The following is a 288,358-nucleotide window of genomic DNA, read 5'->3' on the forward strand; positions in this document are numbered from 1 at the left end:
GAAACTTTTAAAATCTGGATTTGTAATAAACTTTGTGATGTTGAATTACAATTATGCATCCAGAGAGTTTGTAAATATAGGACAGTGTGTTCCTATGTATCCTTCTCTGGGCTACCCCTAGGGTTAACATCTTGTTAACCATCATTATTGAAGCCCAGAACTTATCATTGATAAAATATTATTATATGATAAATATATTAACTAACAGAGCTCATTCAAATTTCACATTTTTCTCATGCTTGTGGGTTAGGATTCAATTCAAATTCTTACATGGCATTAATCTTGATATTTATAAAATCCACACTAACAATCCTTGCCATTTATGGAAGCATTTAGTGCACTTATAAGTAATGTAACTGTAATAAGTTTGGATTTTATTTAGTCATCTTATTTTATGTTTCCCATTTGTCCTATTTTTTCTTTCTTTGAATCAAACTTATCAGATGATTTAAAATTACTACAAATTTACAGTAATCAAAACAGTGTGTTACAGGCTTAAGGACTAGACATAGATTAATAGAATAAAATTGAGAGTCCAAAAATAAGCCCTCACATATATACTTAATTGATTTATGAGAAGGGTGCTGGGAGAATTCAATGGGGAAAGAAAATAATCTTTTTATCAAATGGTAGTGGGAAAATTGGATATCCATCTGCAAAAGAACACAGTTGGGTCCTTACCTTACACCATATACAAAAATTAATTCAAAATGCATCAAAGACCTAAATGTAAGTCCAAAAACTATAAAATTGCTAAATAAAAAATAAGTGAAAATCTTCATGATATTGCATTTGGCAATGGCTTATTAGAATTGATAGCTAAAGCACCTTGCAACCAAAGAAAAAATAGATAAATTAGACTTCATCTAAATTAGGAAGTTTTGTATTCCAAAGGATACTTATTAAACACGTTTTAATACAAATGACACACTCAAGAAAGTGGAGACAACCATGGAATGCAAGAAAATCTTTGCAATTCATGTATGTGATAAGGACCATACACAAAATACATAAATAACTCTTACAACTCAACAACAAAAAGGTACATAATCCAATTTTAAAATGAACAAATGATTTGAACAGACAGTTCTTCATAGAAGACATAGAAATGGTCACAAGCACATGAAAAGATGCTTAACATCACTAATCATTAGTGAAATGGAAATCATATTCACAATGAGATATTGGTTCACATCAATGAATGGTTAAAATGTAAAAGACAGACAATAATAAGTGTTAGCAAGGATGTGGAGAAACTAGAACCCTCATACATAGGTGGTGGGATTGTAAATGATGCAGCCACTTTGGAAAACAGTCTGGTAGTTCTTCTAAACGGTAAACATATAGTTGCTATATGTCCCAGCAATTCTACTTCTTGATAGACACCGCGATCATTCATTTTATGTGTCACTTGACTGCATCACAGAATGTCTCAATATTTGGGAACACATTCTTTTTGGGTGTGACCGTGAGGGTGTTTTGGAAGGAGAGTAACATTTGTGTCAGACTCAGTACAGCAGATTGCCCTCCCCAATGTGAGTGGGCATTATCCAATCTGATTCAGGGCCTGAATAGAATGAGAAGGTGGAGGAGAGTTGAATTCTCTTTCTCTGCCTCACTGTTGAGCTGGGATAACGTTCCCCTGCCCTTGGTGCTCCTGTTTCTCAGGCTGTGAGACATGGACTGGAACCTATGCCATTGTCTGTCTGGTTTCCAGGCCTTTGAACTGCACCACAGGCTTTCTGGGTCTCCAGCTTGGGGACAAGAGATTGCGAGACCTTCAGCCTCTATAGTCACAAGAGTCAGTTCCTTATAAATTTCATTGGATATATATTTATATAAATTTCATTATATTATTTTTATATGTATAAATGATCTTTCTGATCTTACAATATGGTCCAGGGCCATAAGTTCTATTTCTCTAGAGAACCTTGGCTAACACAACACCCAAGGGAAATGAAAATATGTCTGCACAAAAAGATACACAGGAATTTTCATTGCAGCATTACTCATAGAATCCACAAAGTGGAAACAACCCAAATGTCCATCAACATATAATAGACAAATAAAATGCATTACACTCATACAGTGGAATATCCTTGAGGAATAAAAAGTAATGATATATGCTGCAATACATATGAACCTTGAAAAACATACGAAGTGAAAATAAACCACTGACAAAAGATTGTATGATTTCATTTACGTGAAATGCATTGAAAACACAAATCTGTAGAGAGAGAAAGGAAATTCATGGTAGCTTAGATGTTAATGGAGTAGGAAAATGGGGTTATGACAGTCAAAGAGTACTTTTGGAGTAATGAAAATGTTGTAAAATTGTGATGGTTGCATAACTGTTTGAATATAATAAAAAACACTCAATGGTATAGTTTTAAATGGGTAAATTGTGTGGCATATGAATTACTTTTCAACATAGCTGTTCCAAAACACAAAGAAAAGAGAAAATCATAAGAGTAGCTATATCATTAGGAGGATAAAAAACTTAGTGATTCTGAAGCACCTGGAGCATTAAGATGCAACAAACATTAGGTACCACTATATTTTTACCACTAAATCTTAAAACATAACATAAAACTATTGCAACCAAAAGAGTATGCTATGGGTATCAGTAAATATTACTGGCACAGAAAAGTCTAGAAACTGATACAGTACTTATAAGAATTTGTTGTTTAATAAAGGTGGAATTTCAAATCAGTAGGTCGTGTAGTTTATCAATAAATGATACTGTAACAATTGACCATCTTTTTGGAGGAAAAAAGTAATTGCATCCACTGACCACACCACATGCCAAAATAGACTCTTTGAGGATTCAAGATTAAAGTGTCATTAAAAATAAAAAATTTAAAGGAAATTGGGAGATTTGACTGTAATCTAGAGTTTGAAGAGCATTTTTAAGGCAAATCAGGAAACCCAGAAATTATCTTATTAAATAGACTTTCTTGGCTACATAAAAATCAAATATTTTGTATATCAATAGATGAAACATTGACGTAGCAAAATAGTTATCAATAGATGGATGAAACATTTAATAATGTACATAAGCATTCCTTGGTAAAATGTACTGGTAAATCAGGATTTAAAAAGACCTTTACTAACTCCTTAAAGGGCACTCACTGAAACCCACAGCAAAGCTGATTACCGGAGAAATTGTAGGACCATTCCTAGATTAGGAATGCCTGGTATCATGCTCTTTAACACTGTAGTATGAAATGGGACTGTATAGTAAGATAGGAAAAATTTTTTAAAAAAGAAATACATATTCGAAGAAGAAAAGAACATGAAAGCTACAGAAAAATGTCATTACACTGAAAATGCAAAGGCATTAATGATTTAGAGTTTAGCGTGGTGTCCAAAGTAAACAAAAAGAAATAAGGGGAAATCAAGGTTAAACACGGGATGGATAGAATGGAGGAGATAGACCGTCTCATGCATTGGCGGGCATATCATTACTGGAGAATCACTGGAAGGACTCTAGGAACCTGGAGAGGCGGGTACAAAAGCTTTTCATGAACACTGGGCGGCATGAATCCCCACCCCCAACTGTCCCTGCCAGTATCTAAACCGCGCGCTGGGCAACGTCCCACCTCCAACCCCGCCCCCGGGGATAGGCCCCGCCCCAGGCCGTAGCCCCGCCCACAGGCCGGCCTCTGTCCTCCACCTGGGCCGCGGGGCTTGTTTCCGCCCCAGCCCGGCGCCGAGCGACCCCAGGGCCCGTCGGCGCCCAGGCGGGGAGAACTATGAGTTCTCTGCCGGAAGTGGACGGACGTGATTGGCAGCCCGGGCCCTGGAGACCCGCCCCTTACGGCCAGAGGCAGGAAGCGGACGTTGCGACACCACTTCGCGCGGTATTTTTGTCCCGGGACTCAAGCCTCGAGGAGCGGTCACGTCGGTTCTCGTGCGGTGGCCGCGTCCTCAGTGAGGCCCGTGGAGGGAAGGCCTTGGGCGCACGGAGGGCGTTAAAGGACAGGTGCGGCCCGGGACCCGAGGGGCTCCGTAGAGAGGCCGGGCCTCCGCTCGTCCGCCCGGCCGCTTGGCCCCGCGCTGAGCCGGGGCGGGAAGGGCGCCGTGCGGGGCGTTGGCGTCCCCTGCGCTTCCCTGGTCAGAGCCTCTGCGTCACCTTCGAGACTTTTCCCCAGAAGGAGAAGCAGCTCCGCTGTGCCAGTCCGGTTGCTCAGGCCCCGCGCCCTCCGGTCCTCAGGACCTGCGACCCCGCCGTGTGGCTGTGAGTCCGGGGGAAAGTGGGTCAGGGGCCTCTGCTGCTTTTCCTGGGCGACAGAACGTGTCACCGGAGAATTTGGCCTTGTCTTTGCGGCTTCCGTTTTTGAGTATTACATGAAGGTAAGATAGTTTCTTGGGTGTCAGGGGTGAGCATGTTTGTGTATATGATTATAAGCAGATGTTGACCGTAAGTGTCTCACCTAAAGAAAAGCGAGAATACTCAGCTGTCTTTTCTGCGCTGCTAGGGCCATCCATCCCCACAGAGCTTTAGTCAGGGGCCTCCAGAAGAAAAAGATGGAGACTTTATGACACCAGTTCTAGAATAGTTCAGTTTACCATTGATAGGATATTTGCACTAAATGTGTTCTTTTCCCCACGTTTTTCTTTTGTAAAATCTTAAACCTACAGAAAATTTGAACATTTAATGCAGTGAGTGATCATTGTAGTAGATTCACCATTGTTAACACTTTGCATGTTTGCTCCCTCCATAGACAAATACACTTTATGGTAATTATTTGAAAGTAAGTTGAAAATAAATTGCAGGCGTGATACTTGACCTTTAAATACTTGGTTATTCATCTCCCAAAGATAAGGACATTATCCTATCATAATACTATTAGTTCACCCAGGATAGTTAAAAAGACTAATGTCATCAAATATGCACTCTAAGTAAAAACTAAAACTCTCCACATTGTTCCAAAATATGTTTTTGGATCTAGGACTCAATCAAGGTTTATATATGGCCGTTGTTTATATCTTTTAATCGTTAACCTAGATCAGTTGCTCTTGTTTGAAGAATCATACACATTCTTATGGAAAGTCACGCATTTTGATATTTCTGATTTAATTTTCTTGGTGTGTGTAAACCTTTCCTCCATTTCTCCTCAACTGGTAATTGGGTCCAGAGCAGAGGTTGGCAAACTTTTTGTCTGAAAAGGTTCAGATAGTAAGTACTTGTTGCTTTGCAGGCCATAAGGTGTGAGAATTACTCAGCTCTGCCTTTGTACTGGGCAAGCAGCCATAGACCTAAGGAAACAATTGGGCACAGCTGTGTTCCCACAAAGCTTTATTTACACAAACAGGCCTGTGACCAAAGTGTGCCAGCTCCTGGTGTAGAGGCTTCAGAAGATTATTTCACAATATTTGTAAGTGATGGATAGATCAAATTGCATTCTGTCAGGAGGTCAGAAATTTATGTCATCCCTCAGTTAGTGATGCCAACTTTGATCACTTGCTTAAGGTAGTGATCAGCAGAGCACTCTATTTTAAAGGTGGACTTTTCCTTGTGAATACAAAAGTCCTATGTGGGGTCATATTTTGATACTCAGAATATCTTGTTCCCCAACAGCCTTTCTGATAATTATCTTAGCGTCTGTTAATCACCCGCAGTGAATAAACTTCTGTATTTGTTGTCTCGCATTTGTGGGGGTGTATTTTCAGGGCAAGTTTCTCAGGTTGTTTTTCTAGGTCAAAGGGCAAATATATATTTACTTTTTCTGGATATTACAAATTTCCTTCTACAGGTCTTATGCCATTTGGTAGTTTGTGAATGAGCTTTTTAAAAACATGTCTAAAAATATGAAGAACCATAACGAAAAAAATTTAGTTTTCACTTCAAGGCACTTGTTTTCAAATAGAATACCTGTCCACTTTCATCCTGAGTAAAAATATTCAAATAATTTTTAAGAAGTGCAGTGTTTGGTTTATATTATATTCTATGCAGGCATTTTGTGTGAGTTTTACATGATTATTAGGTAGTAATTCTATTTTTGTGTTCCTTTTATTTGTGCATACTGTACTGTAACATTCTTGTGGGGAATGACAGTTCAATCCACAAATGGTCATTGAATTCCTTTAATGAGCTAGGATGTGTGTCAGGGACAGAGAAACAATGGCGATCAAAATGGACATAGTACTGCCACCATGGGGCTTCCAATCTCTTTGGGAATACAGATATTAAACGAATACTGGCAAGTTTGTGATTTGGACATCAGAATGGTTTAATATGAGCTGGTCATATGTATTGGGAGGGATTGATATTTAAGTTGTGAGTAAAGCCTGAGTAGGATTGACGTGGTCGGGTCCTTGGGCTATTGTGAGATTTGTAGAGTGGGTGAGGGGGTGAGGAAATTTCAGGTCAAGGGAGCTTGATGAGCAAAATCCAGCATAGTTGATACCTTGGTGTATTTCTTAAACTGAGGAGAGAGGGTTGGCAGAAGCGGAACAGACACAGTGGTGGGAGATAGAGTGGAGAGCAGGGACAGGGGAGTGAGGTTCTCTGGACAATATTCTAAGGCCGTGGAATCTTCTGAGATGATTTAGCAGGAGAGTGATTTCAATCAATTACAACTTAAATAGAACCCACTAACTCCTGCTTTGGGAATGGACTTCAGGAAAGATGAGAGTCAAGGCGTGGAGTCAAGATAGACTCTTATCATGAAGAAGTTTTGGAACATGATCATGGAACCTAGATGGTGGGTGATTGTTATGGAAAACAAAATGAAATGATTTGAGAGGTTTTTTTTTAAGGATTGGCACCTGGGCTAACAACTGTTGCCAATCTTTTTTTTTTTTTTTTCTGCTTTATCTCCCCAAACCCCCCCGTACATAGTTGTATATCTTAGTTGCACGTCTTTCTAGTTGTAGGATGTGAGATGCCGCCTCAATGTGGTCTGACGAGCCGTGCCATGTCTGCGCCCAGGATCCGAACCCTGGGCCGCCGCAGCAGAGCGCCCAAACTTAACCACTCGGCCACAGAGCCGGCCCCAATTTGAGAATTTTGTAGAAGGTAAGAGAGAAAGAATCCAGGCATTTCCTTCATCTGTTTGTTTGTTGGAGGATATACCCCCACCTAATGAATGTTTGAATGTTTAGTTAGTGCTTAGTGAAAAAATTCAACCCATGGCTGTGCTTAGGAAACTTGTAAACTATCGGAGGAGACAAACATCTCTCCAAGAAAATAAATGTATTATTACAAATTGATTAGAGTTCTGGAGCTAAAGTAGAGGATGGTATTATTTTCTCTCCTGATAAGGGAACAGGTGAAGGTACAGGACTTGATAAATATTTAAGTCATAAAAAGACAATGCATCAGAGTTAGCCACGTGGGAAGGGACTCCAGGAGGAGATGGGAAACCTTCTGTATTTGGTTGATAACATTTCTAGGCTCAGAGAGGGGAGTGTGTCAAGGATTACTCCTGAATTTGACGGTAGAGGCCTTTTATTTGGTTGTGGGAAAAGCTGACACAAGATTCTAATCTTCAGTGTATACCTGACAGGAAAAATGAGTGGTATCTGTTCAAATGATGTGAATCAAGAGAAAATAAGAGAAAGTATAGATGTGTGTTAATTTTGTGAATAGCACATTCATTCAAGGAATTAATCAGAATCAGTAATTCACTGTGTTATTATCAATCTTAGCAAACGTTTGTGTTAATAAACATAGAGTGGTCTTGTAGTCCACCTGGAGGTTCCTTCTCCTACCCGGATCAGGCCTTTGATTCCCTGGCTGAACATCCAGAGTAACCCCTCCTCTTTGACTTTTTATAAACAGTGATGCATCTGGGGGCTAGCATCACTCCACAGGTAAAGGACCAGAAGACTCCCCTGACAATACAGTTTGCCAGCACCTGAAGGCTCCACGTGGCTTGGAAATATCCATGTTACCCTCTCCCTTTGCTACTTGGGTGTCCCAATGAGCCAGCTGTGCCATAGTGAAACAGTTGGTCAGGAGTCTGAAGATAAGCTTGATGAGGATGTCTTGTGACTCTGCGAATGTCTTTCCTATTGGCAAGAAGTGATGTGAAAGCTCTGTTGGCCTTTCATCCCCAGTCGCTGGCTGCCTTCAGTGAGTCAGGTCCTGTGCCGCTCTTTGTACTGGCAGACACTGGCATCCAAAACAGACATGATGCTGCCCATGATGCAAAGAAACCTCTCCAAAGCAAGCTGACCCTGATGTCAGACAGCAGTGTTAAAAAGCATTAGTACAGCTAGAGAGTTCTTTATGATAAAAGATTGTTTCTCCAAAAATATACATATTTAAATGTCTATCCGCTCAGTAACATTGCTTCAAATATATAAAGCTTTGCCTGACGGAAGGAGAAGAAGAAATAGACAAGGCCACAATTCTGGGGGGAGATTTTAATATATTTTGCCCATAGTGTCAAACCAAACAATAGAGGACGGATCAATTAGGATGTACTTTGGAAATGCTATGTAAGCTGCCTAATGTGCAAATAGAGAATAGTGTGTCTAGTAACTTTCTGAACTCAGAAATTGCTCATCTGGGAGCAAGGGGTAAGGAATGGACTGGAAGGTGCAAGAAGGCTGTGTGGAGGGAGAACTGTGTTGTGTATCTTGTTTAGGCTGGGGATTACATGAGACTGTCAAAACTCATCCACTAAATACTTAAGATGTGTGTGTTTAATTGTATATTTTTAGAACCTCAATTACAAAGTGAAAAGAAAAGAAAAGCATTCTGTGCAGACACCACCTAACTAAACAGATTCTTGGGCCTACTGAGCCCGAGGACCCCCAGTTTGAGACCCCGGTAGTAAGGACAGTTATAGTGTGAGTCTAGACACACGGATTTTGTAACCTATGTGTTTCTGGGTCTTCTGAACTGTAGAATAAGGACTGAGAGGTTGTGAGGGTGATGCTGGTTTGTAGATAATGAAGTGTGGAACTTTCAGTGGTTTTCGTCATTCAGATGCCATTTTGTGTCAGCATTTGGCTTGTTGGTCTGTGTTTGATTTATTAAAGGTTATTGTTGTTTTTTTTTTAATAGCACCCACATTGGTTTATAACATATAAGTTTCAGGTGGACATCATTGTATTTTGACTTTTGTATAGACTGCATCGTGTTCACCACCAAGTCTAGTTGCCATCCATCACCTTACACATCATATGCCTCTCTACTCCTTTTGCTCTTTCCCTCTGGTAACCTCCAATCTGGTCTCTGTATGTGTGGGTGTGTGTATGTGTGTGTGTGTCTTCGACATATAAGTGAGGTCATGTGGTAATTATCTTTCTCCATCTGACTTACTTCACTTAGCATAATACCCTCAAGGTGCATCCACCTATTTGCAAATGGAAGGTTTTGTCTTTTTTGCGGCTGAATTTTCCATTGTATACATATATGCACCACTTTATTCATCCCTTGCTGGGCACTTAGGATGTTTCCAAGTCTTGGCTATTGTGGTTGATGCTACAAGAACATAGGGGTGCATATATCTTTTCAAGTTAATGTTTTCGTGTTCTTTGGAGAAATACTCAGAAGTGGAATAGCTGGATCATATGGTATTTCTGTTTTTAATTTTTTGAGCAATCACCATACTCCTTTCCATAGTGGCTGCTCCGGTTTACATTCCCACCAGCGGTATATGAGGGTGCCTTTTTCTCCACAGCATCTCTGACACTTGGCCGTGAGGTTTGTATAGAAGATTTCATAGGTGAGATAGTCGTTTTTCTGCTGATCGCATCTTATGTCCATTTTTCTATGTAGATTCCATCTTTTTCCTCTTCCCCTTCTATGTTTTTGTTGTCACAAGTTATCCCTTTTTGTATTGTGAGTTTATGACCAATTAAGTGTTTGTGGTTATTTTTAATGTTTTCTTTCTCTTTAGCATTTGTTTGTTTTTTTTTTTTTTTTGAGTAAGATTAGCCCTGAGCTAACATCTGCTGCCAATCCTCCTCTCTTTGCTGAGGAAGACTGGCCCTGAGCTAACATCCATGCCCATCTTCCTCTACTTTATATGTGGGACGCCTGCCACAGCATGGCTTGCTAAGCGGTGCCATGTCCGCACCCAGGATCCGGGCCAGCCCCTATGTTATAATTATTTTCTATCCTATTCTGATACCGAGTTGCAGTTTACTGATTCTGTCTGTTTATCACCTTGTTCAACACTTTGTATTCCTTTGCCTTTTTGTGTTGGGCAGGAGGGCTCCTTTCATGCTTCCTGGTAAGGCAGGTCTAGTGGTGGTGAGCTTCCTCACCTTCTCTTTGTTGGGGATAGCCTTGATTTCCGATTCATCTGTGAAGGATAGCTTCGCTGGATAGAGCATTTTTGACTGGCAGTGTTTAACCTTGAGTCTTTTGAATATATCCTTTCACTCTCTCCCAGCCTATAGATTTTCTGCTGAGAAATCCATTGATAACCTAATAGGGCTTCCTTTGAAAGTTATTTTCTTCTCCCAGGCTGCCCTAATACTTTTCCTTCATCGTTGGCTTCTGACAGTTTTAATACAGTGTGCCATGGGGAAGGTCGTTTTGAATTTAGATAATTAGATGTTCTATTAGCTTAATGGCCTTGTATATCCAGTTCTTTCCCCGAGTTTGGGAAGTTCTCAGCTTTTATTTCTTTAAATAAGCTCTCTGCTCCTTTCTCCCTCTCTCCTCCTTTTGGGATACCCATTATCCTTGTGTTGGTTTTCCAAATTGAGTCAGATAGTTCTTGTAGAATTTCTCCATTTTTAAAAAATCTTATTTCTCAGGGCTGGCCCCATGGCCGAGTGGTTAAGTTCATGTGGTCTGCTTTGGTGTCCCAGGGTTTCGCTGGTTTGAATCCTGGACACGGACGTGGCACCGTTCATCAAGCCATGTTGAGGTGGCGTCCCACATGCCACAGCTAGGAGGACCCACAACTAAAAATATACAACTGTGTACTGGGGGCTCAGGGCGGGGGGAAAGGAAGAATAAAATCTTAAAAAAAAAATCTTACTTCTCTCCCCTCTTCCACCTGAATCATTTCTAGATTTGTACTTTAGAGCTTGCTAATTCTTTCTTCCATATCTTCTGCTCTATTTCCAGTGCTTTCTACTTTATTCTTAACCTCATTTATCTGCTCTTCAGCTCCAGAATTTTATTTGTTTTTTTAATTTTCCATCTCTTTGGTGAAGGATTCCTTCTGTTCATTCATTTTATTCCTCAGTTCAGTAAGCTGTCTTTCTTAGTATTCTTGTAAGCCTTTGTGTGTCTTCATGACAGCCATCTTGGATTCTCTGTCAGTTAGATCAGTCTTCCATGACTTTAAGTGTGGCTGCTAGAGAAATGTCAATTCTTTTTATGCTGCTGGATTCGTTTTGTTCTTTAACAGTGGTTGAGTTGTTGCTCTGATGGTGCATTTGGGGTAGGAAACATATTTCTTATCTGGGTAAGCTGTTTATTTTGGTTCTGAGCTGCTTCTGTCGTATTTGAGAGCCTGTGCTTTCCACCTTCCACTGTCTCTGCCAGATGGGTCATCAGTATCCTCATTGTGCTGTTTGTGCCTCTGTAGTTGCTGCTTCCTTGCTGCCTACAATGTTGCTGCAGTTGTGGGTGTCACCTGTATGGTCACTGGGGTAAGAGCACCTCTACTGCTTCTGGGGTTGCCTGGGTTGGGGGTGCCCCCTCTGCAGCTTGGCACAGGGAGAGCAGGGCAGGAGCTGGGGTCACAGGCATCTCTGCCAGGTCTTGGTTTGTTGGTTTGCAGGCACCACTGCTATGAGTGAGGGGACAGAAGTTGCACGTGCATCTGGGGAGGACTGGGGTCATTGGCTCCATTGTCACTGTTTCCTGGGTCTCTGGGCTCTCCATGGGCTCAGACACTGCTGCCGCATGTGCCCCCTCTACTGCTGCTCCTGGGTTATCCAGGGGTGCTGGCAGCACTCTGCTGCTGCCAGGATACTGGGTTTGTGAGTGTTGCCGCTGCCACCAGGTTGCCCATGTTCATTGACGACACTGCCACCACCACAAGGGAAGGAGTACCTGGGTCACAAGTGCCACTGGGGTCCCTAAGTTCTGGTCTCCAGTGGCTGCATGGGTCCTGGAACTTCAGGAAACAGGCACCACCACTATCAGGGACCCAGGGTGTTGTATGCAGCACCACCTGCCGGCAGGGCCAGTGTTGGTGTAACACCACTGGGGCCTGAGTTCTGGGCACTCTGGTGGCTCTGAAACCTCCAGTTGATGGTGCTACCTGCCACTGCCTGAGGAGAGGGTGGGGCTGAGCCATGAGTGTCGCTGTGACTCTTGCAGCCTCTGGTCTCTACACCAGCAGGATTCCTGCAATCTCAGGCCAGGGGCACTGCTGCCACTCCAGAGGGTATCAGAGTCTTGGATGCAACCCCTGCTGCTGGAAGGGCTGGTGTCAGAGGCACTGCCACCAGGGTAGGGGGAGGGCGCTGGGTTACAGGTATCACATTTCCCGGAGCCTCTGGTCATGGGCCTGCAGTGCTCCCTGGTGCCTCCAGCAGCGTGGGCTGCCTGGACTCCTGGGGCTTCCGTTCGTCTGTGCTACCTCAGCTCTGGGATTCTCTGATGGGAGGTGCGGCCACAGCTCCCGGAACTTCCAGTCTCAGGAGCGGCCGCCACTGCTCTCCTGGTTCCACAAGGTACAGGAAGTCTAGTCAGCCCCCCTTCACATGTGTAGATGTATGGCTCTCCCAGGTGTTCTGGTGTGCTGTGCAGAGTCCTTTGTTGTTCTGTGCCTGTCCTACTGGTTGGAACTTAGAAGGGCGAGACAGAACAATATGCTCTGCTGTGATGCTGGCATCACACCAGAAGTTACTGATTTTTAACAGAAAGAAGATGACCTTCAAATACAGAATGTTAAAGGATGATTTAAGACACATGAAGGAAGTCTGTGGAAGAAACAAATAAATATAAAAGCCAATTGGGTGGAAAACGAACTGAAAAGTGAAATGAAAAGGTGCTCACCATCTGAAAGAGGCTCGTACAATAGGCAGATGTTGGGGGAGTGTGATACGGCCCTGCCCTTTGGCCAAGGAAAAAGGAGAGTGCAGACCTGTTTGATTTGAGTGTTTCCAACCAAGACCTGTGGGGGCTTCCCAAGGCTTTAATGTATCCTGACTTCTTTTATAAAAACATTAACATGCTTTCTCTAATCTTTTAGGGTCAGATTCAGAAGACCTAATGATTATTTCCCTTTTCTTCCATTTTCTTATTCAGGAACCAATAGAATATATGTGATTATATGTACATGTGTATGTAGGACACTGGTTATTTTCTCACCTGCTTGATTGTTTTCCCATATCAGCGATGAATTGTTATATCAATTATTATTTTATTGTCTATGTTCTCCAGTAGGATTGTTGGGTCCTTAATGCCTGGGACATTTTCTGTATAGGTTAGTGCCCTCAACTGAGTGCCTGGTACAGGGACTTAACTTCTTCGTTATTTACTGAAAGAATAAAGGAATAAGACAGTGATAAGAACTTAAAAGGAGGCCCATGTGAGCTTCAGGCTTCTCCGGCATCCATCAAGGGAAGCTCAAGAGTGTTGACCAAATAAAATATTTCATTTTTCTTTTCTTCATATGCCCAGGAGCAGTCTTGACCAGTACCATCCAGTAGAGTTTGCAGATCATGTATATATTGAAAATATTAAGCATGAAGGCAATATTAAAAAAACTAAGATATTATCTATATTTGAAGCATTCTAAATTCAGTGGACACTAATATCTATCAGATATATTTGATTTGTGTTTACATCATACAGAATTTAGAGTTGGAAGAGTAGATTCAGGTATTCAAGTTGCCAAATGTGTAAGTGAGCTGTAAGCTCCTAGTGAGATATCTGGTACAGTGGTCCTCAGTAAATGGCAGTTGATGTTACTGATGCTCTTGTTATAGAGTGTACTGTTCTAGGAGCATTTAGGTTCTCCCTGCACAATATAGAGTCCTTTGGTCTGGACCTAAGCACTTGTGCTGCTGCTTTAGGTAGGAGGAGCTTAGGTGGGGCAGAGAATGCTGTGCTCTAAGTCAGCTCCCTGGTACATATGCCTTAGGGAGAGTGGCTGCATAATCTCGTTCATCAAGTTTATTGCCTTGACGAGTGAAGAGTCACATTCCTTAGGGCTTAAGTCCTCTGTAAAATGAACCCACTGTGCTTTTCCTCATGGGCAGCATGGCTCACAGTTCCCAGTCCCCTTTTGTGGCTCCAGGTGAGACAGGACTCCTCTGACGTTTGATGACAGTAGTGTGTGTTTGTGTGAGGTTTCTTGAGTGTGAAGGGATATTGGGAATTTCAATCCAGAATGGAATGACCTCCAGGCAGGTGAATATGGGAATTGTGGTCATCTCTGCGTCCTCATGCCTTGTTTCTTTTCTCCTAGGTCTTTCTAAGGACCCTTGCTGCCTTCCTGAGGAACAGATAGAGGCAGAAAGGATGGCAACTGACTGTTTGACAGACTGTTCTCAGGTAATTAGAAAGTGTGTCCTACAAAATAACATATAATACCACCAGACAGACACATTTCCTTCTAGGTAGACCTGTCTCCAGAGCTCCTGAAAGAAATCAAGCCACTCCAGGACTGAGTCCTGTTGAATTCCCTCCCAAAGTGGAGCCTCTCATATTGGTTCCTGTGACTAATCTCAGTATTTCAATAATTACCTTTAATATTGTCTCTTAGGATGGTGACTGCATATTTTTTATTTTGTTACATGGTCTGACATGGTAACAAAGATGAAAGTGTGCATTTCTCAAAGATTTGATACATTCATCAACTTTTCCAAGTTTCTGCAGTTTGCTTAGAACCATGCAGCAAGAGGAAACTAAGAAGAGAAGAGCTTTTAGTCTAGTTGTGGTGAGATAAGTTCACGTGTTAGAGGTTCCATTAAAGCTGTAACTGGAGGAGATCAACCATGAGTGAGTGTAGACCAAGAGAAGAGTACATAGGACCATTGCACCCTGGGGGAGATGATGAGAGACCATGAAACCCTCTGTTACCATTTCCTCTCCCATCCTCATTCCCCAGTGAACGCTGGTGTACATGTTACTTTACTGACCCAGCCTGTGTGTGATGGTTTAGGACTCGGTTGCCTTCACTGATGTGGCTGTGCACTTCACCCGAGAGGAGTGGACTTTACTGGACCCAGCCCAGAAAAATCTATACAGAGATGTGATGCTGGAGACCTACAAGATCCTGACCACAGTAGGTAAGGCTGCCATCCTTCCTGTAGCCTCTTATGGAACAGATATATAGATGTGTGTGTGTATATATATATATATGATGTGTTTACTACGTTCCAGTATTGGTGGAGTGAAATCTGCACATAAGGGACACTAGCAAACACTAGTCTCTACACTAGTGGGTTTTAATCCAGTGTGGTTTCTGTAAAACTGTGGTTCTAGGACTAACACCATCCCCATCACTCTGTTAGAAATGTGCATTCTCAGACTCTAGCTTTGACATAGTGAGTGAAACTCTGGCATTGTGCCCTGACATCTTTGTTTTAATGAAGATACTGGGCATGAGTCCAATGGAAAATAAAGTGTGACAACCACTGGTGTGGTGGTTTCTCCATGAGAATGCATATCTCTTTCATACTTACTTTATTTCCTATTTCAATAAAAGTCTGAATGCTCTGTAATGTGTGTGTATATATATATCTGAACATAGGATTCAGAAGCAAGAGATAACCAATCTCTTTGATGTACAGAAGGGATATTTGCATTTTTATGTCTTTTGAAATAATTTTACTCCTGATTTCATCAGAAATATAGGACCTGATTCATGGGGAAATTTGTCGTCTGCGGAGGCCTTTTCTCTTAATACGTCTTTCCCTGTGCACAGAATGTCAGGTGTTCAAACCCGACCTGATCTCTTGGTTGGAAGAAGAAGAAGAGTGGAGGACAGCGGGGAGAGGAGTCTTCCAAGGTGAGTGAGCGTGAAGACCTTCCCTGGCCAGTGAAAATCTCAGTGTGTCAGAATCATAATGAGGAAACTTTAAGACATGCTTTCTCCAGAAGGCTGAGGTCACTGGTCTCTGAAACCTTGGGCATTGTCAGCTTCTCATACATTCTTTACATTTAATGAAAATTTCCTGTGATCTCACAGGATGACTTGTTCTGCTGCTTCTTTGACTTGTTCTGCTTCTTTAACTTTATTTAGATATATGCGCTTTGTCTATAACTTTCCTACTTCTTTTCCCTGATAGCGTCTGTCTCTTTTCCCCATCATAATTTTCATAGATTCGTTTTAATCAACTACTGAATCTTGAGTGCACATCCTTATCATTGCAAAATTTTTGGCATAGCCATGCTCTTCAAATCTGTCTTGCCCTTTTTTTGTTTAATATGTTTAATTTGGAATTAATACTGTGAGCCTTGTTGTTTTTCACTCCTTGAGCCTGCATTTCCTTTTGCAAATTCCAACATTTTTTTGTTGTTTTTTAAATTTTAGAATGGGAACTGCAACTTAAGACCAAAGACTCGACGATTCAGCAGGATATTTTTGGGGAGAAAACATCCAATAGGCTAGAAATGGTAAGAACAGTAAGTTTAAAAAGAGGTATTTCTTGTTTTCCACATTCAGCAAAGATTGAGATTTTCATTAGATAGCACATGAGTATAACTGATAAATATTTGAGATAAGTGGCTTTGTCCGAGAGAGCAATGTCTCTGGGAAGATATTCTGCATCTGTTGAATTGGGGTATTTCCGAAACCCAGCTTGAAAGTCATTGCTTCAGAATTCACACAAGGACTCATTTTCACTTATATAACTAGACATTGACTTTTGAAAACAATTCCATGAAACTGTACAGAAGTCTTTTAAAATTACAATAGATGGCATATCATTCTGGCCAAAGGATTCCATCATTCAACTTAAAAGAAATGAACAGGGTAGGAAGTGTGTGAATGTAATAGAAATGGCCATCATCATCATCATCATCGTAATGATGTTTCTGTTTTCAGATGGGTGGGATCAATTAGTGAGTCTAAAAAATCTTTGAATGATCATTCTTCATTCTTCAACAGGAAAGAATTCCCAATGGGTGGGAACTCCATGATTGTGAGCAATGTGGGAAAGTCTTCAATGAACGTTCATGTCTTAAGACCCAGAGGAGAACTCAAAATGGAGGGGACAGTTATGACGACAGTCAGTATGGAAAAAGCTCCCTCACTCTGCATAAGAAAACCTCACCTGGAGAGAAACATTGTTTGTGTACTCAGTGGGGAAAAGCCATCAGCCCAACTCCAGCGATCGTGTGCAGGAAAACTAGCATGCAAGAGAAAGCCTTCGAATGCAGTGATAGCGGGAAAGCCTTTGCTAATCAGTGTTTCCTTCAGGCACCAACGAGAATTCACAATCGAGAAAAACTCTATGAGTGGAAAGACTGTTCAGGATCTTTTAGTCACTCTGCTAGCCTCGGTGCGCATATACAAACTCACACTGCTAACAACCATTACAAGTGTGAGGAATGCAAAAAATCCTTTAAACGATCTGCATACCTTAACGCTCACGTTCAAGTTCACATTGGAAGAAAACCTTTTCAGTGTAAGGAATGTGGGAAGGCCTTTGTTAAGTCTTTTGAACTTATTGGACATGTTAAAACACACATGGGAGAGAAGCCCTTTCTGTGTGAGGTATGTGGAAAATCTTTTAGAAGTTCCTCGTACCTTCAGGTTCATAGTCGAATTCATACTGGAATAAAACTCTATAAATGTAAGAAATGTGGGAAAGACTTTAAACGTTCCATGCACCTTAAAGTTCACATGCGAACCCACACTGGAGAGAAACCCTATGAATGTAAGGAATGTGGGAAAACCTTCACTCAATCCTCAGGCCTCATTTACCACAATAAGATTCACACTGGAGAGAAGCCTTTTAAGTGTGACACATGTGGGAAAGCCTTTGCTAGTTTCTCACATCTTACTGCCCATTTTAGAACTCACACTGGAGAGAAGCGTTTTGAGTGTAATATATGTAGGAAAAGATTTAGCAGTTCTTCATACTTAGTCGTTCACAACCGTACTCACACTGGAGAGAAACCCTATAAATGTGAGGAATGTGGAAAAGGCTTTAAACGTTCTGTGTCCCTTAAAGTTCACATGCGGATTCACACTGGAGAGAAACCCTATGAATGCAAGAAATGTGGGAGAGCCTTCACTCAGTCCTCAAGCCTTACTGACCATAGAAAAACTCATACTGGAGAGAAGCCTTTTAAATGTGACACATGTGGGAAAGCCTTTGCTCTTTCCTCACATCTTAACAGACATTTTAGAACTCACACTGGACAAAAGCCTATTGAGTGTAATGTATGTGGGAAAACATTTAGCAGTTTTTTGTACTTGATTGTTCACAAGCGTACTCACGCTGGAGAGAAACCTTAGAAACGTAAAGAATGTGGAAAAGCTTTCAGTTTCCGCATTTCCTTTTGGTACCATGAAAGCACTTAGCTGCAGAGAAATCCTGTCAGTGTAAGGAATGTGGTAAAACCCTGAGTTGTCCCGATTCACTTTGAAGATATGAAAGGACCACACTGGAGAGATGCTCTGGAAATGTAAGGAATGAGGGAGAGCCGTCAGAATCTCATCACAACCCGGCATGTGTGGACTAACAGGGAAACTGTACCAATAAGAAACATGGAAAGCCCTTGTCTATTTCCTCAGTGGAATATTTTTTTTTTTAATATATGAGAAACGGACAGAAATCCAAGTGGTGTAATGTGAGAAAATTGTTCTGGTTGTGTTCACTTGTGATTTTGGTGTGGAGAAAAACTTTGTAAGAAATGTTGTATAGTCAATAAAATTTTTCGTAAGATTGTTTCTCTTCCTTGATAAACATAGGGTAATTCAAGAGAAACTGAGTATAGGAAATACGGGGAATGCTGCCCTTACTGTGAACCGTGGGGTCTTCTGAGATACATAGCATTCCGAGTGGTCCTATAGATAGAAGCCTTTGTGATTAGGCCCTGATCATTCCTGGGTATGAGGTGTCTTTCTGTCTACTGATAGGCCGGTCTAGTTGCTACACCTTCCAGGTTGCTATCTGGTCAAAAGTGGATCAATAGGATTCACACTTAATTGTCTTCTAACCACCTGGATTTGCACACTGAAAATTAGGAAACATTGATGAAAGGATTTGAAGAAGACAAATAAATGGAAAGATATCCTGTAATCAAGGATAGAGAGAAAATATTATGTCAGTATTAACCTGGCAGCCTATAGATTCAATGCAGTCCACATTCCAATGGCCTTTTTTTTTTTTCCAGAAATGGAAAAGCCAAACTTCAAATTCATAGGGAATTACAAGGGACCCCAAATAGAACAATTTTGAAGAGAATAAAGAAGTTGGAGGACTCGCAATTCCCAATTTCAAAGCTGCAATAATATGAATTGTGTTTCTATCTTTTAATCATTTTACGTTGTGTGAGGTATGGTGAGGCCAGATGCAGATCAAGAGAGAGAAACTAGAAAGTTTTATGGTTTTGTTACACTCGCACTTTCTTGGAGAGAACACAGCACATTCCACAGAAGGCCACTCAGGGAACCTCCAAGGGCCCATGCGACAGGGAGAGGGAGCAGAAGTATGAATATGCAATTTTACTGTGGTTTCCACAGGAAAAATGGGCTAGGCAGGGTAAGCAGGCCTGCAGGTGGCTGGCTGTGTTTGAAAGTGTTCCCCCTGAGAAATGCGTATTCATTTTGACTTTTAGATTATATATGGTTCGGTACTGTCTGGAGTCCCCAGATATTAATGGGTCAGCCAGGATTCACTTGAAACAGCTAGTGGCTGTTGTGTAGATGTTAAGGCATCAATTTACAGATTTTTAAAATATAGTTAATACATCTGGCCTGTGAAGCTTGAACATCACTGTTTGCATTATGTGTATTTGGGGTACTCGTTAAGATTACATTGCAGGCTTGGGTGGCTGAGACCTTTATCGCAGAAGACACTTGTGTAAGGTGAGATTCAGCTAATACGCATCCACAACATTAAGGAAAGGAGAGTATAGGCTATTTCTAGCAGTAGTTATGACCCCTTGAAGGAGAGCACGTAGCCAACCTCCCCATTTGATGGACGGGAACCAGGGAAATAATCCATGGCAGATTGGGAGGTGCCTGGGCCATGGGATTATGTGATGATACAATTGTAGAGTGTAATTATGTGAAACATCTTTAATAATAGTCATAGGAGTGTTCGTATCTGATTAGCTAGGCCACATGGCACGTTATTAATGGGCGAACAACAGAAAGTTACTCCTATTTTGCAAACACCTCCTTGGTCTGCCAGCAGTTATTCAAGGGCTAAACGGTTGTTAAGAATCATTTTAGGTACTGATCTTTGACCTTAATTTAAGAGGGCAAGGCCAGGTTGTGTTTGTGTCATATGAGAGTTGAAAGCTTGGAGCATTTGCTGGTTGGTCTCTGTGAATTGCCCTGCTGTGCTGGTCCCACTGTGGAATAGGCGGTGCCTTACGTGCCAAAGATTATACCCTGAATGGGTATAATGATAATTATACCTTGAGTATAATGAATAGGCCTTGCCAATCGTGATGGAGAGATGGTCTAGGAAGGGCAGTGGTATCTTCAATGAGAATAGACAATCTACAGTAATGGGGAAGCAGTTGACGAAGAGCTGGCCTGTGGGAAACGGGATGGCAAAATAGATGGAGTATCGAGGGGGTCAGTTGGAGGTGTCAGTTCTACGGAATAACCTGATAGCCCTGTCTCTGGTGATGTATAAGGGAGGGTCACTGTTAAGTGGACTATGCGACATTCAAGAGCTGAGGATGGAATATCTGTAGATGGTGTGGCACAGAGGTGGAGTCTGTACCTGGTACTGTCCCTGAGTGTGGATGTGAAATGTTACCCTCAGGCAGGAATATTGTGAGCAATGAGTGATAGCCTGAAGGGAGTGAGAGGAATACATGGTGGGAACAGATGGCCATTGGCTGTGAAGTTGGTAGTCCAGTATTTGTCATTGCCAATACAGACATCAGCTGGATAGACGTGTATGGCTTGGTGAAGAGAGTGATCGTGGCAAGTCCAATGGTGTCCTGTGTTTCAAGCAGTAGCCGTGATCTCAGCATCTGGATGAAGAGGGTAGGGGTGTTGCTGTGGCCGTAGGGAGGAGCAGGAGGGGGAGGGGTAAGTTCAGGGCTCTGTGCTGTGATGCGGCCCAGGAGTCCTGGGCTGCATGTTCTCGTGCTAGAGAGAGAGTGGGTGTGAGTGGAGGCCTCATGGTGGTATGTGCTGGGGGCCAACAGGGTCTCCTGCAATTTTTAGGAGTGCACAGAGGGAGGGGACTTCCTCTAGGGAGGCATGTAGGCAAGATACAGTAGTAATGGTGGTGGGCACCTTTGTTTTCAGAGAATTACAAAGGCATTGCCCTTAAAACCAAAGAGGTAGAACATGAGTTATGATGGAGTCATAGTTATTAGGGGCAAAACTCGGTTTTGCAGGTGTTCTTGAGCAAGGCAAGGTCAGAAAGCAAGTAAGCAGCAATATCCAGAAAGTCACTCTGATTTAGGTCCCATTATTTGAGGCAGTGCTCCGTGGTAAAGTTGGTCATTGAGGGGCACGGGCTTGTAGTTTCATGTGGGTGGCATGGGATCCTCTGTGGTGGTCCCAGGGAATGGAGGAGTGGCATTGGAGATGATATCTGAGATGCTGTCATCTGCAGAAGTGATTTCTTGGGCTAGGGTGATGATAGCCTTCCCCAGTCAGTATTCATTCAGATTGCTAGGGGTTCACAACTTGAGGATCTAAGACTAAAATGTCCCTGGGCAGTCTGGAGGACCTGCTGGCATTGTTGGGCATGAGAACTGGACTGCAGAAGTCAATGGGATCTTGTGGGTTATCCTGTGCATTTGGCAGAGGCCTGGCCTGCTCGTGCATGCTCCCTGAGCCTCACCACAGAGCTCATTCACCCAAATCACGTTGAAACTTAATGTAAGTGAGACAGCGTGAAGGTTTTTTTTTTTTATTATTAATGTTATGATAGATTACAACCCTGTGAGATTTCAGTTGTACATTTTATTTATTTATTTATTTATTTTATTAATGTTATGATAGATTACAACCTTGTGAGATTTCAGTTGTACATTTTTGTTAGTCATGTTGTGGGTACACCACTTCCCCCTCTGTGCCCTCCCCCCACCCCCCCTTTTCCCTGGTAACCACCGATCAGATCTCCTTATCAGTATACTAATTTCCACCTATGAGTGGACTCATATAGAGTTCGTCTTTCTCTGACTGGCTTATTTCGCTTAACATAATACCCTCGAGGTCCATCCACGTTGTTGTAAATGGGCCAATTTTGTCTTTTTTTATGGCTGAGTAGTATTCCATTGTGTATATATACCACATCTTCTTTATCCAATCATCAGTTTCTGGGCATGTAGGCTGGTTCCACGTCTTGGCTGTTGTAAATAATGCTGCGATGAACATAGGGGTGCAACGGACTCTTGAGTTTTCTGATATCAGGTTCTTAGGATAGATACCCAGTAATGGGATGGCTGGGTCATAGGGTATTTCTATTTTTAACTTTTTGAGAAATCTCCATACTGTTTTCCATAGTGGTTGTACCAGTTTGCATTCCCACCAACAGTGTATGAGGGTTCCTTTTTCTCCACAACCTCTCCAACATTTGTCACTCTTGGTTTTGGATGTTTTTGCCAATCTAACGGGTGTAAGGTGATATCTTAGTGTGGTTTTGATTTGCATTTCCCTGATGATTAGCGATGATGAACATCTTTTCATGTGTCTATTGGCCATATTCATATCTTCTTTTGAGAAATGTCTGTTCATGTCCTCTGCCCATTTTTTGATCGGGTTGTTTGTTTTTTTGTTGTTAAGCAGTGTGAGTTCTTTGTATATTATGGAGATTAACCCTTTGTCGGATAAGTGGCTTGTAAATATTTTTTCCCAATTAGTGAGCTGTTTTTTTGTTTCAATCCTGTTTTCCCTTGCCTTGAAGAAGCTCTTTAGTCTGATGAAGTCCCATTTGTTTATTCTTTCTATTGTTTCCCTCAACTGAGGAGTTACAGTGTCTGAAAAGATTCTTTTGAAACTGATGTCAAAGAGTGTACTGCCTATATTCTCTTCCAAAAGACTTATTGTCTCAGGCCTAATCTTTAGGTCTTTGATCCATTTTGAGTTTATTTTGGTGTGTGGTGAAAAAGACTGGTCAATTTTCAATCTTTTGCATATGGCTGTCCAGTTTTCCCAGCACCATTTGTTGAAGAGACTTTCTTTTCTCCATTGTAGGCCCTCTGCTCCTTTGTCGAAGATTAGCTGTCCATAGATGTGTGGTTTTATCTCTGGGCTTTCAATTCTGTTCCATTGATCTGTGGACCTGTTTTTGTACCAGTACCATGCTGTTTTGATCACTGTAGCTTTGTAGTATGTTTTGAAATCGGGGATTGTGATTCCCCCGGCTTTGTTTTTCTTGCTCAGGATTGCTTTAGCAATTCGCGGTCTTTTGTTGCCCCATATGAATTTTAGGATTCTTTGTTCAATTTCTGTGAAGAATGTTCTTGGGATTCTGATTGGGATAGCATTGAATCTGTAGATTGTTTTAGGTAGTATGGACATTTTAACTATGTTTATTCTTCCAATCCATGTGCAAGGAATGTCTTTCCATCTCTTTATGTCATCGCCAATTTCTTTCAAGAAAGTCTTGTAGTTTTCATTGTATAGATCCTTCACTTCCTTGGTTAAGTTTATCCCCAGGTATTTTATTCTTTTCGTTGCGATTGTGAATGGGATTGAGTTCTTGAGTTCTTTTTCTGTTAGTTCATTGTTAGTGTATAGAAATGCTACTGATTTATGCACGTTAATTTTATACCCTGCTACTTTGCTGTAGTTGTTGATTATTTCTAATAGTTTTTCTGTGGATTCTTTGGGGTTTTCTATATATAAGATCATGTCGTCTGCAAACAACGAGAGTTTTACTTCTTCGTTACCTATTTGGATTCCTTTTATTTCTTTTTCCTGCCGAATTGCTCTGGCCAGCACCTCCAGTACTATGTTGAATAGGAGTGGTGAAAGTGGGCACCCTTGTCTTGTTCCTGTCCTCAGAGGGATGGCTTTCAGTTTTTGTCCATTGAGTATGATGTTGGCTGTGGGTCTATCATATATGGCCTTTATTATGTTGAGGTACTTTCCTTCTATACCCATTTTACTGAGGGTTTTTATCATAAATGGGTGTTGGATCTTGTCGAATGCTTTCTCTGCATCTATTGAGATGATCATGTGGTTTTTGTTTTTCATTTTGTTGATGTAGTGTATCACGTTGATTGACTTGCGGATGTTGAACCATCCCTGTGTCCCTGGTATAAATCCCACATGATCATGGTGTATAATCTTTTTGATGTATTGCTGTAATCGGTTTGCCAAAATTTTGTTGAGGATTTTTGCATCTATGTTCATCAGTGATATTGGCCTGTAGTTCTCCTTCTTTGTGTTGTCCTTGTCAGGTTTGGGGATCAGAGTGATGTTGGCTTCATAGAATGTGTTAGGGAGTTCTCCATCTTTCTCAATTTTCTGGAACAGTTTGAGGAGAATAGGTATTAAGTCTTCTTTGAATGTTTGGTAGAATTCTCCAGAGAAGCCGTCTGGTCCTGGACTCTTATTTTGGGGAGGTTTTTGATTACCGTTTCTATTTCCTTACTTGTGATTGGCCTATTCAGATTCTCCATTTCTTCCTGATTCAGTTTGGGGAGATTGTAGGAGTCTAGGAATTTGTCCATTTCTTCCAGATTGTTCAATTTGTTGGCATATAGTTTTTCATAGTATTCTCTTATGATCTCTTGTATTTCATTGGTATCTGTTGTGATTTCTCCTCTGTCATTCCTAATTTTATTAATTTGTGATTTCTCTCTTCTTTTCTTGGTGAGTCTGGCTAGGGGTTTGTCAATTTTGTTAATTCTTTCGAAGAACCAACTCTTTGTTTCATTGATCCTTTCTATTGTCTTTTTTGTTTCAATATCGTTTATTTCTGCTCTTATTTTTATTATTTCCCTCCTTCTACTGACTCTGGGCTTTGTTTGTTCTTCTTTTTCTAGTTCTGTTAGGTGTCGTTTGAGGTTGCTTATGTGAGCTTTTTCTTGTTTAGTGAGGTGAGCCTGTACTGCGATGAATTTCCCTCTTAGGACTGCTTTTGCTGCATCCCAAATGATTTGGTATGTCGTGTTCTCATTTTCATTAGTCTCCAGATAAAATTTGATTTCTTCTTTAATTTCTTCAATGATCCATTGTTTGTTGAGAAGCGTGTTGTTTAGTCTCCACATTTTTGCACCTTTCTCTGCTTTTTTCTTGTAGTTGATTTCTAGTTTCATAGCATTATGATCAGAAAAGATGCTTGATATTATTTCAACTCTCTTGTATTTATTGATGCTTGCTTTGTTTCCCAAAATATGGTCTATCCTTGAGAATGTTCCATGCGCACTTGAGAAGAAAGTGTAACCTGATGTTTTTGGATGAAGTGTTCTATAGATATCTATTAAGTCCATCTGGTCTAATTTTTCATTTAATTCTGTAATTTCCTGGTTGATTTTCTGTCTGGATGTTCTATTCATTGGTGTTAATGGTGTGTTGAGGTCCCCTACTATTATTGTATTGTTGTTGATGTGTTCTTTTAGTTCTATTAAGAGTTGCTTTACAAATTTTGGTGCTCCTGTGTTGGGTGCTTATATATTTATAAGTGTTATGTCTTCTTGGTGGAGAGTCCCTTTTATCATTATATACTGTCCCTCTTTATCTTTCTTTATCTGTTTTGCTTTGAAATCTACCTTGTCTGATATTAGTATAGCGACACCTGCTTTCTTTTGTTCATTATTAGCTTGGAGTATTGTTCTCCATCCCTTCACTCTGAGTCTGTGTTTGTCTTTGGGGCTGAGGTGTGTTTCCTGGAGGCAGCATATTGTTGGATCTTGTTCTTTGATCCATCCTGCCACTCTGTGTCTTTTGATTGGGGAGTTCAATCCATTTACATTTAGAGTGATTATTGAGATGTGGGGGCCTACCACTACCATTTTGTGTCTTGTTTTCCGCTTTTCTTCAGTTTCCTTTGTTTCTCGTCCCATGGTTTAATCTGTTCTGATGTAGAGCTGCTACTCTCTGTTGTTGTCCTTCTACTTATCTCCTCTGCTCTTGGTTTTGTAGCCCCTTTCCTTTTTTGGATTTTTCAGGAATGAGGGTTTTCCTGAGGATTTCCTGAAGAGGAGGTTTTGTGGCAATGAACTCCCTTAATTTTTGTTTATCTGGGAAAGTTTTTATTTCTCCATCGTATTTGAAGGATATTTTCGACAGCGTGAAGGTTTTTAAAAGAAATCCATGATTTTGCCCAGATAGGTCATGATGGGAGCCTGGCTGCAAATTAAGGCCAGGTCTTGGGGTAACCTGGGCACATGTCAGTAAGAGGGAACTCGGAGTCACCTCAGCTAAAATGTGTTCATATGTAGTAACTTGGCCTTGTAAGTGGTCCTGCCTGCAGGCTCTCCAAGCTGGCCATTTCACATGTGCCCTTTGTCTTAGGGTGAGGTTCTGCTGTGCCCGCCGAGGTGCCAGCCTAGCCAAGTGCAATGGCAAGTGGATCTGTGGAGACTTAGGAGAGGTGCCATATTTCCAATTTTGAAATATCCAATTGTTAAGGCAGCACATTTGATTGTCTAGGGGCTTGTTGTAATCCTCGGGTCAAAATTATTGAGCCTGGGGCTCTCAAACTATCCCAAGCACCCAGAGCAGACAGACGAACACAGCTAGCCCCGATAAGGGCCAACAGCTGCGTTTGATAAATTTGTTCTTTGTCATTTTTGTGGCCTCTCTCCCAGAGAGGTTTCCCGTTGCCAGGGGAATGTGGGGTGGTCGTGGCTGTGGTAGGCTTCTATCTCCACATCCATAGGAGTTTGGCCCAGCTGACTGTCTAGGTGTAGTTTGAGGACTCCACGGAAAGCATAAGAATTTCTTCCCTGGTCGTTTTGGGATATAGTTGGCGTTCCCTAAGTGGAGTTTGTTGTAGCCTCTTGTGGTGGTCCACACCATTCCTGCTGCTGTTGCTGAGGGTGTTATTTCTACTTCCTGCAAGGGATCAAATCCCTAATCCTTTATGTCCCTTAATGTCTCCCTAAAGGAGACACGAGGATTTATTCCAGCCTTAATATGATGAGAAGTGTGGCAAGCTTTGGGAGCAAGGAAGTCAGATGTACCCTCTTCCTGAGGGTCTCAAAATAGAGCTGTGAGGGGTCACTGAGGGCATCCTATTGTCGCTGGATCCCAGGATGTTATCTGCCCATGATAAGGTAGCCAACCTTTGTGGGAGAGAAGAATGGTCAAGAAATGTAAATTTAAGGGGGAAATGGGTGAGTAGAGGTAAACATAGAAATAGTCTCAGTCAACATGGAATCCTTAAGTCTCCTATAACAGTAAGGGGAGACATGGCAGCTTGTAAAGGTTGGTATGGGGTCTTTTAAGACCCCTCAGTCTAGAATTTAGTAGGATCAATACCTGAGACAGGAGGAGAGCCATTTAAAAGAGGACAGTCTATGGATATTAACTAGACTTCTTGTGGTCATTTGCAATACATACAAATATTGACTCATTACCCTGTACACCGGAAACTAATCTAATGGTATATGTCAATTATACCTCAATGAAAAAATAGAAATAAATAAAATCTTCAGAAAAATGAAGAGACAGTGTCATCTGGCTTTTTCTCTTTAATTACTGTCCTTCATCCTTCCCCCTTTTTTCTTGTCAATCAGATGTTTCCTGGAATCTGGATGATAAATTTTGCACTATGAAGACAAAAGCTGCAGACAAATGGTTTGGCTGAAAAACACAGGGACACTTTCCTGCCATGATTTCATGGTCCCTGCCACATTGGACTGCCTGTTTGAAGACTTCTTGGCACATGAGAAAAATCAGTACCTTCTCAGGCTGAGCCCTTATACTTGATGTCATCAGTGTATAGATGGCACTTAATACCAGTAGGTTAGATGACTTCATCAAGGATTGACAAGCCCTCAGAAACTTCTGGATTTAGCAGTTGGGGTCATCAGAGGAAGTAGCAAATATATTGAGAAGTCGAGGGCCATAAAATGGGAATAGAATTAAGATTGGTGTCCGTGAACCCAAGGCAGGGAGCAGTGGCTGGTGGACTGCTGATGGAGTGATATAAATGACAATGGGATTTGACCGTGACAGTTGTTGGGGACTTTTCAAAAGCTGTCTTTCTGGAGCAGGGTGTGCTAATGCCTCCTTGGGATAGATCCCTGAGAAAAGAGGATGGGTAGGCATTGCAGACAATAACGATAGGCACTTTGTGTGTGTGTGTGTGTGTGTGTGTGAGGAAGATTGGCCTGAGCTAACATCCGTGCTAATCTTCCTCGGTTTTGTATGTGGGATGCCTCTACAGCATGACTTGATGAGTGGTGTGAAGGCCCACACCCAGGATCGAAAACCCACGAACCCCGGGCTGATGAAGTAGAGTGCACGAATTTAACCACTGTGCCAGCGGGCTGGCCCAACAGACACTTCCATTAGACCTTCCACTCTATACCTTAACATATCAGCTTTCCGTTGTGTATTATTTTTCTATAGCTGCTGTAACAAATTACCGCAAAGGTAATAGCATAAAACAATAATAATTTGCTATCTGGTGGTTTTGGCAAGCAGAACTCCTAAAAGGATCTCTTCAAAGCCAGAAACACTAGTCACACTCTTCTCATCCTCCCATATCTCATTCTCCTAGTTGGCTTCCCTCTTCTACTTTTAAGGACCCTTGAGATTCCACTGGGCCCAGCGGCACAGTGCAGGATAATCTCCATGTTTTAAGGTCAGCTGTTGTACAACCCTAATTTCCCTTTGCCATGTGACCTCACGTATTGTTTAAAGGGTCCCTGGGACTTGACTTAATCAGGTATGGTAAGACATGGACATGGAAATGACTGTCAAGGAGGAAGAAGTTTATCCTACTCAACAGTTCTCTAGAAATAGGAGACACAGCAGGCCATGCAGGGGGTCTATGTGGGGAAACACTGGGGCTGGTCAGGATGCGGTGTGAACAAGGGAATGTGGCCAAGAGCCTTTATTGTGGTTGCCCTGGGGAAGGGACAGGTGAGGAAGGGTAAGCAAGTTTAAGATTTGATAGTTTGAATATCACCAGGCTCTTGGGCACAGGGGCTGTCCCTGGATGGCCCCCGGCCCTATGGTTACTAAAATAGGTTGATAGTTGCCCAGAGTTTGAGAGCCCAGTAAAGGAGGGGTTTGGGGTTATAGACTCTGGATTGGTTGGTTGGCATGTGAAAGGAGTGTTCTTGGGGTGAGTCTTCTTTAACTGTCTCTAGGACTTGGTTAACCCTGGGAGGGGCAGTCCCTCCAGGGTCAGGAAGGCCTCTTACATGTCAAACCATCAGAATACAGAAAATTAAAGATGTGGTTAATACACACATTCACAGATTCCAGAAATGAGAACATAGATATCTCTTGGAGACCATTCTGCCTACCATACATCATTCATGTTTGTTATCTTATTTTTTAAAATTTTATTTTTCTACCTTTCTGGTTTTAGTTATTGTGATTGTTAACATTTTAACAGGATTTTAAAGTCCAGTCTGAAATTTTAGCTACAGATTAAATTATTTTATATTTCTTCTGATTACCAATGCAGTGTTTTCATTTCTACAACTTATGCTGCTGTCTTGTGATTTTTCCCATTCTTAAATTTTATAATTATAGCATACGTACAGAAAACTGTGTGAGTGCACGTGTGCTGATAATAAACAACAGAATGGTGAGACCCAGGTACACACCTTCCAGATCAAGAAATGGAAGATTACCTTACCCACGAGTGTCTCCTTCATATTGCTTCACATTCTTCCATCCGAGAGGAAACCTTGGTGTTTGAACTTTGTATTAACCATTGTATGGATCATGTTTTAAATTCTTTGTATATTATGATTTTTTGATATGTTTGGAGTCTTTGTGGCTGGAGAGAGACTGCCCCTCCCAGGGCTAGCTGCCTCCTACAGAGAGTAAACCACTTGCTTGGGAGCACGCCTTTCTGATGCAACTGACCAATTCAGAGCCCATGCTCCAACCACCTCCTTCATCTAACTCTCACACCAGTATTGCCCCTGCCCTGAATCAACCCAGAGCCAGGTAGCAGACAGCTAGCGACACAGCCAGTATGCCCCAGAGCCCACTGGAATTGTTCACATGGGCCAATACTAAGCTGTACCCTGCTCTGCCTGCCTTCACTTGCAGAAACCCCAACAAAGCTCTCCTCTCATTCCTGCCTTTCCCTCTTAATGACCTGGTGCTTCCCCTTGTGGCCCTGTGTTGCACAGTGCCCTCTTCTCTTGGGATTGTGTAACTAATAAACTTCCATGGTATTAACCTCTCTGTGCCATCACTCAGTTACTTTCATTATTTAAGACTCAGGCACAAATCGTTTCACGCAGCAAGTTGGGTGACTCACTGCTCAGTGGATGGGCCTGCCTCTAGCCTGCTCTTGGCTCACTAACTGCCTCTACTGAACAGCGAGCTCTGCCTGGGAGGCAACTGCTGGCTGTGGAGCCCTTGTGCTTTGGCCCTCACTGCCTGCTGCTGTGTCAGCCTTGTCCTGCCATGGTTTTCTGTCCTAAATTGACAAGAGAGTGACCCAGATTCTTGCTCACTATGTGTAGTAAGACTGGGGATATGAGGAGTCTCCAATGACACCTTATTGGTGACAAAATGTCCTACTAGACAAGAGGTCACAAAGGCATCTAAGGCTAATCGGCATAGGTTGACAGAGGCACAGTGAAGACTTCTTGGAAAGGGAGGCAAGGAGTGTTCCCTCAGAGTGCATTGAGGGCACTGAGACTGATCCACTGGCCTGGGAACCCCATTAGACCCACAGCAGGAGCCACCATGGAGGGCTGAGGGGCTGGGCAGAGAGCCCCAGGCAGTGCTCCTTAAAGGGAAAATTCTCTTACTATGGTGGACAAACAAGGCCCAGGTAATTTAGGTCCCCTATTGACAGGCCATCAGAAACATCATTGACTCTCTCTCCCGTGAGCATTGTGACCCTTGGCAGACACTCACCCATTTGATTCCAAATTTGGACAGGCCCTTCCCACTGGTCAGTAGCTAGTGTAGCCCCCTCCTCCCAAAACCATGGCTTTTGAAAAGTTTAAATTCTGCTTTAAAGGCACATCTCTTGCTTTTTCTGTCACAATTCACTCCCAGACACAGTAGGATAGAAGGGATCCCATCCATGGAGACCATGGCTCAATGTTTAACGAAAAAGGAAAAGGAGAAGGAACATTGTGTTCTTGCTTCCCCTAAGACACATGAGGTGGTTTCTCAATTCGTGGGGTCGTAAATCTCCTGGTCAGTGCACTCGGCCACTCTTGAGTGCTGCTGTCTGTCAACAGGCTAAGAGCATCCTTCTGGAAACGGAGTTATCACAGAATCAGGATTCCAGCACCATTCTTCTCTTGGATGTAATCCCAAGCTGCTCTGAGGTTGATAGGGACCCCCTAGAAAGGGAGGCCGTCATTTACAGCAGGGGCCACTCAGGACAACCAGGAGCTTATCAGGTAAATACAAAAAAAAAAAAGGGAAAAAACGATTCATCTCAGGATCAGACAGGAGACAAAAGGAAAGAAAAGTAAAAAGGCTGTGGATTTAGGTGACTACAAACATCTCTCCCTCCCCAAAAGGAAACTTGAAATCATAAGAATAGAGAAAATGCCAGATCTAGCAAACATAATGCTGGTCTTACATTACTTACTGATTTGAAAATAACAATGACAGGTAAACCTCTAGATACTGGGGAAGAAAAATAAAGCTTAACTACATAAATTATATATATGTGTGTGTGTTTAATTTGTATATGTATGATATTTTAATATAGATTTATAATCAATAAATTATTGATTTGAATATAAATTGTAAATTTAAAAAGACTCATGATTTGGCCAAATTGGAAATCCAAAATTTATGTATTAAATGTATATACTAATAACTTATATAGTAAGTTATGTATAATTATGACACGTAAGAAATATGTAACAAAATTTATATACTAAAAAACATGTATAACAAAAAGATAAAAAGTGCACTGACTGATTCTCGTGCCTCTACAACATAACTTCTAAATTAACTTTATTTGTTAAAATGCATTAATTGACAAATCATCATGGACTTAATCAATACTGGGACTCAAATTACAGCTACACCTGGGATCCCACTACATTTAAACATACTCCCCAATCATTTTTAAAAAGCAACTAAAAATAAAGTAGAGGAAAAATAGGTATGCCTCACTTTAATTGTAGCCTTGCTTAAATTTCCCAGAGTCATAGTCCCCATTGCCCTCAAATATGCCATCATGGACATGGACGCCCTGACAGAAAAATAAGTTTAAATTAAGGTAAGTCTTTGGCACTAATTGTCTTGATAAGACAGGAGCCCTAGGGACACTCTGTTAAAATAATTATTACATCCCAATGTGAGTTAAAACAGGACTTTCAAGGTTTAAAACTTATTATACAAACCTAGTTAATAAAGAGGCAATTATCTCCACTCTTCCGTTGAATAACCCAATTGTACATGTTCTATGTTTTGCGGAAGAAGTAGATAAGTAATCTCTCCTTTGGCTACCTGGGGAACCTCTTGGGATTAACCAAGTAAACAGCAGTGAGAGTTGTGGACTATGTGGATGGCACTGCTGACCATCATATGTGATAGAGCACAGTGGACTGTTACTGCTTTCCCCCTCTTAACCAGGATGTCTCCAGTGAAACACAGGAATCCATAAAACAATACACTTGGCCAGACCTCAGGCAGTCATCTTGGCTCTTGACGCCCTGGCCAACAAATGGCTCCATCTTCACATGTATTATGAACTATTAGGCCATTGCCTAAAAATTGTCCTTTCAGGGTCAAGATCTCTGGGAATCTCTTACCTCACAGATACTCAGATTCTAAATCAAAATTACACATCTCTACACATACTGAGGCCACGACACATAGGCCTTGTCAGGACACTCCTTACTCCCTTCAGAGTTACACACATTGCTAATAGTAACCAAGGCACACATTTCAGTTCTCAAATTACACAATATCATGCTCTTAGAAAAAGCATTCAATAAAGGTTCATGACCCTCATGGATCCCAGACAGCCAGTTTAACTGCGAGACGTGATCTCCTCGAATAACTCCTTTTAAAATTCCAGTTCGAGCAATGGACCTCTAAGTGGATCTCTATCTTGCCCTGAGCCTTAACCTATCTTTATAAATTTCCAATCCCATAAGAGCTGGAGGACAGATCAAGAGTGCAAACTCTTCTGGGACCCATCAATCATAAAGTGTCTTATGGACTAGGCATCTGCTCTTCTGATATGGGACCCATTTGAGGCTAAACTTACAAAAAAACAAAAAACAGAAAAAACCTGTCAAGCACAGGTACACACCATTCTCTTGCCTGTTGGTCATAAGACTACTGGTTTGGGTACTTTGATTGATTTTTAATCCAGATGCCCAAACCCTCCATGTATGTCACTGTTTCAACCAAACATGGCAAATGCTGAGTCCCACATCAACCTGAGTGGGGTATCATATCCCAGAAGATACCCCAGTCCCACATCCTAGATGACATCACCGTGGCCCAGAAGCTCATTGTTAGCAATGATATGGCTTCAGATGACATTACCCCAGCACAAGACCTTGCCATTGGAGAAGACTTCACCCAGTTTGTGATACTCTTGGACTCCTTCACCTAAGGCACAAATTAGACACAGGACAATTTTGCTTTTCTTCCTTTCATGTCTACGGATTCTATTATGTTTCTGAGCCTGCTGCTTAGCCCATGATCCTGGTGTGCTCCCTGCTCTCCACCAGAACCTACATCCCTGCCCTGCCACACCTCTGGGGAAATCTGATAGAGGTTACTCCTGTCTGTTTCTAAAAATTAATGAAAATTACTGCTTTCCTCAGGAGATAGCTGACTCATATCAGTCAACCCCTTGACCCCCTGGGAAGAGGACCACTGTCTTCCCAGTGCCTTCTCCTGCTATGCCCCTCCAGCCTTCCACCATGACCTCTGCCCTGCGTCTCTAAACACTTCCCCTGTGTTACACACAAAACCACTAATCTTTTCATATACTTCATTAACTTAGTTCGTACCCTCTAACAACATATCTACAAGACTTGCCAACTTTGATTATTGTCAGATTCATACTTTTAACACATTTTATGACTCCACCAAGATATTGTTAGATACTCCAACAAAAACTTCAGATATTTTTTCTTGAGTAATGCCATACATAATGAAAAAGATGAACATGGGCTGGCCCACAATGACTCCTTATTCTCCTACCAATGTTCCCCCTTCTTACTCTTATAATGAAATGTTTTCTATGGTGTTTAGGGCAACTTATGCCCTCTTCTAAAAATCTCTACTTTCATCACCCTACACTTTCCTTAGTATGGTGTCAAATGATCAGAGTACCAATTTTATTATTCACGATTTTAATTTGCTGTATAGGATGATGCTTTCAGATTTTGGGATCAGGTTGGCTGGTGAGAGATTGACCCTCCCAGAGCTAGCTAATTCCTAAAGATAGTAAGAAATATGCTTTGGCATCTGTCTTTCATGTGCACACCAAGCAGTTGAAAGAAAACATGTCCAACCACCTTCTTTATCCGACTCTTACACACCAAGCCAATAGTTCCCCTGCTCTCAATCAACCCAGGACCAGGTACCAGACAACTCTGGACCTCCCTTTGCCCCAAAGACTGCAGAAATATTCAAACTAGCCAATCCTAAGCTGTTTACTCTGCCCTGCCTTGTCTGTCCAGTGGGCACCCCAATAAAGTCTGTGACCTCTGTTTTCCCCTCACTTCTGCTTCTGCCTCCTAACTGACTCTGGTGCTCCCACATGAGCCCTGCGTGACTTCCCATGACCCTTCTCTTGGGACTGTAAATAATACACTTTTCTTTTGATGGCATTAATCTGTTTGTATCTTCACTCTGTTACCTTTACAAATTAAGATCCAGGCACAAATACACCATTGCTTTGTTTTTCTTTACAGGTTTTACTACCTATGTACATATCCCATGACAAGATATTACCTACCTTGGGTAATTCGTGAACTATTTATGTAAGCTATCATGATGGATTTTTGACTTTGTAATTGGATTCATTCCCTTTGTGCATGTTCAAACTTATTCATTAATTGCAATGTTTTCCCAAAGTGGTTTTGAAATGATTCCTCATTGTGGTTTTAATTTGACTTTTCCTGATTGCTGATGGCATGAACATGTTTACAAATATTTTGGCTATTTGGAGAAATAGCTGGTCATGTCTTTTGCTGATTTTTCTAATCATTCGTCTTTTTAAAAAGAATTTTAAGGCTTTTATTAGACAAAGTGGAACACATCATTTGTGAGTTACAGGGCTGCAGTAGTTTCTACCTTATGTGTTTTCAGTTTTATGTTTCCTTAAGGAAGAGGATTTCTTTTTTGTTTTTATTGAGTTAATGATAGGTTACAATCTTGTGAAATTTCAGTTGTACATTAATGTTTGTCAGTCGTGTTGTAGGTGCACCACTTCACCCTTTGTGCCCACCCCCCACCCCACCTTTCCCCTGGTATCCACTAAACTGTTCTTAGTCCATAATTTTAAATTCCAGAAGAGGATTTCTTAATTTGGGCATAGCCAAATTTATTCAATCTTTCCTTTATCTTAGAAATTTTCTTTTACTCTTATGTTATTAGTATGTTCTACTACCTTGTTTGTCAAAATTTTTATAGCTTTTGTTGCAAACGCATGTCCTTAATCCATCTGGGATTGATTTTTGTGTATAGCATCAATATGTGTCTAATTTAACTTTTCCTCCAATAGATATAACATTTTCAGAGGACCATGTATTGAGAAGCTCAACTTTCCCTGCTGAACTTCAGGGCCAGATCAGCCACTGAAATAATTCTGTATTTATCCGGGTGTTTCAGGGCTTAATGCTGTGTTTCTTTGGTCAGTTGGTCTAATCTCTGCATCAATACCATGTGTATTTATTATATTAACTCTACTATATTTATTTTTCCTTTTCTTTCTTTTTTTTTCAGGGTAGGATCTTCCCTGAGCTAACATCTGTTGCTAATCTTCCTTTTTTTTCCTCCTAAAGCCCTCCAGCGCATGGTTGTAGGTCCTCGTTGTAAGTCCTTCTAGTTCTTCTATGTGAGCCACCACCAAGCATGGCAACTGACAGATGAGCGCTGTGGTTCCACCACTGGGAAATGAACTCGGGCTGCTGAAGCAGTGAGAGCACCGAACTTAACCACTTGACCATCAGGGCTGGCTCTTGACTATATTTCTTAATGCCCAATAGGGCTATTCACCTGTGTAGTTGTTCTTCTTGATGAGTGTCCTGTCTGTTCTTGTCTCCTTTTTAAAATTTTGAGCTTAATTCAGACATAGAGAAAAATTTGGTAGACTAGTATAAGAGATTCCAGTATAGCTCTACCCAGATTCTGTAATTTTTAACATTTTGCTATTTTTCCTTTCTCATTCATTCTCTCTCTCCCTCTCCCCATATTTGAGATTTTTTTCCTGAATCATTTGAGGGTAAGTTGCATACATCATGCCTCTTTACCCCTTAAGATTTTCAGTACGTTTCCCAAGACCAAGGATATTATCTGATCTGTAGTCCATATTCCTATTTTATCAGCTGTCCCATGTCCTTTATTGCAAAATGTCCCCTTAGTGCAGAGTGATGTACTGTTTTTACTGGTCATGTTTCTTTAATCAATTTCAAACATTTCTTTATTCTCTCTTTCTCTTTTATGATATGGACCATTTTTAAGAACACAGCCATTTCCTTTAGAGAGCATTTGTCAATTAGGGTTTCTCTGAAGTTTCCTCACAGTTAGACTCAGGTTTTGAATTTTGGGTTGAATACCACAAAAGAGATGTATATTTCAAGGGTATCACTACAGAAAGGCCTGTGGTTTCACTTTTCCCATCATTGGTGATGTTAGTTTTGATCACCTGTTGTAAAGTGGTGCACATGTCTCATGTTTGCATTGTGCAGTTCCTATTTTTCTTTTGTGATTAGTAAGTTGTGGGCAGATCTGTATATATTTTACATCAGCTTCTGAGGTTCCTCCAAAAATACTAGGTCCATTTTTTATTAGACATTTGCTGAAACTCTAAACAAATCATTTTAAGGAGAATTGGAGTGTTTTCTGTATTGGAGTTTCAATCCATGTACAAAGTATTTCTCCCCATTTTTAAAAATTCTCCTCAAAGGGGGCTGGCCCCGTGGCCGAGTGGTTAAGTTCGCGCGCTCTGCTGCAGGCGGCCCAGTGTTTCGTCAGTTCGAATCCTGGGCGCGGACATGGCACTGCTCATCAAACCACGCTGAGGCAGCGTCCCACATGCCACAACTAGAAGGACCCACAACTAAGAATATGCAACTATGTACCTGGGGGCTTTGGGAAGAAAAAGGAAAAAAATAAAATCTTTAAAAAAAAAAAAAAAGATGAAGACAAGGTAAAAAAATAAATTCTCCTCAAAGGAGTTCAGTATCTTACAATTTTCTCCAAAAAACACTCGGCATATTTTGATTAGATTATTCTTAAGCATTTTGTAATTTTCTTACTTGTAAATGGTACACTTTTTAAATTAAGTTGCTCTGATTGTCAATATATAAAATGCAGTTGATCTTTGTATACTGAATTTTATCTAGCAGCCTTGTTAACTGTCTTAAAAATATTGATGTTTAAAATATTCTTGAGAATTTTCTGCAGAGGCAATAATATCTTCTGTAATTAATGGTTATTTAATTTTTCCATTTCAACACTTAAAAAATTTATGTTTTCCTTGCTTTACTGACCTCCCGTTTAATGACTAGAGTTAGTAAAAGCAGCATCCTTGTTTTCTGCCTAATGCTGACGGGATATGCCTTCCATTTTTACTATTCACTGTATTTGTTGTTGTAGATTTTATAAGATTTAGTCTTTATCCTACTTTTCATAGTTTGAGAATTTGCTTTCTCACAATTGCCTTCTGAATTTATTAAATGCTTTCCCCTGATTCCTCTGAGATGATCATATTTGTTCGCTGATCTCATTCAAGTTTCTAGAACTGTATCTGCCTATGATAGACATCTAAATTTGAGTAAATCAATAAATAAATAATATAGTGAGTTAATTGATATCAAATGTTATAGCAACCTTATAATTCTAGAAAAACTGAACAACATAATGAAGTATCTTTTCTTTTTCCTTCTTTTTTTTTTTTTTTTTTTGCTAAGGAAATTTCACTCTGAGCTAACATCTGTGGCAAATCTTCCTCTATTTTGTATGTGGGCCACTGCCACAGTGTGGCCACTGACCAACAGTGTAGGTCCGTGCCTGGGAACCAAACCCAAGCTACCGAAGTGGAGCATGCTGAACTTAAACGTTAGGCCGCCGAGGCCAGCCTTGATTATCTTTTTTTATACCTAAATGTATTCTATGCACTGATATGTTACAGAAGTTTTTTACAAGTCTTTTTGAGTAAGATTGGCATGTCGTATTCTTTTCTTACTCTATTCTTCCCTGGTTTTTATATAAAGATACGAGTATCTCCCCCATTTCTAAACTCTTAATTTCTGTACTAGAAGAGTTGTTTCTCTTATATAGGTCAAAATTTCCTGGCAAAATCATCTGAATCTGGATTAGTTCTTGCTGTTGTTATTAGTTTTGTTTTCATATTTTGGAATAATTTAAAAGCAAGGATTAGGGGCCAGCCCCATGGCCGAGTGGTTAAGTTCACGTACTCTGCTTGGGAAGCCCAGGGTTTCACTGGTTCGAATCCTGGGAGTGGACATGGCACCACTCACCAGGCCATGCTGACGCAGAATCCCACATGCCACAACTAGAAGTACTCACAACTAAAATATACAACTATGTGCTGGGGGGGGGGGGGGATTTGGAAGAAAAAGCAGAAAAAAAAAGCAAGGATTAAAATTTCTTTACATTTGTAGGACTGCTAAGTTTTTTAATATATCTTAAGTCAGTTGGGCAAGTTATGTTTTACAAGAAGTTTCCTATTTTAAAATTTATAGTTTCTTATCTTTTTAGTATTTGTGGCTTTTGTAAGTATATACCTTTTGTATCCCCTTTTTCATTCTTACTCTCATTTTCTCGTGACTCTTCATTTTTCTTATATTAATCCTGCCAGAATTTATCTGGTTTTGTTAATTCATTTCAAAGAAAATTGCTTTGATTAATCTACTGTATATCTGGTTTGTGTTCTATATTAGTAGCCTCAGGTGCCATAACAAAATACCATAGAAACAATGGCTTAAACAACAAAAATTCACTTTCTAAAGGCTGAATTCCAAGATCTAATGCCAGCAAGGTAAGTTCCTAGCAATAGCTCTCTTCCTGGCTTGTAGATGATGCCTTCTCTCTGTCCTCACATGGCAGAGAAAGCCAGCAAGCTCCCTGGTGTTGCAACCAGGGAACCAGGCAAAAGAAGGGTTACTGAGGATCTGATCAACAACCAACGACTAACAGCTCATATGTTTTTCAGACAAGAAGAAACTATGAGTTCTATTTCAGAAGTTACTGTCCCCATTTTTCAGATGTGGTATCTTGCAGAGAAACTCACACATTTGCAGGAGGACCTCTGGCAATTGGTCCAGCACCAGTTATCCTAAAGTTACCTTAACGCATTTGCATCCTAAATTCTCCTCCTCTGGGAGGGTCCAAACAGCCAGTTTTAGATCATGGGGTGTATGTAACAACATGTATACGAGCTACACATGTGCCTTAAATGAACACAGTTGGTACACAATTGTTACAAATAAACCTTGTATCTTCTGCTCCCTCGTGTATAACGTCTCCACCAGCACTGACCTCAGAGAGACACTGCTTTGGGAGCTCTCCCCATTGTTCTCCATTGCTTGCACAGCAATAAGACTTTTCTTCACCTACTTCTGCCTTGGCTGTGCTTTTTGGCTCTGCACTGACCGAGAGACAAACCCACTGAATTTGGCTACAAATTCTTATCAGGGCACTAATACCATCTTGGGAGTCCCACCCTCATGACCTCATCTAAACCTAGTTACCTCTCAAGCCCCCATTTCCAACTACCATGACCTCGTGGATTAGGGCTTCAAGAGGTGAATCTTGAGGGGACACATTTCAATCCATTGAACGTTTTATTTTGTGGATTTTTGTTATCTTTATTTTTACTTTCATTCTAGTTTTGTTGTGTTTATAGTCATGCACTGCATAACAACATTTTAGTTAATGATGAACCACATATATGACATATGTGGTCACACATATGTAGAGGTGGTCCCATAGGATTAATATCATATAGCCTAGGTGTGTAGTAGGCTGTACCGTCTAGTGTTGTGTGAGTACACTCTGTGATGTTCGCACAAGGACAAAATGACAAAATGATGCATTTCTCAGAATGTATCCCTATCATTAAGAAATGCATGACTATATTTTGTTGTTCTTTTTCTACCTCTAAAATGAAATGCACAGCCCATTATTTTTCAGACTTTTTTCTTTCCTACTATGTAATCATTTTAGGCTTTGACTATCTTTATATTGCTGTAGCTGAATCTCCAACACAGTTTGGTTACGAAGTTTTTTTTTTTTTTGACTTTTCAGTTATAAATATCTATTTTCTATTACAGTTTGTGCTTTGACAGGTAGTTTCTTTCAAAATGTGTTTCTGTATTTCCAACATATCATGTATTTATTATGTTGTTGTTATTGATTCCTAACTGAATTGCATTGTACTTAGACAATTGTATTAATCTTTGGAAATGCTTGAGAAATGCTTTCTGGGCCTGTTTGTGCTCAGTTTTCATAAGTGTCCCATGTGAGCTTGAAATGAATGTGTATTTTATCCTTAGAATCAGTAGTGCTATATGAGTCTATGGGTCCAGCTTGTTCCTTGTTTTGCTCCAGTCTTTGATGGCTGTTGAATGTTTGTTCCTCTGCACTATCTAGTCCAGAGAGTGCTGTATTAAAATATTCCACTTTAATCTTGGCTCTCTAATTCTCCTTTCATTTATTCTATTTTTGTTTGCTGTATTTGTAAGGTCATGTTATTAGGTGCATACCATTTTAGAATTGTTATAGTTTTTTGGTGAATTGAACCTTTCCAAAATTATCTGTAACTTTTGATGCATAAGAATGTGCATTCTTGGGGCCAGCCCCATGGCCAAGTGGTTAAGTTCGTGTACTCCGCTTCAGCGGCACAGGGTTTCACCGGTTTGGATCCTGGGTGCGGACATAGCACCGCTCATCAAGCCATGCTGAGGTGGCGTCCCACATGCCACAACTGGAAGGACCCACACCTAAAAATATACAACTATGTACCAGGGGGCTTTGAGGAGAAAAAGGAAAAATAAAATCTTAAAAAAAAAAAAAAAGAATGTGCATTCCACTAAAATCTATTTTGATGGATTTTTATGTAGCTATAGCATATTGTTTTCCTTTTATTTCTCAATATTACTGTATCAGGTTTTAGATGTCTCTTTAAAAATTATAATAGAAGTGAAACTTTTAAAATCTGGATTTGTAATAAACTTTGTGATGTTGAATTACAATTATGCATCCAGAGAGTTTGTAAATATAGGACAGTGTGTTCCTATGTATCCTTCTCTGGGCTACCCCTAGGGTTAACATCTTGTTAACCATCATTATTGAAGCCCAGAACTTATCATTGATAAAATATTATTATATGATAAATATATTAACTAACAGAGCTCATTCAAATTTCACATTTTTCTCATGCTTGTGGGTTAGGATTCAATTCAAATTCTTACATGGCATTAATCTTGATATTTATAAAATCCACACTAACAATCCTTGCCATTTATGGAAGCATTTAGTGCACTTATAAGTAATGTAACTGTAATAAGTTTGGATTTTATTTAGTCATCTTATTTTATGTTTCCCATTTGTCCTATTTTTTCTTTCTTTGAATCAAACTTATCAGATGATTTAAAATTACTACAAATTTACAGTAATCAAAACAGTGTGTTACAGGCTTAAGGACTAGACATAGATTAATAGAATAAAATTGAGAGTCCAAAAATAAGCCCTCACATATATACTTAATTGATTTATGAGAAGGGTGCTGGGAGAATTCAATGGGGAAAGAAAATAATCTTTTTATCAAATGGTAGTGGGAAAATTGGATATCCATCTGCAAAAGAACACAGTTGGGTCCTTACCTTACACCATATACAAAAATTAATTCAAAATGCATCAAAGACCTAAATGTAAGTCCAAAAACTATAAAATTGCTAAATAAAAAATAAGTGAAAATCTTCATGATATTGCATTTGGCAATGGCTTATTAGAATTGATAGCTAAAGCACCTTGCAACCAAAGAAAAAATAGATAAATTAGACTTCATCTAAATTAGGAAGTTTTGTATTCCAAAGGATACTTATTAAACACGTTTTAATACAAATGACACACTCAAGAAAGTGGAGACAACCATGGAATGCAAGAAAATCTTTGCAATTCATGTATGTGATAAGGACCATACACAAAATACATAAATAACTCTTACAACTCAACAACAAAAAGGTACATAATCCAATTTTAAAATGAACAAATGATTTGAACAGACAGTTCTTCATAGAAGACATAGAAATGGTCACAAGCACATGAAAAGATGCTTAACATCACTAATCATTAGTGAAATGGAAATCATATTCACAATGAGATATTGGTTCACATCAATGAATGGTTAAAATGTAAAAGACAGACAATAATAAGTGTTAGCAAGGATGTGGAGAAACTAGAACCCTCATACATAGGTGGTGGGATTGTAAATGATGCAGCCACTTTGGAAAACAGTCTGGTAGTTCTTCTAAACGGTAAACATATAGTTGCTATATGTCCCAGCAATTCTACTTCTTGATAGACACCGCGATCATTCATTTTATGTGTCACTTGACTGCATCACAGAATGTCTCAATATTTGGGAACACATTCTTTTTGGGTGTGACCGTGAGGGTGTTTTGGAAGGAGAGTAACATTTGTGTCAGACTCAGTACAGCAGATTGCCCTCCCCAATGTGAGTGGGCATTATCCAATCTGATTCAGGGCCTGAATAGAATGAGAAGGTGGAGGAGAGTTGAATTCTCTTTCTCTGCCTCACTGTTGAGCTGGGATAACGTTCCCCTGCCCTTGGTGCTCCTGTTTCTCAGGCTGTGAGACATGGACTGGAACCTATGCCATTGTCTGTCTGGTTTCCAGGCCTTTGAACTGCACCACAGGCTTTCTGGGTCTCCAGCTTGGGGACAAGAGATTGCGAGACCTTCAGCCTCTATAGTCACAAGAGTCAGTTCCTTATAAATTTCATTGGATATATATTTATATAAATTTCATTATATTATTTTTATATGTATAAATGATCTTTCTGATCTTACAATATGGTCCAGGGCCATAAGTTCTATTTCTCTAGAGAACCTTGGCTAACACAACACCCAAGGGAAATGAAAATATGTCTGCACAAAAAGATACACAGGAATTTTCATTGCAGCATTACTCATAGAATCCACAAAGTGGAAACAACCCAAATGTCCATCAACATATAATAGACAAATAAAATGCATTACACTCATACAGTGGAATATCCTTGAGGAATAAAAAGTAATGATATATGCTGCAATACATATGAACCTTGAAAAACATACGAAGTGAAAATAAACCACTGACAAAAGATTGTATGATTTCATTTACGTGAAATGCATTGAAAACACAAATCTGTAGAGAGAGAAAGGAAATTCATGGTAGCTTAGATGTTAATGGAGTAGGAAAATGGGGTTATGACAGTCAAAGAGTACTTTTGGAGTAATGAAAATGTTGTAAAATTGTGATGGTTGCATAACTGTTTGAATATAATAAAAAACACTCAATGGTATAGTTTTAAATGGGTAAATTGTGTGGCATATGAATTACTTTTCAACATAGCTGTTCCAAAACACAAAGAAAAGAGAAAATCATAAGAGTAGCTATATCATTAGGAGGATAAAAAACTTAGTGATTCTGAAGCACCTGGAGCATTAAGATGCAACAAACATTAGGTACCACTATATTTTTACCACTAAATCTTAAAACATAACATAAAACTATTGCAACCAAAAGAGTATGCTATGGGTATCAGTAAATATTACTGGCACAGAAAAGTCTAGAAACTGATACAGTACTTATAAGAATTTGTTGTTTAATAAAGGTGGAATTTCAAATCAGTAGGTCGTGTAGTTTATCAATAAATGATACTGTAACAATTGACCATCTTTTTGGAGGAAAAAAGTAATTGCATCCACTGACCACACCACATGCCAAAATAGACTCTTTGAGGATTCAAGATTAAAGTGTCATTAAAAATAAAAAATTTAAAGGAAATTGGGAGATTTGACTGTAATCTAGAGTTTGAAGAGCATTTTTAAGGCAAATCAGGAAACCCAGAAATTATCTTATTAAATAGACTTTCTTGGCTACATAAAAATCAAATATTTTGTATATCAATAGATGAAACATTGACGTAGCAAAATAGTTATCAATAGATGGATGAAACATTTAATAATGTACATAAGCATTCCTTGGTAAAATGTACTGGTAAATCAGGATTTAAAAAGACCTTTACTAACTCCTTAAAGGGCACTCACTGAAACCCACAGCAAAGCTGATTACCGGAGAAATTGTAGGACCATTCCTAGATTAGGAATGCCTGGTATCATGCTCTTTAACACTGTAGTATGAAATGGGACTGTATAGTAAGATAGGAAAAATTTTTTAAAAAAGAAATACATATTCGAAGAAGAAAAGAACATGAAAGCTACAGAAAAATGTCATTACACTGAAAATGCAAAGGCATTAATGATTTAGAGTTTAGCGTGGTGTCCAAAGTAAACAAAAAGAAATAAGGGGAAATCAAGGTTAAACACGGGATGGATAGAATGGAGGAGATAGACCGTCTCATGCATTGGCGGGCATATCATTACTGGAGAATCACTGGAAGGACTCTAGGAACCTGGAGAGGCGGGTACAAAAGCTTTTCATGAACACTGGGCGGCATGAATCCCCACCCCCAACTGTCCCTGCCAGTATCTAAACCGCGCGCTGGGCAACGTCCCACCTCCAACCCCGCCCCCGGGGATAGGCCCCGCCCCAGGCCGTAGCCCCGCCCACAGGCCGGCCTCTGTCCTCCACCTGGGCCGCGGGGCTTGTTTCCGCCCCAGCCCGGCGCCGAGCGACCCCAGGGCCCGTCGGCGCCCAGGCGGGGAGAACTATGAGTTCTCTGCCGGAAGTGGACGGACGTGATTGGCAGCCCGGGCCCTGGAGACCCGCCCCTTACGGCCAGAGGCAGGAAGCGGACGTTGCGACACCACTTCGCGCGGTATTTTTGTCCCGGGACTCAAGCCTCGAGGAGCGGTCACGTCGGTTCTCGTGCGGTGGCCGCGTCCTCAGTGAGGCCCGTGGAGGGAAGGCCTTGGGCGCACGGAGGGCGTTAAAGGACAGGTGCGGCCCGGGACCCGAGGGGCTCCGTAGAGAGGCCGGGCCTCCGCTCGTCCGCCCGGCCGCTGCGCCCCGCGCTGAGCCGGGGCGGGAAGGGCGCCGTGCGGGGCGTTGGCGTCCCCTGCGCTGCCCTAGTCAGAGCCTCCGAGTCACCTTCGAGACTTTTCCCCAGAAGGAGAAGCAGTTCCGCTGTGCGAGTCCCGTTGCTCAGGCCCCGCGCCTTCCGGTCCTCAGGACCTGCGACCCCGCCGTGTGGCTGTGAGTCCGGGGGAAAGTGGTTCGGGGGCCTCTGCTGCTTTTCCTGGGCGACAGAACGTGTCGCTGGAGAATTTGGCCTTGTCTTGGTGCGTTCTTTAGTTTTTAACATTACATGAGGATAGAAAGGTAAGATAGTTTCATAGGTGTCAAGGGTGAGCATATTTGTGTCATATGATTATAAGCAGATGTTGACCACAAGTCTTTCATCTAAAGAAAGGAAAGATACTCAGGTGTCTCTTCATCTGAACTTCTAGGCCCCTCCATCCCCACAGAGCTTTTAAACGGGGGCCTCCAGGAGAAGAAGATGGAGACTTTATGACACCAGTTCTAGAATAATTCAGTTTGCCGTTAACAGAATATTTGGACTAAGTGTGGTTTTTCCCCACATTTTTCTTTTGTAAAATCTTAAACCTACAGGAAATTTGAACGTCCAGTACAGTGAGTGTTCGTTGTAGTAGATTCACTCGTTTTTAGCATTTTGTATGTTTGCTCTCTCCATGGATAAATACATTTCATGGTCAGTATTTGAAAGTAAGTTGAAAATAAATTTGCAGACGTGATACTTGACCTTTAAATACTTGGTAATCCATCTCTCTGAAAGACATTATCTACTAAAACTACAGTACTATTTTTCAACCCAAGAAGATTAAGAAGAAGAATATCATCAAATATTTACTCTATGTAAAAATTGAAATTCTCCACATTGTTTCAATTTTTTTTTTTTGTCTGTAGGATTCAGTCAAGGTTATATATGGCAATTATTTCTTTTAATCTTTACCTCAGTCACTGATTGTGACACCTACCACAGCATGGCTTGCCAAGCAGTGCCGTGTCTGCACCTGGGATCCGACCTGGTGAACCCCAGGCTGCTAAAGCGGAATGTGTGAACTTAACAGCTGTGCCACCAGGCCAGCCCCTTTGTAAACTTTTTGACATAGCTAAATTACTTAAATCTGTCTTGCCTTTTGTTTAGTATCTTTCCTTGAGAAATAACTCAAATGAGCCTTACTGTTTTTAACTCTGTTAATGTACATTTCTTTCTGTAAATTCCTGCAGTTTGTTATTCTTTTTTATTTTAGAATGGGAAATTCAACTTAAAACCAAAGACTTGGCAGTTCAGCAGGATGTTTTTGGGGAAAAAAGATCCAAAAGGATAGAAAGAGTAAGTTTGAAAGGAGAAACTTCTTTTCCACATTTAGGAAAGATTGGGATTTTCATTAGGTCAAACATGAGCACAAGTGATGGATATTTGAGATGAGTGGCATTCACCCAAGAGAGAGCAGTGTCTCGAGAGAGTTATCCTGAATATGATGGCTTTGAGAATATTTTAAACCTAGCTTGAAAGTTGTTGCTTCAGAATTTCCTCAAGGACTCTCTCCCACATATGTAACACTGAGTTAAACAATTCCATGAAACTGTACAGGAATCTTTTAAGATTAGTCTAGCTGGTATATCATTTTGGTAGAAAGATTCCATCATTCAAGCTGAAGGAAATCATGGTAGGAAGTGTATGAATTTAATGGAAATGATAGAAATCATCATTGTAGTGATGTTTCTGTTTTGAGGTGGATAGGATTAATTGGTTTGAGAAATCTTTGAATCATCATACTTCTGTCCCTCAACAGGAAAGAATCCACAATGAGTGGGAACACTATGATTGTGAGCAATGTGGAAAAGTCTTCAGTGAACATTCATGTCTTAAGACACACAGAACTCAGAATGGAGAGAACGCTCATGAGGATAATCAGTATGGGAAAAGCGTCCTTACTCTGCACAGGAAAACCTCTACTGGAGAGAAACTTTCTAGGTTGAATCAGTTGGGAAGAGCCATGAGCCCAACTCCAGATATTGTGTACTGGAAAACTAGCATGCAAGAGAAAGACCTTGAATCCAGTGATGGTGGGAAAGCCTTTGCTGATCACTCTTACCTTCAGACCCAAATTACAACTCACAACGGAGAAAAACTCAATGAATGGATGGAATGTAGGAGATCTTTTATTCACATCACGAGCTTTGGTGTGCATGTAGAAACTTGCGCTGGTAACAGTCATTACAAATGTAAGGAATGTGGAAAATCCTTTAAAGGCTTCTCATACCTGAACTCTCATGTTCAGATTCACAATGGAATAAAACCCTTTAAGTGTAAGGAATGTGGGAAAGGCTTTAAACTTTCTGTGCATCTTAACGTTCACATGCAGACTCACACTGGAGAGAAACCTTATGAGTGTAAGGAATGTGGAAAAGCCTTTGCTTGATATGCATGCCTTATTGACCATAGAAGAGCTCACACTGGAGAGAAGCCTTTTCAGTGTGACAAATGTGGGAAAGCCTTTGCGACTTCCTCAAATCGGAGTAAACATTTTAGAACTCACAGTGGAGAGAAGCCTTTTAAATGTGATACTTATGGGAATGTCTGTGATAGTTCCTCAAATCTTAAACCTTTTAGAACCATTGTAGACAGAAGCCCTTTTGAGTGTAATATATGTGGGAAAATACCAGTTCTTCATGCTTTATCACTCACAAGTGTACTCTTGTTGGAGGGAAAGCTTAGAAATGTAAGGAAGATGGGAAATCCTTCCATTTCCCACTTCCTTTTGGAATCATGAAAGAACTCCCCTGGAGAGAAATGGTATCAACGTAAGGAATGTGGCAAAGCCCTAGCAGTCCGGATTCACTCCAAAGAAATGAAAGGACTGCGCTGGAGAGCTGCTCTCCAGTGTAAGAAATGAAAAAGCCATCAGGTTCTCCTCACAGCCCAGCATGTAAGGACTCAGAGTGAAGCCATAGTATTAAGAAACAGGGAAAGCCCTTCCCTATTTCCTCAGTGAAATACGTATTATATGTGAGAAATCTTACAGTGGAGAGAAATCCAACTGATATTAAGAGTTGTGCAAAAATTGTTTTTCTGCTAATGTCCACTTGTCGTTTCACTTTGGAGAAAAGCTTTATAAACGTAAGAAATGTTGTAGAATCATCATTGTTTTCCATTGGACTGTTTCTCGTCCTTAATAAATGTGGCGTGATTCACAGTCCCGAATGTTTTTCAGGAAGTGCTACCTTGAGTGTGATTCTTAGGCTCTTCTGAGATGCATAGCATTCTGGGTGGCTCCACAGATCTATTTTAAGCCATTGTGATTAGGCTCTCAACCTTCCTGTGCCTCATGTATTTTTCTTTCTGCTGATAGGCCAGTCTGGTTCCTCCACCTTGCATGTTGCAGCCTGGTTAAAAGTGGACCTACAGAATGCTTACATAATCCTGCTCTAACTACGTCGATCCTCTTGTTGGATTGGCATGGTCTTGCATTGTGAAGACAGTGACTGCTTGACTGTGTACTGTGCTCAGAGAACTCATGTACAGTGAGTCACATCAGCCACGGCGGTTGGTAAAACACATCTTTGTAAATTTTGTAAAATTACTTTTTCCCTCTTACACCTGATCTTTTCAGATAAAAAGTCAGTGTCAAGCCTGGGATGAGTGGGAGAAAGGTGAGATTATACCTACACTGTGTGACACCCTGATTTCGTGACCTTTGTGGATGAACTTAAGCCTTACCAGCTGGGGAGGACCGTTAACCTCAAGCCATATAGGCTGATGGTAAGAATGATGCTCTCTTTCACAGCATACCCCATGCCACAGCCTGGGAAAATCATATCATTTGTCTGCATCAGACAACAGCTGTTGCTGGTGATATGACCTGCTTCTGTGTTTTCCATTCTATTCATGGATGTGGAAATAGAAAAACTCATGTGAATATACCTGGTCTGGATAATCTGCTGTGCTTGATGCCCTCACCGCCAGTTCCTGAATGTGACCCTTGTGTGTAGACACAGGCCAGTGCCACCTCATTTCAGCTTCAGTGATACAAATTCACATAGCTCGGATGCTCAGGCAGCCTTGGGTTATGTCATGTATGGCCACCAGGTGTGCAGCTGCTTCATGTCATACTCTTGAGGCCTAATCAAAACACTGTATGATAATCTAAGTCAAGGTTAACAATAAATACAGAACAAGAATTCGTTGCACGTTTGTGTTACATGTTTATATGTGTGGAGGAGTATGTCATGTTGTGGTTCACTTTTGGGTATATATATATATGTGTGTATATATTTATAACTATATATATATGTAGTTATCTGGCCCATGTGTTGCCTCTTTAATTATTGGCAACAACACTGAAGATCAGCAGGTTAATCTGAACATTTGTGTGTAGTGTAAGGTCACGATTGGCCTTGGATGAGATCCTAATCATCTGAAAGAAGACCTATGGGTCCTATCAGAATTTGTCAGTGTAACCTGAGTCTAAGAGCTTGTGGGTAGTGCTTGAGGTCACTCCTGCGGATTAGCCTCATTCTGCTGCTGGCACTTCTAGTGACAGCATCCTCAGTAAGTGCTGTACAAGAGAAATGGAGATTTGGTCCCAGCCTTTGTTAGTCGGTGGCTGGCAAAGTGGCATATTCATGTGAACAAACTCCAAAAGCCAAGATGATGTGAGCCATATATGCTACAACACAGTGAGTCTTTTAAAACATTCTAAGTGAAAAGAAGCTAGTGATAAAAGATTGTATGACTTCATTTATATGAAATGTCTAGAAAATACAAGTCTGTTGAGACAGAAAGGAGATTTTTGTTCACCTGTATTTTAAGAGAGAAGGGCAATCAGGGTTTTGACACACAAAGGCTGCTTTTGAAGTCATGAAGTGGTGGTTCTAAAATTAAAATTTTCCACAAGTGTGTGCATTTACTAAACAACATTGAGTTATATAGCTATAAATGGATGAACTGTATGCTATGTGAGTTGTATCAATAAATCTGTTTCAAGAAACAAGAGAAAATTATGATAGTACCTACTTCATTGGGAAGTTATGAGCATAATAAATGTAATGGCTGTTAGGCATCTAGCATGGTAAGATGCAGCAAACAGTAGCTTCTGTAATTTTTTACCACTAAATATTAAAAGAATATAAAACTATTATAATCAAAGGGTACGATATGGGCAAAAGTAAATATATTACTACAGAGAAGAGTCTGGAGACTAATATAGGTACATACAGGAATACAGTGTTTAATAAATGTGGGATTTCAAATCAGTAGGTCGAGTACTACCGCTGCAGTTGGCCTTTAGAGAAGAAAAAGTTGGATCCAGTACCTCATACCAGAGGCCAAGTTACATTGTATGAGGATTGAAGATTTTAATGTCTTTAGAAGTAGTAAATTCCAGGGGCCAGCCCCGTGGCCGAGTGGTTAAGTTCACACACTCCACTTCAGGGTCCCAGGGTTTCACTGGTTTGGATCCAGGGCGCAGACCTAGCACCACTCCTCATGTCATGCTGAGGCGGCGTCCCACGTGCCACAACTAGAAGGACCCACAACTAGAAGATACAACTATGTACTGGGGGGCTTTGGGGAGAAGGAGGAAATAAAAATCTTAAAAAAAAAAAAAAAAAAAGTAAATCCCAGAAGAAAATGATGAAACCTGCATATAATATAGGGTTCCAAGAGAGAGCAAGAGAGAAAATCCAGAAATTATTTTTAAAAAACAGACTCCTTTGGTTACGTAGACATTTAATATTTTGTACCACAACAGATTAAACATTAACCTAGCAAAATAGTTATCAATTCAATAGATTCATAAAATACATATGATAATGTCCATAAACAATTCTTGATAAAATGTTTTAGTAAATCAGGATTTAGATCTTTATTAACTGCTCTGGCCACCCACTGAGGTCCACGGCAAACATGGTTACCAGAGAAACTTTAGAACCCATCCTAAGTGAAGAATTTCTGGTCTGGGTGCTATTTCATTCCCTAGTATGGAGGCCTTGGACCATATGGTAAAATCAGAAAAGTGAAAACAGTTATTTGAAAAAGAGAAAAACTAAAAGTTTATAGAAAATGTTACATTAAAAATGCAAAAGAATCAGTAGAGTTTAGCATGGTGTCCAACATTCATAAAAAGAGAAGGGAAATAAAGACTTTAAGGATGGGATTAATTGAACGGAGGAAATAGACCATTTCATGGATTGGCTGGCATATCATGGGAGAACCTTTCTAAGGGCTCTAGGAAGGCGAGGGGGAAGCAGGTAGAAAAACTGATGAATACTCCCAGGTCCAACCACCCTGGTTGAGGGCCCTGCCCTCCACCCGTAGCCCTGCCTAGAGCTCTGGTTCTAGATTCAACATTGTCGAGGGCTGTTTCTGCCTCCAGCCCTGCAATGAGTCAACCTCAGCCAATCTTCAACCATGCGGTTGTTCGTAGAATTTCTCACTCTGAAGCGGTCCATCTTGACTGACAGCCTGAGCCTCAAAGCTCCGCCCTTTCCGACCCCAGGCAGGAAGCGGAAGTGTGGTCCCTTGTTCATTGGGGCTTTTCTCCCGCCTGTTCCCCGTATCTTGGAGACTTCCATGGTGGTAGTGGTCCAGTCCAGCCCGGCTTTGGTGAGGCCTGCAGGAAGGGGAGAATGTGGGGGTTGAAGGGGGAGTCAAAGCGTGTGTTTGGTCCAGGGCACTGAGGGACCCACTTACAGAGTCCTGGCGTGCACTGCTGGCCTCCCCTGGAGCCCTGGGGCCGCCCAGCACAGCCAGGTCCCGCAGCCTGTTCATGTGTTCATTTCCCGCAAAGATTTGAGCTGGGAGATGCTGTGAGGGCACGTGCACAGAGTCTTTTCATCCACTGAGCTTCCCTCTTCAAAAGCCTTCTAAGTAACCTTTGTGACTTGTCTTCAGAAAAGAATTTACATTGTTGAAGTGACGATGACTCAACCCCCACATCCTCCCATCCTCACCGATCTGGCAATTCTGGGGAGCGCTGGGGGAATGTTGGTTCAAGAGGGCCTGTGTTCACATATATATGCAAAGGAATACTTTATCTGGGAATTTGGTTTTGTCTTTGTGGGTCCATTTATTTTTGACACATTGGCATTCAGGTAGAAAGATACTTTCTTAGATGTCTATGATGTGCATATTTCTGTATATAAATATAATCGTGTTTAGACAGCATCTTTCTACTAAAAAAAAAAAGCAAGAATACTCACCTATCTCTTCATCTGAACTTCCTGTGACTGTATATCTCCATAGAGCTTCAAAACGGGCCTCTAGGAGAAAAGGATGGAGACTAAATTGCACTAGTTCCAGCATAATTGAATGGACCAGGCACGGGGTGTTTGGACTAGGCGTACTTGTTTCCACATTCGTCTTTTGATAAATCTGAAATCTAGGAAAATTTGAACAGCCTCTACAACACATAGTCTGATGTATAAATATTTTTAAAAATTATTTTATTGGGGGCTGGCCCTGTGGCCGTGTGGTTAAGTTCGCGCGCTCCGCTGCAAGCAGCCCAGTGTTTCGTTGGTTCGAATCCTGGGCGCGGACATGGCACTGCTCATCAAACCACGCTGAGGCAGCGTCCCACATGCCACAACTAGAAGGACCCACAACGAAGAATATACAACTATGTACCGGGGGGCTTTGGGGAGAAAAAGGAAAAAAATAAAATCTTAAAAAAAAAAATTATTTTATTGAAGTCATATTGGTTTATAACATTGTGTAAATTTCAGGAGTACATTATTATATATCAGTTATAGACTGTATCATGTTCACCACCAATTGTCTGTTCTTTATCCGTCACCATACATATGTGCCCCTTTAGCCCTCAGCCCACCCATTTCTTCTCTGGTAACCACCAATGTGTTCTCCTTACACATGTGTTTATCTTACACATATGAGTGAAATCATACAGTGTTTGTCTTTCTCTGTCTGGCGTATTATGCTTAGCGTAATATTCTCAAGGCCCACCCACGTTGTTGCAAATAGCACAATTTTTGTCTTTTTTGTAGCTGAGTAGTAGTTCATTATATATATATGATATCTTATATCTTTATCCATTCATCCTTGATGGACACTTGGGTTACTTCCAAGTCTTGGCTATGCTGAATAATGCTGCAGTGAACATAGAGATGTATAAATCTCTTTGAATTGTTGATTTCATGTTCTTTGGGTAAATACTAGTTAGTGGGATAGATGGATCATATAGTATTTCTATTTTTAATTTTTTGAGAAAGCTCCATACTGTTTTCCATAGTGGCTGCATCAGTTTGCATCCAGACCAGCAGTGGAGGAGGGTTGTCTTTTCTCCACATCCTCTCCAACATTTGTTATTTCTTGTCTTGTTAATCATAGCCATTCTGTTGGATATAAGGTGTTTTATCATTGTAGTTTTGATTTGCACTTCCCTAATAGTGATGTCGAACATCTTTTCAAGTGCCTCTTGTCCATCTGTATATCCTCTTTGGAAAAGCATTTGTTCTTGTCCTCTGCCCATTTTTTGATCAGGTTGTTTTGTTGTTGTTGAGTTGTATGAATTCTTTATGTAGTTTGGAAATTAACCCCTTGTTGGATACATGATTTGCAAATATTTTCTCCCAGTTGGTGGGTTGTCTTTTCATTTTCTTCATGGTTTTTGCCTGGCAGAAGCTTTTTAATCTTTTGCAGTCCCATTTGTTTATTTTTTCTTTTGTTTCCCTTGTCTGAGGAGACATGAGATTTGAAAAGGTACTGCTAAGACTGATGTCAGAGAGTACTGCCTATATTTTCTTGTAGGAATTTTATGATTTCACGTCTTACATTCAAGTCTTTAATCCATTTTGAGTAAATTTTTGTGAATGGTGGAAGATAATGTCTACCTTCATTCTTTTGCACGTGGCTGTCCAGTTTTCCCAACGCCATTTATTGAAGAGGCTTTCCTTTCTCCATTGTATGTTCTTGGCTCCTTTGTCAAAAATCAGCTGTCCATAGATGTGTTGGTTTATTTCTGGGCTTTCAATTCTGTTCCCTTGATCTGTGTATCTGTTTTTCTGTCAGCACCATGCTGTTCTGGTTACTAGTGTTTTGTAGTATATTTTAACATCAGGGATTATGATACTCCCACCTTTGTTCTTTGTTTTTGTCAGGATGCTTTGGCTATTCGGATTCTTTTGTTGTTTGATATAAATTTTAGGGTTCTTTGTTCTCTTTTTGTAAAGAATGTGATTGGGGTTCTGATTGGGATTGCACTGAATCTGTAGATTGCTTTAGGTAATGTGGACATTTTAACTATGTTTATTCTTCCAGTCCATGAGCAGGGAATCTCTTTCCATTTCTTTATGTCATCTTCGATTTTTCAATACTGTCTTATAGTTTTCAGTATACATGTCTTTCACCTCCTTGGTTAAATTTATTCCTGGATATTTTATTCTTTTCATTGTGATTCTAAATGGGATTTTATTCTTGTCTTCTCTTTCTAGTAGTTCATTATCCGTGTCTAGAAATGCAGCTGATTTTTATACGTTGATTTTGTACCCTGCGACTTTGCTGTAGTTGTTGATGATTTCTAATATTTTTCTGGTAGATTCTTTAGGGTTTTCTATATATATGAAATCATATAATCTGCAAAGAGTCAGAGTTTTACTTCTTCTTTTCTAATGTGAATCCCTCTTATTTCTTTTTCTTGCCTAATTGCTCTTTCCAAAACTGCCAGTACTATGTTGAGTAAGAGTGATGAGAGTGAGCACTCTTGTCTTGTTCCTGTTCTCAGAGGAATGGCTTTCAGTTTTTCACCATTAAGTATGATGCTGGCTGTGGGTTTGTCATATATGGCCTTTGAGAAGCTCCGTTAATTAAAAATAATAATCCCCTGTTCACTTTTTTCTTGTGATAAAATATTCATAAGCTAAAATTGGCCATTTTAAGTGTACTATTCAGTGACATGTGCACTCACATTGTTGTGTGACCATCACCACCATCCAGCTTCAGAACTTTTTCATCTTCCCAAACTGGAACTATACCCATTAAATTCTAACTGCCCATTTCCCCCACCTCTCAACCCCAGGGAATCTCTATTAATCTCAGTTCTCGAGGTTCCTCATATAAGCAGAGCACATCATATTTGTCTTTTTGCGTCTGGCTTATTTCATTCGGCATTGTGTCTTCAAAGCTCATCCATGTTACAGCATATGTCAGAATTTCCTCCCTTTTTAAAGCTTAGTAATACTCCATTATACGTATTTACCACATTCATAGGTCAATGGATACCTGGGTTGTTTCCACTTCGGGGCTACTGTGACTAATGCTGCAATGAACATGGGTGTACAAATCTGTATTCAAGTCCCTGCTTTCAATTCCTTTGGGTAGATGCCCAGTAGTGAAACTGCTGGCTCCTATGGCAATTCTGTGTGTATACCCCATTCACATATAAATCCTATCATATCCAGGGGCTGGCCCAGTGGCATAGCGGTTAAGTGCACACGTTCCACTTCGGCGGCCCGGGGTTTGCCAGTTTGGATCCCAGGACATGGCACCACTTGGCAAGCCATGCTGTGGCAGGCGTCCCACATATAAAGTAGAGGAAGGTGGGCATGGATGTTAGCTCAGGGCCAGCTTTCCTCAGCAAAAAGAGGAGGATTGTCAGCAGACGTTAGCTCAGGGCTAATCTTCCTCAAAAAAAAAAAAAATCCTATCATATCCTGGCAGGTGTTTAATTCCTAGATATATTTTAAAATTCACAGTAAGGCTTTTACTTTAAATTGGGGTAAAGAACACAAAAGATACACCATCTGAACTGTTTTAAGTGTACAGTTCAGTCGTGTTAAGTATACGCACTTTGTTGTGCAGTACCTCTGCAGGACTTTTTCAACTTTCAAATGTGAAAGTCTATACATCCAATAAACAATACATCCCTGTTCTCTCCTTACAGGCCCTGGTAACCACCATTCTACTTTCTCTCTATTAATTTGATTATTGCAGGGACTTCTATAAGTGAAATGATGCAGTATTTGTGTTTTTGTTAAAGGTTTTTTTTTTTTTTTAATGTAAAATGCCCCGCCTTTGGGGGTCTAAATGGAGTAATAGCAATCAGCACCAAAGCACTTTAAACTTCTTTTATTTTCCCCTCCTTTGCCCCTAGATTGATATTTATATAGAAGCATCCTCTGGAGGATGCTGCAAGGTGCCAAGTGACCTAGGATTTAGTTCCAGTGGCCTCATTTTTAAAATTCACTTGGTAAACATGGGCATGTACTTGATCGGTCTGTTTCTGTTTACTCATCCATAAAGGGGGGGGAAATAAAAGTGTCCTTACCTCTGCTGGGGGGAGGAGCCCTTGCCAACACTTTCACATCAGGAACCCCCGCCTGGTCCTGCCCTTGGTCCTGGCTCTGCCTTGCTCCTTGGACTTGTCCTTGCCCATCTGCTGAGTTCTGCCTGTGGGTACTTGGAGTTTTGTTCTGGCTTAAGAAGAGCACTGTTCCCATTTCCTCCCTACTCCATCTGCCCCTCCCCTCATCACCCAGAGACCAGAAACAGACGTGCAGGCCCCCAGCTGGCTCACTTCTCTTGGCTGCTCTTTCTCTGTCTGGAGGTCCCAGGCTAGGGCGAACCTAGCAGGACCAGGAGGATGGGCGGGGTCAATGGACAGCCACACATGATCTGCGTGGACACCAGGCAGTTCCTGAGCTACCGCTCCTCTTCCTGCAGGACCAGGCTCCACACCTTCCACAGTGGCGTCTATTCTAACCCCTCCCAACTTGGGACCTCCTTCTGCTACTGCACTTGCTCTGGCCTGCTCTCCCCGCTTGACCCGCAGGCTCTCTCTGAAGCGGCAAGGAATGGAACTGTCCAGAGCCTCTGTCCCAGGGAGAAGGTGGATCGGGATGTGCAGTCAGGGAGTGTCTGCGGGGCCTTTCCATCCACTGTGCTCCCCTTTTCAAAATGCCTCCTAAGCAGCCTTTGTTGCCCCATCTCCAGAAGGACAAGCGTCTCAGTCCCTCCCCGGCCTGGGCATTCCAGCAGTTTGGGCGAGCTCTGAGTGAATCTGTGCCGGTTGTGGGCGTCAGTTATTTACGTTTGGTTCATTATATTCAAGTAGGAAGATAAGAAGCATTCGTAGGAGAACCTGAGATCATTAAATGCATGAGTGAATGAATACCCATAAATACAAAATTTACCACCACAGAAAAGCACCTCCACCTCATCTCACCTCCACCCAGAGCCCTGTCAGTCTCCCAGAACTTCAAAATATTGGAGTGTTTAGAAAAAAAGAACACGTAAGCTGCTTTTTGTTAGTAGCAGCAATTGGAATTGAATTTACTATAGTTTAGGCAGAGTAATTAGTACGCAGAGGGGGAAGGCTTGGTGCTACAGTACTATCTCATTTCCTGACATTTTGATACTTTCCTGGATCATGTATTATAGTATTAACAAATGGTGATTTTCTGGTTCATTCATTCTTTAGCAGTTTTTTCTCCTTTTTTTAATCTTTTTTCTACCTTATGATTATTATATCCTCATGGATTCTGTCTCAAGGTACTACAATCACTATATTATCATTCTTTTTGAAAGTTCAAGTTAATCTAGGGGGAGCACCTTTAAGCTCCTTCCATTGGACACAACCCCACTGAGGTTTGAGTTCTTTATTTTCTGACTCAACAAGGTGTTGCAGGTTCATTTTGTACATTCCTGCCCCACATCTGGAGTCAGACATTTCTCCCAAAGAGCCTGAGTCTTTTTAGAAATCAACATCAGTTTCTCCCTGTGCTAAATTCTACTTAAATATCATTGCTTCAAGGCCCTTCCAGAACTAGAAAACAATTTTTTAAATCATAAGTTTAGGGCTGTTTCAGTGGTGCAGTGGTTATGTTCACACGTTCCACTTGGGCAGCCTGGAGTTCGCTGGCCTGGATCCTGGGTGGGGACCTATGCGCCACTTGTTAAGCCATGCTGTGACATGCATCCCACCTATGGCAGTTGTCCCACATAAAATAGAGGAAGATGGGCACAGATGTTAGCTCAGGGTTGGTCTTCCTCAGCAAAAAGAGGAGGATTGGGGGCAGATGTTTGCTCAGGGCTAATCTTCCTCGAAAAAAATTAAATCACATTTGTATTCATATTACGAATGCAAAGTTAATATTTTGGTTTTTTCTCTTAACTCCTCAGATTTTAAATGTGTGTTTTTCTAAGTCTTGTTTCCTAATATGATTAGTTTATTTCTTATTTGACTTATCTTACATGACACACCCAAATAATGCAGTATTACAATGCTGTTACCAAAGTTTCATGTTTCTTACTAGTTCTTTTTGTACTTAGTATATATTCTTCTTATTCTTGTTTCCATTTTTGAAGTCAGTTTACATTTTTGTTTTAAAGATTGGCACCTGACCTAACAACTGTGGCCAATCTTCCTTTTTTTTTTTTTTGCTTTTTCTCCCCAAATCCCCCCAGTACATAGTTGTATATTTTAGTTGTGGGTCTTTCTAGTTATGGCATGTGGGATGCCACCTCAGCATGGCTTGATGAGCGGTGCCGTGTCCGTGCCCAGGATCCAAACTGAGGAAACCGTGGGCTGCCAAAGCGGAGCACGCAAACTTAACCACTTAACCATGGGGCCAGCCCCATGTCTTGGTAATTATAGCCAATTTAACAGATGCAAGGTGTTTTCTAAGTGTAGTTTTGATTTGCATTTCCCTGATGGTTAGTGATGTTGAACATTTTTTCATGTGCCTGTTGGCCATCTGTATATCTTCTTTGGAAAAATGTCTGCTCATATCACCTGCCCACTTTTTGATCAGGTCATTTGTCATTTTGTTGTTCAGTTGAGTGAGTTCTTTAAATAGTATGGAGATTAACCTCTTGTCAGATATATGATTTGCAGATATTTTCTCCCAGTTGAGGAGTTGTCTTTTCATTTTGATCCTGGTTTCCTTTGTTTTGCAGAAACTCCTTAGTCTGATGAAGTACCACTTGTTTATTTTTTCTTTTGTTTCCCTTGTCCAAGTACACATGGTATTCAAAAAGATCCTTTTAAGTCCGATGTCAAAGAGTCTACTGCCTATATTTTCTTCTAGAAGTTTTATGATTTCAGGTCTTACCTTCAAGTCTTTGATTCATTTTGAGGTTTTTTTTTTTTTTTAGATTTTTATTTCTTTTTCCTTTTTCTCCCCAAAGCCCCCCGGTACATAGTTGTATATTCTTCGTTGTGCGTCCTTCTAGTTGTGGCATGTGGGACGCTGCCTCAGTGTGGTTTGATGAGCAGTGTCATGTCCGCGCCCAGGATTCAAACCAACAAAACATTGGGCCACCTGCAGCGGAGCACGCAAACTTAACCACTCGGCCATGGGGCTGGCCCCTTGAGTTTATTTTTGTGTATGGTGAGAGATAATGGTCTACTTTCATTCTTTTACGTGTGGGGGTCCAGTTTTCCCAACACCATTTATTGAAGAGACTTTCCTTTCTCCATTGTATCTTCTTAGCTCCTTTGTCAAAGATTAGCTGTCCACAGATGTGTGGTTTTATTTACAGGTTTTCAGTTCTTTTCTATTGGTCTTTGTGCCTGTTTTTGTCCTAGTGCCATGCTGTTTTGATTACAATGGCTTTGTAGTGTATTTTGAAGTCAGGGATTATGATCCCTCCAGCTTTGTTCTTTTTTCTCAGGATTGCTTTAGCAATTCGGGGTCTTTTGTTGCCCCATATGAATTTTAGGATTCTTTGTTCTATTACTGTGAAGAACGTCATTGGGATTCTGATTGGGATTTCACTGAATCTGTAGATTGTTTAGGTAGTCTGGACATTTTAACTATATTTATTCTTCCAATCCATATGCATGGAATGCCTTTCCATTTTCTTAAGTCATGATCGACTTCTTTCAGTAATGTCTTATAGTTTTCATTGTATAGGTCTTTCATCTCCTTGGTTAAATTTATTCCTAGATATTTTATTCTTTTTGTTGCAATTTAAATGGGATTGTGTTCTTGAGTTCTTGTTCTGTTAGTTATTAGAGTATAGGAATGCTACTGATTTTTGTAAGTTGACTTTGTAGCCTTCAACTTTGCTGTAGTTGATTATTTCTAATAGTTTTCCAATGGATTCTTTAGGATTTTCTATATATAAAACCATATCATCTGCAAACAGTGAGTTTCACTTCTTCATTTTCTATTTGGATTACTTTTATTTCTTTTTCTTGCCTAATCACTCTGGCCAAAACCTCCAGTAGTATGTTGAATAAGAGTGGTGAGAGTGGACCCCTTGTCTTGTTCCTGTTCTCAGAGGGATGGCTTTCAGTTTTTCCCCATTGAGTATGATGTTGGCTGTGGGTTTGTCATATATGGCCTTTATTATGTTGAGGTACTTTTCTTCTATACCCACTTTATTGAAAGATTTTTAAATCATAAATCGATGTTGGATTTATCAAATGCTTTCTCTGCATATACTGTAATCATCATATGTTTTTTATTCCTTATTTTGTTAACGTGCTGTATCACACTGATTGCTTTGTGGATGTTGACCCATCCCTGTATCCCTGATATAAATCCCAACTGATCATGTTGTATGATCTTTTTAATGTATTTCAGTATGTTTTTTGCCAGTATTTTGTTGAGAATTTTTACATCTATGTTCATCAGTGATATTGGCAAGTAATTTTCCTTCTTTGTGTTGTCCTTCTCTAGCTGTGGTATCAGGGTGATGTTGGCCTCATAGAATGTGTTAGGAAGTGTTCCACCTTCCTCAATATTTTGGAATAGTTTGAGAAGGATAGGGGTAATAAATCTTCTTTGAATGTTTGGTAGAATTCTCCAGGTAAGCTGTCTAGTCCTGGACTTTTATTTTTGGGGAGGTTTTTGATTACTGTTTCAATCTCTTGTGGTTGGTCTATTCAGATTCTCTATTTCTTTTTGATTCAGTTGTGGGAGGTTGTAAGAGTCCAATTTGTTGGCATATAGTTTTTCATGGTATTCTCTTACAATCTTTTGTATTTCTGTGGTATCCATTGTAATTTCTCCTCTTTTGTTTCTGATTTTATTTATTTGAGGCTTCTCTCTTTTTTTCTTAGTGAGTCTGGCTAAGAGTTTGTCAATTTTATCTTCTCAAAGAACCAGCTGTTTGTTTCATTGATCCTTTCTACCATCTTTTTTGTTTTAATTTACTTCTCTAATTTTTCTTATTTCCCTCTTTCTGCTAACTTGGGCTTTGTTTGTTCTTTTTCTCAGTCTGTTAGGTGTAGATTAAGATTGCTTATTTAAGATTTTTCCTGTTTGTTAAGATGGGCCTGTATTGCTATGAATTTCCCTCTTAGGACCACTTTTGCTGCATCCCATAAGAGTTGGTATGGTGTGTTTTCATGTTCATTTGTCTCCAGATGTTTTCTTGTTTCTCCTTTAATTTCTTCAATGAGCCATTGGTTGTTCAGTCTCCACATCTTTGTCCCTTTCCCAGCTTTTTTCTTGTAGTTGATTTTCTAGTTTCATAGCATTATGGTAAGAAAAGATGCTTGATGTGATTTCAGTCTTCTTAAATGTATTGAGGCTTGCCTTGTTTCCCAACATATGCCCTATCCTTGAGAATGTTCCACATACACTTGAGAAGAATGTGTATTCTGCTGTTTTTGGATGCAGTGTTCTATATATGTAAAGTCCATCTGGTCTAGTTTGTCATTTAATTCCAATATTTCCTTTTTGACTTCTCTTTGGATGATCTATCAGTTGATGTAAGTGGGGTATTGAGGTCCTCTACTATTATTGTGTTGTTGTTAATATTTCCTTTTAGGTTTGTTAATAGTTGCTTTGTGTACTTTGATGCTCCTGTGTTGGGTGCATCAATATTTATGTAGTATGTCTTCTTGGTGGAGTGTCCCTTTTATTATTATATACTGCTCCTCTTTGTCTCTCTTTAGCTGTTTTATTGTGAAGTCTGTTTTGTCTGATATAAGTATGATATGTCTGACATAAGCTATTAGCTTGGAGTATCATCTTCCATCCCTTCACTCTAAGCCTATGTTTGTCTTTGGAGCTGAGATGTGTTTCCTGGAGGCAGCACATTTTGGGGTCTTGTTTTTTAATCCATCTCACCACTCTGTGTCTTTTGATTGGAGAATTCAATCCATTTACATTTAGAGTGATTATTGATATATGAGGGCTTAATGCTACCATCTTATAACTTGTTTTCAGATTCTTCTGCATTTCCTGTTTCTTGGACCGTGTATTTTGGACTATCAATTCAGTTAGGTAGTTTCTATCATGGTTTTCTTAGTTTTCTCCTTATTTATCATTTGTTTGTTTGTTTATTCATTTAGTGATTACCATTAGGTTTGTATAAAAAATCGTGTAGATGAGATAGTCCATTTTCTGATAGCCATGTATTTCTTTAGTCTAAGCCAATTCCATCCTCCCTTTCCTCTTCCCCTTTTAAGTTATTATGGTCTTATTTTATTCCATCTTCTATTGTCAGTTTGTGGTTAAAATGATGACATTATTTTGGTGTTTTCCTTCCCTTTACCTTTAATGTTATTATTAAGTGTTTACTAACCTGTTCTAATAGCTGCAATTTTCTGATTTTGCCCATCTATTTATCTCCTTGCTCAGGGCTTTGTAGTACCTTTCCTACGTTTTTTTTTTTTTTTTTCAGGTATTAGGGCCTTTATGAGCATTTATTGTAGGCGGTGTCTTGTGATGAACTCCCTTAGCTTTTGTTTACCTGGGAAAGCGTTTTTTTTTTTTTAAGATTTTATTTTTCCTTTTTCTCCCCAAATCCCCCCAGTACATAGTTGTATATTTTTAGTTGTGGGTCCTTCTAGTGGCAAGTGGGATGCTGCCTCAGCATGGCTTGGTGAGTGGTGCCATGTCCATGCCCAGCATCCGAACTGGCAAAATCCTGGGCCGCCAAAGCGGAGTGTGTGAACTTAACCACTTGGCCATGGGGCCAGCCCCCTGCCTGGGAAAGCTTTTATTTCTCCATCATATCTGAAGGATATTTTCATGGTTATTCTTGGCTGAAAGATTTCACCTCTCAGAATTTTGAATATATCATTCCACTCTCTTCTAGCCTGTTTTGAATTCACATTCCATTTCAAGTGGCTTCTCACTCACAGCTTAACCAAGGAAAATTCTGTTTTTCACTCATATTACAAAATCAAATAGAAAGTCCTAATTACTGACACCATTTGTTTAATCTTTGACCTACTGACTCAGCAGCCACAGCCATACTGTCCTTCAGCTGGAACAGCAGGTCTTCCTGACCCATAATTATACCATCCCCTCCTACACCTGCCCAGAGGAGAGAGAACAACCAAGGCACCATTTGGGTGGCTTTTCCCCATCTTGCCACTCAGCTTCATAAATAGGTAAGACAGTAAGGGGGTGCTTATTCCTTTCTACTTGCCTACAACTCAGGAAAACTTCTTGAAGAAGGGATTTGTGTGTGTGAGAGGAAGATTCATCCTGAGCTAACATCTGTTGCCAATCTTCCTCTTTTTGCTTGAGGAAGATTGTCACTAAGCTAACATCTGTGTCAATCTTACTCTATTTTATGTGGGACACCACCACAGTGTGGTTTGATGAGTGGTGCTAGCTCTGCGCCTGGGATCCAAACCTGCAAACCTTGGGCTGCTAAAGCAGAGCACGTGAACTAAACCACTATGCCACTGGGCTGGTCCCTTGAAGAAGGGATTTCATTACTGCATTCCAAGGAGTCTTAACATCTCCAAACCAAGCCTGGGGAACCTTGTTCTTTGTCACAAAGCAATCTGTGTTAGCATGCCATTCTCATTGCCAAAACTGTGAAGCCCAGAAGTGATTACACCCTACTTGCAAACTACTAAGTTAGCCTGTTACTATTTCATAGATACTGGCAGAAGACCTGAGACTTTGGAGTCAGATATGAGATGCTTACTCATGGGGCAGCAGCAGTATTAGCATCAGCATGTTGCATTTGTTCTCTTTGTCCCCAAGTCTCTCAAGAGTGACACAAAGGGCCCACATGGATGTCTGCACATACACTGGGTTGTGCTACAGGAGAGGCATGATGATGAGTTTTGGGAAACCCATTCTTTTATAAGAAGTTAGTAAGCAATCCTCCTCTTTGTCCCCATAGCTGGAGGGAGTGGCTCTGTTTTTTGCATCCTGGTGTTATTTGATCGCAGTCACCACCTATCGCCACTGGGGTGGGGGGGTCAAGAGCCATGTAGTATGAGCCCTCTGTCTTCAGCCAAGATCCCAGGGGCTGGAGCCATGCTAAGCAGGTGAGGGGAGGGGTGCTTTCTCCTGCGTGCTCTCGGGGTTTTCTCTGCCTGCTCTCACTATCTGCTCTCCTGGGGTATTCGCTTAATAAAGTCACCCACCGTGAAAGCTTTCGCCCCAGTAGAGGGCTTCCCTCTAGGCTGCAAGAGCCCTTGGGGGGGGGGGGCCTTGAAGTTCCCACGAACGAAAGTCCCCTCCCACATTCCCTCCCTCTCGGGGGCCTCCCACGGTCCTGGATCACAGTCTTTTGTGAGGATAGCAAAGTTTTTTCTTACTCCGTTCCACCTCCTCTGAGGGGAGCTCCAGTCTCTGCCCTCTGTCATATGGCTGTGTGGGTCTCTCTGATGTTTTTTGTGTTGTATTTAGATGTCCTCTGTTGGAGTATGAATGTCCTTTTTGTTGTATGTTGAAGGGGAGAGATTACTGGGAAAACTCACTCTGCCATGAGGCTGACATCACCCTCTTTGTCCCAATAGGAGAGAGGATCTCTTCCTTCACGGGTGCTCACTGCAAACATAACCCTGAGATATGGTCTGGATAAAGAATGGGCAGGGCCTTGCATTCTTGGCAAGCTCAAGAAGGTGAGTAGGAGCAATGATCCGTGGAGGAGTATTTTTCAACAATCCTTCATTGCCTCTGGTGATTTTTCACATGAATATGCCACTCTGTTAGACACTGACCAACAGACTGGGACCAAGTCTGCTCGGTTTATCCCATTAGCATTTATTATACTACTATCACTAGGAGTCCAGCCAGCAGGATGAGGCCAACCTGTAGCATTAGCCTCACCCCTGACCCCCCGAAGATCTCAGAGTCAGTCAACTGTGAAATAAGTTCCCAGGACGACTGGTAGGTCTTATTTCAGACAATTAGGATGTCATCTACAGCCATTCCATTATCCCTTACAACCCACACAAGGGAATAAAGACTAATCTCCTATATTTGGTGTTGTTCCTAATAACTAAAGTCTGTGAAACAGGCTAAACGGCAACACTCATACCCATAGGTAATCGCTCCACAACCCACTCTCCTCCACAAACAGATAACACAAAAAAGGCACAGGTCATTCCTTCTCAGAGTTTTTTTTTTTTTTTTAAAGATTTTATTTTTTCCTTTTTCTCCCCAAAGCCCCCCAGTACATAGTTGCATATTCTTCGCTGTGGGTCCTTCTAGTTGTAGCATGTGGGACGCTGCCTCAGCATGGTCTGATGAGCAGTGCCATTTCCATGCCCAGGATTCGAACCAACGAAACACTGGGCCGCCTGCAGCGGAGCGCACAGACTTAACCACTTGGCCATGGGGCCAGCCCCTCTCAGAGTTTATTTTTAAGACTGACGTAGACTAGCATTACATATAGGTTTGCTTAAGCCCTGTGCAAAGTGTCATCAAGCAGCTGCATCCTTAGTGGCCTATTCATGATGTAGACAAGGCTGCTGGAGCATCATAAGTATATGAATTTGTATCATACAAGCTTAAATAAGGATGTGCTGGTTTCTGAGTCTCTAGTCAAGGACCACAATCAGGAACTGACAGTGATGGCATCAAGCCCAGTAAATTATCAAGACCAGTCATTTTAAGTTTTTCTTTTTTTATTCCACATGGAAGGAATGACAAACTCAACAGCCAGTCATATTTCCATCTTCAGCTGTGGCTTGACTCATGCAGACAATATAGTTGTTTTTCTAGACTGTGGTGCTGGATTGTTTTTTTTTTTTTTTTGACCAACTGGCTACATTGCCTGAATTCAAAACTATTCTGTCCTCAGGTGCTGGGGTTGCTGCTCTCCCTCAAGACCATGAAATCCAGGTGTATGACCTCGCCTTTTATCCACTAACCTTCTGCTTGCACTGACCTTTTATCTGAATGGATAAGGTGTTAGAGAAGGAGAACCACTTTTCTTAGAAAACTTGTAGAGATGTATTATGTCCCTACCTTGACCAGTGTGAGCCACTGTAGATACACTCCATGAGCAGTGAATTCAGTCAAGCACTCTCTTCACAATGTTAAGACCATGTCAATCCAACAAGAGAATTCAGGTGGCTAAAACAGGATTGTGAATCCTGTTGGCCCACTTTTGGCCAGTTTTCAATCTGGAAAGTATAGCAACTAGACTGTCTTGGCATGCCTATCAGGGGAAAGACAGATTGTGCCCAAAAATGGTTCGGACAGAATCACTATGTTCAAAATAGATCTACAGAACCATCCAGAAAGCAATGTTTCTCTCAGCAGCCTATAAGATTTCAGGATTAAGGGAAACATCTCCCATATTCCCTGCATTCACAATTTCTCCGGTGAGTCACCCCATGGTTAGAGTGTCAATCACACCATGTTTATTAAAGGATAAGGGATAATATAAGGAAAAAATGAATTTCCAGCATTTCTGACATTCATCAAGTTTTTCTCCACTGTGATAATACAAGTGGATATTAAAGTATTAGCAGAATTACAACTTTCCATATCTTATATTATTAGGGTTTTTCTCCACTACAATATCTCCCCTATTCAGTAAAAAATGAACAGACAGTGAAGGGTTTTCCACATTTCCCACATGGTATGGCTTCAGTGTGACTTCCATGCTAGTTTGTGAGGATATTTGGATGGCTTTCCCACACTCCTTAAATTTTCACACCATCTCACAACTGTGAGTTCCCAAATGGTAAGATGGGAGGAGCAAGTGAAAGTCTTCCTGTGCCCTTTACAGTCACAGGATTTTTACACAGTGTGAATTCTCATGTGGATATTAAGGCATGAGCAGTAAGCAGATGTTGACTGTGCTCCATATAGACATGGGGTCTTTTTCCAATGTGAAATTTCATTTGAACATGACATGAAATATTTAAGGGTTGTAGCACATTCTTTATGTTCCCAGGGCTTTTACAGCAATTATAGATGTGTAAAAGAAGACTCATGACTTCCAATGACAGACCTTCTCTCCAGTATCAACTCTTACATGTTTAGAAAGGGCTGAAGACTGAATGAAGGCTTTCCCACATTCTGTACACTCACAGGGTTTCTCTCCAGTGTGGCTACAGATTGACTATGGAGCATAGAAGACTATAAAAAGTCTTCCTCACATGCTTTACTGTATTAGTTTTGTACGATTGCCATAAAAAATACCACAGACTGGATGCCTTAAACAGTAGTAATTTATTTTCCTACAATTCTGGAGGCCAGAAGTCCAAAATGAAGGTGCCAACGGGGTTGGGTTTCAGTGGAGGGTTTAATTGAAGCGTCTGTTCCAGGCCTCTTTCCTTGGCTTGCAGAGGGCCATCTTCTGGGGTCTTCACATGGTTCTCTCTCTATGTGCGTGCATCCCTGGTATCTCTTTCACTTATTAGGATACCGATGATAATGACTTAAAGCCCCACATGAAAGAGCTAATTTTAAGTCAACCACCTCTTTAACAACCTTATGTCCAAATGTGAATTCATTCTGAGGTATTGTGGGTTAGGGCTTTAACATATGAATTCTGGAGATGCAAAATTCAGGGCATGCCATACAGTCTTAGGTTTCAATCCTGTGTTAGTTTGCATGTGCACATGAAATCTTGTAGAATTAGAAAAGTTTTTTGCTTTAACTCATAAATTACCTCTATAGCATGAGTTCCTAAATGACTAAGAAAGGACAAGTATAAGCTCCAGGCTTTCCCACATTCCTGCACTTGAGAACAAAGGAGTTGAAAAGTCTTCCCTGGGCTAGAAGAAAACTGAGATAAGCTTTGCTAACTGCAGTTGTGCATACTCAGCATAATCAACTGTTGTTTAAAACTAGCCAGGTCTCTCTGTGCCTCCCTAGTATATGAGTGAGCTGCTTTTCCCAGGAAGTTAAAGTTCAGACACAATTCAGCTTCACAAGGCCAAATGCAGGCTGAAGAAGAAAACTAACCAGAAAAGTCCAGACAGTCAAGGGAAAGAGATTCAGTCTTCAAGGCCAAACACAGGCTGGTAGGAAGGCACCAACCAGCAAGGTCATGTGCTCTCCCTCCCCTACGTAAAACCTCAGATAAAAACCCTACCTTTTTACCTTCAGGGAGGTGGATTTGAGTTTTAACTCTTGTCTCCTCGTCTGGCTGCCTTTCTATAATAAGCCACTTTCCTTGCCACAAGCCTGATGTTTTGGGTAATTGGCCCTCCTGCATGTGGGTAAACGAGCCTGTTTTTGTGTCTGGTAACATTCCTACCATCAACATGGCTTCTCTCCACTGTGTATTCTTATATGTTCATTAAGACTTGAGGAAGGAGTGAAGCCCTTCCCACACTGCACACATTCATATGGTATCTCCCCAGTGTGAATTCTGGTGTGTGAGCTAAGTCCTGAGGATTTATGAAGGCTTTCCCACATTCTCTACAGACATAAGGCTTCTCTTCACTGTAAATTCTTACATGTCAATTAAAACTTGAGGTATTAGTGCCAATATTTCCACATTCATAGGTTTTCTCTCTGGCATGAGTTTGTTCATGACTTCAAAGTAAATAAGGACAATGAAAGGATTTCCCACACTCGTTATATTGATATCTTCTCTCCATGTGAGGTCTTTCATGTCCTTGAACTGAACAGAGACAACTGAAGGCTTTCCCACATTCCTTACATTGAAAGAGTTTCTCACCAGTGAGACTTCTTTCGTGACTTCATGTGGGTTTGTCATATATGGTCTTTATTATGTTGAGGTAATTTCCCTCTATCCTCATTTTCTTAAGAGTTTTTGATGATAGCCAATTTGAATTCATCATCGTTTAGCTTACATCTTTCTGTGTCCTCAGGACTGAGTTCTGAAGTAGCCAAGCAACCTGTTGTCTGATAGTCCAACAAGTAAGGTCAGGACCTGAAAGTCACTCATTACTTGTTAGGAGACTGTGTTCTGCACAGTAACTTGCGGTCTGTCGGGTTCATTTGTCCATTCAGAGAAGTCAGTGTCTAGAGTATGAAGTCAGCCAAGGTTTAGGCGATACTGGTTGTGATGTTTCTCTACAGTATGGTTCCTGTTCCCTGTGGCATTTCTCACATGGTCCTATCCAGTGGAGATGAAGTTGAGGATTTCAATAGGACCCAGTCTCCATGACAAAGATGGTGCAGAGGAACATGTGACTGTGTGGTGTTACTTAATTTTAATTCCATCTGGGTCTTTTGGATCATCTCTAGAACATAGGCAGTGTCCCCAAACTTGACTGGTTTACAGGCCTCTTCTCCTGGATTTCCCAAAGATTGAGGTCCATGATGGAGGGGATATTAAAATTTTAGCTGCCTATTTTGCTAATATGTGTGGTCATCTATGTAATTATAAAATGTGGACTTGTGTTGTTTCAAAACCATTAGAGTACTAAAATTCTAGTCATGTAAAGCATACCTCACTCTCCCCAACTTAGTACCCAAAAATATTTAAAAATAAAGGTGGAACAGTTTCATACCTGACTCTGATCTTTGCCCTTTCACAGCAGGAAGTAGCTAAAGCAGTCTTCAACCCCATTCCCCAAGATTGAGGAATGATCATAACATAGTGGGGATTGAAACCAAGAATGAAGGAGCTAAAATCTTCCCTGGGATAGAAGAAAAAAAACAATTGAGACAAGCTTTGCTAACTGTAGCTGTGCATACTCAGTAGAATCAACTATTATTTAAAACTAACCAAGTCTTTCTACCCCTCTTTAGTACATGAGTGAGCTGTTTTTCCCAGGAAGTTCAAATAGCCAAGAAGAGAGATTCACCCTCACAAGGACAAACGCAGGCTGAGGATTCACGCCAACCAGAAAAATCCAGACAGTCAAGCAAAAAGAGATTCAGTCTTGAAGGCAAAATGGAAACTGGTGGGAAGGCACCAATCAGCAACACCACATGCTCCCCCTCCCTTACCTAAAATCCCTGCATATGCTCCCCCTCCCCTATCTAAAACCCCAAATAAAAACCCTTACCTTTTTCACTTTGAGGAAGTGGATTTGAGTTTTAACTCCCGTCTCCTGGTCTGGCTGCCTTTTGATAATAAACCTCTTTCCTTGCCACAAGCCTGTCAATTTGGTGATTGGGCCTTCTTTCGCATCGAGTAACGAACCTGTATTTGTGTTCAATAACAGGTGTCTATTGACAAATCAATGTGGTATATACATACAATGGAGTATTATTCAGGCTAAAAAAGGTAGGAAATTCTGACACATGCTACAATATGAATTTCGAAGACATGACGCTGAATGAAATGAGCCAGACACAAAAGGATTAACACTGTGTGCTCTGCTTATGTGAGGAACCTAGAAAAGTGAGATTAATACAGATTCCCTGGGACTTACAGCAGAGAGAAATGGGTAACTAGAGCTGAATGGGTGCAGTTCCAGTTTGGGGAGGTGAAAAAGTTCTGGAGCTGGAGGGTGGTGATGGTGGCACAACAATGTGAGTGCACACGCCACAGAACGGCACACTTAAAATGGCTAGTTTTAAGTTGTGTATATTTTACCACAATAAAAAAAGGAAACGAGTGGTTATTATTAGTTTTAATTAACAGAGCCTCTCAGGACAGACATCTGGGGTAAAAGAAGTTCACATTCAGTTTGGCTGATAGTCCCTCTGGCAGAGACCCTATCAGAAATACTTGCCCATAAATAGAGAGACACAAAGTGCTTGGGGTTTTATTGCTGATATTAAATTTATACATCATTCTGTGTATTGTATTGGATGTTCAAATATTTATAGGCTTGGGATTTTTCAAAAGAAAAGTGTGGAAAAAATACACTTAGTCCAAACATCCGGTGAATGGTAAATTCAACTATGCCAGAAATCGTGTAATAAAATCTCCATCCTTTTCTCCTGGAGGCCCATTTTGAAGCTCTATGGGGATGTACAAGTGTAGGAAGTTTGGATAAAAAGATAGATAAGCATTCTTGTTTTTCTTTAGAAGAATGTCTACATACAATTATATTTATATACAGAAATATGCACATCAAAGACACCTTAGAAAGTATCCTTATATCTGAATGTAATGTGTCAAAAATAAATGATGTACCAAATACAAAACCAAATTCCCAGATAAAACATTCTTTTGCATATAAAATAGAGGCCCTCTTGAACAAACATTCACTCAGTGCTCACAGATAGCCAGAATTGCCAAATCTGTGAGGACCTGAGGACGTGTGTGCTGAGTTAACACCACTCCAATGGTGGAAATTGTTTTCCTTCTGAAGAAAAGTCACAAAGGTTGTTTGCAGGGTTTGCAGATGAAAAGATACTGCACACGCATCCTTACAGCATTTCCTAACTCAAATCTTTGCGGGAAATGACATCTCTAACAGACTGTGGGACCTAGCGGTGCTGGAAGGCCCTGCAGTCCCTGGTGGAAGTGAGCGGCATACACCAGGAGTCTTTATGCAGGCCCCTCAGCAGCCTGGACCAAGCATGCCCTTTGACTTCTCCTTCAACACTCATATCCTCCCCTCTGTCCTGGCCTCACCAAAGCTGGGCTGGCCTGGACCACTACCAACATGAAAGTCTCCAACACTGCTTATGGATGTCATCAAATCTTTTATGCATACATTAAGTTGAAAACTATAGTGCTATGTTAATGTTTCATCTGTTGCTGTATGAAATATTAAATGTTTATGTAGCCAAAAAGTCTGATTTTTAAAAAATTCCTGGATTTCCCACCTTGCCTTAAAATGTCTCTTTAAACTCTAGGTTACATGCAGATTTGATATTTTCTTCTTAAATCTACTTCTAAAGACATTTAAATCTTTAATCATAATCCAATGTTTTTGGCCTGTGGTGTGGGGTAGGGGATCCATTTTTTTTTTTCTCCACATGAAAGTCAATTGTTGCAGTAGTACTTATTGATAAAATATCCTTGACCTACTGAATTGAAATTCCACCTTTCTTAAACACTAAATTGATATATATACGTGTATTAGTGTCTAGACTCTTCTGTACAGTCATATATGTAATTATGCTGATATCATAACCTTTGGTTGTAAGTTTTATGTTTTAATATTTAGTGATAATAATATAATGGGAGCTAATGTTTGTTACCTTACCAAGCTACACGTTTCACAGACATTAAATTATGCTCAGAACTTCCCAATGGTGTAGATACTACCATAATCTCTTTTGTTTCTTCAAACAGCTTTATTGAGATATAACGGACATATCATACAATTCATTGATTTAAATCTATACAATTCAACGTGGTTTAGTAAATGCACAGACTTGTGTACAATTCTAAGTTTAGAACCTTTTCATCACTTCAAATACCCCACTTCCCTTCTCTCTTAATATATAGGTGAACACAATCTTCTTCCTGTCTCTATAGATTCACATGTTCTAAACACTCCATATAAACGAAATCAAAGTCTCTTACCAATGACTTCTTTCCACTTAGAATGTTTTTAAAGGCTCACTGCATCACAGCATATATGGTTCACATCACTTTGGCTTTTGGAGTTTTTTCACATGAATATACCACTTGTTAGCCACTGACCAACAAAAGCTGGGACCAAGTCTGCCTGGTTTCTCTTGTACAGCATGTAATGACAATGCTGGGACTAGGAGCGCCAGTAGCAGAACCAGGCCAATCTGCAGGAGTGACCTCAAACACTGCCTACAAGGACTCCAGCAACAGTGCCAACATCTAGTGGGACTGATAGGTCTTCTTTCAGACAATTCAGATCTCATCTAAAGCCAAGCTTTGACTCAGCACACACAAAACATTAAAACTAACCTACTGATCTTTGGTGTTGTTGCGAATAATTAAAGGGGGCAAAAGAACAGCTAAATAGTGATATACACACCCAAGAGTGAACAATGACATAACATACTCCTCCACATACAAACATGTCACAGAAATGTGCAGAGAATTCTTGTTTGGGATTTATTTTTAAGCTTCTTTTGGACTAACATGCAGTGTTTTGAAAGTGTCATCAAGCAGCTGAATGCCTGATGGCCACACTTGATGTAACCCAAGGCTGCTGAGCATCTGGACTATGTGAATTTGTATCACTGAAGATGAAACAAGGTTGTGCTGGCCTTGCTAAACCCAAGGTTCACCTTCAGGAACTGCCACAGAGGGCATCAAAAAGAGCGGATGATTAGGATCAGCCATATCCACAGGAATGTTTCTGTTTCCACTGCCCATGGATGGGATGACAAACACAGAAGCAGGTCTTATCACCAGTGACAGCTGTTGCTTGACACAGACAAATGGTACCATTGTTTTGCTAGGATGTGGTGTTGGGTATGGTGTGAAAGAAAACATTCACTATTCTCACCATCATCCTGTATGGCTTGAGGTTAAAGGCCCTCCCCAGGTGGTAAGGTTGTTGTTCATCCAAAAAGGTCATGAAATTGGAGTGCTCACATCAGTAGGTGTAATCTCACTTTTTTCACACTCACTCCATGCTTGACACTGACTTTTTATCTGAAAGGATCAGGTGTAAGAGGGACAAGGTAATTTTACAAAATTTACAGACGTATTTCAACCACTGCCTTGGCCACTGTGGCTTGCTGTAAATGAGTACAGAGAGCACTGGACACAGTCAAGCAATCACTATCTTCAAATACTCAGACCACATCAATCCAACAGGAGAATCCAGGTGGTTAGAAGAGGATTAAGTATAAATCCTGTCAAACTACTTTTGACCAGGTTGCAACCTGGAAGGTATAGCAACTAGACTGGCCTATCAGTGGCAAAAAACACACATCACACGTAGGAATGGCCAAGGCCTAAGCAAAAATGCTAAGAGTCTATCCATAGAACGTACCCAGAACACCACGTACCTAAGAAGATGCTAAGATTCACACACAGGGTAGCATTTCCCATACTTCCTATTTCAGTTTCTCTTGACCATGAACCACCCCCATGTTTATTAAGGATGAGAAACAATCTCGTGGAAAATGATGATGACTCGACACTTCTGACATTCATAAAGTTTTTCTCCAAAGTGAGACACAAGTGAACATTTGCAGAACAATTTTCCAAAATATCTTACATCAGTTGGATTTCTCTCCACTACAAGATCTCTCATATGTGACAAATACATTTCAATGAGGAAACAGGAAAGGGCTTCCCATGATTCTTAACAGGATGGCTTCACTGTGAGTCCTCACATGCTGAGTTGTGATGAGGTTCTGACAGCTTTCACCCATTCCTTACATTTGTAGAGAATCTCTGTAATATGGTCCTATCATGTCTTTGAAGTGAACTGGGACTACTGACGGCTTTCCCACATGCCTTACATTGACAAGATTTCTCTCCAGGTGAGTTCTTTCATGACGTTGAAAAGAATTATAAAAACTAAAGGCTTTCCCACATTCCTTACACTTATAAGGTTTCTCTCCAGTATGAATACGCTTGTGAATGAAAATATATGAAGAACTGGTAAATGTTTTCCCACACATATTACACTGAAAAGACTTCTGCCCTGTATGAGTTCTAAGATGTCTGTTACGGTGTGAGGAAAGAGCAAAAGTTTTTCCACATGTGTCACATTTGAAAGGCTTCTCTTTAGTGTGAGTTTTTATATGTTCAGTAAGGCCTGAGGACTGAGTGAAGGCTTTGCCACACTCCTTACATTCATAGGGTTTCTCTCCAGTGTGGGTTCGCATGTGAATGTTAAGGTGCACAAAACGTTTAAAGCCTTTTCCACATTCCTCACATTTAAATGGTTTCTCTCCATTATGAGTACGCTTGTGATTGATAAAGGACGAAGAAACGTTAAATGTTTTCCCACATATATTACATTCAAAAGGCTTCTCACCAGTGTGAGTTCTAAAATGGGTAGTAAGGTGTGAAGCAGTAGGAAAGGCTTTCCCACATGTGTCACACTTAAAAGGCTTCTCTCCTGTGTGGGTTTTTATATGAACAGTAAGGCCTGAGGACTGAGTGAAGGCTTTTCCACATTTCTCACATTTAAATGGTTTCTCTCCAGTGTGAATACGCTTGTGAACAATAACATATGAAGAACTAGCAAATGTTTTCCCACATATATTACACTCAAAAGACTTCTGTCCAGTGTGAGTTCTAAAATGTCTGTTGTGATGTGAGGAAAAAGCAAAGGCTTTCCCACATGCATCACATTTAAAGGGCAACTCTCCAGTATGAGTTTTTATATGGTAAAAAAGGCCTGAGGAATCAGTGAAGGCTTTTCCACATTCCTTACATGCATAGGGTTTCTCTCCAGTGTGAGTTCGCATATGAACTTTAAGGTGGAAAGAGCGGTTAAAGCTTTTCCCACATTCCTTACATTTATAGGGTTTCTCTCCAGGGTGAGTACGCTTATGAATAATTAAGTATGAAGAACTGGTAAATCGTTTCCCACATATGTTACACTCAAATAGCTTTTCTACAGCGTGAGATCCTAAATGTTTAGTAAGATTTGAGGAGGTAGCAAAGACTTTCCCACATTTGTCACACTGAAAAGTCTTCTCTCCAGCCTCAGTTTTTATATGTTCAGTAAGGCCTGAGAAATGAGCAAAGGTTTTCCCATATTCTTCACATTCATAAGGTTTTTCTTCAGTGTGACTTCCCATGTGAACATTAAAGTGCAAAGAATGTTTAAAGACTTTTCTATGCTTCTTACATTTATACGGTTCCACTCCAGCATAAATTTGATTGGGAACGTAAAGATACGAGTAACTTCTAAAGGCATTTCCATATACCTCATCAAGAAAGGGCTTCACTTCAGTGTGTGATTTCACATGGTCAGTAAGATGAAAAGACTGAAAAAAGTCTTTCCCACATTCCTTACATTTAAACGGTTTTATTCTAGAGTGAATTTTATCACTAGTGTTAAGATATGCGGACTGTATAAAGGATTTTCCGAATTCCTTATATTTGTAACAATTGTTAACAGTAGTGTGAGTTTGTACATGCACACCAAGGCTTGTGGACTGAATAAAAGCTCTCTCATCTTCCTTCCATTCAGAAAGTTTTTCTCCATTGTGAGTTCTCATTGGTGCCTGAAAACAAGACTGATTAACAAAGGCTTTCCCACTGTCACTGCATTTGGAGGCTTTCTCTTCCATGTTAGTTTTATAGTACACAACATCTGGAGTCGGGCTGATGGCTTTACCCCACAGATTAAACATGGAAATTTTCTCTCCAGGTGAGGTTTTCTTGTGTAGAGTAAGGAAGCTTTTTCCATACTGATTATCCTCACGAGTGTTGCCTCCATTTGGAGTTCTCCTGTGTGTCTTAAGACATGAATGTTCACTGAAGACTTTCCCACATTGCTCACAATCACAGAGTTCCCACCCATTGTGGATTCTTTCCTGTTGATGAATGGAAGAATGATGATTCAAAGACTTCTCAGCCTCGTTAACTGATACTACCCATCACATAACAGAAACATCATTATGATGGCGATGATGGCTTTTGTCATTTCCATTACATTCACACGCTTCCTACCCTGTTGAGTAATTTCAAGCTGAATGATGTAAACCTTCTGCAAGAATGATGTCATCTACTCTAATGCTAAAAGTTTCCTATACAATTTCATTGAATTGCTTTAAAAATTCAATGTTTAATTAGATAAGAGGGAAAGAGTCCTTCTAGGAATTTCAAGGCACTAGCTTCAAGCTGGATTTAAAACATTGTGAAATTCATCATATTCAGAATATGTCTAAAGAGACATTGCTGTCTTGGGTGAATGCCACTTATCTCAAATATTTATCTATCACTTGTGCTCATGTCCTATCTAATGAAAATCTCTATCTTTTCTAAAAGTAGAAAATAAGAAACATCTCCTTTAAAGCATACTTATCTTACCGTTTCTATCCTATTGGATGTATTTTCCCCCAAAATATGCTGTGGAATTGCTGAGTCTTTGCTTTTAGGCTGCATTTCCCATTCTAAAACAAAACAGAATAAACAAATGTAGGAATTTGCAGAATGAAATGTAAGTTAAAGAGTTAAAAACAATAAGGCTCATTTGTATTATTTCCAAATTAAACACACTAGGAAAACGAAAGAGCAAATTAGATTTGAGGAGTTTGGCTATGTGAAAAATTTAGCAATGAAAAGGAGATGTAGTCAAAATTCAGTAGTTGATTAAAATGATTCAATGAAAATTAAATACAATGGGAAAAAGAAACAGAATACCATCAGGGAAAGAAAGCAGGGGCATTCTAGACAGAGGGAATGTATCAAAATGATAGTTAAAAAAGACACAGGATAAGTCACTCTCTGAGATCATAGGAAATTGTGAGTAAATGTAAAGTAAGAACATATGAGAAGCTGACGATATCCCAAAGCTTCAGAGACCAATGACAGCTTCCTAGAGAAAGCACGTCTTAAAGTTTCCTTATTGTGATTCCAAACACAGTCACCATTTTCATTACCAGGGGAGTTCTTCATACTCACTCACCTTGGAAAACTCCTCCCTCCACTGCCCTCAACTCTTCTTCTTCCAACCAAGAGATCAAACTGGGTTTGAACAACTGATACTCTGTTCACAGGGAAAGAAGTATTAATGGAAAAGTCACCTGCAAAAGATGACAAACTTTCCCATGAATCACTTCCCATATTTCTAATGAAAGCAGTAAAATTATTTCAAAGAGATAAAAATGCAAATACCTCCCCTTTCTGTGCATCAAAAGATTGTTATCTCTGGCCCCTGAAACCCATGTTCAGATGTATATATACAAATTACAAGGCATTAAGACTTTTATTGAAATAGTTAAGTGAAAAAAGTCATGTTCATTCTCATGGAGAAACCACTACACGAGTGGTTGTCACATTTTATTGTCCATTAGAATCATGTCCAGTGTTTTCATTAAAATGCACGTCTCACCCAATGCCAGAGTTTCATTCACTATGTCAAAGGCAGAGTGTGAGAATGCACATTTCTAAGAGAGTGATGGGGATGGTCTAAGTGCTATGACCACACTTTTACAGAAAGCAGACTAGATTAAACCCGTTAGTGTAGAGACTAGAGACTCTCTCCATTCATGTGCAGGTTTCTCATCACCAGCACTGGCACACAGTAAACATATCATAGATACCTGTTTTGTAAGAGGCTACAGGAAGGATGGCAGGCTTACCTACTGTGCTCAGGTTCTTGTAGGTCTCCAGCATCACGTCTCTGTAGAGATTTTTTTGAGTTGGCTCTAGTAAAGTCCACTCCTCTTGGGTGAAGTCCACAGCCACATCAGCGAAGGTGAGTGAGTCCTAAACCATCACACACACGCTGGATTCAATAAAGAAACATTGCCACCACCGTTCACTAGGAAATGAAAACGGAAGACCCAATGGCAACAGAGGGTTTCAAAGTGTCTTATCATTGCCCCAAGGAGCAATTCTCCTAGATACTCTTCTATCTACGCTCACTCATGGCTGATATCCTGCAGTCATGGCTTTAATGGAAGCTCTAACACATGAACTTATCTCACCACAACTAGACTAAAGGCTCTTCATGTCTTATTTCCCTCTTGCAGGACAGCACTGAGCAAGCTGCAGACTCCTAAAAGTTGATGAATGAATAAATTCTTTAAGAAATGCACACGTTCATCTTCGTTAGCTGTCAGAGCACACGGCAAAGCAAAAAAATATGCAGTTGCCATCATAAGAGACAACAGTAGAAGGTAATTATCAAAACACTGAGATTATTCACAGGAACCAACAGGAGAGGTTCCATTTTGGGAGGGAATTCAACAGGGACTCAGTCCTGCTGTGGCTTGATTTCTTTAAGAAACTCTGGGGACAGGTCTATCTAGAAGGAAATGTGTTTAACTGGTGGATGTAACATGTCACTTTGTAGAAGGACAGGCTTCCTAATTACCTGAGAACAACTAGTCAAACAGTCAGTCACCATCCTTTCTGCCTCTGTCTTTTCCTCAGGAAGGCAGAAACATGACCTAGGAGAAAAGAAAGAAGGCATGAGGATGCCACAGATGATCATAATTCCCACCTTCACCTGCCTGGAAGTCATTCCATTCTGGATTGAAACTCCCAAATATCCCTGCACACTTGAGAAATCTCTCACACACACACACATACACACACCACTGCCATCAAATGTCAGAGGAGCCCTGTCTCATCTGGAGCCACAAAAGGGGATTGCGAGCCATGCTGCCCATCAGGAAAAGCACAGTGGGTTCATTTTACAGAGAAGGAAACTTAAGTCCTGAGGAATGTGTCTCTTCAGTTGTCAAGGCAATAAACTTGATGAATGAGATTATGCAGCCATTCTCTCTAAGGCACATGTACCAGGAAGGTGACTTAGAGCACAGCATTCTCTGGCCCACCTAAGCGCCTCTTGAATAAACCAGCAGCTTGACTGCTCAGGTCTAAAACAAAGGACTCTGTATTGTGCAAAGCTATTAAAACCGTATGCTTTGTAACAAAAGAATCAGTAACATCACTGTCATTTACTGAGGACCATCTATACCAGATGTCGAACTTACTTATGTATTTGGAACAACTTGAATATTTGAATCTACTCTCAACTATAAATACCATATGACATAAACACAAATCAAGTCTATCCGATAAAAACTTAGTGTCCAGGGAACATAGAAAACTTCGAATGTAGAAAACAAAATAATGTAAAATATCACAACTTTTTTATACTGCTTACATGCTTAAGAAAATATTGTCATTAGACACCTAATCTACACGTTCTAAAGGACAGCACTGTGTGAGGCTGTTCCTGGGCATATGACGGGAAGAAACACTCCTGAGCTTCCCCTGATGGATGCTGCAGAAGTCTGAAGCTTTAGGCCTCCCTTTAAGTTCTTAATGCTGAATTATTCCTTTATTCTTTCACTAAGCAATGAAGAAACTGTGTCCCTGAGTTTAGACAGTTAGTTGAGAGCAGTGACGCATACAAAGCATGTCCTAGATATTAAAGATCCAACATTCCTATTGGAGAACATAGACAATAGACTAAGAATTGATACATCAATTCAAAACTGATATGGGAAAACAATCAAGCAGGTGAGAAAATAACAAGTGTCCTACACACACACACACACACACACACACACACACACAGCACATATATTCTATTGGCTCCTGCACAAGAAAACGGAAGAAAAGTAAAATAGTCATGAGGTCCTCCACATCTGACCCTAAAAGATAAGAGAAACTATGTCAACGCTTATACAAAAGAACTCAGAAAACACTGAAGTACTGGGAAGTGGCCACAGGTCTTGGTTAGAAAGTCTAATCAAACACATTTGCACTCTACCCTGAGCTCGGGAAAGGGGCAAGGCCATAGGAAACTTTCCCCAACAGCTGTCTACTTTATGAGTTTTTTCAGACAACTACCCTTTCATTTCAGTTATCACTTCCATTTCTCCACTCAACTGGCTGTTATATTTATCAATTTCTTCCGTAGACTTCCTTCATGTTTCTTAAATTGTCTTTTAATGTTCTGTATTTTAAGGCTAACTTCTTTTTGTTAAAAACCAATAACCTTTGCTGTGATGTCTGGGTCCAGGTGGAGTGAGTTGTTGCCTTTGTCTCTCCTCTCTAAGTTACAACCAGTAGGACATTCCACAGGCCAACAAAGGACTCTGCACACGCTCCTGGACACCCGAGAGCTCCAGACATCTCTCATCTGCAGGTGGGCTGACTGGACTTCCTGGACAGCGTGGAAGCAGTGGAGCAGCATCAGCAGCTGCTGGGACCAGAATTCCAGGATCTGCAGCCACATCGGTAAGCAGAGGCTCCAAGAACTGAGATAAGGCACATAAATGGAAGCCCCGGGAATTCAGCTAGCCCATGCTGATGGAGGCACCAGGAACTGGGATGACTGTACCCCAGTCCCCTCCACCTACCCTGGTGGCAGCACTGAAGACCAGCTCTTCCAGCAACAGAGGCTGCATCCAAGACCCAGAAACCCCAGGTGGTGGCAGCAGTGTCTGTGACCTGATATTCCAGGAATAATGCATCTTGGTGCCGAAGACCAGGGGCTGTAAGAGCCACAGGGGCACTCATGGCTCAGTCCCTCTCCCTCAGCAAGCAGTGCCAGGTGGCATCTGAGACCTGAGGTTGCAGAGCCACAGTGGTGCCCATAACTCATCCCCTGGTGGCATTGCCCCTGACACTGGTCCTGCCAGAAGCAGATGCTGCATACAATACGTCAGGTCTCTGGTGGTGGAAGGAGCGCCTGTGCCCTGAAGTTCCAGGAATCACGCAGGCATCAGAAACCAGAACTTAGGGAACCTAAGTGGCACTTGTGACCCAGGTACTGCTCCCCTTCTGATGGTGGCAGTGTCTTCCATGAACCTGGTGAATACAGCAGGAATGATGACACCTGCACACCCAGCATCCCCAGCAGCTGGATTGTTAAACCCCCAGATAACCCAGGAGCAGCAGTAAAAGGAGCAAACGTGGGAGGAGCACCCAAGAATGTGGAAAGCCCATGGAGAGTCAGACAAGAGCAATGATGAGGCCAGAGATCCAGGTCCTCCCCAGCTGCAGAGGCATCTGAAATTTCTATCTCCCACCCCCATCCCCGACAGCAGCACCACATGCAGACCCAAAAACTCAGATGTGGCAAAAATGCCTGTGATGCCAGCTCCTGCCTCACTCTCCCTGTTCCCCTGCTGCACTGAGGGAAACTGTGACTCAGGTGAACCCCCAGAGGCAGCAGAGGTGCTTGCACCCTGGTGACCCTGGGGGCAAGACCCACAACTGCAGCAAGATTGTAGGCAGAAAGGTACCAGCAATCTTGGAGGCAGAAGCAGCACAATGAGGGCACTGATCACTCCTCCGGCACAGACAGTGGAGGGTGGAAAGTACAGGCTCTGAAATACAACCAGAAGCTGCCTAGAATGAAAATAAACAAAGCCTACCTAAACAAGAAAAATGTTTCCTACCACAAATGCACTGACAGAGGAACAACTCATTAAGCACCATGAAGAACAACAGTAACCAGGTAGCATAGAAAGAACACGACACGTCTCTAGAAACCAAACCTGAAGTCACAGAAGACTGCGGTCTGACAGAGAATTCAAACAGCTGTCATGAACAAACACAACATCATACAAAAACAATCAGACAGGCAGTTCAATGAACTTAGGAATAAAATTAACAAACAGAAAGAACACTTCACTAAAGAGACAGAAACTGAAAAAATTCTGGAGCTGAAGAGCACAATTAATGAGATTAAGCATAAAGTAGAAAGCACTGGAAATATAGGAGACCATATGGAAGAGAGAATTAGCATGATGGAAGACAGAAATCTAGAAATGATTCAGGTGGAAAAGGACAGAGAACTAAGATTTTTTTTTAAATGAAGAAATTCTATGAGAAACAGCCAACTCTTATACTAAGAAAACCAACAAAAAGATAATGGGTATCCCAAAAGGAGAAGAGAAGGAGAAATGAACACAGAACTTATATAAAGAAATAGCTGAGATCTTGCCAAACTCAAGGAAGTAACTGGATATAAAAGGACCTGAAACTAAAAGAAACACCTAATTATCTCAACCCAAAAAGATGTTCTCATTACACATTATACTAAAACTATCACAAGTCAATGACAAAGAAAAAATATTAAGGGCATTCAGGGAGAAAAAATAACTTACAAAGGAAGCCCCATTAGGCTATCAGTGGGTTTCTCAGCAAAAACTTTAGACTAAAAAAGAATGAAATGATATATTCAAAATATTGAAAGATAAACAGTGTCAGCTAGGAATACTTTATCCAGCAAAGTCATCCTTCACATATGAAGCAAAAATAAACGCTATCCCAGAAAAACAAAAGGTGAGGGAGTTCATCACCACTAGATCTTCCTTACAAGAAATGCTGAAAGGAACCCCCGTCCTGAAACAGAAAGGCAAAAGTATACAAAGTTTGCACAAGGTGATAAAAAGAATCTGAAAGCCGCAACTCGGTATCAGAATAGGATAGTAAACAATAAGAACATAAAGGCTCAAAGGAAGTATTAAAAATAACTACAAACACTTAAGTTCAGCCACATACTCACAATATACAAAGGGATAACTTGTGACAACAAAAACACAGAATGGGAAGAGGAAAAGGATGGAACTTGCACAGGCAAATGGAGATAAGATGCTATCAGCAGAAAAAGGACTCTGAATCTTTTATAGAAACCTCATGGTAACCACATGAACCACAAACAAAAATTCAGGGCAGAGTCACAAAATATATAAAAAAAAAAAAAAAAAAAGGAAACTGAGAAACACATCACAGAAAACCACCAAATTGAAATTGCAGGCACAAACACAAGGAAACAGAAACAACAGAAATACAGAAAAACCAGAGAGTAAATGATAAAATGGCAGTGCTAAGCCCTCACATATCAATAACCACTATAAAGTTAACAGTGAAATGTAAAAATGAATTCACCAATTGAAATACACACAGTGGTTGGATGTATTACAAAACAAAACCTGACAATAAGCTGCCTCCTGGAGACACATCTCAACTCTAAATACAACCACAGGCTGAGAGTGGAGGAATGGATGATGATACTCCAAGCAAATAACAACCGAAAGAAAGTGGGTGTAGCAACACTTACATCAGACAAAATAGACTTCAAGCTAAAAGAAGATAACAAGAGACAAAGATAGAAATTGTATAATGATAAAGGGGCCACTCCACAAAGAAGACAGAACTTTTATTAATGTATATACAGCTAACACAGAGAGAACCAAAATACCTAAAACAACCATTAACAGACTAAAGAGAGAAAATGACAGCAACACAATAATAGTAGTGACTTTAATACACCAATAAAATCAACGGAACATTCAACCAGAGAGTCAACAAGGAAACACTGCCCTTACATGAAACACTAGACCAGAAGGACTTGATAGAAGGATATAGAATATTCAATTCAAAAGCAGCAAAATACACATTCTTCTTGAGTGCACATGGAACATTCTCAAAGATAGGCTGTATGCTGGGAAACAAAAGAAGTCTCATTAAATTTAAGAAGATTGAAACCATAGCAAGCATCTTTTCCAACTTCATGGTATGAAACTAGAAATTAACAAGAAGCAAGTTGGGAAAGTCACAAATAGATGGAGACTAAACAAAGGGCTGAACAACTTTTGGTTCAATGAAAAAAACAAGGAGAAACCAAACCCACCTAGTGAGAAAAGAAAATGTAAACATAACATAGCAAAACCTATGAAATGCAACAAAAAAAAGTACTCATAAGGAAGTTTATAATAATACAGACCTACATCAAGAAACAAAACAATCTAACACTGCACCTAGAAACAACTAGAAAAGAAAGAACAAGACGTAAAGTCAGCAGAAGGAAGGAAATAACAAAAATGAGAGTAGAAATGAATGAAACAGAGACTAAAACAAACAACAGAAAAGGTCAATGAAACTTAGAGCTGGTTCTTTAAAAAGATAAACAAAATTGACAAACCCTTAGCTACACTCACTATGGGGAAAAAAGGCTAAAAAAAAAAATCAGAAATGAAAGAAGAGAAATTATAACAGATACCACAGAAATAAAAAGGATTACAAGAGAATACTATGAAAACCTACACCACGACAAATTGCATAAACTAGAAGAGAAAAATTCTTAGAATCACACAACCTCCCAAAACTGAATCAAGAAGAAATAGAGAATCTGAGAAGACCTATCACAACAAAGAAAGTGAAGCAGTAATCAAAAACCTCCCCAAAAACAAAAGTGCAAGACCAGATGGCTTTTTTGGTGAATTCTAGCAAACATTCTAAGATTTAATACCTACCCTTCTCAAATCCTTCCAAAAAACTGAAGAAGATGGGATGCTTCTAACTCATTTTACTAGGCTAATATTATCCTGATACCAAAACCAGACAAGGACAAAACAAAAAAGGAAAATTACAGGCCACTATTGCTGATGAATATTCATGCAAAAATCTTCAACAAGATAGTAGTAAACTGAATAGAACCACACATTAAAAGGATCATACACCACAATCAAATGGGATTTATGTCAGGGATGCAAGGAAGGTTCAACACCCACAAATCAATGTGATATACCAAATTAACAAAATGGAGACTAAAACTCACATGAGCACCTCGACAGATGCAGAGAAAGCATTTGACAAGATTCAACATCCATTTATGATAAAAACTCTCAATAAAATGGGTATAGAAGGAAAGTATCTCAACATAATAAAGGCTATATACAACAAACCCACAGCCATCGTCATACTTACCACTGAAAAACAAAGCTATTCCTTGATGAACGGGAACAAGAGAAAGATGCCCACTCTTACCACTCTTATTCAACATAGTATTGAAAGTCCTAGCCACAGCAATTAAGCAAGAACAAGAAAAAGATGGGATGCAAACTGGAAAGGAAAAAGTAAAAGTGACATTATTTGCAGATGATATGATTTCACATATAGAAAACCCCAAAGAATCCATGAAAAAGCTACTAGAAATAATGAATATAGGAAATTTACAGGCCACAAAATCAACATAAAAAATCAGTTGCATTGGAATACACAACCAAGCAGCAAAAAGAGAAATCAAGAGTACAATCCCATCTACAATCACTAAAAAAAAATATCTAGGGATAAATTTAATCAAGGATGTGGAAAACCTGCCCATTGAAAACTGTAAGACATTCTTGAAAGAAGCTGAAGAAGACATAAATAGAAAGATATTCCATGCTCATGGATTGGAAAAATTAACATAGCTAAAATGTCCATATTACCTAAAGCAACCTACAGATTCAATGCAATCCCAATCAGAATCCCAATTACATTCTCCACGGAAATATAAAGAATCCTAAAATTTATACAGAAAAGCATAAGAACCCAAATAGTCAAAGCAATCCTGAGAAAAAACAGCAAAGCAGGAGATATCACACTCCCTGATTTCAATATATACTACAAAGCTATACAAATCAAAACGGCATGGTACTGGCAGAAAAACACACACACAGATCAATGGAACAGAAATGAAAGCCCAGAAATAAAACCACACGTCTACGGATAGGTGATCTTTGACAAAGGAGCCAAGAACATACAATGGAGAAAAGAAACTCTCTTCAATAAATGACGTTGGGAAGACTGGAGAGCCACATGCAAAAGAATGAAAGTAGATCATTATAATTCACCATACACAATAATTAACTGAAAATGGATTAAAGATTTGAATGTTAAGACCTAAAACCATAAAATTCCCAGAAGAAAAAAAGACTATGTTCTTCGACATTGGTCTTAGTAATATCTTTTCGAATATCATGTCTACTCAGGTAAGGGAAACAAAAGGAAAAGTAAACCAATGAGACTACATCAGAGTAAAAGCTTCTGCAAGCCAAAAGAAACCATCAACAAAACGAAAAACAACCCACTAACTCGGAGAAAATATTTGCAAATCATATATCCAGCAAGGGGTTAACTTTCAAACTATATAAAGAACTCATACAACTCAAAAGAAAAGAATGAACAACCCAATCAACAAATGGGCAGAGAGTATGAACAGACATTTTCCCAAAGATATACAGACAGCCAACAGGTACATGAAAAGAAGTTTAACATCACTAATTATTGGGAGAATGCAAACCACAATTACAATGACACAGTGGAATACTACTCAATCATAAAAAACTACAAAATCATGCCATTTCTGACAAACAGGACGGACCTTGCGGGTATTATGCTAAGCATAATAAGCCACAAAAAGACAAATACTATATGACTTCACTCATATGCAGAAAAGAAACAAACACATGAATAAGGCATAGGGATTAGTGGTTACCAGAGGGGAAGGGTGTGGGGAGAAGGCAAAAGGGGTAAAGGGGCACATATGTGTGGTAATGGGTAATAACTAGACTACTGGCAGTGAATACAATGAAATCTATACAGAAGCTAAAATATAATAACACACACCTGAAATTTACACATTATAAATCAATATTACCTTAACAAAATAATTTTTTTAAAATGGGCAGAGGATATGAACATTTTCCAAAGAAGATACACAGACAGCCAAGAGGCACATGGAAAGATATTTAACATCATAATTGCTAGGGAAATGCAAGTCAAAACTACAACGACATAAGACCTCATGCCCATCAGAATGGCTATTAAAAGACAAAATATAAGAAGTGTTGGAGAGGATGTGGAGAAAAAGGAATCCTTGTACACTGCTGGTGGGAATGTGAATTGGAGCAGCCACAGGGGAAAATACTATGGAGATTCCTGAAAAAATTAAAATCCAAATATCGTATGATCCAGCGATTCCACGTATGGATATTTATCCAAAGAACAGAAATACAGTAATTCAAAAAGATACACACCCCTATATTCACCGCAGCGTCATACACAATAGCTAAGACTTGGAAGCAACCTAAGTGCCCATCCACAGATGATGGATAAAGAGGTGGTGGTGTGTGTGTGTGTGTGTGCGTGCAAGACAAAATCTTACCATTTGCGACTAGGTGAATGAAACTCGAGGGGATTATGCTAAGTCAAGTAACTCACAGGGAGAAAGATAATTACCATATCGCTTCACTTACATGTGGAAGATAAACAAATAAACGTATACATACAGAGAACAGCCTGGTCTTTACCAGAAGGGAAAAGGGTGTGGGGAGGGTGAGAGGAATTAAGAGGCACACGTGTATGGTGACGGATGGCAACTACACTTTTGGTGGGGAACACAACGCAGTCTATACAATAGTCAATACATAATGACGTACACTTGAAATTTATGTTATAAACCAAGGTGACCTCAATTTAAAAAAAAAATCTTTAATAAATCAAACACAAACTAAGAGGCCAAATGCCGATATAAAAATGGTATTTGAACGATCACATCCACTGAAAATTCCCAAGTTCTTTCTCTATGAATCAATATCATCACCCCCACAACTCTACAGTCCTTACTCTACAGTTCAGAAGACTAAAACATATGGTCACAAAAATCTCCTGTCAACTGTCACATTATCATTGTACTTATTTCGAGGGGCCTCAATCTGGGAGTCCTTGGGCTGAATGGGCTCACTGACGTTTTCTGTTTATTTTGTAATGGAGATATAACTATTTACAACTAAATACACATCTTAAGCCTTTAGTGGACAAGTTGTGACAATTGCACATTCTCATGTAATCCCCAGCCTAAACAAGATACACAACAAAGGCACCTCTCTACGAAGCCTTCCTGCTCTTTCCAGGCCATTCCTTCCCCCTTTCTCTCAGACGAGCAACTTCTGAATTCCATCAGTCACGAGACACACCATTCTGTATCTGTACCTTAGGCAGCTCACACAGTACTTCCAAAGTATATCCTAACTGAATTTTACTCTACTGTTTAGTTTGACACTATGAGCAAAATATATTAAAAAATCTCCCAAAAGACATGTCTACTTCTTCTTCTAATTCTGTCAAGCAAAGCTTTATATATCTGCAACAATTTCATTGAGCCGATATACTTTTAAATTTTTATATACTTGGAGGAACAGAATCTGTTACCATAACGACCTCTGCAGCTGGACTAATGCTTTTTGACATTAGCTGTACTAATGTTGTCTGAAATCAGGATCGGATTCTTTTGGAGTTTTTTTTTTTTTGCATCTCATGGGTAGCATCATGTCAGTTTTGGATGCGAATGTTTGCCACTACCAAGGGTGGCACAGAGCCTGGCTCAGTGAAGGCGCCCAGTGACTGGTGATCAACAGGTAACAGAGATCCTTCACACCACTTTGGAAGTATACCTAGATTATAGCTAAATAATGTTCATGACACAATATATCTCAGTTTTCAGAAACATAATTACTCTAAGGATGTAATGGTGGGAGGAACCCTGTCTTCTCAGCACTCATCCGCCAGCCTCAGCTTCTCTGCACACCAGTCAGTTGCTCCCCACGGCCTCCTTATCTGGATCCTCAGCGCTCTAGGTCTTGCACTGATAGCGGCACCGGACTCCCTCTCTCCATCTACCCACCACTCAGGACTTGTGTGCATCCAGAGGTTGCTTACTGCCCGCCCACTGACTGCTGACCGCCTCTGGTTCTGGCAACCTTGTGAACGTCTTCACCATCCAATGGGCTGCCATGATACCTTCTCTGACGAGGTCTGAAGTCCAGCCTTGGGGAGAGGGCCCTCCTACTGGCTTGGCTTTCCTGAGGGACTCTCCATCAACTCCAGGATATCTGTTGGAATTCTGTTTGTATCCTTACATTACACTTTTCTTGTTGTAGTTAGAGTGTGATTTCTGTCTCCTGATTGTACAGAGACTCATAGATGATCAACAAGAACAGTGACTGCTGGGGACAAATGAGTCAAGAGGAGATTTGGGGATACATTTAGTCAAGCCACTGGACTTGAGGAAAGAGCTGAGTTCCTTGCCCATAGGAAAGACATTCACAGAATCACAGTATCTGCACAGTCTCACCAACTTTATCTTCAGAACCCTCATCAATTGTTTCACTACGGCACAGCTGGCTCATTGGGACACCCAAGTGGGAAACAGAGAGGGTAACATGGATACTATCAAGCCACATGGAGCCTTCAGTGGTTTTTGGGCAACTTGTACTGTCACGGGAGTCTTCTGGTCCTTTACCTGTGGAGTGACTCTAGCCCCCTACAGGCATCAGTGTCTATAAAATATCAAACCGGAGGGGTTACTCTGGATGTTCAGTCAGGGAATCAAAGGCCTAATATGGGTAGGAGAAGGAATCTCCAGGTGGACTATAAGACCACTCTATGTTTATTAACATAAACATTTGCTAACATTGATAATAACACAGTGAATACTGATTCCAATTAATTCCTTGAATGAACTTACTACTCATAAAATTAAAATACATTCATACTTTTTTCTCTTGATTCACAGCATTTGAACAGATACCACTCATTTTTCAAGTCAGGTATACACTGAAGAGCAGAATCCTCCCTCAGAATTTATGCCAACCAAATAAAATGTCTCCACTGTCAAATCTGGGAGTAACCCTTGATGCTCTCCCCTCTCTCACCCTAGAAATGGAATCAACCAAACACAGAATGCTTTCCCCATCTCCTCGAGCATCCCTTCCAACATGGCTAACTCGTGTGCCTTGTCTTTTTAGGACTTAAATATTCATCAACTCTCTTACCTTCACCTGCTCCCATATAAAGATACAGAAAATAATACTCTCTACTTTAGCTCCAGAACTCTAATCAATTTGTAACAATACATTTATTTCCTTGGAGAGATGTTTGCCTCCTCCAATAGTTTACAAGTTTCCTAATAACAGCCTGAGTTGTATTTTTTCACTGAGCACTATCAAGCATTCAAACAGTCATTAAGTGGCGGTATAACCTCTAGTAAAAGAATAGATGAAGGAAATACCTAGATTCTTTCACTGTTGCCTTCTACAAAACTCTCAAATCATTTTATTTATTTTCTTTTCCATAACAATCATCCACATCTAGGTTCCATAAGGGTATCTGAAAACTTATTCATCATAAGATTCTATCTTGACTCCATGCCTTCATGCTCATCTTTCCCGAAGTTCCTTCTCAAAGCAGGAGTTAGTGGGTTCTATTTAAGTTGTAATGGATTCAAATCACTCTCCTGCTAAAACATCTCAGAAGTTTCCACGGCCTTAGAATTTTTTTTTTTAAGATTTTATTTTTTTCCTTTTTCTCCCCAAAGCCCCCCCGTGCATAGTTGTATATTCTTCATTGTGGGTCCTTCTAGTTGTGGTATATGGGCCGCCGCCTCAGCATGGTTTGATGAGCAGTGCCATGTCCGCGCCCAGGATTCGAACCAACGAAACACTGGGCCCCTTGCAGCAGAGCGTGCAAACTCAACCACTCGGCCACGGGGCCAGCCCCCACGGCCTTAGAATATTGTCTAGAGCACCTCATTCCCCTGGTCCTGTTCCTGCTCTCCACTCTGTCTCCCACCACTCTATCTGTTCTGCTTCTGCTTCTGCCAAGCCTCTCTCCTCAGTTTAAGAAATGCACCAAGGTCTCAACTATGTTGTATTTTGCTCATCAAGTTCCCTTCTTCTGAGATATCCTCACCCACTCTGTAAATCCTCACAACAGCTCAAGGACCTGACCAGGTCAATCCTACTGATGCTTTGACTCACAACATAAATATCAATCCCTCTCAATATATATTACCACTTCCTATCAAGCCATTCTGATGTCCATACCACAACTTGCCAGTATTCACTTAAGATCTGTATTCCCAGATAGACTGGAAGCCCCATGGTGGCAGTACTAGGTCCATTTGGATGGCCTTTTTTCCCGTCCCTGCACAGTGCTAGCTCATTAAAGGAATTCAATGACCATTTGTAGATTGTTAGACAAATGCCATTACCCACCATCATATTATAATATAGAATGCACAAAAAAAGGAACACAAAATAGAACTACAACATAAAACTTAAATAAGACTCACATAAAATGGCTGTGCACAATGTAATAGAAACAAAAAGGCAGGATATCTGAAAAGGTATTTGAATATTTTTACTCAGAATGAGTGGGCAGGATATTCTTTCTGAAAACAAGTGCCTTGAAGTTAACACTAAAATTTGTTCCTTATATTTCTCCATAATTTTCTGAGATGTTTTTAAAATGTTGATTCAGAAACTACAAATGGCCTAAGACCTATGGAAGGAAATTTATAACAACAAGCAAAAGAAAATGTATATTTGTCTTTTGACCTAGAAATCCAACCTGAGCAGCTGACCCTGAAAATACACCCCCACAAATGTGAAACAACATATACAGAAGTTTATTCACTGCAGGTGATTAAGAGATGCTAAGACAATTGTTAGAAAGGTTGCTGGGGAACAAGATTTTCTGAGTTTCAAAGTATCACCCACACGTGACTTTCCTATTCACAAGGAAAAGTCTACCTTTAAACCAGAGCACTCTGCTGATCACCACCTTAAGCAAGTGATCAAAGTGGGCATCACTAACTAAGGGATGGCAGAAATTTCTGCCTTCCCTGTGGAATGCAATTTGATGTACACATCACTCACAAAATATTCTGAAATGATCTTCTGAAGCCTCTACACGAGGAGCTGGCACACTTTGGTCACAGGCCTGTTGGTGTAAATAAAGCTTTGTGGGAACACAGCTGTGCCCATTTGTTTCCTTAGGTCTATGGCTGCTTGCCCACTACAAAGGCAAAGCTGAGTAATTCTCACACCTTAAGGCTTCCAAAGCATCAAGTACTTACTATCTGGACCTTTTCAGACAAAAAGTTTGCCAACCTCTGCTCTGGACCCAATTACTAGCTGAGAGGAAACTGAAGAAATGGAGGAAAGATTTAAGCACACTACGAAAATAAAACCAGACATATCAAAATGTGTGACTTTCTAAAAGAATACTTGTGACTCTTCAAAACGTCAATACAATGGAAAATAATATCCACCGACCCAGTACTAAAAAGACTGAAAGATGTAAACAACTGCCATATATAAACACTGATACGGTCCTAGATCCAAATACATATTTTGGGAGAATGAAGAGAAGTTTAGTTTTTACACAGAGTAGATACGAGACGACTTCATTATCTTTAACTTTCTTGGGTGCAATAATAGTATTGCGGTTTTAGTAGGATAATGTTCTTATCTTTAAGAGATGGAGTATCATATAATTAAAGGTGTCGACGAAAATAATCCATAACCAATCTATAAATGAAAATTTGGGTGAGTTTATTCTGAGCTGAAAGCTGAGGACCATGAAATCTGAGGACCATGGCCCGGGGCCTTTCAAAGGGCACCAAGGAAGTGAGGTATACAGAGTGGTTATATACCCTCAAATAGGACGTTTCACATATGATTGAAATGTCTCTCCCACAATAGTCACAAGATTGCCCTGTCAGCACAGAGCTTGATGGACACAGCAGGTAGTGGGTCTGCTATCTCAGAGGGCGCAGCAGGAGGCAAGTCTATTGTCTTGAGCTGGGTGGTCACAGGTGAGCGCAGCAATCAGTTCCTAGCCTAAGGAAAGATGCTTAATCCTCAAGGGAATGCCAAGGTTAGGAGGGGGAGGGAAGTTGCACCTTTACCTCAAGGGCCTTTGTTCTTGCCATAGGGAATGTCTAAAGCAGATATACAATGCGTGCTCAACAGCCACGGTCAGGCCCGTTTGGAAGGACACGGTCAGGCCGAATTAGATTTACACAAAATGGCTTCCTCATATTCTCCAGTATATCCTATTGCTTGCCATTTTTATTTGTCAAAGGTCAAGTATCATAAATGCAATTTATTTTTACTACTCACAAATAGTTCACCATAAAATGTATTTATTTATCTACAGAGAAAGCAAACATGCAAAATGCTAAAAATACATCAATGTACTACACGGAACACTCCCTGTACTGGATGTTCAAATCTTCCGTAGGTTTAAGAATTTACGAAAGAAAAATATGATGGAAAAAACACAGTCTAAAGTCCTGCTAATGGTAAACTCAATTATTTTACAACTGGTGTCACAAAGCCTCCATCGTTTTCTCCTGGAGCCCCCTGTTCTGAAGTTCTGTGGGCTCTACGGGCCTGGGAAGCTCAGATGGAGAGCTAGCTGGGTATTCTTGCCTTCCTTTAGATGAAAGACTCTTGGTCTACGTACGTTTATACTTACGTAGAGACACGTGCAAATCCTTGACATCTAAAAGAGCATCTCATATTCCTACTTTTATGTAATGTTCAAAAGAAAACAACGCGCCAAGACAAGGCCAAATTCCCCGGTGACACGTTCTCTCGCCCAGGAAAAGCAGCAGAGGCCCCCGAACCACTTTACCCCGGACTCACAGGCACACGGCGGGGTCGCAGGTCCTGAGAACCGGAGGGCGCGGGGTCTGAGCAAAGGGACTCGCACAGCGGAGCTGCTTCTCCTTCTGGGGAAAAGTCTCGAAGGTGACTCGGAGGCTCTGACCAGGTAAGCACAGAGGACGCCAACGCCCCGCGCGGCGCCCTTCCCGCCCCGACTCAGCGCGGGGCCCAGCGGCCGGGCGGAGGAGCGGAGGCCCGGCCTCTCTACGGAGCCCCTCGGGTCCCGGGCCGCACCTGTCCTTTAACGCCCTCCGTGCGCCCAGGGCCCTCCCTTCACCGGCCTCAGCGAGGACAGCGACACCGCAAAAATACCGACGTGAACGGCTCTAAGAGACGTGGAATCACGGGACAAAGGGACTAAGGGAACTGGTGACGCCACTTCCGCTTCCTGCCTCGGGCCGTAAGGGGCGGGTCTCCAGGGCTCGGGCTGTCGATCACGTCCGTCCATTTCCGGCAGCGAACTCTTAGTTCTTCCCGCGTGGGTCCCTATGGGCCCTGGGGTCGCTCGGCGCGGGGCTGGGGGCGGAAACAGGCCCCCGGCCCAGGTGGAGGACGGAGGACGGCCTGTGGGCGGGGCCACGGGCGGAGGGGCGGTGGCCATACCCGGGGCGGGAGGAGGCCAAGCGCGGACTTTAGCCGTCACAAAGGAAAGGCTGGCGATGGGGACTAAAGCTGCCAGGTGTCATCAATAGCTTGTCTTCCTCACTGTCCAGGTTCCTGGAGCCTTTACGGTGATTCTCCATACATCACTATATGCCTGCCGATCCATGAGATGGTCTGTCTCCTCCGTTCGGTCAATCCCGTATTTAACCTTTAGTTCTCCCTGTTTCCTTTATGTTGGACGCCATGCTAAACTCGTCATTGATTCCTTTGCGTTTTCAGTGTAATGACATTTTCTGTAACTTTATTTTTCTTCTTCAAATACGTATTTCTCTTTTTTCATTTTTCCGATTTAGCATATGGTCCAGGGCTTCCCATAGTAAATTGTTAAATAGCACTGATACCAGGCATTCTTAACCTAGGAATGGTTCTAAAATGTCTCCTGTAATCAAGTCTGCTGGGGGTTTCAGTGGGTGGCCTTTGTGGAGTTAGTAAATGTCTTTTTAAATCCTGTGCTGGGGCCCCCGTGCACGATAAAGTGACTGAAAGGACCATAGCAGCTACACGCAGCTGAGCATTACAACCAGCCTAGCCGCCGACCTGGGCACCTGCGGCAAGAGAAACCCTGCTACGAGAGAAGGACTCACATGGGGAGGGACACTCCTTGAACATTTGGGACTGGTGATGAGAGGAAAGCACACTGCTGGGCCTCATAAGGCATCTCGTACATATGGCTACCTATCCAAGATCAGGAGACATGGCTGACCTACCTAATACAGAGATGTAAGCACAGAGAAAGAGGCAAAATGAGGAGACAAAGGAATATAATCCAAGTAAGGGAACAGGACAAAACCCCAGAAAAGACCTAAATGAAACAGAAATAAACAATCTACCTGACAAACAGTTCAAATTAAAATTCATAAGGATGCTCACTGATCTTGGGAGAAGAATGGATGAACTCAGTGAGAACTTCAACAAAGAATTAGAAAACATAAAAAAGAACCAATCAGAAATGAAGAATACAATATCGGAAATGAAAAATTCACTAGAGAGAAACTCAATAGCAGAGTAGATGATACCAAAGAACGGATCAATGAGCTGGATGAAAGACTAGAGGAAATCAACCAAGCTGAACAGATAAAAGAAAAAAGAAAACGAACGAGGACAGTAAGGGACCTCTGAAATAACACCAAGTGCACTAACATCCATATTATAGATGTCCAAGAAAGAGAAGAGAGAGACAAAAGGGCAGAGAATCTCTTTGAAGAAATAACAGCCGAAAACTTTCCTATCCTAAAGAAGGAAACAGACATATAGGTACAGGAAGAACAGAGAGCACCAAACAAGATAAACCCAAAGAGATGCACACCAAGACACATTATAATTAAAATATCAAGAATTAAAGGTTAAGAGAGAATCCTGAAAGCTGCAAGAGAAAGGCAACAAGTGACAGACAAAGGAAAACCCAGAAGGCTATCAGCTATGACAGACAGGCTTAACAGCAACACATACCCAGAGTGAACTTCTCCACAACCCATTCTCCTCCACAAACATATAACACAAAAGAGCACAGGTCAGTCTTTTTCACGTTTGGTTTTTAAACTTGATATGCATTACCATTACACAGGTTTGATCAAGCCCCATGCCAAGTGTCATCAAGCACCAGCATCCTCGATGGCCAGTCATGACAAACTCGAGGCTGCTTGAACTTCAGAACTATGTGAATTTGTGTCATACAGACTGAAATGAGGATGTGCTGGTCTCTGTGCCTCTTCTCAGGGGCAGTAATCATGAAATGCCATTAATGGATCAGGCACAGCAGATTATCAGGACCAGTCCTCTTAACAAGCTTCTCTTTTTTCATACAACATAGATGGAATGACAAATCCATAAGCCACTTATATTTCAAGCTGCAGCTGTTCCATGACCCAGGCAGACAATATGGTTGTTTTTCCAGGCTGTGGTGCTGGGATTTTTTTACTCCATCTCTACACTGCCTGAGGTCCAAAGTATTCTCTCCTCAAGTGCTGCGGTTGTTGCTCTCCATCATGGCCATGAAATCTGGGTGTGTGACCTCAGCTTTTCACCATTCACCTTCTGCTTGCACACTCACCTTTTATCTGAATGGATAAGGCAAGAGAGAAGGGCTTTTTAGAAAATTTACAGAGATATACTAAAACCCCAAGTTGTCCAGTGTGAGCCAAGGTAGACGCACTCCATGAGCCTTAAATTCAGGCAAGCAGTCGTTACCTTCACAATTTAAAACCATATTAATCCAACAAGAGAATACAGGTGGCTATAATGGGATTAAGTGTGAAGCCTTTCGGCCCACTTTTGGCCAGTTTGCAACCTGGAAATTGTAGCACCTAGACTGGCCTTGAATGGCTGTCAGGGGAAAGAAAAACACATTGTGCACAAAAACGGTGAGGATAGAATCACAGATGTTCAAAATACATCTAACGAACCACTGAGAAAGCAATGTTTCCTCAGCATATTAGAAGATTTTTGAACCAAGGGAAGCACTTCCTATATTTCCTACATTCACAATGTCTTTTGAGTGTGAGTCATCCCATTTTTAGACTGTGAATCATGCCATGTTTATTAAACAAAGAGGGAGAATCTAATGGAAACATGATGACTTTCAAGCATTTTTGACATTCATCAAGTTTTTCTCCACTGTGAGATTACCAGTGAATAGTAAATTATTTAGCAGAACTACAATTTTCCACATCTTCTTTTATTGGGGTTCATCTCCAATGCAAGATCTCCCTTAATTAAAAGGGATTCAGCTCGGAATGGTCCTCACTGGTCTAGGTTTTCTTGGGCAGAGTCAGAAAGCCTTTTCCATAATGATTCTCATCACAAGTATTCCCTCTATTTGAACACTCCTGTGTGTCTTAAGACGTGAGTGTTCCCTGAAGACTTTCCACATTATTTACACTCATAGAGTTTCCCTCCATTTTGGGTTCTTTCCTGTTGAGGAAGGGATGAATGATGACTAAAGGAATCTTCAGACTCCTTAATAGGTTATATATATCTCAAAACAGAAACATTATCACAATGTTTATGATTTTTACCATTTTCATTACAAGCATACAAAACTGCCCTGTTGATTTCTTTCCAATTGAATGATGGGACCCTTCTGGCAGAATGCTGTCCCATCTACTCTAAATTTAAAACGATTCCTGTAGTGTTTTATAAAATTGTTTTTATACTCACCGGTTTTATATATATGTGAGTGTATACTTGAGGGAAATTTGCAGCACCAAGTTTCAAGCTAGGTCTAGGATGTCCCCAAATTCATCACATTCCAAGTATCTCCCTAGAGGCGTCACTGTCTTGGGCTAGGGCCACCTGGTCCAAATACCTCTAATTTGCACTTATTTTCTATCTAATCCTCAAGCTTTTCTGAATGTGTAAAATAAGAGGTATCATATCCATCTTGACATTTGTATCCTATTTGGGAGACTGTTCCCCCTCCTACAATACGCTCCTGAAGTGCTCATTCACTTCAAGTCCCAAATCACATTCTGTGGTAAAACAAACAAATTTGAGAACTCAGAAAGAAATGTTAGGTTAAAGAAGTCCAAAAAGGTTAGGCTCGTTTGTATTACTATTCAAATTAGACAAAGAAAAAGAGTTAAGATAGATTTAAGGACTATGGTTATATCAAATATTTTGCAATTATAAGGACAAGGGGTCAAAATTTTAAGTAGTTTTGATTAAAAAATAATTACACAAAAATTAGAAGAGATGACGAATAGAAAGAGAAAATAGCAGGGAAGTTAATATGAAAGATCTGAACAATGCACTGACATCAAAATGATAAATTTACAAAAGAAATAAACCTAGGACAATTTGTGATCATTGGAAAGTGTGAGGAAATGTGAAACAAGAGTAAGGGAAGTTGAAGATACCCCACAACATCAGAGACCAATGGCCTCAGCCTTCTGAGGAAAGAGTGCATCTTAAAAACTTTCCTCATTATGCTTCCAAACATACTGAGCTTCTCACTGACTGTGGTTTTATTTTGCAGACATTCATCTTGGAGAACACCTGTGTCTGCTGTCCTCAATTCTTGTTCCAACCATGAGATCAGACGTGATTTCAACAGGTGATACCCTGTCCACAGGGAAACATACATCAATGGAAGAGGCTCATGAAAGAGATGACAAATCTTCCCACAAGTAAGGAACTCTATTTCTAATGAAGCATTAAATTTATTTCAAAAGGGCTGCAAAGGCAAACATCCCACCTTTCTGTACCCCCCAAACTTGTTCTCTTTGACCCTTGAAACCACATTCAGGATTATGTACACATTTACAAAGCCCTAAGGCTGTGATTCCAAGAAACAAAGAAAATGCAACCAAGAGATCATTGTTCTGATGAGGAAACCACTAGATGAGCGGTGCTCAAACATTATAGCGCATCACAGTCATCTGGAGGGCTTCATAAAACACAGATGAGGCAACAACCACAGCTTTCTGATTCACTATGTCAAAGGTGGAGACTAAAAACGTACATTTCTAACAGAGTGACGATGATGCTGTGGGTCTCACAGCCAAGTGCTGAAACAGCAGTAGATTCAAACCCATGGGTGCAGACTGTATGTGTGTGTTCTTTCTCGTATTCAGATTCAAATCTTCAATTTTGGAACATAGTAAGTATGTAATATATTTCTGACCCATAATAGGGTACAAGGAACGATGCCAGATTTACCTATTGTGGCCAGGTTCTTGTAGGTCTCCAGCATCACATCTCTGTATAGGTTTGTCTGACTGAGGTGCAGCGAAGTCCACTCCTCCTAGGTAAAGTCCCCAGCCTTATCATCAAAGGTCATTGAAACATAAACCAACACACACAGGCTGACTTATGCAAGTAACATCTCCACCAATGCTCACTGGAGAATGAGGACGGGAGACCCAAAGCCAAAACAGGGTTCTCAGGTCTCCCATTATCTCCCCCAGTGTTCAGTGGTCCTAGGTACATTTTGCTCCATCTCCACTCTCCCACTGTTTATCTCCTCCAGCCACAAGGCTTTAATTGCACCTCTTACACATGCACTTATCTCACTACAACCAGACTAGGAGATCCTCTCATTTTATTTCCCTCGATTGTAGGATACTCTCCAGCACACTGCATGCTAGTGATAAATGTTAAGGAATGAACAAATTCTTTGAGAAAAAGACACTTTCATGTTCCTTACCTGCTGTCACAGCACTAAGCAAAGTTAGAAGCAGGCAGTTGACACCATGAGGATCAAGACTCATTAAGAATTACTGAACTACTGGGATGATTTTCAGGATAACCTCTGACCAATATGACAGACTTGACTACGTGGGGAAATTCAACTGGAAATTCAACTTAATTGAATGGGGTCTTATTTGCTTTGAGAAGCTCTCGAGACAGATCTACACAGAAGAAACTTTATCTACTGGTAGATGCAAGTATGCCAGTCCTAAGAAGAATAAGCTTTGTATTTACCTAATAATTTGTCAGCTAGCCAGCCACCATTCTTTCATCCTCTAGCTTTTCCTCAGGAAGGGTAAAAGGGTCCCTAGTAAGAACTTTAGGAAAAGAACGAACGAATGAGGCCCCAGAGTTAACGGCAATTCCCACATTTACCTCCTTGAAAATCGTTCCATCCCCATTTGAAATTCTTGTCTGTCCCTGTACCATCAAGAAAACTCACACAAATACACACACTGCCAACAAATGCTAGAGCCGTCGCTCACTAGAGGCAGAAAAGGGATTGTGAGCCATGCTGCCCAGGGGACAAAGGTATAGTCTTACTTTAGAGGTAAGGAAAATTTGGGCCTGAGAACCGTGACCCTTCTCTGCCCCGATGATAACACTCATGAAGAAGATTATGCAGGACCTTTTCCCAAAGGGCATACAGGAACAGCTGGTTTATCACACAGCCTTCTCAGGCTGACTTGGGTTCCTCCTAAATGCACCAGAGCATTACTGCTCAGTCCTAGACCATTTGACGCCATACTGTGCGGGGCTGACCTGAAGGGGAGTCTGAAAAAGAAAATCACCTAGAACTCACTATACGACAAATCACTACCCACCATCCTGTGAGGCTGATGGTAAACTTCGCCTGACACTCCTCTCCTTGATTTCAAGATCACTGCAGGGCACTCACTGAAGGCACCCAGACACTGTGGACTGACGGACAACCAACATCCTTCTCAAGGCTGTTAAAACATACCTAGATTATAACTCATTGTTCATGACACAATATAAATCTGAGTTTTCAGGAATATACTTAATTACTCTAATGTAGGCATGATTTCAAGGGAGGATGGAGGGAAAACCAGTGTTTTGAAATTAAAACAAAAATGTTGCTTATTTTTCTGCAAAATTACTTTTAACTTTGCTTTAAAAAATGCACTCTGAAATTGCAAGGTGATACAAATCAAGTGGAGGGTATTTAGCAAGATTTCTAATAACCAAAAATAGGAAACAAGTCAAGGTCTATCCACGTGTAACTCATTAAATAATATGATATAGCTATGACTGGGAAACTAATAGAAAAAAAAGAAATATATCTGTAAAGTGATTTCCAGCATCTATATTTAAGTGAAAATAGGAAGTGCAGAACATTGTATATTTGAGTAAGAATGTAAGGAAATAAGAATATGCTGAAAGGTGCATTGGAACACATAGACACACATGCATTTCTTGTCTCTGAAAGTAAAAAACAACAACAACAACAAAAAAAACCCACTATTAAGATATTAATGAAATGGAAAACTTTTGAGTATATTTTCTGATATTGTTTTGACTTTTGGACCATGTAAATGTTTTACATGCTCAAGAGGTGAAAAGACTACAAAAGTGGAAACAAGAATAAAAAGAACATAGATTAAATACAAAAACACCTAAGAAACATGAAACTTTGATAACATTAGTATTGCAATACTGCATTTTCTGTGTGTGTCACGTAAGATAAAGGAAATAAGAAATAAACTAATGTTACCAGGAAGCAAGACTTAGAAAAAACACAAAATTAAAATCTGAGGAGGTAAGAGAAAAAACAAAATATCAACTATGCATTGGTAATATGAGTACAAACTTACCATTTAAAAATTTTTTATTCTAGTTCTGGAAGAGTCGTGAAGCCCTTGAAGTAAAATTTAGCACAGGGAGCAAACCTGTGCAAATGTTGACTTTTAAAAAGACCAAGCTCTTTGAGAGAAATGTCTGACTCCACATGTAGGAAAGGAAAGTACAAAATAAACCTCCAACACCTTGTTGAGTCAGAAAACAATAAATACTCAAACCTCAATCGGGTTGTGTCAAATGGAGGGAGCTGAAAGGAGCTCCCCCTAGATTAACTTGAACTATCAAAAAGACTTATAATATATTGATTGTAGTACATTGACAGAGAATCCATGAGGATATAATAATCAAAAGGTAGAAAAAAGATAAGAGGAGAAAAAACTGCTAAAGAAAGAATGAACCAGAAAATCAGTATTTGGTAGCATTCAATATAATATGTGATCCAGGAAAATACAAAAAATGTCAGGAAACAGCATATTCCCATAGAGCCAAGCCTTACCCTCCTGTTTTCTAATTACTCTTCCTACATTCTGATAAATTCAATTTCAGTTGTTGCTACTAACAACAAGAGGCTCACATCACCTCTTTATAAAGATTCCCGGATTATGAAGTCCTGGGAGACTGACAGGGCTCTGGGGGGCAGGTGAGGTGAGGTGGAGGTGAGTTGCCCAGCTTTTCCATGGTAGTAAATTTTGCATTTCCAGGCATTCTTTCACTTAAGCATTTAATGATATCAGGTCCTCCTACGAATGCTCCTTATCTTCCCATCTGAATATAATAAACCAAAAGTAAATAACGGACACCCACAACCAGAACAGATTCACCCAGAGCTCACCCAAACTGCCAGAATGCTCAGGCCGGTGAGGGACTGAGACGCTTGTCCTTCTGGAGATGGTGCAACAGAAGTTGCTTAGGAGGCATTTTGAAAGGTGGAGCACGTGGATGGAAAGCACCCACAGACAGACACTACCTGACCCCACTTCCTGATCCATCTTCTCCCTCGGACAGACATTCTGAGTGGTCCCCATCCCTTACTGCATCAGAGAGATGATGTGGGCCAAACAGGGAGAGCAGGTCAGGGACCCAGAGCAAACAGGGCAGTGAGATGAGGTGCCCAGTGGGGAGCTGGGAGAGGAGAACATGGTGGGAGGTGAAGAGCCCCCCATCCCCCAGCAGAAAGAGCAGCAGCTGCCTGGTGTCCACGCAGAACACAAGTGGTCTCCTTTTGCCCCTGCTCACCCTCCTGGTCCAGATAGGTTCACCCAAGCCCAGAATCTCCAGAACAGACACAGAAGGAGCAGCCAAGAGGATTGAGCCAGCTGGGGGTGTGCTCTTCTTTTCTGATGAGGGGAAGGGCTCCAGGGACACAGGGCATGGAGAGAGAGCTGAAGTAGAGAAGAAATGGGAACCGTGACCTTGCTAAGCTAGAAAAAAACTCCAAGCACCTGCAGCTGGAGATGCAGCAGAGGGCTGGAGACACATCCCAGGGGCAAGGCAGAGCCAGGACCAAGGGCAGGACGCGGCAGGGGTTCCTGCTGTAGAAGTATTGGCAAGGGCACCTCCTCCCAGGAAGGGAAGGCTACTTTTATTTTTCTCCTTTATGGCTGAGGAAATACACACAGACCAATTAAGTACATGCCCATGTTCACCAAGTCAATAAAAATAAGCGCCACCGGAAGTAAATCCTAAGTTGCTTGACACTTTGCAATGACCTCCAAAGGATGCCTCTACATAAATACCAATCTAGGGGCAAAGGAGGGAGAAAATAAAAGTTCACAGTGCACTGGTGCTATGATTGTCCTTACTTCATTCAGATGCAAATGCTGGGACTTTCTACATCTCAAGAAATCCCTTTAACAAAAACACAAATATTGCATCATTTCACTTCTATGAGATCCCCACATTAATCAAAGTCATAGCAACAAAAAGTAGAATGGAGGTTGCCAGGGCCTGTAAAGAGAGGAGAAGAGGGATATAGTAGATATTAGAGATACAGCGTTTCACTACTGAAACTTGAAAAAGTTCCTGAGGTCTACCGCGCAACAAAGTTCATATACTTAACACGACTGACTGTACACTTCAAACAGTTAAGATGGTGTATCTTATGTGTCGTTTACCACAACTTAAAATAAAACCTTTTTGTGAATTTTCAAACATATCTAGGAAAACATATCTGCCAAGAACTGAAGGGATTTTATAAGCGAATGGGGATATACACAGAATTATCATATGAGCCAACAACTTGATTTCTGGGCATATGCCCCAAAGAATTGAAAGCAGGGACTTGTGGTCATATTTGTGGATCTATGTTCATTGCAGCGATCACAACAGACACTGGACCCCATCCTGGTGGATCACAGGTTCAACTCTGACCTTGTCTGTGAACAATTCTGGTCTCTTTATTTTATGTGGCAATGAAGTATATAAAGGGTTCCCACATAAATGGTCAGGGTGGCATGGACTTGGATGCCTGGCCCCTTCCCTCACCAGGTGTCCCACTTTAAATGCTAGCAAATTTCCAAGCCTGGCCTCCTTCATACATAAGGTAGCACCACAAACACACAGCCAACGAGACATCAGAGACCATCGACTCATGTGTCTCAACACCAATTCAATAAGGACCCTTTTTCCAAGTTGGGGAACTTCTGATCTAGAAGAAGCAATTTGAAACATCTCCAAAGTAATGGAACAAGGAAGCACTGCCACTGTGCAGACCTTGGAAGGACACCAATGAGGATTTAGCACATTAGCCACTGTACTCCAAAGCCACCATATCCTGGATACCCAGGCTGCCCAAGGAGGAATGTGTGCACACGTTGGCAAACAATGCTGCTTCTATGTAAAAAGGCAGGAGAAGTAATGTCTCATGTGAACCACATAAAAGAACAAGTCAACATTCTACATCAAATGAATGAAACACAATCGTTTCAATTGGACGGATCTCTTCTCGGGCGTGGGAGACTGATCCATCGGGATACGGGGCTGTGTGTTTGGATTTGTTCTTTTCTGCTTTCTCTTCCTTGTTCTAACCTGTGTTGTTGTTTCCTTTGGCAGATCTCTTACCTCCCAACTTCTAACCCAAAGCTTCTCTCCAAAGTAATCGACCCAGCTTCTTGCCTGTGAAACTTCATGTCAAGTTTCAAACAGGGACCTGGAGGGACTAACCCCACCAGAATGGCATAAAGACTATTTTAAACTGAGAACATCTGAACAAACAGCAGCTGCAGAGAAAAGCCTTCCTACATTCCCTGTGATGAGTAAAGCAGGCCTTTCTGAGGATTCAGCTGCCATAACCCACTCCAAGGGATCCTCTGTAAGGCAGGAGCCTGACTTGCCATCAAGTCAGGGGAACTGTGTAAACAAGTCCTATCAGAACCTTCCATCCTTTCCCACTGAATCCTTAACGCCCCCTCCCCATCCCATTAAGCTCGTGTATAAAACCTTATCTCTGGCCGTTAGGAGAGCTACCCCTTAGAGCGTGCTCCTGCATCCATACATAATAAACTTTTCTCCTATTAATGTGACTTAATATAGTGGCCCTCAAACGCTTGATCCTAAGTTGCTAGAGGAAAATATTTCCTCCCAATGACACTTTCTAGACTTCTCTGGATACACCAAAGTCTTCAAATACATAACGAAATTTAGAAACCTTGATTTTGTTTGAAGGTGGAAGAATCCAATGTACATATGCACAGGCTTTCTGGGAGTCCTTTTAAACTTGTCTGAAACAATAAACTTTGGGTAGTAAAAAAAAAAAATACTTGTAAAAAGCTTCTGTAACATATCAGCACATAGAATACATTCAGGTGTAAACAAAAAGATAATCCATTATGTCCAAGTTCAGTTTTCCAGAATTAGAAGGTTCCTATACCATTGGATATCAATTAACTCACCATATTTATGTTTTTGGTCCCTTTTATTTATATTTCCACTCAAGTATTAGGCATTTATCATAGGCTGATACAGTTCTAGAAACTTGAATGAGATCAGCAAATAAATGTGATTATCTCATAGGAATCAAGAGAAAGCATTTAATACATTCAAGGCATTTATGAGAAAGGAGATTCTCAAACTAGGAAAAGTAGGGTGAAGCCTTAACCTTGTAAAATCTACAACAACCAACACCATGAATGGTAAAAGAGAAAGCACAGCCAGTTAGTGTTAGGAAGAAGACAAGGACACTGCTTTTACCAGCTCTAGCCATGATTGCTTGGGAGGTCTTGTTTGGTCACTAAAGCAAGAAAACCATATAAATGAGTTAAGGATTGAAATGGAAAAATAAAATTACCATTAATTACAGAAGATATGATAGTCTATGCAGAAAATTGAAAAGGATATTTCAAAAATTAATATTTCTAAGAAAGTTTAACAAGGCTGCTACATAAAATTCAGTACAGAAATATCAACTACATTTTATATATCAGCAATCAGAAATTAAATTTAAAAATAAAACATACAGGGGCTGGCCCCGGGGCCGAGTGGTTAAGTTCGCGCGCTCCGCTGCAGGCGGCCCAGTGTTTCGTTAGTTCGAATCCTGGGCGCGGACATGGCACTGCTCATCAGACCACGCTGAGACAGCGTCCCACATGCCACAACTAGAAGAACCCACAACGAAGAATACACAACTATGTACCGGGGGGCTTTGGGGAGAAAAAGGAAAAAATAAAATCTTTAAAAAAAAATAAAAAAATAAAAAAATAAAACATACAGAATTAAGAAAACCTTAAAATGCTTAACAATAATCTAATCAAAATATGCAGAGTCTTTTTTGGAGACAATTGTAAGATGTTGATCTCCCTTGAGGAAAATTAAATAAAGGGGGAGAAACACTTTGTTCTTGGAGTGGAAAGTCCAATACAGAAAACACTCCATTCCCCTTCAAATGATTTATTTAGAGTTTCAGCAAATGTCTAATAAAAAGTAGACCTACTATTTTTGGAGGAACCTCACAAGCTGATACAAAATAGATAGAGACCTCCCCACAACTTACTGATCACAGAAAGAAAAAGAGAAACTTCCCAATGCAAACATGGGACATGGGCTCCACTTTACACCAGGTGATGAAAAGTAACATCACCAATGACGGGAAAAATGAAATCACAGGCCTCTCTCTAGTGATAACCTTGAAATATCCATCTCTTTTTTAATATTCAATCCAAAATTGAAAACCTGAATGTAATTGTGATGACACTTCAAAGAGACCTAAGTGACCAATGCTGTCTAAAAGAAATGGCTGTATTTTTTAAATGCCTCATAACATAAAAAACAAAGAAAGATTAAGGAAATGCCTATAATTGATTAAAGAAACATTACCACTAAAAACATGACACCAAACCCTGGACTAAAGGGAACATTTTGCAATAAAGGACATGGGACAGCTGATAAAATAGGAATATGGACTATAGATTAGATAATATTCTTCTTCTTGGGAAACACATACAGAAAATACTAAGGGGCAAAGGGGCATGATGTATGCAACTTACCCTTAAATGATTCAGGAACAAAAATCACAGACACAGAGAGAGAGAGAGAGAATGAGAAAGAAAAAGGAGCAAAATGATAAAAATTAGGGAATCTGGGTAGAGCTATACTGGACTCCCTTTTACTAGTCTACCAACTCTTTCTCTATGTCTGAATAAATTTCAAAACTTTAAAAAGAAGCTGAGAACAGTAAAGACACTCCTAAAGAACAGTGGCACAGGAAGTAGCTCTATGAGGCATTCTTCATAGAGTTAATATAATGAATACAAGTGACATTGGTGCAGAGATTAGACCAACTGACCAAAGGAACAATATCAAGCCCTGAAACACACCCAAATAAATATGGAATTTTTTCAATGGCTGATCCGACACTGGAGATCAGCAGGGAAAGTTGAGCTTCTCAACTACATGATCTTGTGAAAATGCTATGTTCATTGGAGGAAAAATAAAATCAGACGTATATTGATACCACACACAATGAACAATCCTGACGTATTAAGGACATACATTTGTAACAAAAACTATAGAAATGTGGTAAGGCAAGGTAGTAGAGTATATTTATAATGTCAGAGTAAAAAAAAATCTAAGACAAGGAAAAGGAAAGGTTGACTAGATCTGGCTATGCTCAAATTAAGAAATCTTTTCCTTAAGAAAACTGAACATATGTTAAGTGGAAACTACTGCATTCATGTAACTCACAAATGGTGAGTTTCACATTGTCTAACAAAACCCTTCCAAATTCTTTTTTTAAAGGCAAATTATTAGAAAAATCAGCAAAATACATGACCATGTATTTCTCCAAATGGCCAAAGTAATTGTAAACATGTTCATGCCATCAGTAATCATGTAAAGGCAAATTAAAACTACAATGAGACATCATTTCACAACATCTCTGGGAAAACATTGTAATTAAATAATAAGGGTGAACATGTACAAGGGGAATGAATCAAATCAAAAAGGCATAAATCAATAATGACAGCTTTTATGAACAGTTCAAAACTCACAGAAGGTAGCTCATTCCTTATTATGGGGTATGTCCAGAAGTGCTAAAACCTAGGACGAAAAATGAAAACATGGTGCGTTTATAAAGGTGACTGAGTGAAGACGTGACTAGATTAATGCCATTAGAAGAAAAGTTTATTGCTAACAATCAGTCCCAAGAGAAGGGTCATGGGAAGCCATGCAGGGCTCAATGGGGGAGCACAAGAGTCGGTGAGAGGCAGAAATGAGGGGAAAGCAGAGGTCAAAGACTTTATTGGGGTGTCCTCAAGAAAGGCAAGGCAAGGCAGAGTAAACAGTTTAAGACTGGCTAGTTTGAATACTTCTGGCAGTCTTTGACACAAAGGGAGGCCCATAGTGGTCTGGTACCTGGCTCCGGGTTGACTTACAGCAGAGGAAATATTGGCTTGGTGTGTAAGAGTTAGATAAAGGAGGTGGTTGTGTATGCAGCTTTGGTTAGCTGAGTTTACACATGAAAGACAGATGCCGAAGCATATTGTTTACTATCTTTAGGAATTGGCTAGCCCTGGGAGGGGGAGTCTCTCACCAGCCAACCTGACGCCCAAAATGTGAAAGTATCATACTATACAGCAAATTAAAATCATGATTAATCAAACTGGTCCCCTGATCATTTGACATTATACTAAGGAAAGTGTGGGGTGATGAAAGCAGAGATTTTTAGGGGAGGGCATAATTGCCCTAAACACCATATAAAACATTTTATTATGAAAGTAAGGAGAAGGAACCTTTGTAGGAGAATAAGGAGTCATTGTAGGCTAGCCCATGTTCATCTTTTTCATTATGTATGGCATTAATCAAGAAAAAAGATCTAAAAATTTTTTTGGAGGAGATAACAATATCTTGGTGGAGTCATAAAGTGTGTTAAAAGTATGAATCTGACAACGAGCATAGTGGCTAGTCTGGTAGATATCTTGTTGGAGGGTGTGAACTAAGTTAATGAAGAGTATGAAAAGATTAGTGGTTTTGTGTGTAACCAAGAGGAAGGAGTATCTGTGGTTGGAGATGCAGGACAGGAGGTCATGGTGGAAAGCTGGAGGGGTGCAGTAGGAGAGGCACTGGGAAGAGAGTCGTCCTCTCCCCAGGGGGTCAAGGCGTTGACTGATACAAGTCAGGTCTCTCCTGAGGAAAGCAGAATTTTCATTAATTGTTAGAATCACACACACAGGAGGAACCTCTATCAGATTTCCCCAGAGGTGTGGCAGGGCAGGGATGTAGGTTCTGGTGGAGAGCAGGGAGCACACCAGGATCACGGGCTAAGCAGCAGGCTCAGAAACATAATAGAATATCTAATATCAGCAGTAAAAGCAATAACGTCATGTGTCAAATGGTGCCTTAATTGAGGGACCAAGAGTGTTGTGAACTGGGTGAAGTCTTCTCCAATGGTAAGGTCTTGGGCTGGGGTAATGTCATCTGAAGCAATATCATTGCCCTCAGTGAGCACCTGGGGCAGGGTGATGTTATCTAGGATGTGGGCCTGGGGCATTATTTCCCGGATGATACTCCACTCAGGTTGCTGTGAGTCTCGTCATTTGCTATGTTTGATCGAAACATTGACATTCTTAGAAGGTTTGGGCCTATGAACTCAATGAGAGCACCCAGACCAGTAGTCATAAGACCAACAGGTAACAAGATGGTGTGAAGCTCTGTTTGATAGTATTTTAGCTTGAGACTTTTGTGGAACTTTAGCCTGAAATGGGTTCCCTATCAGATGAGCATCTGCCTGGCCCGTGGGACAATGTTTGTTAATGGGTCCTGGAGAGTATGCACCCTCGATCTGACCTCCAGCTCTTATAGGATTGACAATGTATAAAGATAGCTTAAGGCTCAGGGCAAGATAGAGACCTGCTTACAGGCCCATTGGTCGGACTGAAATCTAGAGGATTGTTTGAGGAGATCACTGTGTCTCCCAGGTAAACTGGCTGTCTGGGATCCATCAGGAATGTGAAAGTTTTATTGAATGCTGTTTTCAAAAGCCTTGTATTGTGTATTCTGAGAAGTGAAATGTGTGTCTTGCTTACTATTGGTAATGCCTATAATTCCAAAGGGAATAAGGAATGTCCTGACAAGGCTTTGTACTGTGGCCTCAGTATATGTAGAGACGTGTAATTTTGATTTATAATTTGAGTATCTGTGAGACAAGAGATTCCAGAGTTCTTGGCCCTGACTGGACAATTTTTAGGCGATGGCCCAACAATTCATAACAAATGTGAAGATGGGGCCATTATTGGCCAGGGCATCGAGAGCCAAGATGATTGCCTGAAGTTTGGCCAAGTGTATTGTTTTTGAAGTCTTGTTTTGTATTAGGGACGTCCTGGTTGAGAGATGGAAAGCAGTAACTTTCCACTGTGCTCCATCATGTATGACGGTCAGCAGTGCCATCCACACAGTCCACAACTCTCACTGCTGTTGATTCAGTTCATCCCAAGGGCTCCTCAGGCAGCCAAGGGATGGATTACTTATTTACTTATTGCTTATTTCAGTTAAAGAAGATGTAATGTTGGGTAATTCAAGGGAGGAGTGGAGATAATCACCTCTTTATTAATTAGGTTTGTATGATAAGTTTTAAACCTTGAAGACCCTGTTTCAAGTCACATTGGGACATAGCAACTACTTTAGTGAGGGGTCCCTGGGGGTCCTGTCTTTGAGGACAATTAGTGTCAAAGACTTAACTTAAATTTATTATTGTATCAGTGCATCAATGTCCACAATGGCATAATTTAAGGAAATGGGAACTATGACTATGGGAAATTTAAGCACAGCTGCAATTAAAGTGAAGCACACCTTTTTCCTCTATTTTTAGTCACTTTTAAAAATTATAGGGGAGTATAGTGTTTGAATGTAGTGGAATCCCAAGGTATAAGTGTAATTTTAGGGGTAATATTGATTGAGTCTATGAAGGTTTTCAAATAGTGTGTTTTAGCAAATGTTAAGTTAATTTAGAAGTCATATAGAGGCACAAGAGCCAATCAGTGCACTTTTTGTCTGTTATATGTATTATTTACTATATAAATTTAGTCACATATTTCTTACACATACCAGAATTGTATAGAACTTATTATATAAATTATTAGAATATGCATTTTATATATTTTAAAATAAAGTGCATATTTAATATATAAAGTTTGGATTTAAAGTTTGTCAAACCATGGATCCCTTAATATATGATTTGTATGCAATTTAATCATTTATTTATTATGCACCTATATTAAAATACTATACATATGCTTACATGAATTATATAAACACACACGTGCACACACACACACACACATATATATAATTTATGTAGTTAACCTTTTTTTTTTGGAGGAAGATTAGGCCTGAGCTAATATCTGCCTCCAATCTTCCTCTTTTTCCTGAGGAAGATTGGCCCTGAGCTAACATCTGTGCCCATCTTCCTCTACTTTATATGTGCGACACCTGCCACAGCATGGCGTGCCAAGCGGTGCCATGTCTGCACCCAGGATCCAAACTGGTGAGCCCCGGGCCACCGAAGCAGAATGTGCGAACCTAACCACTACACCACTGGGCTAGCCCCTGTAGTTAACCTCTATTTTACTCCCCAGTATCTAGGGGTTTATTTGTCATTGTTGTTTTTAAATCAGTAAGTAATGTAAGTCCAGCGTTATGTTTGCTATTCCTGGCATTTTTTCCACACATAAAATTTCAAGTTTCCTTTTGGGGAAGGAGGGGTGCTTGTAGTCACCCAAATACAGAGCCTTCTTTGCTGGTTTCTTTCCTTTGGTCTCCTGTCTGATCCTGAGATGACCAGTTTTTTCCCCTTTTTTGGTGTTAAGCTGATAAGCTCCTGGTGGCCCTGAGTGCCCCTACTATGAGCAGTGGCCTCCCTTTCTAGGGTGTCCCTGTCAACAATGGAGTAGCAAGGGGTTACATCAAAGAGAACAGTAGTAATGGAATCCTGAGTCTGTGAAGATTTGGTTTTCAGGAGGATGGTTTTAGCGTGTTGATAGACAGCAGCACTCAAGAGTGCCTGAGTGCGCTGACCACGAGATCTACAACCTCACGTGCGCTGAGAACCCTCCTCATGTGTCTTAAGGGAAGAAAGAACAAAATGTTCCTTCTCTTTTTCATTTTTCATTAAACATTGAGCCATGCACACCATGGATGGGATCCGCTATCTCCTACTATGTCTGGGAGTGAATTGTGACACTAAAAGTGACAGAGAGATGTGCCTTTAAAACAGCATTTAAAGTTTTTGGAACCCATTGTTTTCTGGAGTGATCTACACCTAGCTACTGACCAGTGAGAAGAGCCTATACAAACTTGGAATTAAATGGGTATCTCCCGAGGGTTGCAATGCTCAGGGGACAGAGAGTCAATGACATTTGTGATGGCCTATCAATGTGGCACCTTATTTACCTCAGACTTGTTTGTCCACCAGAGTAAAAGAAGTATTGTCCCTTTAAGGAGCACTGCCTGGGGCTCTCTGCCAAGCTCCTCAGCCCTCCATGATGGCTCCTGGTGGGGGTCTTTCCGGGTTCCCAGGCCAGCGGATCAGTCTCAGTGCCCTCAATGCACTCTGAGGGAACACTCCTTGCTTCCCTTTCCAAGAAGCCTTCACTGTGCCTCTTTCAGCCTATGCCAATTAGCCCTAGATGCCCCATGATTTCTCACCTGGTAGGACATACTGTCACCAATAAGGTGTCATTGGGGACTGCTCATACCCTAGTCTTACTACCATTACTAATCAAGAATCTGGGGCCAGCCCCGTGGCCGAGTGGTTAAGTTCCAACGCTCTGCTTCGGAGGCCCAGGGTTTCACTGGTTCGGATCCTGGGCGGGGACATGGCACTGCTCATCAGCCCATGTTGAGGCAGCGTCCCAAGTGCCCAACTAGAAGGACGCACAACTAAAAGTATACAACTATCTACTGGGGGGATTTTGGGAGAAAAAGCAAAAAAAAAAAAAAGAGAGAGAGAGATTGGCAAGTTGTTAGCTCAGGTGCCAATCTTTAAAAAAAAAAAAAAAAGAATCTGGGTCACTCTCATCACAGTTTAGTTTGGAAAACCTCCCAGGACAAGGCTAACACAGCAGCAAGCAGCGAGGGCCAAAGCACAAGGGCTCCCACAGCCACAGCCAGCAGTTCCCTCCCAGGCAGAGCTCGCTGTTCAGTAGAGGCAGTTCGTGAGCCAAGAGAAGTTGAAACGCAGGACCCTCTGTTGATTAATGTGTCACTCTACTTGTTTGCATCAAATGATTAGTGCCTGAGTCTTAATTTATAATGGTGACACAGACAGGTCAATGCCTTGGAAAGTTTATTAGTTACACAATCCTAAGAAAATGGGAGACCATGAAACACAGGGCTACTTGGGGAAGCAGCAGGTCATTAGGAGGGAAAAGTAGGAATGAAGGGGGAGCTTTATTGGGGTTTCTGCTAGGGAAAGCAAGCCAGAGCAGGGTACAGCTTCGTATTGGCCTGTTTGAAGAATTCCAGTGGGCTCTGGGGCATAATGGCCCTCCCCAGTCATCTGCTACCTGGCTCCGAGTTGATTTAGCCCAGGGGAAATATTGGTGTGTGAGAGTTAGATGAATGAGGCTGATGGAGCATGGGCTCTGGATTGGTTGGTTTGTGCCAGAAAGGTGAACTATCAAGTGAATGGTTCTCTCTCGGTAGGAGGCAGCCAGCCCTGGAGGGGCAGTCTCTCTCCAGCCACAAAGACTCTAAAATGCCTAAAAATCATAATATACAGAGAATTTAAAGCATGATCAATACAATGGTGAACACAAAATTCAGACACCAAGGTTTCCTCTTGGATGGAAGATTGTGATGCAATATGAAGGACACACTCGTGGGTAAGGTAATCTTCCATTTCTTGGTCTGGAAAGTGTGTACCTGGATCTCAGCATTCTGTTGTTTATTATCAGTATATATACACTCTCACACAGTTTTCTTTTTTTTTTTTTAAAGATTGGCACCTGAGCTAACAATTGTTGCCAATCTTGTTTTTTTTTTTTCTGCTTTATCTCCCCAAACCCCCCTGTACATAGTTGTATATCTTAGTTGCGGTCCTTCTAGTTGTGGGATGTGGGATGCCGCCTCAACGTGGCCTAATGAGTGGTGCCATGTCCGCACCCAGGATCCGAACCCCGGGCTGCCGCAGCGGAACGTGCAAACTTAACCACTCGGCCACGGAGCCGGCCCCTCACACAGTTTTCTGTACGTATGCTATAATTATAAAATATTAGAATAGGAAAAATCACACAGCAGCAGCATAAAAATAAGGCCAGAGAAATAAAAACACTGCATTAGTAATCAGAATATAAAATAATTTATCTTATAGCTGACATTTCAGATTGGACTTTAAAATCATGTTAAAATGTTGTTCAGAATCACAGAATAACTAAAACCAGAAAGGTAGAAAATAAAATATTTATAAATAACATAACAAACACGAATGATGTGTTGTAGGTAGAATAATGGTCTCCAAGAGATATCCGTGTTCTTATTCCTGGAACATGTGAATGCGTGTATTAACCACATCTTTAATTTTCTGTATTCTTATGGTTTGACTTCTAGAAGGCCTTCCTGACCCTGGAGGGACTGCCCCTCCCAGGGTTAACCAACTCCTAGAGATAAAGAAAACTCATCCAAGAACAACTTTCACATGTAAACCAACTAGTTCTGGGGCCTCCATCCCCAACTGCCTCCCTTATTAGACTCTCAAACTCTGGGCAACTATCAACCTGCATTAATCACCCAGGGCCAGGTACAATCCTGGGAGATCCCCTGTGCCCAAGAGCCTGCTGATGTTATTCGAACTAGCAAATCCTAAACCTGCTGACTCTCCCTCACATATTTCTTCCCCATGGAAACCACAATTAAGGCTCGTTGCCTCATTCCCCCTTGTTCAAACAGTATCCTAACGAGCCCCAGTTCTTCCCTGGTTAGAACCCACGCATGGCCCGCTGAGCTTCCTGTTTCTAGAGGACAGTTCAGTAGGATGAGCTTCTTCCTTCAGGACACTCATTTCCATGTCTGTGTGTCTTACCATATCAGATTAGGACAAATCCCAGGGACCCTTTAAACAATATGTGAGGTCACATGGCAAAGGGAAATCAAGGTTATACAATAGCTGACCTTAAAATAGGGAGATTATTCTAGAGTCTGCACCTGGGCCTAATGGAATCTCAAGTGTCCTTCAAAGTAGAAGAGGAAAGCAGACTAGGAGAACCAAAGATATGGTATCACGAGAAAGAGGTCAACTGATGTTTCCTGCTTTGAAGATGGAAGAAAAATGAGACAAAAGCCATCTAGAAGCTGGAAAAAGCAAGTAAACAGAGTCACCCCTGCCCAAACACAGTGTTACTGATATTTTGATTTTAGCTCAGTGATATCCTCTTAGGAGTTCTGATTGCTAAAACCATTTGATAGCAAATTTTTGATTTATGGCACTAACTCTGTGGCAATTTGTTACATCAGCAATAGAAAACTAATGCAAAATGGAAATCTGAAACATTACGGTATAGACTGTAAGGTCAGAAAGGAGCAGCTGTCTTTATTGTCTGCAATGCCAATCCATCCTCTCTTCTCAGGAATCTCTTGCAAGGAGACCTTGGCACACCCTGCTTCGCAAAGCCAGCTTTTGAAAAGGTCCCTGATGACTGTCATGCTCAAGTCCCATCCACATTCCCCTCACCCAATCAGCATTTGGTACAGTCAGTCAGGCACTGCTCCTTGCCTTGGATTCACAGACACCAATCTTAATTGTATTCCTATTTCATGGACCTCTACTTCCTGATACATTTTATACCTTCTCTCATGACCCTAACTGCTAAATACAGACATGTCTAGGGCTTGTCAATCCTTGGTGACATCATCTGACCTAATGGCATTAAGTGCCATTTCTACACTGATGACACCTAATGTAAGCACTCAGCCTGATAAGGAAGTGAATTTCTCCTGTACCAAGAATTCTTCAGACAAGCAGTCCAATGGCAAGTACAATGATATCATGGGAGGAAGATGTTCCTGTGTTTTTTAGCCAAACCATATTTTTCTGTGGCTTTTGTCTTCATAGTACAAAAGTTAGCATCCACATTCCAGGAGAGGTTTCTAATTTATATGAAAAAAAGGGAGAAGGATGAAGGGCAATAATTAAAGAGAAATAGACAGATGACACTGTCTCTCCTATTTTTTTCAGATTTATATTTTTATTGACATATAATTGACATAATACTATACTAGTTTCAGGTGCACAATGTAATGAGTCAATATTTGAATATATTGCAAAATGGTCACTACAAGAGGTCTAGTTAACACCCATAGACAGTTCCCTTTTAAATGGCTGTCTCTCCTGTCTCAGGCCTTGATCCTAAAAATTCTATACTGAAGGGGTTTTAAAAGACCCCATATCAATTTTCACAAGCTGCCATGTCTCCCATTATTGTTAAGGGAGACTTAAAATGAATCCATGTTCACGGAAACTATTTCTATATTTACCTGTACTCACCTAGGTCCCCCTTCCATTTACATTTTTCAAACATTCTGCTTTCCCACAATGGTCAGAACCTGATAAGGGGAAGATGACATCCTAGGATCCAGCAACAATAGGATGCCCTGAGGGACCCCTGAAAGTCCTGTTTTGGGACCATCGGGCAGAGCGTACATCTGACTTCCCTGCTCCAAAAGCTTTGCCAGACTCCTCAGGATATAAAGGCTGCTTAATACATCCTAATGCCCCCTATGATCCCTTGCAGGAAATAGAAATAATAGCTCAGGAACAACACCAGGAATGGTGTGGACCACTACAAGAAGAGACAACACACTCCACTTGGTGATTGCCAGCTACATCCGAAAATGACCAGAGAAGAAATTCTTTTCCATTCTGCAGAGCCCCCAAACTACACACATGATCCTGGCCACACTCCTCTGGATATAGAGATAAAAGTCATCTATAGTCACCATCACCCCACGTTCCCTGGTAATGCAACAGTTCTCTGGGAGAGAGGCTATAAAAATGAAAAGAAGGATGTCAGGATCATAGCAGAGTGAGTTCTCCTGGTAGTCTCTCCCCTCCAACATACAACAAAAAATACCTTCATACTCCAAGAGAGAACATCCAAACACAACAAAAAAAACGTCTGAGAGAACCATGCAGCCATACGACCAAGGGCAGAGAGGCTGGAGCACCCCTCGGAGGAGGCGGAATGGGGTAAGAGAAAACATTTCTCCCTCCCCTGAAGACTTCAATCCGGGACCATGGGCTGCCTCCAAGACGGAAGGACTATGGGAGGGGACATTCGTTCACAGGAATGTCACAGATCCGCAAGAGCCCTGGTAGCCTAGAGGGAAGCCTTCTACTGGGGCAATAGCTTTCCCAGGGGGTGACCTTATCAAGCCAACACCCCAGGACAACACATAGTGACAGCAAAGGGAGAAAACCCCAAGAGCAGGCAGGAGCAAGTGCCCCCTCCCCCCACCCACCCACGGCCAGCTCCAGCGCCTGAGATCTCAGGTGAAGGCGGAGGGCTCAGAGTATGTGGCTCTTGACCCCCACCCAGTGGCGATAGGCAGTAACTGCAACCAAATAACAACAAGATGACAAAACAGAGCCAAACCCTCTATCAATATGAAAGATTATATTAGATCTCCAGAACAGAGAGAAAATGATAAGTACCCAGAAATCAGTCCCCAGGACACAGAAATATGTCATCTAAATGACAAAGAATTCAAAACAGCTGTCATAAAAAAACTCAACAAGTTAAAAGAGAATGTATAGAAACAATTCAGCTAGTTCAGGAGTTACGCCACAAAAGAGATTGAAATTATAGAGAAGAATCAAACAGAAATATTAGAGATGAAAGACACAATGGAAGAAATAAAACAAAATACGGATTCCCTCAATGCAATGCTCAAGTGGAAATCATAGAGGAGTGTATCAGCATAATCGAAGATAGACATGTGGAAATGATCCAGATAGATGAGGAGAGAGAACTAAGACTAAAAAGAAATGAAGAAAAGTCTCTGATAAGTATCCGACTCAATTAGGAAATGCAACATAAGAATTATAGGTATTCAAGAAGGAGAAGAGGAGAATGGAGCAGAAAGCTTGTTCAAAGAAATAATAGCAGAGAACTTCCCAAACCTAGGGAAGGAGATGGAAATCCATGTGGAAAAGGCTACCAGATCTTCTAAATATGTCAACATAAAAAGACCTACTGCAAGGCATACAGTAGTGAAACTGGCAAAAGTGAATGACAAAGAAAGAATACAAAGGCACCAAGGTGGAAGAAAATAACCTACAAAGGAACCCCCATCAGGCTTTCAGTGGATTTCTCTGCAGAAATCTTACAGGCTAGGAGAAACTGGAATGACGTATTCAAATCTTTGAAGGAGAAAATATTTCAGTGAAGAATACTCTATCCAATGAAAATATCCTTCAGATATGATGGAGAAATAGAAACTTTCCCAGACAAACATAAGCTGATGGAGTTCATAGCCATGAGACCCCCCCACACACACACACACACAAGAAGTCCTGAAGAAGGCCTCACACCTGAAAAAAAAAGGGGAGGGAGAAAGGGGTTACAAGGCACAGAGTAAGAGATAAATAGGTAGATAGAATCAGAGCAGGATAGCAAATACTCAAGTATAGCATTAAGGACAAAGGGAATGAAAACACAAAAACAAAGATAATCTTGTCATTTTAACCACAAACTCACAACACAAGATGGAGCAAGGTGTGAGAAAAAGAACTTAGGAGGGGAAGAGGAAAGGGACTGAATTGGTTTAGTCTAAGGAAATAAGAGGCCATCAGAAAATGGACTATCTTTTCCATGAGATTTTGAATACAAACCTTGTGATAACCACTACACAAAAAAGCAGAACAAAGACACAAAGAATAAATAAGGAGAAAACAAAGAAACACAACATAAAAAACTACATAACGCGATTGGTAGACCAAAATACACAGGACAAGAAACAAAGGAAATGCAGGAGAATAGGAAAATGAGTGATAAAATGGCAGCATTAAGCCTTCATATATCAATAATCAGCCTAAACATAAATAGATTGAATTCTGCAATGAAAAGACACAGAGCAGTGAGATGGATTAAAGAACAAAACCCAACAAGATGCTGCCTCCAGGAAACACATCTCAGCTCCAATGACAAACACAGGCTCAGAGTGAAGGGATGGAAGACGTTATTCCAAGCAAATGGCCAAGAAAAGAAAGCAGGTGTTGCAATACTTATATCAGACAAAGTAGACTTCAAGATAAGATAAGTAGAGAGAGACAAAGAGGGGCAGTATATAATGATCAAAGGGACATTCCATCAAGAAGAAATAACACATAAATATTTATGCACCCAACACAGGAGCACCGAAGTACATAAAGCAACTATTAACAATCCTAAAAGAAGATATTAATAATAACACAATAATAATAGGGGACCTCAACTCTCCAGTCACATCAATGGATAGATCATCCAGACAGAAAATCAACAAGGAAACAGTGGAATTAAATGAAAAACTAGACCAGTTGGACTTAACAGACATATATAGAAGACTGCATCCAAAAACAGCAGAATACACATTCTTCTCAAGTGCGCATAAAACATTCTCAAGGATAGACCATATGCCGGGAAACAAGGCAAGCCTCAATAAATTCAAGAAGATTGAAATAATAGCAAGCATCTTTTCCAATCACAATGCTATAAAGCTAGAAATTAACTACAAGGAAAAAACTGAGAAAGGGACAAAGATGTGGAGACTAAACAACATGCTGTTGAACAAGCAATGGATCATTGAAGAAATTAAAGGAGAAATCAAAAAATATCTGGGGATAAATGAAAATGAAAACATACCACACCAACTAATATGGGATATAGCAAAAGCCATATTAAGATGGAAACTCATCACAATACAGGCACACCTTAACAAGCAAGAAAAATCCTAAATAAGTAATCTCAAATTACACCTAACTGAATTAGAAAAAGAAGTAGAAACAAAGCACAAAGTCAGCAGAAGGAGAGAAATATTGAAAATCAGAGCAGAAATAAATGCTATTGAAACAAAAAAGGCAGTAGAAAGGATGAATGAAACAAAGAGCTGGTGGTTTGAGAAGATAAACAAAATTGACAAATCCTAGCCAGACTTACAAAGAAAAAAGAGAGAAAGCTCAGATAAATAAAATTAGAAATGAAAGAGGAAAAATAACAACAGATACCATAGAAATATAGCAGGTTATTAGAGAATACTACGAAAAACTATATGCCAACAAAATGGACAGTCTACGGGAAATGGGTAAACTCTCAGACTTTTACAACCTCCCAAAGCTGAATCAAGAAGAAATAGAGAATCTGAATAGACCAATCACAAGGGAAGAGATTGAAACAGCAATCAAAAGCATCCCAACGAATAAAAGCCCAGGACCAGACGGCTTTCCTGTAGAATTCTACCAAACTTTCAGAGAGGATTTAATACCTATCCTTTTCAAGCTATTCCAAAAAATTAGGAAAGATGGGACACTTCCTAACACATTCTACAAGGCCAACATCACGCTGATACCAAAGCCTGACAAGGACAGCACAAAAAAGGAGAACTACAGGCCAATATCGCTGATGAATATAAATGCAAAAATACTCAATGAAATATTGGCAACCCGAACACAGCAAGACATCAAAAAGATCATACAACATGATCAAGTGGGATTTATACCAGGGACACAGGGATGGTTCAACATCTGCAAATCAATCAATGTGATACACACATTAACAAAATGAGGAATAAACCACATGATCATCTCAATAGATGCAGAGAAAGCATTTGACAAGATCCAACAGCGATTTATGATAAAAACTCTTAACAAAATGGGAATAGAATGAAATTACCTCAACATAATAAAGGTCGTATATGACAAACACACAGCCAGCATCATACTCCTTAGGGAAAAACTGAAAGCCATCCCTCTGAGAACAGGAGCAAGACAAGGATGCTCTCTATCACCACTCTTATTCAACATAGTCCTGGAGGTTTTGGCCAGAGCAATTAGGCAAGAGAAAGGAATAAAAGGAATCCAGATAGGGAGTGAAGAAGTGAAACTCTCGCTGTCCGCAGACGACATGAACTTATATATAGAAAACCCTGAGGAATCCATCAGAAAACTATTAGAAATAATTAACAACTACAGTAAAGTCGTGGGGTACAAAATCAACTTATAAAACTCAGTTGCATTTCTATACTCTATCTATTTTGTAATCTCCTTTCCCACAGGCCAGTTCTTAATCAACTGCTTCAGCATTACTGTTGATTGTCCATTCTCAGTGAAGAGACCCATGGAATGAATAGGCCATCTATACCTAACCACCAGCAAGACCTATTCATCACATTTAAGGTATAATCCTTCACATGTAAGGCAGTGCCCATTCCAAGGTGAGACTGGCACAGCAGTACAAACATAGAGAGGCCAACAAGCAATGCTACAAGCTTTTATCTCTCAAATGACACAAATACAATCAGCCCTTGGTCTCATAAATTAAGGTCAAAGCGCACTAGCTACAACGATTCTTAGCTGTTTAGTCCTTGATTTACTGCTGGCTGACCATAGACGTGTTTGCAAAATTGTGCTAACTTCCTGGTGTATGGCCATTAATAACACGAGCCAAGTGGTCCAGCTTATCAAAGATATGAACAATTCTATGACAATTATCAAAGAAGTTTCACATAATTACACTTTACAATTGTACTATCACATGACTCCATGACCCGGACATCTCTCAATTTATCATGGACATATTTTCATGGTTCCTAACCATTGAATGTGGAGTTTGGCTATGTGCTCTGTGTCACGGGGTCATAATACTCTTCTAGAAATAGCCTATGCTCTGCTTTACTTAAATGTTGTGGATTTATGCCTAGCTTGATCTCACCTTATACAAGTGTCTTCCAAGATACAGGTCTCAACTACCTAAGACTATGGGATCTCGGCCAGTACCCCAAATACACGTAACGCAAATAGTGATGCTAAAATATCACAGTCTAGTTGTCTTGAGCATACTTTTAATTTCTGTAGATTGATGCTTTAACGTCTACAGACTTTAGATCGCCCCAAAACAAATGCTCTAAAAGTCAAAGTGAACATGAATTTCTCAGGGGCAACACTTATAAACGTAGTTAGCCCATCCCAAGCCTGCTTACCCTGCCTTGCCCATTTCTTCCTGTGGAAACCACAATAAAAGTGCATGTCCACAGTTCTGCTCCCTCTCCCTGCCTCATGGGCACCCTGGTGCTTCCCTGAGTGGCTCGGGTAACATGTGCTGTGTTCTCTCCAGGGAACTGTGAGTATAACAAAACCATAAAACTCTTTCTAATCTCTTTCTCTTGATCTACAACTGATCTAACCATACATTACCCAAGGTAACATGATTGAAAGAGAGTACCACACCATTTCAATTACCATGGTATTTTTTTCTTTGAGGAAGAGTTGCCATGAGGTAACATCTCTTTCCAATCATTCTATCTTTTTGCTTGAGGAAGGCTAGCCCTGAGCTAACAGCTGTGTGACTCTCCCTCTACTTTGTGTGTGGGATGCCTCCATAGCATGGCTGATGAGTCGAATAGGTCCATGCCCAGGATCCGAACCCATGAACGCCAGGTTGCCGAAGAGGATCATGCTGAACTTGAACCGCTTGGCCACAGGCCTGGCCCCTAGATTACCATAGTTTGAAATTGGGAATTGGAGAAAGTTGGATTTTCTGTTTCTACAAAAACAGCTGTTGGAATTTTGATTGGGTTGAATCTACAGACTGCTTTGGGTAGTACTGACACGATCATATTATCTTACTATCCATGAGCACAGGATATCGTTTCCATTGTTTAGACCTTCTTTACATCCCTCCAGCTACATTCTGTAATTTTCAGTCCCCAAAGCTTTCACCTCTTTGGCTAAATTTATAACATGGTAGTTTATTTTTTTAGATGCTATTGTAAATCTTAATTGTCTTTTCTGGTTCTTCATTGCTGCTATCCAGAAACACAATTGATTTAGGGGTGTTGATCTTGTATCCTACAACATTGCTCAATTCATTATAAGCAGTAATAACTATTTTTTGTGAGGAAGATTGGCCCTGAGCTAACATCTGTGCCAATCTTCCTCTATTTTATGTGGTATGCCACCACAGCATGGCTTGCTGGGTGGCACTAGGTCCGTGCCCAGGATCTGAACCTGCAAAACTCAGGCTGCTGCAGCAGAGCATGTGAACATAACCACCACACCACCGGACTGGCCCCAATATAAGCTGTAATAACTTTTGTAGATTCTTTTGGATTTCCTGTATATAGGATCATGTCATCTCCAAATAAAAATAGTTTTTTCTTTCCTTCCAACTTGGAAGACTTTCATTTCTTTTTCTTGTCTGATTGCTCCAGTTACAATTTCCAGTACAGTGTAGAATAGCAGTACTGAAACTGGGCATCTTGATCTCAGGGGGGAAAACCTTTCCATCTTTCACCATTGATTTTGATGTTAGCTGTGGATTTTTCACAAATGCCCATTATCATATTGAATAACATCCCTTCTGTTCCTAGTTTTCTGAGTTTCTATACAGAAAAGATGACGGATTTTGACAATTACCTTTAGTGCATCAGAATGCTATAGTGTTTTTTTCCCATTTGTTCTATTAACATGATGTATCACACTTTTTTACTCACTTTTGTTGAACCCTCCCCACCCCCCCCACCCCCCCCACCCCCCCCCACCCCCATGTACTTGGAGGATAAATCTCACTTCATCATGATGCTTAATCCTTTTAATGTGCTGTTGGTTTTGGTTTGTAAGTATTTTGTTAAGAATGTTTGTACCTATATTCGTGAAATACATGAGTCTGTAATATTCTTTTCTTGTGATGGTTTTATCTTGATTTGGTGTCACTGTAATGCTGATCACACAGAATAAATTAGGAAGCGTTCTCTTTTGTATTCTATTTTTGCAAGAGTTTGAGAAAGATTGCTGTTGATTCTTCTGTAAATGTTTGGTACAATTCATCACAGAGGCCATCTGGTCCTCCATCTTTCTTCCTTGGGAGAAGCTGAATTACTGATTCACTCCCTTTAATTGTCATAAGTCTGTTGAGATTTTTCATTTCTTCCTGATGCAGTTTAGTTAATATATGTTACCAGGAGTTTGTGTATTTCATCTAGGTTATCTAATTTGTTGGTGTACAATTGTTCATAGTATTCTATTACAGTCCTTTTCATTTCTGAGTGGTCAGTAGTAATGATTTTACTTACTTTCATCTCCACTTTTCTTTGTCACACTAGCTAAAGGTTGTCAATTTTGTTGAACTTTTTAAAGAAACATTTAGTTTCATTGCTCTTGCTATTGTTTCTCTGTTGGCTATTTTATATATTTCCCTTCCAATTTTTAGTATTTCTGTCCTTCTTTTAGATGTGTTTACAGTGTTCTTCTTTTCTACTTCCTCAAAGTACAGAGTTAAGTTGTTGATTTGAGATCTTTCTTTTCTTTTTTTTTCTTTTGAGGAAGATTAGCCCTGAGCTAACTACTGCCAGTCCTCCTCTTTTTGCTGAGGAAGCCTAGCCCTGAGCTAACATTGTGCCCATCTTCCTCTACTTTATATGTGGGACGCCTACCACAGCATGGTGTGCCAAGTGGTGCCATGTCCACACCCAGGATCTGAACCGGTGAACCCCGGGCCACCAAAGCAGAACATGTGCACTTAACCGCTGCACCACCGGGCCGACCCCTGAGATCTTTCTTGTATAGTGAAGGTATTCACACTCACCTACAGGAAACCATCAGCTCTCAGCTTAGCCCCACCATCAGTGAACCTAACCCAGGCAGTGGCTTCCCTTCAGGTGGTGGAATGGAGAATGAAGTGTCTACAAAGTCGGTAGCTGCCTAAAGGTAAAATCAAAATGCTTGTGGTCAGGCTGCCGTATTCTACAAGATACCATTTCCATTTGACTAGCAGAGCCTGTTTGAACTTTCCCTTGTTGATCACTCAATTCTATGGGGCTTTCAGGCCAGAGTCACAGGGCTCCATGAGTCAAGCATTCAGTTTCAGCCAGAAAGTAGTACCATGTTCACAGCTGTCTTTTTTAAAAAGGAGTGTGCTTGGTGACCACATCAGCCACATGCTGCTGATATATGGGGAAACGGCCTCTCTGCATATTCTAAAACAACGCTTTCTCCCCCTGGGATTCTATATTGTTTCTGTCAGACCACCTGGAAATCTGTGGCAATCTGAGAACCCTCTGACACCTACAGGACAGGGAAGCTCAAGCATGTGAAACATCCATACCACTTGCACATTCAGCAGAAACCACAAGAACACAGTGACTGGGCCCATAGGACACTACCCACAAGGTTACTTTAGCTTTCTTTTCCTACTGCCAAATTTGCCCAAACTCTTACAGAAATATGAACCAAGGAGACTGAATGCATGTGTCAGACTAGTAACAACAAAAAGTGCAGCTCCCAGGAGATGATACCAACCTTCACAGGGAGCAGGAGCAGTGTAGGGTGACGGGATGGGTAGCTGTGAGGCAAGATGAAGGTGGCACAGGATCTCTGCCCAAGTGCCACTGTTGCCTCCTCCCTCAGTAGTCAGGGCCTTGCATTCTTGGCATGCTCAGCAAGATAAGTGGGAGCAAAGATCCATGGAGGAGTATTTTCCATCAATCCACGGTGTCCTCTGCTGATTTTTCACATGAATATGCCACTCTGCCAGACACTGACCAGTAAAGGTTGGGACCAAATCTGCTCAGTTTAACTCATACAGCATTTATTAATGCCACTATCATTAGGAGTCCAGACAGAAGGATGAGGCCAACCTGTAGGATTAATCTCACCCATGACCCCAAAATCTCGGATTCAGTCAACTGTGAACAAGATCCATGGAGGAATGAAGATGTCGTGTAAAGCCAGTCCACTCTCCCATATAACCTACACAACAGAGTAAAGACTAAGCTGCTATATTTGGTGTTGTTCCTAATAACTACAGGCTGTGACACAGTCTAAACAGCAACACTCATACCCAGAGTGAACTTCTCCACAACCCACTCTCTTCCACAAACATAAACACAAAAGGGCAGAGGTCATTCTTTTTCATGTTCGATTTTTAAACTTGATATGCATTACCATTACACAGGTTTGATTAAGCCCCATGCAAAGCGTCACCAAGCAGCAGCATCCTCGAGGGCCAGTCATGACAAAATTCAAAGCTGCCTGAACCTCAGAAGTACATGAATTTGTATCATACAGACTGAAATGAGGATATACTGGTCTGTGTGTCTCTACTCAGGGGGAACAATCATGAAATGCCATTGATGGCATCAAGCACAGCAGATTATCAAGACAAGTCCTGTTAACAAGATACTCTTTTTTCATACCACATGGACAGAATGATAAATCCAGCAGCCAGTCATATTTCAAGCTGCAGCTGTTCCATGACTCAGGCAGACAATGTGGTTGTTTTTCCAGGCTGTGGTGCTGGATGTTTTTGACTCCCTTCCTACACTGCCTGTGGTTCAAAGTATTCTTTCCTCAAGAGCTGGACTTGCTGCTCTCCATCATGGCCATGATATCTGGGTGTATAATCTCACCTTTCCCTCAATTACCTTCTGCTTGCATACTGACCTTTTATCTGAATGGATAAGGTGTGAGAGAAGGGCTTTTTTAGAAAAGATACAGTTGTATTATATCCCCACCTTGCCCAGTGTGAGCCACTGTAGACATATTCCATGAGCAGTGAATTCAGTCAAGCAGTCACTGTCTTCACAATGTAAAACCATATTAATCCAACTACAGATTGCAGGTGGCTATAAGAGGATTAAGTGTGAATCCTGTCAGCCCACTCTTAGACAGTTTCAAACCAGGAAGGTATAACAACTAGACTGGCCTTGTCTGGCTATCGAGGGAAAGAAAGAGACATTGTGCCCAAAATGGTTAGGATAGAATCACAAATGTTCAACATAGATCTACAGAGCCACCCAGAAGGCAGTTTCACTCAGCATACTGGAAGATTTCTGGACTGAGGGAAACACTTCCCATGTTCGCTACATTCACAATGTCTTTTGAGCGTGAGTCATCCCATGATTAGACTGTGAATCACACCATGTTTATTAAAGTGAGAGGGACAATCTAAAGGAAAATTGACGACTTTCAAGCATTTTTAACATGGAGGTTTTTCTCCAATGTGAAATTACAATTGAATATTAAAGTAACTAGCAGAACTGCAACTTTTGACATCTTATATTATTAGGGTTGATCTCCAATTAAAGATCTCCCTTATTAAAAACTGATCAAATAATGCAGGGTTTTCCACATTTCTTACATGACACGGCTTCAGTATGAGTTCTTATATGCTGAGCTATGAGGATAGTCTGATGGCTTTCTCATACTTCTTAAATTTTTACAGCATCTCTCAACTGTGAGTTCCTAAATGATAAGATATGAGGACCAAGTGAAACTTTTCCTGTACTCTTTATATTCACAGGGTCTTTACAGAGTGTGAATTCTCATCTGGATATTAAGGCTTGAGCAATATGCAGATGTGGACCATCTTCTTTCCAGGCCTAGGGACTTTCTCCAATATGAAACTTCATGAGATCATTGTGACATGAAATATTTAAGGGTTGTGCCACATTCCTTCTTCTCCCAGGGATTTTACAGCAACTATATGTGTTTAAAATAAGACTTATGGAAGGAAAGAAAGTGTTCCCACATGGCTTACACTCAAAAGGTTTCTCTCCATTGTCAGTTTTTACATCTTCTGTAAGGCATGAAATATTACTGAAAGCTCATCTACATACCTTATAGTGAGTCCACTCTAAGTTCCTACATGTTCTATAAGGTCACATTCTTTACCCTCATAATAAAAGAAGCTTTGATTTCTTTCTTTTATTCTTTCCCTTTATTTTCATAGAGTTTTTCACTAGGTGATTTGGATGTGACTATCAAGGGCTTGTGAACATTTAAAGACTTTTACACATGACTTCCATTGACAGGACTTCTCTCCAGCACGCTTTCTTACATGTTTAGAAAGGGCTGAAGACTGAACGAAGGCTTTCCCACATTCTTCACATTCATAGTGTTTCTCTCCAGTGGGGTTTTGCTTGTGAATATTGAGCATAGACGATTCTCTTAAGGCTTTCTCACATTCTTTAAGGTGTTAATTTTGCAGGACTTCCATAAAAAACACCATAGACTAGATGGCTTCAGCAGCAGGAACTTATTTTTTCTTAATTCTGGAGGCCAGAAGTCCAAAATCATGGCACCAACAAGGTTCACTTCTCTAGAAGATCTAAGAGAAGCATCTGTTCCAGGCCTTTCTTTGGCTTGCACATGGGTCATCTTCTGCTGTCTTCACATGGTTCTCTCTCTGTGTGCATGCATCCCCAGTGTCACTTTCACTTCTTGTTTGGACATCATTGATACTGAATTAGAGCTCCAAACAAAGGCCTCATTTTATCCTAATCACCACTTTAAACTTATCTCCAAATATGGATATATTCTGAGGTATTATGGGAAAGGATTTTAACACACGTTTTCCAGAGGGGCAGAATTCAGGCCATACCATATAGTCTTAGTTTCCAATCCTGTTAGTTCACATGTGCCATGAAGGCTTGTGGAATGAGAAAAGATTTTTGTATCCTTTAATACATAAATTTTCTCTATAGCATACATTCTTAAATTATTAATAAGGAGCAAGAATCAACTATAGGCTTTTCCACATTCCTAACATCCACATAGCTTCTCTCCACTGTATACTCTTACATGTTCCTTTAGGTTTCAGGAAGAAGTGAAGCCTTTCCCACATGGCATACATTTACCTGCTTTCTCCCCAGTGTGAATTCTGATGTGTGAGCCAAGTCCTGAGTATCAATGAAGGCTTTCCCACATTCTCTACAGACATGAACCTTCTCTCCACTGGAAAGTCTTACACGATAATAAAACTAAGATTGATATTTATGATGATGTCTCCACAATTATAAGGTTTCTCTCCAGTGTGAGTTTGTTCATGACTTTGAAATAATCAGCACAATTAAGGGATTTCCCACATTCTTTACATTGATAGATTCTCTCCAGTGTGATTTCTCTCATATATTCAAACTGAACAGAGACAACTGAAGGCTTTCCCACATTCCTTACATTGATCAAGATCCTCCTCAGTGTGACTTCCTTCATAACTTCAAAAGTAAGTGGAGGAATTGAAAGCTTTACTACACAGTGTTCATTCATAGGATTTCTCTCCAGTTTTAACTGCTTTGTGTATTTAAAATGAACTGAAATAACTGAAGGCTTTTCCACACTGAAACATTCATAGGGCTTTTCTCCAGTGTGAGTTTGCATGTGGATATTAAGGTTTATGGAACATGTGATTGTCTGGTAAGATTCCCTCTATGTGTATGGCTTTTCAGCACTGTGAGCCCTCAACTAAGTATTCAGACATGAGGAATACATTAACTGCTTTCCTAAATGGCTTACAATCAAAGGGCATCTCGCCAGTATGAGTTCTCTAATGTCCAGAAAGCTTTGAGGATTGAGGGAAGGTTTTTCCACATCGCTTACACTCAAAAGCCTTCTCTCCACTGTTTTTTTATACATTCTGAAAGTTGAGAAGAACTAGTGAAAACTTTGCCACATTCTTTACCTTTATTGAGTTTCTCTCCACTACAAATTCTTACGTGTTGAGTTAGGTGTGAGGAAACAGTGAAATTTTTCCCACATTGCTTACATTCATAGGGTTTCTCATCAGTGTGGCTTCACACGGGCACATTAAGTTTTGTGGAAAAGTAAAAGGTCTTGTTGCATTCCTTACCCTAATACGGTTTTTTGGCTCTGTGAGTCTACAAGCGCACATTCAGGCATGAGGAGCATGTACATGCTTCCCCACATACCTTACAAACAAAGGACTTCTCTCCAGTGTGGGATCACATATAAATATTCAGCTAGGCAGAATACCTAAAGCTTTTCCACATTCTCTGTTCTCATAGGAACTTTTTTGTGGTGTGCGTTTGTATATGCACATTGAAGCTTGTGAAGTGAATAGAGAGTCTCCCATATTCCTTCCATTCATAGGGTTTTCTCCATTGTCAATTCTCACATGAGATTTAAGGTATGAGTGATTAACAAAGGCATTCCCACAGTCACCGCATCAAAGTTTTCTCTTGTATGCACATCACCTGGCACGCAGTATTCGGAGTCAGGCTGATGGCTTTTCTGGACTGCTTAAGATTGGAATGTTTCTCACTGGTATAGGTTTTCTTGGGCAGTCAGAAAGCCTTTCCATGATTCTCATCACAAGTATTCCCTCTATTTTGAATACTCTTGTGTGTCTTAAGACATGAGTGCTCACTGAAGACTTTTCACATTATTTACACTCATAGAGTTTCCCTCCATTTTGGGTTGTTTCCTGTTGAGGAAGGGATGAATGATGACTAAAGGAATCTTCAGACTCCTTAATAGATTATACAGATCTCAAAACAGAACCATTATTACAATATTTATGATTTTTACCATTTTCGTTACAAGCATACAAAACTGCCCTGTTGATTTCCTCAAATTGAATGACGAAACCCTTCTGGGAGAATGCTATCCCATCTATTATGATTTTAAAATGGTTCCTGTAGTGTTCTATAAAATTGTTTTTAAACTCAACATCTTCAGATATATGTGATTGTATACTTGTGGGAAACTTGAAGCACCAAGTTTCAAGCTAGGTCTAGGATATCCCCAAATTCATCATATTCCATCTATCTCCCCAGAGGCATCACTGTCTTGGGCTATGCACTTGTTCCAAATATCTCTGGTTTCCACTTATCTTCTATCTAATTCTCAATCTTTTCTGAATGTGTAAAACAAGAGATATCATTGATCCATCTTCCCATTTGTATCCTATTTGGGAGGCTGTTCTCCCCTGCTATGATATCCTCCTGAAGTGCTCATTCTTTCATTTTAAGTCCCAAATCTCATTCTGAGATAAAACAAATAAACAAATTTGAGAGTTTAGAAAGAAATGTTAGGTTAAAGAAGTCCAAAAATATCAGGCTCATCTGTATTACTTTACAAATTAAATATAGGAAAAAAAGGAAAGATTGATTTAAACATTATGGTTATATGAAAAATTTAGCAATGATAAGGACAAGGGGTCAAACTTTTAAGTTTTTATTAGAAAATGATTCTACAAAAACTAAAAGTGATGATGAACAGAAAGAGAAAATATCAGGGAAATAAATATGAAAGATCTCAACAATGCACTAACATCAAAATGATAAATTTAAAACAGAAAAAAACCTAGGACAATTTGTGATCATTGGAAAGTGTGAGGAAATTTAAAATAAGAGTAAGGGAAGTTGAAGATACCCCGCAACATCAGAGACCAATGGCCTCAGCCTTCTGAGAAAAGAGTGCATCTTAAAATTTTTCCTGATTTTACTTCCAACCATACTGAACTTCTCACTGACTGTGGTTTTATTTTGCAAACTTTCACCGTGGAGAACACCTGTCTCTACCGTCCTCAATTCTTCTTGTTCCAACCATGAGATTAGACTCGCTTTGAACAGGGGATGCCCTGTCCACAGGGAAAGATACATTAATGGAAGAGCCTCATGCAAGGTAGAACAGAAAGTAAAAGAGAAGGAACTGCCAGCTAAAGGATGAATGAACCAGAAAATCACCATTTGGCAACACTCAATATAATATGTCATCCAGGAAAATATAAAAAATGTCAGGATACAGGATATTCCCATAGTGTCAAGCCTCAGCCCCCTGCTTATTAATTACTCTTCCTAAATAAGAGTAAATTCAATTCCAAGCGCTGGAACAAACAGAAAGCAGCTTACATCTTTTTCCCCAAACGCTCCTGTATGTTGAAGCTCCGGGAGGCTGACCCGGCTCTGGAGCTCAGGCGGGGTCAGGTGCAGCCAGGCACCCCGGCTTTTCGCGGTAGGAAGTTTCGTATTTGTGGGTATTCCCTCACTCTCGCATGCAAGGGTATCAGATACCTGTCCTCCTCAGTACTCGTGTGAATGCTTCTTATCTTCCCATCTGAATATGATGAACCAAAGAAAGAAGTGACGCCCACAACCGGCCCAGATTCACCTGAGCTCGCCCACACCGCCGGGATGCCCAGGCCCACGAGGGACTGAGACGCTGTCCTCTGGAGACGGGACAACAAAGGCTGCTTACGAGGCTTTCTGTAAAACGGGGCGCAGCGGAAGAAAAGGCTCCCCGACCGCACCTCCCCATCCTCCTCGCTGGGACAAAGCCGACCTCAGGGCCGAGTCAACGTCATTCCAATGGCGTAGGTTCCTTTCCTTCTGGAGACAAGTCACAAAGGTTGCTCTGGAGGCTTCTGAAGAGGGAAGCTCGGTGGATGAAGAGACCTCAGGCATGCACCCATACAGTGTGTCTCAGGTCTTGGTGAGCAATGAACGCCCGAATGTGCCGCGGGGCCCCAGCGAGAGCGAGTGTCACACACCAGGACTCTGTAAGTAGGCCCTCGGCGACCTGGACCAAACACACTTTCACTCCTCCTTCAACCCCCATATCCTCCACTTCGCACTGCCCTCCCCAAAGCTGGGCTGGGCTGGACCACCACTAAGAGAGATGTCTCCAAGATACCAGGAGCAGGCAGGACAAAAATCCCAATGAACAGGCGACCAAACTTTCGCTTCCTGCCTGGGGACGGAAGGGGCGGAGCTCTGCGGCTCAGGCTGCCAGTCAAGAAACACCACCTCAGACTGAGAAATTCAACTGAACAACTGCATGGGTGGGGTTGGACCACGGTTTGCTCGGTGCGGGGCTGTAGGCAGAAACAGCGTGAGACAAGATGGAGGCTAGAACCAGGGCTCGAGGCAGGGCCTACACTGGGGGTGGTGGTTGAAGGTGAGAATGTGCATCAAAAAAAGCTTTTCCACCTGCTTCACCTCACCCTCCTAGAGGGCTTATGGTGATTCTCCTGTAACATGCCTGCCAATCCCGGAAAGCCCATTTCCTCCATTCAACTAACTCCATCCTTGTCTTTATTCCCCCTTATTTCGTTTGATTTCTGTTCGACACCATGCTATACTCTAATCATTGCTTCCTTTGTGCTTTTCATATAAAATTGTCTATAAATATTTTTTCTTTTAAAGTAACTGTTTCCTTTTTTATGATTTTACCATATGGTCCAGGGCCTCCCATACTACGCTGTGAAACAGCAACAATACCAGAAATCGTTCACTTAGGAAGGGTTCTAAAGTTTCCCAAGTAACCATGTTTGCTGTGGATTTCAGTGGGTGGGCACAGTGGAATTCATAAAGATCTTAAACCGTGATTTACTAACGCATTTTATCAAGAATTGCTTATGGACACTGTCAGATCTATTTTATGCAACTATTGAAGTAATAACTATTTTGCCACGTTAATCTTTCATCTCTTGCTGTACAAAATATTAAATGTTTATGTGCCCAAAGGAAGTCTGTTTTATAAAATAGTTTCTGGATTTCCTGCCTTGCCTTAAAACGTCTCTTCAAACCCTACAGTATTTGGAGATTTCCTAATTTGCTTCTTAAATTTACTACTTGTACAGACATTTAAATCTTTAATCTTCATCCAGTGTATTCTTGTATGCGGTGGGGGTACTGGATCCAATTTTTCTTCCTCCAAAAGGCCAACTGTGGTACTAGTGCTTATTGTTAAGCTATCCTTGACCTACTGTTTTGTAATTCCGTATTTATTAAACAATAAAATTCCTATACATACCAGTATTCATATCTAGAATCTCCTTTAAAGTAACATATTTACTTATGCCTGTAGCACGCTCTTTGATTATAAAAGTTTCATATTTTCAATATCTAGTGGCAAAAGTATAATGGTAGCTAATGTTGGCTGCATCCTACAATGCCAGATGCCTCAGATATTAAGTTTAATATGCTCATAATTTCCAATGGTGTAAGCAGTACAACAATCTTCTATTTCTTGGAACAGCTTTACTGAGATATAATTCACATACCATACAATTCATCCATTTAAATCTATACAACTCAATGATGTTTACTATATGCACAAACTTACCTAACCCATCACAATTTTAGAACCACTTCATCACTTCAAAAGCAGTCTTTGCTGTCAGACTCCCATTTCCATTGTCTCTGAATATCCAGGCAAATACAAATTCCTTTCTGTCTCTGAGATTCACATTTTCTAGACACTTCATATAAATGAAGCCATACAATCTTTTATCAACAGCTTCTTTGCACTTAGAATGTTTTTAAAGGCTCATCTGTGTTGGAGCATATATGGCTCACATTATCTTGGCTTTCGGAGTTTTCCCACATAAATATGCCACTTTGTCATCCACTGACCAACCAAAGCCAGCACCAAATCTCCTCATTTCTCTCGCACAGCACTCATTGAGGATGATGTCACTAGGAGTGCAAACAGCAGAATGAGACCAATCTGCAGGAGGGACCTCATACACTACCCACAAGGTGCTAGATTCAAGCAACTGTGACAATTTCTGGTAGGACCCTGAGGTCTTATATCAGGCAATTACAATGTCATCTAAAGCCAATCTATGACACAGCACACACAAAAGATTAAGAATGATCTGCTGACCTTTGTTGTTGCCAATAATTGAAGAGACAACAGATGGGCTAAATAACAACATATATGCCCAAAAGTGAGGGACAACATGATATACTCCACAACAACAGTTAACACAAAGGTGCACAAAGAATTTTTCAAGATTTATGGTTACCCTTGATTTAGATTATCATACAGTGTTTTGCCTAAGCCTCAAGAAAGTGGCATCAAGCAGTTGCACGCCTGATGGCCATATGTGACATAACCCAACGCTGCTTGAGGGTCCAAACTATGTGAACTTGTATCATTGAAGCTGAAATGATGTTGTGCCAATGTGTCTACACCCAAAGTTCACATTCAGGATGTCCCAGTGAGGGCAGCAAGCACAGCAGTTCAGGACCAGCTACATTCACATGAGGTTTTCTGTTTTCACAGTTCACAGACAGAATGACAAAGAAAGTAGCAGGTCATACCAGCAGCAACAACTGTTGCTTGACTCAGACAACTGATATGATTGGTTTCCCAGGCTGTGGTACTAGGTATAGGGGCAAAAGAGAACATTCATTATTCTCACTATCTTCCTGTATGGCAAGGGGTTAACAGTCCTCCCCAGAGGGTGAGGTTGTTGCTCAGCCACAAAGCTCATGAAATCAGAATGTCTAACATTAGTAGGTGTAAAGTCAATTTTTCACCCTTCATCACATGCTTGACACTGACTTTTTATCTGAAAGATCCGTTGTGAGAGGGACAAGGTAAGTTTACAAAATTTACAGATGTATTTCACCAACCACCTTGGGCAGAGTGACATGCTGTAAATGAGTTCAGTGAGCACTGCAAACAATCAAGAAATCACTGTCATCACAATGTAAGACCATGTCAATCCAACAAGAGAATCCAAGTGGTTAGAAGGGGATTGAATGTGAATCCTCTAGACTCTCTATTGACTAGGTTGCAACCTGGAAGGTGTAGCCACTAAACTGAGCTATCAGCAGAAAGAAGGACACACTACGCACAAGAATTCTCAGGGCCTAATCACAAATGCTTTAACTAGATCTACAGAATGAACCACATTATGCATCTCAAAAGACCCTACGATTCACACCCAGGGTAGCACTTCCCATATCCCCTATATTCAGTTTCTTTTACTGAACCACATCACGTTTATTAAGGATAGGAAACGATCTAATGGAAAATAACTGTGACTCTACAACATTTCTTACACTCATGAAGTTTCTCTCCACGGCGAGATGACAAGTGAACATCAGTAGAAATACAATTCTCCCACATATCTTACATCAGTTAGATTTCTCTCTACTACAAGGTCTCTCACATATAAAAAGTACACATTTCACTGAGGAAACAATTAAAGAGGGCTTTCCAGTTCCTTAACAGGATGGCTTCACTATGAGTACTTACATGCTGGGTTGTGAGAAGATTCTGACAGCTTCCCCTCATTCCTTACATTGGAGGGCATGTCTGCAGTGTGGTCCTGTCATGTCTTTGAAGTGAATGACGACTGCCGAGGGCTTTCCCACATTCCTTACATTCACAGGGTTTCTCTCCAGTATGAATACGCTTGTGAATAACTATGTATGAAGAATTGGTAAATCTTTTCCTACATATATTACAGTCAAATGGCTTCTCTCCAGCATGAGATCTTAAATGTTTAACAAGCTTTGAGGAAGGAACAAAGACTTTCTCGCACTTCTCACATTGAAAAGGCTTCTCTGCAGTCTGAGTTTTCATATGGTAAGGCCTGAGAATTGAGCAAAGACTTGCCCATATTCTTTACATTTATACAATGTCTCTCCATTGTGAGTACGCTTGTGAATGATAAAGTATGAACAAGTGGTACATGTTTTCCCAGTTATATTTCACTCAGAAGACTTGGGTCCTGTATGAGTTCTAAAATGTTTGTTAAGATATGAGGAAGTACCAAACACTTTTCCACATTTGTCACACTTAAAAGGCTTCATTCCAATGTGAGTTTTTATATGGTAAATAAGGCTTAGACAGTAAGTGAAGGCTTTCCCACATTCTTTACATTCATAGGGTTTCTCTCCACTGTGGATACGCATGTGAACATTAAGGTGCGAAGAACGTTTAAAGCCTTTTCCACATTCCCTACATTTGAAGGGTTTCTCATCAGTATGAATACGCTTGTGAACGATAAAGTAGGAAGAACTGGAATATCTTTTCCCACACACATTACACTCAAAAGACTTCAGTCTATGAATTCTAAAATGTTTATTAAGACATGAGGAAGTAGCAAAGGCTTTTCCACATTTATCACATTTAAAAGACTTCTCGTCAGTGTGAGTTTTTCCATGGTAAATAAGGCTTGAATAATGAGTGAAGGCTTTCCCACAGTCTTTACATTGATAGGGTTTCTCTCCAGTGTGAGTTCGCATGTGAACGCTAAGGTGCGATGAACGTTTAAAGCCTTTTCCACATTCCTTACATTTGTAGGGTGTCTCCCCAGTGTGAATTCGCGTGTGAATAACTAAGTACGAAGAAGTGGTAAATCTGTTCCCACAAACAATACACTGAAAACGCTTCTCTCTAGTGTGACTTCTAGAATGGTTAGAAAGATTTGAGGAAGAATCAAAGGCTTTTCCAGATGTGTCACATATAAAAGGCTTCTCTCCAATATCAGTTTTTATAGGCTCAGTAAGTTCAGAACACTGAATAAAGGCTTTCCCACATTCCTTAAGTTTAAAGGGTTTTATTGCAGTGTGAATTTGAACGTGAGCATTAAGGTATGAGGACTGCTTAAAAGATTTTCCACATTCCTTACATTCGTGATGACTGTTACCAGTGTTACTTTGTACCTGCACACCAAGGCTTGTGGAGTGAATAAAAGATCTCCCACATTCCTTCCATTCATAGAGATTTTCTCCATTCTGCGTTTTCATTTGGGCCTGAACATAAGAATGATTAACAAAGGCCTTCCCACTGTCACCACATTCGAAGTTTTTCTCTTGCATGGTTTTCTGGTACACAACATCTGGAGTTGGGCTGATGCCTTTTCCCAACTGATTAAACATGGAAAGTTTCTCTCCAGTAGAAGTTTTCTTGCGCAAAGTTAAAAAATTTTGTCCATACTGATTACCGTCATTAGTGTTCCCTCCAATCTGACTCCTCCTGTGCGACTTAAGGCATGAATGTTCACTGAAGACTTTTCCACATGGCCCACCATCACAGAGTTCCGACCCATTGTGGTTAATTTCCTGTTAATGAATGGAAGAATGACGATTCAAAGATTTCTCAGACTCACTCACTGATCCTATCCATCTGAAACTACAAACATCATAATGGTGATGGCGATTTTAATCACTTCCACTACATTTATACTTTCTACCCTGCTCATTTCTTTCAACTTGAATGATGGACTCCTTCTGCCAGAATGATATAGCATCTACTCTACTATTAAACAATTCCTGGGGGCCAGACAGGGGGTGTAGTGGTTAAGTTTGCACCTTCTGCCACAGCAGCCCATGGTTCACAAGTTTGCATCCTGAGTTGGGACCCACACACCACTCATTAAGCCATCCTATGGTGGCATCCCATATACAAAATAGAGGAAGACCGGCACAGATGTTAGCTCAGGGACAATCTTCCTCTTCCACAATTAAGAACCAAAAAAAGATTCCCATACAGTTTCATGAAATGGTTTTAAAAACTCCACGTCCAGTTATGTAAGTGGGAATGATTCCTTCTGGGAATTCTGGAGCAATAAGTTTCAAGTGAGGTATAAGATATTCCCAAATTCATTAGGTATTCAGAATCTCTCTCTAGAGACATTGCTCTCACTTAGGCAAATACCACGTATGTCAAATACAAATTACTTTTACTCATGTTCTATCTAATGAAAATCCCCAATCTTTCCTGAATGTGGGAAATAAGAAATATCTCCTTTCGAACTTAACTGTACTTACCGTTTCTATCCTATTTGATGTTTCTCCCCCAAAACTATCCAGCTGAATTGCTGAGTCTTTGGTCTTAAATTGTAATTCCCATTCTAAAATAAATAAGAATAACAAATGTAGGAGTTTGCAGAAAGAAATATAAGTTACAGGAGCTAAAAACAATAAGACTCATTTGTATTATTAGGAAATTAAACATAGTAAAAGAAAATCCACAAGATAGATTTGAGGAGTTTGGCTATGTAAAAAACTTAGCAACAATAAGGCTGTACAGTAAAAAATTCAGTAGTTGGGTGACATCAGCATGATGGCAGAGTGAGCTTTTTTCTTAGAATCTGCCCCTAAGATACAACAAAAAGGACATCCATTAAACAACAGAGGACATCCACAAAACACAACAGACATCGGAGAGATCCACAAATCCAGACATCTGAAGGTGGAGGTGCTAGATGACCTGGGCAGCAGTGGAAGGAGGTGAGCAGATCTCCTCTCCCTGCCCAGTGGCAGCAATCCAGGGTGCAGGACCTCATGCAGTGGCCTGCACACGATTCTAGAGGAGACAGGAAAAAGGCAGCCCTCCACAGGAATGCTTTTCTTCTCAGAGTTGCCTCACACCTAGTTGTGCAGGAAGGTTCCACACCAAGGTGGCTAAGCAACCAGAGGAGCACCCTCACCAAGCTGAGCAGCCCAGACAGGCAGCCAGTGAGTACAGAGGAGGAGTGCAGGCAGCAAAGAAGGTGTCCCCTTCCCCCTCATCCTGCCTAGAGCATAAGCTCGGTCAGTTGACAAGGGTATGGGATTGAGGCCAGAGCCCCAGCACTCACATCTGTGAAGCAGCAGTAACCAGATGCAAAGGGCTCCATCAGCACAGCTGCCAACAAATGGCCAAACTGCCAAGGGTCGATGCAGGCTTACAAAACACAGCTCCTGCCCCCCTAAGTGGTGGTAGGTGGAATCTGCAAGCAGATATTAACACTATGCAATGGCCGAAGTCCCACTCATCAAACAGCATGAAGAAATATAAAGCACTCCAGACCAAAATGAAAATGACAACTATCCAGAAACCAATCCTGAAAACACAGAAATTTACAATCTAAATGACAAAGAATTCAAAATAGTTATAAACAAACTCAATGAGTTACAAGAAAATCCAGAAAGACATTTCAATAAACTCAGGGAAAAATTAATGAGCACAGGGAATTCTTGACAAAAAAGATTGAAACTATTAAAAAAAAAAATCAATCAGAAACGTTGGAGACGAAGTACACAATGAATGAAATAAAAAGAAATCTGGAATCCTTAAAAAAAAACAGAGCTGATACAATGGAGCAGAGAATTAGTAATTTAGAGGACAGAAATATACAAATGATTCAGTTGGAGGACAGGAGATAACTGAGGCTAAAAAGAAATGAAGAAATACCCTGAGAAGTATCTGCCTCAATTAGGAAATGTAACATAAGGATTACTGGTATTCCAAAGGGAGAAGAGAAGGAGAAAGGAGAAAGACAGTGTGTTCGAAGAAATAATAGCTGAGAACTTCCCAAACCTGGGGAAGAAGTTGGAATTACACGTAAATGAGAATAACAGAACTCCTAATTACATCAATGTAAAAGGACTTTCTCCAAGGCATCTATTAGTAAAACTACCAAAAGTCGATGACAAAGAAAAAACATTAAGGAAAGCAAGGCAGAAGAAAATAACCTATAAGGAATCCCTATTGGGCTTTTAGTGCATTTCTCAGCAGAAAACTTACAGGCTAGGAGAGAGTGGAATGATATATTCAAAATACTGCCAGACAAAAAACTTTCAGCCAAGAATTCTCTAGCCAACAAAACTATGATTCAGATATGATGGAGTAATAAAAACTTTCCCAGATACACAAACCTGGGGGAGTTCATCACCACAAGACGTGTCCCCTACAAAAAACAATCAAGAAGGCCTCCATACCAGAAAAATAAAGAGTTTACAAAGCCTTGAGCAAGGAAACACATAGACAAAATCAGAAAACTGCAGCTATCACAAGTTACCAAACAATTTTAACATTAAAGATGAAGGGAAGGAAAGCATACAAAATAACTATAATCACTTCATTTTAATCACAAACTCACAACATAAAATGGACTAAGTTGTGACAACTTAGATGGGGAAGAGATAAGCAATGTTAAACAACATGTAACAGAACTAGAAAAAAGAAGAACAAACAAAACCCAAAGTCAGCAGAAGCAGGGAAATAATAAAAATGAGAGCAGAAATAAATGAAATAGAGATTTAAAAAAGGTCAACAAAACAAAGAGCTGGCTCTTGGAGAAGATAAACAAAATTCACAAATCCTTAGCCAGACTCAAAAAGAAAAAAAGACAAGGCTCAAATAAATAAAATTAGAAATGAAAGAGGAGAGATTGCATTGGATACCACAGAGATACAAAGGATTAGGAAAGTATACTATGAAAAACTGTATGCCAACAAACTGGATAACCTATAAGAAACTGATGAATCCTTAGACTCACACAACTTCCAAAAACTGTATCAAGAAGAAACAGAATCTAAATGGGCAAATCACAAGTAACGAGACTGAAACAGTAATCAAAAGCTCCCATAAAATAAAAGTCGAGGGCCAGATGGCTTCTCAGGAAACGTTCACAGATTTAATACCAATCCTTCTGTGCCCAGCCCCATGGCTGAGTGGTTAATCTCACGCGCTCCTCTTTCACAGACCAGGGTTTCACTGGTTCAGATCCTGGGTGCAGACATGGCACCACTCATAGGCCATGCTGAGTTGGTGTCCCACAGAGCACAACCAGAAGGACCTACAGCTAGAATATACAACCATGTACTGGGGGGCTTCGGAGAGAAGTAGAACAAAAAAAAAGAAAAGAAGATGGGCAACAGATATTAGCTCAGGTGCCAATGTTTAAAAAAAAAAAAACCAAACCTATCCTTCTCAAACTACTACAAATAACTGAAGATGATGGAAGACTTCCTAACTCATTCTATGAGATCAACAGCACCCTGATCCCAAAACCAGACAAGGACCACACAAAGAAGGAAAATTACAGGCCAATATTGCTGACGAACATAGATGCAAAACTCCTCAGCAAAATATTGCCACACAGAATACAGCAATACATTGAAAGGATCATACACCATATCAACTGGGATTCATACCAGGGATGCAAGAATGCTTCAACATCCAGAAATCACACATTGTGATACACCAGATTAACAAAATGAGGAATAAAAACCATATGATCATCTCAATGGATGCAGAGAAAGCATTTGACAAGATCCAACATCCACTTCTGATAAAAACTCTCAATAAAATCTGCATGCAAAAAAAGTACCTCAACATAATAAAGGCCATATGCGACAAACCCACAGCCAACATCATCCTCAATTGGAAAAACTGAAAGCCACCCCTTGGAGAACAGGAACAAGACAAGGGTGCCCACTCTCACCATTCTCATTCAACACAGTATTGAAAATCTTAGCCAAAGCAATTAGGCAAGAAAAAGAAATAAAAGGAATTCAAATAGGGAGTGAAGAAGTGAAACTCTTGCTGTTTGCACACATGATTCTATATATACAAAACCCAAAAGAATCCATCAGAAAACTATTAGAAATAATCAACAACCATAGCAAAGTTTCAGGGTACAAAATCACCTTACAAGAATCAGTTGCATTTCTATACTGTAATAATGAACTTACAAAGAGAGCTCAAGAATACAATCCCATTTACAATCACAACAAAAAGAAGAAATTATCTAGGAATAAATTTAACGATGGAGATGAAAGACACACACAATGAAAACTGTAGGACATTACAGAAAAAAAATTGATGATGACATAAAGAAATGGAAAGATATTCCATGAAAATGGATTAGAAGAATAAACATATTTAAAATGTTCACATTACTTAAAGCAATCTACAGATTCAGTGCAATCCCAATCACATTCTTCAGAGAAATAGAAGAATGCTAAAATTCACATGGGGCAACAAAAGACCACAAATAGCTCAAATAATCCTGAGAAGAAGAGCAAAGCTGGAGGCATCGCAATCCCTGACTTCAAAATATACTACAAAGATCAAAACAGCATGGTACTGGTACAAAAACAAATATACAGATCAATGGAACAGAACTGAAAGAGCAGAAATAAAACTGCGCATCAGGGCCGGCCCCGTGGCCAAGTGGTTAAGTTCACACACACTGTTTCAGCAACCCAGGGTGTCACCAGTTCGGATCCTGGGTGTGGACATGGTGCCGCTCATCAGGCCATGCTGGGGTAGCATCCCATGTGCCACAGCTGGAGGGATATGCAACTAAAAATATGGAACTATGTACTGGGGGTGCTCTGGGGAGAAAAAGAAAAAAAAAAAAAGAAAAGAAAAGCTGGACATCTGTGGACAGCTAATTTTTGACAAAGGAGCCAAGAATGTACAATGGACAAAGGAAAGTCTCCTCAATAAATGGTGTTGGGAAAACTGGACAGCCACATGCAAAAGAATGAAAGTAGACCATTATCTTTCTCCATACACAAAAATTTACTCAAAATTAAAGACTTCAAGTTAAGAAATGAAACCATAAAACTCCTGGAAGAAAATACATGCAGTACACTGTGACATCATTTTCAAATACTGTGTCCACTCAGGCAAGGGAAACAAAAGAATAAATGAACAAATGTGAGTACATCAGACTAAACAGCTTCTGCAAGGCAAAGGAAATGAGGAACAAAACAAAAGAAAAACCACCAACTGCAAGAAAATATTTGCAAACCATATATCCACAAGGGGTTAATCTCCAAAATATAAAAACTCATACAACGCAAAAACAAAAAGACAACCAAATCAAAACCTGGGCAGATGATATGAACAGATATTTTTCCAAAGAATATAAACAGATGACCAACAGGCACATGAAAGTATGTTCAACGTCACTAATCATTAGGGAAATGCAAATCAAAACTACAAGGAGATATCAGCTTACACTCACTAGAATGGCTATAAGCACCAAGATAAAAAACAAGAAATGTTGGAGAGGATGTAGAGAAGAGGGAACTCACATACACTGCTGTTGGGAATCTGAACTGGTGTAGTCACTATGGAAAACAGTATGGAAATTTGTCAAAAAATTAAGAATGGAAATGACATGAAATTAACAATCCAAAGAGACTTATGCACCCCTATGTTCACTGCAGCATTATTCACAATAGCCCAGAAGTGGAAGCAACCCAAGTGATCATGAACTGATTAACGGATAAAGAAGATCGGGGGGGGGGGGGGGGGGGGGGGGGGGTATGTATGTATGTATTGGAATACTACTCAGCCATAAAAAGAGACAAAATCGCCCCATTCACAACAACATGGATGGACCTTGAGGGTATTAAGTGAAATAAGCTAGACAGAGAAAGACAAACACATCATTTCACTGATCTGTGGAAGATAAACTCCTGGACAAAGAGGACAGATTAGTGGTTACCAGAGAAGAGGGTTTGAGGGTGGGCATAAGAGGAAAGGGTCACATAAACTATTATGACCTCAATAAAAAAAATTTACAAATTTAATAGTTGACTAGAACGATTCTACGAAAATATAACATGACAGAGAAAAGAAACAATATTACCAGGGAAAGAAAGTAGGAAAGTTCTGAAACAGTACTAGTCATTTTGTGAGATCATAGGAAATTTTGAAGAAAACATAAAGTAAGAACATATGAGAAGTTGATGATACCCTAAAGCATGAGAGATCAATGACTTCAGCCTTCAGAGAGAGATCACATGATAAAGCTTCCTCATCGTCATTCCAAACACAGTGAAATTTTCATTAACCAGGTGAGTTCTTCACAATCACTCACCTTGGAAGACTCCCCTCTCCACTGTTCCCAACGCCTCTTCTTCCAACCAAGAGATTGGATTGAGTTTGAACAACTGATACACTGTACACAGGAAAAGATGTATGAACAGAAAAAACCCCTGCCAAGGATGACAAACTTTCCATGAATCAGCTCCTACACTTCTAATGAATGCAGAAAAACTACTTCAAAAGAGATAATAACAATGACTAACAAAAATATACAACTGAAATCTCACAAAGTTGTAATCTATCATAACATTAATAAAAAAAAAATTAGGTTAAGAGCACAGACTTCCACAAGCAAAAAAAAAAGAGAGATAATAACACAAATATCCCCTCTTTCTGTGCATCAAAGAGATTGGCTATCTCTGGCCCCTGAAACTCATGTTCAGATGCTTATGATAAACAAACTACAAAGCATTAAGACTTTTATTGAATAGCAGATGAAGTAATTGCAAGAAGAGATCTTCATTCTCATGAAGAAACCACTATTGAAGTGACATCAGCATCATGGCAGAGTGACCTTGCTAGGGACTCTCTCCCCTCCAACATACAACAAAACCGGGCATACACACTCCAACAGGAGACACTGTAACATAATACAAAAAGCTCAGAGAGACACGCAGCCACAAGACAGAGGGGAGAGAGGCTGCAACGGGGTAAGAGAGAACTTTGCTGCCTCCCCTAAAAACTGTGATCAGAGCCATGGGAGGATCCGAGAGAGAAGGAGCAAGGGAAGGGCCACACATTTTCGGGATCACCCAGGACTCCCACCAGCCCTTGCAGCCTAGAGGGAAGGCCTCTAACCAGCCTAAAGCTTTCACGCATGGGGTGACCTCATCAAGTCAAGACTACAGGAAACCGGATAGCGAGAGCAGAGGGAGAAAACCATGAGGACATGCAGGAGAAAGCACTCCTGTCCCCACCCAACCCCACCCAGGCACTCCATTGCCTGGGAAATGGGGTTAAGTCAGAGGGCTCAGAATATGTGGCTCTTGACCCCCACCCAGTGGCAAAAGGCGGTAACTGCAACCAAATAATATCAGAAAGTCAAAAGCCCAACCCAGCTCCTCTACAAACATCAGACAGTACATCAAATCTCCAGACCGGAGAGAAAATGACAAGCACTCATAACTCAGTCCTGAGGACACAGAAACATGTAGCAGAGGGCTGGTTCAGTGGCACAGCGATTGGGTGTGCCAGTTTGGATCCCGGGTGCGGCCATGGCACTGCTTGGCAGGCCACACTGTGGTAGGCGTCCAACATACCAAGTAGAGGAAAATGGGCACGGAAGTTAGCTCAGGGCCAGTCTTCCTCAGCAAAAAGAGGAGGATTGGCAGCAGTTAGCTCAGGGCTAATCTTCCTGAAAAAAAAAAAAAAATAGCAGAGATCTTTCCAAATCGAGGGAAATACGTGTGGAGGAAGCTTCCAGATCTCCTAGATTTAACACTGTAAAAAGACCAACTGTAAGGCATATAGGAGTAAAACTGGCAAAAACGAATGACAAAGAAAGAATACTCAGGACAGCAAGACAGAAGAAAATAACCTACAAAGGAACCCCTATCAGACTTTCAGCAGATTTCTCTGCAGAAACCTTAGAAGCTAGGAGAGAATGGAATGACATATTCAAAACCTTAAAACACAAGAATCTTCAGCCAAGAATTCTATCCAGCAAAAATATCTTTCAGGTACAAGGGAGAAATTAAATCTTTCCCAGACAAACAAAAGCTAAGGAACTTTGGAGCCATGAGACCCCCCCACTACAAGAAATCCTCAAGAAGGCCCTCATACCTGAAAAGAAGAAAAAAGGAGAAAGGGGTCACAAAACAGACTAAGGAGATAAATAGGTAGACAATCAGAATAGGATAGCAGATATTCAACTGTAGCATTAGGCAGGAAAACACCAAAAACAAGGACAATCTTGTCACTTTAACCACAAACTCACAACACAAGTTGGAATAAGATATGAGAAAAACAATTTAGGAGAGGAGGAGGAAAGGGATTGAATCTATTTAGACTAAGGAAATAAGAGACCATCAGAAAACGGACTATCTTAGACACGAGATCCTGAACACAAACCTCAGGGTAACCACTAAAAAAAAGCAGAATAGAGACACAAAAAACAAATAAGGAAAAAACAAAGAAACACATCATAAAAAACTACATAATTCAATGGGTAGCCCAAAATACACATGACGAGAAAGAAGGGAAATGCAGGCAAACCAGAAAACGAGTGATATAATGACAGCATTAAGCCCTCATACATCAATAATTACCCTAAACATAAATGGATTGAATTGTCCAATAAAAAGACACAGAGTGGAGAGATGGATTAAAGAACAAGACCCAACGATTTGCTGTCTCCAGGGAACACATCTCAGCTCCAATGACAAATACAGGCTCAGAGTGAAGGGATGGAAGACGATACTCCAAGCTAATGGCCAACAAAAGAAAGCAGGTGTCACAATGCTTACATCAGACAAAGTAGCCTTCAAGATAAGACAGATAGGGAGAGACGGGGGGGGGGGGGGGGGGGGGGGGTATATAATGATCAAAGGGACACTACATCAAAAAGAAACAACGCTTATAAATATCTATGCACCCAATACAGGAGCACCACAGTTAATAAAGCAACTATTAACAAGGCTGAAAGAAGATGTTAATAATAACACAATAATACTAGGGGACCTCACCACCCGACTCACATCAATGGATAGATCATCCAGACAGAAAGTCTACAAGGAAACACTGGAATTAAGTGAAAAGCTACACCAGTTGGACTTAATAGACATATACAGAACACTCCATCCAAAAACAGCAGAATACACATTCTTCTCAAGTGCGCATGGAACATTCTCAAGGACAGACCATATGCTGGGAAACAAGGGAAGCCTCAATAAATGTAAGAAAATTCAAACAATAACAAGCATCTTTTCTGATCATAATGCTATAAAGCTAGAAATTAATTACCAGAAAAAAGCTGAGAAAAGGACAAAGATGTAAAGACGAAACAACATGCTATTGAACAAGCAATGTATCATTGAAGTAATTAAAGGAGAAATCAAAAAAATATCTGGAGACAAATGAAAATGGTAACATACCATACCAACTCATATAGGATACTGCTAAAGTTCTATTAAGAGGGAAATTCATCACAATACGAGTACACCTTAACAAACCAGAAAAACCCCAAATAAACAATCTCAAATTACACGTAACTAAATTAGAAAAAGAAGAACAAAGCCCAAAGTCAGCAGGAGAGAAATAATAAAAATCACAGCAGAAATCAATGCTATTGAAACAACAAAGGCAGTAGAAAGGATTAATGAAACAAAGAGCTGGTTCTTTGAGAAGATAAATAAAATTGACAAACCCCGAGCCAGACTTACAAAGAAAAAGAAAGTTCAAATAAACAAAATCAGAAATGAAAGAGGAGAAATAACAGACTCCACAGAAATACAACGGATTATAAGAGAATACTATGCAGAACTATATGCCAACAAAATGGATAACCTAGAGGAAATGGATAAATTCTTAGACTCTTAAAACCTCCCAAAGCTGAATCAAGAAGAAACAGACAATATGAATAAACCAATCACAAGGAAAGAGATTCAAACAGTAATCAAAAGCATCCCAAAGAATAAAAGCCCAGGACCACACAGCTTCCCTGGGGAATTCTACCAAACTTTCAGAGAGGATTTGATACCTGTTCTTCTCAAGCTATTCCGAAAAATTAGGGAGGATGGAACACTTCCTAACACATTCTACGAGGCCAACAACACTCTGATAACAAAGCCTGACAAGGATAGCACAAAAAAGGAGAACTACAGGCCAATATCGCTGATGAACATAGATGCAAAAATCCTCAACAAAATTTTGGCAACTCAAATTCAGCAATTCATCAAAAGGATCATACATCAAGAGCAAGTGGGATTCACACCAGGGACACAGGGATGGTTCAACATCTGCAAATCAATCAACGTGATACACCACATCAACAAACTGAGGAATAACCACAGGATCATCTCAATACATGCAGAGAAAGCATTTGACAAGATCCAACAGCCATTTATGATAAAAACTCTTAATAAAATGATAGAAGGAAATTACTTCAACATAATAAAGGCCATATATGACAAACCCACAGCCAACATCATACTCAATGGGCAAAAACTGAACACCATCCCCCTGAGAACAGAATTAAGACAAGGATGCCCTCTATCACCATTCTTATTCAACATGGTACTGGAGGTTTTGGCCAGAGCAATTAGGAAAACAAAGGAATAACAGGAATCCAAATAGGGAGTGAAGAAGTGAAACTCTCACTGTTTGCAGACGACATGATCTTATATATAGAAAACCCTAAAGAATCCATTGGAAAACTAATAGAAATAATCAACAACTACAGTAAAGTTGCAGGGTACAGAATCAACTTACAAAAATCAGTTGCTTTTCCATACTCCAATAATGAACTTACAGAAAGAAAACTCAAGAATACAATTCCATTTGCAATCGCAACTAAAACAATAAAGTACCTAGGAATAAAATGAACCAAGGACGTGAAGGACTTCTATGATGAAAACTTAAGACATTACTGAAAGAAACTGATAATGACCTAAAGAGATGGAAAGAGATTCCTTGCTCATGGATTGGAATAATAAACATAGTTAAAATGTCCATACTACCCAAAGCAATCTACAGATTCAGTGAAATCCCAATCAGAATCCCAATGACATTCTTCATGGAAATAGAGCAAAGAATCCTAAAATTCATATGGGGCAAACAAAGACCCCAAATTGCTAAAGCAATCCTGAGAAAAAAGAACAAAGCTGGGGGGATCACAACCCTGACTTCAAAATGTACTACAAAGCCAGAGAGATCAAAACGGCATGGTACTGGTACAAAAACAGGCACACAGATCGATGGAACAGAAGTGAAAGCCCAGAAATAAAACCACACACGTATGGACAGCTAACCTTCGAAAAACGTGCCAAGAACATACAATGGAGAAATGATAGTCTCTTCAATGTATGGTGTTGGGAAAACTGGACAGCCACACGCAAACGAATGAAGGTAGACCACTATCTCACGCCATACACAAACGCAAACTCAAAATGGATCAAAGACTTGAAGATACATCCTGAAACTATAAAACTCTTGGAAGATAATATAGGTAGTACACTCTTTGAGATCTTCTCAAAAACCACATCTTCTCAGACAAGGGAAATAAAAGAAAAAATAAACAAGTAGGAGTTCATCAGACTAAAGAACTTCTGCAAGACCAAAGAAACTAGAATCAAATCAGAGGGGCTGGCATGGTGGCACAGAAGTTAAATTCGCACATTCCACTCTGGTGGCCTGGGGTTCACCGGTTCAGATCCTGGGCGCAGACATGGCACCGCTTGGCGTCCCACATATAAAGTAGAGGAAGATGGGCACGGATGTTAGCTCAGGGCCAGTCTTCCTCGGCAAAGAGGAGGATTGGCAGCAGATGTTAGCTCAGGGCTAATCTTCCTCAAAAAAAAAACAAAAAACAAAGAGACAATCCATTAATTGGGAGAAAATATTTGCAAATCACTTATCTGACAAGGGGTTCATCTCCATAATATGTAAGGAACTCACACAACTGAAGTATAAAAAAACAAATAGCCCGATCAAAAGAAGGGTAGAGGATATGAACAGACATTTTCCAAAAGAAGATAGAACTACCATACGATCCAGCTATCCCACTACTGGGTATCTACAGAAACAACTTGAAATCAACAATCCAAAGTAACATATGCACCCCTATGCTCATTGCAGCACTATTCACAATAGCCAAGACATGGAAGCAACCCAAGTGCCCATCGACTGATGATTGGATAAAGATGTGGTATGTATATATACAACAGACTACTACTCAGCCATAAAAAAGGGCAAATTCACCCCATTTGCAATAACATGGAAGGACCTGGACGGAATTATGCTTAGTGAAATAAGCCAGACTGAAGAAAGACAAACACCAGATGATTTCACTCATATGTGGAATATACACAAATACATGGGCAAAGAAAACCGTTCAGTGGTTACCAGGGGAAGGGGAGTGGGTGGGCACAGGGGGTGAAGGGGAGCACTCATGTGGTGGCAGACAAGAAATGATGTACAACTGAAATTTCACAATGATGTAAACCATTATGAACTCAATAAAAAAGCGCCCCAAAAAATGCCACAAAGAAATCAAAAAAAGAAGAAACCATGACACCAGTGGTTGTCAAACTTTGTTGTCCATCAGAATCCTGTCCACCGCTTTTGTTAAAACATAGATGTCTCGGCCCAATGCAAGAGCTTCACTCACTATGTCAAAGATGGAGACAGAGAATGCACATTTCTAACAGACTGATGGGGATGGTGTTAGCACTAGAACTGCATTTTTACAGAAACCACACTGGATAAAAACCCATTTAGTGCAGAGACTAGTGACTATTTCCACTGTGTGCAGATTTCACTCCACCAGTAGTGGAACACAGTAAACACATCATATATATCTTTCCCGTAAGAGGCTACAGGAAGGATGGCAGCCTTACCTACTGTGGTCAGGTTCTTGTAGGTCTCCAGCATCACATCTACGTATAGATTTTTCTGGGCTGGGTCCAGTAAAGTCCACTCCTCTCGGGTGAAGTTCACAGCCACATCAGCAAAGGTAACCGAGTCCTAAACCATCACACACAAGCTGGGTCAGTAAAGTAACATCTCCACCAGTGTTCCCCGGGGAATGAACATGGCAGACCCTGATGGCAAGAGAAGTTTTCAAGTCTCTCATCCTCTCCCCCAGGGTGCAATGGTCCTAGGTACTCTTCTCTCTGTCTACACTCACTCATGGCTGACATCCTCCAGTTACGGCTTAAATGGAACCTCTAACACATGAGCTTATCTCACCACAACTGGACTAAAAGCTCTTCTCATCTTATTTCCCTCTTGCAGGACAGTCCCAAGCAAACTGTAGACACTTGTCAAAGCTGATGAATGTATAAATTCTTTGAGAAATGCACAGTTTCATCTTCATTACCACAGCAGAAGAGGAAGCAAAATAAAAAACATGCAACTGCTATCCTAAGAGACAATATTAGAAAGTAATTATCAAAATACTGACATTATTCACAGGAATCAATCCAAGAGGCTCCACTTTGGGAGGGAATTCAACAGGGACTCAGTTCTTCAGTGGCTTCATTTCTTTAAGAAACTCCAGAGACAGGTCTACCTAGAAGGAAATGTGTCTATCTGGTGGATGCAATATGTCACTTTGTAGAAGGACACACCATGTAATTACCTGAGAACTAGCCAAACAGTCGGTTACCATCCTTTCTGCCTCTGTCTTTTCCTCAGGAAGGTAGAAATGGTCCTTAGAAGGAAACCTAGGAGAAAAGAAAGAAGGCATGAGGACGCAGAGATGACCACAATTCCCACATTCACCTGCCTGGAAGTCATTCCATTCTGGCTTCAAATTCCCAAATATCCCTTCACACTCAAGAAATCTCATACAAATATACACCACTGCCATCAAATGTCAGAGGAGTCTTGTCTCACCTGGAGCCACAAAAGGGGATTGTGAGCCATGCTGCCCATCAGGAAAAGGATAATGGATTCATTTTACAGGGAGGGAAACTTGAGCCCTGAGGAATGTGACTCTTCACTCGTCAAGGCAATAAACTTCATGAATGAGATTATGCAGCCACTCTACCTGAGGCATACGTACCAGGGAGCTGACTTAGAGCACAGCATTCTCTGACCCACCTAAGCTCCTCTTAGATAAACCAGCAGTACGAGTGCTCAGGTCCAGACCAAAGGACTCTACTGTGCAGGGAGAACCTAAAAGCTGCTAAAACGTTACACTCTATGAAAATCAGTAACATCAATTGTCAGTTACTGAGGACCAGCTGCACCAGATGTCTCACTAGGAGCTGACAGCTCACTTAAATACTGGGAACAAGTTGAGTATCTGAATCTACTCTTTCAACTCTAAATTTTGCACGATCTAAACATAAATCGAATATATCTGATAAGAATTTAGTGTCCAGTCAATTTAGAACACTCCGAATTAGAAAATGATGTACACTATCTCAATTTTTTAATATTCTCTACATGGTTAACCACTTTCACTACATACATGATCTACACATTCTACTGGATAGCACTGGTCAAGATTGTTCCTGGGCATATGAAGGGAAGAAAAGGAAATCTCTTACTGGGTCAACACTCTTGATCTTCCCTTGGTGGATGCTGGAGAAGTCTGAAGCTCTGGGCCTCCTTTTAAGTTCTTATTGTTGGTTTATTCCTTCAGAAAATAATGCAGAGGTTATGTCCCTGTACTAAGCACTGAGTCAAGAGAAGTAACATACACAGAAAATGTCCTAGGCATTAAAGGTCCAACATTCCTACTGGACAATATAGACAATAAAGTAATAACTGACATACCAACTCATAACTGATACGGGAAAACAGCCAACCAGGTGAGAAAATAACGGGTGCCCCCCACCCACAAACACACATACAGAAAGATCACACATTCTGTTGGTTCCTAAACCAGAAAATGGCAGAAAAGGGAAATAACCATTACGACTTCTACATCTGACCCTAAAAAACTAGAAAGCCTACATCGACGTTTTTACAAAACAACTTAGAATACATTAAAGTACTGAAAAGCCCCCAAGTTTCTTTAGTTGTCTTTTAAAATTCTGTATTTGAAGGTTAACTTCTTTTTGTTAAAAATCAATAACCTTTCGAGCAATGTCAGCATCATGGCAGAGTAAGCTGTCCCCTTTGGCTCTCTCCTCTAAGTTCCAACCAGTAGGACATCCAAAGACCAACAAAGGACTCTGCACAGCACACCAGCATGCCCAAGAGACCCACGCATCTGTATACCTGTAGGTGGGCTGACTCGACTTCCAAGATGCCAGGAAAGCAGAGGCGAAGCAGCTGCAGCTTCCAAGATCAGAAGTTCCCACCTGAGGAGGTAAGACCTGAAACCATAAAACTCATAAAAGAAAACATAAGCACTCTTTGACATTGGTCTTAGCAGTATCTCTTTCAATATCATGTCTCCTCAGGCAAGGTGAACAAAAGAAAAAATAAACAAATGGGGCTCCATCAAACTAAAAACCTTCTATACAGGAAAAAAATAACAAAACAAAAAGACAACCTAAAACTGGGAGAAGGCATTTGCAAATCATAAATCCGATAATGAGGTATTATCCAAAATATATAAAGAACTGATAAAACTAAACAACAAAAAAACAAACCACCCAAGACAATCAAAAAATGAGCAGAGGACATGAAGAGACATTTTTCCAAAGAAGATATACAGATGGCCAAGAGACACATGAAAAAATATTCAAATCACTAATTATTAGGGAAATGCAAAGCAAAACTACAATGAGGTATCACCTCATGCACCTCAGAATAGCTATTACTAAGAAGACAAGCTCTAACAGTGTTGGAGAGGACGTGGAGAGAAATGAACCCGTGCACACTGCTGATGGGAATATAAGTGGAGCAGCCACTAGGGACATCAGTATGGAGACCCCTCAAAAAATTAAAAAATAGGGCTGGCCCCGTGCCAAGTGGTTAAGTTCGCACACTCCGCTGCAGGCGGCCCAGTGTTTCGTTGGTTCGAATCCTGGGCGCAGACATGGCACGGCTCGGCTCATCAAACCACACTGAGGCAGCGTCCCACATGCCACAACTAGAAGGACCCACAACGAAGAATATACAACTATGTATCGGGGGGCTTTGGGGAGAAAAAGGAAACCTTGCCATTTGTAACTACATGTACGGACCCTGAGTGTATTAGGCTAAGTGAAGTAAGTCAGCCGGACAATTACCATACAACTTCAGTTATGTGGAAGATAAACAAATATACACACAGCACAGACTGGTGGTCACCAGATGGGAAGGGGTGGGGGGAGGGTGAAAGGAGTAAGGGGGCACATGTGTATTGTGGTGGATGGCAATAAGACTTCTGACGGTGAACACAATGCACTCTACAGAAGTCGAAATATAGTAATGTATGCTTGAAATTTATATCTTATAAACCAATATGAACTCTATTAAAAAATAATAACTTTTAATAAATCAAACAGAGACCAACAGGCCAAATGCTGATCTATAAATGGTGGCAACCACTGAAGTTCCACACTTCATTATCTACAAATCAATACCACCCTCACAACCCCACAGTCCCTATTCTACAGTTCAGAAGACTAAAACCCAGAAACACAAATGGTCACAAAACCTTGTGTCTAGACTCACAGTATAACTGTCCTTACTAGCAGGGGTCTCAAACTGGGAGTCCTTGGGCTCAACAGGCCCAGGAATCTGTTTAGTCAGGTGGTACCTACATAGAATCTTTTACTTTTCTTCTTATTTTGTAACCGAGATATAATTAACGTACAATTAAATACACACATCTTAAGCATTCAGTGGATGAGTTTTGACAGTTACATATACTCATATATTTACCAGCCTAAACAAGATACAAAACAGTTATCTCCCTACAAAGACTTCCAGCCCCTTCCAGTCCATTCCTTCCTCCTTGCTCTCAGAGGAGTAATTTCTAGTTCCATCAGTTACTAGACACACTATTCTGTAAATGTACCTTAGCAGTTCACACAGCATTTCCAAAGTATATCCTAATTGATTTTTCCTCTTGTTTAGTTTAATATGAGTAAAACATATTAAAATCTCCCACTAGAATTGTGAACTTGTCTATTTTCCCTCCCACTTCTGCCAAGCAAACCCTTATATATTTACAACAATATTACTGAATGGATACACATTTAAATTTTTACATTTTTGGAGAAACAGAATCTTTTATCATAATGATCTCTGTAGCTGTACTACTGCTTCTTGACACTGCTGTCTGACATCAGGATCAGCTTGCTCGGGAGAGGGTTTTTTAGCATGTCATGGGTAGCACTATGTCAGTTTTGGATGCCAGTGTCTGCCAGTAGAGAGTGGCACAGAGCCTGGCTCAATGAAGGCACCCAGGGATTGGTGATCAACAGACAACAGAGATCCTTCACACCACTCTTCATGTGTACCCAGATTATAGCTAAATAAGTGTTCATCACAGAATATATCTCAGTTTTCAGAAATATATTTAATTACTCTAAGGATGTAATGGTGGGAGGAACCCTGTCTTCCGAGCACTCATCCACCAGCCTCGGCTTCTCTGCACACCAGCCAGTTGTTCCCCACGGCCTCCTTATCTGGATCCTCAGCGCTCTAGGTGTTGCACTGATAGTGGCACCCGATTCCCTCTCCCCATCTACCCCCCACTCAGAGGACTTTGCATCCAGATGTTGCTTACTGTCTGCCCAGTGAGTGCTGACTATCGCTGGTCCTGGCAACCTGGCAAACTTCTTCACCATCCAGTGGGCTGCCACCATATCTTCTCCAACAAGTTCTGAAGACCAGTTTGGGGAGAGGGCCCCCCTACAAGTTCAGGTTTCCTTAGAGACTTTCCATCAACTCTAGGATATCTGTTACAATTCTCCTTACATCCTCGTATTACACTTCTCTTGTTTAAATCAAAGTGTGATTTCTGTCTCCTGATTTCACGCAGACTCAGACAATTGAGAAGAACAGTGATCCCTGGGGACAAACAAGTGAAGAGGAGATTTGGGGATACATTCAGCCAAGTCTTTGGACTTGAGCAAAGAGCTGACCTTGCCAAAAGGAAAGATGATCACAGAATCACAGTATCGGCACATCTGCACCAACTTTCTCCTCACAATCCACATCAACTGTTCACTATGGCACAGCTAGCTCACTGGGACACCCAAGTGGCAAAGGGAGAGGGTAACATGGATATTACTAAGTCACATGGAACCTCCAGTGCTTTCTGGATACCCACATTGTCAGGGGAGTCTTCTGGTCCTTTACCTGTGGAGTGATGCTAGCCCCCTAGATGCATCAGTGTCTATGAAAAGTCAAACAGGAGGGGTTACTCTGGATGTTCAGTCATGGAATCAAAGGCCTGATCTGGGTAGGAGAAGGAACCTCCAGGTGGACTACAAAACCACTCTGTTTATTAACATAAACATTCGCTAACATTGATAATAACACAGTGAATTACTGACTCAGATGAATTCCTTGCATGAAGCTGCTATTCATAAAATTAAAACACATCCATACTTTCTCCTATTTTCTCTTGACTGACATCATTTGAATACATTTCACTTATTTTTCCTGTCAGGTAGACATTGAAGCTTAGAATCCTCCCTCAGCATTTTTCCCAACCAAATGAAAGGTCTCTACTGTCAAATCTGGCTGTCATAACCCTCAAGGCTCTTCCATCTTTCACCCTAGAAATGTAATCGACCAAATACAGAACACTTTTCCCATCTCCTACTCCCATCCCTTCCAACATGGCTAACTCCTGTGCCTTGTCTTTTTATGACAAATATTTATCAATTCTCTTTCTTACCTTCACCCACCCCCATATAAGGAGAGAGAAAATAATACTGTCCTCTACTTTAGCTCCAGAACCCTAAGCAATTTGTAATACATTTATTTTCTTAGAGAGATGTTTGCCTCTTCCAATAGTTTACAAATTTCGAAAGAACTGGGTTGTATTTTTCCGTAAGTACTAATCAAGCATTCAAACATTCACTAAGTGGGGGTATAGCCTCTAGTAAAAGAATAGATGAAGGAAATGCCTGGATTCTTCCCCTTTTATCTTCTACAAAACTCCCAAATCATTTCATTTATTTTCTTTTCCATAACAATCACCTACATCTAGGTTCCATGATCGTGTTTTAAAACTTATTCATAATAAGATTCTATCTGACTCCACACCTTCACTCTCATGTTTCCTGAACTCCATTCCCAAGGCAGGAGTTAGTGGGTTCCATTTAAGTTGTAATGGATTCGAATCACTCTCCTGCTAAAACATCTCAGAAGGTTCCATGCCCTTAGAATATTGTCCAGAGAATCTCATGCCCCTGGTCCTGTCCCTGCTCTCCACTCTATCTAAACCACTCTGTTCTGCTTCTGCCAACCCTCTTTCTTCAGTTTAAGAAATACACCAAGATTGCAACTATGCTGGATTTTGCTCATCAAGTTCCCTTCACCTGAAAAGTTCTCACCCACTCTACAAATCCTCACAATCATTCAACAACCCGACTAGATCAATCCTGCTCAGGCTTTGGTTCACAACTTAAATCTCAACCCCTCCCAATATGTATTACTACCTCATATTAAGCCATTCTGATGTCCATATCACAAGCTTGTCAGTGTTCATTGAAAATCTGTATTCCCAGATAGACTAGAAGCCCCCTGGTGGCAGTACCATGCTTTGACAGCCTTTGTTTCTCTGTCCCTGGAACAGTGACCAGCTCACTGGAAGAATTCAATGACCATTTGTGCATTCTCAGACAAGTGCATTTCCTCACAAGAACGTTACAGTACAGTATGCACAAATAAAAGGAACACAAAAATAGAATTAGAGGACAACAAATTAAATAAGAGTCACATAAAATGGTTGTGCACAATATAATATAAACCAAAACACTGCACTTCTGAAAAAATATTTGAGTATTTTTACTTAGGATGAAAGTCAACAAGATATTCTTTTTGAAAACAAGTGCCTTGACATTAAAAGCAAAATTTGTTCTGATATTTCCCCATAATTTTTAGATGTTTTTAAAAAGTTGATTCAGAAACAACCAAATGGCACAAGACCTATAGAAGAAAAGGGTAATATCCAACAGAAGTATATTTCCCCTTTGACCTAGAAATCCAAGCTGAGAAGCTTACCTGAAGATATATCTCCACAAGGGTGAGACAACAAATACAGAAGCTTACTCACTGCAGATGATTAACAGATGCTAAGACAATTATTAGCAAGCTTGATGGAAACATACTCTGAGTATCACAATACCAGCCACAGATGACTTTCTCATTCACAAGGAAAAGTCTACCTTTAAAACAGAGCGCTCTGCTGATCACCTTAAGCAAGTGATCAAAGCTGGCATCACTGAGGGCTGGCATACACGTCTGTCTTCCCCGTGGAATGCCATTTCATGTACACATCAACTACAAAATATTTTGAAATGATCTGAAGCCTCTACACCAGGAGTTGGCACACTTTGGTCACAGGCCTGTTTGGGTAAATAAAGCTTTGTGGGAACACAGCTGTGCCCATTTGCTTCCTTAGGTCTATGGCTGCTTGCCCACTACAAAGGCAGAGCTGAGAAATTCTCACACCTTATGGCCTGCAAAACATCAAGTACTTACCACCTGGAACTTTTCAGACAAAAAGTTTGCCAATCTCTGCTCTGGACCCAATTACCAGCTGGCAGGAAATACAGGAAATGGAGGAAACATTCAAGCACACTGTGAAAATAAAATCAGAAACATCAACATATGTGACTTTCCAAAGAACACTTGTGACTTTTCTAAAACTCAATATAATGGGACAAACAATATCACTGATCTAATATTAAAAAGACTTTAAGATACAAACAATTGGCATATATAAATCTTGATAGGTTCCTAGATCCAAAAACATATTTGGGAACAACGTGGAGAAGTTTAGTTTTTACACAGAGTAGATATGAGATGACATCATTATCTTTAACTTTCTTGGGTGCAATAACAGTATTGTGGTTCTAGGAGGACAATGTCCTTACCTTTAGGAGATGCATTACCAAGTACTTAAAGGACAAGTATCATGAATGCAATTTACTTTTAACACTCTAAAAAAGTTCACCATACAATGTATTTATTTATCTACAGAGGCATCAAACATACAAAATGCTAAAAACGGGTGAATCTAATACAGTGAACATTCACTCTACTGGATGTCCAAGTATTCTGTAGGTTTAAGATTTCACAAAAGAAAACTATGGGGGAAAATACACTGGGTCCAAAATCCTGTTAATAGTAAACTCAATTATTATAAAACTGGCGTTACAAAGCCTCCATCTTTTTCTCCTACAGGCCCTCGTTCTGAAGTTCTGTGCAGATGGACCGGCCTAGGAAGTTCAGATGATGAGACAGCTGGGTATTCTTGCTTTTATTTAAAAGTAAGACTTGTGGTCTACATACGTTTATATATTTACAGAGGAACATGCACACCCTTGACACCTCTGAAATGTGAAAAAAAACAAAGTCACTTACGTCTAAGGGCTTTAAAACGGCGCTGGGAGCCATTAAGGAAATGGGTCTTACGCAAGTCTTCATGGAGCAGAACAGGAACTTTCCAACTGAGTCACCGGAAGAAACCTGCAGCTCCTCCCAGTGAGGGGCTTTGCCTCCCACTAACCGGCCTCACCGATCAATTACCTTTAGCCAAGGCAATTAGCATTCTTTGTAATGCAAACCTCCTCTCTTTAAAAGCCCCATTAACTCCCCTGGGGACACTGTTAGGGTTTCTACCTGAATCCGTGCTCCCGGAATTGCAATTCTACGATCCCCAAATAAATGCCTCTCTGATTCTCTTTTGGCGGTTTATATTTAGGTTAAGAGACCTAAGAAACTATCTTATTTTCCGTAATATTCAGAAATACAGAACGCGCCAAGACAAGGCCAAATTGCCCGGTGACACGTTCTCTCGCCCAGGAAAAGCAGCAGAGGCCCCCGACCCACTTTCCCCCGGACTCACAGCCACACGGCGGGGGCGCAGGTCCTGAGAACCGGAGGGCGCGGGGCCTCAGCAACGGAACTCGCACAGCGGAGCTGCTTCTCCTTCTGGGGAAAAGTCTCGAAGGTGACGCGGAGGCTCTGACCAGGGAAGCGCAGGGGACGCCAACGCCCCGCACGGCGCCCTTCCCGCCCCGGCTCAGCGCGGGGCCCAGCGGCCGGGCGGACGAGCGGAGGCCCGGCCTCTCTACGGAGCCCCTCCGGTCCCGGGCCGCACCTGTCCTTTAACGCCCTCCGTGCGCCCAGGGCCCTCCCTTCACGGGCCGCACCGAGGACGGAACCACAGCACGAGGACCTACGTGACTGCTGCACGAGGCGTGGAGTCCCGAAACAAAAAGACCGCGCGAACCAGTGACGCCACTTCCGCTTCCTGCCTCGGAAGTAGGGGGCGGGGCCCCAGGGCTCGGGCTGCCAATCACGTCCGTCCATTTCCGGCAGAGCAATTGTAGTTCTCCCCGCGTGGGCGCCGATGGGCCCTGGGGTCTCTCCGCGCGGGGCTGGGGGCGGAAACAGGCCCAGCAGCCCAGGTGGAGGACGGAGGCCGGCCTGTGGGCGGGGCTAAGGGCTGGGGGCGGGGTCCATAACCGTAGGCGGGGTTGGAGGTGGGACCAGACCCAGGGCTCAGTTCTGACGTCGGAAGTGATTAGGTGTGGTTGGCGACTCAAGCCGCCGGGTACTCATCTAAAGGTTTTCTTCCTGCCTCTCCAGCTTCCTGGATCCCCCTGACAAGGATTCTCCAGTAATGATAGACCTGAGAATGCATGAGATAGTCTGTCTCCGCCCTTCGATCCATCTTGTATTGGAACTTTATTTCCCCTTATTTATTTTCACTTATGTTGCACGCTGCACTAAACTCTAATCATTCCTTTGTTTTCAGTGTAATGACATTTTTCTGTAAGTTTTACTTTTTTCTTCTTCAAATATGTATTGCTATCGTTTATTTTTCCTACCTTACCACGATCCAGGGCCTCCCGTACTAAATTCTGAAATAGCGCTGATACTAGACATCCTTAACTCAGGAATGGTTCTAAAATTTCTCGGGTAAATCATAAGTTTGCTGTGGGTTTCAGTGGGTGGCCTTTGTGACGTTAACAAAGGTCTTTTAAAATCCTCATTTACTAGCACATTTTACCGAGAATTGTTCATGTGCATTATTGTGTTTTTGTATCTATTGAATTGATAGCTATTTTGCTCCGTCAATATTTCAACTGTTGCTGTACAAAACATTTAATTTTTATGTAGCCATGAAAGTGTTTTTCAGAAAATAATTTCTGGGTTTACTGCCTTGCCTTAAAAATTCTCTTCAAATTCTACATTACAGATTTCCTAATTTTCTTCTAAAAATTTTTATTTTTAATGGCATTTTAATCTTTAATCTTCAGAGTGTATTTTGGCATGTGGTGTGGTACGGTAGTGGATGCCCTTATTTTTTTCCTGCAGTAAGATGGTCAATTGTTATAGTATCATTTTTGATAAACTATCCTTGACCTACTGATTTGAAATTCCACACTTATTAAACAAATGCCTATATATAGCTGTGTCAGTTTCTAGACTCTTCTGTGCCAGTAGTATTTACTTATGCCCATAGCACATTCTTTTGGTTACAATAGTTTTACATTAAGTTTTAATATGTAGTGGTTAAAATATAATGGTATCTAATGTTTCTTGCATCCTACTGCTCTGTGTGCTTCAGAGACAAATATTTTCTGCTCCTGGTGATGTAGCTGCTATCATGATTTTCTCTTTTGTGTTTTGGAACAAATAAATTGAAAAGTAATTCACATGCCATACAATTTACCCATTTAAAACTATAGCATTCAGTGTCTTTCAGGATGTTCAGAGTTATGCAACCATCACAATTTTCCAAACTTTTCATTACTCCAGAATTACTGTTTGACTGTCATGCCCCATTTTCCTACTTCCTTAACATCTAAGCTCTCGTGAATTTACTTTCTCTATATCTAGATTTGTGTTTTCAAAACATTTCATGTAAATGAAGTCATACAATCTTTTGTCAATAGTTTCTTTTTGCTTAGTATGTTTTTCAAGGTTCATATATCTTGTACCATATGTCATTCCTTTCTGTTGCTGAATGATATTCCATTGTATGGATATACCGCATTTTATTTATTTCTTCATCAGTTGATGCACATTTCGGTTGTTTCCACTTCATGGATACTATGAGTAACGCTGCCATGAAAATTCCTGTGTATCCTTCTGTGCAGACATATTTTCATTTCCTTTGGGTATTCTATCAGTCAGGGTTCTCCAGAGAAAAAGACATATGGCCCTGCACCGTATTGTAAGATCAGACAGATCAGATATACATATAAAAATAATATAATGAAATTCATAAATGTATATATATAATGAATTTTATTATAAGGAACTGACTCATGTGACTATGGAGGCTGAAAAGTCCCATGATCTGCTGTCCCCAAGCTGGAGACCAGGAAACCCAGTGGTGCAGTTCAAAGGCCTGAAAGCCAGACAGCCAATGGCATAGACTCCAGACCATGTCTCATGGCCTGAGAACCAGGGGCACCAAAAGAATGGGAACATTATCCCAGCTCAAGAGTGAGGCAGAGAAAGAGAATTCAACTTTCCTCCACATTTTTGTTTTATTCAGACCCTAAATCGCATGGGATAATGCCCACCCACATTGGGGAGGACAATATGCCTCACTCAGTCTATTGATTCAAATGCTACTCTCCTTCCAAACACCCTCATGGTCACGCCCAAAAAGAAAGTATTCCCAGATACCTAGACATTCTGTGATGCAGTCAAGCTGGCACCTAACATTAACTATCACAGGGATATACTAGGAGTGGAATTGCTGGGACCTATAGCAACTATATGTTTAACGTTGAGAAGAACTGCCAGACTGTTTTCCAAAGTGGCTGCATCATCTACAATCCCACCATCAATGGATGAGGGTTCCAATTTCCCCACATCCTCGCTAACACTTGTTATTGTCTGTCTTTACGTTTGTTTAACCATCCAGTGATGTGAACTGATATCTCACTGTGAAGATCATTTTCATTTCCCTAATATTAGTGGTGTTAAGCATCTTTTCATGTGCTTGTGATCATTTCTAAATTTTCTATGGAGAAATGTCTGTTCAAATCCTTTGTTCACTTTAAAATTAGATTATTTGTCTTTTTGTTGTTGAGTTTTAAGAGTTCTTCGTATGTTCTGTATGTAAGTTCCTTATCACATACATGAATTGTAAATATTTCTCCCACCCCATGGTTGTCTTCCATTTTCTTAAGTGGAGTGTGTCCTTTGGATTCCAAAGTATTTAACGTTGATGAGCGTCCTTTGAAGTACAAAACTTCTTAATTTTGATGAAGTCCAATTTATCTTTTGTTTTTTTGGTTGCGTTAGGTATCACATCTAAGACATTGCCAAATGCAATGCATGAAGCTTTTCCCCTATTGTTTATTTAGCAGTTTTATAGTTTTTGTTCTTACATTTAGGTCTTTGATCCATTTTGAATTAATTTTTGTATATGGTGTAAGGTAAGGGACCGGCTACATTCTTTTGCAGGTGGATCTCCAATTGACCCAGCACCATTTGAGGAAAAGATTATTTTCTTTCCCCATTGAATTCTCCTGGCACCCTTCTCAGAACTCAATTGAGAATATACATGAGGGCTTATTTCTGGACTTTCAATTCTATTCCAGTAATCTATATATCTGTTCTTAAGCCAGTAACACAGTTTTGATTACCGTAAATTTGTAGTAAGTTTAAATAGGCTGATAAGTTCAATTCAAAGAAAGAAAGAAGACAAATGGAAAACATAAAATAAGATGACTAAATGAAATCCAAACTTATTACAGTTACATTATTTATAAATGGACTAAATGCTTCGATAAGTAGTAAGGATTATTAGGGTGGACTTTATAAATATCAAGATTCATGCACTAGAAGAATCTGATTTGAATACCAGCCTGCATAAAGGACAAGAGTGAGAAAATGTGAAATCTGAGTGAGGTCTATTGATTAGTTAATAGTATTTTATCAATGATAATTTCTGGGCTTCAATAATTATACTATGGTTACCTAAGATGTTAAGTTAAGCTAGGGGTAGCCCTATTTTTACAACCTCTCTGGATGCCTACTTTTATTTCAACATGGGAAGTGTGTTAAAAGTCCTGATTTTAAGTTTCACCTCTATGATTTTTTTTAAAGATTTTATTTTTTTCCTTTTTTTCCCCAAAGCCCCCCAGTACATAGTTGTATATTCTTCGTTGTGGGTCCTTCTACTTGTGGCATGTGGGACGCTGCCTCAGCGTGGTTTGATGAGCAGTGCCATGTCCGCGCCCAGGATTCGAACCAACGAAACACTGGGCCACCTGCAGTGGAGCGCGAGAACTTAACCACTCGGCCACAGGGCCAGCCCCTATGATGTTTTTTAAAAGACATTTGAAAACTAATGATACAGTAAGATTGAGAAACAAAAGGAAAACAATATGATATAGCTACATAAAAATCTGGCAAGCAGATTTTAGTAGACAGCACATTTTTACACTTGAAGTTACAGATTTTTCTTTCTTTTATTTTTTTATTTTTTTATTTTTTGGTGAGGAAGATGGGCCCTGAGCTAACATCTGTTGCCAGTCTTCCTCTATTTTATATGTGGGACACCGCTGCAGCATGGCTTGGCAAAAAGAGGAGGATTGGTGGTGGATGTTAGCTCAGAGCTAATCTTCCTCAAAAAAAACAAACAGAAAAAAGATAGTCAAAGCCTGAACTGATTACACAATAGGAAAGAAGAAAGTCTGAAAAATAATGAGCTATGCATTTCATTTTGGAGGCAGAAAAAGAATAACAAAGTACAATCATGCATCACTGAATGATGGGGATCCATTCTGAGAAATGTGTCATTAGATGACCTCATCATTGTGTGAACATCATAAAGTGCACTGACACAAACCTAGATGGTATCAACTACTACACACCTAAGCTATGGTACCAATCCTAGGAGAGCACTGTCAGATATGTGGTCCATCCTTGAACAAAACGTCATTATGCAGGGCATGACTGCATATGAAGTTTGGATTTCCATTTGGTCAAATCATGGATCTCTTTTAATTTACAGTTTATATGCAATTTTTTATTCTGCAGCTATAGAAAAATATTATACATATACATATATACATCATATAAACACAGACACAGCTGTATATAAATTTCGTAGCTAACCGTTGCTTTCTTCCCTGGTATCTAGGGGTTTATCTGTCATAGTTGTTTTTAAATCAGTAAGTAATATAAGACCAGCACTGTTTGCTGGACCTGATATTTTCTTAATACATAAGATTTCAAGGTTCCTTTTGGGGAGGGAGGGATACTTGTAGCCACCTAGATCCGGAGCCTTTTTACTTTTTTTCTTTCTTTTTGTCTCCTGTCTGATCCTGAGATGACTGGTTTTTTCTTTTTTCTTTTTTTTTTTTTTTGGTATTTACCTGATAAGCTCCTGGTGGTCCTGAGCGGCCCCTGCTGTGAGCATGGCCTCCCTTTCTAAGTGTCTGGGGGTTGCATCCAAGGGAACGATTGTGGTAGAACCCTGATTCTGTGATAATTTGGGTTTCAGGAGGATGCTCATAGCCTGCTGACAAATAGTGGCACTCAAGAGTGCCAAGTAGACAGCTGAAGATGTACATGCGTCATGACCCAGCAATTTCACGCCAAGGTATATACTCCCCGGAAGACATGTGCAGGAATGTTCACACAGCATTGTTCTTAATGGCCCCAAAGTGGAAATGAGCCAAGTGTCCATAAACAGCAGAATGGATGAACCAATTGAGGGATATGTCACAGCAAAGAAAATTAACCGACTTCAGCTAGAGGGAAGACACATCAACATGGATGAGTCTTATAACGTTGGGCAAAAGAATACACACTACATAACTCAGGAGTACACATTTTGCATGCGGTGACAGGAAACGTGGAAGGAATAAGATTTCAGCATTATAAGACAGCGTCACTGTTTCTTAATGTATGTGAAGATAACCCAGAGAGCTGAGGAAGTTGCTAAGAAGAGTGTGCTGGGGATGCTCTAGGAAAAGACTGAATGCTGAGGCACCATGGCTCCTGGAATCCCTGTCTTTAGTCCAATGATGCCTTATGGTACAGGACTGACTCCACAGCCTATTCAGAACACCAAGAGTCTGTCTATCATGGAGGAGCAGCAAAGGCAGCGGCAACAGCAGCAGCAGGTAGTGGCAGCAGTTCAGCAGTTGACATCCCAGCAGGCAACACAGGGGGCCTCGAGCCAGACACCACAGCTCTTCCACTCACACTCTTACGACTGCACCCTTGCCGGGCACCACACCCCTGTACCCCTCCACCAGGATGCCCATGACCTCCATCACCCCTGCCATGCCAGCCTCGGAGAGCTCTGGAATTGTGCCGCAGCTGCAAAATATTGTATCCACGGTGAATCTTGGTTGTAAACTTGACCTAAAGACCATTGCACTTCGTGCCCGAAATGCTGAATATAATCCCAAGTGGTTTGCTGCTGTAATCATGAGGGTAAGAGAGCCCCGAACCACGGCACTGATATTCAGCTCTGGGAAAATGGTGTGCACGGGAGCCAAGGGTGAAGAACAGTCCAGACTAGCAGCAAGAAAATATGCCAGAGTTGTACAGAAGTTGGGTTTTCCAGCCAAGTTCTTGGACTTTAAGATCCAGAACATGGTGGGGAGCTGCGTGCGATGTGAAGTTCCCTGTAAGGCTAGAAGGCCTCGTGCTCACCCACCAGCAGTTGAGTAGTTATGAGCCAGAGTTATTTCCTGGTTTAATCTACAGGATGACCAAACCCAGAATTGTTCTCCTTATTTTTGTTTCTGGAAAAGTATTAACAGGTGCTAAAGTCAGGGCAGAGATTTACGAAGCATTTGAAACCATCTACCTCATCCTAAAAGGTTTCAGGAAGACTACGTAATGGCCCTGGTGTACTCCTGCCTCCGCTACCCACTTGCATTTTGAAAACACATCAGTTTGGGTACATTTAAGTGGTGGTGGTGTGGACGATTTGGGGAGAAGCCAGACGTTCTAGTGGGTTGCTGTACCAGGTGGAGCTCTCCCGCACGTGTCCCGCAGGGAGGCTGCGCAGGGTGTCATCTCTGCACAGAGAACACCGCAGCGTTACTGTAAGTTGCTCACACTGGGCTACTATTCGGGCAACGCTAGCCATTAATTTATATTTAGATTTTTAAACACTTATTGCTGTTGACAGTTGGTTTAAGGGACAAAACTTTAAGTGTTAAAGCCACCTCTACAATTGATTGGACTTTGTATTTTGGCTTGTTTCTTCCCCATAAACCACAGTTTTTATGTTTCTACCAGAAAAGAAAAAATCTTTTCTAAAAGTGTTGTTTTCTAGTTGTAACTCCCGAGGGTTATTTTTGTGCCAGACACATTCTGCCTTTTTAGCATTGCAAGACAGAACAGATGTATTAATGAAAACAATGGCTGTACATAATTTTGTTTCTTCAGAGTACTCTGTACAATAAATGCTGTTTATAAAAGTGTTAGATTGATGGTGTAAATAATACCTAGTAAGATTCATGTGATCATACACGTTAGAAAGTTGTATTCTAGATATAATGCCTGAAACCAAAAAAAAAAAAAAAAAGTGCCAAGTACACTGACCAGATTTAACATGTCACATGAGCTGAGACAACCCCCCCCCCGCCCCCGCCATGTGTCTTAGAGGAATTTAGAACAAAATGTTCCTTCTCTTTTCCCTTTTTCATGAAACACTGAGCCCTGGTCTCCATGGATGGGATCCCTTCTAGCCCACCATGTCTGGGAGTGAACTGTAACAGTAAAAGCAAGCAACAGAGAGCTGTGCCTTTAAAACAGCATTTAAACTTTTGGGAACACGTGGGGGTTTTTTTGGAGGGGGGCTATATCTAGCTACTGACTGTTGGGAAGGGCCCACCCAAATTTGGAATTAAATGGGTGAGTGTCCGCCAAGGGTCAAAATGCCCAGGAGAGAGTCAATGACATTTCTGATGGCCTCTCAACGAGGGACCTTATTTATCTCGGACTTATTTGTCCACCAAAGTGAGAGATTTGTTCCATTTAAGGAGCACTGACTGTTTCATGGGTCATTAGTTCTCAATATATTTGCTACTTACTCCCATGACCCCAACTGCTAAAGCAAGGAGTCCTGGGTTTGCCAATCCTCCGGGGAAATCATCTAGTATAATGGCATACGTGCCATGTCTACATGCTGACAACATCCAATGTAAGGGCTCAGCCTGATGAGAAGCTGGCTTTTCTCATGAACCAAGAAGTCTGCAAATAAGTAGTCCAATGGCTGGTGCAAGGAGACCACGGAGGGAAAGTGTCCCTGTGTTTTTTAGCCAAACCATATTTCTCTGTGGTTTTTGCCCTCATAGCACAAAATTTAACCAACTAAATTCCGAGAAGGTATCTAATTTCCAGGAAGGAAGGGGGAAGGATGAAGGGCAATAATTAAAGAGAAAAGGCCCTAAGAGACTGTCCCTTTTTAACAGCTTTCACTGAATCCACATCAGTGACTTCCGCCTACTTCTTCTTAGCCAAGAGTGTGAAATATACTCTCCATCAGTCCAAGGAAAGCTGAGAAGTAGAAGGTTTTTAACTACACACTTGAAGATAATCCAGATTCTATTTATAAGGGACCAAAGGACAAGGAAGCTTGAAGAGACAACTAGATACTAATTGACATACCAGTCCAGAGAGAATTTCCTAGAAATAAACACAAAAGAGTATCACAAAGAATCTATTTTACGACCCACTTGCAAATACATTAGGAAGCAGTACCCAAAAACATTTATAAAATGCTCTTACATTGCTGATTAAACTGCCAAATATCCCACAGCTCAGTGAAGACATAATGTAAATGAGGAAGTCTTCAGAGCTGAGCAAGGATGAAAACACCATTATATGAAATGACCATAATATAGTGGAAATTCTAACTACAGTCATAGTAAAAGCAATGAAACTTTTTAATACAAAACCACCACACAAAATTAAGGAGCCCAGAGCTTTCAAAAGAATAAGACACACAGAAGAGTAATCTTATTTTTGCGTCATTTATTTCAATTTCTCCTCCAGTATGGATTCTCTTCGGTACAATAAGTGAAGAAAGTTCCAGAAGGCTTTCCCCAATTCCTCACATTCATAGTTTATCCCTCCAGGGAGTATTTTACAAGTCTCTGACAGGATATGTACTTACCAAAAATCATTCCAACATTTTTACACTCATACAGCTTCTTTCCAGGGTGGCATTTCACAGGTAGAGTAAGATGTGTAAAATGGGTACACTGTTTCCCACGGACCCTACAATCACAATTTCTCTCCAGCGTGATCTATCACTTTTACTAAAGGTTGAAAGCCAAAATACATACACACACACACACACGGTATTCCCATATTTCTAACCTTCATAACACTTTTGCCTCTGTGAGCTTACCAAAAAACAGTAACATACGAGGCAGAGGGAAAGCTTTCCCATACACCTTACCTTCCTCAGGTTTCTCTCCACTGCATGTTGTGACTTTCTAACACCCGAACACTCTTTAACAATTCTTACATTTGTGAGTCTTCTTGCACACGAAGCTGTCAGGAATTTTTGAAGGCCTTCTCATATTTCTTACACATATAGAGCATCTCTGCACTGTGAGTTCTCAAATGATAGGAAAAGCAAGTATAGGTCTTCCTGTACCCTTTGCATTCAGAGGATTTTGTGCCAGTATGATGTCTTATATAGATATTAAGGCCTCAACACTAAGTAGAGATTTTACCACATTCCCTAAATACAGATGGTTTTTCCCAATGTGAGTTATCATGTGCTGTTAAAGCATGTGAAATATTTTAAGGCTGTATCTCATTCTTATGTTCACCTGGCTTTTGCAGTAATTTTAGATAGATAAAACTAATGTTAGGACAAGAAAAACAAAAAGCCTTGCCCACATGCCTTATAACCAGAAGGTTTCTTCCTCGAGTGTGAGTTCTTACACATTCTGTAAGCTCCAAACAATTACTGCTCTCCCGGATACCTTATACGAATGAGAATTCTGCCCCGGGCTAAATTCCCACATATCCTGTAAGGATGAATACTGAGTAAAGCTTTCTCACATTCTTTACTTTCGTAGGGTCTTTATCCAGATGGGCTTAGATATGAATACTAAGGCCTGAGGAACACTTGCAGGTTTTTTCACATGCCTTAGTTCTTAGATGTTTAGCAAGTGCCGAAGATTGAGTGAAGGTTTTCCCACATTCCTTACATCTGTATGGTTTCTCTCCAGTGTGAGTTCGCATGTGAATAGTAAGGCATGTGGAATATCTAAAGTCTTTCCCACATTCTTGACATTTATACGGCTTTTCTCCAGTGTGTGTTCGCATGTGCATATTAAGGTTTGCGGAACGGGCGAAGGCTTTCCCACATTCTTTACATTCATAGGCCTTTTCTCCAGTGTGTGTTCTTAAATGTGTAGTAAGGCCTGAGGACTGAGTGAAAGCTTTCCCACATTGCTTGCATTCATATGGCTTCTCTCCAGTATGCGTCCTTACATGTTGGTTAAGCATTGAAGAATTATTAAAGGCTTTCCCACATTCCTTACAGACAAAGGGTTTTTCACCAGTGTGTGTTCGCATGTGTAAGACAAGGCCTGAGGAACGAGTAAAACTTTTCCCACACTCCTTACAGAGATATGGCTTCTCTCCACTGTGAATTCTTATGTGTTTTGTAAGGTACGAAGAATGAATAAAGGCTTTTCCACAGTCCTTACATTTATAAGGTTTTTCTCCAGTGTGGGTTCGTATGTGTACAACAAGTCCTGTGGATCGAGTAAAGGCTTTTCCACATTGCATACAGACACAGGGCTTTCTCCCACGATGAATTCTTCTATGATCTACAAGGTACGAGGCACGAGGTAAGGCTTTCCCACATTCTTTACATTCATATGGTTTTTCACCAGCGTGGTGGCTCATGTGTACCTTAAGGGATGACTGATCAATAGAAGTTCTCTGACAATCTTCGCGTTCACAGAGTTTCCCTCGTGTCTGAGTTCTCTTGTGCCCACTAAGATCTGAAAGCTGACCAGAGGCTTTTTCATGTTGAACACACTCAGATGTTTTCTCCCCAACATGGATTTCCTTGAACAAAGTATGAATGAAGTTCTTTTTGAAAGCTTTTCTATTCTGATTATCCTTAGAAGTTTTTGGTCTAGTGTAAGTCATAAGAAACGAGGGTTCACTAAATACTTTTCCACACAGGTTAGAACCATATTGTTCCACTCCAGAATTGCTTCCCTCCTGTTAAGATATAAATAAATAAAGACTTTTTCAGATTCATTATAAAAACAGAATTTCTCCCCATCACAACTTTTATGCATTAGAAACATTATCGTAATTGAATTTTTTTCCATTTCCATTAAGCACACAGTTTCTGCCCTGTTTTTGACTTATTTTAAATTGAATATGCAGACAATGAGGCCAGGACCCTGCACTATATTCTCTACCTTTACAAAGCATCTTAAGAGATTTTTTTCTGATAACTTTTCTGATAATTATTTAGACTAAATTGTTTCAAAAACTGGACATTAAGTGAAATAAGCCAGACAGAGAAAGACGAACTCTGTATGACACCACTCATAGGTGGAAGTTAACATATAGACAAAGAGAACTGATTGGTGGTTACCAGGGGAAAGGGGGGGTAGGGGGAGGGCACAAAGGGTGAAGTGGTGTACCTACGACATGACTGACAATAGTGTACAACTGAAATTTCACAAGGTTGTAAACTATCATAATTGCAATTAAAAAAAAACAAAAACTGGACATCAAGTTACATACATGTGGACATTTATTTGTGAGATCTCTGAGGAGAAACAGGTTTGAAATAAGTCTAGAACACTCTGCAATTTCTTGATATTCAGAGAATCTCTTCATAGACTCTGCTTTCTGTGGGTAAATGGCATTTATCTCATATAATTCTCAGGGATTTCATGCCTCTAGTCCTGATGTGGAGAAACAAAATTGCTTCCTGGAGATCTTACCAATTGTATTCCATTTGATCTTTTTTCCACAGAAATATCTTGAAGAGGTATGGAACCTTTGGTTTTGAGTTGCAAATCCAATTCTGAAATAAAGTGGAAAAATGCAAGTTTGGGGAAAAATTGGGGGATAAAGTTGTTTCAAAGCACACAGCACAGAGAATGACATCACAAAATATGGTGGATAGGGGACTCCAGGGCTCTTTTGCACCAGAAAACAACTAACAAGCTTAGAAAAACTATCAGAATCAACTCTTACAGAGTCTGGAATCTAGTCAAAAATGTAGAACCAAGGGAACAGTTAAGGGAGAAAGAAGAGGCTGTATTTCACCAAGAGAGTGCTGGGGCTTTTTAACTTCTCACCCACCATCCACAATCTCCAGATCAGCTGCAGCCGCATGGATGGCAGAATGTACTCCCTGAGCAAGCTGCTAGTGCCAAAAGGAGCAACAGGGCCCTTGTTCTCAAAGAACTGCCATGGTGTGTTTCGATCTGCCTGGCAGCTTCCTCACGTATCAGTGCAAGGGCCTCCCTTTATTTCACCAACTCAGAGAGTTCTCAGGAGTGAAGCAGCTTCTGCTGAAAGTGTATACAGGTGAAGTATTGCCCAAAGAGGCTGAGGAAGGGGTAAATGGTTGGGACGAACAGCAGACAGACTGAAAACCCTTGGAAGGAACAAGTTGGGAAGGTTATATGTTGGTGAATAAGGGCTTTTAAAAACTCCAGCACTAACCAGGGAATCAAGAAATCCCCAAGCATGCCCAAGGCTGGATGCATGCTCAGAGAGACCAGAGACGACAGAAAGCTTTCACCTCCGGCTGACCTTCAGGATCCACTCAACCAGGAAAGGAAGGCTAAGAAAAAGTTGTAAACAGCCTAGTGAAGCATTGAAGGAGTGGCCCAATCCACAGCCAATTGACAAATACTAAAAGAGAATTTTTCATTTTCTTTTCTTGGCTCCAGGCTTTTAAGGAATTTCCGTCAGTCAAAGGTGACCACCAAGCTAACAGAACACAGATTTCAGGGGCTACACTAAAAGAAATGCAGAACGTACAAAAATAATTGATAAGTCACTCAACAAACATCAGCAATCCATGACAGGGAGCAAAAGCAAACCCCAGGGAGAGGGGAGAATCAGATTTTCCAAGTGCCACATTATAATATCTACAATTTATATTTTAAACTAAAAAATATGGGAAGGAGTGGGCGGACCCCATGGCTGAGTGGTTAAAGTTCCGCATGCTCCACTTTGGCAGCCCAGGTTCGCAGGTTCAGATCCCAGGAGCAGACCTACTCCCCTCATGAGCCATGCTGTGGAGGCATCCCACATACAAAATAGAGGAAGACTGACACGGATCTTAACTCAGAGCTAGTCTTCCTCAAGCAAAAAAAGCAAGATTGGCAATGGATGTTAGCTCAGGGTGAATTTTCTTCACCAAAAAAAAAAAAAAAAAGAGAGAGAGCGAGATAAGGAACAGGGAAAAAAGTAATAGAAACCGTCCCTAAAGGCCAAGGCATTGGACTTACCTGACAAAGGCTTAAAACAATTTGTTTAAACAACCCAAAGAGCTCACGGAAACCATGGACAAAGAACTAAAGGAAATTAGAAGAACGATGGCTCACCAAAGGCAGACTATCAATAAAGAGACAGAAATTACTAAAAGAACCAAATAAAACTCTGGAGCTGAAAAGTACAGTATTAAAACATGTGGAGCAGGTAAAAGGACAGACATGTACATGGAGGGACTAGAACTGAGAATCCAGAAATAAACCCACACATCTAGGATCAACTGACGTCAACAAGTGGGCCATGACCATAGTCTCTTCAACACACAATGCTGGGATAACCAGATAGCCACATGGAAGAGAATCAAATAAGGAACCTGCTTCACCCCATATACACAAATTAGCTCAAAATGATAAAAATCTGGGTAAAAGCTAAAACTATAAAATGCTTAGAAGAAAACATGGGAGTAAATCTTCATGACCTTGGATTTGACAATGTCCAATCTTTACATCTATTCTTATCATTCTTAAATATGATACCAAAAACACCCAAGAAAAAAATAGATAGATTGGATGTCATCAAAATTAAAAATGTTTATGCATCAAAGAACACAAAAAAAAAGGCGAAAGGACAACCTAAAGAGTGGGAGGTAAATTTTGCAAATCATTTATCTGATTAGGGTCCACTGTTAAAAAGTATATAAAGAACTCCCACACTTCAACAAGAAGCAACCCAATGCAAAAAATGGGCAAAGGATCTGAATCAGCATTTTTCCAAAGAAGATCTAGAAATAGCCAACAAGTACATGAAAAGATGTTCAACATCATTTCTTTCAGGGAAATGCAAACCAAAACCACAATAAAATACCACTTCATATCTGCTAGGAGGGTGAATATTAAAAAAAAACAAACAAAAGAAAAGAAGTGTTGGCAAGGATGTGGAGTACCTGGAACGCTTCTAAATGGCTGGTGGGAATGCAATATGCTGCAGCCTCTGTGTGAAATGGTTTGGTAACCCTTAACAAGCTAAACATACAATGACCATACAACCCAGTAATTCTATTTCTAGTTATGTACCCAAAAGAGTTGAAAACAGGTATTCAGATATTTGTACATCAATGTTCACGGCAGCAGTATTTACTCACAATTGCCAAAGGTGAAAAAAAAGATGTCCAGGAAAGGATAACTGGATAAACAAAATGTGATACAGTCCTGAAATGGAATAGTATTCAGCCATAAAAAGGAATGAAGGATACATACTCCAACACGGATGAACCTACAAACATCACGCGAGGTGAAAGAAGCCAGAAACAAAAAGTTCACATGTTGTATGATTCCACTTATATGACAAACACAGAAGAAGTAAATCTATCATAGAGACAGAAAGAAGATTAGAGGTTGCAGGGCCTGGGGGAGGGGGTGAACGGGGACTGACTACTTAACGGCTACAGGGTTTGCTTTGGAGCTGATGGAAATGTTCTGGAACTAAAAAGGGCTGATGGTTGCATAACACTGTGAATAAACTCAATACCAATGAATTATATTCACTAAAATGGTGAATTTATGTGTATTTCACCTCAAACAAAAGCATATGGCACATGTGTATGTGTAAATATGAATGAAACATTATAAAAATGGTGAAACAAAAGGAAAGACCACAAAGAGTTTGGACCACAGAGAGTTTGGCTGTTTTAGGAATTCAGCAATGACAAGGGTCTGGTACCAAAATTGTAGGCAATTTACAAAACATAATACTCTGGAAAACTAAGGCTGACAGTAAACAAAAAAGATGATAGAGAACCAGCCCTGGTGGCCTAGTGGTTAAGTTCAGCGTGCTCCAATTCAGTGGCCTGGGTTTGGTTCCTGGGCGTGGACCTACACTACTCATCTGTCAGAGGCCACGCTATGGCAGCGGCTCACATACAACATAGAGGAAGACTGGCAACAGATGTTAGCTCAGGGCGAATCTTCCTCAGCAAAAAAAAGAAAAAAGAAAAAAGAAAAAATCAGGAAAACAAGATAGGAAGGTATTGTAAAAAAGAGCTACCTGCGAGTAATGAAATTTTAAATAAGCCAGACAGATCTTTCTAAGAGAACAAAAAAAGGGTGAGATCAACAGAAATTTAACAACAAAAGGGAGTTGAAGGTTCCTGAGGAAACTCAGACACCAAACGGGGGCCAGCCATGTGGTGTAGCAGTTAGGTTTGCACACTCTGCTTCAGAGGCCCTGGGTTCACCAGTTCAGATCCCGGGTGTGGGCCTACGCACTGCTTATCAAGCCATGCTGTAGCAGACATCCCACATATAAAGTAGAGGAAGACGGGCATGGATGTTAGCTTGGGGCCAGTCTTCCTCAGCAAAAAGAGGAGGACTGATGGTGGATGTTAGCTCAGGGCTAATCTTCCTCAAAGAAAAAAAAAAGAAAGAAAGAAACCAAATGGCCTCAGCCTTCTCAGAAAGAGTATACCTTTAAAAGTCTGCAAAGTGACATTTTCAAAGGTCCAGCCCCTTTGGCAGGCTCTTCATAAAGCCCTATCTGCTTGTGAACTCACCCTGCAGAACTCCTCTGGCTCCTGTCCTCACCTCGTCTGCCCCTTTCAATCCAGAGCTGAGGTTGGGTTTGCACGATCTGTACCCTGCTCAAGGGAAAAATACAGACAGAGGACCTCGCAAGACACAAAAAACACGTCCTTGATCCGGAACCAACACTGTAGCCTTCAGTTTCTGAGGACGCTCAAGTCTACCTTTACAGACAGCAAGGTGATCCTGCCAAATTTTAAATAAATGCAATCAAGCTACTTAAAAGGAACAAAAATGCCAGCACATTCCCTCTCTGTGCCCTCAAATGACGGGAGATCTCAAAGACCTGAAAACATGGCCAACCTCATCCACATTTAAAGGCTTAAGGTTTTTAGTCTCTAAAGGAAATAAAGTCATTTCTTTAGACAGAGCTTCATTTTCACGAGGAATCCTCTAAACGTGAGGCCCATGCGGCCAGGGACTCTGTCTGTCTTGTTTATCACAGTCTTCCCATGTGACAGCGAAGGGGCTTAGGAAACACCCATTTCCTACCGGGCTCCGTGGAGACGTGCTGGCGGCCTTACCTACGGACAGGAGATTCCGGTAATTCTCCACCATCACATCTCGGTAGAGAGCTCTCTGCGTTTGGTCCAACAACGTCCACTCCTCCTGGGTGAAATCCACAGCCACGTCCTCGAAGGTCACTAAGTGCTAAATCATTCGACACAGGTCGGCTTCAGATAAATATCATTTTCTTTGATGTTCTCAGAAAGATGCATGAGCGACTGAGGAAGGAAGACAAGAAGCCTACAGAACCCCTGGGCCCAGACCTCTTCTCCTCTCTAGCTATACAGACAATGCCTGGTCATCACATCCAGTCACGTGGATTTCCCGACACCACTGACCCTTCTTGCCTTATTCCTCCTCTATTTATAGGCTGCGGTTAGCAAGGAACATTATGCGACACTCTAAAATCTGGTAACAAATGAATTATTTCCACAGCGACACACAAATTCTGTGAGATGAGATGCCTTCATATCCTTGCTTAAGATCTGTCATGACAGCAAAACAATAAGCCAACAAGCAGGATTGAGGATCACACAGAATTAATAAATATTGAGATAAAAGAATCACATCCAGTGTGATCCTCGGATACTCTGAGATGGCACGCGGCCTGGAGAAATTCACCTGGGGCTCATTCCCTAAGCAGAGCCATTCATTGCTTTGAAAAGCTTGGGGACATTTCTAGGAGACATGGCTACCTGATGGAAACAAGCATGACATTTTAAAGAAAGATCAACTTTCCACTTGCCTGAGAAGAATGTATCGGTAACCCAGCCAGCATTCTTGTCTCTTTGGTTTTCCTCTTGTGAAGACAGAAAGGGTTCCTAGAAAGACGACCTCAGAGAGAAGAATGGCATGAACTTCGGAGCCAACCCAATTCCAACAATCATATGCTTATAAGTTGTTCCACCCCATGCACAGAAGACCACAAACACACTACCTCCACAATATGACAAAGTGTCCTGTGTTACCTGGAGGAGGAAAATGGTTGTCTGGATTTTACCACCCATGAGGGACAGGCTAAAAATTCCATCTTAGAGTTACACAAATTAAAGTACAGAGAGGCAGAGCTGTCTGACACACACAATAAAATTCATGTTTTAAAATTCAAATTTTATCCCCCAAAAAGCGCACACACACCTTCTTGCGTCCCATATCCCAGGACCCTGACTTACACACACTCTGGCCATCTCACTCCCTTTCATCTGGCCCACTGCACAATTGCTCAGCCCCTGAACACTGGATCTACCATTTGTGAAGGAACTACATGAAGCAAAGGATTTGAAAAGCATCATCATCAAGGACTCACCACTCATTTGAGTCAGATCCTGTGAATCTGATAATGAGAGTTTCCAGAACGTTCCATTTCTTGCTCAGAAGATCACTTCAGAGAAGTTTAAGTTAAGAGGTTGATCTCGACTTCTCTTCATATACTAGAGTGTCTGGGTAACTGGTTCACAACATCGATCATTAAGCAGCAGACAATTTTCCTTAGTCGTCAAACATCACTATTCAGCCATTTGTCTGCAGATAAAACATGTGGCAGCCATTATAAACTGTCTAATACTATACCACGCAAATATTAATAACTGCCATTTACTAAGCACCTGTTAGAAGTTCTACATAAACTGCTTTAGTTGTCCCAACAACCCTCCAAATTGGGTATTAATAGTATTATTTAGTAACTGAGAAAACTGAGGTTTAGACAGGGTTAATAATTGGCCCAACATCACCAGTTAGGAAACGTGAACCAGGACTAGACACAGGTTAGTGTGTCATGAGCCTGCTCTTCTGTGGTTGCTGTTATTTCTGATATGACCAGAATTCAGTCCAGACCCTCTGCTGGGCAGAGTGAAGAGGAGAGATACAAAAGGTTTTATGAAACCAAGTCTCCCTGGGTACTCCCTGCTAGAGCGTGGTTGGACTTAGAACCTTTGTCCCCGTGTCTTTTATTCCTTTATGCAATCAGCAAACACTTAGTAAGGGCCTTCCTTATGCCAGGTCAGGTACTAGGCACTAAGGAGGGCATAGTTCTTAGGGTACAGTTCAGCTAGCGATGAGTAGTATAATTAAAAAAAAAGAATCAATCTCATTAAAGTATAATGTACCACACATACACAAATATATTCCTGATACAGAGACAAGACTGGTTAGAGGTAAGATAAAGACAGAACAGGGAAATAACCACTTCAGAGGACCGTGATCATTGATACTTTACTTACTTAAAACATTACTGTTCCAATTTTGACCCAAAGACATTCAAACTTGAAAATCATGATTTTAGAAAAAACTCGAAATACATTTCTAATGTTGGCCACTCCAAGAGGATCTGAATCAGGTCACTGTTCTTCTTTTATGCTGAAATTAAAGCTTTTCCATATTTTCTCATAGTTAACTACAAAGACTATTATATAATATATTTTTCATCTTTTCACCTCTTCATGTACTGATCAGTTCTACTTTTTTTCCATTAGGTATTGGTTTTATTTTTATTCATCCTTTCAGTACATTTTATTCTACTTCTGTATTTCTCACTCAACCGTATGAGGTAGAATGTTTAGTTCTATTTCTTGAACTACTTTTATTGAATTCCAACATACATACGATAAAAGGAGGCAATCGTGAATGAAAGTCTCAATGAACTATCAAGAAATGAACAGCCTCAGGTAACCACCATTTAGGTCAAGAAATAGAACATTTCCATATCCAGCATATTCTTTGTCTCTTTTCCAAATCACTAACTCCATGCCTCCCAATCGCAACCACTATCCTGACACTTAACATTCAAGACTATTCTGCCTATTTCTGAAATTTAAAGAAACTATCAAACAGCATGCATTCTTTTGTCTGTCTTTTGTGCTATAATTCACTCATTATATTTGTGAGGTTCATCCAAGTTGCTGCCACTCTCTACCTGTGGTTTGGTCCTTCTCTTTGCTGACGAGTATGCCACAGAAAACACATGCCACCATTCACCCATCCTTCTCTTGGTCCACTTTGGGTTATTTCCGTTTTAGGGATATTTCAAATAATGATGCTATAGCCTCTACGTTTAGTGGGTGCACATGGGCATGCATTATTGGTGTGTGACCAACAATCATATTTAGATGATACTTTTCAAAAATGTGTTTCCACTAGCAGCGTATGCACGTCTTAACCAACACGTGGCACTGTCATTCTTTTTCAGTTTTACTTTTAACCATTCAGTATGTGTAGTACTACCGTACTATGATTTTCATCTGCATTTACCTGCTTGCTAATGATATCAAGCACCTTTTCACATATTTGTTATCCATTTATATACATATTTCCTTTATTGAGGAGCCTATTGAAACCTCTCGGTCATTTTCCATTGAGTTTTCATTTCGGGTATTAAGTTTAGGAATTATTACGTACATACATAACTCATCGTCACATGTGAGGCAATTAACCAAGCACTAAAGGTCAAATATCATGTCTGCAACTTATTTCCACGTCCTGACTCTCCAAGAGCTTATCCTACACCCATGGAGATAGATGTATAGATACAGCAGATATGCAAGATATTAACAACGGTCAACGGACAGCAAGGTAACATCTAAACAATTTATCATACTTAGCGGACGCCCACTGCCAGAGCCTCTCCGTCCAGAGCTCACCGGAACGCGCCGCAGTCGCCAAGCCGGTGAGAAGAGGAGGACGCTGGGCCGTTTTCCAGATCAAAACGCTCCTCCCTTTGGAGGAAGGACTCGAGGTTGCTTTGGCAGCTTTTGCAGACAGGCGCACAGCGGCTGCAGAAAAGCCTCCCCCACGGGGGCCCCGATCCACAGGCCCGACCAGCGCGGCGGAGAAGGCAGAGGCTCTCGGGGGCACCGCGGGGGCCCCAGGAAGCCTCGGGCGCGGGTCCGAGCGGGGCTGAGGCGCCGCGATCCCCAGAAGCCGGAGGAGCCCGGGCGGAGCGCCGAGACTTGACGCCGACACAAGGGAAAACCTAGAGGAGAGCAAACGGAGACGGACTTCCGCTTCCGGTTTCCGCCCCGCGCTCAACGTAAGGGGCGGGGCCTCCGGAGCTCAGGGATCAGGAAGTGCGATGGAGATGGGGTCGAACGGGGGCGGCGGCTGCTTGCGCCCAAGAGGCAGGCATGCTGTTGGACCTGGATCCAGAGCAGGCTTTTCAAATAGACCAGGGCCAGAGAGCAGGACCCGAGCTGGAGGACCGAGCGGAGCGCTGGGGACCGAGTTAGAAGCCGGCCGGACGCGGAGGGCGGGGCTTGCGTCATGGCTGTCCCGGGAGGGCGTGGTTCGGGGCGGGGTCAGAGCCCAGGCTTTGTGTACCGACTGCAGGAAGCTCATCAAAGGCCTTTCGACTGGCCTTTCTCGTGATTTCTTCAGCCCGATGCAGCGGTGTGCACATGTTAGCAAAGGTAAGCCTGCTTGTCCGTCAAATGGTCTACCCCCCTAAATCACTCAGCTCTTTCTTTAGACCTTTAGTTTTGTTAGAGAATTCTCATAGCATACATTTATCCCATTTGAAGTTTACCATTTAGTGGCCCTTAATATATTCATAGTTGTGCGTCCATCACCACAATCAATTTTAATACATTCTCGTAATCACAGAAAGAAACCCAGTACACGCTTAGCCATAATCCGCTACCCCACCCACCAGCCCAAGGCAACAGCTAATCTACTTTTTGTCTCTCTGCATTTGCTTCTTCTTGACATTTCATGTAAATGGAATCTTACAATATGTGGTCTCTGTGTCTGCCTTCTTTCACATGCATAATGTTTTCAAAGTTCATCCATGTTGTAGCATGTGTCGTACTTAATTTCTTTTATTACTGAATAATATTCCATTGTATGGATATATGACAGTTTATCCATTCATTGGTTGATGGACATTGGCCTGTTGCCACTTTTTTGGCTATTGTAAATAATACGGGATACCTTTTAGGCAGTGATCAGAGGAGAATTCATATTCCTAAACACTTTTATCAATAAAAATGAGAGAATAATAAAAAAACAAATTCCAAGCTCAAAAAAAAAAACACCAAAAAATAGAATATCAATGAAACCAAGATAGAAAAAGTTAAGTAGGAACTTACACTAGGAAGAGTATCAAAACCAGATGGGTTGGTTGGTTTGGGGATGGTTTTTTTTTTTATAATAGCTTTAGTGAGATATAATTCACATACCATACACTTCACCCATTTACAGTGTATATGCAGTGGTTCTTATATTTGCAAAGTTGTGAAACTATCTCCACAAGCAACTGTAGGACAATTTCTTTATTGTCTCTATGGATTTGTCTGTTCTGACCATTTCAAACAAGTTAAAAAAAATCCCATGTGGTCTTTTGTGACTGTTTTCGTTCACAAAGCATAAAGTTTTTGAAGTTCCTCTATGTTGTAGCATAAATCAGTATTTTATTCCTTTTAATTGATAAATAATATTCCTATCGGTTGGTTAACATTTGAGTCATTTCCACTTTTTTGGCCATTGTGAGTAACCCTATCCAATATTCGTGTACAGGTTTTTGTGGACGTTTTCGCATCTGTTGGGTATATATCTAGGAGTGGAATTGCTGGGTCATGTTATAACACTATGTTTAACCTCTAGGGGAACAGCCAGACTGTTTTCCAAAGTGGCTGAACCGTTTTACAATCTCCCCAGCAGTATATGAGAGTTCCAATTTATCCCATCCTTGTCAACATGTATTAGTGTCTTTTTCAAAAAAGTATTATAGCCATCCTAGTTGGTGTGAAGTGCTATTTCATTGTAGTTTTGATTTTAATTTTCCCCCAGTGACTAAAGATATTGAGCATTTTTTCTTGTGCTCATTGGCCATTTGCAAATCTTATTTGGAGAGATGTTTATCCACATCCTTTGACTATGTCTTACCTGTGTTATCTATCATTTTATTATTGAATTCGAAGAGTTCTTTATGCATTTTAGACACCAACTCCTTATCATACATAGAATTTCCAAATATTTTCCCCCACTCAAAAGGGTGTCTTTTCACTACTTTATGGTGTCCTCTGAAGCTCAGAAATTTTTAATTTTGATGAACTCCAACGTGTCTGTTTTTTCTTTGGTTGCTTATGTTTTTGGTGTCAGATTTGAGAAACCATTGCCAAATCCAAGATCACAGATTTACCATTATGTTTTCTTCAAAGACTTTTCTACTTTCAACACTTACATTTAGTTCTTTGATCCATTTTGAGTTAATTTTTGTGTGTGGTGTGAGGTAGGCATCCAGTTTCATTCTTCTGCATGTGGATATACAGCTGTCCCAGTACCATTTGTTGAAAAGACTATTTGTTCCCCCATTGAATTGTTTTGACACCCTTTTCAATCATCAGTGGACCATAAATATAAGCCCAGAAGTTTTAGATAGGGGAATTATACCAAAACTTCGGCGTTCAGATATTCCCGGTACTCCATAAATAAGGGCAATGAGAATGAAGAAAAACTTCCTACTCCTTTTATGAAGCAAGTATAACATTCAGATAAAACCTGATAGAGTACAAAAAATGGAAAATTACAGAGCCATATCACTTATGAATATTGATTTGAATGAGCTGTGTTAAATATTAGCAAATAGAATATGAAAACCCATTAAGAAAATAATAAAACTTCAAGTGGAATTTACTCTAGGATTGCAAGGTTGATTCACTTATTAGGAAATCCATTAAAAAATATAGCATATCAGTACACCGAAGAAGAAAAATCATATAATTATCTCCATTGATGCTGATGAAGCCTTTGACAAAATTCACCACTGATTACTGACATAAGTACTCAAAAAAGAAATTGGTGAATACTTTCATAAAATGATTGCCTATATCTGTATCTGTATGTCTGTGTGTGTATACATGTATGTGCATGTGTGGCTCTGTGTCTAAGTGTGCACTGGTGGCATTAGCTAATGTAATTAGATAAATTAATTAGAAACATAAGAATTGCAAAGGAAGTAACACTATCTCTTTTTACAGATGATACGATGCTATACATGGAAAGCCCTAGAGAATCAATGATAAAATTAATTCAAACAATAGAAGAATTCAGTAAGTTAGCAAGATATGGAATTGTCATCTGGAAATCAATAGCCTTCATCTACCCAAACAGTAACCAGTAAGGTGATATAATGGTAGAGAAAAACTCATTTATAATAGCAAGAAAAAGATGCTTCGGATTAAACTTAACAAGAAACTTACAAGACCTACATGAGGAACTTTAAAACTCTTAAAAGACACAAACTGAACAAGTGGGAAAAAATCCGTTGTTCTTGAATAAAATGACTTAACATCCTAAAGATAGCAATTCTCCACAGGTTAATTCAGAAATGTAGCATAATCCCAATAAAAACGCGAATAAGCCTTTCTAAAAAATAGTAATTATTTTGATGAATTTGCTTTCAGCACCTTATGTTTTGGTAAAAACACTTTATATATATGTGCAACACTTGAAATTGCTAGACTAACAGATTGAAATCTAACTTCTGATTTATATGTGTTTGCAAAGATAACTCAAAAGTCTACATAAGTTCCTGGTAATTTAATGAAATAAGTGTGCTGGAATTTTCGTGTAAATTTGTCTTTCTGGACCAGTGTGCCGTAATAATGAGGGTGTCTAGAAAATAGTCTCATCTTTTTTTTTTAAGGCATTAGATTCCTTTATTTTTCTGTTAACCCCAATAGTCATTTCAACTTTATGTTTTTCCAGTTTCGTTGAGATATGATTAACATATAACATTGTTTTAAGGTGTACAACATAATGATTTGATATACGTATGTACATATTGCAAAATGATTACCACAGTGACTTTAGTTAACATCCATCATGTCACATAGTCAGGAAATTTTTTTTTATGATGAAAACTTTTAAGATCTACTCTCAGCAACTTCCAAATATATAACGCAGTATTGTTAATTATAGTCACCACGCTGTACATTACATCCCCAAAATTTATTTATTTCATAACTGGAAGTTTGTACCTTTTGACCACCTTCGCCAACTAGCTTTTTTTATGAAGTTTGTTAAATTGATACTAACATTTATATGGAAGAACAAACATCTAGTGGTATCCAAGAAAACACTGAAAAATGAAGTGATAATGCCCTACAGACATTAAAACATATTATTATAAAGCTGCTGTAATTAAAACTGGTATTGGGGGGCTGGCCCAGTGGCGTAGCAGTTAAGTGCACACGCTCCGCTTCGGTGGCCCAGGGTTCACCGGTTAGGATCCCGGGTGTGGACATGGCACCACTTGGCAAAAGCCATGCTGTGGCAGGCATCCCACATATAAAGTAGAGGAAGATGGGCACGGATGTGAGCTCAGGGCCAGTCTTCCTCAGCAAAAAGAGGAGGATTGGCAGTAGTTAGCTCAGGGCCAATCTTCCTCAAAAAAAAAAAAAAAAAGGTGGTATTGGCACATGAACAGGAAACAGACAAATGGAGTAAAATGGAACATCTAGAAATAGACGCAAGAGCATATGGAAATTCAGCTCATAAAGTTGATATTGCAGATCACTGGGGCAGAAGTGAGGTTTTTAATGAAAAACCTTAAGACAACTAGTCAGCCGTCTGTGAAAAAGATAAAGTTATATCTATACCGCACATCACTTACAAAAACAAACTCCAAATGGATCAAGGATCTAAATGTGGGGGGTGGAGGGTGAGGGTCCATATCCATACGTAGGGTATTAAGTGATTTCTGAGCTGATTAAGGAAACAGATGTGACCGTGAGGTGGCAGTGGCACACTGAAGCCTTATTTGGGCAGCACTTGGCCAGGTTTGCACGTGGGGACACTCTCTCACAGTATGAGAAAATACAGAAGCTATGGCATGGACGCCACCACTCAGAAGGGAAGTGCCTCTCCAGGAGAAGGCAGTGGCAGAGGGGGCTTATGTGACTAACAGGCGATGTCGCTCAGCACCCAGGTGGTGAGTCTCTGAGCCAGAAAGCTCTGAAGGGCAACAGCTACTGGGTCTTTATAGCCCCAGGATTTATCTTATCTCTGGCTAGCAGATTTGGGACATACTTTTGTGGGGTCCAAAAAGCAGGCAGGCTCTAAATGGCTAAGTATTTCCCTGCTTGGGCTATGTTTAAGAGAATGGCGTGTGCAAAAATTTGAGTTTGGCACCGGTGGGCTATTGTGAATAATGCTGCTGTGAACATTGGTGTGAAGATATCTGAGCCCCTGCTCTCAAGCCTTTTGAGTATATACCCAGAAGGGAAATTGCTGGCTCATATGGTAATTCTCTGTTTAATTATTTGAGGAATCTCCATACTGTTTTCCACAGCAGTTGCACCATTTTATATTCCACCAGCTATGTACAAAAGTTCCAATTTCTCCACATCCTCACCAGCAAGTGTTATTTTCCATTTTTTCGAGAATATCCATCCTAACAGGTGTAAAGTGCTGTCTCGTGGTTCTGTTTTGCATTTCCCTAGTGATTAGTGATGTTGAAAATCCTTTCATGTGCTTATTGGCCATGTGGATATCTTCTTTAGAGAAATGTTTATTCACGTCCTTTGCCCATTTTTGAGTTGGGTTGTTTTTTGTTGTTGAATTGTAGTTCTTTATATATTCTGGATAGTAATTCCTCATCAAATATATGATTCACAAATACTTCTCCCATTCTGTGGATTGTATTTTCACTTTCTTTTTCTTTTTTCTTTTCTTTCTTTCTTTTTTTGGTGAGGAAGATTGGCCCTGAGCTAACATCTGTCACCAATCTTCCTCTTTTTGCTTGAGGAAGATTGTCCCTGAGCTAACATCTGTGCCAGTCTTCCTCTGTTTTGTATGTGGGACACCACCACAGCGTGGCTTGATGAGTGGAGTGTAGGTCTGTGCCCGGGATTCAAACTCATGAACCCTGGGCCACCAAAGCAGAGTGTGTGAACAAAACCATTACACCACCCAGCCAGCCCCATCACTTTCTTGTTATTGTCCTTGGATACACAAAAGTTTGTAATTTTGACGAGCTTCAGTTTATTTGTTTTTATTTTGTTACCTGTGCTTTTGATGTCATACCCAAGAAATCATCACCAAATCTAATGTCATGAAGCTTTCACTCTATGTTTTCTTCCAAGAGTTTTATAGTTTTAGATCTGACATTTAGGTTTTTGATCATTTTGAATTAGGTTCTGTATATGGCTTGAGGAAGGGGTCCAACTTCATTCTTTCACGTGTGAAAATCCTGTTGTCCCACCACCTGTTGAAGAGATTCTTTTCTGACCCACTGAATAGACTTCACACCCTTGTCAAAAACCCATCCCCTACAGATATATGGGTACACTCTGACCTCTCAAGTCTGTTGCGTTTGTCTCTATGTCTATCCTCATGCCAGTATGTTTTGACCATACTTTTAATTTCTGCAAATTGATGCTTTCACAGCTACAAAATGGTCACTAGCTATTAGCTGTTCCCAAGTAAACCTGGCTCACCCCAAAACATCTGGAGACTTTAGATAGCCCCAAACCATAATCTCTAACAGTCACTCTTAACATAAATGTCATGGAGGAACCACTTTCTAATATAGCTGGGCAGTCCTAAGCCTGCTGACTCTGTCATGCCCCTTCCTTCCCATGGGAACCACAGCAACGGTGCTTGCCCACAGCTGCACTCCCTTCTTCCGCCTTGTGACCAGCCTCAGTGCTTACACCAAGTGACCCTGCGTGGAGTGCTGTGTTTTCCCCCAGGGAAATGTGAATATAACAACAGTGTAAAACTCTTTCTGGTTTCCCTCTCGATCTGCATCTCCCTTTACCATACCTCACCCAAGGTAGTATGATTAAAACAACTGGACAGTGAGCAGAATTGTTGGGTCCCAAATGAGAAAGAGATGCCACAGGACAGTTGTTGGCTTACCAACTGGATTCACTAGGTGGCAGAGGGGGCCTGGAAGACACCATTGCCTGCTGGTGCGATTGCACTTTGACCTCCGCTATTGGGCGCTCTTTGACTTTGGGATTGGGACAGTGCTGGCCCCATAACAGGAATTTGGAAGTATTGCCTCTTCACTTTTTTGGAAGAGTTTGGGAAGGACAGATGTTAATTCTTCTTTCTTTCTTCCTTTCTTTTATTTTTTTTAAGGATTTTATCTTTCCTTTTCCTCCCCAAAGCCCCCCAGTACATAGTTGTATATTCTTAGCTGTGGGTCCCTCTTAGTTGTGGCATGTGGGATGCCACCTCAGCATGGCTTGATGAGTGGTGCCGTGTCTGCGCCCAGTATTCGAACCAGCGAAACCCTGGGCCGCCGAAATGGAGTGCATGAACTTAACCACTCGGCCACACGGGACCAACCCCATAACAAATTTATTTTTAATTCTTTAAATGTTCGGTAGACTTCACTTGTGAAGCCATCTGGTCCTGGGCTTTTCTTCGTTGGGAGGGTTTTAGTTACTGATTCAATCTGCTTATTCATTATTTGTCTGTTCAGAATTTCTATTTCTTCGTGATTCAGTGTTGGTAGGTTGTATGTTGCTAAGAATTTAACCTTTTCCTCTGGGTTGTCCAATTTGTTGGCATATTATTGTTCATATTAATCTCTTCCAACCCTTTGTATTTCTGTGGTATCAGTTGTACTGTCTCCTCTTTCATTTATAATTTTATCTACTTGAATCCTGTGTCTTTTTCCTGGTAAGTCTAGGCTAAAGGTTTTTATTTTTTCAGAAAACTGACTCTTAATTTCATTGATCTTTTCTATTGTTTTCCTATTCTCTATTTCACTTATTTCTGCTCTGATCTTTCATATCTCCTTCCTTCTGCTAACTTTGGGCTTGATTTGTTCTTCTTTTTCTAGTATCTTGAGGTATAAAATCAGGTTATTGATTTGAGATCTTCCTTTTTTCTTAATGAAGGCATTTATTGCTATAAACTTCCCTCTCATAACTGCTTTTGTAGCATCCCATAAGTTTTGCTATGTTGTTTTTCAAGATTATTTGTTTCAAGATTTTTTTTACATACAGTAATGATACAGTTTGTTATTATCAGGTGTTATACTTCTGATTGCAATATAGAGTTCTACTTTTTGGAGATATACTTGGCAATTCAAATTAAAAATCCTCAAATGTGAATATCTTTGACTCAGCAATGCCACTTTTAGGTATTTATCTTATGGAAAAAATACAATAGATAGGTAAAAGATTTAACTACAAGGATACTGACTTCAGTAACAATAGCAAGAAATATTGGAAATGTGTCTCTAAAACACAGCATGGGTTAAAATTTAGCTTACACATGTGAAGCAATACAATGCAACTACTAAGAGGATGTCATAAAAAATATTTAAATAGGGGCCGGCCTGGTGGCACAGCGGTTAAGTACGCACATTCCCCTTCAGTGGCCTGGGGTTCGCCGGTTCGGATCCTGGGTGCGGACATGGCACCGCCTGTCAAGCCATGCTGTGGCAGGCATCCCACATATAAAGTAGAGAAAGATGGGTATGGATATTAGCTCAGGGGTGATATTCCTCAGCAAAAAGAGGAGGATTGGTGCAGATGTTAGCTCAGGGCTAATCTTCCTCAAAAAAAAAAAATTAAATACATGGAAAGCTGATTGTGTTTCAAAAGCAAATTACAAAACATAATATCTTATTTTATTGAAAAATATGTGCATAGGAAAATGATAAATAATGGTATTATGTAGTTGATGGAATTCGGGGTTTTTTTCTCTGTTTTTGCTTGTCTTTGTTTTCTACAGTAGACAAATTGATTACCAGAAAAAAGAGATTGTTTTATTTCCCTTTTGATTTCTTCTTTGACCCATTGGTTGTTCAGGAGCGTGTTGTTTAATTTCTACGTATTTGTGAATTTTCCAGCTTTCTTCCTGTTGATTTCTAGTTTCATATCTTTGGGGTCAGAAAAGATATATGGTATGATTTCTATCTTCTTGAATTTCATGAGACTTATTTTGTGACCTAACATATGATCTTTCCTGGAGAATATTCCACGTGTGCTTGAGAAAAATGTGTATTCTGCTGCCATTGGATGAAATGTTCTGTATATATTTGTTAAATCCATTTGGTCTAAAGTATGGTTCAAGTCCAAAGTTTCTTTATTGACTTTTTGTCTAGATGATCTATCCATTGTTGAAAGTGAGGTGTTAGAGTCTCTTACTATTATTGTTTTGTTGTCCATCTCTCCCTTCAGTGTTTGGTATTTGCTAAATATATTTCAGTGCTCTGATGTTGGGTGCATATATGTTTACAATTGTTATACCCTCTTGGTGAATCGACCCCTTTATCATTGTGTGGTGACCTTCTTTGTCTCTTGTTACAATTGTTGACTTAAAGTCTGTTTTTTCTGATAGAAGTATTGCTACTCCTGCAATCTTTTGGTTTCCATTTGCATGAAATATCTTCTTCCCTTCCTTCAGTTTGAGCACATGTGTATCCTTAAAGCTGAGATGAGTCCCTTGTGGACAGCATATAGTTGTGTCTTGTTTTTTATCAATTCAGCCAGTCTGTGCCTTTTGATCAGACTTTAACCCATTTACATTTAAAGTAATTATAAATAGGTAAGGACCTACTGATGGCATTTATCAACTGTTTTCTGGCTGTTTCGTAGTTCTTTTCTTCCTCCCTTGCTGTCTTGAAACGATGTTTACCCTGAATTTGGTTAAACCTGTAACCCAGACTGTCCAATAACCTAGCCACTACCCACATGTGACTATTTAAATTAATCAAAATTGAAAATTCAGTTTCTCAGTCACACTCACCACATTTGAAGTGCTGAATAGCCACAGGTAGCTCTAGGCTACCACATTGAACAGTACAGATATAGAAGATCTCCATCATCACAGACGTTCTGCTCTAGGCCAGGGCTTCTCAGCTTCAACACAGTTGACATTTGGGGCCAGCCAATTCTTTGTTTTGGGGGTGGTGACCTGTGCATTGTAGAATGCTTAGCCACTTCCCTGACCTCTGTGCACTAAATGCCAGAAGCCCAGTTATGAGAACCAGAAACCAATGTCCAGGCATTGCCAAATTTCCCCCTGGAGCAAAATCGCCCCCAGTGAAAACCACCACTCTAGATCTAGCTTCCAATTTATAGGAAATGCAGGTAATAGAAGAACAAACTAAGAGAAACTATGAAAATAGAATGAGGGGCCAGCCCAGTGGCGCAGCAGTTAAGTGTGCATGTTCCCCTTCGGCAGCCAGGGTTCACTGGTTCAGATCCCAGGTGCGGACATGGCACCACTTGGCAAGCCACACTGTGGTAAGCATCCCACATATAAAGTAGAGGAAGATGGGCACGGATGTGAGCTCAGGGCCAGTCTTCCTCAGCAAAAAGAGGAAGATTGGCAGATGTTAGCTGAGGGCCAACACCGCTGCGCCACTGGGCCAGCCCCTAATATAATATTGTTTTGATTGCAGTCATTTTATAAGTTTTAATATGTGTTCATAACGGTAATAGGAATGACTAATTTTTTTGAGAGTTTTCTCTATTAAATTATTTACCCTCAGAGCTACTCTGCAAACTGGTACTATTCTCATCCTCAGGTTGCGATTGAAAAAAAAGAAGCTTTTGCACAGAGAGTTTAAGCCTTAATTCAGTCTCAGGTAGTCTGGTTTCAGAGTCATCTTGCTTCACCCTTGGGCTATAGAACACCATCAAGGCAAATCTCTCTTCATTTTCTTTTGTTTCAATAGATTCTTGGCTGTTCTCTGGAGTTTATTCCTCATGTAAAATTTGAAATCATGTTATTTTTTATTATTTTACCTTTCTGTGTTAATCTTGAGAGGACTGGTTTTTCTTTCTTTACATTAAATCTTCTCACCCAGTAATTTTTTCCATTTGTTCACAGCTTCTTTCATTGATTTGGATAGGATTTCTTCATGTAGGTCTTGTCCCTTTCTTGTTATATTTATTTCTAATCTTTAAAATCTGTTCTCGCTCTTGAGAACAGAAGTTTTTCCCATTTCTGTTCCTACCTGAGCTTATGTGTGTACGTGGGCCACGGTGTGGTGTAGGGGTGTTGTCTTGTGTCTAGTGTAACCTGGGAAAATTAAATGAATACTCATAGTTTTAAAACAGAATGTTTTGTGTTTCTGTACATAAAACTAAAGATAGAAATAATCTTGTCTCTTCTTTTCCACTATTTATACAGATTATTTCTAAGACTCCCGAATCTAGAAAGTAGCATTGAATAAGCATGACTATATGGGCAACCCTGCCTTGTTCTGGATTAAATGGAAATCATTTTGCCCCTGTATCCTCAATTATATGAATTATTTAGCAGAATTATTAAATAAAAATTATTCTACTGGTAAAATCTTAATAAGGTCTGTAGTTTAATAACATTATGCCAATGTCAACTTCTTGGTTTTGATCACTGGATGATGGTTACGTGAGACGTTGTCATTAAGGGAAGCTGGGTGTACTAATTTTGTAATTTCTCTCTGTCACAGGAGGTCATCAAGAAGGTGTGACTGCCAGTTGATACTCAGCTGAACCCAGACAATCGGAGGCTCCCCACTTCGTCCCCTGTCCTTGGAGTATGCATTCTGCTTGCCTTCCCTGTTTCCAGAAACTGCCCCAAATTCAGCCTTGAGATAGAAATGTGGTGCTGAGACTATCTAGATGGTGTATGCGTGATGGAACTCAGTTAAGGCCTCAGTATAAACTTAAAGATTTGCTGGGCAGGTGCAGAAAACTACTCATCTTGCAGCCGCCCAGACGAGCCTCGTAAGTAAGTTCCCTTACTCATTAGAACTGCCACCTCCCAGTCTGGAGTGGTTTCTCTCTTTCTTTGGTCTCTTCTTGCCCTCTGAGTGTGGGGGCTGGTTTTAGATTACACCCAAGAAGCTCCCAAGGAGACGGCAAACCAACACCATTGAGTCTAAAATTATTTCAAAATAAAGTTTTTAAAATTCTATTATGATTAATTTGGGGTACTGTTCAACCTTTGGCATGTGTCTAAAATGCCTGCTTGACATCTCCACTACTGTGAGAATCGTGTTAATTTTGAGATGCCCAAAACTAAATTCGTGATTTCTCCCAATACCCACTCCTACCCAGTCTTACCCCATTTCAATAAATGACAATTCCATTATTGCAGATGCTCAAGCCAAAATCCTTAGCATCGTCTTTCATGCTTTTTTTTCTCTCATAGCCCACATGTAATCTACCACAAAAGTCTGTCAATTCTACATTCAGAATATATAAAGAATACACAAAATAGGTTTACAATTCGTTCACATCTCACCACGTTTAGTGCTAGCACTGGACTTCAGGCCTTATCTGTTTCAGCAGCTAGCGTTGCCTTATCTAGTAGATGGATGGATGGATGGACGGACGGATGGCTGGATGGATAGATAGATATCCTTGTGGTACTTGTGGTATATGTTTCTAGACTAGGTATCAAGAGGGGAATTGCTAGGCAACTGGGTATGCTGATTTTTTTTTAAGATTGGTGCCTGAGCTAACATCTGCTGCCAATTTTTTTTTTTTTGCTTTTTTGCCCCAAATCCCCCCCAGAACGTAGTTGCATATTCTAGTTGTGAGTGCCTCTGGTTGTGTCATGTGGAATGCCACCTCAGCATGGCATGATGAGCGGTGCCATGTCTGCGCCCAGGATCCGAACCATTGAAACCCTGGGCCACCGCAGCAGAGCGCACGAACTTAACCACTCGGCCACAGGGCCGGCCTGATTTTTGTTTTTATAAATACATTTATTTCTCTTCCAAATTGGTTGTTACCATTTATACTCACTCCTATCTGTGTAATAAAGTATCAGTTTTCCCACATGCTTGCTTATCATTGAACTTTAAAAATATGTGCCATCCTGAGGGGAGGAAAATAGTGTTTCAGTATTATTTTAATATATTTTCCCTGATTAATCCTCAGAAACTTTTTTAATTTTTCAAGTCTAATTTTATATCTCAACATGTGAATTCTTTTCTGTTATTTTTAACATATCCAACTGATGATAGTAGGTAACAGAAAAACCATTTTGTATTTTTATATAATATTCTTCTACTTTACTAATTAAATTTATTTATTTATGAATTTTAATAGTTTCAGGTGATTCTTAGGCAGTCTTGTCTTTATCTCTGTACCCATTCTTCTGAAATAAATTTGTCTCATTTCTGTAAAATGTCTTAAGGCTCTGCCCAGGTCTTTTAAAACAATGTTAAACTTCAATAGTGATGTTAAAACTCAGTTTTAAAAAATATTTGTTATTTACTCATCTGTTAAAAATAACAAACCATTACATGTAAACATAAATTTTTTTTTTTTTTTGGAGGAATGTTAGCCCTGAGCTAACATCTGCCACCAATCCTCCTCTTTTTGCTGAGGAAGACTGGCCCTGAGCTCACATCTGTGCCCATCTTCCTCTACTTTATGTGTGGGACACCTATTATGTGTGGGACACCTACCACAGCATGGCTTCCCAAGCGGTGCTATCTCACACCCGGGATCCGAACCAGCGAACCCTGGGCCGCTGAAGCAGAATGTGTGAACTTGACCGCTGCCTCACCAGGCTGGCCCCATAAATATTTTTATTTTTAAAAAATAAGTATATTTGCCAAAACAAAAAATTTAGAGAAAAGAGTGGTATTATTTTACATTTTCGCATATCTCTTTAGTGACTGCTTAACATATAACAGCTGGATTCTCATATTGGCTTTTAATCAACCTGTTGTTGTGATTGAAGTATATGAAGAAATTCAGCTTCGCACAGATACATAGATGGAAAAGGGGTATTTTTACAGCCTCTTCAGATAATTGTGGATAATGTTCTTTGATACTGCACCAAAAGTAACAAGTGGTCATTTCTCACAGATTCGTTGCAATGTGGAATCTGAAACCACGTCAATAAGCTTGTCATGCTTTGTCATAAACAAAAATCAATTTCAGGTTGATTGAGAATTTATTTATTTATTTATTTATTTTCAGGAAGATTAGCCCTGAGCTAACTACTGCCAGTCCTCCTTTTTTTGCTGAGGAAGCCTGGCCCTGAGCTAACATCCATGCCCATCTTCCTCTACTTTATATGTGGGACGCCTGACACAGCATGGCGTGCCAAGCAGTGCCATGTCAGTACCCGGGATCCGAACCGGTGAACCCTGGGCCACTGAGAAGTGGAACGTGCGCACTTAACCGCTGCGCCACTGGGCCGGCCCCTATAGTCTTTCAACTTTAAATTTTGTGTTTTCTAAAGATAACTCAAGTACATCTGATAAAAATTTAGTATGCAGAGAATTTAGAAGTCTTCAAATGTACAAAAAATGTAAAACATCACAGTGTTTTTATATTACTTACATGCTTAAGTAAATATTTCCCTTATAAACATGATTTACACATTCTACTGTACAGCAGTGGTCAAGATTGCCACCGGGGATATGACGTGAAGTAAAATGATTTATATGGTCAATATTCTTGAGCTTCCCTTAATGGATACTGGAGAAATCTGAAGCTCTGGGCATCCTTTTAAGTTCTTACTGCTGCCTTATTCTTTTATTCCCACAGTGAATAATGAACTTATTTCTCTCTATCAGGCACTCAGTTGAGAGCACTCACTTATACAGAAAATGTCCTAGGCAACACTTTATTGGACAATATAGACAATAAAGCAATAAGTAACATGCCAATTCATAACTGATAAACAAAAATGATTCAGCAGGTGAGAAAATAAAGGATGTGAGGGAGGGAGGGGAAGGAGAAATAATCATTAGGTCTTCCACATCTGACTCTAAAAGATAAGAAGTGTCACTGTTTTTCCAAAAGAAACTCAGAATACATTCAAGGACAGGGAAGCCCCCACAGGTCTTGGTTGGAAACACTCAGATTAGTAGGTCTGTGTCCTTGCCTTGCCTTGGGAAAGGGGTCATGCCATATTATACTTTGCCCAACATTTGTCTATTTTATGTTTCTTTTCAGACAACTACCTTTTCATTTTACTTATCAGTTCCATTTTCTAGCCACATGGCTTTTATATTTACTCACTTCTTCCATAGACTTTCTTCATGTTTAACTGCCTTTTCACATTCCTTATTTGAAGATTAATTTCTTTGTGCTAAAAATCGAGAACCTTTGGAGTGATGTCAGAATCATGGCAGAGTGAGTTGTTCCCTTTGTCTCTCTCCTCTAAGATACAAGCAGTAGGACAGACATCTGTAGACCAACAAAGTACTCTGTGCACAGCACACTAGAATGCCAGAAAAATTCACACATCTATACATCTGAAGGTGGGCTGACTGGACTTCTTAGATGTGGTGGAACCAGAGAAGCAGTTGCAGCAGCCTCTAAGACTGAAGTTCCAGGAATTATGGCCACAGCTGGAGCTAGAGGCCCCTGGAACTGAGGTGACACTCATGAAAAGAAGCCCCAGGAACCCAGGCAGTGCATGCTCCTGTAGGCCCCAGGATGATACCTGTAAATGAGCCCCCTCCCACTACCCTGGTGGCAGCCCCATCTGACACTGCTCCTGCCAGCAGCAAGGGCTGAATCCAAGACCCTGCCAACCAGCAGTGGTGTAGCCCATAACCTGAGATTCCAGGATTCCCACCAGCACCTGAGACCAGAGGCCGTAAGAGCCACAGTGGTGCCTTTGATTTAGACCCCAAAAGCAGTGCCCCCAGGAAGACGCCTGCCAGCAACAAGTGTTGCACACAACACCTGGGGACCCAGGCAGCAGTTGCAGTACCAGTAACCTGAGTTCAGGAGCTGCGTAGGCACCAGAAACAGACTCAGGGAGTCACAGTGGTGTTCATGACTTAGGTAACCATGCCCTTGGGGCAGTGGCGGTGCTACTGTCACCAATAACCCTGTCCCACTCGGCGGCAGCAGCAATACCCACAAACTGAACACCCCCAGCAGGACTTGTCCAGTATTCTCAGAGAACCCGGGAGTAACAGTGCAGAGGGCACATGTGGCAGCAGTGCATGAGCCCATGGAGAGCATGCAGACAGCCAGGCAACGGCAACAACAGGGCCCATAACCCTGGTGCCCTCCAGCTTCAGAAGCCCTTGCAACTTCAGGCCCTGACCATAGCAGGGGTGCCTGCAGACACCCAGATGTCACAGAGGTTGCCATGACCCTGGCTCCCACCCCACTTTTCCCATTACCCCCACCGCAGTGGCAGAACCCACGACCTAGGCAACCCCAGAAGTAGCAGACGACCTTACAGTACAAGTGACCTTGGGGGTGACAGCCACAATTACACCAGTATCATAAGCAACAAGGTACCAGCAACCTCAGAGTCAACAGCAGCACAAGGTGGGCACTGAAAATTCCTGACAGATAGTGGAGGGTGGAAGGCTCTGGAATACAACCAGAAGTAGCTCAGAATCAAAATAAACAAAGACTTAACTAAGTAAAAAAGGTTTTTGGTACCCAAATGTGCCAGCAGGGGAACAACTCATCAAGCACTGTGAAAACTACAGGAACTCAGTACCATAAAAAGAAAATGACACTTTTCAAGAAACCTAACTTGCACTCACAGAAAACTGTGAACTAATGACAAAGAATTCAAAATAGCTGTCCTGAAGACACTCAATGGGTTAAAAGAAAACACAGGAAGACAGTTCACTGAGCACAGGAATAAAACTAATGAACAAAAGGAGTGCTTCAACAAAGAGATTGAAACTCTAAAAAAAAAAAAAATGAACTTGGAAAACCAGCAGTGAAGAACACAATAAATAAGATTGAGAATAAAGGAGAAAGCATTGGAAATAGAGCAGACCATATGGAAGAGAGAGTTACTGAGCTCTAAGATAGAAATCCAGAAAAGATTCTGGTGGGAGAGGAGAGAGAATTAAGATGTTCTTAAAATGGACAGATCGTACAAGAAATATTTGACTCAATTGGGAAGAGCAAAATAAGGATAATGGGTATCCCAAAAGGAGGAGAGAGGGAGAAGGGAGCAGAGAGCTTATTTAAAGAAATAAGAGCTGAGACATTCCCAAACCCCGGGGAAGGAACTGGATCTACATGGTCATGAAGCTAAGGGAACACTTAATTATCTCAACGCAAAAAGACCTCCTCCAAGACACATTATACTAAAAGTATCAAAAGTCAATTAGAAAGAAAGAACATTAAGGGTGGCCATAGAGGAGAAAATAACTTACAAAGGAATCCCCAGTAGGTTATCAGGGGATTTCTCAGCAGAAGCTCGACAGGCTTAAGAAAGAGTGAAACGATATACTCAAAATATTCAAGAATAAACACTGTCAGCCAAGAATATTCTATCCAGCAACGTTATCCTTCACATACGAAGGAGAAATAATGGCTATCCCAGAGGGACAAAAGCTGAGGGAGTTCGCCACTAGACCTGCCTCAAAGAAATGCTGAAAGACGTTCTTCTATCTGAACATGTGACAAAGGTATAGAAAGCTTGCGGCAAGGTGATAAATACACAGAAAAGACACACAGAAAAAATTAACATAGTTAAAATGTCCATTGCACCTACAGCAATTGACAGATTCAATGCAATCCCAATCAGAATTCCGATGACATTCTTCATGGAAAAAGAACAAAGAATGTTAAAATTTACATGGAACAACAGATGACCCCAAATAGCCAGAGCAATGCTGAGAAAAAAGAAGAAAGGTGGAGTTATTACACACCCTAAATTCAAAATATACCAGAAAGCTAGAGCAATCAAAACAGTATGGCAGTGGCAGAAAACCAGACACACAGCTCAATGGAACACAACTGAGAGCCCACAAATAAACCCACACGTCTACAGACAGCTAATCTTCAACAAAGGAGCCAAGAACATACAATAGAGAAAAGAAAGTCTCTTCAATAAATGGAGTTGGAAAAGCTGGACGGCCACACACAAAAGAGTGAAAGCAGACCACTGTCTTATACCATACACAAAAATTAACTCAAAATGCGTTACAAAATTGAATGTAAGACCTGAAACCAGAAAACTCCTAGAGAAAAACACTGGCAGTCCACTCTTTGATACGTCTTAGAAGTATTACTTTGAATACCATGTCTCAGGCAAGGGAATCAAAAGTGAAAACAAACAAGTGGGACGACATCAGACTGGAAAGCTTCTCTTTGGCAAAAGAAGCCATCCACAAAACAAAAGGACAAACTGGCAATTGGGAGATGATATGTGCAAACCACATATCTGATAAGAGGTTAATATTGCAAATGTATTCATAAAACTCATACAAGTAAACAAAAAAAACCAAACCACCCAATCAAAAGACGCGAAGAGGCTATGAATAGATATTTTTCCAAAGAAGATATCCAGATGGCCAACAGGCATATGAAAAGATGTTCAACATCACTAGTTATCAGGGAAATGCAAATCAAAACTACAATGACATATCACCTCATGCCCAATAGAATGGGTATCACTAACAAGACAAGAAATAATAAGTGTTGGAGAGGATGTAGAGAAAAGGAAACCCTCCTGCACTGTTGGAGGGATTGCAAACAAGTACAAACTCTATGAAAAACAATATGGAGAGTTCTCAAAAAATAAAGAATAGAAGGGCTGGCCCAGTGGTGCAGCAGTTAAGTGTGCACGTTCCGCTTCGGCAGCTTGGGGTTCGCTGGTTTGAATCCCGGGTGCGGACATGGCACCGCTTGGCACGCCATGCTGTGGTAGGCATCCCACATATAAAGTAGAGGAAGATGGGCACGGATGTTAGCTCAGGGCCAGTCTTCCTCAGCGAAAAGAGGAGGATTGGTAGCAGTCAGCTCAGGGCTGATCTTCCTCAAAAAACAGAAAGAAAGGAAAGAAGGAAGGGGAGGGAGGGAAGGGGAGGGGAGGGAGGGGAGGGAGGGGAGGGGGGAGGGAGGGAGGGAGGGAGGAAAGGAAAGCAAAGAAAGAATAGAAATACCATATGATCCAGCTATTCCACTACTGGGTATTTACCCAAAGAGCATGAAATCACTAATTCAAAAAGACACACGCACACCTATATTCATCGCAGCATTAATCACAATAGCCAAGACTAGGAAGCAACACAAGTGCCCATCAGTGGGATGAATGAATAAAGATGATGTGATATATATATAATGGAATGCTACTCAGCCATAAAAAGGCAGTATCTTGCCATTTGTGAGCAGGTGGAAGGACCTTGAGGGTATCATACTAAGTGAAGTCAGTCAGATGGAAAGACAGTCACCATATGACTTCACTTATATGTGGAAGATAAACAAAGAAACACATACACTCAGAGAATGGACTGGTGGATACTGGAGGGAAAGTGGGTGGAGGGAGGGCAAAAGGAGTAAGAGGCACATGTGGAAGGTGTTGGATGGCAACTAGACTTTTGGTGGCGAACAGAATGAGGTCTGTACAAAAGTCAAAATATAATGATGTAAACCTGAAATGGGTACATTATAAACCAGTGTGACCTCAATTAAAAAAGAAACCTTAACTTTAATAAATCAAAGACAGACCAATGGCCAAATGCTAATCTACCAAATGGTCTTTGAATGGTGTCAACCACTGACAGTTCCAGAGTTCATTAGCTTTGAACCAATATCACCCTCACAACCCCACAGTCCTTATTCTACATTTCAGATGACTACAACCCAGAAACACATATGGTCACAAAAATTGTACGTCTAGCCTCACAGTCTAATTGTCCTTATTACCAGGGTTCTCAAACTGGGGGTCCTTGGGCTAAACAGGCCCACCAATCTGTTTAGTCAGTGGCAACATAGAATGTTTTGACTTTCCTTATATTTTCTAATTGAGATATAATTAACGTACAGTTAAATACACACAGCTTAAGCATTTGCTGGATGAGCTTTGACAACTGCATACAGGCATAGTAAAACCCAGCAAAAACAAGATACAGAATATAGCTATCCCCCTACAAAGATTTCTTGCTCCTTCCAGTTCATTCCTTCCCTGTGCTCTCAGACAAGCAATTTTTGAGTTCAATCAGGACACACTATTCTGTATATGTACATCAGGCATTTCACATAACATTTCCTTACTATACCTCAATTAATTTTTCTTCTATTGTTTAGTTTAACAATACGGAAAAACCTATTAAAATCTCCCACTAGAATTGTGGATTTGTCTATTTCTTCTTCTAACTATGTCAAGAAAGTTTTATCTATTTGCAACAATTATTACTGAGCGGGCATACATTTAAATTTTTAAAATCTGGGAGAAACACAAGCTTTTATAATGAGCTCTGTAGCTGTATCAGTGCTTTCTGACACTGCTGTCTGACATTAGGATCGGCTTGTTTGGGAGAGGTCTTTGTGCACTTCGTGGGAAGCACTACGTCTCTTCTGGATGCGAACGTCTGCCAGTATGAAGAGCGGCGGAGAGCCTTGCCCACTGAAGGCGCCCACTGGCTGACGGTCAACAGAGACCCATCACACCACTCTTCACGCACACCTAGTCACAGCTAAATAGTTGTTCATAACAATATATCTCGGTTTTTTGTTTTTTTTTTTTTAAGATTTTACTTTTCCTTTTTCTCCCCAAAGCCCCCCAGTACACAGCTGTACATACATTCTAGTTGTGGGTCCCTCCAGCTGTGGTACATGGGACACCGCCCCAGCACGGCCTGATGAGCGGCACCACGTCCACGCCCAGGACTGGAACCTGTGAAACCCTGGGCCGCCGAAGCAGAGCATGTGAACTTAACCACTCGGCCACGAGGCCGGCCCTATCTCAGTTCTTAGAAATACATATTTAATTACTCTAAGAATGTAAAGGTGGGAGGAACACTGTCTTCTGAGCACTCATCCACCAGCTTCACCATCTCTGCACACCAGTCACTTGTTTCCAACAGCCTCCTTATATGGACGGTTAGTGCTCCAGGTTTTGCACCTGATTCCCTCTCTCCATCTACCCACCACTAATGACATGTGTGCACCCAGAGGTTGCTTACTGCCTGCCCACTGACTGTTGACTACCTGTGGTTCTGGCAACCTTGTGAACTTCTTCACCATGCGATGGGCTGCCATGATATCTTCTCTGACAAGGTCTGAAGTCCAGCCTTGGGGAGAGGACCCATCTAGAAGTCTGGCTTTCTTTAGGTGGTCTCCATCCACACTAGGATATCTGTTACAATCCTCCTTACATCTTTATGTTTCACTTCTCTTGTTAAAATGAGACTCATTTTTGTCTCTTGATTTTATGCAGACTTATGCGCAAGTGAGAACAGTGATCCCTGGAGACAAACGAGTAAACAGGAGATCTGGGGACACATTTAGTCAAGCCTTTGGACCTGAGCAATGAGCTGAGCCCCTTGCCAATAAGAAAGACATTCACAGAATCACCGTATCTGCACAGTCTCACCAACTTCATCCTCAGACTCCTCATCAACTGTTTCACTATGGCATGGTTAGCTCACTGGGACACCCAAGTGGGAAACAGAGAGGGTAACATGGATATTACCAAGCCACGTGGAGCCTCCAGTGCTTTCTGGCAACCTGCCTGGTCAGGGGAGTGTTCTGGTCCTTTACCTGTGGAGTGATTCTAGCCCCCTAGATGCAACAGTGTCTACAAAAAGTCAAACAGGAGGGGTTACTCTGGATGTTCGGTCAGGGAATCAAAGGCCTGATCTGGGTAGGAGACGGAACCTCCAGGTGGACTACAAGACCACTCTACGTTTATTAACATATATTTTCGCTACGGTTGATAATAACACAAGCGAATTGCTGATTCTGATTAATTCCTTGAATGAATTTGCTGTTCATAAGATTAAAACACCTTTATACTTTCTTTTTTTTTTTTTCCAGGAAGATTAGCCCTCAGCTAACTACTGCCAATCCTCCTCTTTTTGCTGAGGAAGACTGGCCCTGAGCTAACATCCGTGCCCATCTTCCTCTGCTCTATATGTGGGATGCCTACCACAGCATGGCGTGCCAAGCGGTGCCATGTCTGCACCCGGGATCCGAACCAGCGAACCCCGGGCCGCCGAGAAGCGGAACGTGCGAACTTAACCGCTGCACCACCGGGCCGGCCCCTATACTTTCTCCTCTTTTCTCTTGATTCACCTCACATGAACAGACGTCATTTACCTTTTCTGTCAGGTACACACCGGAGATTAGAATCCTCCTTCGGCATTTTCAGCAACCAAATAAAACGTCTCCACTGTCAAAACTGGGAGTAAACCTTAATGCTCTCCCCTCTCTCAGCCTAGATGTATAACCAAACAAATACAGAACACTTTCCCCATATCTACTTTAGCTCCAGAACTCTAATCAATTTGTAATAACACATTTATTTCCTGGAGAGATGTCTGCCTCCCCCAACAGTTTACAAGTTTCTTAAGAATAGCCTTGGGTTGACTCTTCTCACTAAGCACTAATTGACCATTCAAACATTCATTAAGTGGGAGTATAACACGTAGTAAATGAATATACACAGCCTTGCAAGCTGTGAAATGTGAAACAACGGAATCACTTACGTCTAAGGGCTTAAAAACAGCGCTGGGAGCCATTAAGGAAATGGGTCTTACGCAGGTCGTCAGGGAGCAGAAAAGGAACTTTCCAACCGAGTCACCTGAAGAAACCTGCAGCCCCTCCCAGTGAGGGACTTGGCCTCCCACTAGCCGGCCTCACCGATGAATTACCTTTAGCCAAGATTAGTTTTTTGAGCTACCGCCAATTAACATTTTTTGCAATACAAACCTCCTCCTTTAAAAGCCCCTTCTACTCCCTAGCGCACACTATCAGGGTTTCTACCTGAATCCGTGCTCCCAGAATTGCAGGTCTACGATCCACAAATAAACGCCTCTCTGCCTTTCATTTGGCGGTCTATTTTTAGGTTAAGAGACCTAAGAAACTATCTTATGTTCCGTAACGTTCAGAAATAAAGAACGCGCCAAGACAAGGCCAAATCCTCCGGTGACACGTTCTGTCGCCCAGGAAAAGCAGCAGAGGCCCCCGAACCACTTTCCCCCGGACTCACAGCCACACGGCGGGGGCGCAGGTCCTGAGAACCGGAGGGCGCGGGGCCTCAGCAACGGGACTCGCACAGCGGAGCTGCTTCTCCTTCTGGGGAAAAGTCTCGAAGGTGATTCGGAGGCTCTGACCAGGCAAGCGCAGGGGACGCCAACGCCCCGCGAGGCGCCCTTCCCGCTCCGGCTCAGCGCGGGGCCCAGCGGCCGGGCGGACGAGCGGAGGCCCGGCCTCTCTACGGAGCCCCTGGGGTCCCGGGCCGCACCTGTCCTTTAACGCCCTCCGTGCGCCCAGAGAACTCCCTCCACGGGCCGCACCGAGGAGGCGGCCACCGCACGAGGACCGACGTGACAACTCCACGAGGCGCTGAGTCGCGAGACGAAAAGACCGCGCGAACCAGTGACGCCACTTCCGCTTCCTGCCTTGGAAGTAGGCGGGGGGTGGGGGGGAGCCTCCAGGGCTCGGGCTGCCAATCACGTCCGTCCGTTTCCGGCAGAGAACTCGTAGTCCTCCCCGCGTGGGCGCCGATGGGCCCTGGCGTCGCTCGGCGCGGGCCTGGGGCCAGAAACAGGCCCCGCAGCCCAGGCGGAGGACGGAGGCCGGCCTGTGGGCGGGGCTGCCTGCGCGTGCGGGGCCCAACCACGGGTGCCGGGTTCCGGGAAGACTTGGCCCCCGCGGGGTTAGATGGCAGACTGAGAGGCTGGGGGTGGGGACTTAGGCCGCCCGGTGCTCATCAAAACCTTCTCCCCCAGCTTGTCCTCACCTTCCTAGAGCGTTCACAAAGATTCTTCCGTAATATGCCTGCCAGTCCGTGAAGTAGTCTGTCTCGTCCATTTGATCAATTCTGTTTTTTTTAAAGGTGGGCACCTGAGCTAACCGGAGCTAACATCTGTTGCCAATCCTTTTCCTTCTCTTCTCCTCAAAGCCCGCCAGTACATAGTTGTAGATTCTAGCAGTGAGTGCCTCTGGTTGTGCTAGTGGGACGCCACAGAAGCTTAGCTGGATGAGCAGTGCCATGTCCGCGCCCAGGAACTGAACTGGTGAAATCCTGGGCCACCAAAGGAGAGCCTGCGAACTGAACCACTCGGCTTTGCTCCCCCGCCCCCCAGGGCGCAATTCTATTTTTAAGCTTTAACTTCACCTTATTTGCATTTTTTAAACTTTATTTTTTTATTGCAGTAACATTGGTTTATAACGATATAAATTTCGTGTGTAAATCGTTATATTTCGATTTCTGTGTAGAATAATTACAATCCATCACCTTATACATGTGTCTAATCACCGCTTTCACCCTCCTCTTCCCCCTTCCCCTCTGGTAATCCCCAATCCAATCTCTGCCTCTATGTGTGTGTTTGTTCTTCTTTTGATCTTTATTTATGAGTGAGATCAGACAATATTTGAGTTTCTCCCTCTGACTTATTTTGTTTTGCATAATACCCTCAAGGTCCATCTATGTTGTCACAAATGGCCAGATTTCATCCTTTTTATGGCCAAGTAGTATTCCATTGTATATATATACCACACCTTCTTTAGCCATAGCCATTCATCCGTTGATGGGCACCTAGGTTGCTTCCAAGTTTTGGCTATTGTGAATAATGCTGTGATGACCATAGGGGTGCATGTATCTTTATGCATTCGTGTTTTCATGTTCTTTGAATAAATACCCAGAAGTGGCATAGCTGGATTGTATGGTAGTTCTAGTCTTATTTGTTTATTTATTTATTTATTTTGAGGAAGATTAGCCCTGAGCTAACTACTGCCAATCCTCCTCTTTTTGCTGAGGAAGACTGGCCCTGAGCTAACATCCATGCCCATCTTCCTCTACTTGATATGTGGGACGCCTACCACAGCATGGCTTGTCAAGTGCTGCCATGTCCACACCCAGGATCCGAACCGGCGAACCCCGGGCTGCTAAATCGGAACGTGCACACTTAACTGCTGGGCCACTGGGCGGGCCCCATATCCTTAATTTTTTGAGGAACCTCCATACCGTTTTCCATAGTGGCTGCACCAGTTTGCCCTCTCACCAGCAGTGTATGAGGGTTCCCTTCTCCCCACATCCTCTCCAAAATTTGTTGTTTCCTGTCTTGCTAATTATTCTGTTAAGCCATTCTGACAGGCATGAGATGATACCTCATTGTAGTTTTGATTTGCATTTCCTTTATAGCTAATGATGTTGAACATGTTTTCATGTGCCTGTTGGCCATCTGTATATCTACTTTGGAGAAATGTCTGTTCAGATCTTTAGCCCTTTGTTTTTTTTTTTTTTTTAAAGATTGGCACCTGGGCTAACAACTGTTGCCAGTCTTTTCTTTTCCTGCTTTATCTCCCCAAACCCCCCTGTACACAGTTGTATATCTTCGTTGCAGGTCCTCCTAGTTGTGGGATGTGGGACGCCGCCTCAACGTGGCCTGACGAGCGGTGCCGTGTCTGTGCCCAGGATCCGAACCCTGGGCCGCCGCAGCAGAGTGCACAAACTTAACCACTTGGCCACGGAGCTGGCCCTAGCTCATTTTTTAATTGGGCTGTTAGTTTTTTTGTTGTTGAGATGTATGAGTTCTTTGTATATTTTGGATGTTAACCCTTTATCAGATATATGGTTTGCAAATATCTTCTCCCAGTTGTTAGGTTGTCATTTTGTTGATGGTTCCCTTTTCTGTGGAGAAGATTTTCGTTTGATGTAGTCCCATTTGTTTATTTGTTCTACTGTTTCCCTTGCCGAGTCAGACATGGTACCAGAAAATATGCTGCAAAAGCTGATGTTGAAGAACATACTCCCTGTTTTCTTCTAGAAGTTCCATGGTTTGGGGTCTTATATTCAAGTCTTTAATCCATTTTGAGTTAATTTTTGTGTATGGTGCAAGATAATAGTCTACTTTCATTCTTTTGCACATGGCTGTCTGGTTTTCCCAACACCATTTATTGAAGAGATTTTCCTTTCTTCATTGTATGTTCTTATTTTATTTTATTTTATTTCATTATTATTATTATTTTAGGAACATTAGCCCTGAGCTAACATCAGCTGCCAATCCTCCTCTTTTTGCTGAGGAACACTGGCCCTGAGCTAACATCCGTGCCCATCTTCCTCTACTTTATACGTGGGACGCCTGCCACAGCATTGCCAAGTGGTGCCATGTCCGAACCCGGGATGTGAACCTGTGAACCCTGGGCCACCAAAGTGGAACGTGCAAACTTAACCACTGCGCCACTGGGCTGGCCCCTCCATTGTATGTTCTTGGCTCCCAACTACAGTTGAAAAGTAGCTGTCCATAGATGTGTGTGTTTGTTTTCAGGCTCTCATTTCTGTTCCACTGAGTCTGTGTCTGTTTTTGTGCCAGTACCATGCTGTTTTGGTTACTATGGCTTTGTAGTATATTTTGAAATCAGGGAGTGTGATACCTCCAGCTTTCTTCTCTTTTCTCAGGATTCCTTTGGCTATTCGGGGTCTTTTGTTGTTCCATATAAATTTTAGGATTCTTTGCTCTATTTCTGTGAAAAATGTTGTTGGAACTTTGATAGGGATTGCACTGAATCTGTAGATTGCTTTAGGAAGTATGGACATTTTAACTATGTCAATTCTTCCAATTCAAGAGCATGGAATATCTTCCCATTTCTTTGTGTCTTCTTCGATCTTTTCAACAATATTTTATAGCTTTCAATGTACAGTTCTTTCACCTCTTTGGTTAAGCTTATTCCTATCTATTTTATTTGTTTTTTTTGCAGTTGTAAATGGGAATGTGTTCTTAATTTCTCTTTCTGATACTTTTTTGTTAGTGTGTAGAAACGCAACTGATTTTTGTCTGTTGATTTTGGATCTTGCAACTTTACTATATGCATTTATTATTTCTAAAAGTTTTTTCGTGGATTATTTAGGGTTTTCTATATATAAAATCTTGTCATCTGCAAATAGTGACGTTTTCACTTCTTCCTTTCCAGTTTGGATCCCTTTTATTCCTTTTTCTTGCCTGATTGCTTTGGCTAGGACTTCCTGTACTGTCTTAAATAAGTGTGGTGGAAGCGGGCATCCTTGCCTGCTTCCTGTTCTTAGAGGGATAGATTTCAGTTTTTCTCCATTTAGAATGATTTTAGCTGTGAGTTTGTCATATATGGCCTGTATTATGCTGAGGTACTTTCCTTGTGTACTCATTTGATTCAGAGTTTTTATCATGAATGGATGTTGTATCTTGTCAAATTCTTTCTCCGCATTGATTGAGATGATCATGTGATTTTTATTCTTCATTTTGTTAATGTGCTGTATCACATTGATTGATTTGCCCGTGTTGAACCATCCCTGCAGCCCTGGAATAAATCCCTCTTGGTCATGGTGTATGACATTTTTAATGTATTGTTGTGTTCGATTTGCTAGTACTTTGTTGAGGATTTTTGCCTCAATGTTCATCAGTGGTATTGACCTGTAATTTTCTTTTTTTGTGTTGTCCTTGTCTAGTTTTGTTATCAGGGTAATGTTGGTTTCACAGAATGAGTTCACCTTATTTTCTTTTATTTACATTGGACATGATGCTAAAGTCTGATGATTGACTCCTTTGTGTTTTCAGCGTAACAACATTTTTCTGTAACTTTTATATTTTTCTTCTTCAAATATGTATTTCTTTTGTACTTTTCTGATCAAACCTTATGGTCCAGGGCTTCCCATACTTAATTGTGTAATAGCACTGATATCAGGCATTCTCAACTCAGGGATGGAGTCAAGATTCTCTGGTAATCAAGTTTGCTTTGGGTTTCAGTGTGTGGCCTTTGGTGGAGTTAATAAAGGTCTTTTAAATTCTGACTTACCAGCACATTTTACCAAGAATTGTGCATGTGCATTACTAAATGTTTTATGCATCTACTGAAATGATGACTATTTTGTTATTGCAATATCTCATCTGTTGCTTACAAAGGATTTCACTTTTATGTAGACAAGAAAGTCTTTTTTAAAAGTAACTTCTGTGTTTCCTGCCTTGCCTTATAAATTATCTTCAAACTCTGGATTACAGACAGATTTTCTAATTTTCTTCTAAAATTTTTAAACTTTTAATTACATTTTAATTCTTAACCCTCAAAAAGTTGTATTTTGACATGTGCTGTGGAGCACTGGATGCAATTAACTTTCCTCCAGTAAGATGGTCAGTTGTCGTACTGTCATTTATTGATAAACTAGCCTGACCTACTGATTTGAAATTCCACCTTAATTAAACAATATATTCCTATATATAATGTTTATCAGTTTCTAGCCTCTTCTGTTCCAATAGTATTTACTTATGCCCATAGCACACTCTTTTGGTTACAATAGTTTCAAATTAACTTTTAATATTTAGTGGCAAAAATATAATGGTAGCTGAGGTTTCTTGCATCTTACTGCTCTCGGTGCTTCAGAGACATTAAACTTTTTGTGCTGTTAATGATGTAGCTACTCTCGTGATTTTCTCTTTTGTTTGTGTTTTGGAACAGCTATATTGAAAAATAATTCACATGACACCCAATCACTCCTTTTAAAATGATACCATGTTTTTTACTATGTTCAAGGAGTTATGCAACCATCACAATTTTACAACCTTTTCATTACTCCAAGAGCACCCTTTGGCTGTTACATGCCCATTTTCTTACTCATTTAACATCTAAGCTGCCATGAGTCTACTTTCTGTCTTTATAGATTTGCACTTTCAGACATTTCATGTAAATGAAATCATACAAGCTTTTGTCAATAGTTTATTTTTGCTTGCTATGCTTTTCGAGGTTCATATGTATTGTAGCATATATCTTTCCTTTCTATTGCTGAATGATATTCCATTGTATGAATATAATGCATTTTATTTATCTGTTGATCAGTGGATAGACATTTGGGTTGTTTGCACTTTATGAAGACTATGAGTAATGCTGCTACGAAAATTCATGTGTATCTTTATTGCAGACATGTTTTCATTTCTATTGGGCTTTGAATCACTAAGGTTTCTCCCAAGAAACAGAAGATATGGCTTTGGACCGTATTGTAAGATCAGAAAGATCATTTATACGTATAAAATATTATACTGAAATTTATAAAAATACATATAATGAAATTTACTCTAAGGAATTGACTCATGCAACTATGGAGACTGAAAAGCCACATAATCTGTTTGCAGTTGCAGACAGAATGCAAGCCAAAACTTGCCCAGTGATTGATTGTCTCATCTACAGCTCATTAGTCAAGTTTGTACCTGCTATCATACAGGCTTTAAGGATTAAAGAAATCAACCAAACTTCATCAACTCAGCTTTATTTACTGAGTTCATTCAATGCATTGCCTCCATCCCGTGAGACTTTATTAGAGAGAACAAAACAGCAAGAGAAGGTAGAGTGGCAGGTCTGTGCAGCTGACGTGAATGTCCTAAACTGTCATGTGGAAAAACTAATACAAAACCAAATCATATAAAAGTTTTCTGAATAAAAATTTTTTTTTGGTGATAAGGATGCAATAATCACAATGGGTGACCATAAAATGCTGGAGACCAGGAAACCTAGTGGTGCTATTCAAAGGCCTGAAAGCCAGCCAGCCAATGGCATAGCTTCCAGTCCGTGTCTCAAGGCCTGAGAACCAGGAGCTCGAAAAGTAGGGGAACATTATCCCTGCTCAACAGTGAGGCAGAGAAAGAGAATTCAAATTTCCTCCACCGTTTCGTCCTATTCAGGCCCTAAACCAAACTGGATAATGTCCATCCACATTGGGGAGGGCAAATCTGCTTTACTCAGTCTACTGACTGCACCCAGGAATTCTGGTTGCACCTAGAAATAATATAGATATCTAAACTTTCTGTGATGCAGTCAAGCTAACACATAAAATTAACTATTGCAGGTATATACCCAGGAATAGAATTGCTGGGACATGTAGCAACTATATGGTTAACATTTAGAAGAACTGTCAGAGTGTTTTCCAAAGTGGCCGCATCATTTCCAATCGACCACCAATGTATGAGGGTTCCAATTTCTACACATCCTTGCTAACACTTATTGTTTGTCTTTTATGTTTTAACCATCCAGTGATGTGAACTGAAACCTCATTGTGAATATAGTTTTAATTTCCCTAATGATTGTGATGTTAAGCGTCTTTTCTTAGGCTTGCGACCATTTCTGTGCTTTCTATGGAGAACTGTCCGGTCAAACCCTTTGTTCATTTAAAAAACTAGATTGTCTTTTAATTCTTGAGTTGTAAGAGTTCTTTATGTATTCTGTATGTAATCCTTATCACATATGTGAATTGCAAATATTTTCTCCCACAGCATGGTTGTCTCCACTTTCCTGAGTGTGTCCTTTGCTTTAGGTATCACAGCTAAGAAGCCATTGCCAAAAGCAACGTCAGTTCAGGGTGGTTCTCACCAACACAGGTGGGGCCAGCCCCCAACCCACTACAAAGTAAGCACAGCGGTGCCCGCCCACCTCTGTGGGACAAAGGGGTCTGCAATCTGTGTAAATTACAAGTATTTCTGAGTACCACTGGCATGTCATATTCTTTTCTTACTCTATTCTGGCTTTTGTATTAAGATAGGAGTATCTCCTCCTTTTCTAAACTCTTAAACAATTTCTATATGAGAAGAATTGTTTTTCTTACATAGGTCAAAATTCACTGGCAAAATCATCTGAATCTGGGGCCAGCCCTGGTGGCCTAGTGGTTGAGTTCAGCATGCTCCACTTTGGTGACTTGGGTTTGGTTGCCAGGCACAGACCTACACCACTCATCTATCAGTGGCCATGCTGTGGTGGCGGCTCACATACGAAATAGAACAAGATTGGAAACGATGTTAGCTCAGGGTGAATCTTCCTCAGCAAAAAATAAATTTTAAAAAATCACCTGAATCTGGATTAGTTGTTGCCATTGTCGCTAGCTTTTTTTTCATATTTGGAACAATTTAAAAGCAAGGATTAAATTGTTTTTATGTTTGTAGGACTGTTAAGTTTTCCAATTTATCATAAGTCAGTTAGGCAAGTTGTGTTTTACAAAACTTTGCTATTTTCAAATTTACACTTTCTTGTGTTTTTAGCATTTGTGGCTTTTGTAGTTATGTACCTTTTGTATCCCTTTTCATTCCTACTATCATTTGCTTGTGACTCTTCATTTTTCTTATATTAATTATGCCAGAATTTATTCAGCTTTGTTAATTCATTTGAAAGGAAATTGGTTTGATTAATCTATGGTATATCTGTTTTGTGTTCTATATTATAAGGCTCAGATGCTATAACAAAATATCATCGATCAAATGGCTTAAACAGAAATTCATTTTCTAGAGGCTGAATTCCAAGATCTGATGCCAGCAAGGTAGGTTCCTAGTGATAGCTCTCTACCTGGATTGTAGATGATGCCTTCTCTCTGTCCTCACCTGGCAGAGAGAAAGCCAGCAAGCTCTCTGGTGTTGTGACCAGGGAACCAGGCAAAGGAAGGGTTACTGAGGATCTGATCCACAACAGTCTTTGGAATGTTTTTCTGACAAGAAGAAACTATGTGATCTGTTTCGCAGAAATTTCTGTCCACATTTTGCAGATGTTGCTATCTGACAGAGAAACTCACACGTGACTCACACATCTGCTGCAAGACCACAATGAATTGGTCCAGCATCAGGCATCCTAAAGTTACCTTAACTCATTTACATCCTGAATTCTCCTCCTCTGGGAGGTTCCAAACAGCCATTTTTAGATCATGGGATGTATGTCATAACATGTATGCATGCTGTGCTTGTGCCTTAAATGAACACAGTTGTTACAAATAAACCTTGTACCCTCTGTTCCCTCATGTGTAAAGTCTCCACCAGCGCTGAGCTCAGAGAGACGCTGCTGTGGGAACTCTCTCCACTGTTCTCCATTGCTTGGGCAGCAATAAAGCTTTTCTTCATCTACTTCTGCCTTGGTTGTAATTTTTGGCTCTGCACTCACCAAGCGAGAAACCCACTGAACTCAGCTACAGTGTCTCTTCTCATCAGGGCACGAATACCACCTTGGGGGGCCCATCCTCATGACATCTTCTAAACTTAATTTCCTCACAAGGCCCCATCTCCAAATGCCACCACCCTGGGGCGTAGGGATTCAAGAGATGAATCTTTGGGGGACCCCTTCAATCCACTCAATGTTCTATTTTGTTAATTTCTGGTCTTATCTTTATTTTTACTTTCATTCTAGTTTTGGTGTATTTACAGTCATGCGCCACATAACATTTCAGTCAATGACTAACCACATATATGACATAAATGGCCACATGTATAAACAGGTTGTCACATAGGATTAGTACCATATAGACTGGGGGTGTAGTAGGCTATACCATCTAGTTTTGTGTAAGTATATTCTCTGATCTTCACACAAGGATGAAATCGCCTAATCATGCATTTCTCAGAGTGTATCCCCATTATTCAGAAATGCGTGACTGTATTTTGTCATTCTTTTTCTATCCCTAAAATGAAATGCATACCTCATTATTTTACAGAATTTCTCCTTAAGTATTATGTAATCATTTTAGATCTTGGCTATCTTTATATTGCTGTAGCTGAATCTGCAACAGAGTTTAATTGACTTGGTGTTTTTTATTTTTCGATTATAAATATCTGATTTCTTCTACAGTTTGTGCTTTGTCAGGTGGCTTCTTTCAAAATGTGTTTCTAAATTTTGAACATTTGATGTTTTCATTATGTTTTTGTTATTGATTGCTAATTGAATAGCATTGTGTTTAGGGAATCATATTAATTTTTGGAAATGCTTGAGATATGTTTTCTGGGCTTGTTTGTGCTCAATTTTGAGAAGGGTCCCGCGTGAGATTGAAAAGAATGTGTATTTATCCTTGTAGTGAGCAGCGCTGTCTGTGTCTATGGGTCCAGTTGTTCATTGCCTTGCTCAAGTCCTTGATGGCTGTTGAATTTTTGTTCGTCTGCACTATCTCATCCAGAGACTGGTGTATGAAAATATTCCACTCGAATGGTGGCTTTGTAAGTCTCCTTTCATTTGGTCCACTTTTGTTTGCTATATTTTGAAGGCTGTGTTATTAGGTGCATACCATTGTATAATTGTTGTAGTTCTTTGCTGAAGTGAGCCTTTCAAAAATTACCGGTAACTTTTTATGTATAAGAATGTGCATTCCAATAAAATCTATTTTGTCAGATTTTTATGTAGATATATCTTATTGTTTTCTCTTTCTCAGTCTTACTGTAACAGTTTTTAGATGTCTCCAAAGACATCATAGAGGTGAAACTTTTAAAAGCTAGATTTTTAGTAAACTTTGTATGTTGACATAAAATTAGGCATTCAGAGAGGTTGTAATAGGACATTGGTGTCCTGTATATCCTTCCCTGGGCTACCCCTAGGGTTAACATCTTAGGTGACCACAGTATAATTAGAGAAGCCCAGAAATTAACGTTGATAAAAAACTATTAACTAATCAACAGACCTCATTCAAATTTCACCTTTTCTCATGCTGGTCCTTTATGTGGGCTACGATTCAATTCCAATTCTTCCATTGCATTAATCTTGATATTTATAAAATCCACACTAATAATCCTTACTATTTATGGAGGCACTTAATCCATTTATAAATAATGTAACTGCAGTAAGTTTGGATTTCATTTATTCATCTTATTTTATGTTTCCCATTTGCGTCTTTTTTTCTTTCTTTGACTTGAACATATCAGCTGATTTAAACTTACTGTAAATTTGCAGTAATCAAAACAGTGTGTTACTGGCTTAACAACAGACATACAGATTAATGAAACTGAATTGAGAGTCCAGAAATAAGCCCTCACATATATTCTCAATTGAGTTCTGAGAAGGGTGTTAGGAGAATTCAACAGGGAAAGAAAATAATCTTTTCATCAAATGGTACTGGGACAACTGGATATCCACCTGCAAAAGAATATCATTGGGCCCTTTCCTTACACCATTTACAAAAATTAATTCAAAATGGATTGAAAACCTAAATGTAAGACCAAAAACTATAAGATTTCTAAATAAAAAATAGGAGGAAATCTTCACAACATTGCTTTTGGCAATGGCTTCTTAGCTGTGATACCTAAAGCAAAGGACACACTCAGGAAAGTGGAGACAACCATGCTGTGGGAGAAAATATTTGCAATTCACATATGTGATAAGGATTACATACAGAATACATAAAGAACTCTTACAACTCAAGAATTAAAAGACAATCTAGTTTTTTAAATGAACAAAGGGTTTGACCGGACAGTTCTCCATAGAAAGCACAGAAATGGTCGCAAGCCTAAGAAAAGACGCTTAACATCACAATCATTAGGGAAATTAAAACTATATTCACAATGAGGTTTCAGTTCACATCACTGGATGGTTAAAACATAAAAGACAAACAATAAGTGTTAGCAAGGATGTGTAGAAATTGGAACCCTCATACATTGGTGGTCGATTGGAAATGATGCGGCCACTTTGGAAAACACTCTGACAGTTCTTCTAAATGTTAACCATATAGTTGCTACATGTCCCAGCAATTCTATTCCTGGGTATATACCTGCAATAGTTAATTTTATGTGTTAGCTTGACTGCATCACAGAAAGTTTAGATATCTATATTATTTCTAGGTGCAACCAGAATTCCTGGGTGCAGTCAGTAGACTGAGTAAAGCAGATTTGCCCTCCCCAATGTGGATGGACATTATCCAGTTTGGTTTAGGGCCTGAATAGGACGAAACGGTGGAGGAAATTTGAATTCTCTTTCTCTGCCTCACTGTTGAGCAGGGATAATGTTCCCCTACTTTTCGAGCTCCTGGTTCTCAGGCCTTGAGACACGGACTGGAAGCTATGCCATTGGCTGGCTGGCTTTCAGGCCTTTGAATAGCACCACTAGGTTTCCTGGTCTCCAGCATTTTATGGTCACCCATTGTGATTATTGCATCCTTATCACCAAAAAAAAATTTTTATTCAGAAAACTTTTATATGATTTGGTTTTGTATTAGTTTTTCCACATGACAGTTTAGGACATTCACGTCAGCTGCACAGACCTGCCACTCTACCTTCTCTTGCTGTTTTGTTCTCTCTAATAAAGTCTCACGGGATGGAGGCAATGCATTGAATGAACTCAGTAAATAAAGCTGAGTTGATGAAGTTTGGTTGATTTCTTTAATCCTTAAAGCCTGTATGATAGCAGGTACAAACTTGACTAATGAGCTGTAGATGAGACAATCAATCACTGGGCAAGTTTTGGCTTGCATTCTGTCTGCAACTGCAAACAGATTATGTGGCTTTTCAGTCTCCATAGTTGCATGAGTCAATTCCTTAGAGTAAATTTCATTATATGTATTTTTATAAATTTCAGTATAATATTTTATACGTATAAATGATCTTTCTGATCTTACAATACGGTCCAAAGCCATATCTTCTGTTTCTTGGGAGAAACCTTAGTGATTCAAAGCCCAATAGAAATGAAAACATGTCTGCAATAAAGATACACATGAATTTTCGTAGCAGCATTACTCATAGTCTTCATAAAGTGCAAACAACCCAAATGTCTATCCACTGATCAACAGATAAATAAAATGCATTATATTCATACAATGGAATATCATTCAGCAATAGAAAGGAAAGATATATGCTACAATACATATGAACCTCGAAAAGCATAGCAAGCAAAAATAAACTATTGACAAAAGCTTGTATGATTTCATTTACATGAAATGTCTGAAAGTGCAAATCTATAAAGACAGAAAGTAGACTCATGGCAGCTTAGATGTTAAATGAGTAAGAAAATGGGCATGTAACAGCCAAAGGGTGCTCTTGGAGTAATGAAAAGGTTGTAAAATTGTGATGGTTGCATAACTCCTTGAACATAGTAAAAAACATGGTATCATTTTAAAAGGAGTGATTGGGTGTCATGTGAATTATTTTTCAATATAGCTGTTCCAAAACACAAACAAAAGAGAAAATCACGAGAGTAGCTACATCATTAACAGCACAAAAAGTTTAATGTCTCTGAAGCACCGAGAGCAGTAAGATGCAAGAAACCTCAGCTACCATTATATTTTTGCCACTAAATATTAAAAGTTAATTTGAAACTATTGTAACCAAAAGAGTGTGCTATGGGCATAAGTAAATACTATTGGAACAGAAGAGGCTAGAAACTGATAAACATTATATATAGGAATATATTGTTTAATTAAGGTGGAATTTCAAATCAGTAGGTCAGGCTAGTTTATCAATAAATGACAGTACGACAACTGACCATCTTACTGGAGGAAAGTTAATTGCATCCAGTGCTCCACAGCACATGTCAAAATACAACTTTTTGAGGGTTAAGAATTAAAATGTAATTAAAAGTTTAAAAATTTTAGAAGAAAATTAGAAAATCTGTCTGTAATCCAGAGTTTGAAGATAATTTATAAGGCAAGGCAGGAAACACAGAAGTTACTTTTAAAAAAGACTTTCTTGTCTACATAAAAGTGAAATCCTTTGTAAGCAACAGATGAGATATTGCAATAACAAAATAGTCATCATTTCAGTAGATGCATAAAACATTTAGTAATGCACATGCACAATTCTTGGTAAAATGTGCTGGTAAGTCAGAATTTAAAAGACCTTTATTAACTCCACCAAAGGCCACACACTGAAACCCAAAGCAAACTTGATTACCAGAGAACCTTGACTCCATCCCTGAGTTGAGAATGCCTGATATCAGTGCTATTACACAATTAAGTATGGGAAGCCCTGGACCATAAGGTTTGATCAGAAAAGTACAAAAGAAATACATATTTGAAGAAGAAAAATATAAAAGTTACAGAAAAATGTTGTTACGCTGAAAACACAAAGGAGTCAATCATCAGACTTTAGCATCATGTCCAATGTAAATAAAAGAAAATAAGGTGAACTCATTCTGTGAAACCAACATTACCCTGATAACAAAACTAGACAAGGACAACACAAAAAAAGAAAATTACAGGTCAATACCACTGATGAACATTGAGGCAAAAATCCTCAACAAAGTACTAGCAAATCGAACACAACAATACATTAAAAATGTCATACACCATGACCAAGAGGGATTTATTCCAGGGCTGCAGGGATGGTTCAACACGGGCAAATCAATCAATGTGATACAGCACATTAACAAAATGAAGAATAAAAATCACATGATCATCTCAATCAATGCGGAGAAAGAATTTGACAAGATACAACATCCATTCATGATAAAAACTCTGAATCAAATGAGTACACAAGGAAAGTACCTCAGCATAATACAGGCCATATATGACAAACTCACAGCTAAAATCATTCTAAATGGAGAAAAACTGAAATCTATCCCTCTAAGAACAGGAAGCAGGCAAGGATGCCCGCTTCCACCACACTTATTTAAGACAGTACAGGAAGTCCTAGCCAAAGCAATCAGGCAAGAAAAAGGAATAAAAGGGATCCAAACTGGAAAGGAAGAAGTGAAAACGTCACTATTTGCAGATGACAAGATTTTATATATAGAAAACCCTAAATAATCCACGAAAAAACTTTTAGAAATAATAAATGCATATAGTAAAGTTGCAAGATCCAAAATCAACAGACAAAAATCAGTTGCCTTTCTACACACTAACAAAAAAGTATCAGAAAGAGAAATTAAGAACACATTCCCATTTACAACTGCAAAAAAAACAAATAAAATAGATAGGAATAAGCTTAACCAAAGAGGTGAAAGAACTGTACATTGAAAGCTATAAAATATTGTTGAAAAGATCGAAGAAGACACAAAGAAATGGGAAGATATTCCATGCTCTTGAATTGGAAGAATTGACATAGTTAAAATGTCCATACTTCCTAAAGCAATCTACAGATTCAGTGCAATCCCTATCAAAGTTCCAACAACATTTTTCACAGAAATAGAGCAAAGAATCCTAAAATTTATATGGAACAACAAAAGACCCCGAATAGCCAAAGGAATCCTGAGAAAAGAGAAGAAAGCTGGAGGTATCACACTCCCTGATTTCAAAATATACTACAAAGCCATAGTAACCAAAACAGCATGGTACTGGCACAAAAACAGACACAGACTCAGTGGAACAGAAATGAGAGCCTGAAAACAAACACACACATCTATGGACAGCTACTTTTCAACTGTAGTTGGGAGCCAAGAACATACAATGGAGGGGCCAGCCCAGTGGCGCAGTGGTTAAGTTTGCACGTTCCACTTTGGTGGCCCAGGGTTCACAGGTTCACATCCCGGGTTCGGACATGGCACCACTTGGCAATGCTGTGGCAGGCGTCCCACGTATAAAGTAGAGGAAGATGGGCACGGATGTTAGCTCAGGGCCAGTGTTCCTCAGCAAAAAGAGGAGGATTGGCAGCTGATGTTAGCTCAGGGCTAATGTTCCTAAAATAATAATAATAATGAAATAAAATAAAATAAAATAAGAACATACAATGAAGAAAGGAAAATCTCTTCAATAAATGGTGTTGGGAAAACCAGACAGCCATGTGCAAAAGAATGAAAGTAGACTATTATCTTGCACCATACACAAAAATTAACTCAAAATGGATTAAAGACTTGAATATAAGACCCCAAACCATGAAACTTCTAGAAGAAAACAGGGAGTATGTTCTTCAACATCAGCTTTTGCAGCATATTTTCTGGTACCATGTCTGACTCGGCAAGGGAAACAGTAGAACAAATAAACAAATGGGACTACATCAAACGAAAATCTTCTCCACAGAAAAGGGAACCATCAACAAAATGACAACCTAACAACTGGGAGAAGATATTTGCAAACCATATATCTGATAAAGGGTTAACATCCAAAATATACAAAGAACTCATACATCTCAACAACAAAAAAACTAACAGCCCAATTAAAAAATGAGCTAGGGCCAGCTCCGTGGCCAAGTGGTTAAGTTTGTGCACTCTGCTGCGGCGGCCCAGGGTTCGGATCCTGGGCACAGACACGGCACCGCTCGTCAGGCCACGTTGAGGCGGCGTCCCACATCCCACAACTAGGAGGACCTGCAACGAAGATATACAACTGTGTACAGGGGGGTTTGGGGAGATAAAGCAGGAAAAGAAAAGACTGGCAACAGTTGTTAGCCCAGGTGCCAATCTTTAAAAAAAAAAAAAAAACAAAGGGCTAAAGATCTGAACAGACATTTCTCCAAAGTAGATATACAGATGGCCAACAGGCACATGAAAACATGTTCAACATCATTAGCTATAAAGGAAATGCAAATCAAAACTACAATGAGGTATCATCTCATGCCTGTCAGAATGGCTTAACAGAATAATTAGCAAGACAGGAAACAACAAATTTTGGAGAGGATGTGGGGAGAAGGGAACCCTCATACACTGCTGGTGAGAGGGCAAACTGGTGCAGCCACTATGGAAAACGGTATGGAGGTTCCTCAAAAAATTAAGGATATGGGGCCCGCCCAGTGGCCCAGCAGTTAAGTGTGCACGTTCCGATTTAGCAGCCCGGGGTTCGCCGGTTCGGATCCTGGGTGTGGACATGGCAGCACTTGACAAGCCATGCTGTGGTAGGCGTCCCACATATCAAGTAGAGGAAGATGGGCATGGATGTTAGCTCAGGGCCAGTCTTCCTCAGCAAAAAGAGGAGGATTGGCAGTAGTTAGCTCAGGGCTAATCTTCCTCAAAATAAATAAATAAATAAACAAATAAGACTAGAACTACCATACAATCCAGCTATGCCACTTCTGGGTATTTATTCAAAGAACATGAAAACACGAATGCATAAAGATACATGCACCCCTATGGTCATCGCAGCATTATTCACAATAGCCAAAACTTGGAAGCAACCTAGGTGCCCATCAACGGATGAATGGCTATGGCTAAAGAAGGTGTGGTATATATATACAATGGAATACTACTTGGCCATAAAAAGGATGAAATCTGGCCATTTGTGACAACATAGATGGACCTTGAGGGTATTATGCAAAACAAAATAAGTCAGAGGGAGAAACTCAAATATTGTCTGATCTCACTCATAAATAAAGATCAAAAGAAGAACAAACACACACATAGAGGCAGAGATTGGATTGGGGATTACCAGAGGGGAAGGGGGAAGAGGAGGGTGAAAGCGGTGATTAGACACATGTATAAGGTGATGGATTGTAATTATTCTACACAGAAATCGAAATATAACGATTTACACACGAAATTTATATCGTTATAAACCAATGTTACTGCAATAAAAAAATAAAGTTTAAAAAATGCAAATAAGGTGAAGTTAAAGCTTAAAAATAGAATTGCGCCCTGGGGGGCGGGGGAGCAAAGCCGAGTGGTTCAGTTCGCAGGCTCTCCTTTGGTGGCCCAGGATTTCACCAGTTCAGTTCCTGGGCGCGGACATGGCACTGCTCATCCAGCTAAGCTTCTGTGGCGTCCCACTAGCACAACCAGAGGCACTCACTGCTAGAATCTACAACTATGTACTGGCGGGCTTTGAGGAGAAGAGAAGGAAAAGGATTGGCAACAGATGTTAGCTCCGGTTAGCTCAGGTGCCCACCTTTAAAAAAAACAGAATTGATCAAATGGACGAGACAGACTACTTCACGGACTGGCAGGCATATTACGGAAGAATCTTTGTGAACGCTCTAGGAAGGTGAGGACAAGCTGGGGGAGAAGGTTTTGATGAGCACCGGGCGGCCTAAGTCCCCACCCCCAGCCTCTCAGTCTGCCATCTAACCCCGCGGGGGCCAAGTCTCCCCGGAACCCGGCACCCGTGGTTGGGCCCCGCACGCGCAGGCAGCCCCGCCCACAGGCCGGCCTCCGTCCTCCGCCTGGGCTGCGGGGCCTGTTTCTGGCCCCAGGCCCGCGCCGAGCGACGCCAGGGCCCATCGGCGCCCACGCGGGGAGGACTACGAGTTCTCTGCCGGAAACGGACGGACGTGATTGGCAGCCCGAGCCCTGGAGGCTCCCCCCCACCCCCCGCCTACTTCCAAGGCAGGAAGCGGAAGTGGCGTCACTGGTTCGCGCGGTCTTTTCGTCTCGCGACTCAGCGCCTCGTGGAGTTGTCACGTCGGTCCTCGTGCGGTGGCCGCCTCCTCGGTGCGGCCCGTGGAGGGAGTTCTCTGGGCGCACGGAGGGCGTTAAAGGACAGGTGCGGCCCGGGACCCCAGGGGCTCCGTAGAGAGGCCGGGCCTCCGCTCGTCCGCCCGGCCGCTGGGCCCCGCGCTGAGCCGGAGCGGGAAGGGCGCCTCGCGGGGCGTTGGCGTCCCCTGCGCTTGCCTGGTCAGAGCCTCCGAATCACCTTCGAGACTTTTCCCCAGAAGGAGAAGCAGCTCCGCTGTGCGAGTCCCGTTGCTGAGGCCCCGCGCCCTCCGGTTCTCAGGACCTGCGCCCCCGCCGTGTGGCTGTGAGTCCGGGGGAAAGTGGTTCGGGGGCCTCTGCTGCTTTTCCTGGGCGACAGAACGTGTCACCGGAGGATTTGGCCTTGTCTTGGCGCGTTCTTTATTTCTGAACGTTACGGAACATAAGATAGTTTCTTAGGTCTCTTAACCTAAAAATAGACCGCCAAATGAAAGGCAGAGAGGCGTTTATTTGTGGATCGTAGACCTGCAATTCTGGGAGCACGGATTCAGGTAGAAACCCTGATAGTGTGCGCTAGGGAGTAGAAGGGGCTTTTAAAGGAGGAGGTTTGTATTGCAAAAAATGTTAATTGGCGGTAGCTCAAAAAACTAATCTTGGCTAAAGGTAATTCATCGGTGAGGCCGGCTAGTGGGAGGCCAAGTCCCTCACTGGGAGGGGCTGCAGGTTTCTTCAGGTGACTCGGTTGGAAAGTTCCTTTTCTGCTCCCTGACGACCTGCGTAAGACCCATTTCCTTAATGGCTCCCAGCGCTGTTTTTAAGCCCTTAGACGTAAGTGATTCCGTTGTTTCACATTTCACAGCTTGCAAGGCTGTGTATATTCATTTACTACGTGTTATACTCCCACTTAATGAATGTTTGAATGGTCAATTAGTGCTTAGTGAGAAGAGTCAACCCAAGGCTATTCTTAAGAAACTTGTAAACTGTTGGGGGAGGCAGACATCTCTCCAGGAAATAAATGTGTTATTACAAATTGATTAGAGTTCTGGAGCTAAAGTAGATATGGGGAAAGTGTTCTGTATTTGTTTGGTTATACATCTAGGCTGAGAGAGGGGAGAGCATTAAGGTTTACTCCCAGTTTTGACAGTGGAGACGTTTTATTTGGTTGCTGAAAATGCCGAAGGAGGATTCTAATCTCCGGTGTGTACCTGACAGAAAAGGTAAATGACGTCTGTTCATATGAGGTGAATCAAGAGAAAAGAGGAGAAAGTATAGGGGCCGGCCCGGTGGTGCAGCGGTTAAGTTCCCACGTTCCGCTTCTCGGCGGCCCGGGGTTCGCTGGTTCGGATCCCGGGTGCAGACATGGCACCGCTTGGCACGCCATGCTGTGGTAGGCATCCCACATATAGAGCAGAGGAAGATGGGCACGGATGTTAGCTCAGGGCCAGTCTTCCTCAGCAAAAAGAGGAGGATTGGCAGTAGTTAGCTGAGGGCTAATCTTCCTGAAAAAAAAAAAAAAGAAAGTATAAATGTGTTTTAATCTTATGAACAGCAAATTCATTCAAGGAATTAATCAGAATCAGCAATTCGCTTGTGTTATTATCAACCGTAGCGAAAATATATGTTAATAAACGTAGAGTGGTCTTGTAGTCCACCTGGAGGTTCCGTCTCCTACCCAGATCAGGCCTTTGATTCCCTGACGGAACATCCAGAGTAACCCCTCCTGTTTGACTTTTTGTAGACACTGTTGCATCTAGGGGGCTAGAATCACTCCACAGGTAAAGGACCAGAACACTCCCCTGACCAGGCAGGTTGCCAGAAAGCACTGGAGGCTCCACGTGGCTTGGTAATATCCATGTTACCCTCTCTGTTTCCCACTTGGGTGTCCCAGTGAGCTAACCATGCCATAGTGAAACAGTTGATGAGGAGTCTGAGGATGAAGTTGGTGAGACTGTGCAGATACGGTGATTCTGTGAATGTCTTTCTTATTGGCAAGGGGCTCAGCTCATTGCTCAGGTCCAAAGGCTTGACTAAATGTGTCCCCAGATCTCCTGTTTACTCGTTTGTCTCCAGGGATCACTGTTCTCACTTGCGCATAAGTCTGCATAAAATCAAGAGACAAAAATGAGTCTCATTTTAACAAGAGAAGTGAAACATAAAGATGTAAGGAGGATTGTAACAGATATCCTAGTGTGGATGGAGACCACCTAAAGAAAGCCAGACTTCTAGATGGGTCCTCTCCCCAAGGCTGGACTTCAGACCTTGTCAGAGAAGATATCATGGCAGCCCATCGCATGGTGAAGAAGTTCACAAGGTTGCCAGAACCACAGGTAGTCAACAGTCAGTGGGCAGGCAGTAAGCAACCTCTGGGTGCACACATGTCATTAGTGGTGGGTAGATGGAGAGAGGGAATCAGGTGCAAAACCTGGAGCACTAACCGTCCATATAAGGAGGCTGTTGGAAACAAGTGACTGGTGTGCAGAGATGGTGAAGCTGGTGGATGAGTGCTCAGAAGACAGTGTTCCTCCCACCTTTACATTCTTAGAGTAATTAAATATGTATTTCTAAGAACTGAGATAGGGCCGGCCTCGTGGCCGAGTGGTTAAGTTCACATGCTCTGCTTCGGCGGCCCAGGGTTTCACAGGTTCCAGTCCTGGGCGTGGACGTGGTGCCGCTCATCAGGCCGTGCTGGGGCGGTGTCCCATGTACCACAGCTGGAGGGACCCACAACTAGAATGTATGTACAGCTGTGTACTGGGGGGCTTTGGGGAGAAAAAGGAAAAGTAAAATCTTAAAAAAAAAAACAAAAAACCGAGATATATTGTTATGAACAACTATTTAGCTGTGACTAGGTGTGCGTGAAGAGTGGTGTGATGGGTCTCTGTTGACCGTCAGCCAGTGGGCGCCTTCAGTGGGCAAGGCTCTCCGCCGCTCTTCATACTGGCAGACGTTCGCATCCAGAAGAGACGTAGTGCTTCCCACGAAGTGCACAAAGACCTCTCCCAAACAAGCCGATCCTAATGTCAGACAGCAGTGTCAGAAAGCACTGATACAGCTACAGAGCTCATTATAAAAGCTTGTGTTTCTCCCAGATTTTAAAAATTTAAATGTATGCCCGCTCAGTAATAATTGTTGCAAATAGATAAAACTTTCTTGACATAGTTAGAAGAAGAAATAGACAAATCCACAATTCTAGTGGGAGATTTTAATAGGTTTTTCCGTATTGTTAAACTAAACAATAGAAGAAAAATTAATTGAGGTATAGTAAGGAAATGTTATGTGAAATGCCTGATGTACATATACAGAATAGTGTGTCCTGATTGAACTCAAAAATTGCTTGTCTGAGAGCACAGGGAAGGAATGAACTGGAAGGAGCAAGAAATCTTTGTAGGGGGATAGCTATATTCTGTATCTTGTTTTTGCTGGGTTTTACTATGCCTGTATGCAGTTGTCAAAGCTCATCCAGCAAATGCTTAAGCTGTGTGTATTTAACTGTACGTTAATTATATCTCAATTAGAAAATATAAGGAAAGTCAAAACATTCTATGTTGCCACTGACTAAACAGATTGGTGGGCCTGTTTAGCCCAAGGACCCCCAGTTTGAGAACCCTGGTAATAAGGACAATTAGACTGTGAGGCTAGACGTACAATTTTTGTGACCATATGTGTTTCTGGGTTGTAGTCATCTGAAATGTAGAATAAGGACTGTGGGGTTGTGAGGGTGATATTGGTTCAAAGCTAATGAACTCTGGAACTGTCAGTGGTTGACACCATTCAAAGACCATTTGGTAGATTAGCATTTGGCCATTGGTCTGTCTTTGATTTATTAAAGTTAAGGTTTCTTTTTTAATTGAGGTCACACTGGTTTATAATGTATCCATTTCAGGTTTACATCATTATATTTTGACTTTTGTACAGACCTCATTCTGTTCGCCACCAAAAGTCTAGTTGCCATCCAACACCTTCCACATGTGCCTCTTACTCCTTTTGCCCTCCCTCCACCCACTTTCCTTCCAGTATCCACCAGTCCATTCTCTGAGTGTATGTGTTTCTTTGTTTATCTTCCACATATAAGTGAAGTCATATGGTGACTGTCTTTCCATCTGACTGACTTCACTTAGTATGATACCCTCAAGGTCCTTCCACCTGCTCACAAATGGCAAGATACTGCCTTTTTATGGCTGAGTAGCATTCCATTATATATATATCACATCATCTTTATTCATTCATCCCACTGATGGGCACTTGTGTTGCTTCCTAGTCTTGGCTATTGTGATTAATGCTGCGATGAATATAGGTGTGCGTGTGTCTTTTTGAATTAGTGATTTCATGCTCTTTGGGTAAATACCCAGTAGTGGAATAGCTGGATCATATGGTATTTCTATTCTTTCTTTGCTTTCCTTTCCTCCCTCCCTCCCTCCCTCCCCCCTCCCCTCCCTCCCCTCCCTCCCCTCCCCTTCCCTCCCTCCCCTTCCTTCTTTCCTTTCTTTCTGTTTTTTGAGGAAGATCAGCCCTGAGCTGACTGCTACCAATCCTCCTCTTTTCGCTGAGGAAGACTGGCCCTGAGCTAACATCCGTGCCCATCTTCCTCTACTTTATATGTGGGATGCCTACCACAGCATGGCGTGCCAAGCGGTGCCATGTCCGCACCCGGGATTCAAACCAGCGAACCCCAAGCTGCCGAAGCGGAACGTGCACACTTAACTGCTGCACCACTGGGCCAGCCCTTCTATTCTTTATTTTTTGAGAACTCTCCATATTGTTTTTCATAGAGTTTGTACTTGTTTGCAATCCCTCCAACAGTGCAGGAGGGTTTCCTTTTCTCTACATCCTCTCCAACACTTATTATTTCTTGTCTTGTTAGTGATACCCATTCTATTGGGCATGAGGTGATATGTCATTGTAGTTTTGATTTGCATTTCCCTGATAACTAGTGATGTTGAACATCTTTTCATATGCCTGTTGGCCATCTGGATATCTTCTTTGGAAAAATATCTATTCATAGCCTCTTCGCGTCTTTTGATTGGGTGGTTTGGTTTTTTTTGTTTACTTGTATGAGTTTTATGAATACATTTGCAATATTAACCTCTTATCAGATATGTGGTTTGCACATATCATCTCCCAATTGCCAGTTTGTCCTTTTGTTTTGTGGATGGCTTCTTTTGCCAAAGAGAAGCTTTCCAGTCTGATGTCGTCCCACTTGTTTGTTTTCACTTTTGATTCCCTTGCCTGAGACATGGTATTCAAAGTAATACTTCTAAGACGTATCAAAGAGCGGACTGCCAGTGTTTTTCTCTAGGAGTTTTCTGGTTTCAGGTCTTACATTCAATTTTGTAACGCATTTTGAGTTAATTTTTGTGTATGGTATAAGACAGTGGTCTGCTTTCACTCTTCTGTGTGTGGCCGTCCAGCTTTTCCAACTCCATTTATTGAAGAGACTTTCTTTTCTCTATTGTATGTTCTTGGCTCCTTTGTTGAAGATTAGCTGTCTGTAGACGTGTGGGTTTATTTGTGGGCTCTCAGTTGTGTTCCATTGAGCTGTGTGTCTGGTTTTCTGCCACTGCCATACTGTTTTGATTGCTCTAGCTTTCTGGTATATTTTGAATTTAGGGTGTGTAATAACTCCACCTTTCTTCTTTTTTCTCAGCATTGCTCTGGCTATTTGGGGTCATCTGTTGTTCCATGTAAATTTTAACATTCTTTGTTCTTTTTCCATGAAGAATGTCATCGGAATTCTGATTGGGATTGCATTGAATCTGTCAATTGCTGTAGGTGCAATGGACATTTTAACTATGTTAATTTTTTCTGTGTGTCTTTTCTGTGTATTTATCACCTTGCCGCAAGCTTTCTATACCTTTGTCACATGTTCAGATAGAAGAACGTCTTTCAGCATTTCTTTGAGGCAGGTCTAGTGGCGAACTCCCTCAGCTTTTGTCCCTCTGGGATAGCCATTATTTCTCCTTCGTATGTGAAGGATAACGTTGCTGGATAGAATATTCTTGGCTGACAGTGTTTATTCTTGAATATTTTGAGTATATCGTTTCACTCTTTCTTAAGCCTGTCGAGCTTCTGCTGAGAAATCCCCTGATAACCTACTGGGGATTCCTTTGTAAGTTATTTTCTCCTCTATGGCCACCCTTAATGTTCTTTCTTTCTAATTGACTTTTGATACTTTTAGTATAATGTGTCTTGGAGGAGGTCTTTTTGCGTTGAGATAATTAAGTGTTCCCTTAGCTTCATGACCATGTAGATCCAGTTCCTTCCCCGGGGTTTGGGAATGTCTCAGCTCTTATTTCTTTAAATAAGCTCTCTGCTCCCTTCTCCCTCTCTCCTCCTTTTGGGATACCCATTATCCTTATTTTGCTCTTCCCAATTGAGTCAAATATTTCTTGTACGATCTGTCCATTTTAAGAACATCTTAATTCTCTCTCCTCTCCCACCAGAATCTTTTCTGGATTTCTATCTTAGAGCTCAGTAACTCTCTCTTCCATATGGTCTGCTCTATTTCCAATGCTTTCTCCTTTATTCTCAATCTTATTTATTGTGTTCTTCACTGCTGGTTTTCCAAGTTCATTTTTTTTTTTTTTAGAGTTTCAATCTCTTTGTTGAAGCACTCCTTTTGTTCATTAGTTTTATTCCTGTGCTCAGTGAACTGTCTTCCTGTGTTTTCTTTTAACCCATTGAGTGTCTTCAGGACAGCTATTTTGAATTCTTTGTCATTAGTTCACAGTTTTCTGTGAGTGCAAGTTAGGTTTCTTGAAAAGTGTCATTTTCTTTTTATGGTACTGAGTTCCTGTAGTTTTCACAGTGCTTGATGAGTTGTTCCCCTGCTGGCACATTTGGGTACCAAAAACCTTTTTTACTTAGTTAAGTCTTTGTTTATTTTGATTCTGAGCTACTTCTGGTTGTATTCCAGAGCCTTCCACCCTCCACTATCTGTCAGGAATTTTCAGTGCCCACCTTGTGCTGCTGTTGACTCTGAGGTTGCTGGTACCTTGTTGCTTATGATACTGGTGTAATTGTGGCTGTCACCCCCAAGGTCACTTGTACTGTAAGGTCGTCTGCTACTTCTGGGGTTGCCTAGGTCGTGGGTTCTGCCACTGCGGTGGGGGTAATGGGAAAAGTGGGGTGGGAGCCAGGGTCATGGCAACCTCTGTGACATCTGGGTGTCTGCAGGCACCCCTGCTATGGTCAGGGCCTGAAGTTGCAAGGGCTTCTGAAGCTGGAGGGCACCAGGGTTATGGGCCCTGTTGTTGCCGTTGCCTGGCTGTCTGCATGCTCTCCATGGGCTCATGCACTGCTGCCACATGTGCCCTCTGCACTGTTACTCCCGGGTTCTCTGAGAATACTGGACAAGTCCTGCTGGGGGTGTTCAGTTTGTGGGTATTGCTGCTGCCGCCGAGTGGGACAGGGTTATTGGTGACAGTAGCACCGCCACTGCCCCAAGGGCATGGTTACCTAAGTCATGAACACCACTGTGACTCCCTGAGTCTGTTTCTGGTGCCTACGCAGCTCCTGAACTCAGGTTACTGGTACTGCAACTGCTGCCTGGGTCCCCAGGTGTTGTGTGCAACACTTGTTGCTGGCAGGCGTCTTCCTGGGGGCACTGCTTTTGGGGTCTAAATCAAAGGCACCACTGTGGCTCTTACGGCCTCTGGTCTCAGGTGCTGGTGGGAATCCTGGAATCTCAGGTTATGGGCTACACCACTGCTGGTTGGCAGGGTCTTGGATTCAGCCCTTGCTGCTGGCAGGAGCAGTGTCAGATGGGGCTGCCACCAGGGTAGTGGGAGGGGGCTCATTTACAGGTATCATCCTGGGGCCTACAGGAGCATGCACTGCCTGGGTTCCTGGGGCTTCTTTTCATGAGTGTCACCTCAGTTCCAGGGGCCTCTAGCTCCAGCTGTGGCCATAATTCCTGGAACTTCAGTCTTAGAGGCTGCTGCAACTGCTTCTCTGGTTCCACCACATCTAAGAAGTCCAGTCAGCCCACCTTCAGATGTATAGATGTGTGAATTTTTCTGGCATTCTAGTGTGCTGTGCACAGAGTACTTTGTTGGTCTACAGATGTCTGTCCTACTGCTTGTATCTTAGAGGAGCGAGACAAAGGGAACAACTCACTCTGCCATGATTCTGACATCACTCCAAAGGTTCTCGATTTTTAGCACAAAGAAATTAATCTTCAAATAAGGAATGTGAAAAGGCAGTTAAACATGAAGAAAGTCTATGGAAGAAGTGAGTAAATATAAAAGCCATGTGGCTAGAAAATGGAACTGATAAGTAAAATGAAAAGGTAGTTGTCTGAAAAGAAACATAAAATAGACAAATGTTGGGCAAAGTATAATATGGCATGACCCCTTTCCCAAGGCAAGGCAAGGACACAGACCTACTAATCTGAGTGTTTCCAACCAAGACCTGTGGGGGCTTCCCTGTCCTTGAATGTATTCTGAGTTTCTTTTGGAAAAACAGTGACACTTCTTATCTTTTAGAGTCAGATGTGGAAGACCTAATGATTATTTCTCCTTCCCCTCCCTCCCTCACATCCTTTATTTTCTCACCTGCTGAATCATTTTTGTTTATCAGTTATGAATTGGCATGTTACTTATTGCTTTATTGTCTATATTGTCCAATAAAGTGTTGCCTAGGACATTTTCTGTATAAGTGAGTGCTCTCAACTGAGTGCCTGATAGAGAGAAATAAGTTCATTGAATAAAAGAATAAGGCAGCAGTAAGAACTTAAAAGGATGCCCAGAGCTTCAGATTTCTCCAGTATCCATTAAGGGAAGCTCAAGAATATTGACCATATAAATCATTTTACTTCACGTCATATCCCCGGTGGCAATCTTGACCACTGCTGTACAGTAGAATGTGTAAATCATGTTTATAAGGGAAATATTTACTTAAGCATGTAATATAAAAACACTGTGATATTTTACATTTTTTGCACATTTGAAGACTTCCAAATTCTCTGCATACTAAATTTTTATCAGATGTACTTGAGTTATCTTTAGAAAACACAAAATTTAAAGTTGAAAGACTATAGGGGCCGGCCCAGTGGAGCAGTGGTTAAGTGCGCATGTTCCACTTCTCAGCGGCCCAGGGTTCGCCGGTTCGGATCCCGGGTGCGGACATGGCACTGCTTGGCACGCCATGCTGTGTCAGGCGTCCCACATATAAAGTAGAGGAAGATGGGCATGGATGTTAGCTCAGGGCCAGGCTTCCTCAGCAAAAAAAGGAGGACTGGCAGTAGTTAGCTCAGGGCTAATCTTCCTCAGGAAAAAAAATTAAAAAGAAAGAAAGAAAGGTGAAAGACTATATTCAAACAACTTGACTAAGTGGTTCCAAATATATGTGAGTTACCAACTTCCAGAGAGACATCTAGTACACATGGTCCTCAGTCAATGGCAATTGATGTTACTGAGACTTTTTTTTTAAAAAAGGATTTTTATTATTTTTTTTAAAGATTAGCACCTGAGCTAATGTCTGTTACCAATCTTCTTCTTTTTCTTCTTCCCAAAGCCCCTCAGTGCATAGTTATATGTTCTAGTTGTAGGTCTTTCTGGTTGTGCACTGCCACAGCATGGCTTGATGAGCAGTGCCATGTCCATGCCCAGGGTCTGAACTGGCCAAACTTTGGGCCATCGAAGCAGAACACGTGAACTTAACCGTTTGGCCACAGGGTCGGCCCCACTGATACCCTTGATATAGAGCATACTGTTGTATTAGCTTTCAGTTTCACATTCAAGACACAGAGTCCTTTGGTCTGGACCTGAGCAGTCATGCTGCTGGTTTGTGTAGGAGGAGCTGAAGTGGGCCAGAGAATGCTGTTCTCTACATCAGCTTCCTGGTATACAATGCATTGGGTAGAGTGGCTGCTTGATTCAGCAAGTGTATTGCCTTGACAAATGAAGAGTCACATTCCTCAGGACTTCTCTCCTTCCCTGTGGAATGAAACCATTATACTTTTCTTGATGGGCACCGTGGCACACGATTCCCTTTTGTGGCTCCAGGTGAGACAGGACTCCTCTGTGACGTTTGATGGCAGTAATGTGTGTGTGTGTGAGATTTCTTGGGTGTGCAGGGATATTTGAGAATTTCAAGCAAGAATGGAATGACTTCCAGGCAGGTGAATGTTGAAATTAGGGTCATCTCTGGGTCCTCATGCCTTTTTTCTTTTTTCCTAGGTCTGCTTTTTAAGGACCCTTTCTGCCTTCCTGAGGAAAAGATAGAGGCAGAAAGGATGGTGACTGAGTATTTGACAAATTTTTCTCAGGTAATTAGAAGCTGTATCCTTCTACAAAATGAGATACTGCATCCACAAAATAGCTTTCTTTCTAGATACACCTGTTCCAGGGCTTCTAAAAGAAATGAAGCCACTCAAGGACTGAGTCCCTGCTGAATTCTCTCCCAAAATGGAGCCTCTCATATTGTTTCCTGTGAATAATCTCAGTATTTTGATAATTACCATCTACTGTTGTCTCTTATGATGGCAACTGCATATTTTTTCGTTTTGCTGCCTGCTCTCATGGTAACAAAGATAAAAGTATGCATTTATCAAAGAATTTAATCACTCACCAGCTTCTTCAGCTCCTTAGGACTCTGCTGCCAGAGGGAAATAAGATGGAGAAGAGCTGTCCGTCTAGTTGTGGTCAAATAAGTTCATGTGTCATAGGTTCCATTAAAGCCATAACTGGAAGATATCAACCATGAGTGAGTGTAGATCAAGCTTCATTGCACCTTGGGGGATATGATAAGAGACCTAGACACCCTCTGTTGTCGTTGGGTCTCCCATCTTCATTCCCCAGTGAACACTGCTGGAGATGTTACTTTACTGAAGCCAGCTTGTGTGTGATGATTTAGGCCTCAGTTACCTTTGCTGATGTGGCTGTGTGCTTCACCCAAGAGGAGTGGACTTTACTGGACCCAACTCAGAGAAATCTATACAGAGATGTGATGCTAGAGACCTACAAGAACCTGACCACAGTAGGTAAGGCTGCCATCCTTCCTGTAGCCTCTTATGGGAAAGATATATTCCCAGTTCCAGTATTGGAAATGTGAAATCTGCTCATGGAACTTAACGGACATGAATCTCTACACTAATGGGTGAACTGAACCATAGAACTGTGGTTCTAGGACTAACACCATCCCCATCACTCTGTTAGAAATGTGCATTCTCAGACCCACCTTCAACATAGTGAATGAAACTGGCATTAAGCCCAGTCATTTCTGTTTTAACAAAAACAGTGGATGTGATCCTGTTGGACAACACAGTTTAACAACCACTGGTGTAGTGGTTTCTCCACGAAAATGAACATTTCTTTTTGCATTTACTTTATTTCTTGCTTCAGTATAAGTCTTAATAGTTTGTAATATATTTATATATATATAAATATATACATTTGAACATGGGTTTCAGGGGCCAGAGACAACCAGTCTCTTTGAAACACAGAAAGAGCATATTTGCATTTTGTTCTCTTTTGAAATTATTTTACTTCATTCATTAGAAATCTAGAAGTTGCTTCTTGTGAACGTTTGTCATCTGTTTTAGAGGCCTTTCCCATTAAGATCTCTTTTCCTGTGAACAGAGTATCAGTTGTTCAGACCCAATGTGATATGTTGGTTGGAACAAGAAGAGTTGGGGACAGTGGAGACTGGAGTCTTCCAAGGTGAGTCATCGTGAAGAACTTCGCTGGTCAATGAAAATTTCACGATGTTTGGAATGACAATGAGGAAGCTTTAAGACGTGCTTTCTCTTGAAGGCTGAGGTCAGTGTTCTCTGATGCTTTGGGATATCATGAGCTTCTCATACATTCTTACTTTACATTTGGTCAAAGTTTCCTATGATCTCAGAAAAAAACCTTGTCCTGTTTGTTTTTTAAGTTAATCACTTGGTATATGCTCTTTGTCCAGAACTTTCCTACTTACTTTGCCTGATGATATTCTGTCTCTTTTCCACATCATATTTAACTTCCATAGAATTCTTCTAATTGATTGCTGAATCTTTGAGTACACATCCTTATTCCAAAATTTTGACAAAGCCAAACTCCTCAAATCTGTCTTATCTTTTATTTAGTATGTTTAACTTAGAAATAATACAAATGAGCCTACTGTTCTTAATCCCTTTAATGTACATTTCTGTCTGTAAATTCCTACATATTTTCTCCTTGTTTATTTTAGAATGGGATATTCAACTTAAAACCAAAGACTCAGCAGTTCAGCAGGGTATGTTTTGGGGAAAAGCATCCAATAGTATAGAAATGGTAAGTTTTAAAAGACATATTTATTTTCCACGTTTAGAAAAGGTTGGGATTTTCATTAGATAGAACACGAGAGCAAGTGATAGATATTTGAGATGAGTGGCATTGGCCCAAGAGAGAGCAATGACTCTGGAGAGGTATTGTGAATATGGTGAATTTGGGAATATTTTAAACCTAACTTGAAAGTTGTTGCTTCAGAATTCCAAGAATGACTCATTCCCACTTATGTAATTTGCCATTGAGTTTTCTAACGATTCCATGAAACCGTACAGGAATCTTAGGATTTGAGTAGATGGCATATCATTCTGGCAGAGAGATTCCATCCTTAAACTTGAAAGAAAGGAACACAGTAGGAAGTGTATGAGTGTAATGATAACGATGGAAATCATCATCATCATAATGATGCTTCTGTTTTGAGATGGGTAGGATAAATTATTGAGTTTGAGAAATCTTTGAATTATCATTCTTTTATTCATCAACAGGAAAGAATCCACAGTGGGTGGGAACTCTATGATTGTGAGCAATGTGGGAAAGTCTTCAGTGAACATTCATGTCGTGAGACCCAGAGGAGAACTCAGAATGGAGGGAACGCTCATGAGGATAATCAGCATGAAAAACGCTTCCTTGGTCTACACAGGAAAACCTCTACTGGAGAGAAATTTTCTAGGTTTAGTCAGTGGGGAAAAGCCATCAGCCTGAGTTCAGATGTTACGTACTCAAAAACTAGCATGCAAGAGGAAGCATTCAAATGCAGTCATGGCAGGAAAGCCTTTGTGAATCAGTCTTACATTCAGGCCCAAACGAGAACTCACAATGGAGGAAAACTGTGTGAATGTAAGGAATATGGGAGATCTTTTATTCACTCCACAAGCCTTGCTGTGCGTGTACAAACTCAAACTGGTAACAGCCATTATGAATGTAAGGAATGGGGGAAATCTTCTGAAGGGATCTCATACTTTCATTCTCTCATTGAAATTCACACTGGAATAAAACCATTTATCTGTAAGGAATGTGGGAAAAGCTTTAAGCGTTCTGTGCTTGTTAATGCTCACTTGGGAAGTCACACTGTTGAGAAACCTTATGAATTTAAGGAATATGGGAAAGCTTTCACTCAATCCTCAGGCCTTGTTCACCACAAAAAAACTCCCTCTGAAGAAAGGCGTTTTAAATGTGCCACGTGTGGGAAAGCCTTTCCTTCTTCCACAAGTCTCCATTACCATTTGAGAACTCACAGTGGAGAGAAGCCTTTTGAGTGTAATCTATGTGAAAAAAGGTTTGCAAGTTCTTCACAATTAATCTTTCACAAAGGAACTCACACTGGAGAGAAACCCTATCAGTGTGAGGAATGTGGGAAAGCCTTCAGTCGATCCTCAAGCCTTATTGTCCATAGAAAAACTCACAGTGGAGAGAACACTGTTGAGTGTAGTATATGTGAAAAAAGATTTACAAGTCCTTCATCCTTAATTGTTCACAAGCGGACTCACACTGGAGAGAAACCATTTGAATGTAAGGTATGTGGGAAAGCTTTTGCTGTTTCTTCAACTCTTCGTTACCATTTGAGAACTCACAGTGGAGAAAAGCCTTTTAAATGTGATACATGTGGGAAAGCCTATGCTGATTTCAGAAGTCTCCGTTACCATTTGACAACTCACAGTGGACAGAAGCCTTTTGTGTGTAGTATATGTGAAAAAAGATTTACAAGTCCTTCATCCTTAATCATTCACAAGCGAACTCACACTGGAGAGAAACCCTATGAATGTGAGAAATGTGGGCAAGCCTTTGGTACTTCCTCAGCTCTTCGTTACCATCTGAGAGCTCACTGTGGAGAGAATCTTTTTGAGTGTAATCTATGTGAAAAAAGGTTTGCAACTTCTTCACAATTAATCTTTCACAAGCGAACTCACACTGGACAGAAACCCTATCAATGTGAGGAATGTGGGAAAGCCTTGGCTAGTTGCTCATCTTTTAGTTACCATCTGAGAACTCACAGTGGAGAAAAGCCTTTTGAGTGTAATCTATGTGAAAAAAGGTTTGCAGGTTCTTCACAATTAGCCTTTCACAGGCGAACTCACACTGGAGAGAAACCCTATCAATGTGAGGCATGTGGGAAAGCCTTGGCTACTTCCTCAGCTCTTAGTTACCATCTGAGAACTCACAGTGGAGAGAAGCCTTTTGAGTGTAATCTATGTGAAAAAAGGTTTGCAACTTCTTCACAATTAATCTCTCACAAACGAATTCACACAGGAGAGAAACCCTATGAATGTGAGGAATGTGGGAAAGCCTTCAGTCAATCCTCAAACCTTATTGTCCATAGAAAAACTCACAGTGGAGAGAACATTGTTGAGTGTAGTATATGTGAAAAAAGATTTACAAGATCTTCATCCTTAACCGCTCACAAGCGAACTCACACTGGAGAGAAACCCTATCAATGTGAGGTATGTGGGAAAGCCTTGGCTACTTCCTCAGCTCTTAGTTACCATCTGAGAACTCACAGTGGAGAGAAGCCTTTTGAGTGTAATCTATGTGAAAAAAGGTTTGCAACTTCTTCACAATTAGTCTTGCACAAGCGAACTCACACTGGAGAGAAACCCTTTGAATGTAAGGTATGTGGGAAAGCTTTTGCTGTTTCCTCAACTCTTCGTTACCATTTGAGAACTCACAGTGGAGAAAAGCCTTTTAAGTGTGACACGTGTGGGAAAGCCTATGCTGATTCCAGAAGTCTCCGTTACCATTTGACAACTCACAGTGGACAGAAGCCTTTTGTGTGTAGTATATGTGAAAAAAGATTTACAAGTCCTTCATCCTTAATCGTTCACAAGCGAACTCACACTGGAGAGAAATAATGTGGGAAAGCCTTCCCTCAATCCTCACGCTTTATTGCCCACATAAAAACTCAGGCTGGAGAGAAGCCTGTTAAATGTGACACACATGGGAAAGCCTTTCATACTTCCTCACATCTTAATAAACCTGTTAGAACTCACACTACATAGAAGCCTATTGAGAGTAATATATGTTGGAAAAATTGGCCATTTCTTCATACAATATAGTTTACAATCTCTCACTGGAGAGAAACCTTATAAATCAAAGGAATATGGGAAAGACTTCAATTTTCCCACTTCCTTTCAGTCATTAAAGAACTCACCTGGAGAGAAGTCCTATCCATGTAAGGAATGTGGTGAAGCCCTCGGTAGTCCTGATTCACTTCAAAGACGTGAAAGGACCACACCGCAGAGATGGTTTCGAATGTAAGGAATGAGGGAGAGCCATCAGAATCTCCTCACAGCCCAGCCTGTGAGAACTCTCAGTGATGCCATCCTATTAAGAAACATGGAAAGCCCTTCCCTATATTTTTTCAGTGAAATATACATTTATTGTATATATGAGATCTTGCAGTGGAGAGAAAACCAAGTGAAGTAAGATGTGGGAAAACTGTTCTGGTCATGTTCACTTGTGATCTCACTGTGGAGAAAAACTTTATGAATGTAAAAAAATGTACAGTTGTCATCATTTTCCATTAGATTATTTCTCATCTGTAATAAATATGGGGTTATTCACAGTCAAGAGATTGTGGGAATATAAGAAATATAGGAAGTGCTACCCTGAGTGTGAATCTTGGAGTCTTCTGAGAGGCACACCATTCTGGGTGGTTTGATTGATCTGTTTTAAGCTATTGTGGTTAGTCCCTGAGCATTCCTGTGCCCGAGGTGTTCTTTCCAATGATAGGGCAGTCTAGTTGCTACAGTTTCCACACTGCTGCCTGGTTAAAAGTGGGTCAACAGAATTCAGTTAATCCTCTTATAAGTACCTTGATCATCTTGTTGGGTTGACATGGACTTACGTTGTGGAGATTGTGACTGTGTAGAGTGCTCACCAAACTCGTTCACAGTGAGTCACACCAACCAACATGGTTAAAATACATCATAAATTTTGTAAAATTACCTTTTTCCTCTCACAGCTGGTCCTTTCAGATAAAAAGTCAGTTTCAAGCATAGGATGAGTGGAGAAAAAGAGAGATTACACCTATAATGGGTGACACCCTGATTTTGTGACCTTTGTGGGTGAACAACAACCCTACCTGGGGATGATCTTTAACCTCAAGCCCATACAGGATGATGGTGAGAATCATGAGTGTTCTCTTTCAACCATACCCAACACCACAGCCTGGGAAAACAATGATATTTGTCTGAGTCAAGCAACAGCTGTTGGAGGTGGTATGACCTGCATCTGTGTTTGTCGTTCTATCCATGGGTGGTGAAAATTGAAAAACTCACGTGAATGTAGCTGGTCCTGATAATCTGGTGTGCTTGATGCCCTCACTGGCAGTTCCTGAATGTGACCCTTGAGTGTGGACACAGACCAACACAATGTGTTTTCAGCTTCAGTGATACAAAATCACATATTTCAGATGCTGAAGCAGCCTTGGCTTACATCCAATATCGCCATCAGGTGTGCAGGTGTTTTTTTTTTTTTTAAGATTTTTTTTTTCCTTTTTCTCCCCAAAGCCCCCCGGTACATAGTTGTATATTCTTCATTGTCCTTCAGAGTCCTTCTAGCTGTGGCATGTGGGGCACTGCCTCAGCGTGGTTTGATGAGCAGTGCCACGTCTGGCCCAGGATTCAAACGAACGAAACACTGGGCTGCCTGCAGTGGAGCGCGCCAACTTAACCACTCAGCCACAGGGCCAGCCCCTGTGCAGGTGTTTAATGTCACTTTCTTAAGGCTTAATGAAAACACTCTGGGGCCGGCCCCATGGCCGAGTGGTTAAGTTCGTGTGCTGTGCTGCGGCAGCCCAGGGTTTCCCTTGTTTGGATCCTGGGCGCGGACATGGCACCACTTGTCAGGCCACATTGAGGCAGCATCCCACATGTCACAACTAGAAGGACCCACAACTAAGATAGACAACTATGTACCAGGGGGTTTTTGGGGAGATAAAACAGGAAAAAAAAAAAAAACAACCTCTATGATAATCTAAGTCAAGCTTAACAATAAATTCAGATCAAGAATTCTCTGTGCATATTAATGTTACATTTGTGTGGAGGAGTATGTCATTTTGTGATTCACTCTTGGGTATATGTATTGTAATTTATCCAATATGTTGCCTCTTTTATTGTGGGCAACAGCACTGATGATCAGCAGAGTAATCTTAACCTTTTGTGGGCAGTGTAAGTCCATCAGTTGGCCTTAGGTGATATCCTAATTGTCTGAAAGAAGACCTATGGGTCCTGTCAGAATGTGTCACTGTTGCCTGAGCCTAAGAGCTTATGGGTGGTGTTTGAGGTCACACCTGCAGATTGGCCTCATTCTGCTGCTGGAACTCCTAGTGACAGCATCCTCAATAAGTGCTGTACAAGAGAAATGGAGCAGATTTGGTCCCAGCTTCCGTTTGTCAATGCTGACAAAGTGGCATATTCATGTGAAAAATCTCCAAAAGCCAAGATGATGTGAGTCATATATGCTGCAACACAGTGAACCTTTAAAAATATCTTAGGTGAAAAGAAACTATTGATAGAAGATTGTATGATTTCATTTACATGAAATGTAATGAAGTATGAATCTATTGAGACAGGAGATTTGAGTTCATCTGTATGTTAAGAGAGAAGGGAAATTAGTGTTTTGACACCCAAGGCTGCTTTTGAAGTGATGAAAACATTCTAAAGTTATAACTTTACACAAGTCTGTGCATTTTCTAAACAACATTGAATTGTATAGATAGAAATGGATGAATTGTACAGTATGTGAATTAGTAAAGCTGTTTCAAGAACCAAATGAGAAAATTATGATAGTGCCTACAGCATTGGCAAGTTATGAGCATAATAAATTTCATGTCTGTGAGGCATCTAGCATGGTAAGATGCAGCGAACAGAAGCTTCCAGTCTTCTTTACCACTACATATGACAACAATTTAAAACTATTAAAATCAAAGGCTATGACATGGGCATAATAAATATATTACTGTAGAGAAGAGTCTTGGTACTAGTACAGGTACATATATCAATTTAGTGTTTAATAAACGTGGGATTTCAAATCCATACGGCAAAGGTATTTCATCAATAAGTACTCCTGCGACAGTTGGCCTCTTGGAGGAATGAAGTTGGGTCTGCTACGTCATACCCTGATCAAAATAGATTGGATGATGATTAAACATTTAAATGTCTTTAGAAGTTGTAAATTTAAGAAAATTATGAAATCTGCATATAATGTAATGTTTCAGACACGTTTTAAGGCAAGACAAGAAATCCAGGGTTTATTTTAAAAAATAGACTCCTTTGGCTACGTAGACATTTAATATTTTGTACAGCAATGGATGAAACATTAAAATAGCAAAATAGTTATCAATTCAGTAGATTCATAAAATACATATGATAATGTAAACAATTATTGATAAAATGTGTTAGTAAATCTGGATTTAAAAAGACCTTTATTAATGTCGCTATGGCCACCCACTGAAAGCCACAGCAAACATGGTTATGAGAGAAACTTTAGAACCATTCGTAAGTGAAGCATTTCTGGTAATGGTGCTATTTCACAACATAATATGGGATGTCCTGTCCCATATGGGAAAATTGGAAAGATCAAAACAGTTATTTGAAGAAGAAAAAAAAGATTTATAGGCATTATATTAAAAACGCAAAACAATCAATAGCGTTTACCATGGTGTCCAACATTCATAAAAAACAGAGAAACAAGACCAAATGATGGGGTTGACAGAATGGAGGAAATAGGTTATTTCGTGGATATGCTGGCAGATCGTTATGGGAGAACCGTTCTAAGGGCTCTGGGAAGGTGAGGTGAAGCAGGTAAAAAAAGCTTTTGCTGAACAATCCCATATCCAATCACCACCCAGCTGCGGGCCCCACCCTCCACCTGAAGCTCACCTGAAGACTTGGAAGCAACCCAAGTGCCCATCAACAGATGAATAAAGGAGATTTGATATGGAAAACTAGTCAGCCATAAAAAGGCCAAAATTGTGCCATTTCCCACAACACCGACGGCCCTTGAGAATGCTATGCAAAGCGAAATAAACCAGAGAAAGACAAACACTGTATGATTTCACTGATATGTGGAAGATAAACACATGCATAAGAACACATTAGTGGTTCCCAGAGGGGAAGCAGGTAGGGAGGGTAAAACAGGTAAAGGGGCACATGTGTATGGTGATGATAACTAGATTTGGTGGCAAACATGATGCAGTCTATACAGAAACTGATATGTAATAATGTACACCTGAAATTTACACAATGATATAAGCCATATGACATCAGTAAGATAATTAAAATTATAAAAACTGGGTTGTTCAAGTTTTCTTAGGTTTGAGATTTTTCAAAAGCAGAATGTGGAAAAAAGTACACTTATTCCAAACACCCTGATGATGGTGAATTCAATTATTCTAGAACTCCTGTAATAAAGTCTCCATCCTTTTCTCCTGGAGGCCCCTGTTTGGAAGCTGTATGCAGATATGCAGGCCTAGGAAGTTTGAAGAGACAGGGAGTATTCTTGGCTTTAGTAGAAAGACTTGTCTACATACAATGTTTACATATAGGAATATGCACATCATAGACATCTAATAAAGTATCTTTCTACCTGAATGTAATGTGGCACAAATAAACGAAGGACATGCAAAGACAAAGCCAGGTTCCCAGATGAATCATTCTTTCGCATATAAATGTAAAAAGAGGCCCTCTTGAACCGACATTCCCCCGGCGCTCCCCAGAATGGGCCAGAATTGGCAGATCTGTGAGGATGGAAGGACGTGGGGGCCGAGTCATCGTCACTCCAATGGTGGAATTTCTTTTCCTTCTGGAGACAAGTCACAAAGGCTGCTTTGGAGGCTTTTGAAGAGGGAAGCTCAGTGGGTGAAAAGACCCTGTGCAGGGGCCCTCACAACATTTCTTGACTGAAACTTCTGGCGGGAGAACAAACACCCCAACGGGCTCTGTGATGTGGAGTGTGCTGGGAGCGAGCAGCACACGCCAGGGCTCAGTAAGTAGGCCCTTGGTCACCCGGACCAAACACACTGACTCTCCCTTCAGCCACCAGGCCCTTTGTCCTGGCCTCACCAAAGCCGGGCTGGGCAGGACCACCAGCAGGAAGAAAGTCTCCAGATACCAGGAGCAGCCAAGAGAAAAGTCCTGATCAACAAGTGATCACACTTCCGCTCCTGCCTGGGGACGAAGGGGGCGGAGCTCTGAGGCTCACGCTGTCAGTCAAGAGACTGCTTCAGACTGAGAAATTCTACTGAACCATCACATGAGTGAGGGCGGGCCTATGTTGATTCGGCGCTGGCGCTGGAGGCAGAAACAGCCCGAGACAAGGTGGAGGCTATTTGTTATTTCTTCTCTTGTTAATTATAGCCATTTTGATGGGTGTAAGGTGATATCTCATTGTATTTTTGATTTGCATTTCCCTAAAAGTTAGTGATGTTGAACATCTTTTCATGTACCTGTTGGTCAACTGTATATCTTCTTTGGAAAAATGTCTGTTCACATCCTCTACCCATTTTTTGATTGGGTTATTTGGTGTTTTTGTTGTTGAGTTGTCTGTGTTCTTTATGTAGTTTGGAAATTAACCCCTTGTCAGATATATGATTTGCAAGTATTTTCTCCCAGTTGGTGGGTTGTCTTTTCATTTGGTTAATGGTTTCCTGTGCCTGTAGTACCTCTTTGGTCTGATGTAGTCCCGTTGGTTTATTTTCCCTTTTGTTTCCCTTGCCTGAGTAGACTTGCATTTGAAAAGATACTGCTAAGACCTATGTGAAAGAGTGTACTGCCTACATTTTGTTCAAGGATTTTTATGGTTTCAGGTCTTTCTTTCAAGTCTTTAATCCCTTTTGAGTAAATGTTGGTGTATGATATAAGATACTGATGTACTCTCATTCTGTTGCACTTGGCTGTCCAGTTTTCCAAACACCATTTATTGAAGAGACTTTCCTTTCTCCATTGTATGTTCTTGCTTCTTTTGTCAAAAATCAGCTGTCCATAGATGTGTGGGTTTATTTCTGGACTTTCAATTCTGTTCCATTGATCTGTATGTTTGTTTTTCTGCCAGTACTGTGCTATTTTGGTTTCTATAGCATTATAGTATATTTTGAAGTCAAGGATTGTGATACTCCCAGCTTTGTTCTTTTTTCTCAGGATTGCTTTGGCTACTTGGAGTATTTCATTGTTGCATATAAATTTGGGGATTCTTTGCTCTATTTCCATAAATAATGTAATTGGGATTCTGACTGGGTGAATTGCAATGAATTTGCAAATCTGATTGCAATGAATCTGTAGATTGCTTTAGGTAATATGGACATTTTAACTATGTTTATTCTTCCAATTCATGAGCATGGCATTTCTTTCCATTTCTTTATGCCTTCCTTGATTTCTTTCAATAAATACCTTTCAGTGTATGTGTTTCACCTCTTTGGCTAAATTTATTCCTGAATATTTTATTCTTTTTACTGCATTTTAAATAGGGTTTTCTTCTTCTTCTTCTGATAGTTTGTTATTAGAGTATAAAAGTGCAACTGAGTTTTGTTATGTTGATGTTGTATCCTGCCACCTTGCTGTAGTTGTTGATTATTTCTAATCATTTGCTGGTGGATTGTTTAGGGTTTTCTATGTATATAATCATGTTATACACAGAGTTTTACTTCTTACTTTCCAATTTGGATACCTTTACTTCTTTGTCTTGCTTCATTGCTCTGGAGAAAACTACCAGTACTATGTTGAATAAGAGTGGTGAGAGTTGGTACCCTTGTCTTCTTCCTGTTTTCAGAGGAATGCCTTTCAGCTTTTCACCATTAAGTATGATGCAGGGGGCCAGACTTGTGGCCTAGTGGTTGGGTTCATGCGCTCCACTTCAGCAGCCCAGGGTTTTGCCTGTTGAGATCCTGGGCACGTATCTGGCACGACTTATCAAGCCATGCTGAGGCAGCATCCCACCTATCACAACTTGAAGGACTTACAACGAGAACATATAAGTATGTACTGGGAGGCTTTCAGGAGAAGAAGAAAAACAGAAGATTGGCAATAGATGTTAGCTCAGGGCCAATCTTTATGAAAAAGAAAAGTAACTGCTGGCTGTGGGTTTGTCATATATGTCTGATTATGTTAACGTAATTTCCTCCTATACCCGTTTTATTGAAGTTTTATCGTAAATGGATGATGTCAAATGCTTTCTCTGCATCTCTTGAGGTGATTATGTGATTTTTGTTCCTCATTTTGTTGATGTGGTGTTTCACATTGATTTATGCATGTTGAACCATCTCGGCATTGCTGGAATAAATCCCACTAGATCATGGTGTATGATCCTTTTAATGTATTGCAGTATTCGTTTTGCTCATATTTTGTTGAGGACTTTTGCATCTGTGTTCTTCAACGATATTGGCCTGTAGTTTTCCCTTTTTTGTATGGTCCTTGGCTGGTTTTGTTTTCAGGATAATGTTGGACTCCTAGAATGTGTTAGGAGGCATCCCATCCTTTTCAATGTTTTGGAATAGTTTGGGAAGGATAGGTATGAAATCTCCTATGAATGTTTGATAGAATTCACCGTAAAAGCCATCTGGCCCTGGACTTTTATTTTGAGGAGTTGTTTTAGATTACTCTTTCAATCTCTTTACTTGTGATGTGTCCATTCAGATTCTCTATTTCTTCTTGATTCGATTTTGGGAGGTCGTATGCTTCTTAGAGTTTCTGCTAGGTTGTCCAATTTGTTGCCATATTACTTTTCATAGCATTCTCTTAAACTCTGTTCTATGTCTGTGGCATCCCTTGTAATTTCTCTTCTTTCATTTCTAATTTTATTTCTTTGAGTGTTTTCTCTTTTTTTTCTTAGTGAGTCTGGCTAATGGCTTGTCAATTTTGTTTATCTTCTCAGAGAACCAGCTTTTAGTTTCATTGATCCTTTCCATTGTGTTTTTAGTTTCTATTTCAGCTCTGATTTTTCCCCCTCCTTTTACTGACTTTGGGGTTTGTTCTTTTTCTTTCAGCTATAGTTAAAAATTACTTATTTGAGAGTTTTTTCTTGTTTGTTGAGGTAGGCTTGTTTTGCTACAAATTTCTCTCTTAGTACCACTTTTGCTGAATCCCTTGAGAGTTGGTATGTTGTCTTTTCATTTTCATTTGACTCCAGGTATTTTTTTTATTTCTCCTTTGATTTTTTTTCATTGATCCAATGGTTATTCAGTAGCATGTTGTTTAGTCTCCACATATTTGTGATTTTCCTAGCTTTTTTCTTGTAGGTAATTTCTAGTTTCATAGGATTGTTGTTGGAAAAGTTGCTTTCGGTCTTCTTAAATTTATTGAGCCTTCCTTGTTTCCCAAACTATGGTCTATTTTTGAGAATGTTCCATGTGCACTTGAGAAGAATGTGTATTCAGCAGTTTCTGGATGAAATGTTCTCTCTCTATATATTAAGACCATCTTGTACAGTGTTTCATTTAAGGACACTGTTTCCTTGTTTACTTCGTGTCTGGATGATCTATCCCTTGAAAAAGTGTGGTGTTGAGGTCCCCTGCTATTATCATGTTGGTTTGAATATCTCTCTTTAGTTGTGTTAATAGTTGCTTTATATACTTTGGTGTTCCTGTAATAGATGTGTATATATTAGTGTTTGTCTTCTTAGTGGAATGTCCGTTCCATCATTTTATAATGCCCATCTTTATCTCTCATTATCTTTTTCATCTTGAAGTCTGCACTGTCTGATATGTATATAGCTACACCTGCCTTTTTTTGCTTGCCATTTGTTTTGAGTGTCATCTTCCATCCCTTCACTCTGAGCCTGTTTGTCTTTAGAGCTGAGATGTTTCCTAGAAGCAGCATACTGTTGGGTCTTGTTTTTTCATCCATCCAGCCACTCTGTGTCTTTTGATTGGTGAATTCAATCCATTTACGATTAGAGTGATTATTAATATATGAGGGCTTAATACTGTCGTTTTATCTCTGGTTTTCTGCTTGTTCTATAGATTGTTTCTTTTCTCTTGTATTTCTGATGGCTATTTCAGTTTGGTGGTTTTCTGTGATGCTTCTCTTAGTTTTCTTTTTACTTTGTGACTGCTTTGATTTTTCATTTTGTGGTTACCGTGAAGTTTGTATAAAAGATCTCATGGATGAGATTGTCCATTTTCTGATAGCCTCTTATCTCCATTGGCCTAAGTAGGTTCCATCCTTCCATGTTTTTGTTGTCACAAATTATTCTTTTTTGTGTTGTGAGTTGGTGCCTAAATTGAAGTTTTTATAATTATTTTTGATGCTTTCTTTCCCTTTATGTTTTTTGTTATAATTCTTTGCTAACAAATTTTGATAGAGAATTACAGTTTTCTGATTTTGTCTTTCTATTTATCTCCTTGTTCTGAATTTTGTGAACATTTGCCTTTTTGTTTAAGGTGGGAGGTCTCCCTTTATCATTTCTTGTAAGACAAGTCTGGTGGTGATGAACTGTCTCGTCTTCTGTTTATCTAGGAGAACTTTTTTTCTCCATCATATCTGAAGGATAATTTTGCTGGATTGAGTATTCTTGGATGACTGTTTTTGTGTTTTGCTATTATGAACATATCATTCCATTCTCTCCTAGCCTGTAAGGTTTCTGCTGAGAAATCTGAAAGCCTGATGGGGGTTCCTTTGCATGTTATTTTCTACTCTCTTTTTCCCATTAATATTTTGTCTTTGTCATTGAGTCAAGGCACATTATTTAATACTATATGCCATGTATAAGGTCTTTCTCCATTGATGTAATTAGAAGTTCTGTTGACTTCAGGACATGTATGTCCAGTTTCTTCCCCAGGTTTGAGAAGTTCTCAGCTATTTTTCACTTGAACAAAATCTCTGCTCCTTTCTCCTATCTTCTTCTCCTGGGATACCTATAATCTTTATGTTAGTCTTCCTCTTTGAGTTGATTTTTCTCAAATGTTTTCTTCACTGTTTTTTTAAATCTTAGTTTGCTTTCCTCCTACATGTGAAGCATTTTTAGATTTCTATCTTTGCGGTTGCTAATTCTCTCCGCCATAAGCCCTGCTCTATTTTTTTTATGCGTTCTACGTTATTTTTTATCTCATTAACTACGTTTTTAGCCTCGAACTTGTTTTTTAGGACCTCAGTCTCTTGTGAAGTATGGCTTCTGGTCATTAATTTTCTTCCTAAGTTCCTTGAACTGCCTGAGTTTGCTTGTAAGTCATTGAGTTTCTTTATGATAGCTATTTTAAATTATCTGTCATTTAGATTGTAATATTCTGTGACTTCAGGTTTGGTTTCTGGAGATTTGTCATTTTCCTTCTGTTTTGCAGTGTGTTGCATTTCTTCATGGTGTTTGATGAATTGATCCTCTGCTAGCACATTTGTGGTGGTAATCACCTTTTCTTGTTTGAGTACAGCTTTGGTTACTTTGGTTCAGGTCACCTGGGTCTTGCATTCTTCCACTGGGTCTGTGCAGGCTCACATGCTGCTCTCCTATGCACCACCTACACTGCCGTTCCTGAGTTTCCTTGGGATGCTGGTTGCACTGCTGCCAGGTGCCCTGGCTTCCTGGGTGTCACTGTTCCTTACAGTGGCCTGGGGACCTCAGGATTTGTATACAGCCCCTGCTGGTGGTGGAGCTGGTGTTGTGGTTGCCACCACTGGGGGATGTCTCACCAGTTCTGCTGTGATTTCTGTTGCTTCTGGTGGCAGATTCCATCTGCCTACAGGTGGGGTCAGTGGCTGCTCTTTATGTTCCTTCCCCATCTGCTCCTTGGTGTGCTTGTTGGGCCACTCTGCATTTATGCAGGCCAGGCTGCAGTCACTCATCAGGGTAACTTTGCATTGGCTGGACCACTTTTAGGTCACATTCCCACAGGCAAGGATGCTGCAGTCAGTAGGTGGTTCACACTCATGTGGGCAGGGCTGCCTCTCGGGCAAGGTGCCTTCACAAGGGCTGAGCCACCACCACTTAGCATGAAGTGTCCACACATGTGGGTCTGACCCTGAGTCCACTCACAGTGTTGCTGGCACTGGGTGAGGGTCCACGACCTGGATCACTGCTGCTGGGGAGGGGAAAGGGCCCCTCCCCTATTTCTACTGCTTCCAGTCCACTCGCCTTCAGATGTATAGATGCACGGATCTCTTAGGCATCTTGTTGTGCTGTGCTGGGAGTCATCTTTTGGTTATTGGATATCCATTTAGTTAGATGGGAGAGAGAAAGGGATCAATTCACTCCACCATGATGCTGATGTCACTCTAATATATAAATTTAACATCAGCAATAAAACCCCAGGCACGTTGAGGTCCTTCTATTTATCGGCAGGTATGTCTGATAGGATCTCTGCCAGAGGCACTGTCAGCCAAACTGGATGGGAATTTGTTTTACACCAGATCTCTGCTTTGAGAAGCTACATTAATTAAAACTAAAATTAGCACCTCATTCACTTTTTTCTTATGGTAAAATATACATGTTAAGTGACATGTGCACTCACATTGTTGTGTATCCATCACCAGCATCCAGCTCCAGAACTTTTTAATGTTCTCACACTGGAACTAGACCCGTTAAATTCTAATTTCCCATTTCCCCATCCTCTCATTCCTGTCGAATCTGTATTAGTCTCAGTCTCAAGTTCCCTCGTATAAACAGAACTTAAGTATTTGTCATTTTGTGTCCAGTTTATATCATTAAGCATTGTGTCTTCAAAGTTCATCCATGATACAGCATGTGTCAGGATTTCCTACATTTTCAAGCCTTAAAAATACTCCATTGTACACATATACCACATTCATAGGTCAATGGATGCTTGGGCTGTTTCCACATTCTTGGCTCTTGTGACTAATGTTGCAATGAACATGGATATGCAAATATGTATTCAAGTCCCTGCATTCAATTCTTTTGGATGTATGCCCAGAAGTAACATTGCTGCCTCATATGGTAAGTCTGTGTGTATCCCCCTTCACTTCTAAAATCCATTCATATCTTGGCAGGTTTTTATTTCCTAGATATATTTGAAAATTCACCAAAAGATTTTATTTTGTGGTAAAGAATGCATAAGACATACCATGTTAACTCTTTGAGGTATACAGTTGAGTAGTGTTAAATATATGCACTTTGTTGTGCAATACCCCTCAGCTGAAATACTTTTTCAGCTTTCAGAATTGAAACGCTATATCTCTAATGCACAGTATATCCCTCTTCTCCTCTCCTTACAGGCCCTGGTAGCCTCCATTCTACTTTTTGTCTCTGTGAATTTGATTAACATAGGGATCTCATAAAAGTGAAATGATGCAATATTTGTGTGTTTGTTAAAGGGACTTTTTGAGATATAAAATTTCCCGGCTTTTGTGTCTAAATGAAGCAAGAACAATCATAGCACCAGTGCACTGTAAACTTTTTTTATTTTCCTCCCTCCTTAGCCACTAAATTGATATTTATATAGAAGCATCCTCTGGAGGTCACTGCAAAGTGTTAAGCTACATAGGAGTTAGTTCCAGTGGCCCCTTATTTTAAGTCACCTGGTGAACTTGGGCACGTACTTGATTGCCTGTGCCCATTTCCTCATCCATGAGGGGGAAAAATAAAAGTGTCCTTTCCTTTGCTGGGGGGAGGAGCCCTTGCCAACACTTTCACATCAGGAACCCCTGCCTGGTCCCGTCCTTGGTCCTGGCTCTGCCTTGCCCCGGGGACATGTCCCCACCCCTCTGCTGCAGTTCCAGTTGCAGCTGCTGGGAGTTTTCTTCTGGCTTAGGAAGGTCACAGTTCCCATTTCTTCCCTACTTCAGCTGCCCCTCCATGCCGTGTCCCTGGAACCTCCCGCCGCCCATCATCAGAAAAGAGCACACCCCCAGCTGCCTCGATCCTCTTGGCTGCTCCTTCTGTGACTGGCCTGGAGATCCTAGGCTTGGGTGAACCTATCTGGACCAGGAGGATGGGCGGGGTCAAAAGGAACGCACCTGTGTTCTGCGTGGGCGCCAGGTGGCTCCAGAGCAGCTGCTCCTCTTCCTGCTGAACGGGGCTCTTCACCTCCCACTGTGAAGTCTATTCTCCCAGCTCCCCACCCAGCACCTCCCACTTCCCTGCTCACTATGGGTCTTTGATCTGCTCTCCCTGCTTGGCCCACAGCCTCTCTAAAGCCGCAAGGAATAGGGGCCACCCAGAGTATGTGTCCAAGGTAGGAGATGGGTTGGGAAGTGTGGTCAAGGGGTGTCCGTGGGGCCTTTCCATCCACTGTGCTCCACCTTTCAATATGCTCCCTATGCTACCTTTGTTTTCCCATCTCAAGAAGGAAAAGCGTCTTAGTCCTTCACTGACCTGGGCGTTCCGGCAGTGTGGGTGAGCTCTGGGTGAATCTGTTCTGATTTTGGGTGTCAGTTATTTACATTTGTTTTATTATATTCAGATGGGAAGATGAGAAACATTTGTGGGAGGACCTGAGATTACTGAATGCATGAGTGAAAGAGTGCCTGTAAATACGAAATTTACTACCGTGAAAAACCTGGGCAACTCACCTCCACCTCACTTCACCTGCCCCCCAGAGCCCTGTCAATCTCGCAGGACTTCATAATCTGGGAGTCTTTATAAAGAGATGATGTGAGCCTCTTTTTGTTAATAGCAGCAATTGGAATTGAATTTACCATAACTTAGGAGGAGTAATTAGTAAACAGGAGGGTAAGGCTTCGCCCTATGGGAAATCCTGTTTCCTCGCATTTTTTAAACTTTCCTGGATCACATATTATATTGAGTGTTACCAAAAGGTGATTTTCTGGTTCATTCATTCTTTAGCTGTTTTCTCCTTTTTTAATCTTGTGATTATTATTATTCTCATGGATTTTCTCTCAATGTACTACAATCACTATATTATCATTATTTTTCATAGTTCAAGTTTATCTAGGGGTATTAAGCTCCCTCCATTTGACACAACCCCATTGAGGTTTGAGTTCTTTATTTTCTGACTCAATCAGGTATTGCAGGTTCATTTTGCACTTTCCTGCCCCACGTGTGGAGTCAGACATTTCTCCCAAAGAGCTTTGTTCTTTGTATAAATCAACATTGTTTTGTTCCCTGTGCTAAATTCTAGTTCAAAGGCTTCAAGGCCCTTCCAGAACTAGAAAATATTTTTTAAAATTACGTTTGCATTCATATTACCAATGAAAAGTTAATATTTTGTTTTTTCTCTTAACTCCTCAGATTTTAAATTTATGGGTTTTTTCTGTCTTGGTTCCTAGTAACATTAGTTTATTTCTTATTTCCTTTATCCTACATGACACAGAAAATGCAGTATTATAATGGTACTAAAGTTTCATGTTTCTTAGTAGTTCTTTTTGTACTTAGTCTATATTCTTGTCATTTTTGTAGTCATTTCACCTCTTGAGGATATAAAACATTTACATGGTTCAAAAGTCAAATAACACTATAAGAATAGTGTTGTTCTTATTTCCTTACAGTCTTAATCAAACATACAATGATCTGCACTTCCTATTTTCAGTTAAATATAGATGTTGGAAATCACTCACCTCACTTCACAGACATCTTTCCTCTTTTTCCCTTAGTTTCCCATTCATAGCTATATCATACTTAATGAGTTACCCATGGATAGAATTTCTCTTGTTTCCTGTTTTTGGTTATTAGAAATCTTACCAAATACCCTCCACTTGATTTATATCATTTTTCAATTTAGAATACATTTTTAAAAGCAAAGTTAAAAGTAACTTTGCAGAAAAATAAGCAACATCTTTGAATTGCAAAGCATTTGCTTTCCTGCCATCCTCCCTCAAAATCATCCCAGCCCTGTATTCTTGGAGTAATTAAGTATATTCCTGAAAACTCAGATTTATATTGTGTCATGAACAGTTAGTTAGTTATCATCTAGGTGTATTTTCACAGTCTTGAGAAGGATGTTGGTTGCCTGTCAGTCCACAGTGTCTGGGTGCCTTCAGTGAGTGCCCTGCAGTGAGCTCGACATCAAGGAGAGGAATATCAGGCACAGTTGCCATCAGCCTCACAGGATGATGGGTACTGATTTGTCGTATGGTGAGTCCTAGGTGACGCTCCTTTTCAGACTCCCCTTTAGGTCAGCTCTGCACAGTATGGCATCAAATGGTCTGGAAGTAAGCCTGAGAAGGCTGTGTGATAAACCAGCTGGTCCTATATGTCCTTTGGGGAAAGGTGCTGCATAATCTTCGTGAGTGATACCAGCGGGGCAGATAAAGAGCCCCATGTCTCAGGGCTGAAGTGCAGCATACTGATCCCAGTAGTTCAGTAATTCCTAATGCACCTTGATCCTCATGGTGTCACCTCTATGCTGCTTATTTTGCTGTATGCTCTGACTGCAGATAAGTAAGATGAAAGTGTCTTTTTCTCAACGAATTTGTTCACTCATTATCATTTATCAGTAGTATGCAGTGTGCTCAAGAATATGCTGCAATGGGGGGAAATAAAATGAGAAGGTCTCCTAGTCTGGCTGTAGTGAGACAAGTTCATGTGTAAGAGGTGCAATTAAAGCCTTGGACTGCAGGAGATACACAGTGGGAGAGTGCAGACAGGGTGAAGACTACCTAGGACTACCAGTGTTCACTGGGGAGATAATGGGACATCCTAGAATCCTGTTTTGGCTTTGGGTCTCCCATCCTCACTCTCCAGTGAACATTGATGGAGATGTTACTTGCATAAGTCAGCCTGTGTGTGATGGGTTGTGATTCAGTGACCTTTGATGATGTGGCTGGGGACTTCCCCCTGGAGGAGTGGACTTCACTGGACCTCACTCAGAGAAACCTATCTGGAGATGTGATGCTGGAGACCTACAAGAACCTGGCCACAGTAGGTAAATCTGGAATCATTCTTTGTACCCTGTTATGAATCAGATCTATATTGTGTACTTCCTGTGTTCCAGAATTGGTGATTCAAATCAGAATACAATGAGACAGAACACACAGATATTCCTTGCACTCATAGGTTTGAATCTACTGTTGTTCTCAAAATGTTGCCACAGGACCAACAGCATCACCGTCACTCTGTTAGAAATGCACATCTTTAGACTTCACTTTGACATAGTGAATCAGAAAGTTGTGGTTGTTGCCCCATCTTCTGTGGTTTTTGAAGCCCTCCAGATGACTGTGATGCGCTATAATATTTGAGAACCACTGCTCTGGTGGTTTCCTCATCACAACAAAGGCCTCTTTGTTGCACTTTCTTTGTTTCTTTGAATAAAAGCCTTTGGGCTTGTACATGTGTACATAAGCCTGAATGTGGGTTTCAAGGGTCAAAGATAACCAATCTGGGGGCTACAGAAAGGTGGGATGTTTGCCTTTGCAGCCCTTTTGACATAAATTTAATGCTTCATTAGAAATGTAGTTCCTGATTTGTGGGAAGATTTGTCATCTCTCTCTCTCCCCCCCTTTTTTTTTTTTTTTTTTTGAGGAAGATTAGCCCTGAGCTAACTGCTGCCAATCCTCCTCTTTTTGCTGAGGAAAACTGGCCCCGAGCTAACATCTGTGCCCATCTTCCTCTACTTTATATGTGGGACGTCTACCACAGCATGGCTTGCCAAAGGTGCCATGTCCACACCTGGGATCTGAACCAGTGAACCCCAGGCCACCGAAGTGGAACGTGTGAACTTAACCACTGCACCACCAGGCTGGCCCCAAGATTTGTCATCTCTTGCATGAGCCTCTTCCATTAACGTATCTTTCCCTGTGGACAGGGTATTAACTGTTCCCACTGCGTCTGATCTCTGGGTTGGAACAAAAAGAATTGAGGACAATAGTCGTAGGTGTTCTCCAAGCTGAGTGTCGGCAAAATAAAACCATAGTCAGTGAGAAGTTCACTATGTTTAGAAGTATAAAGAGGAAAGTTTTCAAGATGCACTCTTTTCTCAGAAGGCTGAGGCCATTGGTCTCTGGTGTTTTGGGATCTCTTCAAGTCCCCTTACTCTTCTATTTCCTCAAACTTTCCAGTCATCACAAAATATGTTTTTTTCATTTTAAGATTTATCATTTTGATGTCAGATCATTGTCCAGATCTTTCATGTTTTCTTTCCTGATATTTTCTATGCCTCATCGCTTTTAATTTTTGTATAATCATTTTGTAAAAAAACTGCTTAAAATTTTGACCGCTTGTCGTTATCATTGCTAAATTTTTTATTTAACCACAGTCCTCAAATCTAACTTTCCCTTTTTTTACTATATTTAATTTGAAAATATATACAAGTGAGCCTGATAATTTTGAACTTCTTCATCCTAACATTTCTTTCTAAGCTCTCAAATTTGTTTGTTTTACTGCAGAATGAGCTATGGGACTTAAATCAAAAGAATCAGCAGTTCAGGAAGATATTGTAGGGGGAACAGCCTCCCACATAGGATACAAATGGCAAGATGGATAAATGACATCACGTATTTTCCACCTTCAGAAAAAGTTGAGAGTTAGGTTAGATAGAAAATCAGTTCACATGGGAGACATTTGGACCAGGTGGCCTAGCCCAAGACACTGATGCCTTGAGGGAGATACTCAGAATACGATGAATTTGGGGACATCCTAAACCTAGCTTGAAAGTTGGTGCTTCAAGGTTCCCACAGGTATACAGTCACACATATTTAAAGATGGTGAGTTTAAAAACAATTTTATAAAAGACTACAGGAATCATTTTAAAATTAAGAGTAGATGGGGAAGCATTCTGCCAGAGGGTTCCATCATTCAATCTGAAAGAAAGCAACAGGGCAGGATTATACGCTTGGAAATGGTGAAAATCATAAACATTGTGACAATGTTTCTCTCTTGAGATAGGTGTAATCAATGAATGAGTCTGAAGATTCCTTTAATCATCATTCATACCCTCCTCCACAGGAAAGAACAAAAAAATGGAGGGGAGCTCTATGATAATGTGGAAATTCTTCAGTGAATGCTCATGTCTTAAGACACACAATATTATTCAAAATAGAGGGAAGATTTGCGATGATGATCATTATGGAAAAGGCTTTCTGATTCCTCCCAGGAAAACCAATACCAGAAAGAAACATTCCGAGCTTAATGAGTCCAGAAAAGCCATCAGCCTGACTCCAAATACTGTGTAACAGAGAATATGCGCACAAGGGATGCCCTTCGATGCAGTGGCTGTGGGAACGCCTTTGTTAATCACTCACACCTTCACATACACATGAGAACTCACAATGAAAAAACTACAGAAGGAATATGGGAGATCTTCTATTCACTCCACAAACTTTCTGTGCATATACAAACTCACACCACAAAAAAATTCCTGTGAAAGTAAAGAATGTGGAAAAGGCTATAGGTATTCTGCCTAGGTTAATATTCACATGTGATCCCACACTGGAGAGAAGCCCCGTGTGTGTAAGCTATGTGGGAAAGCATTTCCGTACTCCTCACCTGAATATGCACTTACAGACTCAGTGCCAAAAACCACACTCAAGTAAGGAATGCAGCAAGACCTTTCAACGTTCCACAAACCTTAATCTGGCCCTGTGAACCCACCCTGCTGAGAAGCCCTATGATTGTAAGCAATGTGGAAAACTTCCACTGTTTCCTCACACCCAACTCAACATAGAAGAATTTGTGGTGGGGAGAAAATCCATAAATGTAAAGAATGGGGCAAACTTTTCACTAGTTCATCTCAACTTTCAGAACATACAAAAATACACAGTGGAGAGAAGCCTTTTGAATGAAAGCAATGTGGGAAAACATTCACTCAATCCTCAAACTGTTCTGGACGTCAGATAACTCATACTGGTGAGATGCTCTTCAGTGTAAGCTATGTGGGAAAGCATTTATGTATTCCTCATGCCTGAATGAGCACTTGTGGACTCACAGTGCTGAAAAACCACACACATGTAAGGAATCAGACCAGGCATTTACATGCTCCACAAACCTCTCTAGCCACATGTGGACTCACACTGGAGAAAAGCCCTATGAATGTAAACAGTGTGGGAAAGCTTTCACTTCTTTTAGTTCATTTCAAATACACAAAGGAATTCATACTGGAGAGAAATCCTATGAACGTACACTGTGTAGTAAAGCCTTCAACTCTCCCACTTCCTTTTGAAGTTCTGAAAGAAGTCCCACTGGAGAGAAACTCTATCAATATAAGGAACGTTGGAAAGACTTTAGTTGACTCCATTCAGTTTGGCTACATGAAAGAAATCACACTGGAGAGAAACTATCAATGTAAGGAATGTGGGAAATCCCTTAATTGTCCTGATTCATCTCAAAGTCACGAACAAACTCAACTGGAGAGAGACCCTATGAATATGGAAACATTGTCACAAATGCCAGTCACAGTTTTTATTAACATGTAAAAATTTACAGTGGAGAGAAGTCATGTCAATAGAGAATATAGAAAAGTGTTCATAAATCCTCAGGACTTACTTCACACACCAGAATTCACCCTGAGGGGGACACCGTGTGAATGTATGCAATGTGGGAAGGGCTTCACTGCTTTCTCAAACCTTAATGAATATGTAAGAATACACAGTGGAGAGAAGCTATATGGTTTAGGAATGTGGAAAAGCCTATAGTTGATACTTGCTACTTACTCATTTAAGAACTTATACTATAGGCAAATGTATGAATTAAAGAATACAAAAACCTTTCTCATTCCACAAATCTTCCTAGGCACATGCGAACTAATACTGGTTTAAAACCTAACAGTTTATGGGATGGCCTGAATTCTGCCCCTCCAGGATTCGTATGTTAAAGACCCAGCCAAAATACCTCAGAATGTATCCATGTTTGGAGCTAAGGTTGTTAAAGAGGTGATTAGGTTAAATTGACGTCTCTGTGTGGAGCTCTAATTCAGTATCACTGGTGTCCAAATAAGAGGTGAAAGAGACACCAGGGATGCACGCACACAGAGAGAGAACCGTGTGGAGACAGCAGAGGATGGCCATCTGCAAGCCAAGGAAAGACGCCTGGAGGAGATGCTTCAGTTAAACCTTCCAGAAAAACCAACCTTGTTGGCACCATGATTTTGGACTTCTCACCTCCAGAATTGTGAGAAAATGAGTTTCTGCTGCTTAAGCCATCCAGTCAGTGGTATTTTTTATGGCAGTCCTGCAAAATCAATACCTTAAAGAATGTGGAAAAGCCTTTAGGTGATCTTCTACACTCAATATTCCCAAGTGAAACCCCACTGGAGAGAAACCCTGTGAGTGTACAGAATGTGGGAAAGCCTTCGTGCAGTCTTCAGCCCTTTCTAAACATGTAAGAAATCATACTGGAGAAAGTTCTGTCAATGGAAGTCATGTGTAAAAGTCTTAAAATGTTCATCAGCCCTTGATAGTCACATGCAAATCACCTGGTGACGGACCCTATGAAAATAAACAAAAAGAAACAAAAGAAATGAAAGGTTCTTTTACTGTGAGGGTAAAGAATGTGACCTTATAGAACATGTAGGAACTTAGAGTGGACTCACTATAAGGCATGTAGATGAGCTTTCAGTAATATTTCATGCCTTACAGAAGGTGTAAAAACTGACACTGCAGAGAAGCCTTTTGCTTGTAAGGCATGTGGGAAAGCTTTCATTCATTACACAAATCTTATTTTACACATCTGTAATTGTGGTAAAAGCCCTAGGGAATGTGGTGCAACCCTTAAATATTTCACATGTCATGATGTTCACATGAAGTTTCATATTGGAGAAAGTCCCTATGTCTGGAAGGAAGATGGTCCACATCTGCATATTGCTCAAGCCTTAATATCCAGATGAGAATTCACACTCTGTAAAGACCCTGTGAATGTAAAGGGTACAGGAAGACTTTCACTTGCTCCTCACATCTTACCATTTAGGAACTCACAGTTGAGAGATGGTGTAAAAATTTAAGAAGTGTGAGAAAGCCGGCAGACTGTCCTCACAACCCTGAATGTAAGAACTCACACTGAAGATCTACCATGTAAGAAATGTGGAAAACCCTTCATTATGTGCTCAGTTATTAGGAAATAAGTGAGATATCTTGCTTTGGAGACCAACCCTAATAATATAAGATGTGATAAGTTGTAGTTCTGCTAATTATTTTACTATTCACTTGTAATCTAAAAGTGGAGAAAAACTTGATGAATGTCAAAAATGCTTCAAAGTCATCATTTTCCCATTAGATTGTCCCTCTTCCTTTAATTAACATGGCATGATTCACAGTCTAAACACGAGATGACTCACACTCAAAAGACATTGTGAATGTAGGGAATGTGGGAAGCATTTCCCTCAGTCCAGAAATCAGGTATGCTGAGTGCAACATTGCATTCTGGGTGGTTCTGTAGATCTATTTTGAACATTTGGGATTCTGTCCTGACCATTTTGGGGCACAATGTGGCTTTCTTTCCCCTGATAGCCATGCTGGGCCAGTCCAGTTGCTACAACTTCCAGGTTTAAAACTGGCCAAATGCGGGCTGATAGGATCTGCACTTAGTCCTGTTATAGCTCCTGCATTCCCTAGTTGGATTAATATGGTTGTACATTGTGAAGACAGTGACTGCTTGACTGAATTCACTGCTCATGGAGTGTGTCTACAGTGGCTCACACTGGCCAAGATGGGGATATAATACACCTTTGTGGGTTTTTTAATAAAACCCTTCTCTCACACCTTATCCATTCAGATAAAAGGTGAGTGTGTGAGCAGAAGATGAGCGGTGGAAAGGTGAGGTTACACACCCAGATTTCATGGCCATGGTGGAGAGAAACAACCCCAACTCTTGGGGAAAGAATACTTTGGACCTCAGCAAAGTACAGAGGGAGTCAAAAACATCCAGCACCACAGCCTGGAAAAACAACCATATTGTCTGCCTGAGTCATGAAACAGCTGCAGCTTGAAATATGACTGGCTGCTGGATTTGTCATTCCGTCCATGTGGCATGAAAAAGGAAAAACTTGTTAACAGGACTGGTCCTGATAATCTGCTGTGCCTGATGCCATCAATGGCATTTCATGATTGTTGGCCCTGAGAACAGGCACAGAGACCAGCACATCCTCATTTCAGTCTGTATGATACAAATTCATGTACTTCTGAAGTTCAAGCAGCCTCAAGTTTGTCATGACTGGCCATCGAGGATGCTGCTGCTTGATGACACTTAGCATGGGGCTTGATCAAACCTGTGTAATGGTAATGTATATCAAGTTTAAAAGTCAAACATGAAAAAGAATGACCTGTGCCCTTTTGTGTTTATGTTTGTGGAAGAGAGTGGGTTGTGGAGAAGTTCACTCTGGGTATGAGTGTTGCTGTTTAGACTGTGTCACAGCCTGTAGTTATTAGGAACAACACCAAATATAGCAGCTTAGCCTTTACTCTGTTGTGTAGGTTATATGGGAGAGTGGACTGACCTTACACGACATCTTGACTCCTCCATGGATCTTGTTCACACTTGACTGAATCCGAGATTTTGGGGTCATGGGTGAGATTAATCCTACAGGTTGGCCTCGTCCTGCTGTCTGGACTCCTAATGATAGTAGCATTAATAAATGCTGTATGAGTTAAACTGAGCAGATTTGGTCCCAACCTTTACTGGTCAGTGTCTGGCAGAGTGGCATATTCATGTGAAAACTCACCACAGGACACCATGGGTTGATGAAAAATACTCCCCCATGGGTCTTTGCTCCCACTTATCTTGCTGAGCATGCCAAGAATGCAAGGCCCTGAATGCTGAGGGAGGAGGCAACAGTGGCGCTTGGGCACAGACCCTGTGCCACCTTCATCTTGCCTCACTGCTACCCATACCATCACCCTACACTGCTCCTGCTCCCTGTGAAGGATGGTATCATCTCCTGGGAGCTGCACTTTTTGTTGTTACTAGTCTGACACATGCATTTCAGTCTCCTTGGTTCATATTCCTGTAAGAGTTTGGGCAAAGCTGGCAGTACAAAAGGAAAGCTAAAGTAACCTTGTGGGTAGGGTCCTATGGGCCCAGTCACTGTGCTCCTGTGGTTTCTCCTAAATGTACAAGTGGTATGGATGTTTCACATCCTTGAGCTTCCCTTTCCTGTAGGTGTCAGAGGGTTCTCAGATTGCCACATGTTCTATCCCTTTCCAGGTGGTCTGACAGAAACAATATAGAATCCCAGGGAGAGAAAACTTTTTTTTGGAGTATGCAGAGAGGCCATTTCCCCATACATCAGCAGCATGTCCCTGATGTGGTCACCAAGCACACTCCTTCTTTTAAAAAGATAGCTATGAACATGCTACTACTTTCTGGCTGAAAATGAATGCCTGACTCATGGGGCCCTGTGACTCTGACCTGGCAGCCCCATGGAATTTAGCAATCAGCAAGGGAAAGTTCAAACAGGCTCTGCCAGTCAAATGGAAGTGGTATCTTGGAAGTGGGCAGTCTGGAGGACCTGCTGGCATTGTTGGGCAAGAGAACTGGACCGCACACGTCAATGATATCTTGTGGGTTATCCTATGTGAATTTGGCAGAGGCCTGGCCTGCTTGTGCATGCTCCCTGAGCCTCACCACGGAGCTAGTTCACCCAAAGCACACTAAAAAGCCAAGGTAAATGAGGCAGCATGAAGGTTTGTAAAAGAAATCCACAATTTTGCCCAGATATGGCATGATGGGACTCTGGCTTCAAAGTAAGACCAGGTCTCTTGGGGCATCCTGGGTCCATGTCAATAAGAGCAATCTCAGAGGAACATGTTCCTCCCATGATATCCTCGTACCTGCCATTGGACTGCCTGTTTGAAGACTTCTTGGCACATGAGAAAAATCAATTCCTTATCAGGCTGAGCAACTTACATTTGATGTCATCAGCGTATAGATGGTACTTAACGTCAGTAGTTTAGACAATTTCACCAAGGATTGACAAGCCCTGCAAACATCTATATTTAGCACTTGGGGTCATGGGAGAAAGTAGCAAATATATTGAGAAGTAATGGCCCATGAGATAGGAATAGTATGAAGATTGGTGTCCATGAGTCCAAGGCAAGGAGCAGTGCCTGACTGACTGTACCACATGCTGACTGGGTGAGGGAAATGAGGATGGGATTTGACCATGAAAGTCATTGGGGGCCTTTTCAAAAGGTGACTTTGTGGAGCAGGGTGTGCCAAGGTCTCCTTGGAAAAGATTCCTGAGGAAAGAGGATGGATTGGCATTGCAGACAATAAAGACAGGTGCTGGGGCCGGCTCCGTGGCCAAGTAGTTAAATTCACGTGCTCTGCTGCGACGGCCCAGGGTTCAGATCCTGGGCACGGACATGGCACCGCTCATCAGGCCACGTTGAGGCGGCGTCCCACATCCCACAACTAGAAGGACCTGCAGCTAAGATATACAACTATGTACCAGGGGGGTTTGGGAAATAAAGCAGGAGAAAAAAAAAAAAAAGACAGGTGCTCCTTTTTGACCTTACAGTCTATACCTTAATATTCCAGATTTCCATTGTGTATTAGTTTTCTGTTGTTGCTGTAACAAATTTACCACAAAGTTAATGGCATAAAACAACAATAATTTGCTATATTATGGTTTGGCAATCAGAACTCCTAAAAGGATGTCACTGAGCTAACATCAAAATGTCACTAGGACTGTGTTCAGGCAGAGGTGATTCTGTTTACTTGCTTTCTCCAGCTTCTAGATGCCTTTTGTCTCATTTTCCTTCTGTCTTCAAAGTCAGAAACATCAGTTGAACTCTTTCTCGTGCTGCCATATCTTTGATTCTCCTAGTCCACTTCCCTCTTCTGCTTTAAAGGACACTTGAGATTCCACTGGGCCCAGGTGCAGAGTCCAGAATAATCTCCTTATTTTAAGGTCAGCTGTTGTACAACCTGAATTTCCCTTTGCCGTGTGACAGCATGTATTGTTAAAGGGTCCCTGGGATTTGTCGTAATTTGGGTATGGTAAGACACACAGACATGGAAATGACTCCATGAAGGAAGAAGTTTATCCTATTCAACAGTTCTCTAGAAATAGGAGGCTCAGCAGGCCATGCAGTGGGTCAACCCAAGGAAGAACTGGGGCTGGTCAGGATGCGGTGTGGACAAGGGGGAATGTGGCCAAGAGCCTTTATTGTGGTTTCCATGGGGAAGGGACAGGTGAGGGAGAGTCAGCAGGTTTAAGATTTGCTAGTTCGAATATCAGCAGGCTCTTGGGCACAGGGGTGTCCCTGGATGGTACCTGGCCTTGGGGTGGTTAATGCAGGTTGACAGTTGCCCAGAGCTTGAGAGCCCAATAAAGGAGGGGGTTGGGAGTATAGTATCTGATTGGTTGGTTTGCATGTGCAAGGGGTTTTCTTGGGGTGAGTCTTCTCTAACTGTCTCTAGGACGTGGTTAACCCTGGGAGGGGCAGTCCCTCCAGGGTCAGGAAGGCCTCCTAGATGTCAAACCATCAGAATAGAGAAAATTAAAGACGTGGTTAATACACACATTCACATGTTCCAGGAATCAGAACATGGCTATCCTTTGGAGACCATTATTCTGCCTACCACACATCATTCATGTTTGTTATGTTATTTTTAATATTTTATTTTCTACTTTTCTGGTTTTAGTTATTGTGATTGTGAACAACATTTTAACAGGATATTAAAGTACAATCTGAACTGTCAGCTACAGGTTAAATGAGTTTATATTTGGTTTGATTACTAATGCAGTGTTTTTATTTCTCTGATCTCATTTTTCTGCTGTTGCTGTGTGATTTGTGCTATTCTTATGTTTTATAATTATGGCATATGTACAGAAAACTGTGTGAGATGCATATGAGCTGATAATAAACAACAGGATGCTGAGCCCCTGGGTATACACCTTCCAGGCCAAGAAATGGAAGATTACCTTACCCACGAGTGTCTCCTTCATATTGCATCACATTCTTCCATCCAAGAGGAAACCTTGGTGTCTGAACTTTGTATTAACCATTGGATTGATCATGTCTTAAATTCCGTGTCTGATAATTTTTTGACGTTTCAGAGTCTTTGTGGCTGGAGAGAAACTGCCCCTCCAGGGCTAGCTACTTCCTACAGAGGGTTATCTATTCGCTTGGTAGTACACCTTTCTGATGCAAACCACCCAATCCAGAGCCCATGCTCTAACCACCTCCTACATCTAACTCTCACACCAATATTTCCCCTGGGCTAAATCAACTCAGAGCCAGGTAGCAGATGACTGGGGACGGCCAGTATGCCCCAGAGCCTGCTGGAATTCTTCAAATCGGCCAATACTAAGCTGTACTAATACTAAGCTCTGCCTGTCTTTCCCTTGCAGAAACCCCAATAAAGCTCTCCTCTCAGTCCTGCTTTTCTCTCCTGACTGACCTGGTGCTTCCCCATGTGGCCCTGTGTTGCATGGTGTCCCATTTTGTTGGGATTGTGTGACTAGTAATCTTTCCATGGCTTTAATCTCTCTGTGTCATCACTCAGTCACCTTTATAAATTAAGACCCAGGGACTAATCATTTGATGCAAACAAGCAGAGTGACACATTAATCAACAGAGGGGCCTGCGTCTCAACTTCTCTTGGCTCAGGAACTGCCTCTACTGAACAGCGAGCTCTGCCTGGGAGGGAACTGCTGGCTCTGGAGCCCTTGTGCTTTGGCCCTCACTGCCTGCTGCTGTGTCAGCCTTGTCTTGCCATGGTTTTCCAACCTAAACTGTGACAAGACAGTGACCCAGATTCTTGCTTAGTGTTGGTAGTGAGACAGGGGATACGAGCAGTCCCCAGTGACACCTTATTGGTGACAGTATGTCCTACCAGGTGAGAAATCATGGGGCATCTAGGGCTAATCAGCATAGGCCGAAAGAGGCACAGTGAAGGCTTCTTGGAAAGGGAGGCAAAGAGTGTTCCCCTCAGAGTGCATTGAGGGCACTGAGACTGATCCACTGGCCTGGCAACCCCATTAGACCCACACCAGGGGCCACCATGGAGGGCTGAGGAGCTGGGCAGTGAGCCCCAGGCAGTGCTCCTTAAAGGGACAATTCTTCTATTCTGGTGGGCAAACAAGTCTGAGGTAAATAAGGTCCCACGTTGATAGGCCATCAGAAGTGTCATTGACTCTCTGTCCCCTGAGCATTGCAACCCTCGACACATACTCACCCATTTAATTCCAAGTTTGTATAGGCCCCTCCCACTGGTCAGTAGCTAGATGTACACCACTCCACATGGCTTTTGGAACCACGATGGTTTCCAAAAAGTTTAAATGCTGGTTCAAAAGCACATCGCTCTGTTGCTTGCTTTTAGTGTCACAATTCACTCCCAGACACAGTAGGAGAGAGCGGATCCCGTCCATGGAGACCATGGCTTAATTTTTAAAGAAAAAGGAAAAGGAGAAAGAACGTTTTGTTCTTGCTTCCCCTAAGACACATGAGGAGGGTTCTCAGCGCATGTGAGGTTGGTAAAGGTTCTGGTCAGTGCACTCGGGCACTCTTGAGTGCCGCTGTCTGTCAACGTGCTAAGAGCATCGTCCTGAAAACCAAGTTATCACAGAATCAGGATTCCACCACATTGTTCTCTTGGATGCAACCCCTAGACCCTCTGAGGTTAACAGGGACCCCCTAGAAAGGGAGGCCACTGCTCACAGTAGGGGCACCCAGGGCCACAAGGAGCTTATCAGCAAAACACCAAAAAAAGGGAAAAAATGGTCATCTCAGGATCAGACAGGAGACCAAAGGAAAGAAAGAAATCTAAAAAGGCTGTGGATTTAGGTGACTACAAGCAGCCCTTCTACCCCAAAAGGAAACTTGAACTTTTATGTGTGGAGTAAATGCCAGGGATAGCAAACATTAACGCTGGTCTTATATTACTTATTGATTTAAAAACAACAATGACAAATAAACCCCTAGATACTGGGTAGTAAAACAAAGGTTAACTACATAAATTATATATATATGTGTGTGTGTGTTTATATAATTCATGTAAGTATATGTGTATTTTAATATAGGTACATAATAAATAAATCATTAAATTGTATACAATCATATAGTAAAAGATCCATTGACAAACTTTAAATCAAAAATGTATATATTAAAATGTATATTCTAATAACATATGATAAGTTATATACAATTCTGGTATATGTAAGAAATATGTGACTAAATTTATATAGTAAATAATACATATAACAAATAGACAAAAAGTGCACGATTGGCTCTCATGCCTCTACAACATGATTTGTAAATTAACTTAACATTTGCTAAAACACACTATTTGAAAACCTTCATAGACTCAATCAATATTGCCCTAAAATTGCACTTATATCTTGGGATTCCACTACATTTAAACATTATACTCCCCTATAATTTTTTAAATGTAACTAAAACACAGAGTAAAAAACTATGCTGCACTTTAATTGCAGCTGTGCTTAAATTTCCCATAGTCATAGTTCCCATTTCCCTAAATTATGCCATCGTGGACATTGATGAAGTGATACAATAATAAACTTAAGGTAAGTCTTTGACACTAATTGTCTTCATAAAACAGGACCCCCAGGGACTCCTCATTAAAATAGTTACTATGTCCCAATGTGAGTTGAAACAGGGGCTTCAAGGTTTAAAACTTGCTGTACAAACCTAGTTAATAAAGAGGGGATTATCTCCACTCCTCCCGTGAATAACCCAATTTTGGGTTTTCTTAAAACTGAAATACGCAATAAGTAAATAAACAATCCATCTCTTGGCTACCTGAGGAAACCTTGGGATTAACGGAATAAACAGCAGTGAGAGTTGTGGACTGTGTGGATGGCACTGCTGACCGTCATACGTGATGGAGCGCAGTGGAAAGTTACTGCTTTCCGTCTCTCAACCAGGACGTCCCTAATACAAAACAAGACTCCAAAAAACAATACACTTGGCCAGACTTCAGGCAGTCATCTTGGCTCTCGATGCCCTGGCCAACAAGGACCCCATCTTAACGTTTGTTATGAATTGTTGAGCCATTGCCTAAAAATTGTCCAGTCAGAGCCAAGAACTCTTGGACTCTCTTGTCTCACAGATAATGAAATTATAAATCAAAATTACACATCTCTACATATACTGAGGCCACAGTACAAGGCCTTGTCAGGACACTCCTTACTTCAGAATTACAGAAATTACCAATAGTAAGCAAGGCACACATTTCACTCTTCAGAATACACAATACTAGGCTTTTGGAAACGGCATTCAATAAAACTTTCACATTCCTGATGGATCCCAGACAGCCAGTTTACCTGGAAGACACAGGGATCTCCTCAAACAATCCTCTAGATTTCAGTCCGACCAATGGGCCCCTAAGCGCCCCCATTGATACCTTACATAACCATAGTACATTCTCAAAACCAGGACATTGAAATCACTGTGATACTATTAACTCAGTTACCTTATCTGGATTTCACCCATTGTTACTTGCACTTTGTGTGTGTGTGTGGGGGGGGATAATATATTTATCTGGGTAATATATGAATAATAAAGTTCTATGACATTTTATCACGTGTACAGGTTCAAGTAACTATTCCCACAATCAGGATACAGAAGTGTTCCATCACCACAAAGAAACCCCCTCATGTTAGCCCCCCCAACCCCTGACAGTATGTTGTGATGCAAGGAACTGATAAATTTAAAAATAACAGTAGGGGCTGGCCCTGTGGCCAAGTGGTTAAGTTCGCATACTCCGCTTTGGCGGTCTGGGGTTCACCAGTTCAGATCCCAGGTACAGACCTAGCACTGCTCATCAAGCCGTGCTGTGGCAGCGCCCCACAGGGAAGAACTGGAATGACTTACAACTAGGATATACAGCTATGCACTGGGGCTTTGGGGAGAAAAAAGGAGAGGAAGATTGGCAACAGATGTTAGCTCAAGGCCAATCTTCCTCACCAAAAAAAATAAGTAAATAAATAAAAATAACAATAATTATTTCGTTTTTAAAATACCTGTGAAGGTCTACACATACAATCTTCTTGGCTTGGTTGATGGGTACAAGTTTATTGTGCTTTAACTTTTTGTACACACTTTTATCTAATTTTCTCTATTTCTAATTTTTTTACAGAAAAAGCAAAAAGTGCAGAATAGAAATCATAACTATTACAGTGATAGAAATTAATCTAATATATTAAGAATCACAATAAAAACTAGATTGATTTACAAATTAAAAGACATTTTAGGATTGGATTTTTTTCTTTTGGATCCAGCTACATCCTATTTACAAGAAACACATTTAAAACTTAAGTGCAGTCATGCATTTCATAACAACATTTCAGTCAATGACAAACCACACGTATGACGGTGGTCCCATAAGATTAGTACCATGTTAGCCCAGGTGTGTACTAGGCTGCACCATCTAGGTTTGTGTAAGTGCACTCTATGATGTTCGCACAACGACAGTCACCTAATGACGCATTTCTCCGAACACGTCCCCAGGTGAAGTGACACCTGACTGTCCACAGAGGGTTTAAATGAGAAGGCTGGAGAAATACAACACACAAATACCAACAAAAGAAAACTACTGTGGCTTTATTAATATTAAACAAGACAGCCGTTCTAAAAAGGTTTTCTCCTTACTGTCTCCAATTTCTCCCCTAGTTTCTCCTGAACCCATTTCAATCAGGCTTTTGTGGACAGTAGGTCCCAGAATCAGCTTCGACAAGGTCCTCAATGACTTCCATTGACATTTTGATATTTATTGTCAAACACAGGCAGAAGGAAGGGCGAAGGGCCGAGGAGGACTGGGTAGGCAGAATCTCAGACCTCAGTGCCATCTAGCCGGGTTTAGGCTGAGCCACAGCCATCACCAGAGAAGGCTCATGACCCACAGGCAGGGCTTGCACCGTGACTCCCGCCATGCTTAGTCACTGCTAGGAGGAGTCTTAGCACAATCCCAGGAGTAGGTGCTGGGAGGGGCAGCAACCAGGACCTCCACAGCCAGCTAAGCCCCCTCGCTGGATATGGAGGGTGGGTTCTCATGGTCACCACTCAGCTGGGAGTAATAAAAATTTCTTGAGGGGCTGGCCTGGTGGCGTAGTGGTTGGGTCCATGTGCTCTACTTTGGCGGCCCGGAGTTCATGAGTTTGCATCCCGGGCACAGACTCACACACCGCTCCCCAAGCTACGGCAGCGTCCCGTATATAAAATAGAGTAAGACTGGCACACACGTCAGCTCAGGGATAATATTTCTCACCAAAAAAAATTCTTGAGAGTAATAAAAAAATTCCTAATAGCTCCTTCCTGTGAAACTACAATGAGGACTTTTTTTTTTTTAAGAATATTTCTTTTTCTCATGTAACACAAGTCTAGAAATAAGCAGCTCAGAGCTGATTCAGCCACTCAAAGAAACCCCTTGGGTGCAAGGAGCCTTGCTTTTGGCTGCACCATCTTTGCCTTTGGCTTCTGCCTAATGGCCACAAGATAATCTCCTTCCAACTGGAGGCACTGTATTCAGTTTCTAGGCAGAAAAAAGGAAGGACTAAGAGCAAAAAGTGAAGATGACAAGGGGACTGTCCCCCTTCCAAGAGCTTTCCCAGAAGCCACACCCTGACTCTGCCTACCTGTCATGGCCAGGGCTGTGGGACATGACCACCTTTTCAAGAAAGACTAAGTAAGAGAGCTAGGGTTTTTTCAAACAGTAAACATTAACAAGTTGAGCAAAATCTAGGTTCTGAGAGTAAGAAAAATGAGGAGAATGGATACAGAGGCAGCCAGCAGTGTCTGCTACACTGGGCCAGAGAGAAAGTCCCCCAAAATGCCAAAGAATCCATATTCTACAGATCCCCAACTCTGACCACAAAGCAACTAGACTAGAAATGAACAACACGGGCCAGCCCGGTGGTGTACTGGTTAAGTTCACACACTCCACTTCAGTAGCCCAGGGTTCACAGGTTTGGATCCCAGGCGCAGACCTATACACCATTCATCAGGCCATGCTGTGGTGATGTCCCACATACAAAAGAGAGGAAGATTGGCACAGATGTTAGCTCAGGGCCAATCTTCCTCAGGCAAGAAACCAAAAATTTCATGAGCACATTAACGATATTTAGATTATAAAGGAAAATGTCTATCGGGAGACAATTTTCCATGGGTAGCTCACGTTTCCACATGTCTTACTCTGTTTTGGACTGTCTCTTCAAGGATGTTTATATAGCAAACATCCTGAGAGCTGAGGGCAGGTTTGTTTGCTGTCCAGTGTAATAAAGACAGTCTCCCTCAGGGGCAAAGATTGGTAGATGTGTTTGCAGCTCCTTAGAAAATCCTGGGGTTCCTTGGCTGTGACACAAACCCACTGCATGTGCAGCAGCCTCCTAGGCTGGTTCGCATCACCTCGGTGGGATTTGGAAGTCGAGGGGAACTGACACGAACATGAAGCTTCTGCTTCCTGCTGTGCTGTAATAAAGTCCTGGGTCTCTGACCCAGAAGTCTGCTGTCTTTGGGCAAAATCCATGAAACTGGCAGGCTAACTTGTTAGCTTCTAAGAAGGGAAAAATCTCAGATCTTTCAGTTCCTGACAATGTCCTTGTTCTCAGGATAAATGCTACAGAAAGGTGCTAAACACTAAAGAAGTTGGGATAAATGCTTAAGCTGTCTCATGTCTGTAATGGCTCATCCATAAAGGAAAATTATACATAAGCAAAGAAAGATATAAAAGATGATGGGCAACTGATGAATCCAGGTGGAGGCATGAGTTTGGGGGAATTTCCCCAACTAATTTTTATGAGGCTAGCATATTCTTGAAACAACAACAATAAAAAGACACCATGAGTGAGGAAAATTGCAGGCTAATCTCACTCAAAGATGCAAAAATCCTATCATTTTGGCAAACTAGGAATGATGATGAATAGGTATGTGATGGTTAAGTTATCCAGGAATGCAAGGCTAATTTCACGGTGGAAAATCAATTAAAGTAATTAACCACATAAATACGTCAAAAAAGAAAAGTTACACATATTCATTCATTCATTCAACAAATACTTATTGAGTGCCTATGCTGGGTTCCTGCGATTATTCTAAGGGTTTTGAAATACATCAGTGAACAAACAGTATCGTCTCAGGAGATGCAGAACAAACATATGATAAAATTCAACATCTGTCCATGAGGAAGAACACCCACACCCAAGGCAAAGAAGGACACTTTGTTATCCTGATAAAGTTATCTACAAAACCGTTACAGCGGACACCAAACAGAAAGATGAAATATGAAAACAGTGCCCCTGAAGATCAGGAAGACAGCAAGAGTGCCTAACATCACTTCTAGGTGTCCCAGCCAGGGACAGAGCCAACAAAAGTGTAAGAAAGGTATAAGGATTTAAAAAGAGCAAATGAAATTTGTCTGTATTTGTAGATATGATTATTTGTAGAAAAACCCCAAAGACCAGTGTATTCTAATACACATCAGTTATTAGAATAAGAGTATAGCAAATTTGCTACAAGCCAGACACCATACACAAAGAGGATCATCTATAAAGACCAGCAAGACACAAATGTTGGCATCACCCACATAGGCAGAAACCTTTACCCAACTAAAAGAATTATTAGCCTTTTGTCTTTTGTCTCCTAGCCTAGATAAAATCAAGAGTTAGGGGTCGTGGACGCATGTTCAGTCTTTTGGAAACAGGAAAATCGATCAAGGAGGAAGAAAATTCAGACATTACTGGGAACTTAGATCACCCACCTGGAGAGAGATGTCTGGAGAAACTGTGTTCCTAGAATAATTTTGTGCAAGACTTGCATGTCCGCTCCCTTATAAAACTGCTCTGTGACTTTTGTCCTGGGAAGATGGGCTTCAAGGACACTAGTCCGCCATCTTCCGTCTTTGCTTGCAAAAACGAATAAACCCTTTCTATTCCACTGACATGCCTCTGGACTTATTGGCTGGTCTTACAGCAAGCAGAACGAGCCTGCTGTTTGCTAACAACTATACCTCTATTATCCTTCTCCACAAACCTTACACCCTGATTTAGTCTCAAGTATCCAAAGCCTATGACAGAAAACCATTCAATGTCTCAAAAAGTCCAAAAGGACTTCTTGATGCAAGGAAAAGAGCCAAATTAGAAAGTGCAGCATTGAAACTACTGAGAAAAGGGAGGAAGACTCGGAGAGAGAAGATGACATTGCCAAGCTAAACACCCCACTTGAATCCCAATGAAGGAGGTGAAGAGTGTCGTACTCTTCAGATCCCACAAAAAGGACTCAACGATAATTGAACTCCCACACTACCAGACAAAATATATTGCTATTATCCCCTACAAGGAACGCCAAAATTCTAACGATTTCAAAGCTGGGTATTATGAATATATCCTCCCACGATGGAGACTGGAGTTGGATTGATCAAAATGAATGCACAATGGAAGCTGCTTTTCTAACAGCTTTGGTGGGGCATAATTTACATACCATGAAACTCACCCATTTTAAATGTGCAAGTCAAATGATTCTTAGTAAACTTACTGAGTTGTGCAACTACCAGCATGAACCAGTTTTAGGACATTTCCATCAACCCAGTAAGATCCCTCATGCCTTTTTACTAAGGTTCCCACCCCCAGCTCAGGCAAACACTAACCTACTGTCTGTCTCTATGGCTTTGCCTATTCTTCGTGTTTCATATAAACAGAGTCATGCAATGTGTGGTCCTTGGTGACTGGTTTATTTCACTGAGCATCTTTTCAAGATTCATCCACACTGTAGCATGTATCACAACTTCATTGTTTTGTGTTGCCAAATAATATTTCATTGTATGGATAACTAGATTTGGTTTATCCATTCTCCAGTTGACGGAGTTTTGGGGTATATCCCTTTTTGGTTATTATGAAACACATTCTATACATTTGTGTGCAAGTCTTTCTGTGGACTTGTCTTTTTATTTCTCATGTGGGTCAAATGGTAAATTCATATGTTTTAAGAAAATTCCAAATTGCTTTTCAAAATGACCAGACACCATCTTATGGTCCCACCAGCAATGTATGTTCCCTGAATTTTGGAAGCTGTTTTTTTTTTGGGTCTCCCTTTTCCCTCAAGATTTGTGTCAATACAAATTATTTCTTAGATATTGTATTGAGGATCCAGAGTCGACACTTCAAAGTTGTACATGTGCTTAAAAAGAAAATAATAAACCAATACGGGGAAGTGCTTTCGGAAAACACTAGTCTCTTTTCTTAACTTTCTTAATGCAAATTCTTTGCCTTAAAACAAAGATTGGCTGGCCTGGCTTTTTAAAAATACAGTTTAATTGGTGCACAGCCACACTCATTCATTTATGTATTTTCTATAGCCACTTTTGTGTGACACGACAGAGTTGAGTAGTTGCAACAGACACTTTGTGGTCCACCAAATCTAAAATATTTACTACCCATCCATTTACAGAAAAAGCTTGTAGAGCCCTGTCTTGAATGGCAGATTTAGAAATTTGCATAAAATACAGAGTTATTATTTGCACAAAATACAAAGAGTTCAACTACTGTTTTGAGGGCTAAGAAAAGAAAGAATTACATCAGGCTGACTTGACCTAGAAGAGTAAACTCGCCCTGCAAGTTAACCCCCAATGCAATGACTGCTTTAAGATGTTTATAATTGATTGGAGCACTGGGAAGGATGCTGGCCTAGCAGAGCATGTGGATGTGGGCATGCCTGAGAAGGGGGAAAAGCCGATATTCTTACTAGGCTGTTTGCCCAGTTAAACAAATGACCAAGCTTACTGTCAGATTTGGTTTTGCTTTTTTTTTCTCCCTGTCAAATTTCTACTTCTATTATGGAAGACAAAAGCATCCCCATTTCTACAGTTCACAGCTTTGTTAATGTTGGACAAAATCATTATGTTATGCTTTCTGGAGTGATGGAAATGTTTTCTACCTTGATTGGGGTGGTGATTATAGGGGTGTATACATTTGTCAAATTTCATCAGCCTGTACGTTTAAAATGGTGAATTTTATTAGGTGCAAATTAAGTTTTGAGGCAAAATTATAAAACTACACATTTTTTGAGAGAGATATCAAAGAAGCAACTGCCTACATGAAATATATATTTAAAGATGTCTTTTTTGGTCTTGGAGATAGGGAATATGAAAAGAACAGACATATTTAACTATACAATAGTGTGATTTCATCAATCAGCACAAACTTCCATTTCATGGAGTTCATCTGTTGACTTTGAACATAAATTATATGGTCAAAGACGTAAAGATTTTGAACTAGTGTCTATTCAAATTGTGTCATCTTACTGGATTTGTCTTTCAAAGGACAACCTGTTGAAAAAGAAAGTACTACGTTTACCAATCTGTTTGGAAATATTCGACAAAATTAAGTAGAATTTGTTTGTTTTTATTGAGGTCATATTGGTTTATAACCCTGTGTGATTTCAGGTGTTCATCATCATACATCAGTTTCTGCACAGACTGCATCATGCCCACCACCAGCAGTCTAGTTTTTATAGACATATGTGCCCCTTTACCCTTCTCACCCACCCTTGATCCCCTTCCCCTCTGGTAACCACTAATCAGTTCTCTTTGTCCATGTGTTTATCCTCCACATGTGAGTGAAATCATAAGGCATTTGTTTTTCTCTGTCTGGATTATTTCACTTAACATAATACCCTCAAGGTCCATCCATGTTGTTGCAAATTGGACTACTGTGTCTTTTTTTATGGCTGAGCAGTATTCCATTGCATATATACACCATGTCTTCTTTACCCAATCATCAGTCGATGGGCACTTGGGTTGCTTCCACATCTTGGCTACTGTGAACAATGCAGCAATGAAAATAGGGGTGCATAAATCTCTTTGTATTGTTGATTTCATGTTCTTTGGATAAATACCCACTAGTGGGATAGCTGCATCATATGGTATTTCTATTTTTAAGTTTTTGAGAAATCTCCACACTGTTTTCCATAGTGGTTGCACTAGTTTGCATTCCCACCAGCAGTGTATGAGTGTTCCCTTTTCTCCACATTCTCTCCAACATATTATTTCTCATCTTGTTAATTATAGCTATCCTGAAGGGTGTGAAGTGACATCTCGTAGTTTTGATTTGCATTTCCCTAATAATTAGTGGTGTTGAACATCTTTTCACGTGTATGTTGGCCATCAGTATAACTTCTTTAGGAAAATGTCTGTTCATATCCTCTACCCATTTTTTGAACAGATCATTTGTCTTTTTGTTGTTGAATTCTATGAGTTCTTTATGTATTTTGGAGATTAACCCCTTGTCAGATATATGATTTGTAAATATTTTCTCTCAGTTGGTGTGTTGTCTTACATTTTGTTGATCATTTCCTTTGCCTTGCAGAAGCTTTTTGGTCTGATGTAGTCCCATTTGTTTATTTTTCCTTTTGTTTCCCTTACCAGAGTAGACATGGTATTCAAAAAGATGCTGCTAAGACCAGTGTCAAAGAGTGTACTGCCTATGTTTTCTTCTAGGAGGTCTATGGTTTCAGGTCTTACATTCAACTCTTTAATCCGTTTTGAGTTAATTTTTGTGTATGGTGTAAGGTAATGGTCTACTTTCATTCATTTGCACATGGGCATCCAGTTTTCCCAATACCATTTATTGAATAGATTTTCCTTTATCCATTGTACGTTCTTGGCTCCCTTGTTGAAAATTAGCTGTCCATAGACGTGTGGGTTTATTTGTGGACTTTCAATTCAGTTCCATTCATTTATGTGTTTTTTTCTCTGCCAATACCATGCTGTTCTGATTTCTAAATTTGTAGAGGCTTGCCTTATTTCCCAACATATGGTCTATCCTAGAGAATGTTCCATGTGCACTTGAGAAGAATGTGTATTCAGCTCCTTCAGGGTGGAGTGATCTATATATGTCTATTAAGTCCAATTGTTTTAGGTTTTCATTCAGCTCCACTATTTCCTTGTTGATTTTCTGTCTGGATGATCTGTCTATTGAAGTGAGTGGGGTGTTGAGGTCCCCTACTATTATTGTGTTGTTTTTAACATCTTCCTTTAGGTCTGTTAATAGTTGCTTTATGAATCTTGGTGCTCCTGTGTTGGGTGCATAGATATTTATAAGCGTTATTTCTTCTTGATGAAGTGTCCCTTTGATCATTATATATTGTCCCTCTGTGTCTCTCTTTACCTGTCTTATTTTGAAATCCACTTGGTCTGATATGAGAATTGCAACACCTGCCTTTTTTTCCTTGCTATTTGCTTGAAGTATTGTCCTCCACCCCTTCACCCTGAGTCTGTGTTTGTCCTTGGGGCTTAGGTGTGTTTCCTGGAGGCAACAATTTGTTGGATCTTGTTCTTTAATCCATTTTGCTACTCTGTGTCTTTTTATTGGAGAGTTCAATCCGTTCACATTGAGAGTGATTATTGATGCATGTGGACTTAATGCTGTCAATCTGTCACTCATTATCTTGTTTTCCTGTGTTTCTTTTCCTGTTTGCTTTAGACTACCCATTTAATACTGCAATTTCTTATGCTGGGTTTCTTAGATTTTTCCTTATCTATGATTTGTGACTCTGTTCTGTACTTTATTTTAGTGTCTACCTTGAAGTTTGTATTTAGAATCTCGTGTATAATATAGTCTATTCTCTGGTGGTCTCTTACTTACTCGACCAATACTGATTTAGACCCTTTGCTCTTCCCCTCCTAAATAATTATTTTCATTTTTTATTCCAACTCGTCTTATTAATTTGTAGTTAGAGTGCTAAGATCGTCCTTGTTTTGGTAGTTTCCTTATTTTTACCCTAATGCTATAGTTGAATATTTGCTATCCTGTTCTGGTTCTATCCATCGGTCTCCCTAGTCTGTGGATTGTGACCCCTTTCTCCCTTTTTTCTCTTTTCAAGTATGAGAGCCTTCTTGAGGATTTCTTGTAATGGAGGGCTTTTAGTTACAAATTCCCTTAACTTTTGTTTGTCTGGAAAAGATTTAATTTCTCCCTCATATCTGAAGGAAATTCTTGCTGGATAGAGTATTCTTGGCTGAAGGTTTTTATCCTTTAAAGCTTTGAATATATCACTCCATTCTCTCCTAGCTTGTAGGGTTTCTGTAGAGAAATCCGCTGACAGTCTGATAGGGGCTCCTTTATAGGTTATTCTCTTTTTTTTTCTTACTTCCCTGAGTATTCTTTCCTTATCATTCCTATTTGCCAACTTCACTATTATATGCCTTGCGGTGGGTCTTTTTACATTGACAAATCTAGGAGATCTAAAACCCTCCTCTACACACATTTCTCTGTTGATCCCTAGATTTGGGAAGTTCTCTTCAATAATTTCGTGAAGCACACTTTCTGCTCCATTTTCCTCTTCCATATTCTCGGGAATTCGTATGATCCTTATGTTCTTACTCCTCATTGAATCCATTATCTCTCAGAGATTTTCCTCATTTTTTTTAATTCTTAGTTCTCTTTCTTCCTCTGTCTGGCGCCATTCAGCCTGTCTGTCCTCGATTATGCTGATTTGCTCCTCTATGTGGTCTACACGGGCGTTCAGGGAATCTGTATTCTGTTTTATCTGGTCCATTGTGTTTTTCATCTCAAGTAATTCTGTTTGATTCTTCTTTATGATTTCAATCTCTTTTGTGAAATAACTCCAGAACTTGGCTTGTTTCTCTATCTTTCTCTCTACCTCATTGAGTTTTTTGATTATAGCTGCTCTGAATTCATTATCACTTAGTTTACCTAATTCCAAGTCCTCAGGACTTAATTCTGTGTTTTTATTGTTTTCCTTCTAGTCTGGGGCTTTTATAAATTGCTGGATGGTAGAGGAGTGGTTTTTTCCCATGGTGGTAGAATTAAGTTGCAGTTACAGCCTGTCGCCACTAGATGGGGGTCGAGAGCGGCGTGTTAGCTCTCTGCCTTGGGGCAAGATGGCTGCGCCCACTGGCTTTGTTGGGGGGAGGGGCTGTTACCCGCGTCGGTCTGGGTTCAGATCAGTTCTGTTCTCTGGTGTCCCAAGGCCCTTGATTTATAGGGTCCCCGTGGACGGAAGCTTCCCCCCGCCCTCCCCCACCCCCCCCACCCCCCCCCACCCCCGTCAGCGGGTCTCCACTGAATCAGCGGCAGGAGTCCTGGATGATCCCCGGGTCACACGGCCTCTCCCCCCGCTCCTTCCCGACCCCCGCCGCAGCGATCGCAGACTCTAGGGGAGGGAGCGATGTTCTCTCCTACCGTTCCAGCGCCTCCGAGGGTGTAAAGCTAGGTTTATGATCTCCGCCTTCTTGGTATTCTAGGTCTCTAACGAGCTGGCGTTATGTTTATTCTCTGAAATTCAGTTCTTCCAATCTTTTGTTGTATTTTGGAGGGGAGAGAATCCCGGGTCAGCTCACCCCGCCATTTTGCTCCACCCACTTCAACCACTGATCCATGCTGTTTTGATTTCTATATAGTATATTTTGAAGTTAGAGATTGTGATACTTCTGGCTTTTTTTTCCTCAAGATTGCTGTGGCTATTTGGAGTCTTTTGTTTTACTTATAAATTTTAGGATTCGTTGTTCTATTTCCATGAGTAATGTCATTGGGATTCTGACCGGGATTGCATTCAATATGTAGGTTGCTTTAGGTAGTATGGACATTTCAACTATGTTTATTCTTCCAACCCACGAGCACGTAATACGTAATATCTATTTCTTTATGACTTCTTTGATTTCTTCCAATAATGTCTTGTAGTTTTCAGTGTACAGTCTTTCACCTCCTTGGTTAAATTTATTCCTAGCTTTTTTATTCTTTTTTTTGTGATTGTAATGGGATTGTATTCCTGACTTCTCTTTCTGCTAGTTTGTTATTGCTAGTGTACAGAAATGCAACTGATTTTTCTAAGTTGGTTTTGTGTCCTGCAACATTGCTGTAGTTGTTGATTATTTATAACTTCTTTCTGGTGAATTCTTTAGGGTTTTCTATATATAACCTCATGTTGTCCACAAACAGCAGGAGTTTTACTTTTTCATTTCTAATTTGGATACCTTTTACTTCTTTTTCTTGCCTAATTGCTCTGGCTAAACCCTCCAGTACTATGTTGAATAGGAATGGTGAGAGTGGGCACCCTTGTCTTGTTCCTGTTCTCAGAAGAGTCACATTCAGTTTTTCACCATAAAGTATGATGTTGGCTGTGGGTTTGTCAGACATGGCCTTTATTATGTTGAAGTACTTTCCTTCTATACCCATTATATTGAGGTTTTTGTTTTATCATAAATGGATGTTGGATCTTGTCAAATGCTTTCTCTGCATCTACTGAGATGATCATGTGATTTTTTTTTTTTCCTGAGGAAGATTAGCCCTGAGCTAACATCTGGTACCAATCTTACTCTTTTTTTTCTTCTTCTTTTTTCCTTGAGGAAGATTAGCACTGAGCTAATATCTGTCACCAATCTTCTTCTATTTTATACGTGGGGCACCATCACAGCATGGCCAATGAGTGGTGTAGGTCCAAACCTGGGATCCAAACCCACAAACCCAGGCTGCCAAAGCAGAGTGCGCTGAACTTAACCACTAGGCCACAGGGCTAGCCCTGATCATGTGATTTTTTTTTTAATATATTTTTTTTAAGATTTTATTTTTTTTCCTTTTTCTCCCCAAAGCCCCCCCGGTACATAGTTGTATATTCTTCGTTGTGGGTCCTTCTAGTTGTGGCATGTGGGACGCTGCCTCAGCATGGTTTGATGAGCAGTACCATGTCCGCGCCCAGGATTCAAACCAACGAAACACTGGGTCGCCTGCAGTGGAGCACGCGAACTTAACCGCTCAGCCACGGGGCCAGCCCCTGATCATGTGATTTTTATTCCTCATTTTGTTGATGTGGTGTATCACATTGATTGATTTGTGGCTGTTGAACCATCCTGGCGTCCCTGGTATAAATCCCACTTGATATGGTGTAGGATCCTTTTAACGTATTGCTGTATTCAGTTTGCCAATATTTTGGTGAGGATTTTTGCATCTATGTTCATAGTGATATTGGCCATAATTTTCCTTCTTTGTGTTGTCCTTGTCTGGCTTTGGGATCAGGGTGCTGTTGGCCTTGTAGAATAAGTTAGGAAATGTTCCATCGTCTTCAATTTTTTGGAATAGTTTCAGAAGGATAGGTATTAAATCTTCTCTGAATGTTCGGTAGAATTCTCCAGAGAAGTCATCTGGCCCTGGACTTTTGAATTTGGGAGGTTTTAGATTACTGTTTCAATCTCTTTACTTCTGATTGGTCTCTTCAGATTATCTATTTCTTCTTGATTCAGTTTTGGGAGGTTGTATGAGTCTAAGAATTTATCCATTTCTTCTAGGTTATCCAATTTGTTGGTATATAGTTTTTCATAGTACTCTCTCATAATCCTTTGTATTTCTGTGGTATCCATTGTAATTTCCCCTCTTTCATTTCTAATCTTGTTTATTTGAGACTTCTCTTTTATTCATGAGTTTGGCTAAGGATTTGTTAATTTTGTTTATCTTCTCAAAGAACCAGCTCTTAGTTTCATTGATCCTCTCTATTGTGAAGGAGACCTGGCATAAAATGTGGTTGTTCTTGCACGCGAGGCATCCACAAGACTGGCTGGACTTTTCTGCAAACAGAATGTTCTGCCTGGTGAACTCACAAGGCCCCAGGGAAAACATTGCTTGCAAACAAGAATGTTTTATCAGCTCCTCAAAAGGAGCAAGCCTGGGACCTTGGGAGTTTGAAACATTATGAAGGAACCTGTTATGAACAGATGTGTAGGGGAAAGGTCATTATTGTGGGATGCTTGCGCAGGCTTAGGTCGCTGACTCACTGCTTTGGCAAAAGGCCAGCTTTGTTTAGAGGCTATAATAATAAAGAGCTCGAGAAAGTCAGGAGCAGAAGACTACTACACAGCAACTGGTGTTCGTGTATTCATTTCGTTAGCAACACTATTGTTTGTTTTTTTTAATCTCTATTTAATTTATTTCTGCTCTAATTTTTATTATTTTCCTCATGCTCACTTTGGGCTTTGTTTTGTTCTTCTTTTTCTAGTTCTGTCAGGTGTAGTTTACGATTACTCGAGATTTTTCTTCTTTGTTGAGGTAGGCCTGTATTGCTATAAATTGCCCTGTTATTACCACTTTTGCTGCATCCCTTAATAGTTGGTATGTTGTGTTTTCACTTTCATTTGTCTCCAGGTATTTTCTGATTTTTCCTTTGATTTCTTCATTGACCAATGGTTCTTCAGCAGCATGTTGTTTAGTCATCACATATTGGTGACTTTCATAGCCTTTTTCTTGTAGTTGATTTCTAGTTTCATAGCATTGTGGTCAGAAAAGATGCTTGATATGATTTCAATCTTCTTAAATTTATTGTGGCTTGCCTTGTTTCCCAACATATGGTCTACCCTTGAGAATGTTCCATGAGCACTTGACAAGAATGTGTATTCTGCTGTTTTTGAATGGACTGTCCTATATATATATTTATTAAGTCTATCTGATAAAATTGGGCATTGAGTTCTCCTACTATTATTGTGCTGATGTCAATTTCTCCCTTTAGGTCTATTAATAGTTGCTTTATATACTTGGTCCTCTTGTGTTAGGTGCATAAATATTCATAAGTGTCAAGTCCTCTTGGCGGAATGCCCTTTTTATCATTATAGACTGCTTCTCTTTGTCTCTAATTGTCTTTTTTATCTTGAAGTTTGTTTTGTCTGATATAAGTATGGCAACACCTGCTTTCTTTCGCCTGCCATTTGCTTGGAGTATTGTCTTTAATCCCTTCACTCTGAGGCTATGTTTGTCCTTACAGCTGAGATGTGTTTTCTGGAGGCAGCATATTGTTGGGTCTTGTTTTTTAATACATCCTGCTGCTCTGTGTCTTTTCATTGGAGAATTCAATCCTTTTACATTTAGACTCATTATTGATATATGACGTCTTAGTACTGTCATTTTATCTCTTGTTTTCTGGTTATTCTATATTTCCATCATTTCTTTTCGCTTGTATTTCTGACTGCCGTTTCAGTTTGGTGGTTTTCTGTGACAATTTTCTCTTTATTTTTGACTTACGGCTCTGCTCTGATTTTTTATTTACTGATTATCATGTTTGTATAAAAGATCTCATAGATGATAGCCCATTTTCTGATAGCCTTTTATCTCCATTAGCCTAAGCAAGTTCTACCCCTTTCCTCTTCCTCTTCTGTTGTTGTCATAAATTATTCTTTTGTGTGTTGTGAGTTTGTGACTAAATTGAAGTGTTTATAGTTATTTTTGATGCTTTCCTTCCCTTTGTTTTTTATAATTTTTTACTGACCTATTCTGATAGCTGCAATTTCCTGATTCCTTTATCTCCTTGCTCAAGGTTGTGTAGACCTTTGCTTTTTTGTTATAGGTAGGAGGGCTTCCTTCATCACTTCTTGTAAGGGAGGTCTTATGGTAATGAACTCCCTCAGCTTTTGTTTACCTAGGAAAGCGTTTATTTCTCCATTGTATCTGAAGGACAGTTTCACTGGATAGAGTATTCTTGGCTGAAAGTTTTTGTCTTTCAGTATTTTGAATATATCATTCCCTTCTCTCCTAGCCTGTAATATTTCTGCTGAGAAATCCACTGAATGCCTGATAGCTGTTCCTTTGTGGGTTCTTTTCTTCTGACTTGCTGCCCTTAATATTTCTTCTTTGTCATTGACTTTTGCCAGTTTTAATAATAAATGCCTCAGAGAAGGTCTTTCCACATTGATGTAATTAGGAGTTCTATTGGCTCAAAGTACCTTTAAGTCTAGTTACTTCCCCAGGTTTGGGATGTTCTCAGCTATTTCTTTGAACAAGCTCTCTGTTTCTTTCTCCCTTACTTCTCCCTCTAGAATACATATAATCCTTATGTTGATTTTCCTCTTTGTGTTAGATATTTCTCAAAGAATTTCTTCATTTTTGTCAATTTTAGTTCTCTCTCCTCCTCCACCTGAAGTATATCTATATTTCTATCCTCTAAATCACTAATTCTGTCCTCCATAACATCACCTGTATTTTTCGTGGATTCTAGATTTTTTTTTTTGCTGGGAAAGATTCACTCTCAGCTAACATCTGTGGCCAATCTTCCTCTATTTTTTTCTCCTCAAAGCCCCAGTACATAGTTGTATTTTCTAGTTGTAAGTCCTTCTAGTTCTTCTATGTGAGCTGCCACCACAACATGGCTGACAGACAAGTGGTGTGGTTCTTTGCCCGGGAGCCAAGCCAGGGCACTGAAGCAGAGCTTGCTGAACTTTAACCACCAGGCCATCAGGGCTGGCATTAGACTTTTCTTAAACCTCATTGTGTTCTTCATATCCAGAATTTCTGTTAGGTTTTTTTTTTTTTTTAGGGTATCAATCTCTTTGGTGAAGTATTCCTTCTGCTCATTAATTTTATTCCTGAGCTCATTGAACTATCTTTCTGACTTGTCATTTTCTTTTTGCTCTGCAGTGTTAATGTAGTGCTTCATGGTGTTTGATCAAGTGATCCTTTGCCAGCACATTTGTGGCAGTATCAGGTCACAGATTCCGCTTGCCACCACTGGGGGGCAGGCAGAAGGTGTGTTTTCTGATCCCACCCCATCTGCTGGAAGTTGTGCAAGTCCGGCTGCTCTGCATTCACTTGGGCTGGCCACAGCCACTCTGTATGTTGCGCTCACACGGGCAGGGCCTCTGCACTAGGTGGATGGGTCAGGCACCATATTCAGGGCCTCTCTGCTCAGCAAGGCATCAGGTGAGCTGCTGCACACTAGGCAGAAGGGGAAGCAACACGGGGGCTGAGCCACCACTCAGTGGATCCCTTGGGCTGCTGTGCTTTGCGAGCAGGGGTGCCTTCTGAGCATGTGGGATGCCTTTCACCTGTGCTGCACTAGCAGGGGAGCCGCCCATGTGGAGGCTGAGTCACTGCCACTTGGTATAGAGCATTCCCATGGGTGGGGATGCCGTGGCACGTTGGGCACTCCAGCAGGACAAGCTGCAACTCTGAAAGCATTTGCACAGGTCAGGCTGTCCCTGCCTATTACAGCTGGGGCATGGCTGCTGTGTGAGTATCCACAAACTGGCTCACTGCCACCAGGGAAGGGGAGGGTGTGCTTACTTAGTTCCACTGCCTCCCAGGAATCCAGTCCACCCACCTTCAGATGTATAGCTGCATGGATCTCTCAGAAGTCCTGCTGTGCTGTGCAGGGGATCCTCTGCTGGTAAGTGAACGTCCATTGGTTGTAACTTAAAGGAGAGAGACTGAGGGAACAACCCACTCCACCATGATGCTGATATCACCTAAGTAGAATTTTTAATAAACATTTATCTCTGGCACCAAAAAACATTAAGAAACAATATATCTTTACAAAGAAAAATCACATTTTTAACATATTAGCACTTAGAAAAGATAATTTTAAAATACAACAGTATAGCAAGAAAAATTTTAAAGATGAAGTGCATGGAAGATATCTGACAACAAATGTGTCAGACCTTCATAGAAAAATATATAAAATTGTACTGAAAGACATTAAAGAAGAGCTAAATAATTATAGATAATTCATGGCCTGAAAGATTTTTTTTTTTTGAGGAAGATTAGCCCTGAGCTAACTACTGCCAATCCTCCTCCTTTTGCTGAGGAAGACTGGCCCTGAGCTAACATCCGTGCCCATCTTCCTCTACTTTATATGTGGGATGCCTGCCACAGCATGGCTTGATGAGCAGTGCCATGTCCACACCCAGGATCCGAACCGGCGAACCCTGGGCTGCTGAGAAGTGGAGCATGTGAACTTAACTGCTGCGCCACCGGGCCGGCCCCATGCCTGAAAGATTTAATGATATAAAGACGTTGATTTTACTAGTACTGATTCAATACAATTCCGGACATGATCTCAATATGATTTTTTGTGGAACTTTTTGAAAGCTTATTGTTAAATTTATATGGAGAAATAAAAGGCCCAGAAGTAATAAACCACTCTTGTAGAAGAAGTTGCAGGAACCTGCCTCTCAGATATTAAAAATAGTACAAAATTATTCAAGATGGTGCCATATTAGTCCAGGATTAACAAACTGCCTAGAACAGAATGGCAAGCCCAGAAACATAAAACCATGCACACAGAACCAACTTACGGGAGCTGACCTCCTGATTCGAGCTCTAAGAAAATTGGTTAACTACCAAGGGAGAAATTAAATTGGACCCCACCTGACACTACATACAAAAATCAGTAATGGATAGAAAACTATTTTAGAAGACACTTTAGACGAATATTTTATAAACATTTTAAAGAGAAGAGAGTAGAACATAAGGTGGAAATTTAAAAAAAAGAAAAAAAAAAGGACCTTAACTAAATTGGAGTCAGGAAGGCCTGTCGGGGAGCTCTCCTGTGCTATCATTAGTCATGCTTGCATCCCTGACAGGAAGTACAACTACTTTATTTTATTTATTTTTTTTTTTGAGGAAGATCAGCCCTGAGCTAACATCTGATGCCATTCCTCCTCTTTTTGCTGAGGAAGACTAGCCCTGAGCTAACATCCATGCCCACCTTCCTCTACTTTATACATGGATGCCTACCACAGCATGGCTTGCCAAGCGGTGCCATGTCCGCACCCGGGATCTGAACTGGCGAACCCTGGGCTGCCAAAGCAGAACGTGCGAACTTAACCACTGTGCCACCAGGCTGGCCCTGAAGTCCAACTACTTTAATTCCAAAGATTTCTCTTCCCACTCAGCAACAGCCCAGCCAGTGAAATGCAACAGCCCAGCCAATGAGAAGCCTTTGCTGCCCTGAACTGTTACTTTCTTCCAATGAACTTTTGTTCAGGACAGCCCCACCCTCCTCCCCTCCTTCACTTTCCAGATTTGCCTATGGTTTGCTGTGGCATGCACTTCTGAAATTGCAATTCTTTGGGCTATTCCCAAGTGAATTCATTTTGAGGGTAAAATAACAAGTGAATATGCTTTTTAAGTTGACAATATTTATGACTGCATGTTATTGTCCAAACACAATTAGCCAAAGACCACTAGGGACAAAATGTATAGTCTGACTAAGTCAGGTTTACCCACTCATTGCAATGAAGGAGACCAGACACCTGAGGAACCATGGGGCATCCCACCAAACAAATGAAGACATATGGATTATTATATGATTTGGGGAAGAGAATTTAGGTGAAATTTAAATGAAGTACGGTCTGAGCTGCTTAATGACAGGGATATGTTCTGAGAAATGTGTCATTAGGTGATTCTGTCATTGTGTGAACATCACAGTAGTTACATGAACCTAGATGGTATAGCCTACTACACACCTAGCCAAGATGGGACTAACCTTATGGGATCACCATTGTATATGCAGTCAGTTGTTGATTGAACCATCATGATGCAGTGTACAACCTCAGTATTTTGACAGGCTCAAGGTAAAGTGATGCTGTGAGTTAAAATATATCTAATAGTTATGAGACAGTATTTGGAACTAAGTCAAAATTTTAAAAACCTCAGATCAAACCCCACGTAATGTAGCTGAAGGGCTATTTAGAGGGATATCTATGGCCTTAAATGCTTATATTCAAGAACACAGACTGAAAAGTAATGAGTTACATTTCCAACGTAAGGATAAGACACCAATAGAAGCAATCCCACCTTTATAACACTTATAAGCTTCTCTCTCACTCTGAGGTTCCCTGTTCAGAAGTCAAGTGCTAGTGGAAGGCTTCCCCACACTGAAGATATCCACCGAGTTGCTCACGTGAGATGGATGAGGCTTTCCTATGCACTTCCATTCCTGGGCTTCTCTTCACTATGAGTTCTCACATGTTTCCTGTGGGATGAGTGACTACTGGAAAATCTCTCGCAGTCATTGCCATAGCACATCTTCTCCCCTGTGTGTGCCCCATTGTGGGCAACCAGGCCACAGCTCCTGTTGGAGGCTTTAACACAGTCACTGCATTGGGGGAGCTTCTTCCTAGTATGAGTTCTCACGTGCACCATCAGATGGAAGGTCCTGATGAAGGTTTGGCCACAGTCATCGCAGAGATAAAGTCTCTCCTTGGTGTGCATTCTCTTATGCAGGCCCTGCTCCTGATGAAGGCCGTTCCACAGTGATTGCATTCACACGGTTTCTTCCAAGTCTGTATCCTCTTGCGTACAGTGAGGTTCAAGCTGGATCTGAAGAATCTCCCACATCGGTTACACTCATGGTTTCTCTCCAGTGTGAGTTTCCATGTGCATCCTAAGGGACAAGTGATGATGACCGACAGGTTTCTCACACTAAAAACATTCTTAGGTTTTCACATGAGCATGAGATCACGTGTGGATCCTAAGGGATAAAGGATAACTAAACACTTCCCCATGTTCTTTACATTCATTGCATTTCTCTCCTGTGTAATTTCTCTTCAGCAAAATAATATTAGAATTCCTTTTCATGGCTTTTCCACACAGATTATATTCATGGGGTTTCTCTCTGGGTTGAGCTGGTGCCTGTTGATTAAAGGATAAGTGGTAACTAAAGGCTTTCTCACTTTCATTGCACTCTGGGGATACTCCCTCACAGAAGGTCTGCACTGCAAAAAAAAAAAAGCAAAAGCAAATTCCTACATTAGAAGTTGCTACCATTTTCTGGCCTGGGTACTGTCTCTGCCCTGTCTGAGCTCTTCCCAGCTGAGTGAGGAAAATGCTCCACTCCAAGCTTCCATCATAGCCACGACATTCATGAGGCTTCTTATGTATGGATTTTTTTCCTGATAATTTTTTAAACAAAAACTGAATTGTGTGTCAATAATCACTATGTGAGTCATATTTATGAATATGCTTATTTGTGAGAACTCTGTGAATAAATTTTGAAATTGGTTTAGGATGTTCCCCAAATTCATGATACTAAGATACTATCTCCTGAGACACAACTTTTGGGTGACGGCCACTGCCTCAAGTGTGCCCCCTAGTGGTTGTGGGGCTTTTTTCTTTCTCAGGGAAATCCCAGACTTCTACTGCAGAGAACCAGCAATAAGCCCTCATGAGCCTTACCCTTTTCCTACCAGTAGATGGTTATTCCCGAACTTTATTCTGCTTTGCAGTAGTCTCTTTGGTTTCAAGACAAGAATTCCGGTCTGAAATGACTGGAGGGAGAGAAAACAAATATTTAAGCTCTTAGAGAAATAAATGATGAAACAAAGATGATTTTTTTAAAATCCAGGCCCATGTCAATTTTTTTCATATACTAAGCCAAAACATAAGAAGTCAATGTGACAGGGAAGAATGCGCCAGCAGTTAAAGACAGACTTCAAGGATTTCAGCAATGTGAAGAATTGGACAATGATGGGAACGGGGTGGAAATGACAGATGACTTGCTAAGAAATGATTTCATCAAAAATGAGATGGCTCCCCTTTAAGGAAAGCATCCTAGGAGCTTGTTTGGAAAAGTAGGATTTTTGAGAAGTACACTAACATTCTGCCTCCACTGTTCCCAATTTTTTAAATCTATAGATCCCGGACTTCAGTGGCAACATCCAACTGGACTTCAAGCCTTCAGCTAGCCCCCACCATCTGAACTGACGATGAGCCCATCTCTTAATCTATCCTGGTGCTCCTGTTTCTCCTGACTCACCAGGATTTTGTCCAATCTAGGGGAGACTGATGAGCAACCAAGGACCTCAGTTCAGTCCTGAATAGATTTTTCCTCCAACTATAACCCCAAGTTTTACATGTCTTACTGTCCCTACAGCATTTACTTGTGCCACTAAATGTAAATGTACAGTTTTACCACCCTTAGATTCTATAATTGTTTAATGTATTCTACAATGTATAATATAGCACATTCTTATCTTCACATTTCAAAAATCTGGTCATAAGGCCAGCATGTACTTGAGTATTTAGTGGTAGAATTTTATAGAGTACAATATACAATAAACCATGAAAAAAATGAGATGGCTGCTAATAATCTGAAAGAGGGAACTATCAGGAAAGCACAGTTTGGGAACAATGGGAAAGTGGACAGATGAATAGCAGGGCCACATTCCAATAAAACTTTATTTACAAAAGAGGAAATGTTCTGGAAAGAGGAAGCAGGACAGAGCTTTCTCTGGGAGCAAAAGAAAGCAGGAAAGAAAAGAGAGAAGGAAAGGAAGGGAAGCTGAAGCTTTTTTTGTTTTGTTTTGAGGAAGATTAACCCCGAGTTAACTACTGCCGATCCTCCTCTTTTTGCTGAGGAAGACTGGCCCTGAGCTAACATCCGTGCCCATCTTCCTCTACTTTATATGTGGGACGCCTGCCACAGCATGGCTTGCCAAGCGGTGCCATGTCCACACCCAGGATCCGAACCAGCGAACCCTGGGCTGCCGAGAAGCAGAACATGCACACTTA

At 40.9% G+C, this 288,358-nt stretch overlaps 5 protein-coding genes, 2 long non-coding RNA genes and 1 pseudogene across 30 annotated transcripts in view; 4 read left to right on the forward strand and 4 right to left on the reverse strand.

The window, feature by feature from the left end:
- Positions 1 to 3,815: 3,815 nt before the first annotated feature.
- Positions 3,816 to 18,792, forward strand: LOC139041283 (zinc finger protein 266-like). Of its 4 annotated transcripts, none has more exons than XM_070491944.1 (7): positions 3,832 to 4,356; positions 6,877 to 7,024; positions 14,349 to 14,434; positions 15,045 to 15,171; positions 15,810 to 15,893; positions 16,419 to 16,501; positions 16,995 to 18,792. In XM_070491944.1, exons 3-7 carry the CDS (start codon positions 14,402 to 14,404, stop codon positions 18,348 to 18,350), a joined length of 1,683 nt encoding a protein of 560 aa, XP_070348045.1. In that variant the 5' UTR covers positions 3,832 to 4,356; positions 6,877 to 7,024; positions 14,349 to 14,401; the 3' UTR covers positions 18,351 to 18,792. The 4 variants fall into 4 exon arrangements, with proteins under 4 accessions (XP_070348044.1, XP_070348045.1, XP_070348047.1 ...); XM_070491946.1 differs by having other exon boundaries at positions 3,854 to 4,356; positions 15,732 to 15,893; XM_070491943.1 differs by lacking the exon at positions 6,877 to 7,024 and having other exon boundaries at positions 3,816 to 4,356.
- Positions 18,793 to 45,377: 26,585 nt separating this feature from the next.
- Positions 45,378 to 48,526, forward strand: LOC106824489 (uncharacterized). 2 transcript variants are annotated; one of them, XR_006516939.2, is made up of 3 exons: positions 45,378 to 45,764; positions 46,844 to 46,926; positions 47,390 to 48,526. It is a non-coding gene; the product is annotated as an uncharacterized lncRNA (long non-coding RNA). The 2 variants fall into 2 exon arrangements; XR_006516938.2 differs by having other exon boundaries at positions 45,378 to 45,890; positions 47,390 to 47,907.
- Positions 48,527 to 72,879: 24,353 nt separating this feature from the next.
- Positions 72,880 to 137,030, reverse strand: LOC106824494 (zinc finger protein 266-like). 5 transcript variants are annotated; one of them, XM_044753452.2, is made up of 6 exons: positions 136,612 to 137,030; positions 79,547 to 79,622; positions 78,810 to 78,991; positions 78,134 to 78,214; positions 77,536 to 77,618; positions 72,880 to 77,039 (listed from the first exon to the last, which is right to left on the reverse strand). In XM_044753452.2, exons 3-6 carry the CDS (start codon positions 78,841 to 78,843, stop codon positions 74,919 to 74,921), a joined length of 2,319 nt encoding a protein of 772 aa, XP_044609387.1. In that variant the 5' UTR covers positions 78,844 to 78,991; positions 79,547 to 79,622; positions 136,612 to 137,030; the 3' UTR covers positions 72,880 to 74,918. The 5 variants fall into 5 exon arrangements, with proteins under 5 accessions (XP_044609387.1, XP_044609384.1, XP_014686282.1 ...); XM_044753449.2 differs by having other exon boundaries at positions 78,810 to 78,936; positions 136,612 to 136,652; XM_014830796.3 differs by lacking the exon at positions 136,612 to 137,030 and adding an exon at positions 94,458 to 94,873 and having other exon boundaries at positions 78,810 to 78,936.
- LOC106824499 (zinc finger protein 266-like) lies at positions 136,923 to 161,000 on the reverse strand. Of its 6 annotated transcripts, XM_070491949.1 has the most exons (9): positions 160,613 to 161,000; positions 159,244 to 159,342; positions 153,868 to 153,950; positions 153,192 to 153,280; positions 152,276 to 152,360; positions 152,099 to 152,206; positions 151,533 to 151,659; positions 139,134 to 139,216; positions 136,923 to 138,425 (listed from the first exon to the last, which is right to left on the reverse strand). In XM_070491949.1, exons 7-9 carry the CDS (start codon positions 151,564 to 151,566, stop codon positions 137,070 to 137,072), a joined length of 1,473 nt encoding a protein of 490 aa, XP_070348050.1. In that variant the 5' UTR covers positions 151,567 to 151,659; positions 152,099 to 152,206; positions 152,276 to 152,360; positions 153,192 to 153,280; positions 153,868 to 153,950; positions 159,244 to 159,342; positions 160,613 to 161,000; the 3' UTR covers positions 136,923 to 137,069. The 6 variants fall into 6 exon arrangements, with proteins under 6 accessions (XP_070348050.1, XP_044609392.2, XP_044609389.2 ...); XM_044753457.2 differs by lacking the exon at positions 152,099 to 152,206; XM_044753454.2 differs by lacking the exon at positions 152,099 to 152,206 and having other exon boundaries at positions 153,868 to 153,965.
- A 5,260-nt stretch (positions 161,001 to 166,260) lies between these two features.
- LOC106824481 (TATA-box-binding protein pseudogene) lies at positions 166,261 to 167,986 on the forward strand (annotated as a pseudogene).
- Positions 167,987 to 169,736: 1,750 nt separating this feature from the next.
- Positions 169,737 to 204,510, reverse strand: LOC106824496 (zinc finger protein 846-like). Of its 10 annotated transcripts, none has more exons than XM_070491955.1 (7): positions 204,141 to 204,510; positions 178,603 to 178,817; positions 178,042 to 178,117; positions 177,314 to 177,440; positions 176,762 to 176,845; positions 172,707 to 172,789; positions 169,737 to 171,966 (listed from the first exon to the last, which is right to left on the reverse strand). In XM_070491955.1, the coding sequence occupies exons 3-7, from the start codon at positions 178,072 to 178,074 to the stop codon at positions 170,824 to 170,826; spliced, it is 1,470 nt and encodes a 489-aa protein (XP_070348056.1). In that variant the 5' UTR covers positions 178,075 to 178,117; positions 178,603 to 178,817; positions 204,141 to 204,510; the 3' UTR covers positions 169,737 to 170,823. The 10 variants fall into 10 exon arrangements, with proteins under 10 accessions (XP_070348056.1, XP_070348055.1, XP_070348052.1 ...); XM_070491954.1 differs by lacking the exon at positions 204,141 to 204,510 and adding an exon at positions 180,932 to 181,317; XM_070491951.1 differs by lacking the exon at positions 204,141 to 204,510 and adding an exon at positions 180,932 to 181,306 and having other exon boundaries at positions 178,042 to 178,130.
- Positions 204,511 to 232,906: 28,396 nt separating this feature from the next.
- On the forward strand, positions 232,907 to 239,008 carry LOC106834435 (zinc finger protein 91-like). 2 transcript variants are annotated; one of them, XM_070491484.1, is made up of 3 exons: positions 232,907 to 233,090; positions 233,689 to 233,769; positions 234,281 to 239,008. In XM_070491484.1, the coding sequence occupies exon 3, from the start codon at positions 235,089 to 235,091 to the stop codon at positions 237,201 to 237,203; it is 2,115 nt and encodes a 704-aa protein (XP_070347585.1). In that variant the 5' UTR covers positions 232,907 to 233,090; positions 233,689 to 233,769; positions 234,281 to 235,088; the 3' UTR covers positions 237,204 to 239,008. The 2 variants fall into 2 exon arrangements, with proteins under 2 accessions (XP_070347585.1, XP_070347586.1); XM_070491485.1 differs by having other exon boundaries at positions 233,689 to 239,008.
- Positions 239,009 to 283,301: 44,293 nt separating this feature from the next.
- Positions 283,302 to 288,358, reverse strand: part of LOC106834430 (uncharacterized) — a 19,382-nt gene continuing 14,325 nt past the window's right edge. Inside the window, exons 3-4 of the long non-coding RNA XR_011496139.1 lie at positions 287,024 to 287,115; positions 283,302 to 286,563 (exon numbers count right to left, since the gene is read on the reverse strand). This is a non-coding gene — a long non-coding RNA (uncharacterized lncRNA). The remainder of the gene's footprint in view (positions 286,564 to 287,023; positions 287,116 to 288,358) is intronic.

Source organism: Equus asinus, chromosome 20 (assembly GCF_041296235.1).
Source record: "Equus asinus isolate D_3611 breed Donkey chromosome 20, EquAss-T2T_v2, whole genome shotgun sequence".
Taxonomy (NCBI): Eukaryota; Metazoa; Chordata; class Mammalia; order Perissodactyla; family Equidae; genus Equus; species Equus asinus.

Bases quoted from the DNA above. Each gene is read 5' to 3' on its own strand.
- LOC106824494 (XM_044753449.2), bottom strand. The intron at 78,937-79,546 runs GTAATTAGGAAG...GTGATGGTTTAG, and splicing joins GTTTGACTAGTTGTTCTCAG to GACTCACTCACCTTCGCTGA. The intron at 78,215-78,809 runs GTAAGCCTGCCA...CCCTGTGAACAG, and splicing joins CAAGAACCTGAGCACAGTAG to AGTATCAGTTGTTCAAACCC.
- LOC106834435 (XM_070491485.1), top strand. From the start codon at position 235,089: ATGCAAGAGGAAGCATTCAAATGCAGTCATGGCAGGAAAGCCTTTGTG.
- LOC106824499 (XM_044753457.2), bottom strand. From the start codon at position 152,305: ATGGTAACCGACTGTTTGGCTAGTTCTCAG. The intron at 151,660-152,275 runs GTAATTACATGG...GTGATGGTTTAG, and splicing joins ACTGTTTGGCTAGTTCTCAG to GACTCGGTTACCTTTGCTGA. The intron at 138,426-139,133 runs GTAAGTACAGTT...ATTCATTAACAG, and splicing joins CATCAAATAGGATAGAAACG to GAAATTAACCACAATGGGTC.
- LOC139041283 (XM_070491943.1), top strand. From the start codon at position 14,402: ATGGCAACTGACTGTTTGACAGACTGTTCTCAG. The intron at 15,172-15,809 runs GTAAGGCTGCCA...CCCTGTGCACAG, and splicing joins CAAGATCCTGACCACAGTAG to AATGTCAGGTGTTCAAACCC. The intron at 15,894-16,418 runs GTGAGTGAGCGT...TTTAAATTTTAG, and splicing joins GGGGAGAGGAGTCTTCCAAG to AATGGGAACTGCAACTTAAG.
- LOC106824496 (XM_044753465.2), bottom strand. The intron at 177,441-178,041 runs GCAAGTGGAAAG...CGAATGATTTAG, and splicing joins TACCGATACATTCTTCTCAG to CACTTAGTGACCTTCGAGGA. The intron at 176,849-177,313 runs GTAAGGCCGCCA...TTTTCCCTTGAG, and splicing joins CCGGAATCTCCTGTCCGTAG to CAGGGTACAGATCGTGCAAA.